The sequence below is a fragment of the Phyllostomus hastatus genome, unplaced genomic scaffold (genome assembly GCF_019186645.2).
Source record: "Phyllostomus hastatus isolate PE091 unplaced genomic scaffold, TTU_PhHast_1.1 phas_scaffold_216, whole genome shotgun sequence".
NCBI classification, from domain to species: domain Eukaryota; kingdom Metazoa; phylum Chordata; class Mammalia; order Chiroptera; family Phyllostomidae; genus Phyllostomus; species Phyllostomus hastatus.
The window spans coordinates 16,577,321-16,862,305 of record NW_025334018.1 but is presented as its reverse complement, the minus strand read 5'-3'; the positions used below and the strand labels follow the sequence as shown (position 1 = coordinate 16,862,305).

The 284,985-nt window shown below is 45.7% G+C and overlaps 10 protein-coding genes and 1 non-coding gene across 18 annotated transcripts in view; 4 read left to right on the top strand and 7 right to left on the bottom strand.

Moving 5' to 3' along the window:
* HENMT1 (HEN methyltransferase 1) overlaps nt 1-4,175 on the bottom strand; it is a 16,708-nt gene extending 12,533 nt beyond the window's left edge. Inside the window, exon 1 of the mRNA XM_045816605.1 lies at nt 4,042-4,175. The gene's annotated coding sequence lies outside the window, so the exon portion shown is untranslated. The remainder of the gene's footprint in view (nt 1-4,041) is intronic.
* Nucleotides 2,894-11,966, top strand: PRPF38B (pre-mRNA processing factor 38B). The gene is made up of 6 exons (XM_045816603.1): nt 2,894-3,478; nt 6,325-6,393; nt 6,708-6,859; nt 6,941-7,001; nt 9,396-9,619; nt 9,943-11,966. Exons 1-6 carry the CDS (start codon nt 3,191-3,193, stop codon nt 10,781-10,783), a joined length of 1,635 nt encoding a protein of 544 aa, XP_045672559.1. The 5' UTR covers nt 2,894-3,190; the 3' UTR covers nt 10,784-11,966.
* Nucleotides 7,829-7,968, bottom strand: LOC123804896. The gene has a single exon (XR_006783247.1). It is a non-coding gene; the product is annotated as a small Cajal body-specific RNA 11 (non-coding RNA).
* Nucleotides 11,967-20,589: 8,623 nt separating the features above from the next.
* Nucleotides 20,590-43,984, top strand: FNDC7 (fibronectin type III domain containing 7). Its single transcript, XM_045817224.1, has 12 exons — nt 20,590-20,652; nt 21,154-21,172; nt 26,325-26,579; nt 27,569-27,829; nt 28,533-28,790; nt 31,452-31,706; nt 33,193-33,450; nt 34,742-34,993; nt 36,172-36,426; nt 38,850-39,110; nt 40,772-40,801; nt 43,953-43,984. Exons 1-12 carry the CDS (start codon nt 20,590-20,592, stop codon nt 43,982-43,984), a joined length of 2,199 nt encoding a protein of 732 aa, XP_045673180.1.
* A 4,436-nt stretch (nt 43,985-48,420) lies between these two features.
* On the top strand, nt 48,421-84,730 carry STXBP3 (syntaxin binding protein 3). 2 transcript variants are annotated; one of them, XM_045816648.1, is made up of 19 exons: nt 48,421-48,555; nt 56,244-56,293; nt 56,887-56,968; nt 57,947-58,023; nt 60,997-61,075; nt 62,438-62,538; nt 63,779-63,933; nt 66,737-66,827; nt 69,485-69,609; nt 72,742-72,837; nt 72,972-73,029; nt 75,773-75,838; nt 77,452-77,532; nt 78,421-78,559; nt 78,848-78,954; nt 79,499-79,591; nt 81,594-81,679; nt 83,324-83,472; nt 84,244-84,730. In XM_045816648.1, the coding sequence occupies exons 1-19, from the start codon at nt 48,507-48,509 to the stop codon at nt 84,336-84,338; spliced, it is 1,779 nt and encodes a 592-aa protein (XP_045672604.1). In that variant the 5' UTR covers nt 48,421-48,506; the 3' UTR covers nt 84,339-84,730. The 2 variants fall into 2 exon arrangements, with proteins under 2 accessions (XP_045672604.1, XP_045672605.1); XM_045816649.1 differs by having other exon boundaries at nt 48,464-48,555; nt 56,900-56,968.
* A 6,684-nt stretch (nt 84,731-91,414) lies between these two features.
* AKNAD1 (AKNA domain containing 1) lies at nt 91,415-118,970 on the bottom strand. The gene is made up of 13 exons (XM_045816994.1): nt 117,978-118,970; nt 116,004-116,043; nt 115,691-115,839; nt 115,532-115,594; nt 110,822-110,955; nt 108,013-108,172; nt 102,522-102,616; nt 99,764-99,861; nt 96,785-96,907; nt 96,584-96,691; nt 94,579-94,660; nt 92,356-92,485; nt 91,415-91,610 (listed from the first exon to the last, which is right to left on the bottom strand). Exons 1-13 carry the CDS (start codon nt 118,968-118,970, stop codon nt 91,479-91,481), a joined length of 2,307 nt encoding a protein of 768 aa, XP_045672950.1. The 3' UTR covers nt 91,415-91,478.
* A 14,389-nt stretch (nt 118,971-133,359) lies between these two features.
* On the top strand, nt 133,360-175,029 carry GPSM2 (G protein signaling modulator 2). 5 transcript variants are annotated; one of them, XM_045816534.1, is made up of 15 exons: nt 133,360-133,378; nt 149,564-149,856; nt 157,171-157,392; nt 157,976-158,111; nt 158,852-158,994; nt 159,569-159,692; nt 159,779-159,894; nt 161,490-161,645; nt 162,555-162,663; nt 163,390-163,519; nt 165,404-165,474; nt 166,697-166,873; nt 167,555-167,693; nt 168,329-168,546; nt 174,180-175,029. In XM_045816534.1, exons 2-15 carry the CDS (start codon nt 149,801-149,803, stop codon nt 174,405-174,407), a joined length of 2,025 nt encoding a protein of 674 aa, XP_045672490.1. In that variant the 5' UTR covers nt 133,360-133,378; nt 149,564-149,800; the 3' UTR covers nt 174,408-175,029. The 5 variants fall into 5 exon arrangements, with proteins under 5 accessions (XP_045672490.1, XP_045672489.1, XP_045672494.1 ...); XM_045816533.1 differs by lacking the exon at nt 133,360-133,378 and adding an exon at nt 137,735-138,024; XM_045816538.1 differs by lacking the exons at nt 133,360-133,378; nt 174,180-175,029 and adding exons at nt 137,735-138,024; nt 171,289-171,743.
* Nucleotides 175,030-176,008: 979 nt separating this feature from the next.
* Nucleotides 176,009-202,086, bottom strand: LOC123804349 (chloride channel CLIC-like protein 1). 2 transcript variants are annotated; one of them, XM_045816540.1, is made up of 11 exons: nt 201,946-202,086; nt 193,173-193,324; nt 192,685-192,786; nt 190,419-190,526; nt 187,648-187,869; nt 187,278-187,418; nt 185,493-185,586; nt 182,228-182,325; nt 181,603-181,749; nt 179,679-180,020; nt 176,009-178,458 (listed from the first exon to the last, which is right to left on the bottom strand). In XM_045816540.1, the coding sequence occupies exons 2-11, from the start codon at nt 193,299-193,301 to the stop codon at nt 178,192-178,194; spliced, it is 1,650 nt and encodes a 549-aa protein (XP_045672496.1). In that variant the 5' UTR covers nt 193,302-193,324; nt 201,946-202,086; the 3' UTR covers nt 176,009-178,191. The 2 variants fall into 2 exon arrangements, with proteins under 2 accessions (XP_045672496.1, XP_045672495.1); XM_045816539.1 differs by having other exon boundaries at nt 193,173-193,302.
* Nucleotides 202,087-207,055: 4,969 nt separating this feature from the next.
* On the bottom strand, nt 207,056-232,301 carry LOC123804633 (chloride channel CLIC-like protein 1). Its single transcript, XM_045816993.1, has 7 exons — nt 232,195-232,301; nt 212,525-212,654; nt 211,883-211,936; nt 211,560-211,652; nt 210,611-210,757; nt 208,607-209,032; nt 207,056-207,388 (listed from the first exon to the last, which is right to left on the bottom strand). The coding sequence occupies exons 2-7, from the start codon at nt 212,651-212,653 to the stop codon at nt 207,056-207,058; spliced, it is 1,182 nt and encodes a 393-aa protein (XP_045672949.1). The 5' UTR covers nt 212,654; nt 232,195-232,301.
* Nucleotides 232,302-234,789: 2,488 nt separating this feature from the next.
* On the bottom strand, nt 234,790-278,150 carry WDR47 (WD repeat domain 47). 2 transcript variants are annotated; one of them, XM_045817128.1, is made up of 15 exons: nt 277,591-278,150; nt 265,412-265,578; nt 263,254-263,337; nt 260,848-260,932; nt 258,625-259,427; nt 256,445-256,571; nt 251,908-252,086; nt 251,257-251,517; nt 248,381-248,456; nt 246,405-246,562; nt 242,824-242,993; nt 242,099-242,269; nt 241,324-241,455; nt 237,540-237,758; nt 234,790-236,141 (listed from the first exon to the last, which is right to left on the bottom strand). In XM_045817128.1, exons 2-15 carry the CDS (start codon nt 265,567-265,569, stop codon nt 235,999-236,001), a joined length of 2,766 nt encoding a protein of 921 aa, XP_045673084.1. In that variant the 5' UTR covers nt 265,570-265,578; nt 277,591-278,150; the 3' UTR covers nt 234,790-235,998. The 2 variants fall into 2 exon arrangements, with proteins under 2 accessions (XP_045673084.1, XP_045673085.1); XM_045817129.1 differs by having other exon boundaries at nt 256,445-256,568.
* A 5,303-nt stretch (nt 278,151-283,453) lies between these two features.
* Nucleotides 283,454-284,985, bottom strand: part of TAF13 (TATA-box binding protein associated factor 13) — a 7,823-nt gene continuing 6,291 nt past the window's right edge. Inside the window, exon 4 of the mRNA XM_045816756.1 lies at nt 283,454-284,716. Within this exon, the coding sequence (XP_045672712.1) occupies nt 284,546-284,716 (171 nt within the window). The 3' untranslated portion in view covers nt 283,454-284,545. The remainder of the gene's footprint in view (nt 284,717-284,985) is intronic.

Below are 284,985 nucleotides of genomic sequence, written 5' to 3'. Positions count from 1 at the left end.
GACAAATAACCAGACAACTACAGTATGTGCAGGGCCAGTATTTGGCAGGTATGTTAACTGTATGGCTATGCCCCAGAGCCTTTGCACAGGCTGCCCTAAGTAGAATTATCCTTTCCTCTTTCTTTGCCTGGTGACTCCAAATAACTCTTAAACTTCAACTCATACCTTGTCTGATTCACTGCTTTGAAATCGTAACCAAAGAAACAGGACTAGCTTTATTCAACACCCTTGACTGTTCAGAACAACCTATCAGTGGTATCAGATTTTTAGTTCTTGGGTACTTTATACAATGGCTTCTTAAGTTACTCTAGAGTCATAGTGGTTTTAGATAATAAAATGTTCAGAACACTAGGACATTTGTTATTTTAGTTACACATGGCAATTATTTTAATTCTTTATGCATGCATTCATTCATGAACACTGATTAGGTGCCAATAGGTAGGCTTTTTCTTTTGTTTTGAAGGAAATTGATGGAAATACAGAGGACTTAGAGTGACTGAAGCAATTTTTCAGAGAGAAAAAGTTGGAAGATTTAACCTAACTAATTTCAAAACTTATACAGCTACAGTAATCCAGATGGTTTGTTACTGGTGAAAAGATAAACATAAAGATTAAGGGAACAAAGTAGAGTCAGAAACAGACCCGCATGTGGTGGGTTCAGTGACTTTTGACCAAGGTGCTAAACCAATTCAATAGGAAAAGCCTTTTCATCAAATGGTACTGTATCAACTGAACATCTGTGGAAAAAATTTACAGTCAGCTCTACCGCACACCACAGGCAAAAATAACTCAAAATGGTCATAAATTTGAGTGTAAAATCCCAAGCTATAAAACTTTTAGAAAACATGTAAGAAAAGGCCCTGGTAGGGTAGCTCAGTTAAGAGTGTCGTCCCACTATACCAAGGTTGTCGGTTCGATCCCCTTCTCTTTCTCTCTCCCCCTCTCTCTAAGATTAAAAAAAAAAAAAGAGTAAAAGAAAACATAAAATATCATTGCAGCCTTAGGTAGTTCTTAGAACACAAAGCATGAATCATAAACAAAATTAACAACTTGCACGTTATTAAAATAGAAAACAATTTGCTATTTGAAAGACACCATTAAGAAAATTAAAAGCCAGCCCTGGCCCGGTAGCTCGGTTGGTTAGAGAACTGTCGTGATAAGCCAAGGGAAGGACATGGACAATGATTTGAAGTTATTTCACACTAGGAAATGCATGAATGCCAGTAAGTACCTGAAAAAAGAAGTTGAACGTCATCAGTTGTATATAAAGGAAATGTAAACTAAAACCACAACACACACTTTGAAAAGGCTAAAATTTAAAATTACTTAGCGTACCAAACTTGGAGCTCTCACGCACTGCTGGTGGGAATAGAAAACAAGTTTGGTTGTTTCTTAAAACGTTAAACATACAACTATCATAAGACCCTGTCGCTCTGAGTCTAGGTGGTTAGCCAAGAGAAACAAACACTAGTCTGCACAAAGACTAGTACACAAATGTTCATGGACGCTCTATTTGTAATAGCCCAAAATCTAAATCTGTACAATGTAATACCACTCAGTATATAAATTCACATAGCCTGTTGGTACAAGCAACAAGAATGCATTTTAAAATTATGTTGAGTCAAAGAAGCCAGGCACAAAAGAACATAATGTATGCCTCTATTTAAAATTCAAGAAAATGCAAGCTGTGTTGCCAGAAAGTGATCGGGGATGGAGCTGGAGGGCCAGACCTTTTAAGGGCGGTGCACAATTGTTATGGTGATCATGGCGTTGGTTACTGTGTGCCCGGTCAGAACGTTGCTCCCCCCACATTCGAATGTTAAAATCCCAACTCCCAAAGACGATGGTATTAGGTGAGGCCTTTGAGACGAGCTTAAGTCAGGAGGACTGAGCCCTCCTGAATTGGATTAGTGCTCCTGACACCCACAGAGCTTCTTGATTTAAATGTCACTCAATTCCTGCTTTATCTTAGCATCCTAGGTACTTCAGTGGCGCAATTCCTACTCAGCACTCGATTCCCGTATAAGCGTTTTTCCTGGCTACAGTCACCTGGGCCGTTTACTCTCTAACAAGCCTTGATCTTCCCTACTTCTAGGTATATTCAGGCTATTTTCTGCCGATAAAACTGCCCAGTCCATTCCCACCTGCAGAAACTTAAGTGCATTTTGTAGCCTTCTCTTAATTTTCAAACACAAGAGTCGCCTCTAGTTTAAAAGTAGCTTTTGAAAGATAAGACAGATTCTGACTCACTTTTACACTCCCCACCCCACTTCCTCTCGCCCTTTCCGGCCCTATTTGGGTGCGTTGCCCAAAGTTTACTAATTGTGCACCCGCAGAACTCGAGTAGGAACAAAAACGCTTCTAACAAATGCCTGGAGCACTCGACTAGGCCCTCCAAGCTCTTTTAATGCTTAGCAAAAATGTTTTAACAGCCCAGCAAGATGTTATTTCGATCTATAGTTTAATAAATTTAGGCTCAAACTGGTCGGGCGCTACAGCCCTAGGGAGGACAAAAAGACCCCGCACCCTGATCACACCGAGGCGAGAGGTCCTGGCCATTATCCCTTCCAGAGAATCTTAAAAAAAAACCTCGGATACCCCGCAGGAGTCAGAGTCGCTAATCTGCACGCCACGCGAACCCTCCCCTGCCCCGGCTCTCCAGAGCAGAGACCAGGGCCCCAGTGCAACACGAAAACGTTCGAGTCGGGCGTACGACGCCTCCCCCTGACCCCGGACTCCCGCGTAAATCTAAGAGGCCGGCGCAGCAGGACACCGCAGCCCCGAAACGCGCGCAGCACGCGCGGCGGAAGTGGAAACGGGACTCGCCGGCCCACCTGGGCGTCTCTGGCTGGCCTTCGGCGACGCGTGGAATGCTGGGGCGGGTGGCGTCACATCCGCCGGCCCGCCATCTTGTTCCCAGGGGCAGTTGGCGGAAGAGATCGCGCTCCCTGGCCGCCGGCTCGCCTTCTGCCGTGAGTTCTCGCTGCCAGTGTCTCGGCGGCTGCTCGCCACCCGGAGTCCATTTGTCGGCGTCCTCGTCGCCCTCCCTCACCGGGCTGGGGCGCAGCGAGGCGGCCCCTCTCTCCCGACGGCGTTCCATGGAGTAGGGTCCGGGACCGTTGTCCCGAAGAGCGAGATCGAGCTTGGCCCCCTCCCCCCCTCTTCCCTCCCTCCTTCCTTCCGCTGCAACATGGCTAACAACAGCCCCGCGCTGACAGGCAACTCGCAGCCGCAGCACCAGGCGGCCGCGGCCGCAGCCCAGCAGCAGCAGCAGCAGCAGCAGCCATGCGGCGGCGGAGCTCCCACCAAGCCGGCGGTCTCGGGCAAGCAGGGCAATGTGCTGCCGCTGTGGGGCAACGAGAAGACTATGAACCTCAACCCCATGATCTTGACCAATATCCTGTCGTCGCCTTACTTCAAAGTGCAGCTGTACGAGCTCAAGACCTACCACGAGGTGGTGGACGAGATCTACTTTAAGGTACGACGCGCCTAGGCCTGGGCTGGGGTTAAGTTCGGAGAAGGGAGCATGGAGGGAACGGGCGGGGGCGGCCCCCGAGAGCTGAAGATTGGTGGATAGGGGGAAGGTTCGGTGGGTGGAGGGAGCGGTGGCCTGTAGTCCGCCAGGGAGAGGTCAGACGGGGGCCGTCCTCGTTTCCTTTTCGGATTTTTAGGGCCGGGAGAGCCCGCAGCTGTCGATCTCTCGGACCTCCTGCCCACCCCAGGGGGGAGTTGGACGAGAAGGGTAGGGGAGAGCCGAAAAGAGTCATTGTCGCCTCTCCAGTTCACAGCTTTAAAATCATTCCTTTTGATGTGGATCTAGCCCGCGCCAACTTGTTGGTGCTACTCCCGCTCACCCCGAGTCAGGGCGTGTATTGACAGTAATGTTGGCCTTGTGTCGTTGGTATTCTCTGACCAGACAGGGAAGTGGTCGGTGCTAGTGGGCTGGGAGGGTGGAGGGTGGAGAGGTGCCAGTACAAGAGGTGTAACAGAAGGCCTGGAAATTTTCCCAGCAGGAAGTCAGGAGTGAGTGGTCTCATTTACCTGTGCGTTGGGCTTTTGAGAATTATCTGGGCCCTGGGCTTCTGCGGCAGGGTCGGTGCTGGCTTGGCTGTGCTGGGGAGCTCACCTGGCGCCTCCTCACTGCACTCTTGTCTCAGTTCTTGTTTCGTTAGCAGGATTGACTCAGTCTTGCAGCGAGGCTCGGAGCAGCCCAGGGTCGCAGGTAGAGGTATGCACTATTAATCATGCTCAATCGCCATAAATGCATTTCCCTGGGTTAAATGAACGGCTAATGAGATTATTTTGGCCTTTAACAACTAGATAGACGTTCTCTCCACTTATCTGCAAATTACGTAGTTTGAAGAAAATATCTTCCGGGCCTCCTAAGATTATGTCTTAAAAATATTTATAATAGCCTTACCGATCTTTAAATATTTTAGGTAGAGTATCTAATGAACTGCAATTTGTTTTGTCTAGATGGACTCTTAAAAAACTTGACAGACCACAAAGTATTTTCTGTGAGCTGAACATCTGTAGAGATGTTAAGCAAGAATAAATTTTTTAAATTTGCTGTTAGCTTATTTTTTTTGTTCTTTTCCCCAATTAAATGACTAGATTATTGAAGGATTTTTTTTTTAGATCAATTGCTTTCTATAGAAAATCATTTTGACAATACACTTCAACTGTGGGTATAAAATGTACACTAAAATTTTGGTATTCTCTTTCAAGAGTATTATAATACTATTAACTAGTTTTAGGAGGGTTTGTTTTGTTTTGTTTTTAAGTTTTTAAAGCTAAGGCTTGTTTTCAGCATGGGTTCAGTGTTTTGAATATTCAGCCCTGAACTTTATTTAGTAGGCAGCTTCAAATAGTCGCAAAAAGGGTTCCTGCTCTTCTTGGGGGCAGGGTCTATATGAGATCAGGCAGATGTTAATGTAGTAGAAGGAAAGCTTGTTTCCTAATTCTGAATACTGTGTTTTGAAACGACTTCAGATTCTACTAGAAATTATTTAAATTTAGTTGTAAAACTAAAGCCCCAGGTTTGGTCAGGGATACATTGGATCAAATGATCGCTGAGATGCGGAGGCCTCTGCTTTTGGAAGTCGAGTTTGCTTTGCGGCCACCCCTTTCCAGCCTTAACGGAACTGAAACGTCTTTTCTGCAGCAAGCTGGGGGAGGAAGGAAGTGAAACCGAAAAGCCCTGAAGCCCTCCCTGCAGGGTCAGCCGAGCAAAATAGTGCAGTGCTGTAGGTGTTAGTGTACGCCTTGCCTTTCTGTCCCAAGCCGCCAAAAAAGGCTAAAATGTACCTCACCATGGTGGATGGAAATAGAGTTTTAGAAATACATAGTGAAAGAACAGGATTTAGTTTTGTTTTTAAGAAACAGTGGATCTTATCTTTCCAAAAGGTCTTCTTGAGTTACATCTTTTGTAGAGCTATTTTTGTTGTTGTTATATTTTTAGGTAAAGTATGTGGTTTTTATAGGATCCCCACCTTAACAAAGATGATACTGAATCTTTGGGTGTACTTGGTGTAATAACTAATCACATTTATTCAGTTTTCATACAGTTTATATTGAGTGGGGGGGTGAATTGGTTCACATAATTAGATTGAAAATGAATTACATACATTGACCAACCAGAATGATCAGTATAGGTATGGTCTTTGTAATTTCATCTTTAGTCAGGAATGAATATAATGTCCAATCATGGTAAAAAAAAAAAAAACAAAACTAGTAAAATGTCATAAATATGCATTAGAAATAACATGTTCTTGCCGTTTTTCTTTTATTTGTTTTTCAAGTCATTTTTAAGTCGTTTTTCTTTATTTTAACATTGAGTTTTAAATTGCTATAAAATTGAACTGAGGTTACGATAAAAATTATAATAAATACTTAATCATTAATACTTTTTGCTTTAAGTGGGAGTTTACGTTCATTTGAAAATGAGACCTTTTTATTTTTTTAAGTAACTCATAAAAAGCTATAAAGTTGGTGCATTATCAGATATTTTTTACAATTATGAGAGACTGGAAATGTTTTGACCTCACGTGTACCAGCTCCTTAAAAGCCAGTGGGGTTTCTGCTCTGTAAAGCTGTTGAGATTTTATTCCACCCTAGTAGGTTTATTGGTGCTCTTTAAATACCTAAGCTGTTTTTTAAAAGATGGTTTACATACTTAATGTGTGTAAATAAAATAAATACATCAGTCAAAATATTCCAAACTTTTGGAAGAGCTGCTGTGTTATGCACTGGGTTTACTTGGATCATACTTGTAAAAAAATTTGAAGTATGAATGTTTGCTGTGTTCCTCTTTTCTGTTTTCAGGTCACACATGTCGAGCCGTGGGAGAAAGGGAGTAGGAAGACAGCGGGCCAGACCGGGATGTGCGGAGGGGTAAGTAGAAGTACGTGCATTTTTTCAGTTTTTCTGTGTCTGATAATAAGTTTATATTTATGTCAGTTGCATACTCAAATGACAAGTAGTTGGCAAATCTTAGAAGTTTTTTTGGTTTTTGTTTTTTGGGTTTTTTTGGTTGTTTTTTAATATAAATTAAAGTGTCCTATGAATGGGGTTAGGAAAGTTATTTTTTACGCTACATTCTCAGTTCTGGATTGTATCTTGTTAATAACACCTATCAGGATTAATCAACTGGTGTTAAGTAACTTCATTAATTGTTTTACTGCTTTTTAAAAATTTTCACCTTAAAGGTCCGTGGTGTTGGAACAGGAGGAATTGTTTCTACAGCCTTTTGCCTCTTATACAAGTTATTTACCCTGAAGTTAACTCGCAAGCAAGTGATGGGTCTCATAACACACACAGACTCTCCGTATATTAGAGCCCTCGGGTTTATGTACATAAGGTGAGCATGCATTTATCTCCCTTCTGTGATGAGTATCCCATTTTAATTCACATCAGCCTAATCAATCTTTTGTAATTCTAGGTACACACAGCCCCCGACAGATCTCTGGGACTGGTTTGAATCCTTCCTTGATGACGAAGAGGTATGTCAGCAAGGGTAATAATTAGTTACTTTTGATTACTTTCATGTTTTTAATATCTTATTTATTGGGTGTTGAATGTCTTCCAGAATTTTCTGTAGTTAAATTTATTTCACTCATACTTCTCAAATTTTTACTAAGACTTGGTGGATTGTGTATATTTTAGGTTAATTTTCTTAAGTTTTATATCATTTTTAAATGTTTTTGATGATTATTAAGACTTTTGTCTTTCTAATTGTTACATGTGTGATAACTGATCTTGTATAGTCAATAGTGACTTTTTAAGGTGGACTGTGTTCAAGACTGAAGAGATAAGATATGCACATAGAATACTAATTAGCTTTTTTCCTGGAATTTTTTAGTTCTTTACCCTCTAACTTCTTCCACGTACTAACGTTCTCGCTTGCATAGAAGGGTAGAATTGATGAGCTGGATGGGGCTTAAGCGGGCTGAGAGCTAAGATGGCTTGTTCAAGGTGACCAAAATATCCTAATTCTAGCTTTCTGACTCCTAGTGTACTATATGTATTCACAAAGCTAGTAAACCTTTTTTTAAAACTACTTTTTTTCCTTATAAATTTAGTTTACCATGTAAGCTTAACGAGATTGAGCTTGTTGCATATGTTCAGAAAACAAAAGTTACTTTGGAAAGCTTTACTTTGTTAGGTCTAAGTCATACAGGTATTACTAATATGCTTACATTGAACTCAAGAACTCAAAAGAGACTTAATAATGGGCTGTGTCGTCTACATACATACCCTTACCACTGCTTTGTATTCTCAGGGTCATGAGTAAACTTTGAGTGTTATGTTGTTTCTTTATTTTTTGAACACTGTCCTCTTGTGCCTTTAAGAGCCAGCCCTGTACTCGGGACAGCCCTTGTAAGCTGAGGGAGACTGTGGGTGTCCTGCCAGCCCCCCACCCTGCTGCAGCTGAGCGCAGGGCAGCGAGGAAAGCATAGGCCAGGACAAGTCAGAGTCCTGTTCTTAAAGTCTATGCAAAGAAGTTGTTGAATTAAAGGATAGCTGTAGTAGAAATTTTTGTAGTGTTACTATTAGTATGTGTACACCTGAAAAATTTTGACTTGTATAAACATGGAAAAAAATTTTAAATTATCCTTTATTATTTTTTAGAGTGGGGGGAGAAAGAGGGAGAGAAACATCAGTCAGTTGCCTGTCCTTATGCGCCCCATCTGGGGACTGAACCTGCAGCCCAGGCATGTGCCCTGATCTGGAATCAAACCAGTGACCTTTCACTTGCAAAATAATGCCCAACCAACTGAGCTGCACCAGTCAGGGCAAACATGGGAATTTTTGTCTGCATTTTTTGGGGCCTGTTTACTGAGCTGTTCAGTGTATCAAAAGAAGCAGAGAGTGTGTGTGTTAGGTGATAAACCACAATCTTTAAAATGTCTTTTTTTGAGGAGATATTTTTTTAGACTGAAATAGGTCTCATTTTTATATTTAAGAAGCATGTCTCTTTCAGACTTGGTGTCTTACTAGGTTTCTGAATGCTCCGCGTGATGTCTTTTTAATTGTATTCACAAACCTGAGGATCTCTGTTCAAGCTAACTTATTGTTTTCTTCCTTAGATATCTGCAGCGATTATATTTGGAAATACTGTATATCTGAACACTTAAATGTGTGTGAGTGCAAGCAGTTTTACCTTTAGCTCTTGTTTTCCTGTGTAGATAACAAATCTCACTTTCCTTGTGTGCTTGCACTGTAGGTTTGGGACTGACAATAGCTGACTAACATGTCCTGAGCTGTGAGAGGGCATAGCAAGAAGGCCTTCATGCGGTAATGACCCTTTTCAGAGACAATGGTCATCCTGGATTATGCATTTCCAATGATTTGTCCGTTTATTTATTTTCTACGTGACTCTAAATTAGAAACCTCACTGCTTCATGGCAGTTGGTTTGCTATTGCTTCCAGTGTTAGTAGGGCTTCATTTTATCCTCTACCTGTTAAAAGATAGCCCGTAGACAGGAATTGTTTAAAGTAGTTCGTATGTGACCAGGTCACAGTGCCAGGACCGATGTGTGCAAATGTTTCCACAGACATGACTGTGTAGTTAGTAGGTATTACGCGGAATTCACATTCAAGTCGATTGTTCCGCAGTCGGTAGTAACGTGAGGGGCTGTTTCATATTCGTAACTGATGAGGTCAGGTCTCCTCGCGCCCAGGGAGTCGCAGGGCGTGTTCGCACCTGCATGCACACACTGAAGCCCGAGTACTTCTCTGTCATTTGTTACGAGATTAGCAGGGTACACAGATTAAAATTGTTCTGTTAGAATTTGTTTTGTACCTGAGATTCTAAAGATGGTAATTTTTTATAGTGGTCACGTGCACGTTGAGACACTCCTGTGACGACAAGGGCATCTTGTCTCTTTCTTCAGGACCTAGACGTGAAGGCCGGCGGGGGCTGCGTGATGACCATCGGGGAGATGCTGCGGTCTTTTCTCACAAAGCTGGAGTGGTTTTCTACCTTGTTTCCGAGAATCCCGGTTCCAGTCCAGAAGAATATTGATCAACAGATTAAAACCCGGCCTAGAAAAATCAAGAAAGACGGGAAGGAAGGTGCTGAGGAAATAGACAGACATGTGGAACGCAGGCGTTCAAGGTAATGTAACTCTTTTCAGTTAAGCTTATTTTAAAAAAACACTTTATACAGAGGTCTTTGAAAGTCAGTGGCAAGTTCTGTTTATAGTGTTTATTTCGAGTGTCACTTTTTCTTCCAAAGGTCATTTTCTGCCTTTCGTGACACTTTCAACAAAATTGTCCATCGGTAAATGTGAACACACACATTTTTCCCTTTAATCATTTTTGATATGTTTATGTAAGCTGGGGATCTAAATAAATAACACTGACCATTAAATTTTTTTTACAATATATTTAATTCATTTACATTTTCTTCTTCTCTCCTCCTCCTTTCCTAAACATTAGGTCTCCAAGGAGATCACTGAGTCCACGGAGATCCCCGAGAAGATCAAGAAGTAGAAGCCATCATCGGGAGGGCCATGGGTGTTCTAGTTTTGACCGAGAATTAGAAAGAGAGAAGGAACGCCAGCGACTAGAGCGTGAAGCTAAAGAAAGGGAGAAGGAAAGGCGAAGATCCCGAAGTGTTGATCGGGGGTTGGAGCGCAGGCACAGCAGGAGCAGGGAGAGGCACAGAAGTCGAAGTCGCGACAGGAAAGGGGATCGAAGGGACAGGGATCGGGAAAGAGAGAAGGAAAACGAGAGAGGCAGGAGGCGAGATCGTGACTACGACAAGGAAAGAGGTGAGGACCGAGAGAAGGAGAGGGAGCGGTCCAAGGAACGGAGAAGTAGGGGCGAGGTGGAGGAAAAAAAACATAAAGACGACAAAGATGACAGACGGCATAGAGATGACAAAAAAGATTCCAAGAAAGAGAAAAAACACAGTAGGAGCAGAAGCAGAGAAAGGAAGCACAGGAGTAGGAGCAGAAGCAGGAACGCGGGGAAGCGCAGCCGGAGCCGGAGCAAAGAGAAGGCGAGCAGGCGGAAGAGCGAGAGCAAGGAGAAGTCCAACAAGCGGAGCCGCAGCGGCAGTCGGGGGAGAACTGACAGCGCCGAGAAGGCGCGGAAGCGCGAGCACAGCCCCAGCAAAGAGAAGGCGCGGAAGCGCAGCAGAAGCAGAGAGCGCGCCCACAAGCGCGACCACGGCGACGGCAAGGAGCAGGCGGACAGGCACGAGCGTCGGCGGAGCCCGAGCCCGGAGCCGGAGGGCCAGGACAAGCAACCCAAGGACGGGGACGAGGCTGTGTGAACATTTCTTGTGAAAGTGGATCACATTGAATCCGACACGTGTTTGATTAAATCTGCTTTTCCCCTTCCCAACTTGAGATTGTCGCAGTAGTACGCGCTCTCCGAGCTCCCCGTAGGCCGCGTTTTCATTTTCTCTTTCGTGTAGGGAAGTGCCTTTGTAATCCCATCTGCCGCATCGATGTTTTCACCCAGTTGTTGAGTTCCGCACCTGGCGCACAGGTCGTTCTTGCATTTTTATTGTTTAATTGTTTCCGAGGTGTACAGTCTGTACATATGTCCTGAAAATGTTTTAATTTCTTTGGCATGGTTGCCATGTTGGTTAAATTTGTATAAGGCAATAAACTGCCACTAATTCTATTTTTGTTCTGTAGGTGTGGGATTATGGTTTGTGTACTGAAGTTCGCATGGCTGTGCTTTTCGTGATAGAATGCTGAAGGCTTGGAGAATGGATCTTGGATGCTTATCTTAGGAGAATTATGTGCTTTCAATGTACATGAAGCCAGCAGTTGTAGGATTAACATTCTTGTCCACTGTATATTATCTTGGAAGGCTCTTGTTAATATGTTACACTTAATATTCTCCACAGTAAACTTTAGAGAGACTTTATGAGTAGTTTCTGATACCAGAGGTTTAAATTAGGCTGTGATTTGATCAAAAGTCCTTTTAGCATTCTACCTCAAAGGGACACTGTTAGTATGCCTAAAATATATCCACTTAGTTTTACCTTTTTTTATTTGAAAAAAGTACATGACATGTATTGTTGTTTTTTTTTTCCTTGAATTTCTCAGATTTTAAAGTACTATATTAAAGGAAAAAAAAATGTCTAAAGCCTGGCATTCGGGCAGCAACCCTACACTGACGTGGAATTGGGAGAGGGTGGGGCGGTGAGTAGAGAAATAGATTCAAGCCTCAAGCTTCCAAAGCATTTTTATAAATGGAAAATACTTAAATTATAAAACAGCTTGATATAGTGTCCTTTTTTTAAAATTCAAAACTTTTTTATTGATAATGAAGATTGCTGTTTGAGTTTTTAAACTTAATCTAGAACAGAGAAGTATTAAAAGTAATGCTCTACTGCATTATTTAAGATTATCGGCAAATTACTTGATAGATTGTTCTTATGACTTGTATTCTGATTACAGAGAAGGATCATGAGTGTGGAATAAATACTGGATTAAATCCTTTATCCTGGGTGTTGGCTTTTCCCCTATGTGTTAATATTTTCTTGAAGTGTTTTTGTGGAAACTGGTAAAATGTTAGTAGAGTCACACTTTGTGGAGAGACACATTTCGGTGAATCCTAAGCATGTGCTCCTGGATCGGACATATGCTCACGCATGGTAGTCCTCACTGGAGCTCTTCACAGCAGGCCCCTCTCTTCCCAGGTGTTGTGTTTCTGGATTGTTCTTTGGGGTTGGGTGATTACTTAGTTTCCTATCAAAGGTGCTTATGGGGGTACTTTGCACTTGGAAGGGAACCTCTTCCATTGCACTTAAAGGAACTTTTGCAAGTTAACACATTTCATTCTTGTTAGAACACAGCAACGGACGCAAAGTGGTGGTGTTCACACAGTGCCAGGACCACCCTGCGCGTCCCTGGAACCCTCTCGTGTTATCCCTTGTCCCATCTCACTGTTCCTGTCGGCCAGCCGAGGGGCCCTCCGCAGCCACCTGGCGAAGGTGTTCAGTGGAGCGGACGAGTGCTTTTGAAGAGCCCTTCGAATGTGGGCCTAACATTTATTTGTACCTACCTAACTCCAGAAAAGTCTCATTAAATGAAGAAATTTCTCTGTGAAATGCTATGGTTTTTTTTAAGACTAGGAGATCAGTTCACTCATGTTGAGATCAGCTGAATTAACACACTTGTCACAGAAAGTAGAGAACTTCGTGTTTTTTTTTATTTTTTACTGATCGATTTTAGAGAAACATGGATTTGTTGTTCCACTTAGGCATTCATCGATTACTCCTTGTGTGTGCCCTGACTGGGGATCGAACCCACAACCTTGGCGAATGGGGGCAGCATGCCAACTGAGCTATCCAGCCAGGGCCACCTGAAATGTTGATTCCACATTGTATTATATAAAATGTGGGAAGAGTTTATTTCAAATGGAGGTGAAAAGCTCTATCACGAGCTGCGTTTGATTGCCTGTCATTTAAAGTTATTTTGAGGAACATTCTCGTAGAACATGCAGTGATTACTGGTTGACGTCAAGTACATCCGGGATTGTGTCTTATGGCATCCTGTGAGATGGGCCAGCTCTTGATTTCTGAAGCGATCGCTTTCGTTCCAGCGTCGCTGCTAGCAACACCTGTTGCTGTAGGCAGCATGAGAGCATGAGTACCACCAGCCGGAAAACGTTACCATCACAGCTGACTTGAAGTCCCCTCTGCTTCTCAGCTGTGATGGGCAAGGCCCTGGGATACGGCCGTGGCCCACAACGCCTTGCACGGGAGTGTGTGCAGGGTGGGTGCTGCAGACGGGAGTGACACCTGTTCAAGGTGAACAGCTAGCCCCAGCTCCCCAGTCCACCCTTCATGGCTCTCTGTTGTGCTCCGGGGTCTGAGCCCTGAATGTTTCCCTGTTGCCTGAGGGCTCAGTGTCAGCCGTGTGGGGAGAGGAGGGAGAGGAGACCTGAGGGATGCCACGGAAGATAAATTGCTTCCCGGTCCTGGCGCCTATTCCCCCATGGTGTCCTGATGCTGCTCAGCAAGTCCTCTGGTTGTCCCCTGCCCAGCTTCCCAGCAAGCCCTGCTGGTCCTTCAGCAGACAACTTCCTAGTGTCATTGACACCCTAGAGGGTGGCTTCCTACCTAGTTTTATACTCGTTTTGTTGACACCCCCTTCCTCTCCAGCCCCAGGCATCGGCCAGTGCCTCAGCAAAGAGAGGGTCCCTGTCACTCCAACACTCTGATCGCCAGTCTTGGAAGGGAACCTCTTCCAAATTTGTCCCTTCCATAGGTCGTCTACTTAGAGGTAGTGGCTACTCCTATAGCCACCATTGTTTATTTTTATACCCTCATCATTGATTTTAGAGGGAGGTAGGGAGGGAGAGACAGATCAGTTGTCTCCTGTAGGCGCCCTGACCAGAAACCAAACCCACAACCCAGCCATGTGCCCTGACCAGGAATTGAACCCACGACCTTCAGTGTACAGGACTATGCTCCAACCAAATGAGCCACACTGGTTGGGGCAGAAGTTCATGATACCAAACTCCCTGTTCAAATTAATTGTGCTTTCTGTCTCACACCTGGCCCCTGGCGGATAGTGGCCCAAGGTACTGGTTGTGAGGGCACCGCTTCGTTAGGCTGGCTGATAACCCCTGATGTAGTTAGTCTAGTATAGAAAGGGCCCCGCCAGAAAACTTCGTGGAGAATTACACAAGTGAGTCAGACTGCCTGCTAGAATTTGGACTGAGAACAAAGTAAAAATTGTTCAGTCCTTAGAAGAACAGGTAAGACTTGCATAGCTGTTATTTGAGGATGTCCATCCTCTTTTTTTTTTTTCAAGATGGCCTGGGTGGGTGTCTCTTCATTGGAATCCACAAGCCTAACTCATTCTCTTACAGTAGCCCCCAGAGGCTTCTGATAGGTGAAGGTCTCATGTTTTCTTGACATTTCATTCTCTCTTTTTTTTTAAGATTTTATTTATTTATTTTTAGAGAGGGAAGGGAGGGAGAAAGAGAGAGAGAGAGAAACATGAATGTGCGGCTCCTGGGGACCGTGGCCTGCAACCCAGGCATGTGCCCTGACTGGGAATTGAACCTGCGATGCTTTGGTTCACAGCCCGCACTCAATCCACTGAGCTACGCCAGCCAGAGCAACATTTCATTCTTACCTGTCTGTGCTCAGCACCAGTAAGAAAATGTACTCTACTTGATTGGACTTGGCAAAGAAGAGGAAGACACGTTCTGGGCCCAATTCCTTTTCCTTGGGCACGGTCTGCCCAAGGGCAGAGGGGACGCCTGGGCGTGGTGGAAGAAGGGAGTGTGAACTAGGGCCACCGTCAGTCTGGTAGTGTCCAATCTTCCTGGACAATTGACCCTGCTCCGTATTTCTTCTCCATCACTAAACAACTCTTATTTCCCCTCCAATGACTATTTCATTTTTTTTAAAATGTCATAGTTTATTGATTTCAGAGAGAGGAAGGGGGAGAGAGGATTTGTTGTTACACTTATTTATGCATTGATTGTTTGATGGTTTTATGTGCCCTGCCCAGGGATTGAACCCACAACCTTGGTGTATTGGGAGGACACACTAACCAACTGAGCTACCCTGCCAGGGCCTTACCATGGCAACTTTAAATTTTCACTAGTTAAGTCCCCTACTCCACCTCCACACTCATTCTCACTTCACATGCAGAGATGATCAGGTTAATCGTTCCTCAGCTTCCTGCCTTCTCCCTGCTGCAATAGCTGGGAATTTCTCTCAGACGGAGAGTGATGGGCGGACTAGGGAGGGGGAGGAGCCTGGGTCTGAGGGCTCCATGGACCAGATGGCCCATCGCCTCCGGAGGCTTGGCATTCACCACTTTGTATCAGAAAGAAACTTCTGTTTAAGCCACTTTCTTGATAGGTTTTCTGGCACTCAGCAAAACCTAACCCTGACTCCAGATTTGCCCTTTAGACTCGTATACTACGTAACAGACCCTGAAATACTCAGCCTAGCGAAGGAGCTGGGATGTCAGGAAGCATGGATACAGGTATCGTGAGCTTGAAAGCCGATGACTGGATAGGCGCCATCCTAACCCTTTCTAGTTTACCCCAGACTTCTCATGTTCAGCACCCCCTCCCGGCCTGTGAATACTGACCAAACTTAATTTCCCTAGTGTCACCCTACTGAGGATGTTTAAACAGACACACTAGCAGCCGCTTCCACTCTCAGTGGTCTTAACTCCCCACCCTCAGGACCTAAACGCAAGCATTTACTGCTTGGCAGAATCCCATTCCTGCAAGGAGAATTTCAGACATTTGGTCAATTTAGTAAGTCAAAGTTGTTTGTTTGTTTAATTTTGAGAGTACATTTACAAAGCTGGGGACAGTGAGACAAGAAAGTGCTTAGGGTAGAAGCAGCAACAGGAGGGAGACCGAGGCGGGGCTGCTGGCAGCTCACTGGACAGTCGGAGAAAGGGGCCTTGGAGACAAGTGCAGAGGGTTGGCCTGACACAGGCTGCCGCTGTCCGCTGTCCCTGGGTGCCGGTCTCGTGGGGACCTTTCGAGCTTGGAGAGAAAAGTGAAAATGTAGGCCTGAGGGGGAAGGAAGGCGTGGGCGTGTTCCCGAGAGGGACAGCGCTCCAATAAGTCAAAGTTTTAAAGTAAATTTATATCACAACACTGGGGGGAGCTTTGTCCGCCGAGCCCCCCATCCGCCATGGATGAGAACAAGTCTACCAAGACATGATCTGCTTGGGGAGGAAAGGTGGCTGATCTCTTGAAAGTCTCATTGAGGACCAAGAGCCTTTTCCTCAATGGCTTTTATTGGGTTCGTTTACACAGGAATTTAGGTAAAGCTCATTACTCATTGCCAGGAAGTAAGGGTCAAATAACAAGGAACTCTGAGGGCCTATTTTGAGTCAGGGTCAGATAGCTAAAGAGCAGTAAAGCTTTGAGGAACAAACTTACTTCTTCCTTGGACACTTATCAGTTAATTGAGAGCATTCTAAACAAAGCAGGTTTCACAGGATTTTACAGATTCTTTCTTAGGCCTGATTACCTGGGGAACCCGCCCTTTCCAGCACAGGGCTGCACCACCCTCTGTCATTGTTTCAGGCTTAGGTGGAGCAAGGGAAGTAAGGCAGCCAAGAGATTAGGAGATTTTCTCGCAGACAATGAGGACTCAGGCTTTGTCAAAGCTGAGGGGCGAGGGTCCATCACCCCCTTTTGCTGTAGCCCCCCAAGTCCTTCCTTGGAGGCCTCCCATGTGATTGTACCTGTCTTAGATCACTCCCCCCTTGGGGAATCTTACCCATCATTGGCTAATCGACCAAGCATTGGGGGCCAGGCAGGGTGAAGTAAAAGTAGCAGAAGTGGTGCTCCTGCCAGGGAGATAAGCTTTTGTCTCTTTGGTGGCTTATGGTCCAAGGTCATTCCCTCGGCCTTAGCCTTGGCAGGGTTTACAGCTTCTGATACCAGGCAGGGTGGTTCCCAACACAAAACAGCTGTTTTATTGGCGTTGTTCCCTGATGGAACTATTCAACAGTAACACCCATAACCCACTCTGATAACAACCAAGAAGCAGACGCTGGCCAGCAATCAGTTGCTAACATAAAATCATTGGGCTTCCTGCCCGTTGCTTCTCCCTCTTCTCTGAGCATCCTCACACCTCTAAAGCTCACGTCATCAGGTTATACCACCCACTGTCCCTCAGTCCGTGCCACCCACATATCTCGAAAGATACCCCCCTCGTGTTTTAACATACAGTTAAAGAGTTGAGTGGATTGCTCAGTACCTCCTCACCACTCCTGCCATAGTTCTTGTGATTCCAGTACCCACTGAACAGTCTTTCCGATACTCAGGTCTCTCCATGTCCCGATCTGACCTCCAGCGACTTTTCCCGCCACTGACCTCAGCTGCCACTTCCCACGGCTACACCCTAGCGCTGGTCATCACCAATGACCGGAACTCCTCCAGTGTCCACTTCACACGCCCCATTCTCCAATCACCAACTCCTGTAGTTTCATCTAATATCCTTTCCAACAATCATTTCCACTGGGTTGTCCAGCCTGTTGCCCCTATCAACTCTTCATTCTCCACGGCCGTCCCTTCAGCCTCCATTGTAAATACCTAGGAGTGAAATGACTGAGTCATGTAGTAGGTGTACATTTTCCCTGGCTGGGTGCCCATACACCAAGGTCGTGAGTTCGATGGTTAAGGCACATACAAGGAACAACCAAATAATGCATAAATAAGTGGAACAACAAATCGATATCTCTCTTTCTCTCTCTTAGATTGAGAAATAACATATTAAATAATCAATTAAATACATAAAAATAGGTGTATATTTAACTTTTTAAGAGATAATTCAAATTGTTCTGTAATTGTATCATTTTATATTCCCACCTGTTATAGTTCCAGTTACTCTACATCCTTGCCAATTTTTGTTCTAATTTTAAGGTTTTATTTATTTTTAGAGAGAGGAGAAGGGAGGGGGAGGAACATCAACGTGTGAGAGGAACATCAATCGGCTGCCTCTCGCACACCCCCAACTGGGCACCTGGTCCCCAACCCAGGCATGCACCCTGACTGGGAATCGAACAGGCAACCTTTCAGTTTGCAAGTCAGCACTCAAACCACTGAGCCACACCAGCCTGGAACTTATAATTTTAGACATGTAATAAGTATACAGTGATATCTCATTGTGGTTTTAATTTACATTCTCCTAGTGACTAATAGTGGTGAGGATTTTTTTCACTTGCCTATCTTCTTTTGTAAAATGTTTATTCAAACATTTTGCCTGTTGTTTTATTGAGTTGTTTTCTTATTATGAGAGTTATATACATATATATACACATATATACATTGTTAAATTTTTAATTTAAAAAATTTGGACCCAAGCCCTATATCAAATATATGATTTGCAAATATTTTCCACCAGTCTGTGTCTTGTCTTTTTAGTCCCTTACTAAGTGCAGAAGTTCTTGATTTTGAAGGCTAATTAATTTTTTTAATAGGTCATGTTTTCAATGTTCTATTTAAGAAATCTTTTCATAAGGTCACAAAGATTTTCTCCTATTTTTTCTAGAAGTTTTATAGTTTTAGGTATTACATTTAGATCGGTAATCCATTTTGAGTTACTTATGTATTTTTTTTTAAGCATGCATGAGAGAGAAACAATGATTTCTTGTTCCACTTATTGACACATTCACTGGCTGCTTTTTGCATGTGCCCTGACTGGGGATTGAACCCACAACCTTGGCATATCAGGACGATGCCCTAAGCAACTAAGCAACTAAGCAAGCCCTGGACTTGAGTTAACTTTTTGTATGCCTTGCAGTGTGGAACAAAGTTCATGTTTTTCGTACATGGTCATCAAATTGTTTCAGTACCATTTGTTGAAAAGACTGTCTTTATCCTCTGGAATGCCTTTGCACCTTTGTTGAAAATCCATTGTCCATTTAAGTGTGGGTCTATTTTTGGACTTTATTCTGTTCCATGGATCTATTTACCTTATCTGGATACCAATTACCTTGATAACAATCCATATAATTCATCTTGTCTTAATTACTGTAGGTTTATAAGTCTTGAAGTCAGGCAGGGTGAATCCAGTCCTATCTTAGTTGGATAAAGGTGAAGGATTTATATGATCTGAAGATGAACCAGAGCATCATTCTTAGTTGGAAGCAGAGGTCGTACTGATGAGTTTTAACCTCAGTTCCACCATTTACCTACTTTGTGTTGGTGATGCGCCCGTGTATGATGCATACCCACGTTTCTGGCCTAAACTTTCAGGGGGAAAAATCCTTCATTTTAATATTTTAATTCAATTTTTATTTATGTATATTTAGAAACAAAACCAATGACCATAATCCAGGGTATTATTTTGCATATGGATATCATTATTTCTTTCTAGAGTTACACTTTAATGCATAAGCATAAATAAAAGAATTAAAAACATTTATATAGACACGGAATTATTACTACCCATGTGTAATGCGCATCCTCATTTTTCCCTCAAAAATTTAGGCAAAAAAAGTGTGCATTATATACAGGAAAATACACTAATACTTGTGCGATTTCATACAAGTCACGTAATAATATTTACTAGTCATTTAGGTACTTGTTTATTGTTAGAATTAAATACTACAGTGCTTGGACTAAATGGTAATTATTATTGAGAGCCTGAACTAGGGGGGATGGCTCTGGAAATGAAAGGTGTCGGAGCTGCAGGGTGGGTCTGGGGACGGATGGATCTACTCTGCTCCTCAAGCACCTCCCTCGATCTTCCCCGGCGTGAGGACACGTTCCCACCCTTTCATCTTTTTTTTTTTATATAATTGACATACAACATTGTATAAGTGTGAGGTGTACAGTGTGTTGGTCTGACACATTTATATGTTATAATGTGATTACTACGGTAGCATTAGCTAATCATCTCCATCGTATCTCCGAATTACCATTTGTGTGTGTGTGTGCAGAGAATGGTTCAGTTCTAGTCCCTAGACAGCTTCGAGGTGTATAACCCAATACTGTGGGCCACCATCACTATGCTGTGTGCTTGTGCATTAGATCTCCCAGTCTGACTTCTCTGCTAGTTGTAAGTTTGCACCCTTCACCAGCCCCTCCCTAGTGCCCCCGCCCCGTCCCTCGCCCCGTCACCTTCAATACTGAAGCTCTGCAGCAAGTTGCTGCCGACGGCAGACCAACCCTTTCCTACAGCGATGACGACACAAGCGACAAAGGTGGAAAACAATTGATAAAACTGGCCAGGAGCCCCAACCTGAAAATGGTCATTCTGCTATCTCCACAACGTTCTGTACAGCTTTGTAACAATTTTTGTTTAAAAACAAAAGATTTTTTTAAAAGGAAAGGAGAGCAGTCTGCGTATTACCTTTAAACCCAGGTCAGAGTAGCTTTTTGGCCCGCTTGGCTTGGCTTTCTTCAACTCTCTTTTTCTCCGTCTTTGCAGTAGCTGTCCCTGCCAGTCTCCAGGTGCCCCTAGTTACAGGTCAGCTCCACACTGGAGGGGAGGAGCCACTTGCCAGGGTCTGTTCCCAGCATCACAGCCCCACACCCCAGCGACCCACTGTGCTGCCCTCCTGGGGACCAAAGAGGACCCTGCTCGTTCTGTGCCTTATGCATGCCGTGTCCAACACCATGGGTGGCGGACCCAAGAAATGTTTGTCTTTGGTTGGATTCAGTCTTCTCTGTCTTAAAATGGTGAGTTGGCCATTCTGACCTACCTGCAACTATTTAGGGGAGAAAAAAAAAGACATTTATTATCCTCTTTTAGGGCCTGGGGGTGAGGAGATATAAATGAAAATACTTTTGGACCATACCAAGATCATGTATGTTTATATGTTTGAAATGTGATGCAATTTACTGGAGAAAGAACAAAATTGCCATTATATTTTAAGAACAAAGATTTCTGGAAAATCTGTCAGCAGCTACTGAGTTAGTTCAATAGGCAGATTCAGGGAGAAAAATGAAATAGTAATGCGATCTGCCTGCAGCCTCTAAATTCTATTTAGGATTGCTTTGTGGTAGATTTGAGTGTTGGGAAGTGATTCGTGCAAATAAACGTGCTATATGGGCTGAAAGATTGCTCACATTACATGTAAAAAAATGTGATAAATTTATTTCTGCTCTGATTGATGTCTAACATATTCCCCAAATGGTGTTTCCCTTTATGGTTCTAATTTTCTAAACTTTCCTTTTCAGGTTGCTTCAGCAAAAACAGGTAAGGTTTTCTAAAATGCAAGCTTCCCCTCCTCCTATCTGATTTTAATTTTCCTTGTGAATTCTTGCGCTACCCTGAGAGACAGAGGCTATACCAGGAAAAGCCTCCAACATTTTCTGAGCACTCACACTGTCAGTGGAACTGGTAAGACAAATACAGGGATCAAACTTAACAGTTGTCATAAGATATTCTTACTAAGATGTATAGAGTCACGTGGTTATGGATTTTCTTGAACAGAGGCAGCCTTCAGTAAAATATTACAATGACCATCATTGCAGTCAAAGAAACAAAATTTTAGTTACAAGTAGTGAAGAGTCTAATTCATGTAACTTTTCTTATTTGTCTTCTGAGGAACTAGAGGAGAAGACTAAAAAAATTTTTTATTAAAATCTCAGGATTCTCTACTTTAATAAAAAATGATTTTACACAACTCCTATTGCATCCTTAAGAAATACAGACAATGATAAGTTGGAGCTGGGAAAAGGCTTTCTTTTCAAATTATTTTATTACCATTTCTCTTGAGTGGATGACTGAAGAAGGTGTAGATAATGTCCCTAGAGGCCTCTCCTAGCTTATACGTTCTAGAAATCTAAACCCCCAGAATGGAAATTTATATTCCGTAGGATTTAGATGACCTGGAGGGACCTCATAATATCAATTACATCATCAGTAAACTCTCATACCCATTCAACATTAGAACAGTTTTTTAAAAAATTTAAATCCTCACTCGAGGACATGTTTATTGACTTGAGAGAGAGAGAAAGAGAGAGAGAGAGAGATTATTATTTTATCTATACATAGTAAAGCAAGTATAAATAAGGCAATTTCAAATTTGGTATTAGACATATGTTGAGCCATAAAATGCATGCATATACAATAGGTTCTTAAAAATCACTTCATGCTATTTATTTATTTATTTTATTGATTGATTTTGGAGACGGAGGGAGACAGGGAAACATCTATTTTTGTTCTGCTGATTTTTGCATTCATTGGTTGATTCCTGGATGTCGCTTGACCAGGGCTCAAACCTGCGACCTTGGCGGACCTGGACGACACTGTAACCCCCCAAGCTACCCAAACAGGGCTTCCATGCATTTTTCTTATTCACTTATTCTGGAGAAGTCTTCAAAACTGAGCAGAAAGCTATGAGAAGGACTGTGAGGCCATACACAGAGCAATTTCTTTTTAATAAGTGGCCTCTGGGTGGACACAACAGAGCTCTGCTGTCTCTTGCAGGTCCCGGCACACGCCCCCTGAACCCCCGGCATGAGGCTCTGTTTGGTGCCTCACCATCTGGGGGAAGGATGGGACAGGCTGAGCTGCTGGTGAGGCTGGTAATTGATTTGGCCTGGCTTCTCTCGAAAGGGCTGTGCATTATCGACACGGTGTAGGAGGTTTCCTTTCGCGTGTGTGTTATTTCGGTTCTCTCCCTGCTCTGGCGTCAGCTGTCTGTCTCTGGGCGCCCCGGCCACGCCGGCTAATTTAGATCTGGGCGCTGGTAGAATGCACAGATGCTGAGCACCAATGCCTGTCATGTCTGACTCATCGGAATGGTTGGCAGCACCTCTAGAGAAGAATGCTTTCTCTTCCCTCAATGGCACAAGTGGGCCAAACACCAGACTAAGAGAGGGAGGCGCCGCTCCTTGACGCAACCTCGCCATCCTTTTTGCATCACTCTTCTCTCGAAGGGAAACAGTACAGGGTGTTGACCTCGATTTATCGCTGTTCCTCTCCAGATCCTGCCCTAGAACCAAGTGAAAAACGGGTGGTCTGTCTCTCCAGCCTGGGCTTACCAGAGCTCCCCACAGTCTCGCCTTCCCTGGCACCCCCTCCCGCAGTCTGGCTTTTCCAAACCCAAAACGTGCTCAACCTGGTACACGGTACACAACGCATGCGCACAAACACACACACTAACCCTGCCTTTCAAAGTCCCCTCACATACATTCGTTCACTTAATCTTCAAAGCAGTCCTGTGATGTAGGTGTTTTACACACCAGTGTAAACCCTAATATGTGCCTATTATTACTATCCCGCATTCTCCAGGGAGAAACTGAGTCTAGAAGAGGTTAAATGATGTGTACATTTTCACAAGCAAAAGTAAATGGCTCACACCCAGAGTCCCTGAACCCAAACCCTTTTGCTACTTTCCTCCAGACCCAGGCCCCTGAGCTTCCTCCTGCTGGAACTGGCTCCAGGTCGCACCTCTTCTGGGCCAGCGTGCCTCTCGCGGCTCTGCCCACCGGGACGGGGTGTGTGGAGTCTCTGGGCCCCTGGCAGTCCTGTGGGGAACTGTCTGTGGCCTGCTCGTCTCTCGTATTCCTTCCCAGCCACCCTGTGGATGTGCTCTCAGGGCCCCTGTGTCCACGGCTAGTTTGGTCGTCATTTTCCCAGGAGGTTATTTCTTTCCAGTGAGCAAGGCTGGCTGACATAGAAGATGAACTGTGGGGACAAAGGAGAGAGAAGCAGCTGAGAGAAACCACAGATTTAGAGGAGAGATGGCATCTAACACAGAGCAAATAACTTGGGGAGCAGGAAAAGGATGCATGTGTGTTGGGGGGATAAAAGGGAGAGTCCCTGCTGGGTCTTTTTTTAAAAAATTATTGATTTGAGTGAGAGAATGAGAAACATTGATCTGTTGTTCCAGTTATTGATGCATTCACTGGTCGCATCTTGCATGTGCCCTGACCGGGAATCGAACTTGCAACCTTGACCTATGTGGACAACGCTCTAACCAGCTGAGCTACCCGGCCAGGACCCTGCTGAGGCTTTCTCTCCTGCAGAGGGGAGAGGGGACATAGCGCTTCCTGCAGAGTCAGCTTCCGCTGGCAAATGGCTAAGCTAAGATGGGCAGGCCTGCAACGTCCCCCCAGCACACAGAATCAGCATCATGTTCTTTCGATGGCAAAGGAGACAGTCCTGGGTGACGTTCAAGGAATGTCTGGCCAGTGCACAGTGGAGACTTTGTTCGTTCTTGCAGCATGGTTATTTCTGAGACACTGCCTCAGCCAGCGCTCTGGGCTATTGGTGCAGGAAGAGAAGGGGGCCCGTGCCAGGCACGTGGGGAGCTGGCAGGTGGGGGTGCTTGGGGGTGGGGTGATACTGGCAGGTCTCATATGGGGTCTGCGTGAACTCTTCCCACCCTCAGCCCTATAGTTATGCTTTGCCCTTTAGTTCTGAATTTGGCGTGTAGTGATTTAACCCAGCGAAAGTTTCACATTAAACATAAAAGGCCCAGTGCCAGTTTCAAGACCTGAAACCCAGCCCTTTTTGTTTGACCTTTTCTTCCACTTAGATCTACAACTGGGGCATTTCTGTGTCTGCGGGTTTTTGCAAAGTAGCGAATCTGATTATCATACAGTGTCTCCAACCCCATGCTGAAAGTGTAGGAATGCCTCATAGGAACTTGTGGCATAAACATTCGTATCTCCCTGGCAAACCACGGCCAGGCCCGTTTTATGCTGAGGCAGATAGTTTGATAGAGAAAGGAAGAAGCAAGCTTATTTTTATTTTATATAAAATAATCTGAAAATGGTTCATTCTGATAATAAGAAAGTACGATGGCATAATTGGAAAACAAAACTCAGTCCTCCCTGCTTCCTCTGTTAAATTAAATGCCATTGTGGGAAGTGAGCCAAGGGTAAGACTCAGCCACCACAGTAGTGGGAATGGAAGTGAACCCTCACGGGGGGGGGGGAGCACTGCCAGAAGGCAGGGAGTGGACACAGTGGCAAAGCAGGCTGGGAAACTCCCAGGTCGCCAAACCAGAGTAGGATCTTCTCAAATAAAGCTCATCAAAGACCCTCTCCCTCATCTCAGAGATCTTTTCTCACAATCATTCCCTGCTTTTATTTAAGGTTTTTTAAAACAATTTTATTTATTTTTAGAGAAAGAGAGGGAGAAAAACATCAACATGTGGTTGCCTCTCAGCCAGCGCCCCCCACCCCCTACCGGGGATCTGGCCCACAACCCAGGCATGTGCCCTGACTGGGAATCAACTGGCGACCCTTTGGTTCACAGGCCGACACTCAATCACACCAGCCAGGGCACCACTTTTTTTCAACTTTTAAAAATACAAAAAATGCAAATTACCCCAGAGGCAAGTAGGAAAAATCTCTTTGAAATCCCTTTCCTGAATGAAAGGTTTGAGCTTTCTGACTCTCTTCTGGAAAGTAGCGTTGTCTTTCTTTCTTTCTTTCTTTTTTTAATCTGGAAAGTAAGGGCAGAGTCTATGTCTGAAGGATGGTGTGAAAATGATGTAGTTTGCTGTGGAGGATACCAGGCCAGTGGTATCCATTGCAGCTGCAGATGCTCGTCAAAACATGAGAAAAACATACACAAGGACTCGGTATACACATACCGAGTCCTGTGGGGAAATAGGTACGAAACGGCCACTCTCTCTAGTGGATAGCACCCCGTTCTCCCGCCCGAGCAGGCTTTTATTGGGTTCGTTTACACAGGAATTCAGGTAAAGCTCATTGATCATTACCAGGAAGTAAGGATCAAACAATAGATAACAAAGAAGTCTGAGGGCCTATTTTGAGTCAGGGTCAGATAGCTAAAGAGCTGTAAAACCTTGAGGGCATTCTAAATAAAGCAGGTTTCACAGGATTTTACATGTTCTTTCTTAGGCCTGATTGCCTGGGGAACCCGCCCTTTCCAGCACAGGGCTGCACCACCCTCTGTCATTGTTTCAGGCTTAGGTGGAGCAAGGGAAGTAAGGCATTGAGAGATTAGGAGATTTTCTCGAAGACAATGAGAACTCAGGCTATCTCAAAGCTGAGGGGTGAGGGTCCATCTCCCCCTTTTGCTGTAGCCCCCAAAGTCCTTCCTTGGGGTCCTCCCACGTGATTGTGCCTGTCTTAGATCATTCCCCCCTTGGGGAATCTTACCCATCATTGGCTAACCGACCAAGCATTGGGGGCCAGGCAGGGTGAAGTAAAAGGAGAAGTGGTGCTCCTGCCAGGAAGATAAGCTTTTGTCTCCTTGGTGGCTTATGGTCCAAGGTCATTCCCTCAGCCTTAGCCTTGGCGGGGGTTACAGCTTCTGATGCCACGCAGGGCAGTTCCCAACGGTTTGCAAAGTAAAATGATGAAAGGAGTAGTTCTTATAGGTATTCTAGCTAATTCATGTGCAACTTCAAAATCTCTTTCAGCTCCGGAAACACCCACTATTGACCAGGCGTATTCAAAACTCAGCAACAGCATCACTGTGGAGTGGGCCTCAGTGCCGGGGGCCACCAGCTACCTCCTCACAGCCAAAGATGGGGACACTGTCATTGAAACCATGGTGGCCAGTTCCCCAGGCACTGTGACAGGCCTGAAGGCTGCCACCTCGTACCAAATCACGGTCAGGTCCATCAGTGCCACGGGGAAAAGCCAGGCCTCACCTCCGAAGCAGGCAAAGACAGGTAGCTGGACACCATCCTCTGCTGAGCCATTGCCAGTGACCAGGATCAGACACACGAGGCTGTAACTGCCTGATGCAGTTTTGTGTCGTCACACAAATGCCTATAATTCAGGGCCCAGAAGGAAAGGCCACCAAATGATCTCTTTTGGGAATTTGATTATCTGTGGAGAAAGTGGCATTTGTTTGTTTGTTTGTTTGTTTTAAAGTGAGAGGAGGTGGAGGAAGAGAGAGAGAAACATCAATTTGTGTTCCACTTATTTATGCATTCATGAATTGTTTATTGTATGTACCCTGACTGGGGATTGAACCTGCAACCTTGGGGTATCCGGATGATGCTCTAACCAAATGAGCTGCCCAGCCAGGGCTAGAAGGTATATTTAAATTTTAAATACTTCGCATTTTAAAGTAACTATTCCTGGGCATCTTTAAAAGCATCCCTGCTTGTAAATCTGTGCAAGAGGGATTTCTGTTTTTAACCTCAGTTATCCATCAAGATGATGCTAAATAAAAAACACACACAGGAGGGATCTTGCTGCACTTCGACTTTTTTGGAATGAAAACATTTGGAGTTTGTCATCAGCATAACTTAAATGGAGTTGATTAAGTTGTACCTCAACAAGTTTCTGAAAGGTCATCTGCACAGCAAAATAGCACAAACCATCACTTCCGCTGCTGGCTTATACTATGATTAAAAGGTTGTTTTATTTAATGCCTTACCATCCTCCAGTTTAAAGTAATGCCTAATATTAGAATTTCTCTGTTCCTTGTTCCTGTGATGAGCTGTTTATGATTAATACACATTTAAATAGCAATTCTTGAGGCTTTTTTTTTTAAATAGCAATTCTTAGTGACACTCTACCACGAATCCATTTGCACAGCAAATCATTATTTCATAACACGGGTAATCAACCTCAGACGGCTTATTCCTAAATGCGAATTCTCCTCTACCAAACTTTCGTGATGCAAACACACGTGTCTTTGCCTTCGCAGTGTTGGCCGCACCAGTTCTAGAAGTAAGCTCCCCGAGTTCAGACTCCATTCTCGTTCAGTGGGAAGCTGTGCGTATGGCCGTCGGGTTCTCCGTGTCCATCATGCGAGCCAACGGTCTGGGCAGAGTGTGGAAGGAGAACACCACAAACACCACCTTGACATTCACCGGCTTGGACCCTGGCACCCTCTACACGGTCAAGGCCTATGCGTGGAATGCCAATGGCGCCCCCGGGGACGACTCCACCTGCAACCAGAGAACAAGTAAGGCTTCTCGGCTGGGCCCCGGGTCTCCTTTCTGATTAATGAGAGCGGGAGTGCACGGCCGAGTGATGAGTACAAAGCAGCTGGCGGCAGCTGTTTAAATTTACGATGAGTTTATTTATAGTGCCTTGACTGTTCCCCTTGGTAGTTGAAATGCTGACTGGGTGAATAAAGAAATGCTGACTTCATAGCAGATGCAATTAGTTACGGCGACGTCATTCGGGTGGGCCCCGTTCCAGTGTGACTGAAGGCCTTATAAAACGAGGGACTCTGGACACGGGCACGCACGTGCAGGGAGAATGATTGCCATATGAACAGGAAGGCCAAGGAGAAAGGCTGCAGCAGACCCTTCTTCATAGCATTGGGAAGGAACCCACCCTGCCCACACCTGAACAGGTGTTGGACTTCTAGCCTCCAGGACAGTGAGATAATACATTTCTGTTGTTTAAGCCACTGAATATGTGGCACTTTGTTACAGCAGTCCTGGCCGAGTCGGGCTAAACCCAAAGTCTCCGAAACGTAAAACATGGGGAAGCAAACAAAGAAAAAGTCTTTAGGAAACCCGTTACCTCTGGGACATGGCGCAGACGCTGCTCCTGCCGCTATCTGCCTGGGCATCCTTCTATCAAAGCGCTTGGAAGGCCCCATCGTGCTTGGGTGCTTGAGGCTACTGCAAAATCCTAATTGTTTCTCAAAAATGTAGGTCCTCGTGCCCCTGCGGACATTGAAGTCTCTTTCAACAGCGGGGCTCTGCAGGCGTCTGTGTCGTGGGCCCCGACGGAAGGCGCTGTCAACTACACGGCGACAGCTCAGAGCGCCTCCTCCGAGCGGAGCTGCAGCACCCCGCTCAGGGCCTGCACCATCTCCTCCCTCCAGTGTGGAACGGAGTACCTGGTTTCCGTCCTCGCCAGGAACGACGCCGGATCCAGCAGGTCGACTTCAGCAGTGACCCTGAAAACCGGTAGGTCGTCAGGAGCGAGGTCAGTGTGCGGCGGGCGGTGAGCCAAAGTGACCGGCGTGGCGTGCGGGGAAACAGGTGATGCCCTAACACTGTTCCAGAACCTGCTGGAGGAAGTGAAAGCAGGAGCCTGGTCTGCATGAACGCAGGGAGTCGGACTTTCCGACGGGTTTGAGTAGCGCCGCTGGCGGAGCCAGATGCTGTGCATTAGAAAACGGACTTTTCAACTCTGGAGAATCGACTCCTGTCGCAGGTCTTTCCTTCCTTCGTTTGTAAAGTTGCAAAAATTCTAGGACCGGGTTTGAGGCGCGCGCATCTCTAACTGTGCAGCACGGGTAGCAGGCCTGTTCTTTGCCTCGTGTTTCACAGGCCTAGGCTGGCCGGGAGCTATTTTTTAAGATAAAGATGGGCTGTCTGTAGTTTTGAATATGTGTTCAGATACCTTCAGATATCATTCTTATCAAGGGCATAAAGACACACAGATGTGAAGGTTTACTCCTCGATTTAGAAATATCTGTGTGCTTGGGGATGGCAACTAACACTTAGTGAAAACCTGCTATGCCCCAGGCATTATAAATACATCCTTTTATTTCATTCTCGGGACCACTCAGGGAAGCAGGTTCTAGGATCTCCTTGATTAGGTAAGAAAACTGAAGTTCAGGGAAGCTAAATAACTTTTCTGAGGCCCCAGAGATGTTCAGTTCCTGCGCCATCTGGAATTCAAGGCCAAGTTTGCCTGATTCCACTCCTCTAAGGCAGAGAAAATGCAGAGAACCACAATAATGTGCCCTTTACCCAAAATGTGGAACCACGTCATTCTAAATTTAAAAGTCTTCTGGCCCTGGCTGGCATAGCTCAGTGGGTTGAGCACGGGCTGCGAACCAAAGTGTCGCAGGTTCGATTCCAGTCAGGGTACATGCCTGGGTTGCAGGCCACAGCCCCCAGCAACCGCACATTGATGTCTCTCTCTCTCTATCTCCTTCCCTTCCCTCTCTAAAAATAAATAAAATCTTAAAAAAAAACACATTAAAAAAAAAGGCTTCTGAGCAGAGAGGAAAAGAGCCATCACCAAGCTGATACACGCTATATTCCACAGGAAAAACGTACAGCCGACCCTTCGCATCATAAATAGATAAAATCCTCATTTAGTTACGATAAATAAAACCATAATTATGTTAAAGTTGATGATAACACCTTGGTGAGTTGGCCTGGCATGCGGTCGGCACATGGGAAACAGGTGTGAGGGCGAGGGAGCTAGACCAGGGGGCGCCGGCAGAGAGAGTTAAGAAACACACTTTCCCTTTGCTTTCCAGCCACCTCCCAGTGACTCGCAAAAGGAGCAACACAAAGGGACAGAGGAGAGGCACCTGCTCTGTGTGCTCCAGGCCTTTTAGAAAACAGGGAGTTGTCCCTTTGGCCCCATCCATGCGAACCTACAGGAAAGGTGATCTTGTAGGCAGGAAGGGAATGGGCACTGTTCAAGAAGGAAGGTGTTCCCAGGGCAAAACGGGAGGAGCCTGCAGGGCCGCCCAGCAGGCGGTGGGCGTTGTTGCAAACAAACGAGCGAAGGGCAGGTTCTTGCCAAGAGAATCGATGTACCTATGGAGTGTGGTAAACATGCTAAGAGCTAGGATAGCTCTCTGAAATGTGTGAAGGAAAATGATCCTAGAAAGAAAGAAGCCATAGAGAGGGGTATGTGGTCCAGCTGAAGCACCAGCATGCGCCGCCCAGAGACGCTCGTTTGGCGAGAACCAGTGCACAGGAGCCTGGGCTGCTGGAACCCACTCCCTGTGAAAGCACAGCGTGACAAGAGAAACAAAACAAAAGCCCTCTGTACTGGTAACGCTGTTTCTCTTAATTAAGTAGAAGGGTGGTGTCCCCTTCACCCCCTTCCAACTATTCGAATAAAACTTTGTGTCCTAAAAAAAGAAAGAAAGAAATATACTTTCAAAAGCCTGGCAGTTCTGAGTTAGTCATCTAACTCCAGAGAGAACCATCCAGTGTTTTTTTTTTTTTAATCTTAGATGCACATTAAGAGCATCCAGAGAGCTTTTGTAAAATCCTGCCACCCAGGCCCCACAGAAGACCAATGAAATCGAGTCTCTGGGAATGGAGATAGGATATGAATAGTCTGTAAATGCTCCGCAGTGGATTCTGGCAAGCATCCTGAAATAGTCCCGCACACTTTCATGCCAGGAGGCACCCCTGTAGTCTGTGCACAACACCATCAGTCACGATCGAGGAACGACCTTGACTTACTGATGAAGAACTATGTTTAGAAAGTTCTATGTGTTTCCTGGGACCGAGAATTGTGTAGTGTATTTCAGGAAGATTTCCATTAGAGATGACTAAGATTTTAAGAGCTTAGGGCTTGGAAGAACAAGACTCAGTTGGAATTCATTCCTTCGGAAGACTTCATTCTGTGCTGATGTTGGCATCGCCTTAAAGGAGAAACAGTATTACCACCATATCAGCCAGTCTGTGCCTGCTTCTGACACTGTCTAGCAGGCATCGTGTGAGACAAATTTTAGGGCGTGTGAGAACGTCTCGTTGGCTTGCGCCTACTGTTTGATGTATTCCTGGTCCACAGTGCCCAGTATCTTGCACAATTGTAAAGAAGCAAAGGAAATCTCTCACAACTGTTTATTATTCATCCTTTCTTAGTGGCTTGTGCCCCTGGAAGAGTGACGATCCAGGAGGACCCCCCCGGCCACCTGTCTGTGTCTTGGTCCCGTGTAGACCTGGCGGATTACTACGTGGCCTTTGTGAAGAGTGACGATGGCTGGGAAGTTCACTGCGACACATCCCTCACACAGTGCGGCTTCCCGTCTGAATGTGGCTTCACCTACTTCATCAGTGTTTTCGCCTATAACCAGGCGGGGCAGAGTCCTCTGGGTGACGTGTTCAATTACACCACAGGTGAGTTGCACTCGCTGCTGGGGAAGGGAGTGCTGAATTCGCTACACTTCGGGGTGGGACGGGTCACCTATATTACACAGGCCCCTGGGGGTCATTCTGGGACCAGGAACCAAAAGTGGAACTCTTCTTTCATACTCTTTCCAGACTAGGGCATTTGGGCTCTGTGGACGCGGGCTTGACAAAAATGCAAGGTTTTGAAGTGAAAGAGGGGAATGAGTGAGGTTGTTCACCCCTGCTCTGAAAAAGGGAGCCCTCCACCACGGTCTGCTCGTTGTTCAGCCTTGTGCTAGGTGTGGAAGGGGATGCGATCCTTATGTCTCAGTGCTTCGTTCTTTCCCCAAAGCCAGAACACAGAGATGCAAAGACGCTACGTAGTGTGGAGGGCTTTGCAGGAGGATACCCGGGTCCAAGTCCTAACTGAACCACCAGGTTGTTTGTGGGGACAATGGCAGGTTCCTTACTAGTTCCTTAGTATCCTCCACTGCAAAATGGGACAGATAATAAATCATGAGAAGATGAATATGAAAAAGTATTTGTATACGATTAAGTGTGATGCAAACATTTTTTAACATCATTATTACTTTTACTATTATTAATCTGTTCCACTTGGCTTGGATCTTCTAGAGACAGGGGTTATGTTATATTTATCTCTTCATCTTCAATGCTTATCACTATGTGATTGGTGTGTGGGAGATGCTTGCTTTTTAAAGAATGAATGCAGTGACTTAAAATGAATCAACTGTATTTATAGATAAGAATACTACAATATAACTATGTAAAAAACAAGACTAGCTGAATCATAATACATTTTTACCAGGATGAAGGAATCAAATAGGTCAGTGTCTTCAGAATTTGGAGTAAGAGTCCTCCAGGTCTCGAGAGCACAGGAAGGTCTTCCAGAGGGAGTGACCTTGAACTGGATCTTGAGGGATGGTTCGGGATGTAGCTGGGGCAAGAGCAGCCCAGAGACACCCCAAGCTGAGTCAGACATTGGTCAGAATTTGTCCGCGAGGTCATGTAGGGTCTCTTCTAACATCTACTAACACAACGATGCTGCTGCCTGCCCTTCTCTGCCTCCCAGTTTGATCTGGTTCAGCACCTGGAAGGACCGATAGGCTGTAGAAGGTCGTCAGGCAGAAGAGGGGAACGGCCTTGCGCAGAGGGGCCAGCAGTCCGAGGCCCAGGGACGTGTGAACCCCCGTGCGGCGTGGCTTGAGGAGTCTCATGGGGCAGGGAACCCAGGGCGATGCCGCTGAACATATACACTGGGTAGAATTTGCAATGAACTTGAATGTCATGCTTAGAAGATTTAGCCCCTACATAGTGGGTGTGAGGCCAAGTTCAGAGCTGGACAGACCTGCAGGAGAGCGTTGCAATAATTTAGGAGGGCGGCGACAGAGTCTGTGCACAGGGGCGGGCATCCGCGCCCCCCTCCAACAGCCTTGCTCTGTACTGACCTCCGTCCCCCCTCTGTTCCTGCTTCCAGCTCCCTGCTGTCCCAGCGACATTAACCCTGTGCTGGTGTCCAGTGACAGAGTCGAGATCGTCTGGTCCCCCGTCCGTGGTGCCGAACTGTATGAAACCAAGGCCGTGGGCAGGGTCAACACCGTCGAGTGCAACGACACTGCTCCTGCTTGCACCCTCTCGGCTCTGGCGTGCGACACCCAGTACAACATCACCGTGTATTCCTTCAGCGAAGTCCGGGGCAGCAACACATCCTGTGCCTCCCGATTCATAACCACAGGTACGATGCAGCAAGGACTGCCCTCACCGATGTCTGCCCGACCCACCCCAGGGTGCCCCTCGGGCGGGCCTTGAGCAAGAGCTATCAAAAGGCTAACTCCCACTAACCACTTTTTTTTAATCCTCACCTGAGGATATGGTTCTTTTTTAAGTTGATTTTTAGAGAGCGAGGAAGAGAGAGAAAGAGAAAAAAAACATGGATGTGAGAAACATCCATCAGTTGCCTCTCGTACACGCCCCGACCAGGAATTGAACCACTACCTTTGGTATACAGACGATGCTCCAACCAACCGAGCCACCCAGCCAGGACCGCTGTTCGCAGAGTGCATGAGAGCCCCTGTCTTACTAAGGGGAAGGCAGAAGAGAAGGTGGAAGAGGGAAAGGAGGGGAAAAAGCAAACAAAAGAGGAGACCACAGGGACTGTGGAAGGTGTTGTCGGTCAGCCGGTCACTCCCCCCCCCCTTTGGGGGCTCTGCCGGTAATCACACTGTGGAGGTTAAGACCACAAATGTTTGCCTTCATTACTTTTGCTTTTGGAGCCTAAAACGCTCCTCAACACCTCCCAGTTAGTCCGATACTGCAGGAACCCAAGACCACATCAAGGGCAGCAAGGGGGTTTCCCCATAAACACGACCAACTTGGCCTTCACACATGGTGTGGTTGAAAGCCACGCCGATCTTATGTGGGGGAAGAAAATCAGTGTCATTTCATTGTATTTACTTTTTTAATCCTCACCCAAGGATTAAAATGTTTAACATTGTTTTCATTGATTTTTAGAGAGAGAGGAAGGGAGTGAGAGAAAGAGAGGGAGGGGGAGGGCAGACGGACAGACCGACCCACAGACATGGGTCTGAGACGGAACATTGATTGGGTGCCTCCTGTATGTGCCCTGACCAGGATGGAACCTGCAGCCCAGGTAGGTGCCCTGACCACGATCGGAAACTGCAACTTTTTGTCAGAAGGGACGTTGCTCCAACCAGCTGAGCCACCCAGCCAGGGTGGAGAAAATCAGTTTTAGAGCAAATGGCCCAGGTGATATTTTTGACTCTCACTGTTTCAATGAATAATCTGAACTCTCTAGCCCTGGTTGGTGTGGCTCAGTGGATTGAGTGCTTGCCTGCAAACCAAACGGTCACCAGTTCGATTCCCAGTCAGGGCACATGCCCGGGTTGTGGGCCAGGCCCCCAGTTGGGGGGTGTGCAAGGGGCGGCCATGCATTGATGTTTCTCTTCCTCTCTCACTTCCCCTCTCTAAAAATAAATACAAAATGGTAATAATCTGAACTCTCTTAGCTCCTTGCAGTCCTGAAATAAGTGTTTCGAAGGACACCTCCTCCGTGATCCACGTGCACTGGAGATCCAGTAACGAGGGCACTACCTACACAGTGACCGCCCGGGGCGAGGACGGGCTGTACCGGTGCCGCAGCACAGGGCAGTCCTGTGCCCTGGCCGGCTTGCCCTGTGGCTCCGTGTTCTCTGTCACCGCGGTGGCCGAGACCCAGGCGGGACGCAGCCTGCCCAGCTACAGCGTGCCCCTGGAAACAGGTACGCCGCAGCCATCAGCCTGGACGCGGACTTCAGTGGGGTCCAGAGGGATTGTTTTCAGACGTGAACTTTTTAACTTGATCTCCCCTGAGTGTGATAGCAATACATGACACTCAGAGGCCTTTCCAAGAGCCCCGGCTTACAAAATAAAGCTTGCAACATGCGGACACAGGCTTTGTACAAATATCATCAGGAGGCTGTAATATATCCATACACTGACATCAAAGGGGAAATAAGTTGACTCCGCAGCACATTTATTGGAGTCGCTATTCCCCAGTGACACAATCCACCAAAACAACTAGCAAGGGCCAAAGGAACTGGTTTGTTACTTATTTCTTTGGGTCAGCCCTTTTGGGTCTTCCTCTAAACGATGCTTTCCACCTTTCTGTTTCCTGATTGGTAAAGGTGGTCATGGCTTCATCCTGGTGGCTGTGAATATGAAGTTATTTAATTCTGCAAAGCCCTTTGCATAGTACCTGCTGCATAGTAAGAGCTGGATAAAAGAATGCTGTGATTGCCTTATAGTATTGCATGTGAATGAAATTCAGCAATTACTCAAAGCCTTTGGACATTTTCCCTTATATACGCATACAACGGCAGGTGCCCTTTGGACTACAACAGTTGAAATGTAAGAAGCCCCAGAATAGAGACAACTCCAAATACACAGGAAGATTCTGGATATCCCTATATTCTATACAATGATTCTCTAAAAAATTGAGACTTGGCTGTGGCAGTCTTAGGTAGCTGGGACTATTTCAAGCTTTCATATCAATTACATACTATGAAATGCACGAGAAATGCAAAATGCATTTAGTTACAAATACTGTGAAACGTGATACTGGGAGAAGTGGGGTGTGTAACTGCTGTTTTGGAATTTGCAACTGGAATTTTAAAGCTGGGGGACAACAAAGGGTTTTCTTACTCTCAGAAAAACTGGAGGGACCTCACATTACCCACAGCCAGTTAGTGCAATGTGGCGTTGGGGGCAGCACCTGCTATATATTCAGTTGATGTTAAGTGATACATCAGAGGAAGTGAGATTTTTGCTTAACAAAAGGAAATTTTCATTAACAATTGAGGGTCTGCAACATTTGGGCTATTGAATGAAACCCAGGCAAAATGCAAATAACCCTCCGTGGAAATAAATCCCCAATTCTTTCTCTTCTTCCTCATTCCAGTGCCATGCTGTCCAGCCGGCCTGACCATAACCCAGGTCACCCAGTCAGTCATCAACGTGAGCTGGACAGTTGGGACCGGGGCCCTAACCTACGTGATGGTTCTGGAGTCACCCGCCGGACAGTCTAAGTGTCACACGCATCAGAACCACTGCCTCCTGGGATGCATCACATGTGGTGTCAACTACACAGTGGCCTTAAAAGCCATAAGTGCCACCGGGGTGACCGCGGACTGCGCCTACCACAGCTATTCCTCTAGTAAGTGGATTCTCCACTCTAGCTCTGCCGAATCGGCAAGGACCTCGACCAGCCATCATAAATCCAGCCAGAAGCCCCTCCTTCCCATTCAGAAACAGGCTATATCTCTACCCACCTCGCATCACAAATTCAGGTTACCGTCTAAAATGCTTCCTTTTGCTCTTGACTTGAAACCTCCAAGCTTCAGAGGCTTCTGTTGGTGGTTGGTGAATTAACTCCCCTGGCAACAGGGTCCGGGTGCACTTTTTTGGAAGGGAGGGCAGGTTTTTGTAGGACACAGCCGCCCGCAGTTCTCAGAACGCGTTTAGAGCAGATGTTCCATAGGGTCCGGCACAAATAACGCCCCTGTTATATTACAGAGTCATAAGCATGTAATTGTGTGACATAACCTTGTCACACTCGAGCACACCCTGTGGCATTTTAGGTGAAATGTTCACGTTAAAACCATGAATTATTACACCCACCAGCCACACTCCAGCAGGCGTTACTTCTGCCAGACCCTCTATTTGGCTTGAGGGTGTTCTTCTCATTCTCATTAGGCTACTACCTCTCTCCTAAACCACTCCGGCTCCTTCTGTGGTTTCTCACTTCCACGAGCTAAAGGAACACTGCCTACTGACAGTGCTGTCTCCAGCTTCACAAAGACCAAATGAGCCATCAGGGACCAGCAGCGAAGGGAGAAGGGAGAACACCCTCAAAGGGGTACAGGGCTAGCAAATCTGTTTCTCTTTTCGGTCTCTCCACGGAAGTGGCTGCTGGGAGCAGTGTTTTGCAAAAAAACTAAGGTCGCCTCCCAGGCTGAATGGGAAAGAGTCCCACGATCGGTCGGTTAGTCTCGTCTGTCTCGGGGCACGGGACAGCAGAGTTGGGGTGTGCTTTTTCCATCCCAGGGGGCAGTAGAGTCTGAGACCAGGGGTCTAAAGACATGGCTTCTGATGAGCTGTGTCGCCTCATCTTCCCTGCTTCCGTTTCCCCATTGGGAAGAGAAATAGGAGTAATCACAGCGTGAAAACATGTATAGTGTGCTACAAATGTGTAAGCTGATTTGTGCCGCCTAAATTCTCACCCTGATTCCCAGTTCTGGGAATTGGCTTAGCTTCACACCCTCCAAAACTTTTTTTTTAAGATTTTATTTATTTATTTTTAGAGAGGGAAGGGAGGGAGAGAGAGAGAGAGAAACATCAATGTGCGGTTGCTGGGGGTCATGGCCTGCAACCCAGGCATGTGCCCTGACCGGGAATCGAACCTGAGACACTTGGTTTGCAGCCTGAGCTCAATCCACTGAGCTACGCCAGCCAGGGCGTTAAAGATTTTATTTATTTTATTTTTAGAGAGAGAGGAAAGGAGGGGGAGAGGGAGAGAAACATCAATGTGTGGATGCCTCTCTCGTTCCCTGCACCGGCAACCCAGGCATGTGCCCTGATTGGGAATCAAACCGGTGGCCCTTTGGTTCCCAGCCCTTGCTCCATCCACTGAGCTGCACCAGCCACTCCAAAACTTTTTTTTTTTAAAGAATAAATCCCACAAGCCTGTTTACCTATAACTGAATTTTTCAATTATTATACAAACACGTCATTATTTTAGTTACTGAGGAATCCCCCCTTTGGTGCCCTGCTGGACACCTAACGTGTGACCTCCCCCACACATTTGGAAGAGAGAAAAAATACCTAGCCAGCTAGCATGGAGGACACGCGGCCAGCAAAGCTCTGTCCCCCGCCTGTTGTGTAAGTCACCGCTCTCCTGGCGTCAGGCTACTCAGCTCAGCACAATAGGCCTTTTCAATGAAAGCTGAAAGCAGTTAATTGCATTTAAATTCAACCCCACTAAAATCATTCGAAACTAGGGCATTAGGAAGGCTCTTGACAAGGATTCTGTGCCTTTGACTCATAAGGTTTGACTCACACACAACACGTATCTACCAAGTGTGGGCTTTTTGACTCACCATTGCTCCCTATTAAAAATCCGTACTCTCCAGCCCCACGGATCTCCTCTTCTCTTCTCTTCTCTTCTCTTCTCTTCTCTTCTCTTCTCTTCTCTTCTCTTCTCTTCTCTTCTCTTCTCTTCTCTTTCCTTTCCTTTCCTTTCCTTTCCTTTCCTTTCCTTTTCCTCTCCTCTCCTTCCTCCCCTTTCCCCTTTCCCTTTCCCCTTCCCCTCCCCTCCCCTCCCCTCCCCTCTCCTCCCCTCCTTTCCCTCCCCTCCCCTCCTTTCCTTTCCTCTCCACAGTCCTGTGCATTTACTGGGCTGTTTTTACTCATGGGTTTCTAACCACGTGGCCCACCATGGAAGGAGCTGAGTGCCTCTTCAAATCTTGCTCGCATCGTGTATTATTTAGAATAAGTCACTTACACGGTTTCCCCCCAGTAACAGAGGCCACGTGTGTGGGGACGGGGAACAAACGGTCTGTGTGCGTTGTTACCCTTCAGGTGCCTGCTGCCCACTGGGGGTGAAGTTGTATAGGCTGAGCCCCACTGGCGTCCGGATCGACTGGCAGGCCTCCAGGGGCTCTGCCAACTACAGCACCGACCTCTACGGCTCCAAAGGCGTCTTCACGTGTTCTCCGAGCGCGGGCCTCAGTTTCTGTGACGTCACCGAGATACCCTGCGGGGACGTATATACCGTGATGGTCTCGCCAGTGGCCGAGACAGGCCTGAAGCTCACTTTCTGCCCGAAAAAAATATATTCAGGTACAGCAAGTCGTGACCCTTTATGTAAAACGAACCCTCCACTCAATCTGTGAATTAAGACTCAGAGCACTCACACTTCCCTGTGGGAAGGAAGTTCAAAGAGGGTATGAGGTTTCTACATACTGCAGGAGATTCTGGCTGCTAGGGACCCCCTGACTCTTTGGAATCACGATGCTGCTTTATTATTATTTGATTTGGAGATCCTCTGCCTTCCCTCTCCCTCTCTCCTCCTTCAGGAAAAGGCCCAGAAGCATGCTACTTAAGTACTAAAGCCAATTTAAAATGATTTCCTGCTTTGAGATTTGGGCATAGATTTTTTTTAAAAAAAAGGTTTTGTTTATGTTTAGAGAGAGGAGGTGAAAGGGAAAAAGAGAAGGAGAAAAACATCAATGTGTGAGAGATACTTGGATCAGTGGCCTCTCAAACAGCCCCCACTGCAACCCAGGCACATGCCCTGACTGGGAATTGAACCAGTGACCTTTCGGTCGACAGGCCAGCACTCAATCCACTGAGCCACACCAGCCAGGGCTGGTTTTAATTTTTGACATAGTCTTAGAGATAATGATAGACACCCTGGAATGCTGGAAATTAAGATACTTGAACTCGTATTTGCACAGATTCAGCCTTATGACCGAGGAAGAACTGGAGAATCAGAAAAAAATGGGTGTATACATCACACGCTAGGTCTGGCAGTCTGTGACCACAGCACGTGACTGTCAGCTGTGGGGTCTCACCAGAGCTGGCAGAAAAGCATTCGCAATTTTCCTGCTCCCTATTCCAGCACCTGCCTTCTGATACCTTGCTCAGAGCACAGCTGTGTGCTTTTCATATACTTCTAGGAAAAAAAAAAAAAAGAGAGAGAGAGGGAAAGAGATGAGGAAGGCTTCAAACACAGGCAGAGGAATAAATACGGGCTCGGAAGTCTTTACTGATGAGCAGAATCTGAAGTTCCCGATCACGCGCAGGGTCAGGGGGACACCTGGATAGGGAGCCGGGCCCGCTCCCTGGCCGGGGGCTGTCCGCACTGTCCTTGGCTGTCATGCTCTGATTCCTTATTTGTTCATTATCTTGTCCACAGGACAAGCTGGCCCAAAGCATGGCCCTATGGGAAGGGACAGAAATAGGTTTTGGGGGTGGGGATGAGCAATTAGGGAGAAGAACCTACAACTCATAATGATATTTCATTATATCTGTATGTTTTACAATTTGTTAAATGTTCTCACATTCAGTACCTCATGAAATGCTAAAAAAAAAAAAAAAATACCTCATTGAATGCTCAACTTCCTAGGTAAAAACCATGCATTTTGGGAAATTTTTTGTTGTTTTTCTTTTTCAGTATTGGTGATGCCTTACTCTGATAATTAGGACAGTATTGTAAATGACAATAATGACCAGTATTTATTGAAGACTATGTGCTGGCTACTATTATAAGGGTTTTACATGTATTAATTAATCCTTCTAACAACCCTATGACGTTGGTTTTCTTCTTACCACTTACGGATAAACTGAGGCACAGAGTAGGGAAGTGACTTGCCCAGGGCCGCACTGCTAGTAGTTCATTCTTTGGTTTACTTTTCCTTTATTCTTTCTTAAGTTCTATCTTTATCATCTTAAATATGTCATTAAGTATACTTTAAATGCTGTGTTTTTATGTGTTGCAGTAACCTGCTCTGGAAGTACACTTGGAATGGGTAAGGCATTGTTCTCATGGGTGAAATCTAAGGGCATTTTCCTGTTGCACTTTCGGGTGACAGTGAAGTCAAGGTCAAAGCTGGCGCTTCAGTTAGTCAGGGAGGCAGGTGCCAGGGGGTCTGCTTCCGGTTTGCATGGGCAGATGGGCCCAGTGGAGGAAACGGGGTGCTGAGGGGAGACTGGAATAAAGATGACGCTCACCGCCTCCTTGGGGGCGCTCAGGGCGGAGCCCGTCTGGGCCACTCTGGGCGCACCACGGGGGCCCGTGACGGGCCAGATGGCAGAGACGACCACACACAGAGCGGTGCGTGCCCACCCGGTCAGGAGCGTGTGCGGCTTCACCAGAAAGCTGGCCACACGCTCCTAGGGGCCGGCTAGGTTTCGGACCTTGGGGAAAACCCTCAGAGACTATTATAACCTCCAAACTACAGACAGGGCACGCATGCGCACACACGTATGCCCAGCCGGACACGGCTGACTTCAGAGGATGTGAGTGGAAATGAAGCCTTCCTACCCGCACCCCCACTGGCCTGCCTCCCAGTCTGGGCCGGCTTCCCCTCCGACGCCACCTTCCTTCCGCAGGCAGGGCTTGGGCTTGGAGTATCCCTCCACCGCCTGGTCTCTCCCCCGCCTCCCAGACCACTGCTTGTCTGAGCACCGCGGGATAACCTGCACACCCGAAACAAGCACAATCCCTATACATTCTTAAAGGGATTCCGTTTCCAGTGCCTACAGGGAAACAGGCCTTGCTTATTGAAAAGGAACTGTGAAAAAGCTTCTCAATTATAAAAAAATACTTTCCAAAAAACTCCCACAGTACTAATGACCTAGTCTTCAGGGAAATGTACATGGGCCTAGATCTGCATTCTCTGGACCTGTTTCCAGTACTCTAGTGGTTGTTAATCGGTGCTTTCCTGAGCCACGGAGGGGCAGTTGAAGCATGCTGGGGACTCCTTGCAGGAGAGAAGTCCTGTGTATCCTGGGCTTCCCTAAGATTTTGTTAAAGAAACGGTTGCAATGCTTTTGCAAAAAACACTTGAAATCCATCACTCAGACTCTGCTTCTCATCTCCTCCAGAAAGCTTGTTCGAGATGTGCAGTCTCAGCCCCACCCTGATATACTACATCCCCAGATGGTTCACGCGCATGTTTAAGTGTGAGAGATGCTGCTCAGCGCTGCGGTCGTTCTCAGACGTGGGTGTGTGAGAGACACGCCTGGAGAGCTGAGGGAGAAGGTGGAGGCCCCGGCCTGTCGGAGTGGGCCAGGGCCACTGTCGCTCTCTCCCCTCTTCCCGTCTCTCAGGGCTGCCCTAACCATTGCTTCTCCCCTCCTCAGCCAGGTTCAGTCTCCAGCCTGTCATCTGCCTCTCTCTTTAAGCAGATCCTTGTAGAAATCTTGCAAGACCCTCAAAAATAAGAATTAGCCGAGTCATAGAAGGGCCTCCATATCACACAGAATCCATCATGTCTCCAGTGTCAGCGTTTTTCCTGCCTGTACACAGGACTAGTCAAATTGGGTCCCTGGCTGACATAGGGCCTCCAGATATGCTAAGGACAGCTTTGGTAATCTTTTCTTTGTTTTTTTTTTTAAGATTTTATTTATTTATCTTTAGAGAGAGAAGGGAAGGAGACAGAGACAGAGAGAGAAACATCAATGTGCGGTTGCTGGGGGTCATGGCCTGCAACCCAGGCATGTACCCTGACTGGGAATCGAACCTGCATCACTTTGGTTTGCAGCCCACGCTCAATCCACTGAGCTACGCCAGCCAGAGCCCTTTTCTTTTGTTTTAATTTATTGGTTTTAGAGAGAGAGAGGAAGGAGGGGAGAAAGCAAAAGAGAGAGAGAAGGAAAAAGAAAAACATCAACTTGTTTTTTCACTTATTTATGCATTCATTGGTTGATTCTTGCATGTGCACTGACAGGTAATTGAACCTGCATCCTTGGTGCATCAGGATGATGCTCTAACCAACTGAGCTATCCAGCCAGGGTAACCTTGGGAATCTTGTTGGTCTAAGGTCTTTGGCCTTCCTTGACTCTTGGGTTGTCCTAAAGATTTTTTTCTTTTCTTTTTTTAAATATTATTTATTTATTTTTAGAGAGAGGGGAAGGGAGGGAGAAACATCAATGTGTGGTTGCCGCTCACGTGCCCCCAACTGGGGACCTGGCCCACAACCCAGACATGTGCCCTGACTGGGAACTGAACTGGCCACCCTTTGGTTTAGAGCCTGTGCTCAATCCACTGAGCCACACTAGCCAGGGAAGATTTTTTCTTTTATTATTATTATTATTTCTTATGTTTTTTTATGATCTTTTTTTAAAAATTGATTTTAGAGAGAGAGGCAGGGAGAAAGAGATAGGCATTGGTGAGAGAGAGAAACATGGATCAGTTGCCTCCTGTATGCCCCTGTACTGGGGATCGAACCCACAACTTTTTGGTTTATGGGATGACTCTCCAACCAACTGAGCCACTCGGACAGGGCCCAGCAATCTTTATTTTAACTCAGCCTGCCAGTGATTCCGAGGCACACTAAGGTTTGAGAACCACGGCTCTCGTGCAAGGAAGCTGCTTTGATGCTGGGAATTGGGTGCAGGTTGAAAGGGAGAGGGAAACCGTTTACTTGAGGTGACGGGGCTGCAACAGCAGGTAAACTGCAGGGCGTGTGTCTGACATCACTCCATGGGGGAGTCCCTCGTCTTCAGCACCTGGCTCTTCAGTGTCACCTACACGGTCCAGGGAACTCTGGGGGCATTTCCTCTTCTCAGCTCCCTCAGCAACCGATTTGGGTTTTCTCTACAACAGTGTTCTCCCTGAACCATTCAAACTTCAGAGCGCCCTGAGAACACAGCAGTCAGCCTGGGGGAGAGAGAAAAGTGCTTTGTCCTGGGTCCATAGTCTGAGCTCGAAGCATCTCTTTGGGAGTATTCGTTTCACGGAGCAGGACCGAGGTCTCCCTGGTTAGCCAGGCTCTGCTGGTCAGTTTCTTCCTGCCCTTGGAACAGTCGAGACTCTCTTAATGGCTGGCTCCCTTCCTGTGACTAGCACTTCAAAATACTAGTCTAAATGTCAGACACATTTGGGGGCTTTTTAATTAAGAAAATGTCACATATTTCATGCCTCTTGTGGCTCCTTCCCTCCCTTGCCCTTCTCAGTGATTTACAGGGGGAAGAGGAATGCAGAATGACAGAGCAAGCCACGATGACAACAGAGACTTGACCTAGTGAGTCATTTGAATTGCCGTGGTGTGACTCAGAGACAGGGCTTTTTGGTCTCTGTTTTTAAGAATTCTTCGCATATCTTCTACAGGGTTGTCTCAGCTGTTAGCGTGACTAGAGATGGAAGCGATCTATTAGAATTCACAGCGCATCTAGGATAGGACAAGCCGCACAGAAGAGCACCTCTGACTCCACTTCCCGAGGCGAGGTCAGGCGTGTCCTCCCCTGCACAGACTGCAAGCTGTGCTGCAGAGAGGACTCCAGAGAGACGTGGATCCAGGAAGTCCTCTGGAAGGCTGCCAGAGCCAGCCAGTGCACCCGGAGGGTCCTGGGCACACGGACGGTCTGCTTGGCAGATTCCTTCTGAGGTTTCACGTCCAGACACACTACAGACTTCAGTGCATCCCCTTCCCAAGTGTTTCATCGACATCAGCCCTGGCCACGCAGCCCTTTAACTACTCACGGTCTGGAACTGTCCACTCCCAGAGAAGGCGACATCAAGCCACCTCACAGAGACACCGCTCATCCCCAAACCAACTGCCAGGACTTCAGCACAGGGCAGCTAGCAGCAGCTGCAGGAACAAACACTCTCCTCTCAAGTCTGGAAGAAGCCGAGATGCTTGCAGGGTTTGCCAAGCCAAAGCCTCAGGCGGCATGGCCTCCACTGGGGCACCTGGGAAAGCAGCTTGTCGGCCTGCGGCTCAGAGGAGCACAGCCGGTGCTTTTGAGTGTGCAGAGGCTTGGGGTGGAGAGACGGCCCGGGGCAGACTGGCATCCATGCATCTTTGGGTGGGTGGGGGGAGGAGAACCACCAACCTTGCTGGCTGTAACCCCCACTCACACTGTAACTTTTTTTTTTCATTTTTGAAGAGGGAAGGCAATGATTATATATAATATAAATGGTTGTACCTAGAAAAATGTGTGTCCTTCAAATGCCAGTAACCTTATTATAAAAGAGTACAAGTAGGACGTGTGTAACACACACACACACAACTACAGTGCTCACTCCCCCAAAGCATAGCTGTGGAGCCCGGAACTGCATTAGGAACAACTGCAGAATTCTGCCTGGAGGGACAGGAGCGAGAAGTTGGGCCTCAGTCAAACTGGGAGGGAGGACAAACCTCCTTGTTTCTGCCCCTTTGCCCTTTCTGTAAGACTGATGAGAGATGCTTGCTTGCTTGCTGTGACACTGATAAGAGACACTCCGCACAGCACCTGTCCTTGGAAAGGAGACGAGCCGCTGGTCCCGACCCTAGATGGGATTGGCTGCTGCAGAGGGTACTCACGGAGTGGGCTGAGCTTAGTTCACGTTTGTTCCAGTGCATGAACGGGACTTGGGCAGGGGCACCCGCAGCACTCGGAGAACCCATGACTCCAGACCGAGTCCCACATGTCACCCCTGCAGGTTCTAACTCAGTAGGTCTGCGAACCTGTATTTGTGACAAACCCACCAAGTGATTGTGACAGGTGGCCAGGTTTGGGGATCTTAAAAGGCTCTCCTTGGTGAGTTCTTCCTTAAAAGCACAATTTCAGTGATGGGAGGCTAAGGGTTAAGAGACAACTGAGGCATATGAAAAATGTTGAGTTTATTTGAGCAGAAATTTATTCGAGCTCCACAGCAGCAAGCTGGAAGTAGTTAGGATCACTTTGGCTACAGGAGCTTGGGGGAAAGACCTTTATAGAGAAGGAGCTGAATCAAAGCAAGGATGTTGTTTGATTGGCTATCGCTTAAGCTGTTGCCTTATTTGGAAAAGCCCGGTTGGCTGTTTGTGATTGGTCGTCCTTAGATTTTTGGTTTCTGAACCTGGAGGCACTCACAGGCTTGGGTTTTGGTGTGCTTAGGTAGGCTGCTCAGGTATTAGAACCACCCCATCTAACAGCTCCCTTATTTAGTTAATTTAAAGACGATACAGGGCTGTGGGCTTGAGGAAATATTGGTGAGAAAGCCTGAAGGGTTCAGGGTGGTCCGTACCCTGGGAGGGCAACCACGAACTGGGGAAGCTTCCTGGGCTGTGGTCCAGAGCCCGCGTGAGACTGTGCTGAGGCTGGACAGAGTTGTGTCCATGGCCACTGAGCTGAGGGCAAAAGCCAAAGGGAAGGCCAATTCCCTACGGTCCTACGACACTATGGAGCAGGGACCAGTACGCCCATGTTCTACAAACACCAGGGCACAGAAAATGAAAGGTCTGCCTATGTCGCCAGGCATCTAAGGCTGGGCTGCTTCTGTCAGAATTCCACAAAAGTTGACATAGTCCAACCCAGCTGAACGTAAAACCAATTCGTGGATGACGGAGAACATCCTACATGCTTCTAAGTGCTGTCCACATACTCATTCCATCCTCATAACAGCCCCATGAGCTAGAAAATAATCCAATATCATAGCCTTTATATGGATAAAGAACATGAGACTCAGAAAGGTCGAGTACCTCATGGACATTTACACAGCTAACCAGCTCAAACACAAATCCGCAGGGGGTCAAATATGCATGTCGCATTGAGTAGACCTGCTAATCTATGGCATCTTTATGGAAACTATTTCTCTGCCTTATCATGATTTATTGTTATCCATTGTTAATGAAGATGATCTCTGAACAGGATGGTGAGTTAGTGACTTTCTAACTCAAGCGCTTTTACACTCAGGCCCTGCTTATTCTGGCTGTTTATTTGCTCTGCAAATTGTACAAAGAAGATTTTTTTTTTTAATCCTTGACTCGTGTTGGTGAATTTTATGTTCTATTCTGCCATGTCATGTTCAGGGACTCCAAATTCATTGTTCAATTTGCTTAGGCAAACAAACTAGAAGAGACCGGAGAGACAGGTCAGAGAGGTTATGCGAAACCAGGGGATCAGGAGAAGGTAGGCAGCACTCTCCAATGGAAATGGAAATGGCCTTGGAGGTCTTTCACGCCTTCATTTCTCTGAGTATCAGTTTTCGCATCTGTAAAATGGCAGTAAAGATTGTCATCTTGTAGGGTGGCTGTGAAGTTTGAGGTGATTACATTCAACACCTCAGTGCAATGAAACCGATGAGCTTGAAGTCACACGCTTGCGGAGTGTGGATCTGTGTCTGGGTGTGACTAAGGGCCACACTGGCACCCTGGAATCTAGCCTTCAGGAGCAGGAGCCCCAGCTGTCCCACATGCAACCAAAGTCAAACTTCCAACCCAGAAGGGCCTTTCTGTGTCACTCCAGGCACCGGGTCATTCTCAAGGGCAGGAGGTGGAGGCACGTCACCCACCTCCCTCTGCCATGGTGGTTTGACCCTGGAGGGTGAGGAGCTGCACCTCAGGAAGGGTGAGTCTGCCTCATTCCATCCTTTTTTTTGTGGCTTGGGACTGGCAGAACCTGATGTACACTTGCAACACGAGAGAGAAATACGTATGTGTTTGTTTAATATTTTGAGCAGTTGAGTCCATTTAACATAGGTTTAAAAGAGGTCAGGGCTTCAGCTCCCATTCATTCTCACGTCCTCTGATGGAAAAACCATTCGTGCCGCTAAGATCTCATTGGCTTCATTCAATGATCTTCATGAGTGGGTGGGTGGCCAAGCTAGCAGACAAAAAGGAGCTCCGAAGAGCTCTACTAAATGAAAGACTTGTATAGGCAGAAGGGAGCAGGACTGGAGAGGTTATACTGGCAAAAAAAGGGGGATTAATTCTTGTAAGGTTACTTTCCTTTAGTGAATGGCTGGAGTCTATCAGGCAGATTTTCTGATCAGCGGTTCCTGATCGACTGGTTTAGGATTCCATTTCTGGGAGAGCCCAAAATGTAATTAATTCTTGTAATTAAGTGTTTGGCACATGAATTCATATTTAGTAAACAAATAATCTTGTTTTATTGGTTCATTTATATATATCATCATTAAGGCACTTGCTTTTTAAACCAACTTCTGACTACTTTCAGCAAGTCAGGAATTGAGTTGAGTAATTAGACTATAAATTCTGCAGAAGTGAGCGTCTCATTCCTTCGAGTTTTCTGAAAACTCTGCACCGTTCTGGGCACCCTGGAGGTCCACCTCCTAGCTCTACACAATTATTATGTCATTAGAAAATGAATAAAGTAAACTTTGGGAGAGGGGTACCTTTCTCACTCGGTTGTTGAACTGGCTACTGAGTGAAGTCTATTATAAAGCGCTCCGCCAAACGAACCCCTCCCTTCCTCCTGCATGGTCCCGAGAACTGAAAATTTCATAAATCGCGTCAGCGGACAATCTGTCGGCACGTTTTTTGATGCTTCTGACGTCACCCGACGTCGAGCCACGGATCACCCAGCCTCCCGCTAGGGGGCGCGCGAGCGCACACGGAGCTTCCACCCTCACTGCGCAGGCTCCGTCCAGCAGTGGGCGGGAGTCCCTGCCGACCCGCGTGACGTCAGCGGAGGGTGCGGCCCGCGGGCGGGGCGGGGCGGGCCCCGCCCGAGCTCCCTCCCTCACCGCCGAAGTAGGTTGTGAGAGGGAGGCGGCGGCGGCTGCTGCTCCGCAGGGTTTGGAAGATGGCGCCGCCGGTGACGGAAAGGGGGCTGAAGAGCGTCGTGTGGCAGAGTGAGTGCGGAGGTGGGGGCGGGGGCTGAGAGCGAGGGGAGGCCGGAGGCGCCGCCGCGCCCGGCCCGGCTTTCCTGCCCGAGACCGGCGCTCTCCTGGGGAGCCGCCGCGGGCGCTTGTTGCTTCGGGGTCCCGGGCCCCGTGAGGACTTCTTCCTTCCCTGCGCAGCCCCGTTTCTCGGCCGCGCCGGGGTGGGAGGGGTGCGGGGGGCGCGGCCCTCCGGCTCGCGTCGGCACCCCCTCGCCTCGGCCGGCGCGGGCCCGGAGCCCGGCCCGGGTGCGCGGCCCCGGCGCGGCGTTTCCTCCCGCGGGCCCCGCTCTCGCCGCTCCGCGACGTCTCCGGTCGGGACGGTGCGAGCCCCGTGTTTGCCCGCCCCGCCCCTGCTCCCCACGCTGGAGTGTCGGAACTCTGCTGCTTTTTCGTCGTGCTGGTACCGGGGAGGGGTTTACAGCCATCATTTTCAGGGTCCTAAAAAGAAAACCTCACTGTCAAAACACAGCCCCCTTCCTCTGTTCCCGGAGGAGCCCTCTTCTTGTCCTCAGTCGCGGAGAAGGGACCCCGGGAATGGGTCGTCCCGGGCGGAGCCGCACGGTCGCCTCTGCCCCGCACGCGCCGGGCACTCCCTGCTGCCCCGGCCGTGCCATCTGCGGGTCGCTGACGTTCTGCCCTTTCACCCGGGACTTTCGTAAAAGCCGCAGCAGACCTAGGCTGGAGAAGGAACGCAGCCACCCGGCGGGAAGAACCGTCGTCGTTGGGCGCTGCTGGGTGCAGAGTAATTAGGGTTTGGCAGTGGCAGGGGAGCAGCCTCTAATTAGTGTGTCTGATCCCGGCTTGTTGGGCGAAGAATGGAGATGACTTGAGTTCAAATTCTGGGAGTTACAGAGTTCCTTGGGTGAAATGAACCTCAGATCAGTAACTGACATTGTGCTTCACGTACCACGTGCTAAAACCCAGAGTATAAAGAGAAGGGAAAAGAAAAAAAAGTTAGGAAAAAAAACATCTTTTTAAAAATTGGATGATTGTAAGGTTCACGTTTTGTTTTTCAAGATTCACGTGGCTGACTTACAATATATGGTATTGCTTTAAAATCGCAACTGCAGTTAAATACGTTCATATGAAAATGGATAAAGAGCCTGTGTCCTGTATTTTCCAAGATACATAATGGTCCTTAGCATCAGCATTTGTCAGGGGGAAAAAAAGGTTAGTGATGGTAATGTCAGTCTCCATAGCATGGAACTGGGCTAGAGAGGACAGGTTAGGGGTAAGAAAGTTTCCATGTTGTGCTCTTAGCCTCCTGAGGTCGCGCCAGGATATCCAGATGGAGTGTGGGATGAAGAAGACAGGAGACTGCAGGGAAGGAAAGAGAGAAACGAGCTAAAGACAGCCCTGGCTGGTGTGGCTCAGTTGGTTGGGGCAGTTGTCCCATAGACCAGAAGATCGCAGGTTCAATCCCTGGTCAGGGCACATGCCCAGGTGGCAGGTTCGAACCCTGGTTGGGTGAGTACAAGAAGGCAGCGATCGATGTTTCTCTCTCTTTCCCCTCTCTCTCTAAAAGCAGTGGGGGGAAAAGACCTCAGGTGAGGATTAAAAAAAATGTTTTTAGATAGTTCTTAGAATCTTTGTGTAAATAGAAACATAACTGAAAGACAAGATGACGATCATTCAGCATTTGGTGAGCAGAGGGAGAGAAAGAAGGGGGGGCCTCTGAGATGTCAGGGTCCGAAAGAGGATGGAGGAGTCTCCTTAGAGGTAGGAGAATCACGCATTTGACCCTGAAAATGTGTTGCTGGGTTGAAGATGATACAGTTAGGTTGGGGTAGAAAGCTAAGTAACTTTCAGTTCACCCACAAAGTAGGGAGAAAATAGTAATTATTTTGAACACTTACTCTGTGCCAGGCACTCTTTATATACATTAAAACTTAGTAAGTTTTAATCTCTGATCCATAGCTGTTACCACAGTTGAACTATTCAAAATAGTCAAAAGTCAAAACAACCCACTGTCTATGGATAAATAACATGTGGTATATTCACACGATGGAATATTATTAGGCAGTAAACAGGAGCGAAGTGCTGATACATGCTACAGTATTGATGAACCTTGGAAAAGTGTGCCAAACGAAAGAAGCTAGTCACAAAGAATCACATGCTGTGTGACTATTTATATGAAATATCCAGAATGGACAAATCTGTAGAGTTAGAAAGTAGACGAGTGGTTGCCTACATGAGGGGGTAGGGGTTCGGGGATGTTGGTTAAGAGAATGATTTCCTTTTGGATTAATGAAAATGCTCTAAAGTCAGTTGTGCTGATGGATACATGACTCTGAATACACTGAAAACCATTTAACTGTGCACTTTGGGTGAATTACAGGTGACCGTTAAAGAATACAGGTTTGAGCTGCACAGGTGTGCTTATACACGGACTCTTTCAGTAATTACCTGTACTGTTTACGGTCTGGGATTGGGAGTCTGTGGATGTGGAGAGCCGACTGTGTGCACTGATCTGTGCCATTTCATGTCGGGGACTTGAGTATCTGTAGATTTCGGATCCTTGTGTTTGTGAGGGGTGGGGTCGTCCTGGAGCTAATCTCCAACAGATACCCAGGGACTACTGCGGTCAGTGTCTTTTTGGGGAATCAAAAGTTGTACACGGATTTTTGACTGCACAGAGATGGTGCCCCTAACTCCCACGTTGTTCAGAAGTCAACTGTATATGGTATGCAAATTATATCTCAAAGCTATTAAAAAAAAAACAAACCTAGTACAGCTATTAAATACAGGCGTAGTTTTCATACCCTGGGCTTTTGGCTGCTGAATTAAGGTGTGACCTGTCTGTGACTTTTTGTGTTTAAACCTTAGTTCAGAGCCCAGACTGGTGCAGTAGCCTTTTAACAGCCTCCAAGTCTTGGTTCTTTCTCACTCCAGTCCACCTGGCCAGCAGCTGCCCAACTAATTGTTCTGGAACAGCAGTCTGCTGTGATCTGCTTGAAGACCTGCAGAGACAGTGCCCCCCCCGCCCCCCCCCCCCCAGTTACCTAAAGATCATTTAAAAGTCTGCTTTTGAAGACATATCCTGGCCCCAACCTGCCTTGTTTCCTACTTTTCCCGTTTGTAATCTTGATGTTCAGCTAGTGGGTACTGTGTTCGCATCTCCAGATCTTCTGCCTTCACATCCTGATGCCAGTGGCCCTGCTCTTCTTCACCTTTCTAAATTTCAGCCAGTCTTCAGGTCTCAGTTCAGATGAGGCTACTGCCTCCATAGTGGCTTCTCATTTTAACTCAGCCTCTTATATTTCTGTAGCGTTTAGTTTATTCCTCTCAAATGGCATGTCTCACTGCTGCCCAAGGTGAGTAGCTTTCTGAAGGCAGGCGCAGTATCGTGTCTTCCGGAGCTTAAAATGTGGAACAGGCCCTAGCAGAAGGCAGTGGTAAACAGTGCCCATTACAAGTAAACAGTAGATCGGTTTATAAATTTCCCCCATTTTTTGCTACCTAAAGTCCCCCACTTATTCAATAGATATTATTGAACTCATAGGGACTATAGCAGTAGAAGGCAGACAAGTTCCCAGCCTTCTCAAACCTTGCGTTCACATGGGGAATAATGGAAAATCAGTATGCACACAGAGAATAAACATGACTGTTTTAGTCTGTGAGCTACAGAGCAGGGCTGTTGTCAGGTAGGTGGATCAGGAAAGGCATCTCTGAATGGGTGACATTTGAGCTGAGACCTAAAACTTTAGAAGGAACCAGCCTTTAACGACTACCTGTTTAAGAAAGTCAACTAATATGTTGAGTGCAAAAGGCTACATTTATTTACAAAACTAATTCCCATACTTAAAATGCTTGGTATTTCTCATTTGTCACTTTTTGTTACAGGGAAGTATTGGCAAAAATATTACTGATAAAAGGTTTTAAATAAAAATATGTTGAAGTTTATTTAGAAAGTCAACATAACACACACACACACACACACACACACACACCAGTAATTAAATCAACCAAAAGCAGTTTCAAGTCACCTGTCACCTTTCTTTTTTTTCTTTTACTCAGTACAGTCTTTTTCTTGTCTATACACACTAGTCTCATGTAATGTCTGTAATTCATATTTTAGGGGAAACAGAGTAAATGAACCTGGAAAAATTACAAGTAAAAGTAATCACAATCTATTTGAGCCAGTTCTTTAAAACTGTTTATTTATTTATTTATTTATTTATTTATTTATTTATTTATTTTGGGTGGAGAGGGAAAAAGAGAGAGAGAAACATCAAGGTTGCCTCTCACAAGCAGCCCCCGCCTCCCACCCAACCAACCAGGGACCAGGCCTGTAACCCAGGCATGTGCCCTGACTGGGAACTGAACCAGTAACCTTTTGGTCCACAGGTCAGTGCTTAATGCACTGAACCATACCAGCCAGGGTGAGCCAATATTAAATCATAACCTCTTCCCCTTTTCACATTTTCCATATAGTCTTTTTATAGCCTCAGATATGTTTTTTATTATTTGTCATTTTTTACTTTTTAAAAACATTGGCATATTTTCCATGCTCCTTTATAATTTTTGTGGTTAATGTTTTTAATCATTATTAAATACCTTGATGTGACAAAAAAATTTAATAGCAGAAAAGATTGTAAAACAAAAGTAATCTAGCTCTCAACTCAGACCCCATCTTTCCTCTCCAGAGATAACCAGCAATCTTAGTTTTTTTCTGAATTCGTCTTGAAGTTTTGCTGTGGCCAGGTAGCTCAGTTGGTTAGAGTGCATCCAGATACACCAGGGTTGTAGGTTCTATCCCCAGTCAGGGCGCGTGCAATGAATACATAAATAAGTGGAACAGAACACAAAAACAATATTTCTCTCTCTCTTTCTCCTCCTCCCTCCTCCCTCCCTCCCTCCCTCCGTCTCCCCTTCACTCCCTCTCTCCCTTTCCTTTCCTCTCTCTCTCTAAAATATTAGTAAGTACAAAATGATTCTTCAAGTTTTCTCTGCAACTATAAGCACATATAAACTATGTTTTGGTTTTAATTAGTTACTCTTGTCTTACATCTTTTTTCATTCTGGTCACCTCTTTAGCCATAATCTCGGTTTGAGGCATGTGGGTGCTTAGTCTTACATTGTGTAATTGAGTTCAGTTCAGGGAGAGGCGGGCTGTGGGATGTATGGAAAATGGAGGGGCTGCTGGGGTTATGGGAAGTGGGGAGAAGTTGGTTGAAGAGTACAGCTGCCGTTAGAGGGTGAATAGATTCTGAGGGTTACAGCGCTGGGCGGTATGCTTGAAAGTTGCTCAGAGAGTAGACCTTAAATGTCCCCTCCCCCCAGAAGAAATGGCATTAGGTGAAGTGATGGAGTTATTAACTAACACTAAGGTGGTAATTATACAGTAATATATGCTTATCAAATCAGCACCTATACTTTAAAGTTACACAGTGTCGTATGTCAATTACTCTCAGTAACATTGGGGAGAAGGAGCTGAAGGACTGACCTGATGGGTGAAGCTCAGATGATGAGTATGGTCTCTGAGGGAGAGCGTAGAGCAAGCCCTGCAAAAGTAAGAGGACTGAGTCCTGGGATGTAGCCATGTGGAGGGTGCTAGGGGAATGGACACAGGTCAAGTAATTCTCATTGGTGCTTAACGGAAACGCCTTTTTAGTTCTGTAATGTTAGGTGATGCGTCCTTTGATTCCTGCCCAAACCTATCCTACCTGTGACCCTATCACTTTTTATTGGTGCCCCTAATCTATGTCCACAAACTAATTCTTCCTTTATTATCTATGTTTAGGAAGTCTACACTGACTGCCTAGGTATCCTCAGATTCTAAGGCAGCACTCTCCAGTAGAAAGAGAATGCAAGCCACATATGTAATTAAAAATTTACTAGTAGTCACTTTATAAACCAGTAAAAAAAAACAGGTGCAATCAATTTTGATATGTTTGGTTTAACCCAGTATATCCAAAATTATTATTTGAGCATATAATCAATAGAAAAAATATTTCACATTCTTTTTTTTGTGCGAAGTCTTTGACATTTGGTGTGTAATTTGTATTCGCAGGATATCCCAGTCAGGCCAGCCACGTTTCAGGGTGTCGATAGCCACCCGTGACTAATTTCTACCATGTCGGACAGTGCGGTTTCTAGGGGTTTAAGGACTGAAGGGATGAGTTCTGCCTAGGGAACTCTTCAGTCTGTTCTACTGTGAATTCCATGAGCATTTGTTTCTTAAGACATAAATCCAATAAAAAACAAGCAGAATGTCTTTGATTTTTCAGCTTGTTTGAGGTGTAGAGGAATAAAGAAGGGGAAGTAGAATAATATTTCAGTGTTGAGCTCTGTTTGAAAAAAATCTTCATTTTTGCCTATGGAGTATCAGAACCAGTGCTTTGCGCCGAACTTGTGGTTAAATACTTCAGGCTTTTGCCACAACACCCATATAACATTATAGTCTTCCTAGCAAACACGTAAACACCTTAGCTGATAATTCTTGACACTTTCAGACCTTCTCAATTACAGTAAAACCTTCCAGATCACAGTTCTTATGATGAGTGTTAGTAACTCTTAGTGGATATACCCCGTGCTTCAACACATCACTCTTTATAATACGATGCCAAAAATTTGATGGTGAATTACCAAAAGCATTAACTTAGAACAAACATAAATTGGCCCTGGCCAGGTAGCTCAGTTAATTAGAATGTCATCCCAATTCTCCAAGGTTGTGGGCTTGATCCCTAGTTAGAGCACATACAGGAAGCAACCAGTGAGAGCACAATTAAGTGGAACAGCAAATCATTGTTTCTCTGCCTCTCTCTCCCTGCCACCCACTTCCTCTTTCTCTCTCAAATTAATAAATAAAAGAAACAAAAAATGTATAAATTAGGAAATAGAAAAGTTTAAATGAATTATATAAACATTTCATTACCAAGAATTAATGAGTTACTGTAACTCACATTTTAATTATGTTCATTTATTACATAATACATAGTACTACAGTTTTCAAAGTAAATCGACAATTAATAAAACCTAGTAAATGTGGGAATTGCCATGTAAAGTAGAGTAATAGATATTTTTGTGAATTGCTTATGTGAATTCTTTTATTTAATAATAAGAAAAAATAGTAATTTAAAAAATATATTTAGATTAGTTTTGAAAATCATTGCAAGAAACATTGATAATTACTATAAATTAAGACTGGATAATATATATTTGTATTCTTATACTGTGATATATTTTATGCAAATTATAATGTAAATCAGGAAGAAAATTACTTATCTAGTTTTGATTATATCTGATGATGTGATTTAGCAATGGGCTAGTTAGGGATTTTCCTGTGGGTATTTTTTTGTTTTGTTTTTATCCTGCTTACTTGAGATTTAAGTAAATAAGGAAAAACAAATCAGATAATACTTTCAGAAATATTTTCCAGATGGCTATGTATTTACATATGTTAGCCTTTTTTATTATACTTTTATTCAAAAAAGTTTAGAAATATATTACAGTTTAAATGTTACCATATAGACTAGGTTATAAAGAGAAATGGAATTTTACATAGAGTTTAACAAGTATATATGCTTTTTATGTAGCTTAGCAGAATTTCAAATTGGATATTTCCCCAGCCATCTTGGATCTTTTAAGTACTTATTCTATTTTCATATTTCTAACTGTTCATAAAAATTCCTAAATAATTTTTTTCTTTTTTTCAGAGATAAAAACAACAGTATTTGATGACTGCAGGAAAGAAGACGAATGGAAGGTAGAATTTACATATTTGCTTTTATATTGCATCCTTCAATATATCATTCTTGTTATATTTCTGTGAGAGTGTGGAGTCTGGAAGCAAACCACCTGTGTTCAGATCCTAGGTTCACTGGACAGCTACGGCTTCCTGGGCAAAATACTTGATCTCTCTATGGCTCTGTTTCCTTGTGTATAAAATGAGGACAGCAGTACCTCATAGAGTAGTTGTAAATATTAAAATGAATTAATCCGTGTTCAGTGCTTACAGGAATGCCTTGAACAATTATTATTCTACAAGTGACATTTTATAATTTTAAGAAATTTGATGTTAAAAATAACATACGTTTAAAATGAATGTTCTCTGCTTCAAAATGGAAATATTTTCACTCACTTGTATATAATAACTGCATGTATATATCCTGAGAAACTAAATTTCTAGGTCATGCATGTTAAAAGATGAGTTGAGACAATTCTGCCTACTGTCCTGATATCTTAATTTTGTGTTATAAAAAGTTTATGAGTTTGAGTAGGTTTAATGGATTAAAATCTGTGTTTTTGTGAATTCTTATCAAATGTTTATACTATTTTTAAATTTATATTCAATTTAAGATAATGCTTTTAGATGAATTCACCACTAAGCTTTTGGCATCATGTTGCAAAATGACAGACCTGCTGGCGGAGGGTGTAACTGGTAAGTATTACCAGTGCTCATGGAGAGAGCTTTGTTGTGATTGAGAATGTTCAAGGTGTCAATAGATTTTAGTCAGTAATTGTGTTTGTAAGGGGCTGTGCTGTATTTTTAGTAACTCTAGCCATAATAATTACACTGGGCATTCTTTTCTCAGTGCAACTTTGGAATAACCTCTGTAACTCAGGTTTTCCCCCATCAGCTGAGTGCCTCTAAGTTAGTTGCCTTGTTGAGTTTGTCCTTCAAAGTTTTTACTCTTACATGTTGGTTACAGTTTTGTATGTTGATGTACTGGGTTTGCCTCAGTGTTTTGATGAATGTCCGTGGTTTGCATGAATTGCTTTTAAATGTGTAGTAAGATTTGTGTCATAAAATAAACTTATGTATACAATCATGTAATACTGACTTAGTAAGTTTCTCTTTATTACTTAGAAATGAAAAGATGAATTATAAATTTAAACCAGCTTTAGTATATGATTATGAAAAAAATTATGCTGCTACAAGTTGTTTTCTGTGTCACCTTGGATGGGTTATTTAACTTACTTAAACCTCAGTATCCTCATTAGTAAAGTTCTTACAGGGTTATTATGATGTTTATCAGGTAATTCATGTAAAGTGCTTAACCTGGTGTCTGATGTCATGCTCACTATTATTATTGAAGTAGAATATTTTGAAAAAGAAGAACATACTTAATTCTTAATGCATTGCCTTGGTTTCCCATGGCAGCTGATTGCCTGTGCTGGGCGACCTGACTGTGAACTAAGCGCTGGTTTCTCGTGATGTGCACCTGGCCCCGAGTTCAGTCTTAGGAGAAACACATTCTTAAGATTTTTCACTTTGTCAAACAAAGACAAAGAAAATGTTAAACCCAAGATATGTAAATGTTTCCCTATTATAAATAAGTAGTATAGTAATGTTTATTTTTAAAATGATTTGAATGTATAACTATTTGGTTCTATAAAATGTCTTTTTTTTTGTTAGTTGTAGAGAATATTTATAAGAATCGAGAACCTGTCAGACAAATGAAAGCTCTTTATTTTATCTCTCCAACATCAAAGGTGAGTATTTTGAATCTTAAAAAGTTGTTCTTCAGTGTTTTTACTATTGATATGATTTTTCTCACAGAAAATTCAAAGTATAATAGAATACCTTTTATTAGAAAAATAATGCCATAAACTGGCTTGCTTAGGGTTTTTCTGTGTTAGAAGATTGTTTCATTTGCATTCTTCTCACTAAAAATATGTAAGTGAGAAATTCCTATCTATTGCATATGAGAAAGCAGAATTTAATTGTACAAACTGTTGTTTCTTTGAATAACTTCTTATTCATGCAGTTCCTATTTAGCTATAATTTTCAAAAGGATTGTATTATTTATTTTTAGAGAGAGGAGAAGGGAGGGAGAAAAGGAGAGAAACATTGATCAGTTGCCTCCTATACCCATCCCAATTGGGGGCCCAACTCACAAGCCAGGCACGTGCCCTGAGTGGGAATTGAACCCATGACTTTTCACTTGGCAGGTTGACACCTGAACAACTGAGCCACACAGGTCAGGGCAGCCATAATTTTTGAGAGGATTAAAATGTACTTAAAAGAAACCTTTGGCCCTGGCTGGTATGGCTCAGTGCAGGTCTGTGAACCAGAGGGTCACCAGTTCGATTCCCAGTCGGGGCACATGCCTGGGTTGTGGGGCAGGTCCTCAGTAGGGGACGTGTGAGAGGCAACCACACATTGATGTTTTTCCGTCTGTCCTTCCCTTCCCCTCTCTAAAAATAAAATAAATCTTAAAAAAGAAAAAAGTAATCTTTAATTTTTTTATTTATCTTAGTGATTTTCTTACTACACATGTATGTACCTATGCATGCATGTATGTATATATATATTTTTTATGTCAAAAGAATTTCTTTAGTTTATAATCCAGCCATGATTTAACTCATAACTTAAAGCCAAACTTTTAGAGCTAAGTATCAAATTCCTTTATTCTATACAATATCTAAGAATACATTTTCTAACACATCCTTTGGCTTATACCCACCTAGAATGTTAATTTGGCAATACCAGTTTCTTTTCTTCTAACTCTGGCAGACAGTAGGAAAAAACCCATATATTCACTGTTTAGTCTCTACATACTGGATGCTGGTGGGTTTTAATGACATTTTATATCTTATTCATGATATCAATTCATAAAATAAAATTTATGATTGGAAAAGATGCAAGCTAAAAGCACCATTTTTCACCAACTAAATTGGCAGAGGGATTTTTTTTAACGTATATATGTGTATGTATATAAATTTCGTATTCTAGCTATCGGTATCTAATGGACCACATATCAGTGTAAACTGCTAGTGGGAGCATAGGTTGAGACAGCCTTTTTGGAAAATAATTTGGTATTCTTTATCAAGAAGCTTAAAACATCCATCAAGTTTATTATAAAGAAGTAATCAAATAATGATTATGTTAAATTCCTAACATTAAATAAATCCAGTTAAATTCTTAGCATGAACAGTTAATGGTATGAAAGACTGTGGCCATTGAAAATGACATTTCTAGGAAATTTTAATGCTCTAGGTAAAAGCTTATTTATCATATCAAGAGACAAAAGCTGGACACAAAATCGTATATTCAATGAAAGAACAAAGGGCTTTGTACCTGAATGTGACTCCTTTTTCTACTACAACCAACTCGAGTTTCTCTTCTGTCCTCCGTCAAGTACCTGTTGGGTCCTACAGGCCTCTGAGTACAAGCGAGGCCTTGGACTCCTCGCACACTAGTGCAGAAACCAGGGCGAGCTTTCTTGCCTCAGGGCTGGGAAAGCACCTGGAGACCAGATCAGATAGTTCCTGGCAAGGATCATGAAAGGATAGATTTCAGGAAGAGTTTGGCCCTAGGAGGTCTGTGAATCCCAGGGCCAAAGTCAGTTGGGTGTCTCAGAAAAGCCCTAATGATTTGCTTAATGCCTCTAACCCTCAGGAGGGGAAGGTGTTTGCCTTCCTCCTCTGGTGGAAATGCCTCTTTTTAGGGTACTCCACCAACCAAACCTGAGTCTCAAGTGAGTTGGCCAAGGAGAGCAACCAGGTTAAACTGCTAGAGAAAGGAAGTTCAGTAAGAATAAAGAAAACACACATCTGCAAAATACGGCTGCTTGGAGAGGAGGGTGACAATCTGAACAGAGAAATAGTACACATAATGAGATTCTAGTTAGCACATAAAAATTTTCTGAAGCTCAGAAGTGGGATATGTCAAACAGTTAATTGAAGACAAGGATAATCACTACTGAAATTTGAATAATAGTCTAGAAGATCAAAATGGAGTATCTATCTATAAGCAAAAACAAAGTTCCAGAAATCATGGGGGAAAAGATACTTTAAAGATAGATCCATGAGTTCTAACAGAAATACAGAGATTGCAGAAAACAGAGAATGAGGAGAGAATTGTTCTGAAAGTTCCAGCAGGAGAAAAAGGGAGAGATGGAGGAGAACTAAATTTTTGTTTTTATTTTTAGCTCCCAGACCACTGTGTCTTTGAAAGTGAGCAGGGTTGAGTCATGTCCTACCAAGGCTCTCTTACCTGCTATTCCTCCTTCTCGTAGTCGTCTGCCAGCCTCTGGGTTTTCATCCTGGTCCCCCCACAGTTTTAGCTCCTAGCCCACTGTCCGTCTCTTCCCTTCGCCAGTCGTCGTCTCAGAGGCGTCAGTGTCTGTGAGGGTAACACTTCCAGTACCTTCGTTGACCCGTTGGTTCCTCGGTCTGTTGCCTGCCAGTGTCTGGTCTTCTGTGTCACTGCAGCTTCCCAGCCACTTGAGCATTCCTGGACTTTCTCATTGCAGAACAGCACTCTGTTCACGAGTTTCACCTCCCTGCTTAACACACTTCTGGCCGTCACTGGCTATTCAACACAGCGTCTTATGATTAGACTTTTAGACAGCTGAGGTTTTATTTCAGCATTGAAATAAAATAATCTTAGTTATTGCAAAAGCTAGCGTACTTAAATTAGCATGTAATACAATATATATTAACATCTCACCTTTTTTTAAGTCTGTAGACTGTTTTTTACGTGACTTTCCAAGTAAATCGGAGAACAGATACAAAGCAGCATATATATACTTCACTGACTGTAAGTAGCTTTGTAAATCATTGCTTCATTGTTTAAAATTCTGTTAATTACAAAGTATTTGTTAAAATATTCCAATAGTAGTGACTTTCTGTTTATTCTAATTAGGTTAGGAAAAATAAAAAATATAAGATCATATGTATCCTAATTCATGTGAAGGTGATAGAAAATTAAAAAAGCATCCCAACCTAGTTGCAAAAGACAGTCATTTTTGCTGGGGGGTTGGTGGAGAGGGCTATCCCTCAAATTCTGTGCTGATGACAGAAAGAATTATTTTTCTTTTTCTTTTTTTTTTTTTAAGATCTTATTTTACTTTTTAGAGAGAGGGGAAGGGAAGGAGAAGGAAAGAAAAAACATCAGTGTGAGACGGATATATTGATCAGTTGCCTCTCACATGCCCCTAACTGGGGATTCGGCCCAAAGCTCAGGCATGTGCCCTGATTGGAAATTGAACCTGCAACCTTCTGGTTTGCAGGCTGGGGCTCAATCCACTGAGCCACACCAGCCAGGGCAGGAAGAATTCTTTTCTGAATGAATGTTTCAAGTGCGGATTTGATTATATAATAAAAAATAAGACCCTTCAAGGGGGGCAGTGAAGAAACTGCCATCTCTTTGGCAAATACTAAGGGGGCAAATCGATCGCATTTCCCTTTCTATGCCATATGTTCAAGTAGCACCTGAACAAAGCATCACGGAGAAGTCCAGAGACACACACAATTCTGTTTTATATTACATCTTACAGAATTACACTGCAAAATAAAAATGTCATTTATCTAAGCTAGGTCTTGGCCTCTTGAGGCTAAAGAACTTCGTGTTAAAAGACACTGGGAGCCAGTGGCTGATATTCTAAGCTAGATTTAATGGAACTATAAACAGGTAGGTTAAAAGGGGGAAGGAAAAAAAGGTCCAGAACTTACTGACATCAGAGAAGTTCCTGTAATTGCAGAAGAAAAGAAAGAGCAGTTGCGTGGTGTGGCTGCACTGAGTGACTGACTTATAAGAGTAATGGAGATTCCCAAGAAGTTCTGAAGGCCCTACAGCATTTTGTTGAGCCATGAGTTAGCAGCTGATTTCCCTTCCTGACAATTTCAGTTTGCTCTGCTAGCAGCTGTGTGAGGAAACACATCTTAGGTCACGGTGGATATGAATGGGGAAATTGGAATTTCTGGTACAGCCCCCTTGACCAGCGTGTATCTGCTCTGTAAAGTGAAGAACAGTATTTATCTCTGTCCTCATAGTAAATTACTTTGTGAGAGTCAGTAACTTATAGAAAAAAATATTCTTAGATGTCAGAATGATTTATTCAAAAGAGTAAAAATTTAGATGGAGCTATATGCTTTGATTTTCTTTCTTTTATCCTCTCAGTTTGCCCTGATAGTCTCTTTAACAAAATTAAGGCTTCGTGCTCCAAGTCGATAAGAAGATGTAAAGAAATAAATATTTCCTTCATTCCACTTGAATCTCAGGTACTTTCTATTTTATTTTTAATTTTAGTTCATAATGGATTTTAAAACTTGGTTTTATGAGCTTATTTGTTAATAAGGGATATATTATTATGTATTTTTAAATGTTTTACTTATGTATTTGGTGAACTTTGAACAACTCACAAACGTTTCCCATGATGAAGGGAAGAACGTGAGCACTTTATTAGAGTACAGCTTCAGTAATGAAAATGGAGCTTACATTGCCCATCCGCCCCTGAGCCCTGCGCCTGCCCCTGAGCCCTGCGCCGTCCAGTTTCGCAGCGCAGGCAGTTAGACGGTGAGAGCAGATGGTTTCGAGCACAGCCTCTGTTAGGGACCAGGAGCTGCACAGGGACCAGGCGGGTTAGCCTGGGCTCTGCCTCCAGCGGTGGCCGGTTGTGATGGGTTGTGTTCCAACAGAGGAGTGACTGCCTGCGGAAGGAAGTGCAAGGAAGTTGTCGTGATTCATCTGTCAAGCTATAATGTTTGTTTATTATGTACCTTCTTTTACACTCAGTCCATTATCCTAGGCCAAGAGGTATTACTGTTATTTTTAAAAAATAAAAATTAGTTTAGTGGGGAACTCTCAACCCCAATTAGAGAGCTGCTGCTTTGGTATTCTTCAAATAACACAATTATAGTAAATCTTTAATCCAAGTCCTTGCACATAAGTAAATGCTTTTGTTAGTTGACTAAATAGGTCTTTGAGGTCACTGTGTATGTGGTAAGACCAATACTATGGTGCGGTGTTGTATCTTTTTAGGAAGTATTTCTCTATTTTAAGGGCATGAGAAGTACAAGCTAAAGAGTTGAAGATATGTATCAACTATGGAAAATTTCTAAGTTATTCTCTAGATTTTTAGTGTACACCAGATATATGGACCAATTTTGGCTTTGTTCTAGTTCATTTTGCTGGATGTTAGGTTTTTATTTTAGTTTGACTACCTCAGGTTCCTTCACCTGTTGCACAGGCAGTGAGAAGCAGACAGTGCTATCTTACCTGTGTGTGAAACAAGAGTCCAAGCGGGGAGGTAGGCTGAGCAGGAAAGGGGAAAGAGCGGGTGAAATCCAGGTGACAGGGAAAAGAAGATTTGATTAAGGTGAAGACGCAGTTGTTTCAGAAAACAACATTGTTAGTGCAAGTGTTTTTTTAATGTCCCAAATAATAGCTGCATTTTTCTTGATATATTTTTAAAAATCAGGCCTCCAAATTGACAGCATAACTTTTTTTGGCTTCACTTAGGTATATACTCTTGATGTACCAGATGCATTCTATTACTGTTACAGTCCAGACCCCAGTAATGCAAATGGAAAAGATGCTGTAATGGAAGCAATGGCTGAGCAGATAGTTACAGTGTGTGCCACCTTGGACGAAAATCCCGGAGTAAGGTATAAAAGGTAAGTCCTTCAGTAGCGTCTGTGTATGTTACCTGTTCTGTGTGCTCTCCAGTGTAGAGGTGAGTAATCTCTGTGCTTATGTGCATTGGTTCCCAGAATTTTTCTTACAAAATTATGCTGTATTTATAGAAGATTTAAAGTGTGGTGTTTAAATTTTAGAGTAACCAATAGCCTCTGCTGCTGAATTTCAGAGCTTACATTTGATATGGTTTACAGGCCTAATTTCTCATGAGTTTAAGGAATGCTTAGAGGAAATGCCTGTGTTGTCATACAGAGGCTGCAGTCTCACCTTTAACATTTCATTAAGCTTTTCCCAGACTTAAGTGGCCGTATTATCTGGATACCAGTCATAGTGTCTAAGTGTCTGTGGTATCTAATCCTAGTGGTGATCTTAAATAAAGACTTGGGGGGTTTTTTAAGAGGTAAAGTTTGACTTTAGTACTATGTAGTTTTATTTATGTGCTTTATTTTTAAAAATAAAGTTTACTGCAAAAATGATATGTATATGGCTTGATAAGTCATTCCAAAGTGAACATAACATCTAACATACCCACCAAGACATGGAACATTAACAGCATCTCAGTTACTAGCCCCTCTTCCTTCCCTTCAGGTAGCTACTATCCTGACTTCCAACACATTATAGGGCTGCCTGATTTTGAACTCGGTATCAGTGGAATCACACGATATGCTTTGTTTCTGGCTTCTTTGTTCAGCATGGTGTTCTGAGCGTCATCCATGTTGTTGTGTGTAGCCAGAAAGCTGGTATTTCAGTCTCGACCAGCTCGGACCCTTCTACCCTCGCTTTCCTTGTCTGTGTAAGGGGAATGATAGCAGTACCCACTTCCTAAGGTGGTGGTTAGAATGAAGTGAGTTAATATTTGGACAGCACTAAGAATGGGCATGGCACTAATAAAATGATAGTGGGGAATACCCTCTACCAATAATAAGGGTTATCACTCATTTCCCTTTTGAAAAGTTCTCTAAACATTGGCATTTGTCAGGTTGGTTGGCTGAATTGTTTAATTTCAAATTCATGTAGTACTTTTATATTAGTCATATTATTCTTAACCATTAAAAAATTACTACTAATACTTAGAAAAAAATATATAGTAAATCTCCTTAATTCAGGTGTTCCAAACAAGCTCTTTACTCATACCCTAAGTATTGGAAGCATTCTTTTTCTTATAGGTAATATGCTAGTTACATTCTGAAAACAGTGGGGCAGAGAGTTAAGTGGCTTTTCTTTTGCTAGAGCTTACTCTCTGTTCAAGCTTCTGCTCTTGGCGAATGGCTCTGTTCTAGGAAATGAGTAAATGTAACCAATTTACAATTGAATAGCTCACCTGTGAATCTATTTTGATAACTTGATGTTAGGGAATTATAAAAGTAAAAGAATCCTGTGGGGTTTTAAAATTCTGTTCTTTTGCAAAATATTTATTTATGTCTTACGGACTTTTGAAGTGTAATTCCAACACAAAATTATCACCTTTTGAAAGTATTTTAAAGTAAAATGTGTAATAAATTACTCTTTATAGTCATTGCTTTATTTTTAAGGTATGAAACCTAAAGATTCTTTAACACTTGTAAGTCCTCACAATGAGACCCTCCACTTTTGAGGTTGGAGTGCTGCTTGAAGAGCCTTTCTTAACATTTTCTTGTAGACTCAGAAGTTGTCTTAATGCCACTGGTCATTAAGTTACAATTTAAAGTATAATTTTTGTCATTTTAGAAGACAGTGATATATAAGATTTGATGCAAAAGGCTATATTGAAAAGTTGACTAAATGTTAGAATGCGAGAAAATCTCACACTTCTAGTGAAAGGAATAATTGGTCAACTATTTTGGAGAATAATATGGTAATATCTAGAAAAGGTGAAAAGGTACATTTTCTACGACCCAGCAATTATACTTTTCTTTTTTGATTTTGAGAGAGATACCTCGACTTGTTGTTTTTCTTATTTATGCACTCATTGGTTGGTTCCTGTATGTGCCCTGACCAGGGATCTACCCTGCAACCTCCAGTCAACTGGACTACCTGGCCAGAGCTATGCTTTTAGGTGTAATATATCTAGAGAATCATGTACATGGAGATATATGTACAAAGATGTTTATTTCAGTGTCATTTGCACTAGCATAAAATTGAGAATGAGAAGAAATATCTTTCTTTAGGAGAATGAATACATAGCATCTAATATAATTATATGATAGAAGTATATATAGAGAACTAAAATGAATAAATTTGATACATGTGCCAATATATGTAGATCTCAAGCATACACTGTTAAAACACACATGTATGTATAACAGCATATATATATGCTGGAAGAAACACATATATGTATAACAGCACATATATATAGCATATATGCTATATACAGCATATATATGCTGTATATAACATATATGCTATATATGGCATATAGAGGTATAGATATAGATATGAGATATATATATATGAGATATATATGTGGCAGGAAGAATACACGCCAAATTCATGATAGTGGTTTCCTTGGGGGTAGGAGAGGTAGAGGAGAAGACCAAGAATTGGGAGGGGAATAAGAGAACTGCAATTTTATTTATAAAATTTCCTTTATATTAAACAAATCTGAAGCATATGCAATAAGGTTTACACTTATAAAATCTAGACAAGTTGATATATTCGATATATTATTATTTATGAACTTTTCCATTTGTAAAATCTTTTAAATTAATAAATTGCATGGTTTAATTTTAGAATTCAGCTTTCTGATATTATAAAATGTGTCTTGAAAGATAATCGTGTGAACGTTTTTTCCACTTTTAGTAAACCTCTAGATAATGCCAGTAAGCTCGCCCAGCTTGTTGAAAAAAAACTGGAAAACTACTACAAGATGGATGAAAAGAGCCTAATAAAGGTAATATATAAAAGACAAATAGTTATCTTGCCTAATGTCTAACTTACTTCTTTATAAACCAAGAAACTATTGTTTATTTTTTGGTGTCAATTTGGGGATCATGAACACAGATAACAGTGGAAACCTTTGTAGACAGTATGGTTAGTGGGGAAGGTCCAGGTTTTGCAGGTGCTATATCCAAACCCTGACTCTCTGTTTAACTCAGAGATGTCAATTTGGACAAATTGTGTAACTTCTCTATGCCTAAGTTTTCTTATCCATAAAATGAGGATGCTAAGAGAATACCTGTTTTATAAAGTAGTGAGGATGAGATGAGTTAATATATGTAAAGTTCTTACAATAATGCTTGCCACTGAGTAAACATTTCATAAATATAGTTACTCCTGTTATTAATAGCTCTGTGACCTTGGACAAGGTATTTACTCTGAGTTGTATTTTCATCTGTGAAATGGATGATATAACATACCTTGCTTAGTTGGTATGAAGATTAGGTGAGTTGACATGTGTTTGGCATGTATAGTACTTTAATAAATGGCAGCTGTTATTATTTTGTGAACATAGTAAGAAGTAATCAAAGACTGAGGTCATAATGCGGGGATACCAGCATTAGGCTTGGGTTGGAAAGTGAAAAGCCTGACAGAGTCGCTGCCCGAGGGCTGGGAAGCCATGTGATAGGCGCTAGGGAATGAAAGGAAGACACTAGATTGCGTAGGGGAGGAGGTGGGCCGGGAATCCCCCAGTCGCAGAGCTGTGTAGTAAGTGGAACGGGAGAAGAGTACGTGGGATGTCCTGGGGACATGGGCGGGGCCTGACTCCTGTTCTAGCTGGGGTCCCGGAAAGCATCCCGAAGGAAGAGGCCCTTGAGCTTGCAGAATGAATATAATGTGATAGAGGAGGGATCTTATTGCTTGGATAACAGATTTTGGGCAGAGGCACAGATAAAACGGCAAAATCCACAATCAAACACGTTGGTTAGAATGGAGGGTACAAGCTTAGATATGTTAGTTTAGACTAGTTTTTGCTTTGGAGGTCCGGTGAAAGCTGTTGTTGGTTGTAGTTAATGAAGACAGTGGCTAAGTACACATAGCATAGTAAGTAGTCAATAAGTGTTTATTGAATGAGGGAAAAGGTACACACTCAGTGTATAGTGAATATACTTTAGTTTCTCATGATTTCAGTGAAAAAAGGCAAAATCCACAAAAATGGATAAGTAAAATGCATCCTTTCCATTCTTCCTGCCTGGAAAATTACATTTTTTCAAATGATTGATAACCTTTTTTCCTTTGTGCATGCACCTGACGGAGTGTTACCTTCAAACAGAGTGTTACCTTATCTGAGCCTTTCCTGACTTCAAGTCAAGTAATGCTTCCTCCCACATCCTGACCTAACCCCAAGCCCTGACGTAGTGCTCCTTTCTCTTTTTCCTATTCGGAAGACTGATAACTTACATAAATGGAGGGTTTACAAAGTGCCAGGCTGTGCTGTTTTGTGGTATTATTACATTTAATATTTGCAATGATCTTAGAAGCAGAGGTTCTTATTATATTTTGTTTTACAATGAGAATACTGAGATATTAACAAGTTGAGCAATTTACCCAAAGCCAGCACAGCAAAAAAGGTGTCAAGGCTGGAGTCAAGTCCAGATTTGGTTCCCAGAGGCCATGCTCTTAACCATTTAAATGAGTGGATGGTTAATCAAACATATTAAAAAGATCTGTCCCAACAATGATTAAAACAAACAAAAAAATCTGTCCTATGTAATTTATCTCTGCTGTATGTAAATAAATAGGAAATGTTTGTCTAATGAGTTGTAGGTACACTTTCTGCTTTGAATAATAATCTAAAGAATTTATTACTTTTACAAATGAAGTATGAAAGATAGTGATATTAACAATTGTTTTTCCCAGCATTGTTATTTACTGTTTAATGATTAGTGCCATTTGTGAATTAGTGAAAATAAGGCTTTCTGGGTGGGGGTGGAAATGGGAGGAAAGTGGGGAGGGATGGGTGGGTGGGCTGAAATGGGAGGAAAGGACAGAAAAATGTACTTGAACAATAATTAAAATTAAAAAAAAGAAAAGAAGGCTTTCGTTAAGATTTGTTATCCTATTAGGCATCAGTATTCTAGTTTTAAATAGCATGATGGTTAAAAGCATAGGCTGTAGATTGAATCTGACCAGGGTTTGAATCTCTGTTCTGCCACTTACTGTGTGATTTGGGCAAGTTACTTTTAAGCCTTAATGCCCTTATTGTCAAATGGAGGTAACACCTGTCTCATAGGGTGCCGTAAGAATTAACTAATATGTGTATTTCTTGATTAGCAATATACAGCACAAAGAGCTCAAGTAAAAGCTACTTTTTATAATTTATGTCAGTTTTAGTGTTTATGGGGCTGAATCCTAAGAAAATAGATTTAATGCAAGCCAGATGTTATTTTTAAAAGGAATTTTCACAGTACTATTAAGCATATCCTCAATCTACTTATGACAGCTTTTGGTTTTGTAGTCTTGGTTTTCCTCCCTCGTTGTGCCCCTCAGCTTTTTCTGTTTTATTGTGACAGAACTTAGGAAAAGTCTGCTTTTGTTTTCTAAGATAACAGAAATGTGTTTGCACAAACAAGGGGAAGTTCTTAAGGTAATTTTGTCTTGTTATTCCAGGGTAAAACTCATTCCCAGCTCATAATAATTGATCGTGGCTTTGATCCTGTGTCCACTGTCCTGCATGAACTGACCTTTCAGGCAATGGCGTATGATCTACTGCCGATTGAGAATGATACATACAAGCAAGTATAACTTGAAGGGCATAATAGGGCATGTACAGACAGCGTAAGATGAGAGCAGTTAGCGACTCTTGCAGGCACCAGAAATCTGAAGCCTCTGTAACATTTTTTCCCCACAGGCTTTATTCTTCTCTTTCTCTATAATCATAATCTATTAAAAACATCTTCACCTTGTAAGTTAATGGGTAATTTGACTGCTTTGAAGGTTTTTTGGTGTATTTGCTTCTTTATGTCTACAACAAAGCTACACATAAGCAGGTAGAATTTGGACTTTTCACTTAATGTTAAAAGTAAATACCAGGCCCACTACTATATTTATTGAAGTGGAAACCATATTCAAACTGGTTAGACTGTATTTATTCTGAATCACATGCCCAAAAGTGTCTGTATGTGTGTCTTGTCAATGTAATGTATTTTAAAAGACGAGAAGATTAAATAGGGTGGCTGTTGAGATAGGCACAGTTTTATCAGTTGGGTACCTGTTATTTACTTAACTGTGATATAATAAGCATATTTACTTTAAAAGTAATGTCACATAGAAAACTAAGTGAAAAATTAAATACCATTTCTATCAAGGAACTATTTTACTATATCTGTGTATCATTTATAAATATGTATGTGCATATATACATATTACATGTTACTTGTTATAATCTCTAAATCCAAATTGGTATTTTTCTGCTAAGATTTACTGTTTCACCTTAGAGAAAAAAGTGAAAATTAGTTTTCTGAAATTTTATATTTAATTTAGTAATTTTAATAGATTAAAAAGATCCAAACACTTGTGATAATTATAATAATTAATATTTTTTCTTAAACCAAATATTCTTTAACTAACTTTGTGTTTTCTCTTATATTTTTATTTGCCTGGCTTCTGAGTTTTCTCTGTTATTTGTATTAATGTTAGATGACAGAGAAATCAGCATAGCTATTTTTCTAATATACAGTTAGCTTCAAGCAGTTCATTCAGAATTTTCTAAAGGGATTATTATTATCACCTCTCCATCCTTTAGGTCTCTAAACCTGCATTGTTCAAGAAATTTACAAAAGAATTAAACTGATGAACACTACAGGATTTGGTTTCAGCATACATACATAAATTTCAGACATTTCTAACCTAGTATATAAAATATTTATCTTAGGTGTTCTAGCGAGAAAAGCAATGTTTTATTTTTTAGGAGTAAGATTTGTTTTTAAAGCCATCAATACTTCCTTTTGTATGAATCAAAGAAGTCCAGCAATAAGACTAGAAGGAAGCATTGAACTCTGTGTGGTTTGTGTTCTTTCAGAATTTTTATGGAAATAGACTGAAAGCAGGAAATGCTAGCTACCTAGAATTTGTTTTTCATCTTGGTGACCTCTTTGCTTGTAAAATGGAATTGTCATCTTCTAGTACTGTCAGACTTACGACAGTAATTTTTTTTGTTTGTAAATCAAAGGTTAAAGATATTCTGTAAGTACAAAGTGGCATTTTAAATTATAGAAGGGCTTTTATCCTTAGAGGCAGCCCTGCTTGTAATTGAGCACACTCGTCCTGCCTTTGGGCATCTGTAATCAGGGCCACATAGGTAGCCTGTCTTGTGTGGCTCAGTTGGTTGGGTGCCCTCACAAAGTGAAAGATCGCTGGTTTCACTTCCCAGTCAGGGCACAGCCCTGGGGTGCAGGCTCGGTCCCCAGTCAGAGTGCATAAGAGAGGCAACCAGTCCATGTTTCTCTGTCACATAGATGTTTGTCGCCGTCTCTTTCTCCCCACTTCCCCTCTCTCTAAAACTAAATAAATAGAAATCTTTAGGGGAAAAAGACCACATAAGTAGATGGTTTTATAGGTGGGACCTGTTATATTTTGGGCTATGGAAGTGATTATATTCTTACAGCAGAAATTGACATTTTGTTGTCTACAGTCTAGAGCTGGGAAAGCTCAGTGCTGTTCTTCCTAATCTTGGCTCAGGAAATTGCCAGTCCCCTAGCTTCCCAAATGGAAGGAGGTTATCCGTGAACAAACAAAAGGGAAAAATTGGGAGTGAGCAGTCAGGAAGCTCATTTTAAGTAATTTCAGGAACCCCTTGACTTGCTGCTCACTTCAGTAGAACTCCTGCAAGCGATCACAGTTTTTAATGGCTACATCAGTTTTTCTCTCATTTCCTTTCCTATTATTTTTTAAATTTGAGTTTATTGGAGTGACATTGATTAATAAAATCATATAGGTTTCAAGTCCTTCCCCATTCTTAAAAAGAGATGTTACAGAGTTAGGGAAGAAGAATATACAAATGATACATGTTTCTGAATTTTGTACCAGCCCTGAAATATCTTCAGTCCTTTTTTTTAAACACTTTTTTAAAAAGATTTTATTTATTTATTTTTAGAGAGGGGAAGGGAAGGGGAAAGGAAACATCAATGTGTGTTTGCCTCTCGAGCGCCCCCTGCTGGGGACCTGGCCCACAACCCAGGCATGTGCCCTGAGTGGGAATCAAACTGTCTTCTGCCTTTAATGGGCTACATTGGCACTGATGTTTCTATTCTTCACTTACTGGATGTTTGATAGTTATCAGTACATCAAAATCATGTTTAAGCAGTTAGAACACAAATTGTTGGTGTACTCAGTGTTGTTCTTAAAGTTGATTGTAGAATGCTGAGTTTTTGTTTTATAAATTCCATTTTGCTAACCTAAAACTATAATAATGACAGCTAAATCTAACATTTTAAAATAAACATGTCTTGGTAGGCATAGCACTTCGTTTTCTTTAAAGATTTTATTTATTTATTTTTAGAAAGAGGGAAAGGGAGGAGAGAGTAGGAGAGAAACAGCAATCAGCTGCCTCTTCAGTGCCCCCAGATTGGGACCTGACTCATAACCCAGCCATGTGCCCTGACCTGGAATCAAACCGGCGACCCTTTGGTTTGTGGGGCAATACTGAACCCACTGAGCCATGCCAGTCAGGGCAGCACCCTGATTTGTAATGTAAGGATTGCAGTATGTCTTAGTTTTGAGTAGTATTTATTCATTACCCCCTAAAATAGTGGGTATGTACTCTTCTGTTTTTGAGCTATGTCTTAAAATTATTGTTTGTAAAAATGTTTCTTCCATTTTGGGGTGTAAAAATAATCTAAAAGTCGTATACTTCTATCTACTTGTAGATATAAAACAGATGGGAAAGAAAAGGAGGCTGTCCTTGAGGAAGATGATGACCTCTGGATCAGAATTCGACATCGGCATATTGCGGTTGTGTTAGAGTATGTGAACCTATTTTAATTTTTATTCCATATTTTTTTGAACACTAAATATGTAAAAGTATGTTTTGTAATCTTAAAGTGTGTCTATGAGGCATTACACCTTTGAAATTTAAAGAATTCTCTCAAATTGACAGGGAAATTCCCAAGCTTATGAAGGAAATTTCATCAACGAAGAAAGCAACAGAAGGAAAGGTAAGAGTGTGTCTTATTTAACTGTAAAGGAAAACTAATGATGAAGGTGAATTTTAAAGTTTATTTAAAATTTTTATTTTATCTAGTGAGCTTTTTTTGGGTGATTTCTAATATACACAAAAGTAGAGAAAATGAACTCCCACGTACCCATTACCTAGCCTCAGCATTTTGCCTCTCTTGCTTCATTAAAGTTTATTTTTAAAAGGCCATTTAGCTACTTTTGTCAATGCATTGTTGCTAGGTTCTTTATATTCAGGTATAGTTTACCCAAGTAAAGTGCACGGATCTTAAGTGCATACTGAATAACTTCGGAGTCACAAACTAAAGATACCAGACATTTCTGTCATTTCAGAGGTTCACAGTGACATAATCTATAAATAAAGAAAATTTAGCCTGATCCTTTTCAATCTTTATTTTTACACTACCTTTCTTTGTTAGTAGTTAATACCTCCTGTCTCTATAATAAAGAATAGAACTGGTGATAAGAGGGTATTATTGTTTCATTCCCAACCTTAGGGGAAATATGCTTGATACTTTTATCATTGAGTATTATGCTAGTTCTAGGTTATTTAGATACATCATTTTTCAGATTAAAAAAGTTCCCTTCTATTCTTAATTTGCCAACAGATTTTTAAAATCAGGAATGGGTGTTGGATTTCATCAAATGCTTTCTTGGCATCTATTCAGATTTTTTTTTCTCCTTTATTCTGTTAATGTGATAAATTATTATACAACAAACCCTCCTTGGGTTTGATAAATCACAAAATTCTTGTCCATTATTTCCTCACATCCAGATTTTGTCATTTTTCTCTCTCCTGTCCTCCTGGGACTCCACTTGCTTGTGTTTTAGATTATTTGATTCTATTCTGTCTACCTTACATTCTTCCATTCCCTTTTTCCCCTCATTTTTTCCTCTCTGCTTTAATTGAAATTTTTATTAACCTGCTTTTGAGTCTCCTATTTCTTTCTCTGTTGTGTCCAAACTGTTAAATCTGTTCAATGTATTATTTTTAAAATTGAGTTATAAAGTTCTCTTTATAGGATATGATTCTGTGAGTTTTGACAAATGCACACTACCATATAATCACAACCAAGAACAGTTCCATCCCCACCCCCGCTGTCCCCCTGTTTCCTGGTGCCCCTTTATGGACAACCTCCCTCCCTCACTCTGATCCCTTGGAAACCACTGGTTTATTTTCTGTCCCTATGGTTTTGCCTTCTGCAGAAGGTCATCTAAATGAAATAAGACAGTATGGCTTTTTTCCTTTTGCATAGTGCACTTGATACTCATCCACATTGCATGTAACTATAGTTCCGTCACTTTTTACTGCCGAGTAGTACTCCACTGTGTGGGGTACCACACTTCATCTGCTCACAAGGTGCAGGACATTTAGTTTTATGTTTTCAGTTTGTCGGCAGTTATGAATAAAGCCACTTATAGACATTTGGATTTGTATGGACATATGTTTTCATTCACTGGGATAAATAATTGAGTGGGATTTCTGGGTCATCTGGTAAATGTATGTCTAACTTTCTAAGAAACTTTCAAACTATTTTCCAAAGTGGTTCTACCATTTTATAGTCAATCAAAGTTTACCATCAATGCATGACAGTCATTATGTTTTTAATTTCAAATGATGCATTTAGTTCTAGGACAGTCATTGAATTTTTAAGAATAAATTCTACCTTTTATCCATTTAGTTCATCTTTTCCTCTTTTTTTTTTTTAAACACAAATATGTTATTTTGAAGTCCTTGTCTGCTAACTCCAACACCTGGATCATCTTGAATCTACTTTTATTGACTATTTTACCACTTGAGTACTAATCACTTTTTCCTGTGTGACATGTATAGTAATATTTTATTGTAAGTTAGACATTATGGATGATACATTGTAGAGACTCTAGATGATATTCTTTCTACAGAGTATCAAGTTCTGTTCTGGCAAGCAGTTAACTTGCTGATGATTAACCTTGATTCTATCAAGATTTCATGTAGGCTTTCTTACGGTGAGTGAATTTCGGCCTCTCACGTATTCTGAAGACATAGCTCTAGGACCGAAAGTCTGGGTTGTTTACTTAGGAGTCTCCTTTGTGCGGAATCAGGGCGTGCCAGTGTTCTCTTCGCACTGAGATCCCTCCGAAGTCGCTGTCCAGCATTCAGCCACCCAGCACTTGTTCTCTGCTGGGCCTGTACGAGTCAGGCCCTGGACATGGGCAGCTTAGTATTTGGTGGCCAGGGACCCAAAGGCGATCCCTCTGTACATCTTTGAGTTAGGTTATGACTGGCTTTTTTCTCTCCAGCACCCTTTCCCCAAAATTCTACCTTACGAGCTCCACACTCAAATCTTTTTTGTTCTGTCCAAAGAGACTTGCTACTGGAACTCTACTTCCTTTCATTTTGTTCTGGAAATGTCCCAGGAAAAGCCAAGTTTAGTGTAGAATCACCTTCTGGGCTTTCCTTTGCTCAGTTATCTTAGCTGTGAGCTGTTTTTTAATTCATTACCTGAAAGATGTTTTTTTACTTATTCTGTCCAATTTTATTTTTGTTTATGGAGGGAGAGTAATTTTGATATCAGCACTTTATTGTGGTTGGAATTAGAAATTTCTTAAATTTGTTTTCTTAAAAAAATTGTCAGTTATTTAGTAAGTTGACAATTATTTAAAACTATAGGACTTTAAAGTTGTTACATAGAATAACTAAACCATAAGTTTGCTTTTAAAATGTTTGATTTTTTTTCCTAGACATCACTTAGTGCTCTTGCCCAACTGATGAAAAAGATGCCGCATTTCCGTAAACAGATTACCAAGGTAAGCAGTCTCGTATGGGAGGTGCCTGGTTTGTTGGTCCATCCAGTTCTGTAGTCAGGTTTAGCAGTGCATGTCATGGCATACTTGGTGTTAGCTGTCCTGTGAACCTTACTCTCGTTTTGAGAAGTACCCCAAATAACTAAGCTTTCTGGTAGTATTCTCTCTATATATAATCTAGCTTTATTCATGTCCAACTTAAATATTTTTATATCTTTGTCTTGAATATCCATACAAAGAGTGTTTAGCACTTATCAACTTAATTAGAAAATGCAGGCTATGGCCAGGTAGCTCAGTTGATTAGAATGTCGTTGATATGCCAAGGTTGCAGGTTCAATTCCTGGTCAGGGCACATACAAGTAGCAACCAACGAGTGCATAAATAAGTGGAACAACAAATTGATGTTTCTTTCTCTCCCTGCCCCTTTTCCTTTCTCCCTTCTTCTCTCTAAAATCAGTATTTTTTAAAACAATTTTATTTATTTATTTTTAGAGAGGGAAGGGAGGGAGAAAGAGAGAGAGAGAAACATCAATGTGTGGTTGCTGGGGGCCTTGGCCTGCAACCCAGGCATGTGCCCTGACTGGGAATTGAAAAATCAATATTTTTTTAATAAAAGATAATTCTGCATTTAATCAACTGGCGATTATTCTACTTGATTCTTTAAATTAATAAGTATATATTAGTAGATTTAAAAGTAGTTAAACTGTGTGGAAAGACAAACTATTAATTTGCTGTTTTAATTATGCTTATGAGTTATTATCAGAATAATCTTTGTATGTTATCATCTTGCACCCTAATTAATAACCAATAAAATAAATTCTGAAGTTCTCTGCTAGACTTTTAAGGACTTCACTATATTTTTCACCTTATTTTCCATTACCTGGAAACCCAATATAAATTCAGTGCTTTCATTTTATTTTATGCTGTCTGTTGATTGTCCCTGCTGATCATGTTAATTCTTACATTTTGCTTTTTGGGGGGCTGTTTCCCTTGCTTTACACGGTATCTCCTTTTTTCACCCAAGCCCATACTTCCCTTCAGGCCAGTTTATCAGTTGCACAAAGAGAAATTAAAATGCTTTAAATCAGCAATTTTCAACTTTTTTTACATGGAAACTAATTACTAAAATTCTGCAGCACACCAAAAAATATATTACATTTTTTTGCTGAACCTACCAAAAAAGTAGATATAATTTCAGTTCATTCACAGTGGACAGCTTTTGTTGTATTTGCCTGTTGTCATTTTTTCATTTGACAGTCTCAGGGAAAAGAGGTCAGTTCCCTTGACTAAATAGTCAGGTATTACATTTTTTCTTTTTATAATCACCATGACTGACTTATTGAGGTCTTCTTAACGTCAGAAGCTATAAAATCTATGGAAAGGCTGGAGATCAGAAGCTGTACAAAAGATGCTATGTCATTTTCTTAAGTTCTTTTTTAAAAAATTGAATTTATTGGAGTGACATTGGTTAATAAAATTATATAGGTTCAGGTGTTCAATTCTATAATACATCATCTGTATATTATACTGTGTATCCACCACCCAGTGTATTGCTTATTTTAAAAATTCTGCGGCACACCAGCTGCTTTAAATGATTGATTTCTTTTGTTTTTCAGCAAGTTGTCCATCTTAACTTAGCAGAAGATTGTATGAAAAAATTCAGGCCTAATATAGAAAAGCTCTGCAAAACTGAACAGGTACGTACAGTCCGAAATACCTGTGTTCATAATAGATTTCCTGGGTGAACTTTCTAAAGTAAAACCTAACTTCGCTCAGTACTGTGTGTCCTGAATCACAGAACCGCTCTTAGAAGGGGAATCCCTAGGCCATACTTAATACATCGTTGCCCACCAGTATTAACAAGTAGCTGTATGGTCTCATAGTAGGCAAGTCCCTCCTAATCTGTGATGATGCATTTTTGGTTGAATGGGGTGATTTGAGTGTTTGGCGCATCATTTCGGTAGCACCGTTGGCAGCCTTCCGCAGGGTGCAGCGTTGAACGTAGCGTCCTGCAGCGCACGGCACAGGCACGGGTGACTTGTCTGAGAGGCTCCTCTGTCACGGGAGGCTCAGGTCAGCACTGTCTAGCAGAAGTAGAATGCAAGTCACATGTAATTTTAAATATTCTAGGAGTCACATTAAGAGGGTAAAAAAAAAACAAGTGTAGTTAATTTTAATGATATATTTGACTTGATCCAATCAGTATATCCAACATATTATCATTTCAACATGTAATCAATATAAAACATTAGTGAAATATTTTACATTCCTTTTCTCATACGAAGCCTTTAGAATCTGGGGTAGCACGTCTGAATTCAGCCTGGCCACGTTTCAGGTGCTCGTTAGCCACACACGTCATGGCTGCCCTGTCCAAATGGGTTTCTAGTGATGGTTTTGTTTTTCTCTGAATTATTTTTTGATTTTTTACGTTTTCTACAACTAGTAGTTTACAAGTGATGCCCACATGTTCCTGTGAAATGCCATTAATATTCCATTAAAATTTGGCAAGATTTTACACATAGATGTTTTCACTGAAAGTGAATTCGGGTTATGGACACTGAACTGACTGTGTCATTTTCAATAAGGACCTGGCACTTGGAACTGATGCAGAAGGACAGAAGGTGAAAGATTACATGCGAGTGCTTCTTCCAGTTCTCCTCAGCAAAAGCCACGACAATTATGATAAAATACGGGCAATCCTGCTCTATATCTTCAGTAATAATGGTAATGGAGACTTTGTTCATTCTCATGACTGTGTTCGAGTCCCCAGCTCAAAGCTCACGTTACGTTAAGTGGTTTTACTAAAGATCATAAGAGAGTGTTAGAAAATCCAAAGGTAGTAGCTGAAGTCGGTTAGAATAAATAAAAGGAAAAATGAAATTGGGAGAAGACTGAAGGGTATGTAATTTAAGTGTTTGCTTTTTACTTGAAAAGCATTATTCATGGGCACTACCTAAAACCTGGAAACGATTATGGTAGCAACTGTAGGACTCATATTTTTACTCACCTCAGGAACTACGGAAGAAAATTTGGACAGGTTGATCCAGAATGTCAAGATAGAAACGGAGAGTGACATGATTCGTAACTGGAGCTACCTGGGCGTGCCCATCGTCCCCCCGGTGAGGAGGCGCACGTTCCGCGTGCACTTGCGTGTGCGCCTGCGTGGCTGCTGGCGTTGGGCGTTCTCTTGTGTGGGAGTCCGTGGGGACAGTCGTCCGAATTCCACTCTACGGATTTGGCCTGTGAAAAGTTAAAATTTTGTTTTCCATGTAGGAGTGATTTGGACAAATACATCTTTATACTGAATTTGTATTTTATGGCTTCTGTTGTAATTTTCTATTTATACTTTTCTCCTTATGATTCATTTATAGCAAATTTTGAAAGAACTGTATTTAGAATCTCACTCCTTCCAATCCAGTTTTATAGCACTTTCAAATAAACATATTTTCTGATACTATTATAAATTTTATCATTAAAACAAAAATACTGTGAGGTTATGTGTCCACACCTATACAGATTATTTGAGTGGGCATTTCCAATCTTACTTTTAAGTAAATACAACATAGTATTTGCTATAAATTAATTATCTTCGTTAGAAAACTTAATAAAAATATCACTAAATAGATTTTTGGTTTTTAAATTTTTTTCCTCTAATTATATTAGTCTTCACAAGGCAAACCATTGCGAAGGGATCGGTCTGCAGAAGAAACTTTTCAGCTCTCTCGATGGACACCTTATATCAAAGATGTTCTGGAGGTAGAGTTCATTAAATTTTACTTATACCCTGAACGCCCATCTGTAGAGTCTTCTTAACTGTTTGTAAGTTTGTCAGTCTGAGTGTATCTATAGGTAGGGCAGGAATTTTCTGCAGTCCTGGGAGGCTTCACAAAAGAAGGCTGTATCTGGAGTCACCGGAGGAGGGGAAGCTCTCGAAGGTTCTTTTCTTAAAGACAGACACACACCACTGATTGCCCCAAATAAATAAATAAATAAAAATAAGCACACACTTAAAAAAAATATTTTGTTTGTTTGTTTGTTTGTTTAGAGAGGGAAGGGGGAGAGAGAGAGAAACATCAATGTGTGGTTGCTGGGGGTCATGGCCTGCAACCCAGGCATGTACCCTGACTGGGAATCGAACCTGTGACACTTTGGTTCGCAGCCTGCGCTCAATCCACTGAGCTACACCAGCCAGGGCTAGCACACACGTTTTTAAGGGAAAAAACTGTTGCTATTTTAAATAACTATATGTAGCCGAAATACAAATAATTTTTTGAGTGAAAATTCAAAACAAAATAGCATTTGTACATGACCACTATGAAACGTGTTAGACTCCAATATTTGATTAAAATGTAAACCTGTTGTTTGCCATTATATCCAACACATGGTTTGTGCTTTTAGAATTGTTCGCTTTTAGAAAATACTCAAGCCCTGGCTGGCATAGCTCAGTGGAATGAGCGTGGGCTGCAAACTAAAGTGTCACAGGTTCGATTCCCAGTCAGGGTATATGCCTGGGTTGCAGGCCATGACCCCCAGCAACCGCATATTGATGTTTCTCTCTCTCTCTTTATCTCCCTCCCTTCCCTCTCTAAAAATAAATAAATAAAAATCTTTAAAAAAAGAAAGAAAATATTCAGATGTAGGAAATTAGAAAGTAAAGTAATAAAAATTGTATTATGAACTTGGTTAGTTTATATAGTTCCATTTATTTCAAATTTCCTTTGACTTAAACTGCAATTTGTACTTTCCGGGGATTTATTTGGGTACAATTTATTACTATGATTTTTCTGTTTTGCTTGGTTAATTTTGTGTCACTCACACATGCTTAATTATAGATGAAAAGTTTAAAGAATTGAGACTTTTTTCTTGTAGCATAGTATTTTTTCCCTTATGACAAAAATGTAGAACTAGTTTTATTTTGTTTTTTTGGCTTGTATTTTTAAAGTAAGAATTGATCTTCTCAAACTCTTTAATAAAGATTTGCATGTCGAACTCAAAATATCCACCTTTGGCTCAGTTGCAATCTAAGACCTTCAGGACTTCTAAAGCGTAGTTTCTTCACTTCCTGCAATTTTACTGAAATTTTCTTAGACTACTGAGTTCCTTGTGGCCATTCATTAGTGCCATTTGTACAACCACACTGTAGAGCTGTGGTCCCAACCTTTTTTGATCGTGCACGCTTAACTATAAAAATATGAACATGAGCCTACAGCATGACTATTTACTTACAAAGCTTATTACTGTGTTAATAAAACATAATCTATGCATACAGTATATCCATATGTGTACGTATATCCTAAAATGTAACCCTAACATTTACTTTAGCCCTTTGGGTGGTCTCGTGTGCCCCTGGGCCAGCGTGCACCTCCTGTTGCAGAGCCACTGCTCTGAGGGGTAAGGCGTGGGCTCCGGGCAGCCTGAGAGGAACGTCAGGACTCGGGTGGTAGTTAGAGATGCCTGGCACTCGCAGTACAGAGGTCCCAGTGAGATGCCTGGGATCCTCACACTAATGTGGGGACCTTCCCAAAAACGAAGTGCAGGCATCCCCTAAGTACCAGTTTAAAAAGTGAGTGAGTGACTGCGTTAATTTTTGAAGCAAGTAAGATTTGTAAGGTTCAAAGAAAGGGCTAATCTTATTAAATATATATCCTTATGTCCCTTAATTGAAACACAAATTTTGAGATTTATGTAAAACAAGTAAATAAAAATATCATGGAATTTACATTTTCTTAACAGTGTGAATAACTCTTTTCTGCTCTAGGATGCCATTGAAAATAGATTAGACTCAAAGGAATGGCCATATTGTTCGCAGTGTCCAGCAGTATGGAATGGCTCAGGAGCTGTAAGGTAAAACCTGTAAATCAAAGGCAGTGAGTAACATTTTTGGTATGGTATTGCAGACTAATAATTGAAATGGTGCACAGGTATTCTTTGTAATGGCAGCTCCGCTTGAAGAATATCAAAAACTTACGAGGCACTTTCTTTAACTACAACCTGTTATAAATGAGTGCAGGTAAGCAATGTGAAAATGTCCAGCAAGAAATCTCCAGCATGAAACTGTGCAAACCACTTTTGTTCAAACAGTCACATCACCTTCTCCATACACTACACAAATCCTTTTTTGCATTTCAGTTGTGTTTTTACCTTTCTTGAAATAATAAAGCATAATATGCTGAAAATGTTGCGTATTTTCTTTCATTTTCAGTATTAAAATGGCTACACAAAAATTTACCAATTTTAATGTTTTTTTAAAATCCACGCTGCTATGACAGCTGTCACAATACAGTCTAACAAAATTGTTTCTTAAATTAAACACAACTAAGCACTACTAGAGCAATCTTATGGGAAAAAACAATCAAACTTTTTAGCTAACACCCAATATTATATGTGTGCGTGCATGCTAAGAAGACTTAGTCTGTCCTCTTAGTGAATTTCAAGTATACAAATTTTTAAAAACATTTTATTTATTTATTTTAGAGAGAGGAAGGGAGGAAAAAAGAGAGGGAGAGAAACATCAATGTGTGGTTGCCTCTCGCTCACCCCCTACTGGGGACCTGGCCTGCAATCCAGGCACGTGCCCTGACTGGGAATTGAACTGGCAACCCTTTGCTACATAGTCCGGCTCTCAATCCACTGAGCCACACCAGCCAGGGCACGATACAATTTTGTTAACTGTAGTTACCATGCTATACATTAGATCTCTAGAACATTCTTCTTGCATAACTGAAACTTTGTGTCCTTTGACCATCATTACCTCATTTGCCCCTCTCCTCAGCTGCCAGAGAGGGAGGGAAACATTGATGTGGGAGGAAAACATGAATTAGTTGCCTCTTGTACACACCCTGACCAGGGACAGAACCTGCACCCTTTCAGTTTCCAGGATGACGCTTCAACCAATTGAGCCACACTGGCCAGGGCCACACCACATTTTCTTTATCCATTTGTCCGTTGATAGACATGTAGGTGGTTTTCGTATCTTGGCTATTGTGCATAATGCTGCATGAGCGTGGGAGTGCGGATGTGTCTTCAGTGTCTCCTACAGCCGTCCTCTGCCGGGTTCCAGCAGGGGACGTGCCAGCACCACGTCAGCTCCAAAGTATCGCCTGCAGCCTCCCCCGCTCCCCTGTATCTGTAAAAGCCTATTTTTTCAGTGCTACTTCCTGCATTTCTTTAACTTTAAGAAGTCATAGACTTTTCAGGTATTTTATTTCTTCATGTGCAATAAATAAGAGATGGTGTTAACTCTGTTTTATAGGTGAAGATGCTGAGCTAGATTATGAGTGATTTGTCCAAACTACCAGATCAAAATTAAACTGGACATGGGTTGTCCTGCCTAATTCTTGGTGCCCAGTCCTTTCATAATTATTTCCTTAAAATCAGTGTAACAGTGCCAGCTTTGAATTTGCTTGAGTTAGGCTATTTGAAAAAAAGTCTATAAACAGTAAGGCTTTGGAAGGTTTTGTAATATGTTTATGTTTTTTTATTTTTAAGTGCTCGCCAGAAACCCAGAGCTAATTATTTAGAGGACCGAAAAAATGGGTCAAAGCTGATTGTTTTTGTGATCGGAGGAATTACATACTCTGAAATGCGTTCTGCTTATGAAGTTTCTCAAGCACATAAATCCTGTGAAGTTATTATTGGTAAGACTTGTTCTTTTCTGTTTCTTTAAACAAATTCTCAATGCAAAAAAACCCCCCACACATAAAACCATAAAACTTGTATTTTATATTTGGAACTAAATTATTGAAAGCAAAACAACTCGTTTTAGTCATAGTGTGTTTTATCTGATTTACTAGAGTTTTTCTTGGTTGATTGATAATTTAAAAAAAAATCCTGAGTTTGAAAGAATGAGTTTCAAAATATTACACTCTTTAAATATTATTAAATATGTCCTTTAAAATGTTATGCTCCTTTTCTTGCTGTCATTATTAAGTATTTTTGAGACATTTCTACAGAAATATTTTGAATTATGTTGTGAATATGCACCTGACATTGTCGAGGCCTAAATGTGGCATTTAGTTTTTAGAATTTCAGTCAAAGCCACTGATTCTTAAGCTCTCCTGACTCAAGCCTCAGTCCTCAGCACTGCGGGATGGCTCTCTGTGATGCAACAGCGACTGCTGTGAGAGGGTGGAGTAGCCTTCAATTTTGCTTTTCAGTGTATCAGTACATAGTGCAATGCAGTCACAGCACCAGGAGGGGGCAGTGTTTCTGAAGGTTTAGTGAGCATGCTCAATGGAGAGGAAGATTGAAAATACTGCAGTGTAGGCACATTTCAGTGTCTTACAGGAATTTTGTTAAGTTGCCCCAGGCTACTAAACTTTGCGTATTTGAAGGACAGGACAATACAGTTAGCCAAGGAAAATCAACTTAACTGCTGGCCTCTAAAATTTTATCTTTTTCCTTACCAGGTTCTACGCATATTTTAACACCCAAAAAGCTGTTGGATGACATAAAGATGCTGAATAAATCCAAGGATAAAGTCTCCATTATTAAGGATGAATAGTATTTGGGGAGGTGGCGGTTCTTATTAATACTTTCAACTAAACTAGATCAAGACAGTGCTACTATTATCCAATTTAAACAATGTAAATATTTTATAGAATAATGACTTTCCAAATATATTTCCTAAAGAACTGCTTCTGATTACATATAACTGGATTTGCCACTTTTAATAATTTAAGTATTGTTAATACTTTGCAGATGATAAGAACTATTAAAATACTTTTAAAAGGACTTTTTTTTCACCTTTAGAACAAAATATAAGAGTTGTGGGTAATGGTTCACAGCCACCTGTGTACATACTAATTACTTATCTGTTTTATGCTGAAATACAGTCTTTGGAAAAAGAATGATTTTAAATGAGAAGGTTATAAGATTAAAAACTGTAAATGTGTATGTATGATAGATTTTTTTATAAATGCACTTTTTTTCCCAACTGAAATTGATCATTTCTTTTATGTGTAAAATAATTCAGTCATAAAATTAGAATGATTTCACAGTATATACTGTCTTGCTAGATACTTCTAAAGAACACAATTTTCATAACTTTTGAGTTCATATATGTTTAAATTGGAAAACCAAAAATAATTATGAACATTCTAAGAGAAAATAAATACATAGTTATAAAAATTATCTTTGGTTTTTGGGGGATATATAGGGGAAATTAGGAAGTTTAAAACTCCTAAGCTGGGAAGCTGGAAAGAAGAAAAAGAATGTACCATAATCTTCCCACCAAGATAACCCATTGACTTTTTTAAAAAGTAACAATATATGTGTAAGGTTGAGTGATACCATCATACACTGCTTGACAACAGGGGTACATGCCGAGAAACGTGTCATTAGGGAAGTTTGTCCTTGCGCAGACATCATCGAGTGCACTCACACCCAGATAGTACATCCCGCTGCACGCCGGGGCTGCACGGTGCAGGCTGCTGCTCCCGGGCTGCAGGCCTGTCCAGCACGTTGCTGCACCAAATAACACGAGATTCAGTCAAGAAACACAGTAAACACAGGGTGTATAGGGCTGCTGCTGCTATAACACAACATACTGTGTTTTACAGAATCCTTTTTTTATAAGTAGCAAGAGTACATTCTAAAACAGTGGCCCTGGCCAGGTAGCTCCATTGGTTAGAGCATCGGCCCAATACGCCAAGGTTGCTTATTTGATCTCCAGTTGGGGCACGTGCAGAAAGCAGCCAGTGAATGCATAAATAAAGGAGCGATAGCAATAAATTAATGTTGCTCGCTCTCTTTAAAAAAATCAATAAAAAATTTAACAATAAGCATAGTAAATACATAAGACAACAGTTGTTTATTATTATCAAGTATTATGTACTAAGTTCTGTGTGCTGTACTTTATATATACAAGTGGTAGCACGGTAGGTTTGTCACACCAGCACCACCACAAACAAGTGAGCCGTGTGCTGCGCTGTGACACGGTGGCTGTGATGTCCTAGGCGATGGTGGTTTATCAGCTCCAGTGTAATCTCGTGGGAGCACTGTCATTTGTGCAGCTCGTTGTTGACCAAAACATCATTATGTGGCCCGTGACTGTATAAAGATGTGTCTGCACATGTTACACAAACGCAGTGTATGTGAACACGTGAAGTACATGTTACACAAAGGGAACATCTTTATTTTAAATCTGCCCTTTGGCCTCATAGTGTTCTGTCATATGATGGGCCATAATTTTTGTTTAATCCTTACCTGGGGACATTTTTTCATTGCTTTTAGAGAGAGGAAGGGAGAGAAACATTGATATGAGGGAGAAATATCAATTAGTTGCCTTCTGGTACACATCCCACTGGGGTTCAAACCTGCAACCTGGGTGTGTGCCCTGACTGGGAATCGAACCTGCGACCTTTTGGTCTATGGGATGATGCTCTAAACAACTGAGCCACACCAGCCAGGGCTGGAACATAATTTTATGTATTACTTGTCTTAAGAGTTTTGCCCTTACAAATAATGCATAGTTTGGGTACATACTTTGCAAACTTCCACAAATATATCTATAATATAAATTTCTAGCAGTGACATAGCCAGTCATAATATTTCCAATACCGATAAATGTACCATTTTTAATTTTTATGTAGATAAATCCATCACTTTTCCTTTGTGGCTTTTGAATTTTATGGTACATATTCGACTTGCCTTTTGTACCCAAGGTTATCAAATCACCCATTGTTTCTTCTAGAACATTTTGATACATTTATTTTATTTTTTACAGGTAACTCACCCATCTGGAATTTTAGTGTGAGAATAGATGCTAGATAGAGTCTCTTAGCACTTGGCCCTGTGTCCCATGCCTCTCCTCCCGTGCCACAGGGGGTGGAAGGCTACCAAGGAAGTCATGCAGACTCAGAGGTAAGTAGGGTTCTGAGCAGATTAGATTCCACCAGTGACTTGCACTTGGTCACGGTCTGGGAGGCGAGAGGCCGAGGCCGTGCACCCCAGCTGTGCCAGTGAACAGGAGCTGGTTGTAGCGATCAGACTCCACGCTATAGCATCTGTCACCTGCCGCGTGGTTATGAGGCGGCGCTGGCGGTGGCGGTGGCACTACCTTCCTGTTCCCTGCATCACAGATGATGAGACTACCTTGAGTCTGAAAGCGTGGTGACCCGAGTTTCTGTCCCTACAGCTTTTTTCTGTGATTTTTGAGGGACCTAATTTTCTGTATGAAATCCCTTGCTGCTCGAAGTACCTGGAAAAATTTCTGTTCACACAGCGAACCCTGACTGACACGGTGTTTACCAGGGATCCTGCTTTATTTCTTTCTGGATGGCCAGTACACTGCCCCAAATTTTACTGGGTATCCTCTCTTTCCCCAGCTAATCTGAAACCCACCTTTACTGGAGACTAAATTTCTATTTGTATTTTGGTCTATTCATGGATTCTGTTTTATTGATTTTAGTTTATATTTCTTTTTCCCTGTCTACTTAAATTCATCTTATGTTTTAATATGTGATGGATATAATCTCTGCTCCACCCACAGTTAAATTAGTTATTTTTCAGAAATTTTCTGGCTATTACATTTTTCTTTTCTTTTTTTTTTTTTTAAAGATTTTATTTATTTATTTTTAGAGAGGGAAGGGAGGGAGATAGAGAGAGAGAGAGAGGAACATCAATGTATGGTTGCTGGGGGTCATGGCCTGCAACCCAGGCATGTACCCTGACTGGGAATCGAACCTGCGACACTTTGGTTCGCAGCCCGTGCTCAATCCACTGAGCTACGCCAGCCAGGGCTATTACATTTTTCTGAATGAACTTTAGTGTCATTTTGTTAATACCAAAAGTTAGCTTGGTGTTTTCATTAGGTTTGCAGTAAATTTATAGGTTAACTTAGGGAAACTATTGAAACTTGATATTCAGGAATATGGAATGTCTTTTCATTTAAATCTTTATGACTTTCAGAATAATTTTCTTCAATACAGGTTCTACATACTGCCATAATATCTTATCACTCGTGGTTCCATGTGCATTGGGCCTTTTCTTCTATTAGTTTCAAACAGATTTTTTTATAGAAAAGTTTTTGTCTTTTTATCTATAAATTTCATAACTTGCTGTTTTACTAAGTGATGATAGTGAAATAATAATATGCAAACGTTTTCTTTGTGCTCTATGTGTGCCAGGCAGCATTTTTAAGTGCTTGTATTACCTCATTTAATCTTTTCACTTAATTCTATGAGGAAAGGCACTGTTATCATCTCTGCTTTAAAGCTGAGGAAACGAAGGCACAAAGAGTTGTGGGACGTAACCTGGATATGTATGTGGGGCGGAAGGCTGGGCGTTAACGAACAGCTCGCTCTGCAGATCGAGCGTGAGAGCATTGAGTACATGGCCAGTGCGAGAGGAGTAGTTTTTGGTGCCTGCGTTTTATCTTGTATCCCTTGGTTATGTCCAGGGTTAGGATACATGTGGGACAGACATGTAGACCAATCCAATGCCCTGTGACTAGTGGGACTACCGGTGTGGTGACAGCAGACATTGAGCCAGTCACTTAACACCTCAGTGATCACTTCGCCCTTTCGCACTGAGACCCTTTGAGGCCTACGTCTGTATTGCTCGTGTATTTTAGGCTTGGAATTGGAGGCCCTTTGTTTTCTGAATCTCTTACTGAAGACATAAGAAATCATCTCACAGAAATTCCTGGTATAAGCTGATCTCGTGCCCCCAGAAGAGCATTTACAGACGCTGCTATCAGGACACTGGGGAAAACTCTGTTGTTGCAGCTAATGGGAGCCACGTGTGTGCGGTCTGTGACACACAGTGTCGCTTCCTGTCGCAGTGTGCTTGGTCTGTCAGGTGTGGTGTGTTCACATTGCTCAGCCGCATGCGCAGAAATCACGCAGAGACGAAAAATGTCAGCCGCTCACAACACACAAAAATGTTGGATTCAGGCCCCAAGAGCCCCGATCTGGGCGGTTAATGTTGTCAGATGTGAGGTGCGTGTCACTCAGCCTTGGTGGGGGTGTCGGGCACCCTCGGAATCCCATCAGGGTGCAGGCAGGTTTCTCTGAAAAATCAGAGGAGCAAGAAATGTCTTCCTCCACAATAAAGTTTCTGCCAAACGTTTGGGTATTAAATATACACTAATATATATTCATAGTTAGTACAAATTAGGTCTACTTTAAATAATTCATTAACGATAAGATTACAATAGAAGTGAATGATGAAAGGGTTTTCCTTTGTATGCTCTGGCAGTTAACTAGAGTGGCTGGCTAGAACCTTCTCCTAAAGAGGGGAAAGCATCCTACAGATGGTCCCCCCATCCTGCTGGGAGCACGGAGGCCCGTGTGCTGTGGGAGCTGCCGGGCATCTTCACACCACCCCCGTCCACAGCCCTCCTGAGCCCCGTGACTCAGCATGGCATGAGAGATACAGTCCCTTTGGCTTAACAAGCTTGTTTTTCTGGTTTATCGCTGCAGCAGAATTAGAAGAGAGGCCCATCAGCGTTGACGCAAAGGAGGTGCACGAGGGAGGAGACAGCCAAGCTACAAAATCAGTAAATATAAAATTATCTTTTTAAATCAGAGCCTGCCTAGCCTGCCTTACGGATGTTGCCCTACTTCTGCTCCTTGTATGAGTCATGCCGCGGTGGTTGCTCAGGACCCTCCGTCATCAAGGAAATGCAGTGACGTGTAGAATACAGTTTAGTAAAGCAGAGATGGGCTGTACTTAAATAAATGATTGCAGTAGTTTCTCTAATGGTTAATTCGAGGGGTTAGGAGCATTAATTTACAGTAGTCCTCTCTAACCTGGGTTCCATAGGTTTGTTTCAGATGTCCATGAACTTCTAAAAATTGGGCACAAAGTTGTGCATGTTCATATATCGCTTTTCCATGGGAGAGTGGAGCCTGAGGGAGGGAGACTCCACAGGCTTCACTAGACCCTCAAAGAGGAGCGAACCCCCAAAAGGTTGAGAACCAATGAATGGTCTAAGAACGCTTCCAGCCAGAGAGCTGTGTGACTGGAAACCTGGAGACAGGGTGGCGAAGCTTGGCACACAGAACGGGTCACCGAGTTGTGATTAACGTTAGGTGTGTGATGAGTCTAGCAGCCTCTTGGCACATGCACAGTTTAAGCTCCTTCTTTCTCTTAAAATACCACCGTCGGTCTTCACTCCCGTCACAGTAGTGCCACAGCTTAAAGTACATTGAGCCACAGAGTTGGAGGAGTCTTCAATCTGGCCTCTGCTTCATCTGTTCAAGGCACCCGAAACCAGTTCCCGAGCCCCAAAGTTAAAAATAACCCATTCTCCAGCCAGCTAGACAAATAGCAGCTGCCATGGTCACCACAAAAATCCTCCAAGTGGGGAGGAGTCAGCTCTTCTTCCCTCTGAGCAAAGCTCTGGGGGTGGAAACCATTTCTTGAATGTTTGGAGTGAATGGAGGCCTTGGGAAAGAGGGAAAGAACCAACAATTTGCTGCTCTGTCATTAAGGAGGTATGAATCTGTCTTCAAGACACAAACCCTCACCTTATTCTGATGTGCTACATGAAATTTACAAAGTTACTGAATCCATGCGACAATTGTAATCAGTCATATTCACTTTTGCCCCCAAATGTCATGAACTTAGAGCTAGAACTATCATTTTTGCATATTCTGCCTTCAAGAGATCTTTACTCAAATAATTTATAAACATTTTGTAAGAACTTCATATAGTACAGAAAGTGAATGTAAAGATTCTCCACTTCCCACCCTGGCTTGAGCACTGGCCTGCAAACCCAAGGGTCGCTGGTTCGGTTCCCAGCAGGGCACATGCCTGCGTTGCAGGCCAGGCCTTCAGTAGGGGGTGCATGGGAGGCAACCACACATTGATGTTTCTCTCCCTCTCTTTCTCCCTTCCCCTCTCTAAAAATAAGTAAATATATTTTTTTTTAAAAAAAAGAACCTCCACTTCCCCACAAAACTCCCAGTTCTGCTTCCTAGAGGTCCACTGCATATTCTGTGTACTTTCCAGAAAGTAGATACGCCCTTTGAGAAAAGTACACAAGAGGTCACAGGAATATATTAGGCATCTTGCTTTTCTTCACTGTCTTCCAGATTAATCTGCCTCATTCTTTTCAGTGGCTGCAGAGCACTGATCGTGTGACCGTCTCTGTTGTGTTCGAAGAGGTCGTTTAGATTCGCTCCAGCCGGGGCTGGTCCCCCAAGGCTGCGTGCCCGGCCTCCCTCATTCGCCGAGGCCTGCTGCGTGAGTCACCTGTGAAGCACACTGCGGGGGAGAGGTTGCAGCTCGAGGGGCGTGCGGGTAGAGCTTGCAGAAATGGATAAGAGTGTGCATCGACTTACACTTCCACCAGCAGTGTGTGAGAATAGCTGTCTCCCCATCTTCTCACCAACACTGGGTTTTCCAAACTTACTTTTGCCATACTAATAGGTAAAAGTATATTTTATTGTTCTGACTTCTTTTATTATGAGTTAGACATAACACTTATTTTAAAATAAATACTTGCTGATTTGATTTTAAGCATCAGAGGTCCCTTTTTCCTCATTTAAGTACTTTGTTCCCCAGCCCCATTTCTTCTTTTGGCATTTTCTCTAGAAATTCATCCTCCTAAATTGTGTAATAAGTAAAATATTTTGGGGGGAAGATCAAGTTTTCTTTGGATTTTTTAAGAAATCCTTGGTCGCCTTGCGTCAGGCTAGTATTTCAGTCGATTCCTCCATCTCTGCAGTTTGGCGAGATCTTCTGCAATAGTCCTAATCATTCTGTCAGTAGTTTCTTTCAAAACGATCGCTGTCCTGAGGGCGTTATCCAAAGAGGAGTTTAAACCCTGCAGAGCAAAGTCCACACGTTGTAGTTACATAAATGTACCACTGTGCCTATTAGGGCTCTCGTTAAACACTGCAAGGTGGAATTTGTTTGGAGTGCTCTGTTCTCCACTGGTCTGTTTCTGTTTTTGAGAGTTGGTTTCCTAGGAAACCAGTTTGCGATGGAAGATATTTTTTAGGGCAAGGGACAGAAAAAAGACGGATACATGACTGATGAGTGTGAGTCAGAGGGTGAGGTCAGCAGCCTGCTGGGCTGGTCCCCTGATGCAGGGAAAGAGGTCTGTGAGAAAGAAGAAGAGCCCCTGGGGCCGCCGCCGGGCGTAAACACAGAGCGCAGGGATACAGCACATGCGTGCGGAAGCATCTGACAGTGGCCTGGGAATTGGATGTGAGAATTGGATGTGAGAATTGGATGTGGCTGGCAGCTGTAACCCCAGTGTCACTGGGACAGGCCTGTGAACCGCTGGGGACAGTCTCCTGTGCCTTCTGCCTGGGCCAGGGGACTTCTGAGGCTGAGGCATCGCCCACCACACTTGTTCCCTGGGAGCCAGTTCGGAAAGAACCCAGGACCCAGCATGCGGCTGCTCAGGCCACGTTAGTGGAAACACTGACTTCTCAGCAGAACAGTGTTTGATGCCGCCATGCTATGAAAATGTAAAGGCCATCGGTGTTGTGGTCATCAAGACCAGGCGTAAGGATTCTAGACCAAGCTGCAAGGACTCTAGATTGTGTTTTCTGAGTGCTCACCTCAGATTTTGTTTCTTCGATACAGCTCAGGTTGCCTGAAGATTTGCTTCCAGAACTCCCGCGGGAGTGGAAGTGGGGCGAGGATGAAGCCAGGGCTGAACCGTAGGCCATGAAAGCTGTAAGATTGTTTCTGGAAGGGAAAAAAGCAGCTTGGCATCTGTGTGCAGCGCCCTCCGCCCTGCGGCGCGGTGTGCCCTGTGAGTGCACGTGGGTGGAGAGGAGCTGGGCATGCTGTGCCTGCTGTGGCTCTCGTGGTCCCCTCGTGGCTGACCACAGCTGAGCTTCAGAAGGGGGTTCCCACGGCCGTGAAGGGCGTCTCTGCCTGGCATCTGTCTCCTCTTCTGTTAACACAGAAAGAGGCAAAACTCCACGAAGAGATTTTATTCCATTTTTATTGCTTCGCGGGCAACCTTCTACCCTGCATATTTATGAAACAAATGCATACCAGTCTGCCAAATGCAGACCCTCTGAGTTGAGTTCACCGTAGCACCCGAGGGCGAGCTGCCACAGAAAGGGCGCGGCAGCAGGGGAAAACACTGAAGCAGCACCTCCTTCTGTAAACGGGCTCCCCTGGGCCGGGACGCCAACCGCGAGTCTGTCTCGGTGAAGGCCCTGCCTCTGCACTGGGTGACAGAGGGGGGTCCCAGGGCCACTGCTGCAGTGCCGCCCACCACACACACACACACACACACACACACACACACACACGAGGGACTTTCACTCACAAACACTGGGTGAAGGGCACTGCATGGAGTTGCAGTCTGCACGACCCCGGCTGCACCGGTGGGCTGTGGAGCCACCCTCACATCGCCCCCTGGCTTGAGAGTCCTTGTGCGACATGTCACTTCCGTGGTGCACACCACCCTTGTGAGTCTGACTTCAAGTGCTTGTGACACAGCACTTCCCTCCCTCCCTCCCTCCCTGCCCCCTCCCTCCCCCCACCATGTTAACATCAGCTGGACCTGCCCTCCAGTGGAGAGAGGTGACTCGGCGTCAGGGCCCCAGCTAATGAAAAGCTCTGGGCAGGGCAGTTGGGAAGAGTGGGCGTCAGAGTCCCGTGTCCCCACGTGGTATCTGCCACCCCCTCAGCAATAATGGCCATCACTTGCTGAGTGCTTACAAGCCAGGTGCCTTTCTCGGTGCTTTCAGTGTACTGACTCAGTCCCAGATGAGTTCGGCGCTACTGCTATTCCCACTTGGGGGACGATGGAGGAACACAGTGGGGATAGGGAGGCACAGCGGGGTCGAGCAACCTGCCCAAGGACACTGAGCTCAAGTGCAAACCCAGGAAGTCTCCAGAGGCCACATTCTTAAACAGTACCCCCTACGGCAATGGGCGGTGGGCTCGGACTGAGTGGGACATCAGAGCCTGAACTCGTAACCACGCTGCTCCACTGTTGGTTCTGCTCCTTCCACAGCTCGGGAACGCCGGACTCTCCCCATTTCTACCACCTCCCTCCGTGTTGACCGCCCTTGAGCAGGCTGCCGTCACCTCACCTGGAGTCTGCTCTAGCCTCTTCTGTGCTCGATCTTCGACACCTCTTATCATTCCCCCTTTCTTTGTAGTTACAGTGATCTCTTAAAACACTAGAAATCTTCTAAACCTCCCTGGTTAACAATCTTCTTTGATGTCTCATTATAGCTAAGAGTCTGCAGTCCTTCCTGTAGCTGCCAAGCCCTTGAACGGCTGGGCCCCGCTCCTCCCACCAGCCCTCCCTCACCGGCTCCACCTTGTCCCACTGCCCTTCCCTCTTTTTAGGCTCTGGCCCCACCGTCACTGGACCTGCTCGGGGTCTCTCCACATCAGGAAGCTCTCTCAGACCGGAGTTCTGTCCTATCCCTCCTTCCCCTTGCTAGTGCATTCACGCGTATTCTTCGGAGCTGAGCTTCCCTGAACCCCAAATTAGATGATAGCACGCTGAATGCCCTTCTCGGCATTCCCAAACACTGCCGCCTCTACCACAAAAGTGAGCTCCACGAGGGCAGGGACAGTCATCAACTTTGTCACTGTGTCCTCAGCGGCTAGCTCAGCACCGTGCTGTTGGCACTGTAATATTTGTTGGATGAATAGGTGATTGAAACATTAGCAGACCTGGGTTTGAATCCTGCTTCTACTACTTAGGATCTGGATGATCTTGGGCAGGTAATTTAATCTGCTAAGCACATAGCCAACCAGTGGGCAGGCATTTTTGTTATCAATACTGATAGTAAAATAATACTCACTTTCCTGGTATGGGCTCATGTTCATCTTGAGAAGGTTTTGAATCTGCGCTCTCAGAATAGATCCAGTTTGGTTTTGAACAAGCTGAAAAAGTGTTGGCTGTGATTAAATTCAGAGCATCAAAAATGGTCCCTGAATGGTGGCTATCTGGGTGTCATTTCCTGAACTCTTTGTGTGAATGAAATATTTCGTAAAGAAAATTGGGGAGCATGGAAAACAAAGAATTTTCTATCAGGTATTCTGAATTCAGTAAAAGAAACTCCGTTTTTAAAAGGAGCGTTATTAGCAGACAAGAGACCAGGTGTCTAGGTTCCCTGGGTGCCGGCCTGGTGACCTGGGCGAGTCGTCTAACTTTTCTGGGCTCAGCGGCCTCACGCGAGAGTGGAGGGATGAACGCTTCCCAGAGGCTGAGCCCGCCGCATTCCTGGAGTCCTCTCGGCTCTAGGAACAGGGGTTCTAGCAGACACTAACCAGTAGGTCACTAAGGCAATTCCAGAAATCAGAGACTGAACAGTGAAGACAGAGGTCAAAGTCACCCCCCTTCCCCTCCTCTCTCCTCTATCTTCCCCTCTTCCTCCTCCCCGGCCCCCTGTCTCATTCACTGGTCTCTAGCAGGCAGGCTCCCCCCCTCAGGAGGATCCCGTTCGACAAGGGGACCGGGACAGGTTGCCTGTCCCTCAGGCATGGAAGGCGGGCAGTACCAGAGAGTCCAAGTTCAGTGACACTGGCCACCAGACCTGTGTCGTGATGCACAGAGACACTCGTGAGCTGCTGGGTCCCAGTCCTTTGGTAGTCTCCAGGTGTAAATTGTAGGTTTTGTTAGAAACCTAGAAACTCAGAGCTGGAAAGGGCCATGGGTCACCTGGTCCAGTTCCGTCTAGTCCAGTCGTCACAGCTACAATGTCTCAGCAAAGCACACTGTGTCCCAGTCTACAGAGGGGCCTCACAGCCCCCCACGACCGCCCACCCCATTTTCTGTTCCAGTGTCCGTGACGTCTGCCTCCTGGCCACGGCACGTTTACTACAGGAGTCTGAGACCACAGTTCACACGACCCGGTCACTTCCCTCACCCACCGACTGGAATAACAGGCTCCATGAGCCGCAGACCTGAACACCAGAGCGATAGGAAAGGAACCTGCTCTGTCACTTCTACAGAGTCACTGCCAGCCGGACAGCCCACCCGCCTGGAGGGTTTGGCAGGTGAGGTCAGTCAGGCAAAGGGTAAGAGATGTCTTCCCTGCCCTGTCCGCCGAGAGAGAGAGAGAGAGAGAGAGAGAGAGAGAGAGAGAGAGGGAGAGAGAGAGAGGGAGGGGGGGGAGAGGGAGGGAGAGAGAGGTGGGAACTCGCCCTCGAGGCAAGGGCCTCAGAGGACCAGGCAGGCCTGTCTGGAGACAAAGCAGGGGGCGTGTCCTGCCCGCCCCATTCCCAGCACACGCCGGCTGCTTGCAGGGCATTCTGCTGCGGGCTCTCCCTGTCTGGGCTCGGGCCCCTTTCTCTCAGTGGACTGTGGTCTCCCTGGGACGGGGGAGCCACGTCCTGTTCGTTCATCTTGGTAAACCAGTGTTCGTGAGATCTTAATTTTTTCCTAAGCAAAATTCTGCATTGAGGTTGGCCATGATGTTTAAGGAGTGTAAAAACAGCCTATTTCTTTCCATGCTGACTGTTAGCAGGGATGTATTTAAAGCTTTTGCCACTCCTGAGTAATGACAGAATAGCGGCAATTACCCTGTTGGTGGCTTGCTCAGCAAATATTTACGATTTGTTACCCGATTGCACTTAGCACCTACTACCCGTCAAAGTCCTTTGTCCTTAGGACTTCACGTCTGCCAGGCCCTCCAGACCTGGCAGGCCCTCTTGCCCTCCAGACATCGGGCTGGAGGCCTGGGCAGCAGACTGGACAGGGCGGCGGCCCCCCAGGCGGAAGGGCCGGCTGGTGTAATGCAGGTCTCCCATGCCTGGGAGACTCGCTTGTTTACAAGGATGGGATCCTGCAGGAGATGTACTTACAAGGTGAAGAATTTTTATTTTCATTTAAAAAACGGAGCTGGACAAAGGCACTTCCTCCTTCGTGATTTGAGCAATTCTGTCCCGGCGTGTTGTATCTGTAATGAAATTCTGAAAAAGTTAAAAATATGAGTCATTGTCTGGGAACAGCCGCTCTCCCCATCCCCACCGCCGCCTTCTTCCAGGCCCCTTACTCGCCCTCACCTCCGAGTGGTTCCTTCTGGCGGCCCCTGGGGGAGTTCGGAACCTCAGTGCCGCAGGTCTCGCATCTATGGCCCCGCAGTCCAGTGCCAGAGGCGGAGCAGCAGCTCAGATCTGTATCGGGGCCTGAAAAAACCCGGGTCACATGAAGACGTGTGAGTTTCTCGAGTTTCTCCGGTGCGGCGAGTGCAGCTCTCACCAGGCAAGGTGTGCGTGGGACGCCAGAGTTGAACCCCTCCGGCCGTGTTACCAAGGGGAGTTGCCAGCCCAGGAGCGCCGTCTGTGGTCCCTTTCTGCACCCGAGAGACGTTCTGATAAGTGGCAGTTCTGAAAAGAAAGTCTCGCCTTGCCTAGCGCGCGTGTGGCTGCTTCGTGAAGGTCTGTGGTACAGGCGGGCCTGTCAGAGCTTGGCCCTCTGAATTGTCAGGCAGTCTTGCACTTGGAGGCGTTTTCCCAGATTTGCCCCGACGAGGCCGCATTCTCTTCTTGTGCCCTGCCGTGGCCACGAGCTTGTGCTGTGTCACCCAGGCGGCTGGACAGATGGTTTTCCCCGGCGTTCCTCCCTGAGCCCACGTAGGATCCTGAATCGTGGCTTTGCCCTCCTCAGAGGCGGGCGGTGGCGCGCACGTGTGTCCCGTGCAGGTGTGAACTTGGTCAGCAGGAGTGGCCAGTGCAGCTGTGAGGGCAGGTAAGGGCAGAGTGGGGGGCTGGGCCAGGCAGGTGGGTACGTCAGGCTTGGTGTTCAGGCAGCATCTCCGCTCCAGGGCAGGTGAAGCCGGGGCACAGAGCCCCTGCCCGTGCTGCCAGCCTCGCTGCCTGCATGACTGCACTCATTCGTAACGTCATCCTTCAGAGTGTAAGTCACACGCCCAAGGAGCTCTAGAAAGGCTTTTTCTCTCCCAAATCGCATTCAGTCCCTCATCATTGAATGTCTTCTTACTCCTGAAGCCAAGGAAGCTACAAGTGGACCCCAGGGACAAACCCTGGGAAGGTTGTGTGGTTGGTGGGAAGAGCAAGGGACTCAGGCGGGCCTGCATTCGAAGCGTGGCTCTGCCACTTGGCTGTGCTGGTGGGACGTAGGTGCACATAGGCTTTGGCATGTTGTTCACGGAGTGGGCTGGACTTAGTGGCTCACTCCTAACAGAGTAAGGAGGCAGCGATGGCGCATAACTTCCAAAGCCCAGTCATGAAGGACGTTGAAGTTACCCGTCTTGCTCTCTCTTGGATCACTTGCTCCAGGGGAAGCTGGCCCCCGCGTCTTAGCGACACTCAGGCAGCCAGTGGCCACGCGAGGGACCCCCTGGGAGACAGACTGTCCGCCCCAGTCATCAGTGCTGGGCACCACCTTCACTGCGGCCTCTCCATGCGAGAGACGCCGATCCCCCCTGGGTAAGCTGCTCCCTGATACCCGACCCGCAGACCCTGGGTGGAGAAGGTTGGCTGGTTTGAGCCCACAGGTTTCGGGGCCCACTGTCACCCGTCAGTGTGTCACTGATGCACCCCCTGTCTCATCCGGGCAGGGCACTCCACTTCTCGGAGCCCCCACTTCCTTAGCTGTAAGGATGGTCATTCCTGCCTGTCGGGGGCGCTGTGACAGCCGAGCTCCATGCGCTGCGCCCCCAGTTCTCAAACGTCTCATTTCAGGGCCCTCTTACCCTCACAGCCGACGACCCTGGAGAACTTGTGTTCTCCGTGTGAAGCGACCAACGCCATGTCGTGTGCCCGTGGCGAGACCCCCCCGAGTAGCAGAGGGCCGTCTCCCACACTCGGTCCACTGAGACCGGCCGGCAGAGGGATGTCCCCGGGCGAATTTCACGTCGTTTCTGCTTGTACACAGACTCAGACCTTTCCCAGACTCAGTGGGCAGTCCTGAGGCTTCAAAAACATTGTTTTTAACTGAGCTTATTTTAAAAATATTTCAGTTGTTATGTCATTTAAAAATAATCTATTTCATATTAACAAAACATTTTTTTAACAAAAACTAAACTTTTGGAGATTAAAAAACATTGGAAGAGCGGCCTGTTTTGTGTGCTGGGGAGTATCCTGAGTGTCTGCCTGAATCGAAGGCAGCCGGGTTCCATGGCTGCACCTCCCTTTCATCTGGGGGGACACTGGCCTCACACAGACGCATCGCTAGGAAAGAGAGGACCTCACCGTCCCCTTGGGAGGGTCTCGGGGACTCCCCGAGGCCTGCTGACCACATTTCGAAAGCCTCTACTCTGCTGTAGCATCTGCTATAGTAAGTGTTCAGTCACTGACAGCGTGTCACCCACAGAGAAGAACTGGAACTAAACGAGACATAGGACAGCGAGTTGCAGGAAGGCTCTTGGCCACAGGCCGTGTGACCGTGAGGTCTCTGAACGCCGTCCTCGCCAGCTCTCTGGCCCCGGGGTTCCTCGCCTATAAGCAGGGCGGAGGAGGCTCAGAGGTGGTTTTCGTGCTCAGGAGCTGCGTGGGCGGGCAGGGCCCAGCCCCGCCTCTCCCCCACCCAGGGCAGCTCTGCCAGGGGGTGTTTTGTGCTTCAATTACCTCTGAGAAAGGCTTCTGTGACTCAGAGTCATTGAATTCCGTGCACTGCGCTCTCTGGGTCTCCTCCCAGCCCTGATTTTTCTTTGCCTCTCTGAAATGTGCACGGGAGAGTCAGCAGCAACTCTGGCGTGGCAGCGAAGCTCACGGGTGTGCCTGGTGGGTCGCGCTGGGCGGGCGATGACACAGAACCGAGGCCACCTGGTGACCAAGTCCATGGAGTGCCGCCGGTCCAGCCAGAAGCGCGTTGGCATGCTCACGCTCCTGACCACATCTTATTTAACTCTGCTTAGTTTTTAAATCTTTACATTAAAAAAAAAAATAGGACGTGCAGCACCCCAGTCCAGGCGGCGCTGTTCGGAGCGGCAGATGGCGGGCTAGCACCCGCCATGAGCAGCCCCCCGTGGAGACGCGCCCCAAAGACTGAGCGCCCGCGGCCCCAGGCCCCCGACTTACTGAGACTTGAGTCCCGGCGCAGCGCCTGCCCTGAGCGGGCGGCAGGAAGCCTTCCGCCGCCGCTCCTCCTGTGGCCTCTTCTCTCCACGTTTTGCTTCCTAGAAAAAGGTGCATGAGATCCCATAAGCCTAGAGCACAAGTCTCCCGGGGGTAGCGAGAGTGTCGGTCGAGCTGAAGTGTTAATCCCGTGTCCGAGTCTGGGCCGGGGCAGCGGATGAGGTCCTCAGCACAGGGCTGCCCCCTGCCTGCCCGCCCGCCCGCCTGCCCGAGAGCTTCCGCGTCAGCAGCGGCACCCAGCGCAGTCTGGCCTGGTAAGAACATAGTTACCAAACGTTAAAAGTAAGTCTGTTTTGTTCCCCCAGAGGATAATACCTAGTCATTATACCTACTTACACAATATGGAAACTTGACGTTTGTAATTATAAAAATTTGGAGGTTTTTTTTTTTCGTATTCATGTCTCCAAATCGGTTCTTATCAAGGAAAGAAGAAGCTGTGCTATATGTCACATGGCTTTGACTCTCTAAGTACAAACTGCATGTATTTCAAAAGTCCATAAAGTAGATTTTGTCTGGTGTCCGTGGGGCTGGAAGGTAGGGGGCATCTGGGCTTATCTGTACGAGGCCACCAGGGGGCACCAGAAGATGCCCTCCAGTTGTCATGTACCAGGCAACCTCCTCTGATCGTTCCTACTTCAGCCTCCCTCCTTGCCAGACCTTCTAACTCCTCCAAAGAGATTCTAATAATAATTCCTAAGCTCCTGCTCAGCCCCTGCGGCGCAGTAGACCCCAGGGGAAGCTGATCATTCTCAGGGAGGAAGGCACCATGCCCAAGATTCCCTGGACCAAGGCCAAAAGGCAGGAGGAATGGGGCCGGGCTCCCAGGGAAGGGGGCGAGTCCCGGTGCTGCTTGGCAAATGCCTGCAGGTCTCCCTGGGCCCGAGTCTGTGGGCCTCCGGCCCAGAAGCCGGGCCCCGCCCCTCTTCTTGGAAAAACATGCTGTCCTCCTGAGTCACACTTTCTCACACCTCATTTTCTCTCTCCACCCTCCTCCCCTGGGGCATTTGAACATCTGCTCTCCAAAGTGGGGAGAACTTGGATCTCACCCCAGTGGGCTCAGTCCAACACGGCTTTCTTTTTCTGCTTCTTTTAAGCTTCTTTGTGCATGGAAATCTTCCTGCCAAACCTAACAGCGAAGGGCAGTTCTGCTTGAGGAGACAGTTTTAGTAGCTTAAGTCCAAAGTTCTGCAGCAGACATCACACAAAGGGATAAGCACTTCACATGTAGCATCTGTGTCATGTATCTGCATGTATGCACCACCTTGCAGACATTATGTCCATCAGCAAGTTTTATAAAGAACACAATCATCTCAGGGAGCGAGTCCTCTAAAAAAGTAAAGTGTATACGTAACCCTCTGCTCGGTGAATTCCTCCGAGACTGTGTCCTTGACCAGGAGCCCGGTTTATACACCACGCGCGTGTGTCTCATCGCTGCCCAGAAGCACGCTCCCTGTCAGGTCTGACTTTCTCTCCCCCTTGTCTGTCATGAGAGAGTGAACCCAGTCCAGAGCCTTGGTCCCTGTGGGGTCTAGACTGGGAGTTTGGAGGAGAAATGTTTAGTACCTAGAATGCTTGATGAAAATGTTTTTAAAATGTAAGGTATTTTTATTATGCTTAATAACACCTTGAAACATCCAGAACCTGGATTCTCAGTTCAGCGAGTACAGGCGGTAGGCCTGGGGTGGTGGCTCGGGGAGCGCCCGCCCGCGTTGACGGCCGGAGCTGACGACTGGCAGGTCGGTGTGAAGTGCTGGGCCGGCGGGGTGATCCGGGGGGATGTTAGCACAGACGCACGCTGTTTCTCTGGGGGAGGGGGGAGCTCAGGGACCGCTTTTGACGCGTGCCCATTCCCGCAGTGGAATGTTTTCCAACAGGAAACTTCAGTCTTTCAGACCTTGTCATCTGCTTCTATTAGAGTCCATTACGACATGTAACTGTGGTTGCCAAACAGCTCCTCCCACCTTGACCCTTGACCTTCCAAAGGTAAATTAGGAAAGCTTTGGCCCCAGTCCATGGGGCCTCGTGACCTTGGAGGTGGCGCCTCTCCACAACTGACAGAAGCTTCGAGGCGGTGATGCTCAGTCCACAGGGGCTAGCCATCGCTCCAGCGCATGATGGTAAAACACGCATGTCTCCTTCCGATTTCATATCTGCAACTCTGTGCACGACTTCCCACTTACTACCTTGAAGATTGTTGCTGAGTAGTGACCGGGGAGAAGGAAGCCCTGAGATGGGGGACAAGGTTTATGTGTGCTGCGACCGGGGGCAGAGGTGGGAGCCGTCCCAAGGAGAGCAGTGAGGGCGGGAGCCGGTGTGCGATGGTGTGGGGCAGTATTCCCCACTCCTCTGGGCAGCGTTCAGAGGCTCCCGGCCCAGGGGGCTTGTCGGAGTCCGCTGGGGAGGCTGAAAACAAGAATTCCTCCCGGCTCCACCCCTGGCGAGACTGAAACAGCAGGCGGGGCCGTGGCATGCACGTGATTCTGAAATCCCCCTGGTGATTCTGGTGCTGGCCCACATCAGCATGATGGAGAACCCCAGCCGCGGGGGAGGGGGCTGCACTACGTGCCCCGCTCTGAGGTCTGTGGTTCTGTAACCGCGCCAGCGGCTTCTGGCACCCGCTCAGCCAGCCGACGCCCACTCCCACTGGAGTCCTCACCCCGGGCCCAGCTTCCGCCCAGCCCGGGAGTTCCGCCACTCTCACCATTCAAGGACCCGGCGGCAGAAGACACAGCTCCAACCGGTCATCTCTGCGCGTTCCGCACGTTTCTGCCTTCCGGAGGGGCGGCGGGGGTCCCGCTGCACCAGAACACACACACAGATGTGGCTGTGACCACGGAAGTGACTCATCCTTGGCTGCTCAAGCACAGCCCAGCAGGCAGCCGGGGCTCGGCTGAACTCACCACTCAGGGCTGCCTGGTCTGATCCCGCCCTCGGTGGTCTGTGCCGTGCCCGCTGGGGCTCAGAGAAAGACCCCCACCCGGCCTCGCCTCACCTTCTCTCCACCTCCAAACAGATTGTAGAGCCTGGCTTACAACAAGAGGATACTTTTCCCTTTTTTATATTCTTTAGTTTCAAATTACCCCAGGCTCCTCCAGACGATGAACAGACTTTAGAGGATAAGTTTTAAATCTATCAGTCTGACCATTGTTTAGGAGAGCTCTGAAAGCTTTTCTTTTTTTTTTTTTTAATTTAATAGAGCCCATTTCTCTTTTTTTAAGCTTTTACTTATTTATTTTTAGAGAGGGAAGGGAGGGAGAGAGAGAAACATCAATGTGCGGTTGCTGGGGGCCGTGGCCTGCAACCCAGGCATGTGCCCTGACTGGGAATCCAACCTGTGATGCTTTGGTTCGCAGCCCGCGCTCAATCCACTGAGCTATGCCAGCCAGGGCTTGAAAGCTTTTCCAAAGAAATACGTTCAACTGAGGATTAGCACACAGTTGGGGGCTGCCTAGAGACCTGGGTTACTGTTTCACACACGAGAACGACACCCCGACAGCGCCTGGCGCGCGTTTCTGAGGACACCTCTCACCCTGCCGACAAACAAGACACGTGCACCTTCCTCGTCATGAGCAACGCTGGCCCAAGCAGCGTTCGCTGTGCGGTAGTTTTTTCCGAACGTGAATTGCTTCCTTAGGAAACGCCTGGGTCAAAGGTTGAGAACATGTTTGTGTGGTGATAGGAACTGCCGAACTGCTTTCCACCGAGGGCGAATCACACGGCCACCAACAGTGTGGGCCACTCGGTGTGGCCACGCCTTCCTCTGCACGGGGAGTTACCAGCCGAAAATGTTTGTGTTCCTTTAATAAGGGGGGTGGCGCCCTGTGTGGATGAGCATTTCCTCTGTTATTAAAGGAGATCAGCGCTTTCCTATATGCTGATTTATTCGCTGCATTTCCTACCTGTGACTTTCTACTTCGTGTCTTTTGTTCCATTAATTTTTTGGAGGGTCTCCGTGGTTACTTGTTAATAAACACAAGCACGTGCTGATCGCTCACCGGGCGAGGTGCCTCTCCCGCGGCCTCCCTTGCTCCTTCCCACCACCCTGGCCTGCTGTCCCCGTTTCATGATGAGCACCCTGGGGCTCAGAGAACTGACGCAGCCTGACAGGGTCACCCCGAGAGGGACAAGTGACACGCGGAGCTGGGATTTGCTCCTCTCCCTGTGTGCCGTGTTCTTAATCAGGATTCTGCTCCGCAGAGCACTTGGTGTGCTGAAAATCTTACTGTGGCACTTCACTTGCTCACAGTATTTCCCCAGTTGTCTGCTTTAAAAAAATGTGGGTTCCATTTTGCAAACAAAACATTGATGCTGTCAGAGAGGAAGTGGAAATGGCCAAGAAACATAGGAAAATGGGTTCAATTTCATAAATAGTCAAAGAAATACAGATTAAACTCATGAGATGCCAGTTTTCCCTCTACCGCTTTGGCAAAGGCTAGAAAGAAAAAGAACCAAAAGTATGGGGCGGGGTCACACCTCACGTTGGAGGCGCGCACTGCCCCCACACTCTGCTGTGAGCTTCCCAAGGCCCGCGGGGCAGAGTTTTCAGTGTGTGCATTTTGGACCACTAACTGCACTTCTAGGATTTTCTTCTCAGGAAATAGTCAACTGTGAAAAAGTTTGCGTTTAAAATGATGTTACCTGGAAAAAACCTAAATGTCCATTCATGAGGGATTAGTGAAATGAGTCAGGCAGGGTACATCCCTAAGATGAAGTACAGCCCTTAAAAATGAAACTGTAGGCATATTCTAAGGGATATGTTGAACTCCTCACAACATAAGGTTACATGAAAAAAAAATCACAAAACAATACAAAGAATAGGATCCCATTTTTGCAAAAACGTGTATGGGTGTGCAGAGAAAAAAGACTGGACACATGTTAAAATATTAGTAACAACAACAAAACAATAACAAAAAAAACTTTAAAAATTAGAAAAATATTGGTGACATTCAGTGAAATATTTATGCTTTTCTCTATTTTATGGTTTTTTTGGGGGGAGCCATAGCATATATTGCTTTTGTCATTCAAACACTTCCAGGTCAACTGGGGTTCCCCTGCACGGCACATTCAAGGCCGATTCACACTTCAGACCCTAGGGAGGGCTCAGCTGAGCCCCAGCTGAGATCCAGTGTGTCCTGACCTCCTGAGTTTCCATCTGCTCTTCTGCAAAAAAGTCTTTGCACACCGTAAAGCTCTGAACCAAGAGTTATGACTGTGAGCTGCTTTCAATTGTGTCGTTATCATTTGAGACCCAGGGGTTTTAACCTGTGTTTCCAATCCGTTCATAATGAGATCATCTCACCTGCAGCCCTGGACAGCAGCATGGGCCTCACCTGGGAGCTTGTTGGAAACGCAGAGTTGCAGAGCATCCGAAACTAGGGACTGGAAGCCTGCGTTTCAGCTCCCATCAGAGGCGTGGGTGACTCGAGGCCGGCTGCAGCTGGAGCGCCCTGCTCTGGCCCAGCCACCTGGGCAAGCTCTGAGCGAGCGGCGCTGAGAGTGGGAAATGTTAGCGATGGGTCGCTCCCAGCAGTGCCAGGCCCCAGGGTGCCCCTCGGTGCAGAGCCAGCTGATTTTGTCTGTCCATTTCAGAGTCGCCCTCGGCGACGCGGATGCCTGGTGGAGTCAGCGGCGTGGCCTGGGCGGAGCAGGACCAGGCACTGAACAGGATGCTGCAATCAGAAGACGACCTCGAGGCCCTTTGATCTGGTTGGTCTGGTTTTTAAAGAGGCAAAGCGGGCTGTTTGACTCTTAGAATCCATTCCTGAGTTACCTGGAGCGTCGCTTTGGGGGATTATTTGGTTTTCTTCAAGAGTCTAGGGAATTTAAATTCAGCAGGCCTGGGAGGTGGAAAGAGGCTCCTGGAGGTCGAGTGTGGTGGGGACATCCTGTGGCCACTGGTCCTCTGCCCCCACCCCCTCCAGACGGCCTCTCCCAGAGGCCGGTCTGGTCCTCCAGCACCGTTGGGGAGCCAGGCGCACGATGGACCCTTCTCTTTGGAGCCTCTCGGACCCTCCCTGGGGCACCGCTGCATAGAAAGGGGCCTGTCCTTGTCCCAGCTGGGGCCTGCAGGGTGGGTGACTCAGGTCCTCCTTCCAGGAGCCTCCTGCATCATGCTGGTGCGGCCCTGCCCCCAGGGTGCACACGGCCCCGGGCTGGGCACTGCGGGCTGCTGCTAGGAATCTGGAGAGCCACCCAGAGGGACTTGTTAGGGCTGCCGTCCCGTGGGGGTTGGTGAGCCCCAAGGCACCTCCACACCCCACCTAGAGTCCTGTTTCCTGTCTCCTCCTCTAGCTGCCTCCTCCTTTCCCCCCAGAACTCGGTTCCAGTCTTGCCTCCTCTGAAAAACCTGCCCGACCCCTTCTCCGTAGTGACTCTACCCTCCCACCCGGTCAGGGCAGCCGGCACCCAGGCAAGGGGCTTGCTGTGCGTGGGGGCCCTGCAGCGCTGCTGGTCTGGGGAAGCACTCGGAGGGGATTTCATTGCAAATGGGAAACACGGGGTCAAAAGTGACGATGGCAAAGCTATAAGCCGTGAACAATCATTCTGTTGAGTCAGAGCTTTACGGTTTGCAAAGACTTTGTGGAAAAGCAGTTGGAAGTTTAGGAGAGGGGGAAACTGAGGCACGGAGAGTTTAGGTGACTTTCCCAAGGCCACAAAGCCACTAAGTGATAGACCAGAGTTTGGACCCAGGCAGTCTGGCTTCAGAGTCATAAGGAATGTGTCATGACTTCCTGCATGGCCCTTTTAGCATCCTGTGATGACATGTCAATTTTATTGGTTCCTTGTATGTGACCCTCAGGGAAATACAAGCGTCGTGAGGGCAGATGGTTGTTCATGTCTGTTGTCCCCCATACTTAGAAGAGTGCCTAACACTTAGCCGTAAACATTTGCTGCAAGAATCAGTAACACTAGCAGTAGACTCTGTTTTCCCCAAGTTACAAGAGCGTTCTCGTCATTTCACAGCCGTGGCTGTAATCTTGGACCGAGAGCAGGCCCAGGCTTGAGGTTGCTGCTGGGCGGGAGGCGGGCCTGACTCTCCCGGCCTCTCACCACCTTGAGGCCAGTTCGGGCCCCCTACTGCAGGGTAACCTGCCGGGGACCTGGGGAGCTGCTTGCGGAGCACAGGCAGGGGCTCAGCGGTTACTGGGCTGAGCACTCAGTCAGATGTTTGGGACACAGAGACGGGCACAGCGGCCCCAGGACAAAGGAGGCACAGTGCTCTGGGCTCACAGACCGAGCGAAGAGCCCCGCCTGGTGTGGGATGGGGCCTGGAAGTGAAGGTTAGGGAAATGGCCCTCACTCAGAAGCCCGGCCTTAGAGCGAATGCCATTTTCCTAGGAAGGGACGTGTTTTGAGGAGGCAAACACACTTCTTTGGCAAGGCTAACATTTATACGAAATAGGACAGAAGTAGGTTTACAGTGCCCTTATGGAAAGTAATGAATAACTGATAAATAACAATATAAGAATGAACCGTTTCATGTTCTCACAGCTGTGAACCTACTTTTGCCCCACCCTGTGTGATCCTCAATATCACGTCCTTAACTCTGACAAAAACCTATTCAACTTTTGAATGTCAGCCACGGGCTGTGTCCTCAAATGCTGTCCGAAACAAAAGAATTTAAGGCAATTATCCAGATGATTCAGTTTCTCAGAATTTTCATTTAGTCTGAACTGTTCTGATAGTTGAGGTTACAAAAACAAAAAGTGTAGACAGACAGTGGGGGTTGATTTGAATTCCTAATTTTGCATCTGTGGAGAACCCAAAAGAATTTTAACTTGAGAGAGAAAAATGCAGATGTGGCTTCGTGGAACAGTTCTTTCTCTGAGTGTGTTAGTCTTTATTTAGAAGAGCGAGTACTAAGCCATTAAGAGGGGAAATTAAGACGTATTATTTCCATCCACAAAAATATCACTATTCATCCAGATGAAATAGCTCTTCAGCGGTTCGTCGGTTTAGACTGCCTTATTACAGCCCAAACTAATAAGATAGTTCAAAAGCCAACACTTGAAATAGCTTCTAATTTTTATAACGTGATCCCACTTTAAATAACATGATATTCGGGACTTTGGAAAGTCAAATTTTCATGAAAGATTAACATAGCATTTTGTGATTCCGTGACTTAGGACTCTATATAAATGCACAGAGACCATTTTCCCCGGCATGGAGTTGGGCTGTGGGTTCCGTATTACCTCGTCTGAGCGTGGAGAGGACGCGGGCGCCAAGTCGGCCGGGGCGGCGGCGGGGGAGCTCGCGGGAGGAGGGCTCGCTGGAGTGCATTCGCCTTGGTCCCTCTTCTCTTTCACCTCCTCAAGCAGCATCTCCAACCTGAACATTGCACCCTCCGCCTCTCTAAGTAAACACAAATAGGCATCTTACAGGGTGTGCAGTCAGCAGTCCAGTTAGCATCAACAATCCCCGACTCCAGCAGCGACCTGGACCACCAAAGTGGTCTGTCTGCAGAAAGAGCAATAGTGGGCCCGCCCCGACACACACACCCTGTTACAGTTTCCCTCCCAGGGCCTGGGCTCTGGTCCTTATTTTGTTACTCATTAGTTGTGTGTCCTTGGGCAAATAAATCACTGAATCTTTCTGTGCTTCCAATGTCTCAAACTAAAAGGGAGCGGCATCTACATTTTTAAAACATGGCCCCGGACAGGGATATTTATTGCAAAGGTTTGAACTCTTCTGGAACGAGTGAGTCTGTAAATTCTACACAATCCTGAACAAAATTCTGATGGAATTTTATTAAGAAATGTGGTAAGTTGGGTGAGCTGATTTATAAAGTCTTAATAAGAGAGTGCAAGAATAGCTAAAGAAAGTTTTGAAAAGAAGGAAACATTTCAAAATAGAGACTAAACTGTGGTAGTTTAACGCTGTGTGGTTGCTGTAGAAACAGACGCCTAGCTCAGTGGGAGGGACAGAGCAGGCCCAGATACCCATGGAGGTTTTTATAGGATAAAAGTGCCTTTTTCAGCCAGTGGGGAGAGGCTGGCCCATTCAGTCAGTGGTGGGACAAAGATCTAAGCATGAAAAGCCACGTTGCTAATCAAATAAAATAGAGGGAAATATGTTCTACCCTAGCGGGCAGAAGCGCAGAAGGCAGAGGTCAAGGAGAGAGACCGGAAGTGCAAAGGCAGAGAGAGGATGACCGGAGGCCCCAGGTCGTGGGAAGAGATGGGGCTGGAAGGTGAGTGAAGGAAGAAGGGGGGTGACCTGCAGTCCAAATGGCAGGTTTGGGGATGGAGAAATGGCGTTTTTGAGGGAATCTGTGATCTTTTAGGTAAAGCACAAGATGGTAATACCAGGAAGGAGGGCTCGATGGAGGGAGAAGGACCCCATTCCCTGGCTCCTTGGCTTGGGTGTTGGTGTGTGAGAGAACCGAGCCACTTCCAGACCACATTCTGACAAAGAGGGTGCGTGAAATCCAACAGCAATTTTTGCATCTTACCTTTTAAAGGCAACGATAAGAAGGTTTCAGTAAGCGCACAACAGTTGACTTCAACAAGTGATTAGCCAGTGACTTTGCAGAATTCTCTCCCCTACAGAAAGCCGTCTGCAAAGGCCTTTGGACTCAACACTTGGAAGGTTCCCGACACGCCAGCACCTCGAGGGTAGCGTGGGCTCTGCTCATTGACACGCACACCCACATGAGAACAGGAGGACCAGCCTCGCACTGAGCAGCTCTGCTTGCTCTGGGGTGGCCTCGCCGCATTTCGAGAGGCTGGGTCCTTCCCTCGCCCCCGCGCTGAAAACTTTTCCTGTGTGTGGGATGTGATCGCAGTGGAAACCCCGTTTATCCTGGGGCCAGGCTCTGCGTGGGTGGGACCGGGGTATAAATGAGGCATTGATTGCGTCGCTTTGGTCTGAGTGTACACAGAGCCCTGTCTTTAGAACTCCTGCCAATGAGTGGGGTTCCTTGGAAAATATCCTTACTCTGTTTGTTTTTCAACAAATAGAGAAAGCAGGTGGAGATCTTTTTTTTTTCCTGAAAAAAAAAAAAAAACTTTGAGAGGAAAAAAGGAGTATTAAAACCCCATCCTTGCTGTCTAATTACTCAGTATTGAAATAACAGTAGACAGAGGTTTCATTCATTTGGAAAAGTAAAATTATACTTTGGGATAAATACCGCAGGATGCGAGTGCTAAAATATAGACCATTAACCTATTTTGGCCTCCAGAATGTGTTAAAATGCTATGAATAGAAAGAGCTGAACTCACAAATGCTGAGCCCAGTAAATGGATTCTTTTCATCCGTAGCAGGAAATTACATGGGCAGAGCCCGAGCCCCGATCCTGGAATACATCACAAAGCTGTTTGGATTGGAAAGGGAGAGGGGTCGTGCGCCGTAAAAATGGCCGGCCGGACTCTTCAGCGGGAGCGTGACTCCGAGCTTCTAAAGTGGATTAACACGGGAACCCTGTGACTTGACGTTTTAATGTTTCCCCTTTGTCAGGATTTGTGGGGTCCCCACCCCAACACTCGCCAGCTGACGACAACCCTCCCCTGCCCGCGGCCCCTTTGGACTTGTCTGTGGCTGAGAAGGGAAGGGGGGGAGAGGAACAGGAGAGGAGAACCAGGCAGGAGAAGCAGGGGCAGGAGTGGCGTGAAGGGGAGGACGGAGGAGCCTGGGGAGGGGAGGCCCCCCGGGGTTCTCCTGTGTTCTTCCGGGCCTCAGAACCAGGTCCAGCGACATCCACTGAAATGCAAGATGGTGGCACAGTTGTCCCCCGGATGAGACACCTGTGCCTCCAGGGGACAAGTGTTCATCTGGGACACTCCATCTGGGTCACCACCTGGCACGGGACCTTACACACAGCAGGAATTCCTTCCTGTTTCTTGCTCGGGGCGACACCTGTTCTTGGTGGTGCGGTTTTTACTGACCCGAGACCTTTCTGGACCTTCAGTGGCTCTCCGGGCACTAGCCCAGCAGCCACTTCGGAACCCCGGCTGAAGGAGCTCTCTTCTCTGACCCCCGCCCCCCTCACAGTCGAAGCCTGACCTTTCTGGGTCCAAGTCACTGACGGCTGGGGGGTCATGCTTGCGGGCTTGCTGCTTCCAAGTCAGGTGCTTCTCCTTGTTGGCCACGAGCTCCTGCTCCAGCAATGCGAGATGTCCCTGCAGTTCCTCCAGGGCCTGTAGCGGAGAAGTCACTGGGGTCACTCACCTGGAACCCCGTGTGTGGAGTTGTTTTTCCCCCAAACCACGAAGGGTGCACCCTCCAGTAATGTCAAAACAAAGCCACTTCTCCTGGCCCTTGTGTTGCGTCAGAGGCTGACACCTAAAATACAGACAGAGCTGTCCCGACTTTCACGCCGTCCTCAGAGCACTAAGCCGGGAAGTTCAGTGTCTCCTGATTTCTCTCCCAGAGCCCCCTAGGGGCCCCTTGACCTCCTTAACAGGATGTGAATAATCCTATTTGCCCAATGACTTTTAGCCTATGTAGCACGTTCCCATTCATTATCCTGTTTAATGGATGCATCAGTGTTGTGAAGTAGATGTTATCACCCCGGTTTTATAGAGGAGGAAATGGGAGCTCCGGGAAGCACGTCCGATGCCACCCAGATCTTAAAAAGAAACTGCACTTCGGGGACCTGGGTTCGAGTTTGCGGCACTTAGAGGGCGAGACGGGGAGGGAAGGAACAGCTGGAGGCTGAGCCACGAGCTGCGAGTGGGTCTCCTGGACGGCACCGCGTCACCACACGCAGCCTCGCAGGGGAATGTGCAAGCCGCGCAGGCCACGGGCTTGTGTGAAGGGCAGGGGCTTTAGCTCTGCAGCTGCAGCCGCAGCCCTGAACAGTCCCTGAGCACGGCTGTGTCCGGCCTTGCGCGGAAAGTGTGATGGATCTAAAATTGCATCAGGCACAGTCCCTGGTCTCCGGGGCTTTATTCCAGTTGGGAAAGGAGACCGAGGATCGGAGTCCTTCGCCACAGCTCCGTGGAAGAAGGGAGACTTAAGTCAGGCTTGAGGGGTGCTCAGGAGGGCCCGGACCAAGCAGTATCCACGAAAATGGAGAGGAAAGGGAGGTTTGCAGAGAGATTCCCAAGGGCTGGAACATACCACAGCGGGGTTAAAGGATCAGACACGCCAGAGTTCAAGTTCAGACTCTGTCAGCTATTAATTGCATGACTTTAGTGAACTTGAACTCTAAACTTCAATTTTCTCATATGGTGGAGATTCAATGAGGTAATGCTCAGTGCCAGGAGCATAGCACATACTCGATAGAGGGTAGCTATCATCATCATCATCATCATTGCCAGTTCTTGTTGTTATGAAAAATAAGCTTGGAAACATACTGGCTGCCGGGCATAAAAAATGGCAAGTGTGGCAGGTGTTTTCCATTTCCCCTCCAGATGCATCCTCCGTGCCCCACCCAGGAAGCCGACCTTCCAGGGACGGCATCGACAGGAGGGAGGAGCTGGAGGTGAATGGGGTAAGGGGCCTTTGTTTCCCTGGCTTCCTCCTGCTTGTATCACCGTGGACCGGCTGTGTCTCTACCAAAAGCTGCAGAGCTTGCCAGCTGCTCCCACAGCCGCAGCTACTCTCCTTGGGCTCCAGGATCCGTTCTTCCTCTGTCCCTTCTGCTCCGCCGTCGTTTTCCCCTGCTCACTGGTTTCCCTCAACCCTGCCCGCACTGTTGTTGAACAACGCCTTCTTAAGGTCTCCCCGAGCACGCCACCGGAGCGGGCCACCTGGTTCCTGCCAGGCCTCGGCCTGGGTCTGCGGCTCTCCGGGCAGTGCTCAGGGGTCCAGCCGGGAGACGGGCAGGATGTGGAGGGCCTGACTCAGTGAGGAATTTGGGCAGGCCAACGCTTTTCAATGAAGGTGGCGACATCAACAAGCTCCACAGTGTTGGGCGAGGGAGACCTTTCCGTGGGAATGGGATACCCAAGCGAAGATACAAGCGTGCGGAGGTGTGGATGAGAATGAAGTTAGGACTGGCCATCGAGGGATCGGTAGCACAAAAGTGACATGAAGGCCTTGAGAAAGAATTAGGTGTTCAAAGCAGAGAGACAAGAGAAGCCCATCTTAAGCTAGGATCTTGGATTTTGAATCATGTTACGTCTCAGAAGAAGACAGGAGACAGCTTCCCAGCCATAAACGGTCCTCGCTGAATTCCCGTGAAACTCTGAGATGGGAAGACACGCCACCTGTCTGAGGTTGTGCCACCAGTACGTGGAACTAGATGTCTGCCCCGAAATTGGAGCGCTCTCTACTGCACTCGGTGCGCTGCCCACGGGAGGTCGGCCTTAGCTCCGCCTGGCCGCCTCCCCACGCCAGGGCACAGGGCCTGAACACCCAGACCCAGGACGGCGTGGTCCGGAGTCACCTTGCCTCTCCTCCCTGTCCCAGCAGGAATCCCCGTGTCCCTCTAACACCCGGAAGGAACGTCCTGAATCAAGGTCTCAGAAGGCTAGTGCCTCGAACCTGTTCCCTCTGCTCTGCTCGGCCCTCTAAAAGTCTGTGAAAGCTCGGGTTTTCGGAGACCCCTGCATCATTCACTCCTGCACTCCTGCGCTCCGGCTCCCACGGGCCCACCGCGTCACTGAAACAGGGCTGCCCAAGGCCCCTCGAGGCCTCGGGGTTTCCAGACTCAGTGCACATCTTGTCTTCCTTCCCTCCGCGTCCATCTGGTGGTGGGGCCCGCTCCCCACTTCTGAAAGCCCTCTTTTCTGGGCTTCTGCGGCACTGCCCCTCCCAGATCTGCCTTGACCCTCTGAGTCACTCCTCCTAGGTCTCTGTGGTGCACCCCTCTCTTTCACCTGCTCCTGGGTGCTGTTTCCCGTGACTCTAACCTTGCACGTCACCGCTTACTCTGTGCGTTGGCCTGGGCAGCCTCGCGTGCCCCATAGCTTCAACCCACACCTGCACCCAAGCCTGCCTTTCCGGCCCAGACGAGTCCCCTGAGGCCCGGATCCTTGCTCTCCTTGCCTGCTGGGCCCTTCCAGTTGGATGTCCTCCAGGGGACTCAGAGTGTCCTGCACCGAACTTGCCTCCTGCCTGCCTCCCACACCCGCTCGGAGCCGGATCCTCCACTTCTGTTCCTGACCTTCGTTGCCCCAGATAGCACTGTGAAGTTCATCCAAGCCTCCTCCCTCCCTCTGCTCCGCCCTTCCAGTCTGCCAGCCCTGCCTTCAGCTGGCGGGCGTGTCCCCTCCTCATCCTCTCGGCGGCAGCCTGGGTTCAGGGCCTCACGGCTTGTTCCCCGGGCACGGCTCCCTCACGGGTCTCTGTCCCTACAGTCTTGCCCTCGGGGTGCTCGCCATTTCTCAGCTTGACACCCTCCGGGGTCGCCCACCACTCGGCCTCAGGGCGACACCGGAGCTCCCGGGCCTGAGTCAGAGGCCTTTCCTGGTGTAGTCCTGTCTGCCCTCCTAGTCCCTCCCTCCTTCCTCACCACAGGCGCGCCCCAGGCTCCGTGGATCCTCTGGTCCACTGCAGTGACAGGCAGTTCCTCGCCTCCCAGCACTGTCTTGTCCCTGGGCCACCGTCCCTACCCATCTGCCGCTCCTGGGGGACTATCAGCCGCTTGACAAAGGAATTGTCTCATCATCTCCAAATCGCTAGTGCCTGGTATAGACCCCGGGACACAGGAGGTCCCGGATAAGTGTTTGTTGAATGAATAAGTGAGTTGTTAAATTAGCATGATGACTGAATGGATAATGAGCCGTGTCCCTAACTAACATTTGGATCCTCCTGGTTTTGGGGTGCTGCTGTCTGGCTTCTGAAGCACAGCCTGCCCCGAGCCGTGCTTGCGTCATTTCCATCAAGTCAGGACGGCTGACCTCCTGCCTCGCTGGTGCCCAGCAGCCTAAACTGCGTCTCCGACTCTCGGCCCACTCCGGCTCTGGCAGCCTCTGCTTTTAGCCCGGTTGCCAGGCTCCACCCCCCTTCCCAGGCTCCACCCCCCTTCCCACGACCCGGGCACTGATGGACAAGGTGCTACAACATAAATCAGTGATCTGGTCAAATACAGCAAGCCAGGGTGTGAAGCCCAAAGATTCTGATCTGAAACGCACAGCTTTAAGATCAATTCTAAGTTTTCAGAGTTTTATATGTTGAATTTCCAGGCACTGGCAGTTCTTGCAACCTACGTCCCGCAGGACCCATCCGCTCTTGGATGGGCTTCCTCTCCCTCTGTGATGACGGCTGCTGTGCCCCTCTCCTGAGCCTCCCCGGTCCCAGATGTGTTATGGGGCGGCGGTGAAGAAAAGCAGCCATAGGTAATAGATGCCCTGAGAAAGAGGGTGGGCTCAACATGTAGAGAAATAGAATCCTAAGCTCTTTCAGCCCCTGTAACACGAAGACCCTGACCTCAAATCATCGACGAGACCGGAGCCTCAGTGTGGGGGCAAGGTGAGGGGGGCACGGGGAAGATGGGGTTACGGGGGAGAACAGAGGAAATGGCATAAATTAGACATTAACACAATTCTGTACTAAACGGTTACCATACAACCAACTTGAAATAAGTTATTGAGGATCTTAATGCGACCCAATTTACCATTAATTACTAAGGGCGTAATACGCGTGCGACGCAAGGGCGGGCCTCTGGGGGACGCTCCGCTGCGGACAGATGGACACGGGCTGGCCGCCCCTCGTCTGCAGCGGAGTGTGCCCGCTGGAGCAGACCCGGCCCGGCGCTGTGAAGTCGACTGTGTTTGCCCCGTCAGGGTCTCCAGGAAAGGGACTTAGAACAGAATAACGGATTACCAGCCTCTGGTCCCGCACGTGACGGGGGGAGTCCCGCGCCATGCTTTTGGAGAATTCTTGCACCTGCAGCGAGAAACGGCAACATTCCATCAGCGGCGTGGCGCCGTGTGTCGGAACGTGGTCACTCCTGTGCTTCCTAACGAGCGCTAAAGGCCTTACTTTACTCTTCAGCCGGTCGGTCTGCTCCCTCAGCTTCTGGCACATCTTTTTCCCCTGGGATATCTTTTGGAAGATGTAAGAAGAGCTTGCGGGAGGGTTTTTCTGAGAGGCCGGTGTCAGCGTAAAGAGACTGGTCTCGGATTCCGTTCCTGTGTGAGAAAGAACACGTCTTGGCTGCCAGTCATCGCGAGTTCCCTGCAGAGTCGTTAGGTACAGAAAACAGGACCCGGCGGCACGCACCACCGTTTGCTATTTAAAGAGAAGAGTTTTCACAGTGGGTGTCTACGTGGAAGAGGTTTAACAACGCTCGTACCTGCGACACGCTCCTGGTGGACGTGCCTCGTGGGCTCCATCTGCGTAATTAGAGGACAAGAAAGTGTTACCGTGGGCGCTGACCAGTGACGCCAACCAGTGACGCCGTCGTCCGGAAAGACCGGCTGCATTCTGGTCGCAGTGCCGGCAGCCGGGTGATACGTCAAGGGCTGGGCCCGATGCCGAGGTCAGATTGCCCTCTGACACTCACCTCCCGGGCGACCCAGGGCAATTACCCCGTCACCGCAACCCTCAAATTCCTCAGCAGTGAATGGGGACAGTGAATGGGGAACCTGCCCGGCAGGGTTGTTACGAGGGTTGAGCGTGAAGTTCCTAACGCAGTCTCAGGCACGTGGGAGGCCCTGAGTGCGTGCCGGCTGTCACTGCTGTCCGGTGTGCTGCCACTGTGTGAGCTACACAGACATGTCTCCTGAAACTACACCAGGAGCTCCGTGAAGGCTGGCACCACGGTGGTCTCGCCACCAGGCCTGTGTCCCTCGCTGACACCAGGCTCGTGGGGGCCACACTCGAGAGAATCCTATAAAGTGGCGTGCACTAAGTTCCAACACCGGTGCCAAGACAGCGATTTCACATGGGACGGGCCCCTTGCCGCTGCCCACAGGCTGGCCGGACAGGAGTTTAACGTCCAGAGTGGTTCACCTCCAGGGGCGTCCCGTCATGCACAACCCGTAAAGCTCAGAAACACGCCAGTGCCAGGGAGCTGAGTGGTCGCGGTCACACCAGACTCGGGGGGTCATGAAGACCTCCGTTACGATGGCTGTGGAACCCCTGGAGTCCAGTTCTCCTGCCGGAACTGGAAGGGCTGGAGAAGAACCGGACACCTGACTTCAACGCCCGGTGCCGGTGGGAGAGGAGCACAATGGCCGTCCTGCTCCCGCTGACCCTGGGCATTGAGAACTGGGCGCCCCTGGGGTTCTCCTGCAGGCAGGAGGGGGAACCCTGACACTTCCCAGGGTCACGGGGGTGCAGACTGACTTCTCCATGACTTAGGTGGGCTGCGGGCTCGGGGGGAGGCATGTGCATGTGGGGGGTCTGTTCAAACTCCCCAGCAGAGCTCTGAGCTGAAAGAGAAGGGAGTGGGAGCGTGAGAAAGTGGAGAGGGAGACACAGGTGGCGTTCAGGCTGGGGTGCGGCTCACACGAGGCTGAAAAGAAAGAGCACTCAGTGCTGGCCAAGTGCCGGAAGAACAGAAATATTGACCTCTGTCATTAATGTCAGTTTCTCCGACTACTGGATCTCAAGTAATCTCTGCGACCCTGAGCCTCAGCATGCTGGGAAGTCGGGGTGGGTGGGAAGATGGGTAAAGGGGACTCAGAATAAATTGTGCACTTAGCATTGTTAACTTGGGGTGGGATGGGGGGAAGCCACAGGCCCAGGCTCTGGTGGAAGTTAGGCAACGGAGCGATGGAGATTTCGAGGCCCGTGGGAGAAGCAATCCCCAGGTTATTTGGGGTCAAAGTGGGCTCAGATAACTGCCCGACAGAACACTGAACAAAGGAGGGGGAAGTCTGTGAGGGGTGGGGTTCTGAGAAGTCCTGAGGCCCGTGGGGGTTGGAAGCAGAGACGGGGTGTCCCGCGTAAGGCAGGAGTTCGGGGTGCTCAGGGCCTTGGAGGGGGGTCAGGGTCAGCCCAGAGACTGCTGGGTGACTTCTCAGGGAGAAGGGCTCAGGTTCGAAGGGTAGGACCAAGTAAAAAAAAAAAAAAAGATGGGGGAACTCCAATCCCAGGTTGAAGAATTTGGATTTTATTCTGTGATGTGTCACCATTAGTCCAGTCCCCCATTCTTCTCATGAGGGTGCCCACTGGGCTTCTGGGAGGTCACAGTGCTGGGTCAGAACCAGAACCCGGGGCGCCTTGGAACTGGAACTCGGTTTCAGTCGCCTTCCAAAGACTCACACCGGGACAGGCGCAGGGCCCTGAGTCCGGGCGTCCTGGAGATGAGACTGTCACTCACCTCCGTCTCTCGGGGAGGGTCAGGCGCTTTCCTTCCCTGCTCCTCTTCCTCAACGCCGTTCGACCCAGACAAGCTTTCTAAAATGTCTCGCACGAGAGCTAACCTGTCTCTCAGCGTGCGAGAAAAGTGGTCTTGTGTGTCTGTTGGAAGCGGTTCATTGGTTACGTTGTGTTCGGGGATTTTCCCGGTGGGAGCGACACGGGAGAAATCGGAGAACTGGCCATGGACTCGGTCCCCCTGGCACCCAAGGCCTGACCCTGCCTTTTCAGTCTGCTGATGCCGGGGTGTCTGCCCGCGGCCACCTTCTTGTCTGTGGCTTGGACTCTTGGCTTCAGATAGAAAGTCGGAACTTTCCGCACGGCTGCCGTCTCCAGCGGCCGCTGGCTCTCCCAGCTCAGAGGCGGTTGCTTCTGCGGCGGTTGGAGAGCGGCTGGGCTTAGCGCCACTCTGGTCACCCCTCTCGTCACCCCTCTTGGGGTCGAGTTGGCCAGTGGGCTCTGGGGCCTGTTCTTCTGGCCAAGAACTCTGGACATAACGCAGAAGGACACTTTTAACAACGGCCTCGCCAGAACTGTCAGCACTGGAGACCTCTGGCAGAGTTTCGCAGTCGATGCCTTCGCCTTTTAAAAATTCCTCTTTGGAAAGGTGATGCTGTAAAATGTCGGAAATGTTGGACTTTGGAGGGTCTCCTCCAGCTGGAAGGGGAGGGCCTGTGGTGCATCGTTGCCCTTTATCGTGTTTTTCCTCGACGGTGTTTTCATGCACTCTATCCACAGCCGGGGCCGTGTCTGCATTTGTGCAAGTCTCCTTACGTGCAGCCGCTCCTTGGGCGTCCCCTGCCGCTGAGCTAACTCGATCCGAGACACCCAGAGTGTGGTTTTCCGAGGCAGGGCGGTGATCGTCGCACAGCTTAGTCTGGGGGGGGCGCCCACCGGAAGGCAGACCCTCCTGTCGCTTGCAGGTCACGTCTTCCGAGAGATCGGCTTCACCCATGGGCGTGCAGCCTGCCCCTCGTGCGCCGCGCCTGCCCCTGGTGTTCTTGACTGTGACAGTAGAGCCGGGGTTCAGGGGCCGTCTTCACCGTGTGTCCTGGTCTGCGCAGAGAGAGGAGAGCCCCGTTGTTACACACACGTTAGAGTAACGCACGGCGGCCGGCTCGTCCCGGCGTCTGTGCCAGAGCGTCTAGAGAACTCGGTTACAGGCCTGGAGGCCGAAGCGGGGCTGGGCGCCCGCCCACCGTCCGTGCTGCATGGGCATGACCGGGGTCTACAGGCGAAGGGAAAAGGAGGAGGGGTCACATTTGTATTCATTAAACCGAGGAGGATATTGGTCTCTGGTTAATGACCAAATATTTATCAGTCTCTCTTAGGAAAGGCTACTTAGCTGGAATTTATTCTCCCAAAATGGGAGCTTGGGATGCAAGTCAGGGATTGACTTTGAAAGTCCTGTGGCCTCGCTTTCCCACACATCACTGATGGGCCCCTGCGTTGGGTGAGACCGCACACTGGCTAGGCTGACCCGAAACCTCCTCCTCCCCTGTCCCCGTGTCCCGGTGCTCCCCGTCTGCCCCTGCAGTCGTCCGGCCCCTCCCTGGTCTTCCCTGGACCTCTGGGGAAGGCGGAGGAGGGCTAACCAAAGTAGGGCTAAGGACACAAGGGCCTCGGCACACCTGAGCACCTGAGGCTGGCCTGCCACCAGGTGTGGCTCTTCTGGTCGGCCCTGGGGCAGGGCAGCTGCCTCGCTCTGAGCAGCCCCCGCAGGCAGCCCGTCTGGTGGGGGCAGCACACCTGAGGGACGCTCCTGACCACGGTCAGAGCAGACCCGGCTGCCACTGGGTGTGTCCTGCTTCCTCTCCGACAGAAGGGAAGACACCCATTCACACATCTCTCCGTGACTTGTGCACTGTTGGCGTCACTCCTCCAAAGCGGCAACATCTCCCCCAGTTTCAGGCGGAGGAGCCGAGCTCCGACTCCGCCAGGCGCCCGCAGCCCCGGCCGACCGCCCTTGCCCGCAGCCCCGGCTGAGGACAGGGTGGGGAGCGGGGGTCTCTGAGGCCCCGCCCCATCTGCATTTGTATGGATCTGTGGATCGGTGATGGTTTGCTAGCCTAAAGAGCTAACAACATGATGTGTCTGACCAACAACACGGAGTTAAACTCTCCGAGGAGGGACGAGGACTGCGAACACAGCGCGGTGAAGCCGTGTGGTCAGCCTCGCACTGCAGCGCTAACTCCCTTGTGGGGGCCAGGGCAGGGAGCTCGGACCAGAAGCTGCCGTGTTTTGCTGTGTAGAATGGGCACCCCGGTTTTTGGCCCAAACTTTCAGGGGGAAAAAAATCTTTCATTTTATCTTTTAACTTGATTTTGTATTTGTTTACATTTAGATACTTTTTTGTGTTATAAAGGGTATTATTTTGCATATGGCTATCATTGTTGCTTTCTAGTCACACTCTTAACACATACGCATAAATAAAAGAATTAAAAACAATTATATAGATACGGAATTAGTATTACCCATGTGTAATGAGCACGCTTACTTTTCCCTCAAAAATTTGGGCAAAAAGCGCATATTATACATGGCAAAAATACAGTATTTTGCTTAAAGTGAGAGAGCGAGAGAGACGAGGAGGAGGAGGAGGAATCGCTGCAGGGGCACTTTAAATTATTTCCTGCAAAGTGGGAGGCACCCGCGTGCACAGCAGGGCGGGCACCCCAGCCCCAGCCGCGGCTGCGGGGCAGGGCCAGCGCTCCGCACGGCAGCAGGCAGCTCGGCGGGGGCAGGAGTGGCCAGACCCACGTTTGGATCCCCGCGTCTCCCCTCGGGAGCCGTGCGCCACCAGGCAGGCTATTTAACTTGTCCGAGTCTTCGTTCCTTCCTCCCGAGAGCGGGACTAATCGTGCCCAGGTCACAGGACTGCCGGGAGAACACGCGGTGACGGCCACGTGAAGCTCCTGGAGCAGCGCGAGGCCCGGGGCGAGCCGCGGATGAGCGGCCGCTTAGCGGCGAGAAGCAAGGCAGTCCCCGGGCTGGCACGCCGAAGAGTGCCCCCCGCGGAGGGCTGGGCACGCTCGTTCTGCAGGGGTGTTGGACGGACGGGGAGACGTGGCCCACGAGAGACCTGATCCCTGTGAGAGCCTCGAAACTACTTTTAAAGTCTACCTGTAAATGAATGTGTTGTCTAATGGTGAAAACTATCACTCAACAATTTTAAGTAAGACATCCAAAGGCCGACAGGCATACAAAGAGATGCTCAACCTCACTGATCATCAGGGAAATGCAAGTCAAAAGCGCAGTGAGATGCCGCCCCGCACCGGTGAGGCTGGCTGCCGTGGGGAGGACAGAGCACACACCGGCGAAGTGTGCAGGGAAGGGAACCCTTGTGCGCTGTGGCGGGGATGCAGACTGGCGCAGCCACCATGGGAGACAGGACGGAGGCTCCTCAAAAAATTAAAAATGTATCTGCTATTTAATCCAGCAATTCTGCCTCTGGGTATGCACCCAAAGGAAGTGGAAATAGGACAGCAAAGCACCGTCTGCACTCCCGAGTTTGCTCACGTCATCCACGGTGGCCAAGAGACAGAGAAAACCTAAGTGTCCATCAATGGAGGACTGCAGAGCAAAGATGCAACATGGATCTATACAATGAAACAGTACCAGTCACGAGAATGGGGGACATCCTGCCATTTGCGAGCGCGTGGACGGACCTCGAGGGCGCCATGCCACTGAAACAAGTCGGAGAAGGATGAGCACTGTCTGGTACCACTTCCATGTGGGATCTAAAAAAGCCCGGGGCCTGGGGTCGGGGAGCGGGGCAGAGCTGATGTAAGTTAAGGGCCCGGAACTTACCAGAAACAGTACCTAAGCCCCGGAGATCTAATGCACAGTCAGTGAACGTAGACAGCTGTGTTAGAGTCTAACTGGCTAAGAGACCAGAACTTAATTATTCCACCCACTAAAAAGAAGTGATAATTATGTACCTGGATAGACATGCTAATTATCACTAGAATGGCAATCATTGCAACATATGAATGTATCAAATTAACGTTCTACACTTTAAAATTACAGAATGTTACCTCTCAAATACATTTCAATGGTTTTTTTTTTTAATTGTCTAAGTTTCAAGGGGAAAAAGAGTATCTTTAAATGCCTGTAAAGAAAAGAGAACGGATCCTAGTTTTGCAGAACTTGGGGTGACGCCAGCGACAGCCCCAAACTCATCCTCACGCCTCCTTTGTGTCTCGAGGTGCTAATGGCAGAGCCCCAAGCCCTTCTAACCAGGAAGAGAAGGCTCTTCACCAGCCAGGTCCTAGCTCCCAAAATAGCATTCCAATCAAGCTGATAACATTTAATTTCTGCCAGGATTCTTAAGAAGAAGAAAGAAGAGAGACCAGCAAGATAAACCATAAGCCAGAGGAGCCCTCTCTTTACACATAAGAAAACAACTTCTGTTGTCATTATCGTTATTTTCTTTTTGTTTGTGAGCAACACATCCAAAGGTTTTTTTCCGGTAAAGGACAATCTATGTTCTTAGCATCGCAAAGGAGCCCTTACAGGTAGCTGGAAGGAACCGGGCAGGCTTCCCGCAGAGACACCAGGCTCCATCTTGGATCATCCAAGGAGATTCCGGTCAGAGCCCAGCAAAGCTCAGCTTGACTTACTGAGTCAGGTGACACACTTGGGGCCACGGCTGCTTAGGCGGCCCCACTGGCCATTATGTGCTCAGCAATAGCTCACAGGTGACCCCGAGCGTGAACCCGGAGCACAGGAGGCCAGCACATTCCAGGGGACGGCCGCAGTCCGGTCCCCGACAGGAACACACAGCAGGCTGCTCACGCTGGGGTTCGCTTTGGTACAAGTCAGACTCTGGTGCCGACGGGCTGACTTAAGCTCGCTCATTTGCCAGTTTGAGAGGAGACGACCTCCGTGGCTGGGGTGACTGGGTACCTGATGGACTCCATTAAGAATGTCTGTAGGCGGAAAATCCCAAAGTCCTTCGTGCTTAGAGGCCAAAGATGGTCAGCGAATCGTGGTCTGTGGCTGGTAGGTGATGTCTGTTCTGTTCACTACGCCCACTTAATGGTGGCACAAACGTTACACTTCGGATGACCCTGGCCACCATGTGCCCCAGCCCCTGTGTTCTGTGTTCTGCCGGCCTCCAGCTGGGAGTAAATGACCCACAGAAGGGGGAGAGCAGGGCATCATGTCTACTCGTCCTCCCCGGCCTCCCTCCACCAAAGTACCAGCCACCCCACACTCTCAGGTGCCGACCCCCACCCCCTTCTGGCATCGGCCCCGCGGACTCGAATGAAAACCGGAGTTGACTTGGGGAGGCCATGCTTCCACAGTCCACGTTCTTCTTACTGCCGTTCACCTGTGTCCTTAAGAACGTGAACAGACTTCGGAGCAGGGACCCCATGACACCTTGTCCGCAGAAGGCAGCAAGCTGCCGGAAGTCTCTCCCGGCACACCCCGTGGTCAGCACAGACGGCTGAAACCACCGTGGCGGCGATGGCAGCGGCAGCAACTCACCTGCCTCCTGGAGTCTCTGGATGTCAGGGACGAGCCGGTCCACGGGCCTTATAGCACAGACGGGCAGTCCGCTCATTCAGAGCCATCCTTCCTTTGTTCAGCAGGGGAACGCTGGCTGCGGTCGAACAACAGAACACAGACTAAGCTTCCAAACCCTGGTGGGCCTGCTTCCCCAGGCTTCCTTCAGCTGCAAGAAGTCAGCTTTGAAGATTGTGTGGGGAACTTCTGATGGGCTCCAAATGTCATTTTTTTGGGGGGGGGGGGCTTATCTTATAAGAGCATTCAAAAATATTTAGTTTCGCTCTTTTAATTTTCAAATTCTCTCCCTGTATTTTTAGCTCAAGATTTCTATTTGCCCATGAAAGCAAATAGGAAATGTCTCAGAACAGTGGGCGCGGGCCCACCCCCAGAGGTCAGGTGCTCGTGGGCTTTGTGGCCGGCGGGTGGTGTGTCTCGATTAAAATAGGCTCAACGGTAATATGATACGGGCTTCTCGTGCGGTGACTGCGTTTGAGGATGCTCTGGTAATGCTATCGGCTCGCTGTGTCTCAGAAATGTGGGGTACGCTCAAGTGCGGCAGGGTCTGTGCCTGTAACCGCACACCACCGGCGTGGCCGCGGCCTGTTACGGCTGAGTGGCAGCAGGGAGACGCTGACGGTCGCAGCCACCGACCCAGCCCTCCCCCGAGAGCCAGATGGATCTATTATTTATAGTCAGTCTTAGGGGTGTGGGCCTCCTGCCGGTGCGCTGGAGTTTGATGACCAGCTGTTACAAAGTATTTATCCAAAACTATTTTAAAAGTCAGACCAAAAAAAAAAAAACCTCTTCTGAAGCTGTGATCAAACAGTGTTTGGAGAACCTTCTTGCTTTCCTTGCCCTTCCGGGCTCAGCGCTGTCTTCTCACCCAGTTTCCCGGCGCCGTAGCCACGCAGTCATCACTGATAGTCGAGTTGGCGCCCTACGCCGTGGCCTTGTCTGTGCTTCGGGGGCGTTTAGAAGACTCCTGCCCACTGATTTTCCAAAAATAACTCTAAGGGCAAATTTTAAAACACTGATGTAAAGAGATACAGTTTTTAAAAAAGACTTTGTCCCTTTGCTAAACTTCCTTGCTTCAGTTTGGCAACCTCTGCCTGGAGATAAGAAGAGCCAGAATAGTTTAGCAAAATTCCTTCTCTTTTCTCAATATTTAAAGACTTAGCCTTCCCTACCACCCACCTTCCACTCCCGGCCTAAAGGAAGACCACTGACTTAAAATTGTAAATTAAAAAAATATAATGAATGGAATGTCAAACATACTGTATATCGATGCCTGATCTATGCTCCTCAAGATGATTTTTTAAAAGATTTTATTTATTTTCTTTTTAAACAGATGGGAAGGGAGAGAAAGAGAGGGAGAGAAACATCAATGTGTGATTGCTTTTCACACATTGCCCTGCCACGGGGGACCTGGCCCACAACCCAGGCATGTGCCCTCACTGGGAATCGAACTGGCAACCCTTTGGTTTACAGGCCAACACTCAATCCACTGAGCCACACCAGCCAGGGCAAGATAATTTCTAAGAGTTATGATTTTGATAAAAAGTCTGTCCTTGCATTGAGAAAAGAGAAATCTAGAGGACGGACTCCCAAAATCTCAGTGTGGTAGGATTACAGGTAAATTTTATTTTCTTATTAGAGCTGCTCATTCATTTATCAAGAAAATACTTCAGAACATACCTATCCATTGTAAGTCATGACGCTAGGTCCTGGAACGAAGAGGGAATGTAGGAAATGGTTAGGAGTGTGCACTTTGGTGCCAGACTTTGTAGCTCGGCTCTCCTGCCCACTGGCTGTGCAACCTTGGGCAAGTTGCTTCACTGCTCTGTTCATCAGTGTGTCCATCTGTAAAATGGGGATATTAATAACAGTGCTACATAGGGTTGTGAGGATTTGGGGAACTGATTTTTTTTTAAATCAGCACCTCCACTGCACTTACTATGTGCCTTATACTGTTCGGAACACTTTACAAAATTAATTCATTAGTTGTATGCAAAGGATTTAGAATATTGTACATTGTAAATGGTGCCAGGGGCCATGACAGACAGGAAGTGAACATAAGACAAGAAGGGAAGAGCTTTCTGAGGGTGTGTGCTTTTCAAGCCGGGCCTGAGGGACGCAGAGCCAGCCGGGCTGACTCGGGCCGAGGGTCTGGGCTGAGCGGCCGGCATGTGAAGGAAGGCCGGCGGCTGAAACAGCACGCTGCGTCCTGGCGGGCCGGAAGGAGCTGGTTGGGTGGTGACCATGGAGGCCAAGGGGATGGGTGTCTCCGAGGTACCAGACGTATTTTGCAGAGAAGAGCAGCAGAACCTGGCAGTGTGCTTTGAAGGTGGTAAGGGCGAGGGAGGAATTAACCATGACTCCTTTGTCCCGCTTTCTTGTGTTTTCCAAGCATTTTATAGTAAATTATCATGTGAATCGCTCAGAAAGTGACCCCCGAGAGCAAAGGAGATGAACTGATAGAAAAGGAAATGTAGATGGCATTTAAAGGTAGGAAAACCTGGTCACCTTCCTTAGAGCATGTGGTTCTGTGCCGCTCTTTAGAGCGGCAATTCTCAACCTTTTTTTTCTCACGGCACACACAAACTAATTATTGAAATTCTGCCACACACCAGAAAATGTCGTTCTGGCCGACCTGACAAAAGATAGTTTCAATTTTGGTTTGTTCACACCAGACGGATGTTGTTGTGTTGGCTGTTGTCTTTTTTTTTTTCTTTTTTTATTCAACAATCTCAGGGAAGAGAGGTCAGTGCCCCTGACTAAACTGTCAGGTGTTGAATGTTTTACAAATGCTCGAGGGCCTACTATGTGCTGGACCCTTTGTATCATCTCATCCACTATCTCTGGCTTGGTCATACCTGTAGCCAACTGACACTTACTGTGTCCTCATGAACCACTTTCCACAGCCGTCTGCACCTCAGGGAGGCCCCTCTTGCTCTGGGGAAAACAGGACGTGAGTTTGAATCTGAATCCTGCTGCCTTCCAGGTCCCCACCTTCGGGCAGTTTCCCTAACTTCCCTGAGTCTTTCTTTTCTCAAAGGGTCCATGTGGGAACACGGTAAGGGATGATGCATTCATTAAGTCCAGTGTCCGTCATGCCGTCAGCAAATGAGAGCGAAGTCCTCAGGCCTTGTAGACCCCCCACCCCCAGCCTCACCCCGATGAGCCAGCTGTACACATGCAGAAAGTCGTGCAGGTGGGGACACTCTCAAGTGAGGGCGTGTGCTGGAGCTGGGTTCGAGCTTTAATGCATGCGCAGGGTTCAGAACCGTGTGTGGGGCATAACATCCGATAAATACTAGCTTTAAAAATTATGAACTATGACATAAAATATAGCTTTCAGTATCCTCAAAATTTTAGCTTTTTTAAGTCGATCTGCATCGTTTTCTTTTAAGAGAGACAGGTTTAAAATGTAAGTTACGCCCTTGTAGAAAAATAATAGCTCTCAGTATTCCCTAACCCCATTTTTGTAAAAAACACAAAACTCTTTAAATAATAATCAAACAGACGCCCTCACACACGGTTATGAAGTAAACATTGCTGTCAGGCAGTAGTAGCTGCTGCGTGAAAACACGGGAAGTGACGACCACGGAAAGGTCAATAACACTCAACATTTAGCCTTTTGTGGTGGGCTTGTGTGTAGGCTGAGCCAACATGAGTTAACTAGAACTCAAGATATCCACCCAGGGGAGGTCCTCCTTCACCCCCCCCCCCCCGAGCAAGGTCAGCACCTCGGGGACGGGGACGGACCCCCACCTCCTCCTCCACCTCCACCCCTGCGCAGTGCTAGGCAGTGCGGGACAGGAAAGACTTCCCTGCTCCCAAGATGACAGGACTGTGCACCTCCGTGACGCCCTTTATTTAACCCAGAGGGTCCAGCCACTTCAGAAGCTCTAAACAGTCTCAGACACTGCCTTCCCCCTGGGGGAGAGATGGGAGGAGAGGCAGCAGCTGACCCGGAATCACACAGCAGGTCCCTAGCAGTGAGGGTTCGGTCTCTTGGATTCAAGCATGAGGTGGGACGTGAAGCACGTGAACGCTTGCTGAGGGCCTACTACTACGTGCTAGGCCCTGTGTGTCATCCAGTCCTCTGAGGCGCCCCCATAAATACCCTGTCACCCTCCATTAAGACGAGGAGAGGAGCTCAGCTGGGCAGCCAGGGGCGGTCTGGCTCCAGCCCCGCCTTGCTCTGCCTCCTACAGAGCTCGAGTGCTCAGTGGAGGAAAAGTAGAATCCTGCAAGCTCACCAAGCCTTTCTTTTTTAACCAGGTAATTCACTTCCTATCGCTGCTGTAACCGATTGTCAGGAAACTCAGTAGCTTAAAACAACACAAATTCTCTCTCTGTCTGGGGGTCAGAAGTCTGAAACAGGCCTCCCTGGGCTAAATCCACAGTGTCAGCAGGGCTGCGTTCCTCCCTCCAGGCGGGCTCCTGGGGGAGGGAATAGTCCCTGGCATTTTCCTTGGCCTACGGCTCCTTCCTCCATCTTCCAAACCAACGCCTCGAGTCTCTTTGACCTTGATCCTCCTGCTGCCCTCTTTTACTTATAAGGACCGCAAAGCCCCCTTTGGCACGTACTGTAACACACTGGCAGGTTCTGGGGATTAGGGCGTGGACACGTTTGTCCAGAGCTGCTGTTTCGCTTGCCATGGTAACCTGTTTGTATTTGGAGAATTCTTAGAAAACTAGGATCTGTGCCTCCTCGTTTCTCAGCCGGAGCACTACCTTTCGTACCTGGAGAGGGGGTGGGGTGCGGTGGGGAAGGTTCCCCGTACATAGGGCCTCGTCTGGAGAGCAGATGCGTTGAGATCCAGGGAATCCTGGAGGGCATGTCTCCAAAGCGGCCGGTTTTTGAAAACATGAAAACTGGGAACTCTTTCGATACGTGCAACCTACATGGATGCGTCTCCAAACAATCATGTTATTCGAAAGAAGCCAGATCCCCCAAAAGAGTACGTACACATTGTAAAGATTCTGTGTAAGTAAAATGCTCCAACAGGCAAGCCAGTGCACAGTGACAGAGAGCAGATCCTGGGTGCCTGGCGTTGGGGTGGGGCCTGGGGGGGTGGTGCCTGCCAAGGAGCACGGGGACGTTTTTGTGGGTGACAGACATGCTGATTGTAGTGACGATTTCCTAGGCATGTACATGTGTCCTACAAACACCAGCGCTGTGATGAATTGTGCGCTTTAATTATGTGCTGTTTATCATGTGTCAGCTACAGCTCAGTAAAGCTGTTAAATGTAACAGTACATGAAAAAACTTCAAAATCCTCCCAGGCACACGGAACTGCGTACGTGAGGTCAAAGAGCCAGAGAGAAACCGTGCCACGCGGCGGCAACCTCATCCGTGGGGCTCTTCAGAAGAGCCTTGAACACCTCACTCAGATGCTGCCGTCCAGGATGATGGCAGATTTGCCAGCGTAACCCATTCGGGAGTTCATTCTGCATGTTATCTAAGCTGCTTAGCATGGCATGCAAGGTCCTTTGGGAACCGTGGCCGCCAGCCTCTCCGGCCTGTCTTCCCACCACGCCTTGACTCAAAGCTCACACTTCCCCAGCACCGGGCTGGCTGCGGCTGCCAAGCCCACCTGCTATCTTATGTCCCCTCATCTTCGAATGTGCTGGGGCCGCCCCACCTGGGCCGCCCCACCTGGGCCGCCCTTTACCCTGGCCGCCTCTGGCTTCCTTGGCCCAGGGGAGCTGTCACTTCCTCCCACACCCCCTGCACCCCCTGCTACTCGCTGCCTCGGCTGCACTCTCCCCACACCTGTCTCTGCCACCAGCTCCCCTGTACTCCCAGCTGGGGCAGAGACGCGACAGTTACTGCACGGAACTGGAAACGCTCCCAGTGTGTCGTGGAGACATGCACCAGAGCCGGAGGTGTCTGTGGCGGGGGGGGGGGGGCTGGTGGCCCCCAAACAGTAGTTTGGAGGTCGGCAGGCCGGGGATGAAGCATGGCCGGGAGGTGGGTGGCAGTGACCCTCCTGCAGCCCCAGTGAGAGAGTGGTTCCCAGTAGGAGGCAGGACCCCTGTGGGGACTTCAGACCCAGGGGGGCTGTTTCGAGTTATTATGGCTCCAGGGCTGGACGACAGCGGGAACTTGCTGCTGGCCCTCAGGGCCGGGAGGCCAGGGAGGAAGCGGGGCAGGGAGCCGGCCTGCGCACGGGAGAGCCAGCTCCTCCAGAGTGCCGGTGGGACGGTGGGACCTTCGTGAAGAAACGCTGGAGGGCCCGGAGCACCCCTCCCCCGCAGTGCTTCAGCCCCGTGCTCCAGGAACCCAGCGAGGGCCGAGGGCCGTTGTCCTGCCCCAGCCCCCAGCACTCACTCTGCCTGGCCCCTGCTAGCCAAGCGCCCCTGTGCCTTCTCACGCCCTGCGCTTCGTGCTGTGTTCCCCAAATGCCCTGGCTCCTGCCGTTCACTCTGCCCAAAGTGTGTGCCCACCTCCCCCTGTCTACCTGGTTCTGTCTTCCTCACCCCTGGGCACCTCGCTTCCCCCAGCACCACCCCTCGTCACCCAGTCGACACAGGCCTGGTCCCTCGGACAGCACCCTCAGCACTCTGTGTCTCTCCTCAACGACATTTACCACAATGACAAAGTATTGGGGGAGGGAGGGGGAGAGAGGAGGGAAGACCCGTTTGGCTGCCTGTGGACAGTGGAAAGGGGCTACGCTTCAGAAAAGCAGACTCTTCCTAGCTCTGCTCCTCACTGACTGAGGACCTTGAATGCATCATCTAAGCGATTTGAGCCTCAGATTTCTCCGCTGAGAAATGGGGACAAAGGGGATGAAAGGCGAGTGTCTGACCTTCGGTGGGTGCTCAGTAAATGTCAGATCGTTCCCCCACTCCTCTTCCTCCAAACGGAAGGGCGTGTAAGTACAGAAATTAACTGAGAAAGCTGGCTGAGAGTCTTTGCACCCAGTGCGATAGAAAGGAGAACACCAGTGTCTTCTGAGTGGGCGTTAGGGGCTCTGGGAGCTCACAGGTGCCCGAAGGAGAGCCTGCGGTCGGGGGTGGGCAGTGGTGATGGGCTGTGAGTGGGAGCGCTGAAGCGAATTCGTAGGCACTGAGGCGCTCGTGTTGATCAATATTCCTAAAAGACCGATTGTTCTCTGCACGGTCCCGCATGTCCACCTGTCCGCGGGAGGGCTACCCCTGCCTTCTGGGAAGGACTTTGAGCTGACTGGGAAAGGAGGCACCTCCAAAGTACTCCGTTTTTTTTTTATGTTCGAGATCAGGGTCCTACTGATGGGAAAAAAAGATAAGTTTGGGAAGGGTCAGTGACTTCCAGCTGAGGCGGAGTCCAGCCACTCAGGTGCAGAGAATTCTAAATGGCTACAGTTCTGATTCGAATGCTTTGCGCATCAAAGGGAACCTCTGGGCACGTCTGCAATCCCACAATTAAGACTGATAATAGCGTCATAAACCAGTGGGTATGTATTATCTTCAGAGGAGAGCATCTGAGTGCGCGGGCTGTCCTCAAGGCAAACAGACGCCTAGAAGTCAGACACGTGGAAGGGGGCTAGGGGAGCCCGACAGTCTCCCTTCCTTTCCGGGCAATCCGCCCCACTCAGCGACCTTTGGAATGACAGGTTGCTGGGCAGTGCCCTTGTGCAACTCCTTTCGCGCAAGGGCCCCTGGGAGTTCAGGGTCCGTGGCGGCTGCGCAGATGGGCAGCCTCCGCGTCTGCTGGTGAGCAGTGATGGCGTCCACCTCCGCCGGAGGGAACCCCGAACGTGAAACCCTGCGAAAGAACACGGGGCCCTTGCTCGGTTAAAGCCCTGAACTCCTTCGCTTGCTTCTCTTTCTCGTCAGACTTCTTAAACCTTCTTTGTTCCGCAAGTTCTAAGGGATGCCAGGCTCGCCTGCCTTTGCCAGCTCCTGTCCTGGATTTAAAACAGCAAGTTCTGCGTCCCGGGACCACTCAGTCCGGGAGGGGCACACACCCTCGTGTAGCACAGATTCCCTCCCCCCCCGCCCCCCCAAACCCCGAACTTCTCTGCTATCCCCTCACCGCTAAGCACTTAACCCTGTTCCACATCTAAGTACTTTTATAGAAAGCCACCACAAGGAAGTGACAGAGAGGCACACTTATGGGGAATATGCAAATCCATGGTAATTTTTCCTGAGTGTTTAACCTTTTTAATTGCTTTATGTTGTTTTGCATGTTGTAGAAAATGTGAAAAAATAGAGAAAAGTATAAAGCGTTAGAATGCTTCAGTATAATTGTTTCTAGTGTTTATTAAACATTTTACATAGTTGGGCTCATAATGTATAGTTTTGCAACATGCTTTTCTTTAGAAGATTTTTGTTTGCTTATTTTTACAGAGAAGGGAAGGGAGGGAGAAAGAGAGAGAGAAACATTGATGGGTTGCTTCTTGCGCACCCCTAACCCAGACCTGGCCCACAACCCGGGCACGCGGCCTGACTGGGAATCGACGAGTGACCTTCGGTTTGGTTTGCAGAACAAGGGCCATTGCCCTGAGCCACGCCAGTGGCTGCAACGTGCTTTTTAAAGAAATTAGTATTGCCCTGGCTGGCGTAGCTCAGTGGATTGAGCGCAGGCTGCAAACCAAAGCATAGCAGGTTCGATTCCCAGTCAGGGCACATGCTTGGGTTGCAGGCCACGGCCCCCAGCAACCGCACATTGATGTTTCTCTCTTTCTCCCTCCCTTTCCTCTCTAAAAATAAATAAATAAAATCTTTTAAAAAATCAATTAAAAGACCATAACAATTAAAAAAATTAATATCAAGGACACTTCCCCATGTTATTAAAAACTTTGAAATAAATACCTGTTTTAACAGTTATATTTGCTACTGTGGCTGTGCTGTAATTAATCACTTCCCTAATGACATTTAGGTTACATCCAGTTTTTCAATATTTTAAAATAACAGTAAACATCCTTGTCTGTATTTTAAGTTATTTCCTCAGATTCTTAGGCAGGAAAGTATTAGGACAGATTATACATATTTAAATGCTCTTAAAATATGGGGTGGAACAAAAGTAGGTTTATAGTTGTTCGTATGGAAACATGGCACAGTAATCAAAAAATAATAATACAAAAATAAACTGTCTCATGTACTCACAACTATCAACCTACTTTTGCCATCTCCCCCCTCCAATACATAACATTGATTTCAAAATGTCTGTACAAGCAACCACTATATCGATATATCGAGTGATATATCGATACCATCTGTAACACTAAACAGTGACATTTTAAAGATCTTTGTCAAGTACCAAAAAGAGATATTTCAATATTTTATTTGCAATACTTTGATAACTGGTAAGGTTGGACATTTTTCATGTTTACTGGTCATCTGTATTCTTCATTTGCAAACTAGTCCTTTGCTCATTTATTATCACCAGATGACTAGTTTCTTTCTCACGTAAAATAATACGTGTTTACTGTAAAATGTATTGCAAAGTATTAATACTTGTCATGCTTTATAACCTGCTCCTTCGAGAACTCAGTCCGATATACTGTGTCTGTGTCGGCCGGCAGCCGTCCGGGCCGCCGTGGTCAGGGGCTGCGTGGCGTAGCCTTGTGCGGAGGAGCAAGACCTACGTTCCCCAGTCTGCTGGCCATGCGTGCTGAGTCTGGTGTCTCCGGACTAAAAGTGACTGAGTGACGACTGTGATGAGCATCTCATCCATTTGTTTTGCATACTCACCTGACCGTTTATGTAGGTGAAGTCCTGAAATAATGGAATTATTGGGTCGACAGGTACTGAAGCTTTTGATCAATGTTGGAAAATCTCCCTTCAGAATGGCCGCACCAGCTCCCAGCCCCGATGGCGGCAGGTGAGAGGGCTGATCTCACTGTATCCTCACCCACCGTGAGTATTATCATTGTCTCTCAATCCGCACCCTGGTACACCAAAAGGGTGTCCCCTGGTTCTGATCTGCATGTATTTAAACACTCAGCGAGGCTGGAGTTCAGCTGCAGGCCGCCATGGGCCCTCAGAGCTCCCCTGCGACCTGCTGGACCTTGGCCTCTGTCTTTCCAGGCGTCGTTGCCTCTTTTTCTCCTGTGATGTTTCATTGTAAAAGCTCTTTCAAGACTAAAGATTTAGCATTAACCGGTTGTCAGCCACATGTGTCTCTGTTTTTCATTTTCTTTTTGACTTTATTCGAGATAATAGAGAGAGAGATTAAAAGTACAGCCCCATTCACCAGGCGTGGGGGCTTCTGTTTGGGTGTCCTTTTCTGGCGTCCCCTGTTGCCCGGTACACCCATCTCCCAGCTGTCGTGGGCTCGGCTCCTGAAGGTTACAGCCGCCTCCCTCTCTGCGGAGTTTACGCTGGAGAGAGCTGCCGCACCTGTGGGACGTTAAGGGCCCGCCCTGCCCCATGCAGGGGTTCAAAAAGCCGGCTCTGGCTCCGGGAACCTTCAAGGCCTTCCTCTCCAGCAGGTGTTGTCAGTTTGGCTCCAATACACTCATTAAAAAAAAAAAACAACCCAGCTCCCTTCTCTGGAGTGAGGGCTAATTCTGATGTCAGGTTCACGCTCTAGAAGCTAGAGCCCTTCCTCAGTAAATCTTGAGGATCAAAGCCCTGTCTGAGGATGAGCTTCTGGGGAAACCAGTGTGACATTCTGTGAGGTGGGGATGACGTGTGTACCTATGTCGTAGGGTTGTTGGGAGGCTGGAATACCCATGGAAATAATAGCAATGGTGGAGATCACGCTGCACTGGCACGGACTAGGCGTGGTCCTGAGCACTTCCCGTGCATCAGCTCCTCTCGCCCCCGCGTCAGCCCGGGTCAGCCGTGCTCCTCAAGCACATGAAGTGCTCAGAACGGTGCCTGGTCCGTGTTTGGCATCAGTAAGTCTTAGCGCTTGTTATGTACCGATTCACTCTACATTTCAGATGAAAGAGTAAGCCTGTCAGTAGGCTGTTTCCCTGCACTTTGATGTGTTCTTATGCCCCTTTTCTTAGGTATTCCTTCAGAAAACTCCTTCCCCCTATTGTTCCCCCTCTTACTCCAAAAGGTGGAGCCACCAAGTTCACATTCTTGCTGAGAAACTTCACGCCCAATACTCGGACTTTCTTTGGGTCAGGGGAGCCCGATTACTCTCTGTAGACTTTGATGGGAAGGAACCCAGCAAGCGTCACTTGTTCGGTTATTCAGATCAGCCTTGACTCAGTGGGGTCATTTATAACTCAGAGAAAAGTCCGGCTACCCTAGCTTCCTCTGCTTTCAGTGGGAGAGTTGGAGAGGGGTCCTGTCTAGTTCACTGCAGTCAGAAATGGTCGTCTACAGGCGATTTCCTCCACTATCGATTCTGAAAAGTCCAGGTGTCCAGAAAAGGTAAAAGCGTAATACATGAATAGTACAAGAATAATATATATCTACACACACACACACACACATTCAACTAGACTCAATTGCTAACTTTGACTTGTATTTCTCTCGTGCTGAAACATTTGATTGTAAGTTGCAGAAGTCATAGTGCTTTACCTTTAATGATTTCAGCTCGCCTTTCCTGAAAATAAAGACATTTTCCTATAGTCCCATAATTCCATCCCATGTAAGAAAATTGACAGTTAGTCCATAGTACCATCTGATAAACAGTCTACATTCAAATTTCCCCAGTTGTGTCTGAAATGACTTCATGGCCTGCCTCCTGCCCTCTCTCTCTCTCTGATTCAAGGCTCCATCGAGATTCATCCGTTTTGGTTTGTTTCTTTCCATGACCATGCCGTTTATGAAGAGTCTGAGCTAGCTGTAGACTGTCTCAAATTCTGGATTTGTTTCAGAGTGCTCTTTTAAAAATGTATATGTATGAAGTTATTCCCATGCCTAAAACCTTCCACTGGCTACTGTAACATTTAGAAAAGACAGCCCAAATGCGTGACCCTGGCTCTGTGTGGCCTGGTGTGACTTGGTCTGGGAAGTTCTTCTCTCCCTCACTTTACTTAAGGCAGAGCGGCCTTCTCCCGGCTTCTCAAACCCACAAAACTTGCCCTCACAGTACTTTGCATTAGCTGTGCCCTTGGCCTAATGTGCTCTTCCCTGAGTTTGCTGGGAAGTTGGCTCCTTCTTGTAAGTCAGCTCTCAGTTTGAATACCATCTTCTCCCAGTGACTGGTCTTGCCTTGACCCTCAGTGTAAAGCAGCATTCAGTCACCTGCGCTCACATCACCTTCCTTTGACTGCTCTGTGTGGCAGCCATCACAGCCGGACATTTTCCTTGTCACTTACTTTTATTGAACTCCAGGAGAGCAGAGGCTGTATCCTGTCTTGCTCGTTACCATGTTCCCAGCACCTAGCACAGTTCCTGACACGTAGCAGAGACGAAATGCTTGCTGGATATCGTAATGACTAAGCTGAAAGCTGAGGGCTGGAAATACGCCAGCGGCTGAAAGAGGCTGGAGGGGAATATCCAGGCAGAGGGATGGGCCAGGGGAAGGGCCTCGAGAGGCCCTGAGACTTGGTCTGTTCCAGGGCCTGCGACATCCTGTGTGCTTGGAGGGCGGTGAGCCGGGAGCAGAGGGCAACACCGGAGGGCAGAGAGGTGAGCAGGACAAGACGACTTAGGGCTTTGTGGGCCACGGGAGGGAGTCTAGATTTTATTTTAAATCAAATGCAACGTCACTAACATTGTTCAAGTAGAAGAGTGGCATAATCTGATAGATGCCTTTAAAGAGATCATTTAAAAGATAATTCAACTTGAGTAAGATGGAGATAGCTACTATGAGCTTTGACGGACGGACAGAAGATCTGCAGGGGGGAAGTAATGATTCATTTGGACGTGTTGAGCTTGATATATTGTACTTCCTCCGTGGCTCTCGTGTCAACACCCAGAAAAGAATGTATGAGTAAGAAGGAAACTTAGTCCTACCTCTGAGATAGAGATAGCACAGCCAGCTAATTCAGTTGTTTTTAAGTACCTGAGATTGAGGTAGTTGTTGATAGTCACGATAACAGGTACCATTTATTTGAGCAACCAGGCATTCTGTTAACCACCTAAAACCTACCTCGCTGCCGCATAACAACCACCCTTATGGGAAGAAGAGTTACTGTCTGAGTTTTACAGTTGAGGAAACTGTGGCTAGTGAGGATAGGTGACTTGTTCCTGCTCAGCCAGCCAGTAAGTGGCAGAGGCACAACCCAAATGTAAGTCTAGTTTGATGCCAAAGCTGTTATTTTAACCAATTTGCCATAAGATGTTCCTAATAAGAGAAATGGTGTTTGGATCACTGGTTATGACCACCATTTGGAGAATTATGAAGCTGGGGGTTTCTTTCTTTAAAAAAAATTTTTTTTTTTTTTTAGCCCTGGCTGGCGTAGCTCAGTGGATTGAGTGCGGGCTGTGAACCAAAGTGTCACAGGTTCAATTCCCAGTCAGGGTATATGCCTGGGTTGCAGGCCATGACCCCCAGCAACCACACATTGATGTTTCTCTCTCTTTCTCCCTCCCTTCCCTCTCTAAAAATAAATAAATAAAATCTTTAAAAATATTTTAATTGTTCAATTAGGGGTTTGTAGAAACATTTAAATTTCATTCAGTGGAGAAATACCTATCTGAGAAATAATCTCATTAAAGCCATCAAGATTCTTAAGCCCAGAGGAATTCTAGTTTTGGTATTTTTGTGGACAAACTGAGACCTATTTTTTTAAAATTAACTTAATATGGAGAGGAAGTGAATGGAAATAAAAGTTCTTCTTCCCAGTGTACTTGGAACGTAGCTGCCTGTAACCGAGTAACACCGCCACCCAGTTTTCCCGGGAACCACAGAAGGTTGCTTTTTTAACAGCTGGACACGCCAGGACTGTGACAGCCCCCGGACTGAAGCTGCCTTGTTCAGACCTTCACACGGGCCCTCTGTTCCGCTCACAGAGCCCTCTTTTTCTTCGACAGCCGCAAATCCCGCTCGGGGTGCCCTTCTCCAGGCCTGGATGCGCCCTAAGGGCAGGAGGCGCTTGTTCGGGGCTCCCAACTTTTAAAGGGGTCTGGGCTAGACCCTCTCTGAAGAACTCTTTCTGGACAATATCTGTCGCTCCTCCACCCATTAGTGTTTGAAGACGAAAATAAGACAGGAAAGCAACTTCAAATTCAAGCTTGCGGACAGATCACGGAGCAATCCCCCCAAGTCCTGCTCAGGCCCCGCCCCTCCCCGCCCCCCGCGCCGACGATTGGCTGGTCCAAAAGACGCGGGGCGTTGTCGGTTTGAATGGGAGCCACTGGCATTGCGGCGCAGGCGCAGAGGGCGCGGTGGGGCGGGCGGTGCAGCAGGACCCCCGGGTGGCGGTGGGACCGGCCGGGCTGGCGGCGAGAGTCCAGGGAGCTCTGGCTCACGTGACCTGCTGGGGGCGGGGGGCGCGCTCCGTCCTCCGGCGGTGTGCTTGCCTGGCCGGGGGCTGGCGACGCGCGGAGCGGCAGCGGGGAGGGGACGCGGCCACCCGCCCGTCGCCAGAGGCTGCCGCTGAGGCTGCTGTGCCGCGTCCACCGCGGTCTCCGGACTCGACGACCCGCGAGAGGTGAGCTTGAGGGGCGTCTGAGGGCGCCCTGCGGAGGGAGGTGACGGGGAGTGTGTGTGCGTGTGGGAGGCGGGCTTTGGGTCCGGGGTCCGGGCGCGACCGCCTTTGTTCGCGGCGAGAGGACGACGGGCGGTCTGCGGGCACCCGCTCGGCGGGGCCGGGGGCCGGGGGCCGGGGAGCGCCCGCTCCGGGGCCGGACTCGGCCGAGTTCTTGTTGGAGATTTTAAAGTACGAGTCAGGCCGAACAGACGCTCTCGCTGGTGTTTTAACGTAAAAAGTAAGGTGGGATGCAGTGAGTGCTCGGGCACCGAGTGTCGAGTGACCAGCGGGTCGAGTGACCAGAGACTCCGGGGGGCGCCATCCCAGGCGGAGCGCGCCCACCTGCGGTCGCTCGCGTGCCGGCTGCACCTGGCGGTGCTAGTTCTGCCGAACACCTGCGTTTGCCGCGTTTCAATCCGGGACCTTGTGGGCCCCACCTGTCGATTTACCGTAGGAATTGGTCGTCGCTGCAACCGGTTTTAACAAGCATGGAATGTTCAGAAAGCCCTTTCCTGAAAGTCTGTAAAATATCTTCGAGGAGTAAAGGGCCGATCTGTCATTTCTTTATTTTAATGGTAACCAGTTAGATCCTTTTAACTAGTGTCATTTGACACTAGTTAAAATCCATGGAAGAACACGAGGAAGGGTGGAAATTTTGCCCTAATGCATAATTCAACGCTCGCGTCGAGTTAAACGCAGGAGGTTCTTGGCTTGCCTTTGTGCCAGCTCCTCGCCGAGTGTCGAGGGCGTACGCGGGGCGGACTCGCCGACCGAGCCGAGTTTTCCAGCGGCCACTTCAGAGGGCTGAGCGGAGGACCCACGGCCGGATAACCGCCCGCGCGATCGCCTCCGGGGAGACCCGCCCCAGCTTGCGCCGCAGCTGTTCGAGAAGCAGCTGCGGCTGATTGTTTGGAAGCGAGTCGGCCACAAGCAGCGGGGAGACCGCTGTCGGTGACTTGGGGGGCGCAGGGGGAGAGGGGCGGTCTCACACCCACGCCGCGGTCCTCCTTACCGTGGGTTCGCTCTGGCACGCTCTCTCCTGCTCTTATTTACTGGAGTGGAGCGCCTACAAAGTGACACTCGTGCGGTATTGTGGCAGAGGCAGTTCCCCGTAAATCCTCTTTGGCTAGATAAGCAGTTGTGGTTTTTGCTGTTGCTAAATTAGCTGTCGGGGTTACAAATATTATACTTGAATACAAATCGTTGATGTGGTACTAGGCTAAGGACAGCAAAGATAGCATACTGACTTTTTAAAGTGGCCTTGTTCTTAAACATAAAGCATTGCTGATATTTACTGAAAAGTTACAATTTTATAATGAGTTCTCAGGAATTTCAAAATCAAAAATCTGTAGATTTAGACTATTTTCAATCTAGTCTAATCCACGCCGTCTTTAAAAAAATAAATAGCAGTAGCTGTTATCATTACATTGCTCTACCTGGAGTACTTGTGTTAAGTACCAGCGCCAGGCACTGGGGTAGGTGCTTTTTAAATCGTCTCTAATCATCACAGCACATGCTGGCTAAGTGCCATTACGCCCAAACCAACTCGGAGAGTTTAGCTTGAGATCATATAACGAGTAGGTCGCTGTGCTGGTGTTTAGACCCAGAGCACACGCTGTGTTGCTTGGCTGGCATCCTCCAGGTCTCTGGATGCCATTTTGAGGAACATAATCCTATGTTTAAGATGCCTGAAGGTGCTGTGTTTTGTTTCTATATACAGAAATATTTCAGCCCTTCTTGTAGGACTACTGTGTTTTTTTCAATACCTTATAAATCCCATAATATTTTCAGTATCCTTTTTAATCATCTTTATAAAAATTGTAAAAAAAAAACTTTCCTGAGTTATTCACATGAGTATGAATGTACTCTTTGCTGTGGAGCAGAACTAGATTAAAGTGTGGTTTCCTCAATAGCATAGGATTCTTTGTGGCTTTGGAGTTCTGTTCTTCCCAGGCAAGAAATCAAAAAAAGTTTGTTGGTTGGACATCAGTTATGTACGAAGCAGTTTGCCCCTGGAGTTTTCGCAGTGTCTTTTTTCTGTCTCCCTGCCCTGCCCTGTATGTCGCTGCCAGTTTATCCTCCTCACGCCGATCCAGCTTTGCTATTTCTTTGTTGAAAAAGTTGTAAGTTCCCCCACTCTGCAAATACAAGGCCAGCTATATGTATCAGCCACATACATAGTCAGAGTCCCTCAGGATTTAGAGCCCTCCTTGCACCCCTTCCCCTCCTCCTAGCCGGCGTTCCTTCCCCCAACCCCCCGCTTTCTGAGCCATTCCCTCCGTTTGCCTAGTAGGGCCTGCCCGTCCTGCAAGGTGCCTTACCGATTTTATTGCTCCCAGAAAACGCTTCTTAGTCCTTTTTACCTACAAGTATTCTTCCCATGTCATCTCATAACACGGCTGAATTGAACAGAACCATGTTTCCAAAGAATAGGGTAGCTTTTGGAAGGAGGAGACAGTTATATTTTCCTATGAAAAACTGCAACTTCAAGCTCTCTGTGGTTCCCATTTAGGCATTTATAATCCTTTTGCATTTGGGATTTCTTTTTAAATTTTTACTTACCAATTTGAGAGGGGCGGGGGAGGGGGGAGGAGGAGGAGAGAGAGAGAGAAACATAATTTGTTGTTTCAGTTATTGGAGCACTCACTGTGCCCTGACCAGGGATCGAACCCACGGCCTGGGTGTATCGGGACCACGCTGTGACCCACTCACCTACCCAGGCAGGGGCTGGACTTATTTCTGTTTAAAGATGTGTTTGAACCCAGCTTTGCCTTGTTAGCGTGCTGCTGAGAGAACTGACGTGTTGCCATTAGAACGGTGCTCAGGTGAGAGGACCACTTGTTTTCTGCTTCACTGTTGCGTTTGAATTGGTTTGGGCTGATGGCGCACCAGCATAATGGCCGTGGGTCATAGTCTCTGGTGACTTGATCACCAGTTTTTCTAAGTTGTGTTTTCCCCATTGTTTACCAATAAGTATTTCTCTCTTTCTGACATAGCAATATCTTCATAAGACTCTTTGGAATTTTACTTCTTTGAGCTTCTATTATATCATGTTGATCCAATGATTCATATAGGCCCTGAAATGATAAAAACAAAGAAGTAAGTTTGCATTTATTAGCGAGAGGTTACACACAGGTAAGACAGGGCTTCTGGTGCTCTTTCCAGAAGGTGATCTCAGGGTGAGTGGTCAGTGCTCCTGAGGACTGTGGACGTTTTCTCAGGATCCCCTGGTCTTGTAACCTGAGCGGTCATTTGGGAAGCCCTGAAAATATAGTTGGCATTGATTAAAAAATTTAGAATGTCTATTTTGAAAGGCATCATTGTGTCTTTTATAACCTTGATAATGCTTCTGGGTATCCATAATTTTGTGTTTATAATAATTAACTAGAAGTTATTTTTCTCATGCAAGTTAGACACTTTCAAAAGGTTATTAATTTTACTAATGGATTAAAAGGACCATCTCTAAAACTGTTTTGTAGGAAGGAAAATTAGCATTATGTGTTTGTAAACTAGGGGCTTCAGTTTGATGAGAAATGAAACCAGTAGGGATAAAAGTCCTGATTCTAATACATGTATGTAAGCCCTTTTTCCTTTAGCTGAACATACTCATATTTTTAAATATGAATAAGGGATCTTGTGGGAGCAGGACTTTTGAGTTAATAGCGGCTTCACAGGGAAAAGGTAGCCAAGATTAGGGGTTTTGCATAAAAGCAATCCTCCTTTTGCCCTTGGAATTTTTAAGCAACGGCCTCATCCTCTGTCCAACGGTTATGATCACTGAGGACAGGGACTGCAAACAGTGGTGTGAATTAGTGTGGTCACTGGCGTAGTCCAGATGGACTTCACGTGTGATTCAAAAACAGAGCCCCTTTCTAGTTTACCCCCCAACCCCCGAAAGCATTCACCATGCAACTTCTTCCTGCGTTCCCACGGGCTGGCAGACCCCAAGAACCGGGAGGGTGCGTGGGCAGTGACTGCGATCCGCTGTGCTCGGTGCGGAGACCCGGGAGAGGGCCGCTGGGTCGGGGGTCCCCCCCCCCCTCCAGCGGGCGGGGACACCTGCACTCAGTCATGGCTCCCGGCTCAACAGTGCCTCGGAGATGGAGGCTCGCAGTGCTCAGATTGCTTTCCTGTACATTACGTTTTCTTTTAGGGTTTATCCGGTTTGAAATTTCATGTATGGCCTTTATTTGTATTGTGGTTATTCAGGGCATGTGCTTCGTTGGTATCCTTTTACCTCTGTGTGATGGATAAAAATGTGTTCCTCACCAAACAAAGGAAGTTTACGATTACAGTAGTCCCACTTATCCTGAGGGGCCTGGGTCTGGGAGCCCCCCTTCGATCCCCGAAACCAAGGAGGGCACTGACCCTGTGTATGTCAGTGCCGTGTTCGTTCCTATACACACACACACCTTTCCACATAAAGAGAGCGTGTTACTGCTTCTCTTTGTCATATCTGAATTGCCAGCGTCTCCGCCCTCTTGTGATGGGGCCACTGTTAAGCAACATAAGGGTGATTCGAACACAAGCCCTGCAATAAGTCGATCTGATAACGGAGGCGGCTATTAAGCGACTGGGCGGTGGGAACTCGCGATGGACCACACGGTGGACCATGGGACCATGGAGATGGCTTGGTCCTGGCTGGCTCGGGGGGAGGTGAGAGACTTCACCATGCTCCTCAGAATGGCATGCATCTAAAATTTGTGAATTGTTCATTTCTGAAAATTCCCCTTTAACATTTTTGGACTGTGGGTAACAAACTGCGGAGAGCAAAGCCGTGTGCAGGGAGGACAGTGGTAGGCTAGTTCTTCAGACAGTTAGCTTTTAGGTGTCAACATTTGGAAATGAAAAGGAATTCTTTTTTTAAAGATTTTATTAATTTTTAGAGAGGGGAAAGCGAGGGAGAGGAACATCACTGTGTGGTTGCCTCTTGCACGCCCCCTACTGGGGACCTGACCTGGCCTGCAGCCCAGGCATGTGCCCTGAGTATCCAACTGGCGACCTTTTGGTTGGCAGGCTGAGACTCAATCCACTGAGCTACACCAGCCAGGACTTTCTGTTTTGTTTTTGTTTTTTTTTAAAGGAAAAGGAATTCTCATTTTATATTACTGGAATTGTTTTTGGATTTCACTATGCTGAAATTATTGCACTCATTGTTTTACACTTTAAGTGTCTACAGCTCTGTACCTGCATTTAAGAAAATCTGCCAAGAATAAAAATGAGTTTGAAACTAATTATGTCTTTAACTTGCATGTATTTGATGCCTTTCATAATGACCCATGAGAATTAATTTCAAATATACTTGGGAAACCTTCTGACTGGGGGTGTGCCTCTAAGATAGAGATTTATTTGGAGTCTAGAACCATTCTAATCTATACTTAGAAATTTATTCTATTTATTTAGTTGGCTGATAGTATTAAAAAGCTTATTAGAAAGAGATGATAATAAAATGCATGTTAGTTAGCAGTTATACTCAGTAACCCTTGTTTTCTCAACTGGCTTGGCCTAACAGCTCCCGGACTAACATGGACTGCTTGCTGCAGACTTAAAGAGTAGCAACATATTAAGACTTAACCTTAATTGGAGTATATACTTTAGGATTATATATTTGCTTAAGGAAAACTTTATTGATAGTTTTTATGCATAACCTCTAGTAAATTTGCATTTCTGCAAAATGACAGAGACTAGAATGATCTGTGTACCTAAGTACCATACTTGTCTATTTTATTATTTTGGGATGGTGTAATTTACAATTTGATAGTATATGACAGTTGTCAGTTAACACTGAAACCATGTTCAACACTGCAGAGAAAAATAGATGTACACACATGCTCTTGAGTTATCTTTAGTTCATGGTGTTATGCAACAGTTTGATTACATTATTGGTTTACAGATTGTGTAGAATAAAGAATCAGCACTGTTATGCATTGCCTTAGTGTTTTTTCTCCTATTGCAATTTCTCTTTAATTTTGCCACAGGTGTATTGCAGTGTTAACATTTAGAGCTCTTTGGTACTTTTTATTTTCTTTAATATTTTTTATTTTTTGGGGGGGAGAAGAGATATGGACTTGTTGCATTTAACACATTCATTGGTTGATTCTTATATGTGCCCTGACTGCAACCTTAGCGTATTGGGATGATACTCTAGCCAACTGAGCTACCAGGCTAGGGCCGCCCATTAGTACTTTAAAAAAAAATTAGTTTTAAAGATGTGCAGCCCTGGCTGCTGTGGCTCAGTGGATTGAGTGACAGCCTACAAACCAAAGGGTCGCTGGTTTGATTCCCAGTCAGGGCATATACCTGGGTTGTGGGCCAGGTCCCCAGTAGGGGGCGCACAAGAGACAACCACACATTGATGTTTCTCTCCCTCTCTTGCTCCCTCCATTCCCCTGTCTAAAAATTACATAAATAAATCTTCAAAAAATGTGCAAAAATTCTGAAGTATCAGTCACTCAGTTCTACTCAATTGGTCACTCAACCCACTCAGCCGCTCCAGCCAGGGCAAACCACTGCAGTTTTACTCACCTTCTCCATGTCTGTGTTTTTGTCATGGCTTGTTTTCCTCTGTTGCGTGTGGGTATCTCTTCATGTATTGTTGTAATTACACATGATTTTTACTTTTGCCTTTTAACCTTTGTACTAGCTTTATAGTTAGTTGATCCACTCACTGCTTTTGCTAAGCATTTGCATTTTTCCATGAGAATTTTCTTCTTTCCTGTATTCTTATTATTTTTGACCTTTTCCTAACGAAGTTCCTTTATCTCAATGGCCATTGTTTTCATTTTTCTCTAGGTGTTCTTAGCCAGGTTACTGAATCAAATACTCAGTCATCCTTGGGCCTGACATTACTTTTTTTGGGCACTAATTTCGCACAGCAGTCACATATGCTGATGCCAAAGTAATTTGTCTTGCCCTTAATTGGCTCGTCATCACCTGCCATACTGAAATCCAGCTCTGAACTTTCTCTTGGTTGGACTTTGTTTACTACACCTTTTGCTTTTTCCTGTACTCCTGTCCAATTGTTCTGTGTAAACTTCTGCTTTTACCTTCCAGCTCTTTTAAAAAACATTTTACTTATTTCTTTATTTTTAGAGAGAGGGGAAGGGAGGGAGAAAGAAGGGGAGAGAAACAGTGATGTGGGAGAGAAATCTCAACCGGTCACCTCTTGCACACTCCCCAGCCGGGGACCCGGCCCGCAGCCCCAGGCATGTGCCCCGACTGGGAAAGGAACCGACGCCCCATTGGGCCTCACTCCTCAGGCCTCCCTTCCTGCTCTTGACTTTGCACGTGTTGTTCCTTGTATTTGCCAGGTTTTTCCACTGTATCGCCCAGATGAAACGTAGTTAGAAGTAGTTTAGATTTGGTGACAAGCCATATTGTAGTCCATATAAAAAAAGTATCTGCTTACAGATACGTAATTTGACAGAAAAATAGTTTACCTGGGACAGTTACTCGAGTTAATGCAAAAGCAAGTGTTTTTGCACCCTACTTTATCACCTCCATTATTACTATGATGTGTACTTGTTACTGTAAGCTGTACCTTGAATTCTAGTATAAAAGAATTTCATTTCAAATATATTCTTGATTTTTCCTTAATATTTATCCCTATTCACATTGATAAAGGGCTACTTTTTATCTGACTTGAAACATTACAACTAAAAGGGATTTGGAGAATTTGAGTATTGTACCTTGGAGGGAATTATTAGGATAAGAGAAATTTAAAGAATTGAAATGATCTAACTTGGAAGAAAAAACTGGCTATATTTTTTTGCCTAATGGGGGTTACCAGTGTAAAGAGATACTTAAATGAAAGAATCAGACCAAAGTTATTGGCATTTGGTTGCAGTGAGTAGTAGTTTGGATAAATTGAAAGACATACAAAAGATACAAACGCAACTGCCCTGCAGATACTTTACTGCTAATGGCGTAAAGCGGCGCTAGGGTTGTGTACTCTGGTTGCGGGCCTTGGCCGGTGCCTGGAGTCCCGGCCTGTGGGACCGCTGTGTGACGGCAGTGTCTGCCTCTTTGACTTCCCACTCAGGTACTTAAACACGAGGTGATCAGGGCTGTGTACTAGTTGATCATCCCACATGATTCTTTCTAGGATGTGGGAAAAATAATTGCTTTCTCTTTATTTCTTTACGGTCAGACCAAAGGATGCTGTGAGCTACCAGTTTCATGGGCAGTGAGATTTTGGAGCATTGTTTTTAAAACCTGGGAGATGCTATAAAACAATATGTGTTCCTCACAAATTACTAGTTATAAGTCTTAACAGAAGCTGGAGGTTAAACTTGATAATTTCTTAATATTCTTTCAGAACTATACTTTATGCCCTGAGCGGTGTGGCTCAGTTGCCACGAAGCAAATTGCCCCACGAAACAAAAGTTCACCTGTTCGATTCCCGGTCAGGGCACAGGCCTGGGTTTCAGGTTCGCTGCCTGGTCAGGGCACGTACAAGAGGAAACCAATCAATGTTTCTCTCACTCTCTTTCTTCCCCCTTTCCGTTTTCTCTAAAAATAAATCTTTTAAAAAAGCAAAATAAAACTATACTTTCCATTCCATTTCCTGGTCGTATCATAAAATTTTCTTATCCTGATGAACAATTTATAACTTAATAGTTGTTGCAAACTTTATAACTAGTAACAGCAGTAGCTATAATAGACATAACACTAAGATGTACCGTGTGTGTTCAGTGTGCAGTGGGTTTGTCGACTACCTGTAATACTGAGCATGAACAAACACATTGTTACTGTGTGGCCTGAGAGTTCTTGCAACATGAATCATCGAATCCAGAATTCTTTGTTCAGTGAGTAGTTTTTGAGATATGAACTATTATTTACTTGTTATGGAGATTATAATGTAAGAGTGAGGTTTTTTTAGGATATTCTCCTTTTGAGAATAGTAAAATCATATAAATTGTCCCAGTGAAATGGTTGAATAGCATTCTCTGTCTTCTTGTTTTCATTATTTTAAAAATGGTTCTTGCCCTGGTTGATGTGGCTCAGTTGGTTGGAGCACTGTCCAGTAGACCAAAGGTCGTGGGTTCGATTCCAAGTTAGGGCACATACCCATGTTGCAGGTCCAGTACGAGATCAGGGCATGTACGAGAAGGCAGCCAATTGATGCCTCTCTCTCTCCCCTCACCCCTCCCCTTTTCCTCCCTCTCTAAAAGCAATGAAAAAATGTCCTTGGGTGAGGGTAACAAATATTTTTAATGGTTCTCTATGCAATGCAGTCTTTTTTCCTTTAATGATTATTTTTATTTAAAATTCCCATCCCTTTACTCCCTCTTCTTTGGTAACCGTCATCATCCTTATGTGAAAACAGAACCGTCTGTTTCTGTTTTTTTTTTATTAATTTTTTTTAGATTACACACATGAGTGAGAGCAGGTGGTAATTGTCTTCCTCTGTGTGACTTACTTCACTTTGCATAATACCCTCCAGATCCATCTGTGTTGTCCCACATGGCAACATTTCATTTTTAATGGCCGAGTAACATTCCCTTGTATGTACGTACCACATCTTTTTTATTCATTCATCTATTGATGGATATCTAGGTTTCATATCTTGGTTATTACTAGTGATGTTTAAATAAATAAATTTGAATTAATGTTTCTGTTTTCTTCAGCTGAATACCCAGAAGTAGAATTGCTGGGTCATATGGAGGTTCTACTGTTAATTTTTTGAGGACTCTCTGTGCTGTTTTCCCTATGGCTGTTCCCTGTTCCCGAGTACAGTCCCCCCACAGTGCACAGGGCCCCTTTTCTCTGCATCCCCGCCCACGCTTGTTGTTTGTTGACTGACTGATGGTGGCCGTGCTGACCGGTGAGAGGTGGTATCTCACCATGGTTTTTAGTTTTTACTTTTTAGCCAAACCCACCTCCCTCCCTTGCTTCTACCCTCCCCCTTAGGTTTGTCCATATGTCCTTTACAGCATTCCTGAAAACCCTTTCCCCCATGGTCCCCTCCCCTGTCCCCTCTGGTTACTGTCAGATTGTTCTTAATTTCAATGTCTCTGGTTATATTTTGTTTGCTTTTTTCTTTTGTTAACTATGTTCAAGTTAAAGGTGAGATCACATGGTATTTGTCCCTCACTGACTGGCTTATTCCACTTAGTGTAATGCTCTCCAGTTCCATCTGTGCTGTCGCAAAGGGTAGGAGCTCCTTCTTTCTCTTGGCTGCATAGTATTCCATTGTGTCATCATGGTTTTAATTTGCATCACAGATGATTAGTGATGCTGAGCATCTTTTCCTGTCTGTTGGCCACCTGTGGATGTTCTTTGGAGAAATGTCTATTCTAGTCCTCGGCCCATTTTCCAGTCGGACTGTTATTTTGGTGTTAAGTTGTGTGAGGGTCCTTATCTTTTTGGAAATGAACCCTTTATGGGATGTGTCATTGGCCAATATCTTCTCCCATTCAGCAGGATGTCTTTTTGTGTGGTTGATAACTTCCTTTGCTGTGCAGAACTTTTTATTTTGATGTAGTTCCATTTATTTATTTATTGTTTCCCTTGCCCGAGGAAACATTTCCCCCAAAATATCACAGATAAAGAGTGAAATCATGGGGTTTACTGCCTGTGTTTTCTTCAAGGAGTTTTATGCTTTTGAGTCTTAATGTTTAAGTCTGAAATCCATTTTGAGTTGATTCGCATTTGTGGTTTGAGAGAGGGACCCAGTTTTATTCCCGGGCCTCCGTGTGTCCCGCTCGCCCATCACCGTCCGCTGGAGAGGCTGTCGGCTCTCCACCGTGCGCCCTCGCCTCCTGCGTCTCAGGCCCACGGCCGCACAGGCGGGGCCTGGTTTCCGGGCGCTGCGTTCTGCTCAGGATCTCGCGTCTGTGCCCACGGCAGCGCCGCCCTCGAGGGGAAGGAAACGTGGTGGGAGGTGGGCGCGCCCAGCGGACCTCAAAGGCAGGCCTGATGTTCTCTGTGTGAGGCTGGATGGTGTTCCGGGAATGCTTGCTGAGTCCTTCGACCACACACGCGTTTCCTAAGTTTCTTTGTACCTACTCAGTATAAAAAAAAACACTGTCAAGGCCTTAAAGAGTTCAAACAGACTATACTTGGAGAGCAAATGAATACGAGTATAACCTAGATATAGATATCAGCACAAATATCTTCTTTGAAGAAATAATTTACAGTCTAGAATCAGCTTGTTCAAAAAATTATTGAATTTTCATTTTACTTATTAACAGCAGTTTTTTAAAGCTTGAAGTAACATAATTTTGTTTTTAGATGTGATACATATTCTGTATTTTTATAATAGAAAATATTGATAAAATTGTATTTCAAACCAGTTTAAAAGTTAAACTTAGGTATCACTCTCAAATAAATCCCACCCCCACCCTCACCTGGCAGCGCCCGGGACAGCCGAGCCCTCGGTGCTGCCCTCGGGGCCCACATGGCGGCGGTCTGCGGCGGCGCGGTTCTGTCCGGTCCCGGGTTCGGGCAGGTTCTGAAAACAGGACTTCGAGCGAAGCGTCTTGTATTCCTTTTGCAGAAATGTTGCTGAGGTGCCGCCGGAAGGGCCAGGAGTGCGAGGATCTGGGACGCATTTTGAACCTTTAAGCGGTCTGACATTGACCTCCTGTCACTGTTAATAAGGAAGAAGCGGGAGCTTAGGACGCATTAGCACCGGCTCGCGGCGGCTCCGCGGCGGCTCGGCGCCGGCAGGGGCCGGCCTGGCGCCCCCGCCCCCGGGACAGTTCCATGTCGCGCTCGCCCGCGCTGCGCCTCGATGGAGGAGGGGTTGCTGAGCGTGCGGGAGGAGCGCTCCTTCCACGTCCGCTACAGGTAAGGCCGCGCTGTCTCCGCGCGCGCTTCCCGGCCCTGCCTCGGGCGTGCGTGGCTCTGCGCCCTCGCGTTTGACTCCGAAAATGCTCCGAGTCTGCCGACCGGGCAGCGCCTCCTGCGAGCAGTTTGCCTTCGTCGTGGCCGCGGCTGGTTTTTTCTGTCCTTCCTGTAGGAGAAGGGTAGTGGGGACCAGTTATGTGCCGTAGTGTTCTGTCCATCGTTGTTCTGTGGAACAGGATATGGTTACTTTATATTTTTGTAACTTCAGATAATGCAGCTGTATTGTAAAGTTGAAAAATATTTCTAAATCTTTGGCAGTCAAAGATGGATTTTGTGATGTGGCCAGCTGAATGAATGAGGTACTTTTTGTGTTACAGTTTTCAGATGGTGATCTTTCTAAATGAGCTTTTTAAAAAATGGGTATTAACATTGGAATGTGCGAGTATTTTTCTAAACATGATAAACTAATAGCCAGTTAATATTTAACGGTAAAATATTAATGACATTTCTGATGTGTTTGGAAACAAAGCAAGAATATCTGCTTCGTTATTATTTAACATTTATTCTGGAAGTTCTGGTCACTGCACTACACTGTGAAATCAGCACAAACATAAGTATTAGACTGGAAGATACAGTCTTCAGTGAGGTGATCAGATGCTGATGAATTCTTGGTCGGAACTGCCCCACGTTCACGGTCAGTAAACGTCAGGACGTGCAGCAGTGGACACTCACAGTGTCTCAAGCGCAGGTCTTGTCACCCTGGGTGTCGCGCACGCGAGCGGGAGGCTGCGGCCGACTGTGCTCAGAGCGGGGCGCGGGGCGGGGGGCGGGGGGGCGGTCCACATTAGGGCGAGTGCCAAGGAGGTTATTCAGGTGAGGTGGGGGCAGTCTTACGAAAAACGAAAGCAATTCAGGTAAAAGCGAGTGGAAGACACGGAACATAATTAGAATGAGCTTTAATACATGAATTGCCCTCAGGCACAGCTCCAGAAACCCGGAGTTACTGACACGGGTCCCTCGTCACTCTCTGCCCCACTGTGCAGCCACCGCTCCCTCCTCAGTGTTGCCCAGGCTCATCCCCGCACCCGGGCCCCCCAGCTCTGCAGTGGCTCAGGCCCGTGGGCGCCCCTCAGACACTCCATCCTCTTCCTCCTGGGGTCCATCGTTTTAGTCCGCCACCGGAGGACACAGAGCTGCTAACCAGACCCTGCCTCCCAGGGTCCGACCTGCGGCCACCCGCCAGCCACACGCAGCCCAGGATGTCTGAGTGTGGCCTGACACCAAATCACAAATTTACCGGAAACATTACAAGGTTTTCTTGTGATTATGTGTCGCAGTGTATTTAATGTGAGGCCCAAAACAATGCTTCTTCCAGAGTGGCCCAGAGACGCCTGAAGGTTGGACCCCCCGGGATCCCTCTGGTGGCTCCTGGGCACCTGCAGGGCGGAGCTGAGCTCACATCGAGTGCAGAGTCTTCCATCACCGGGCCTCCCCTACCCCTTCGTCCAGAGCTCCAGTCCTCGCGGCACGCTGGGCTCCGAGCACGCCCTGCTGTTCAGGTTACAGTGCCTCTGTTCCTGCCCCCCCTGTGACCTCAGCGCCCTTCCCGCTTTCTCTGTGAAGTTGGTTCTACTGGTAGCTAGGAGTCCGCCCGGAGACTCTGTCCTCCCAGAACCGTTTCCAACTCCGCAGCTGGTCTCTAAGCCCTCTCTGCTCCCGGGCCTCTGTCAGCACCAGCTCCGTTAACATTTAATCTATCCGTTCACGGAGACACACGTTTTCTCCTCCCCCGCCACCTTTCTTTGACCAGTAGCTCCCCGGGGGCAGCCACGATGCCTAGCACGTCCTCTGGCCCAGTCCACATTCGATGGAATGTCCACTGGCCGTCACTGGACACAGCCATCAGAGCCACCCAGTAAGACAGTTCTCTGTCCTGCACACTTTTCAAGAGTGGTTTGCCTCTTGATTCTGCAGGAGCCATGGGGAAGAGGGGGTGGACTCTGCCTGCCTGCAGGAAGCTGTAGATTTACCCTTTGTCCAGGACACAGCATAGACCAGACGTGGTTATACATTCGGACAGGACTTCCCCAGGAGAACCCTAAAACTCTGTAACTATTTTTAGGAAGAATGTACCACACAGGTCTCTGGCCTCCTCAGTGCTCCAAAATCGGCAATCTCTACGTCGGTCAGATTGCTATACAATTACAGGTGATGGTTTGTGTCCCTTATATTAGGGGCCGTGGCCTAGGGTAAGTTATTAGTAAATGCTTAGCATGGAATGTTTTATCCATCTGGTTCTTTCATTGTGGAGGTTCTCATCCCTCCCCAGGATTTGTGACGTTGAGATGGAATAATTCTTTGGGCACTAAGGAACCCCTAAGAGGAATGAGAGTACTTTGTACCATTTTGTAGTGTAATTGTGGAGGTAGGGAGAAATGGAGAATGATAGTAAAATGGAATTAGTTTCTAAACTTTGAAGTGATTAGTGTTAATCTCTTTAGGTGTAATAAATAGTATTGTGGTTACATATTTTTAAAAACAACTCCTTATCTGTTAGAGATGCATACTAACGTATTTAACATACTAACATGAAATCGTGCTTTCTGGAACGCACAATACTTGAAAAGAATCTGGGACTGCAGAGCGCAGAGGGAAGCAGAAGTGAAACATACTGATAATACATACCGGTAAATGTTGATGTTGAGCATGGATGTATCAGGTTAACTAATTTCTCTGGTTTTGTTTTTCTTTGAGAAATTGTATTCATAGTTGTTACTATGAATAATAAATCAGTACTTTTCAATGTTGTAAAAAAATTGGACTGTTGCATAAAAGTTGGAAAGAAACACAGTTTGGTGCTGGATTCTGGTTGTTAACGACACTCTCCCGCAGCAGGGTCCAAGGTGAGGAGCGTGGCCGAGCGCCCTGCCCTGGGTGTGGCCGCAGACGGCCCTTCCGTAATGACCCCCGCCTCGGAGGGCTTCGTCGAGAGTTGAGTTTGGTAAAATACGTAGTAAAGTCACTGTGAAAATGGAGTTACCAATCAGAATTGAAATCCAGAGGGTGGTGTGCCCTGCAAAGTAAACGAGAACAACTGGATCAGTGTGGCGGGGCAGTGGCTGAAACCTGGGGGCGGGAGCTGAGGGTGAGGCCGGTGCTGGGCTGGGGGGTTGGGGGGCCCCGAGGCCTGCAGAGACTCGGGGGCTGCTGAGGACAGAGCCCGATGGAGGAGATGCGGAGCAGTCTTGTCTTGTATTGGATGTTAAGTCCTGAATCCCATCATTTCTCTCTCTCTTTTTTATTGACTTTAGAGCAAGAGGAGGGGAGAGACGGGGGAGAGAGAGAAAGAGAAAGACATTGATTTGTTGGTCCACTTCCACGATAGCCTTTGAAGGGAGAGTCAGATTTGGACATAATCAGTGTTAAATCATTCAAAACGACGTAGCATCACCCTGGCCGGGGCAGCTCAGTTGGGTAGGGCATTGTCCAGATATGCCCAGTCTGCAGGTTCAACCCCCAGCCAGGGCACGTACAAGGAGCAACCAATGAATGCGTAAATAAGTGGAACAGCAAATCTGCGTGTCTCTCTCAAATGAATAAATTTTTAAAAATCAATAAAAATTTTTAAAACATGGTTAAGCATCAGTGTTGGAATCTTCCTCTGTTTTCACTGCTATGCTATAAACAGAAGAAACCAAAATTAAGGAGGTAAAAGAAATCTAGTGTGGAAGGAAAGTTAAAAAATAGGAAAGTGGAAAGAAATTGAAACCACATGAGCTTGTGCAGAAGCTGCAGACGCACCGCCGTGTGCTCAGTTAGCAAGACAGACCCGTTTCCTCCCCAGACGGCGGCGCGGTGAGCGTTTGCAGTGGTGAGACCAGGGCCTGATCTTCGACTCCACGAGGGGACAGGCCGCTAGGAGGAGGAATACAGGGGGCTCGGTACAGGGGATGCACTTTGACAGAGATGGTTAGTCCCTGTCTGCCTTCCACTCTTGGGTGTGTTCTTTGTTTTCAACCCAGCGGGCGAACAAATGGCGTATTTCTACTCGCACAGAGACAGGGAGGGTATGAAATTACTTTCTCTGTTACTATTTAATGATCTTCTAAACTATTTATAAGCCAACCTGCCTTGACTGCTTTGCAATTCGATATGTTTGGTTGTGGAGTTGGGAGATTTTGCCAGAATGTTGACTGTTTTCTGATAAAATGCGCCAGAGCCATAACGCATCTCCGAGTTCACCGTGAACCGGAGCCTCCAGGCCTTGGTTCCAGGCACTAGTCACCGAAGCCCCTTTGCTAAGGCAGCCAGTTCCACAGGGCAGCCCACGCCCTGGGTTTCAAGGACAGCTGCAGGGCCAGCTCACTGCCACCGTTTCTGGTGGGAATTAACATAAAATACCTCCTGAAAAACTTGTGGTTCATATGACACCATTCAGCCGATACCCAGATTTTAACTGCTCTATTGTTTGGATGAATGGTGTCTCGGTACGATGTTTTCTAAGTTTGCTTATTTATTTACTTTAAAAATTTATTTTTAGAGAAAGGAGAGTGGAGGGAGAAAGAGAGGGAAGCATCGATGTGGGAGAGAGACATCCATTGGTTGCCTCTCGTACACGCCCCGACTGGGGACTGAACCCACAACCCAGGCGTGCACCCTGGACTGGGATTCGAACCAGTGGCCTTTCGGTTCTCGGGACGATACTCCAACCCACGGAGCCACACCAGTCAGGGCAGTGCTGGGTAGCTGTTTAAATCCAGAAGGCCAGATCTTTGTGGCGAAGCCGTTTATTTGAGGGGGACACTTCCGTTTCCACGGGTGCAGCAAACGCGTGCAGTGCTGCTCCTGCCTTCTCCCCGACTCCGGTGAGCAGCCCCAACCCTGAGCAGGTGGGGCCGCTCTGTGGGGCTGCCCCTCCCGCCCACCGGCACCGGGGCTGGCGCGGGCGGTCCGCTGATCCATGGCACGGAGCTCTGTAGACCCGTGTCCTGTGGAGGGACATTTCGGTTGTCTGTGTTTCTGCTGCTGTGAGCATCCTTTTACATGTATCGTCTGTGTGGACATGTATTTATCATGTACCCATTTCCTAGCAGTGAAATCGCTCCATATGTATTTACGTAGTGGGTAGCAGGCTTAAATTTAAAAATTTTAATAGCAAAAGTAACGTATTTTGTATGTAAAAAGATCTTTTCCAGTTTTTTCCTATGATAATTCTTAGAAGTTCATTGGTTTCGGATTTTAGACAAATAAAGACTACTAGTTAAAGTACCTTGTCTAGCAAAAGAACCCTTAAATTAAACCACATTTTCACACAGGACTGTTTTGCTGACTCATTTCTCTTCACACACAGAATACCGTAAAGTCCTGAACAAAAATAATCTAATCGTTTTCTTTTGTGAATCCTTCCATTTTCAAAAATAGAGTTCTAAAGGACATTTTCACTGTGAAAGACCAAAGTAGACTTTGTCATCTGAAATGACATCAATACAGCGTTTTAAGGTTCTGATTTAACTGGCTTTTCCATGCGCCTTAGACCTTCCCTCCTGAGCCTGACCGGTCAGCGGGCAAGCAGAACGGCGTCCGCCAGAGGCTGCCTTGGCCGCGCTGCGCAGGGCCCTCGGCGAGGGCGGGGCCGCCGGTCCCACTGTGAGCGAACGGCCGCCTTTGCCTCAGGCCCTGGGACTGTCTGAAAAAACTTGTGGACGTAGAAGTTAAAAATGACCTGCCGAGACCACATCAAGCTGCTGTTTATTGCAAACCAGAAGGCAGCCCTGAACCCTTGTGATTGGCTGTTTTTAGATTTCCTGTCCCTTCATCAGATTGATGTTCTGTTTTTATGATTCTGTTTTAATTTATGGCTCTCAGGAGCCTAAAAGCCCTCGAAGAACCATGCTAATTGACCTGCTACTGGAAATACAAAAGTATAACCATATTTGAACGATTTTTGGATGCGTGGATGTTTAATTCAACATTTCATGTTAAAGCAGCGATTCTCACCCGTGGCTCGTATGTGGAAACTGCCTGGGGGCTTTGAAAACACAGGACGGGCAGACCTCACCCCCAGGGAGGGGGCGGGGGGCTCAGCACCGAGGGCCTCGGCGGGCGCCCGGGCGGCTCGGCCAGATCCGCTCGCAGCTGACGCTGCTGAGGCGGCAGTTGGTGCTGCCCCGAGTCTTCCAGGGGTGACAGGTACGCTGCTGGCGGTGCATGAGGGATTTATGTGCTTTTCTGTCTCCGTAGTTACACAGTTTTTAATGTGCATTAGAAAATAAACATGAGCATCACATCGAACTCAGTTGCAGAGATATGAAGCTAGATTTTTTTTCAGTGCTGAATCCGGCCCTCCACCTTGTTTCTCCCCGGTGGCAGTGCTGAGCTCCTGGCCCCTAGTTAAGGAGTAGTTACATGTATCCAGTCCTGAAATTACATTCGGCCCTTTGAAGGCAACCGCCAGGCTGGCGTGGCCCCCGGCGGACATGAGTTTGACGCCCCTGGACTAGACAGTATGTGGACACGGCGGGAGTCACAAAAACGCTGGAGAAACACAGCGGCAACCTTGGTGAAGGGCGTCTGCTGATGTTTCGGGTTAGGGCCTGAAGCGTCGGTGCTTTTCTCCCTGAATATATATATTGACAGGAACTCAGTTCTTCTGGATTTTAAAATTCTCAGTGACAGACTGAGAATTAGAATTTCTGCAAATCTGTAAGTCCTTGCTTTCTAACGCGCAATTTCATGACAGTTCTCTTATGGACACGTGCTTTGTAAATACATGAAGATACGCTGCCTGCTTGTTTCCAAGGTGCAGGCGATGGTGTGGTGGTAACGACGGGGAGAGAATGAGAGTCATGTGTGGCCGTGTGCCAGCGAGCTGGGAGGAGGGACAGGCGGGGGCATGGCGGGGGGGGGGTACCCAGGTACCTGGACGAGAAGAGGAGGCCTGTAGGACTTCGCTTATCTCAGGCGTCCCCTTCTGCGCAAGCTCTCAGGAGGCCGGTCAGTTCAGGAAACACTGTTTCAGGTTCTCTCACTGGTACGGTGGGTTGTTGGCGGGGAGGGGCCGTTAAAATGGGCTCCGTACAGAGAATCCAGCTTTCCTGTGTAAAGGCTGGAGGCCGAGAGACGTCTGAACAGGCAGATGGACGCCTGCTGTAGATAACGGGTTGTTACCCTTTGTCAGCCGTGTGCCCACTTCTGTCACAGAGGCCGCCGTTCGGAACGCGGTCGGCAGGACCCGTGTTCAGGTCGTGCTCCCGCAGGGGGAGACTCTGCAGTTACAGTGCAGCGTGTAAACGTCTGCCGTGCGTCCCTTTGCAGGATGGAAGCTTCTTGCCTGGAACTGGCCTTGGAAGGGGAGCGGCTGTGCAAGTCGGGGGACTGTCGCGCCGGCGTGTCGTTCTTCGAGGCTGCGGTCCAGGTGGGGACCGAGGACCTGAAGACGCTCAGCGCCATTTACAGCCAGCTGGGCAACGCCTACTTCCACCTGCACGATTATGCCAAAGCCCTGGAATACCACCATCACGATCTCACTCTTGCAAGGTGATTAATTTAAGCTTTTTAAAAAAGATTTGTTTTGTTTTGTTTTGTTTTTGAGAGGGGAAGAGAGGGAGAGAAACATCTGTGTCGCCTCTCTAGCACCCCCTACTGGGGACCTGGACTGCAACCCAGGCATGTGCCCTGACTGGGAATCAAATCGGCGACCCTTTGGTCACAGCTTGGCTCTCAATCTGCTGAGCCACACCAGTCAGGGCTAATTTAAGCTTTTTAATGTTCTTTCTCCCTGTATTGTCACTTTCAAACTACTTATATTCAATTAAAAACAAACTAAATACATTTAGTGAGTTCTAATTAAACAGCACTGCATTTTAAAATGACTCTTCAGGCTGAGTTTAATTAAATGAGTGAACAGTACTGAAATGACCCTAGAGGTTAATCAAATGAATGTAAATTAATTAAATTTCAATACAGAAATGTAAGTTTTAAATTTTTATTCAAAGTAGGTTTCACGGCTAATGGGTCTTTCTTACTTTACACATGTTAACTGTCCTCTAGAGAAAACTTACTCTGACCACTTTATATTTTAATACAATACAGTTTGCTTTCTTTTTTTTTCCCCCCCCAGGACTATTGGAGACCAGTTGGGGGAAGCTAAAGCTAGTGGTAACCTGGGCAACACCTTAAAAGTTCTTGGGAATTTTGACGAAGCCGTAGTTTGTTGTCAGCGACACTTAGATATTTCCAGAAAACTCAATGACAAGGTAATAAGGAAACATTTTTTTCATTGAAGTTGCTTTGTGTTTTAATTCTCTCTTTAATCATGCAGTAGTTTTTCTGAACGTTAATACTGAAAACATTCATAGAAAAGTAGGAGAAAAAGAAACATACGTTTTTTAAAGATTTTATTTATTTTGAGAGAGGGAGAGAAACATCAGTGTGTGGTTGCCTCTCGCTCGCCCCCCACTGGGGACCTGGCCTGCAACCCAGGCGTGTGCCCTGACCGGGAATCGAAGCAGTGTGACCCTTTGGTTTGCAGGCCGGCGCTCAGTGCAGTTTGCTACACCAGCCAGAGAGAAACACAGACATCTTTAAAAAATATTTTATTTATTTATTTTTAGAGGGGGAAGGGAGGGAAATAGAGAGAGAGAGAGAGACATCAATGTGCAGTTGCTAGGGGTTATGGCCTGCAACCCATGCATGTACCCTGACTGGGAATCAAACCTGCGACACTTTGGTTCGCAGCCCGCGCTCAATCCACTGAGCTATGCCAGCCAGGGCTAGAAACAGACATTTTTAAAGACAGGAAAAAAGTAAATAGTGAGAGGCCCTTCTTTCGTCAGCGATCATCAGTCTGGCTCTGTCTGGGCAGCCAGCGGACGCCTTTCTCCCCCTTGACCGTGGTGGGAAGGACGTCAGGAACAGAGGTGTGGGGCAGGCACTAGGGCCCCTGAGCTCTGATGCCCATGTGTGGCGGTAAAAGCTCTGCCGGGTCCTCCTCTAGGTGGGAGAAGCGAGGGCGCTGTACAACCTGGGCAACGTGTACCACGCCAAAGGGAAGAGCTTCGGGGCCCCCGGCCCTCAGGACGCCGGGGACTTTCCAGAAGAAGTGCGCAGCGCCCTGCAGGCCGCCGTGGACTTTTACGAGTGAGTAGTGCTGCGCGGCCACCGGGCCCCTGTGCGGGGGTTGCTCTGTGTTCTTTAGCCTGTAGGAAACTTGAACGTGGGCAAAGGTTTTTAAATTACGGACTAGCAAGTAAAAACAAACCATGCAATTGTTGCTAAAAGGCTGTGGAGTTGTGGTACAGTGTCCTCCCCCAGGGAAGGTTTCATGGGAACTGCAGACCAGTGCCACCTGGTGGCAGAAACAAGAAGTATCTCTGGTTGGTTTCAGTTAGTAGGGGGAAGTTTAGTCCCTTATTAAGAGAATTTCACAGAATTTCTTAGCTTAGGGGTTTCTTTCCTTTCATTTTTTCTTGTTGCTCAATTACAGTTGCCTCAGTTCCCCCCATGGGGTTTCGAGATCAATCCGCCCTTGACCCTGGGTGGGAACCTTCAGCCCATTCCGATGGCCGCCCTCCCTCACAGACCCGTCTTTAAAATGTGGCTGCGGGCTTATCTGAAAGTGTTTTTATAAAAGGACTTAGTTTGTGAATCTAGTCCACAAACCCCTGACCCCTGACCTGTCTTTTCTGCACCCTTCTGTCACCACACCGCACAGGGAAAACCTCTCGCTGGTGACGGCGCTGGGCGACCGCGCCGCCCAGGGGCGCGCCTTTGGGAACCTGGGGAACACGCACTACCTCCTCGGCAACTTCAGGGACGCGGTCATAGCGCATGAGCAGGTGCGTGCCCTGCGCCATGAGCAGGGGTTGGGGGGGGCAGCTCTTCGCGCATCACAGCTGTGTCTGATCCGTGTTTCCTCTTGCAGCGCCTCCTTATTGCAAAGGAATTCGGGGACAAGGCAGCGGAAAGAAGAGCGTACAGCAATCTTGGGAACGCATACATATTTCTCGGTGAATTTGAGATGGCCTCTGAGTACTACAAGTCAGTCCCATGCTTCTGTAGATGAATGTGGAGTGAGTGGTTGCGCACACCCGTTAGGCCTGAGGCAGGTCTCAGACCAGCCCTTGGCTGTACGTGAGCAGCCGGACCCTGGGCTCCCGGCCCTCGGTGTCCGCTCCTGTGAAGGGAGATGTCGGCACCCTGCTGTGGGGGCCTGGGGCGGGCGGGCCGGGAGAACACGTACGCCCTCACTTGGTGTGGCGCCCGGCACAGCGCTCCATGAACATCACTGTACCCGAGGTTGCGTAGCTGCGGTACGACCCCTTTATATTTGACTACTTTTTACCTTTAAAACTGAGTGAAATTCTTAACTTGTTTAGCCTGTGTAGTATGTATATTTACATGCTTTTTTCCCCCACCCAACTTGCAGAGGGGCCATGAAAACGCCTGGTAACCCAAACATGCCCTCGTCTGCCCAGTGAGCCCTGACTTCTCTGCCCGTCTTAGGACCCCCCCGCCCCGACCCCGCCGGCATTCCTTCCGGTCCATCTGCAGACTCCGAGCCATAGTGGGCAGCGGAGCTCAGACCACCTAAGCTTAGGGCCTGGTCTGGCCATCCCAGAGTGCTTGGAGAGCAGCCTGATTAGTGGGGTTTGCGGCCCATGAGGAAATACTCCGGACCAAAGAGTCGTTTACATTATTGGATCCATAAGCATTTATAAGGCCTCACAGGGTGGCTCAGTGGGTTGGCATCGGCCTGCAGACCACAAGGTCGCTGGTTCGATTTCTGGCCAGAGCACACGCCTGCGTTGTGGGTTCAGTCCACAGCTGGGGGCGTGTGAGAGGCAGTTCATCGATGCTTCTCTCTCCCATTGATGTTCCGCTCCCTCTCGAGATTTCTCTCCCCCTTCCTTCTCCCCTCTCTAAAAATAAAAAGTCTTAAAAAAAAAAACATTTGTAGGCATGAGCACTGATGATAACAAAACAGTACTAAGCTTGAGCAGATTGCCTTCCCTAGCACTGTGCGTACCGAGTCACCTGACCCTCCCAGCGCCCCGGGAGGTGTCTGCCCGTCTCCCACGTGGGAGACCTCGCCCGGCCAGGAGCTCCGTGGGGGTGGACCCAGCACGTCCAGCTCTCAGCTGCCGCACTGCCGCCCGGTTTCTCACCGACGGTTCCACGTGCATTCGGCAGAATTCAGTCAATGTTTAAATCTCGTACTTAGTATTTTTCCTCAACTGGTGACTAACAGCCTACAAATACGAGCTTTAACTCAGTAATTTAGATTCTGACGACACGTAAAGGCGGCAGCAGGATTAAAAGGAGAGCTCTGCGAACAGCGTCTCCCTGACGCCGAGTCGCTGCCACCGCGGCAGGGGATGTTTTCTTCCGCGTTAACACCACCGTGTTCGCGAGAAGCAGTCGGCCTCGTGCGTCCTCACTCCTTTCCTCTGGAAAGCGCACAGGCCTCGCAGACTAATCATGGAGGCCGGTTTGCTTCGAGTGTCCCAAAGGCACCTCTCCCTCTTGCCTGGAAGCAGTGGAGGAAGTGCAGGGTGGTCGGAAGAGTGAGAGTGTTCCTTTACGGTTCTAGCCAAAAATGAAAGGACTCTCAGGTGAGTGAATTTCTCCTTCAGAAAGACGCTGCTGCTGGCCCGGCAGCTGAAGGACAGAGCCGTGGAGGCGCAGTCCTGCTACAGCCTCGGCAACACGCACACCTTGCTGCAGGACTACGAGAAGGCCATCGACTACCACCTGAAGCACCTGGCCATTGCTCAGGAGCTGAAGGACAGGTGAGTGGCGCCACACGGGGGCACCGTTTGGGTCCTGGAGTTCTTGCTCTGTCTTTCACGAAGTCTGTGTATGTGCGTGCGTTCTCTCTTTTTCTTTTTCAAGGAATTTCCTCTGTGTCACCGTGTCACTGACAGCCTCTCTGTTCGTCTGCGGGCCAGCGTGTGTTAGAGGCCAGCCTGCCTCTGTGTGGCCTCAGACCCAGATTGGGACATAGGTCACCGGCTCCATAGCCCCAGAGGTCCCCCCGATTCATTTGCTCAGCATGACACTGGGGGGGGGGAACATGTGGTCTGACGTGACAGGGACAGCCGCTCCTCGCCCTGGCTGCCGGCAGGAACAAGTGTCCACTGTGTCCAGTTCCCCGTTTGAAAGAGAAGCGAGAAGACCTGAGTTTCTTACGAGTCTTCTGACGTTTACTGTTGGTGGCTAACTCCTTCCTTGCCCTGTACAGAGACAGCGCGCACACACACACACACACACACACACACACGCAGGCTGCTCGCCCGAGTCGCCTGCTTTAGAACACTGGACTCTAGCTCAGCACGAAGGAGACCTTCCCTCCACAGCTGTGCGTGCATGGCCTGCGGGAGTGGGTTCTCTCCCCCGACGGTGGTCAAGCACAGTTGAAGGTCACCCTGGGGCTGCCGGGAGAGGCAACGGGGTGCCCGAGCTAGCAGACCTGCCCCTGAGACTTCATTAGGTTACAGCGCATGCCTGTGCACAAGGGGGAGTTTTAATGCTTGTTCTGGGGGTTCTCGAGTCTCTAGTACTGTCATAGTAGGTTCCTTATATCTAATACCAAGTAAATGCAGAGCATCGTCTGTACCTCTGAGTAATGCTGGGTGGCCTTGACCCGCCCCCCACGAGACCTCCTTCAGACACCTGCATATCCTTGGATCGTCCTGTAGGATCGGTGAAGGAAGAGCGTGCTGGAGTCTGGGGAACGCGTACACAGCCCTAGGAAACCACGACCAAGCCATGCACTTTGCTGAAAAGCACTTGGAGATTTCAAGAGAGGTAGGAAGCTGAGAAGCTGGTGTCTGTGCTACCATGACTCACAGTCAGCAGGGGGGCCACCCTGTGACTCCTCTGGGTTGCTCCCAGACGGCTGAGCAATGAGTTTGTTAGGTGTTTTTCTCTGGGCATCAGGTTTGCGCATGGTGAGGCCAGGCGCCGGGGAATGGAAGACCCCTGGCCTCTGCCCCCCACCCTACCCCCATGTCCCCATGGCCGTAGGAAAACACAGCTTGGAGTCAAGTCCTGCCACCTGCTCTCTGTTTGCTCTTGGAAACCCTTCTGAGCCTCACTTCTCTCATCTGTAAAATGGGACTGTTTACCTTGCAGATCATTACACGGATGAGACATTATGTGTGTGTATATATATATATATATATATATATATATATATCCCTAGGATAATGTGCTGATTTAATGAATAAATGTTAATTATTAACACAGTATAGAAATAGTCTGAGGAGGTTTAATTCCTATAATGCCAAGTTAATGTGTCACAAAAGAACCACATTATTAGACCACAGAGATAAAGAGCCATCTAATATTTGAAGAACTGATGATAGAATATAATTAGCTGTCCTATCATATTTTAGAAACTTCCCTTTTCATTCTCCTTTAAAAAAAACTATTTCATTCATAGTCTCAATTCCAGTGTAACTACTTTTATTCAGTGGTAGGCTCACAACATTCTCTGTCTGCACGCTAAAGCAGGATCGTCTGTGGTTGCAGGTCGGGGACAGGAGCGGGGAGCTGACGGCGCGGCTGAACCTCTCAGACCTGCAGATGGTGCTCGGCCTGAGCTACAGCACAGACAATTCGGCCGTGTCTGAAAACGTCGAAATCGACAACAGCGTGCACAGTGAGTAGCAGGTCCTCAAAACTCAGCGTTTCCATCCTTAGGTTTCACATTGAATCAGCCCCCTCACGTGCACCACGTTCAGAGAGAGGATGCAACACAGGAAGCCCAGCCGTTTACTAACACAAAGGAATGAAATCAAAACAAGATTCAGGAGACCTCTTAGAACCCCCAGTCTGGTTCTTTAGAAAGACTAACAGATCTACAGCAAGATTATTCAGGAAAAGGGAGAGGAGTGGACATGATATAGATGCAGCCAGAGATTTAAAGGATAAGAGATTATCCTGAATAATTTTCTAAAAAGGATACTTGAAAACCGGGGAGAAATGGACAATTTCTAGAAAAACAAGTTACCAAAACTAAAAAAGCCTCCTGGTTGAGATGGGATGGTGGAGAAACCTCCCACCAGCACGGTACCTGACCAGGCAGACAGCGGGCAAGGCCCACTGGACAGTGGGGACACTTTCTCAGTCCTCCTAGGACAGTGCAACCTTGACATCCAAACCAGACAAGAGCGGTGAACTGTGAGCCGGCCTTCACTCATGCTCACAGAGGCAGGACCTCTAAACAAGGGACCAGCCAACCAGACCCAACAGTGCACACGCACTACACAGAAATGCAAGCGGGCCGAACACCGGGGGATTGCTGTAACTCACCGTCAACACGGTGAAGGGGAACCAGCCCAGACGCCCACATGTGTCCTTCATTCTGTAAATGCAGGCGTTCCATGTGAAGGGTGGGGGTGTCAGGCCAGAAGAAGTAAAATCCAACTACTGCACAAGAAGTTTCTAAATAATGTAAGAACATCGTACTCCTGAAAAGGATAGAAAAAGATACACCACTTACTAGGAAAAACTAATCAAAAGAAAGCTCATACAGCTTATTAACATCAGATAAAATGCACTCTAATGCAAAAGGTCTTGTCAGACGTGAAGGGGTCCCTGGCCCGTCTGCCTCGGTTGGTGGGGTGTCGCAGGCTCAGTCACAGGTCAGGGTGTGTAAGGATGGCAAACGAGACACGTTTCTCTCCTTCTCCCTCCCTCCCTTCTCTCTCTCCCTCAAGGAAGGGAGACCACTGGGGACCTGGCCCACAACCCAGGCATGTGCCCTGACTGGGAATCAAACTGGGGACCCTTTGGTTCACAGGCCGGAGCTCAATCCACTGAGCCACACCAGCCAGGGCTGGAGTAACTTTTTAGTATGTTTCCTGACTGGCAGCAAATCTTTCATCTACTGAGATCTTAAAATGGGAACGGGTAACTCTGAAGTAGTAATACAGTATTGGGGGTGTCACTTTGTTTCTTATCTCAAAATTGAAGGCCTAAAGCCTTTCCCAATGTTTCCACTTATTTGTACCACTCTCCAGTTTGTCTGGGTTCTTTTAAGAAGCTAGGAACTAATTATTATAAAACAGATTTTCTAAATAAGGGGTAATGTTAGTAATCTAGTTTCTAACCAAAATGTAACCTCCTTACATTGAAGAATTTGAGTACATATTCTATTTTTATTGGTATGGAAAATTATTACTCTTAAAAGATCATGTTTGTACTTTTCCTCCTTCCATAAGGGTTTGTGAACAGACTTTAAAATTCATTAATAGCCCTGGCCAGGTCGCTCGGTTGGTTGGAGTGTCATCCGTGCACCAAAAGGTTGTGGGTTCGATCCCCCGTCAAGGCACGTACCTGGGTTGTGGATTTGGTCCCTGGTTGGGGTGTGTACGGGAGGCAACCAATCGATGTTTCCCTCTTCCCCCGTCCTCTCTCTAAAATCAGTGAGCACGTCGGTGGGTGAGGGCTAAAACAAAATTCAGTAACAGATTATGCAGTGACACTAAATCTGTGGTCTCTGAAGTCTCGATGCTTCACTCAGTCACCTGCTCTGTCACAGGCGCGCGCCCCAAGTCCGGGCGCCGGCACAGCATGGAGAACATGGAGCTGATGAAGCTGACGCCGGAAAAGGTTGGCGGTTTTTACGTTTTCAATTTCTTGAACTGTCACAGTATTTTCAGTAACCTTTAATGAGGTAGTTTATAAAATTACAAAGTAATTCATCTTATTTTTAAGGTACAGTTGATTCTCATTTGTGGATACTCTACTTACAGACTTGGATGCTTGCTGAGATTTGTAGCTTTCAAATAATATTTGTGCTACTTTTTTGCCCCTCGTCCCCATGTAAGATCTTCTTTTAAAATTGAGGTTATGTTAGTTTCAGGTGTAACACTGATTCGATATTGTACACATTGCACAATGACCACAGTAAGTACAGTTGACACTGTCACCGTAACCACAGAACGTTCTGCTGGTGGCGAGAGCTGGTTTACTCCCGGCCCGCCTCCGTCACTGAGCTCCCTCATCACCGCAGGTGCACGCCTTCTGACCCCCGTTACCCGTTCACCTGCCCCCCCCCCCCCCGCCTCTGGCAACTACCAGTCTATTCTTTGCATCTGTGAGCGTGGGGACGGTTTGCCTTTTTTTTTTTTACATTCCACACACATGAGATCACATGGTGGTGTCTTCTGTCTGAATTATTTCGGTTGTCACACTGCCTGCCCTCAAGGCCCGTCCGCGCTATCACAGGCGGCAGCATTCCGTTCTTTTCTATGGCCGAGTACATACCGATTTTTTACATACAGCCAAAATTTCCAGTTTTAATAGATATTTTAAGTAATTCACATCCAGAATAAAACTTTGACTCTTTCTCTGGTCATTTAAATTTCAGTATTATGGGATTTGCCAAACCTTCTTATTCTTAGGTTCTTAAGGTTTTATTTTTAGAGAGGGGAAGGGAGGGAGAAAGAGAAGGCGAGAAACATCAATCCATTGTCTCTTGTATGCACTTGGACCAGGGAGCAAACCCGCAACCCAGGCACATGCCCTGACCGGGAATCGAACCGGCAACCTTCTGGGTTGCGGGATGACACTAAACAGCCACACAGGCCGGTGGGGCTCTTATCATGTTTTTAAAAGCCACCGTATTGTTTTGATGACGAGAAATCCACAGTATATCTGGTACAAGCTATTGAAAACAGTGAAATATCCTGGCACGAAGGAATTAAAAGATCAAAGCCTCACTCCCCCCACGACTAAATGAGTGGATGGCAGGTTAGTGTTACAGGAAATCAGAGGTAGTTTTGGTGTTTTTTCCACATCCTGCTTTACATTTACATTTATCATTTTGCAGGTACAGAACTGGAACAGCGAAATTCTTGCTAAACAAAAACCTCTCATTGCCAAACCATCTGCAAAGCTCCTCTTTGTCAACAGATTGAAGGGGAAAAAATATAAAACTAGTTCCTCCGCTAAAGTTCTCCAAGATGCCAGCAACTCCATTGAGCACCGAATTCCGAACTCCCAGAGGGTATGTTGTATATTGAAAATAAGTTTTCAAGTGTGTGAGTACGGCAGTCCCTCCCTCATCCATGTTTTGCTCTCCAAGACTTCAGTTACCTGTGGTCAACTGCAGTCCGAAAGTGTTACATGGAAAACTCCAGAAAAACAACTCACGTTTTGAAGTGCACACCGTTCTCTGGGCAGCGTGATGAAATCTCACGCTGTCCTGCTCTGTCTGGTGTCTGGGCCCGGCCGGGCCGGGGCTCATCTTTGTCCAGTGTCTCCACGCTGTCCGTGCGCCCTGCCTGTGAGCCCGTCACCAGCAGCTGTCATGGGTCGGCCGCGCTGGTGTTCAGATGACCCCACTCCACTCGACAATGGCACCAAAGCGAGGGGGCAGCTCGGAGCCCGGGGTGTGTGCTGAGTCAGTGGTGGCTGCATACCGCACTCAGGATTTGAGACGGTGCCCCTGAACCTGACGGACGTTTCTTGAGCCTTAGAAATATATGGAGTAAAAACCAAGATATGAGAAACGCTTCTTGTTGGATTGAAACATCTCTTTATTGATAATGTTGCCATCTTGTATTCTTTTTAGAAAGTAAATGTCTGTTTTTAATCTTTCCATTTTGCATTTGAGTATATCAAGGTATTGTTCCATTGATAATCTGAGGGTAATGCTGGAATTTAGATTTTTCTCTCAATGTTTCAGAAACTCAGCGCAGAGACTATTGGAGACGAAGGGTTCTTTGACCTGCTAAGCCGATTTCAGAGCAACCGGATGGACGACCAGAGGTGCTGCCTGCAAGAGCGGAGCTGTGGGCCCACTCCCCCGCGAGGGGCGCTAAAACGTAAGTTATCTATGCTTCACCCCAATTCCAGGAGTTCCCTCTGACTTTCCTGTGTTCTCTGAGAATTCAGTTCTGTCTGAGGAGACACAGTAACTGAGCCCGAGTCCTCCAGGTGTGTCTGAAGCGCTGGTCTCTGGACAGGTCCCAACGAGGTTTTCTGTCACTTCCTGAGTTTAGCTGTGTTCCGTGTGCAGTGCACCCTCTACTAACTGTATCACACTGCCTCCCTAATTTCTTCCGGTCTGAGGAAAAAACCCTAACACATAATAAGAAAAAAAATTAAAGTTCTACGTACCTTAGGTGTAAAATGCATCATGTCTAGATGACAGAAGAAAAGGCCTAAAGAGGAACTTCTGCCTAAGGCTGCAGCTAAGGCCTGCCGGAGCCTTAGAAGGACCTAGAATAGGAGCCTGAAATTTCCCTGTCTCAGCTCCTAGGAGAGTGAGGAGTGCTGGCCCACTCGTCCTGGGAAGCAACTGCTATGTACGCAGCCCGAGTCTCGGAGGCACATCCCTGAACCACCGCCAAACGGATCGCTGGGGACTCTCGGGGTGCACTGCTCCCCATCAGTGGCAGGGCTCAGCGGGACTGAGCACAGCAGGGTGTAACGTTGAGATGGTTTGTCCGGTTCCCAGCACTGTCTGTCCCCGTGGTGTCCCCCAACACGGATGAGTTCCTGGACCTCCTTGCCAGCTCCCAGAGCCGCCGCCTGGACGACCAGAGGGCCAGCGTCAGTAACTTGCCGGGGCTCCGCCTCACTCAGAACAACAACCAGTCAGTCCTGGGCCACCTGATGACCGATGACAGCAAAGAGCCCGACGAAGACTTCTTTGACATCCTTGTAAAATGTCAGGTATGTGGATATTTTCACCACTCTGGGTATGGCTTAGGTGCTGTGGGGAACCTTGGCCGTATTAGAATTCTTGACAGGGCTCAGCTGCTGGTCTGGGCTGGTGAGGGGCAAAGACTGAAGGCGCCCCCCCCGCCATGCTCGCAGACGGCACGGGAGCAGCTGGTGAGCAAGTTCACGAGGGCCCCGTGTGGGCAGCCTTCACATTTCAACTGTTTCAGTGACTGCTAACCGGTGTGGTCATGGAGAGAAAAATAAGTATTTTCACTAAGGAGACACTTCCTCTGCCTGACCCCATTTATAAAAAGATGACATGAGGATAGCAACTATTCGAGAAAAAATTACTGAACACCTCTCCTAGGTATTACTCCAGACACTGGAGCTCCAGAGGCATTATTCAGTGTGTTTGTACGTCAGGTCAAATACTTCTGTAAGAAAATTAAAGCAAGGCACAGGGGTAGTGGCTGGAGGAGTGTCTGACGTAGGTTCAGAAGACGTTTCTAGACTGACCTTCAGACAGAGACCTGAATGAGGTGAAGCGGGCAGCCATGGAGAAGAGCATTCCACAAGGAGACAGCAAGTCCCCAAAGCTTATCAGCAGGTTCAAGGAGTGGTAAGGTGCTCAGTATGACTGCCGTGGCGTGACCAAGGGGGAGGAGAGGGGGAGACACCCGAGGGCTCTGCTGACTGCCCGGCTGGTTTTGAAAGGGGCAAGGGGTGTCACTGCACTAGTTTCCTCGCTGGTTTTTGCACTGATTCAGGGGAAAGACAGTGGTGGCAGTAGTGACAAGTCGTCTGACGAGGGGTCCGTTCTGAAGTTACAATGGAGAGGCTAGACCCTGCTCGTCAGCTGGACGGTGGGTGTGAGAACCAAGGGTGACTCCTAGCTTTTCGGCTTGAACACTGAGTGAGGGGTGTCATGAAATGACATGGAGAAGTAGAGGAGAAAAGCCAACGCTCTACTTTAGAAATGTGAATTAAGCTCACCTGAGGAGACATTCAAGTTGAGAAGGCGATCAACACCTGACCCCACGAGAGAAGTCGCCAGCAGATCGCTGGTACTGAAGCCCTGGGCCGAGATGCGGGCCGAGGAACAGATGAGGCACCAGAAGACGCAAGTCTGCGGGCCCAGGGCAGGAAGCCAGCCCTCAGGCCGAGTTGGAGGAGGATCGAGGGCGGTAAAGCCAAGTGCAGCAGGTTCTCGGAGGACAGTTCAGCTGTGTCAGATGCTGCTAGGAAGCCCAGTAAGATGATGCCTGAGCTCTCAGATGTGGTAACTCTGAAAGATTCTGTTGTAGTGACACGACAGGGACAGAGGGTTGAGAAAGTGACAGTGTAAGAGGGGAGGTAGTTTTCAAGGGATTGTGCTCATGAAGGAAAGCGAGAAATGAATCATCAGCTGGCAGGGAACAGGGGTTTTCTTACTTTGGGGGGTCATGCGGCGTGTCTGCGGAGGGTGCAGAGGAGCAGAGTGTGTGCGCACAGGAGCGCTGGGAGCAAGTAGGAATCTCTCTGGCTGCTTTCATTTCCTCCGCACAGGAAGAAGTGGAGCTGTAACTGGGACTTAAAAAAAAAGGAAGTGCAACATAGTTGATACTTTGTGAAACTGACAGCATACAGACCCTTGAAAGTAACAGGACTGCCAACCTGTGCTGAGGCCTCACTTGAAGTTAATGGTCACTGATGTTAAGTGTGGTCAGTGCAATAGTGTATTTTTTCTCCAGTCATAACCAGCTGCTTAAGGAAAGGGAAAGAGAGATTTATTCAAGGTTGGTATTTTGTCTGGAGAACAGAATAGCCTGTGCCAGGTAGTGATGTAGAATCTAAGGAGAAGGAAATAAAATGTGTCAAAGGAAAAAACAGCTGTGATTCCACTGAAGACAAGAAATACTGAGACAAATAAATACCTCGGAGTGACACAGACCATCGGCGTAACTGCAGCAGGGATGGAGTCTCCACGACGATAGTTGGAGACTAACACCCCCGGAGGCTAACACCCCCGTACCTAACAGACACATTAGAACACTATACAATGGGATAGACTGTATTTAGATATCATACACAGTATCTTCTCCGACCACAATAGGATGAACTTAGAAGCAATAACAAAAGTAAAACTAGAAAATTCACATTTTTGGAAATTAGAAAACCCAGAGAGTAAAGAAAACCTAATACTCTAAGACTTACAGGAGGCAGTGCTCAGGGAGAAATATACAAATGTAAACGCTTACATTAAAAAGAAAGGTCCTAAACTAGACCTATAACCGAAGTTCACAACTTGAGGAGGAGGAATAGAAAAAGAGAAAACAAATGCTGGTTATTTGAAAAGACAATGCTTAAATTACTAAAATTAGAAAGTGGGGACATTACTCCTGATTCTACAGAAATGAAAACTATCAATGATTATATATGAACAAGCTGGATGACCTCAATAAAATGGACAGATAACTAGAAACAAAACCAACCCAGAAAATCACTCAGCAGTGTGAAACAGGCTCTGATCTGTAAGGTGATTCTGTCAGTGATGAAAAAGCTCTGGACCCGATGCCTGCACAGGTGAGTTCCATCAAACATTTAGAGGACTGATATCAAATGCTTCTCAAACTCTACAAAAAAACTGGAGAGAAGGGAATACTTCCTGTGACTTAGGAGTCCTCCTATGAGGCCAGTGTATTGCCCTGACCCCAAAACTAACAGGACACTAAGAAAATGACTGACCAATATCCCTTTTTTACATACATGCAGAAATCAACAAACTACTAGCAAGCAGCCCAGCAGCATAGTAAAAGGTGACCAGGTGAGATTAATTCCTGGAAAGCGGGGATGATTCAACACGTGGAAGTCGATCAGTGTAATTCACGTTAATAGAGCGAAAGGAAAAAATACCACCGGTCGTCTCAACTGATGCAGAAAAAGCATTTGACAAAACTCAGCACATTCACAATCAAGACGCTCAAACCAGCACTGTCAGGAAACTACTAAACATAATAAAAGGTACTGAACAGACACCCACAGTTGTCATGATCAGTGGTAAAGGACTGAAAGCTTTTTCTCGACCACCACTGACAGGAGGGATGGCCCCTTCTACTCCATGTGGTCCTGCAAGTTCTGCCCAGAGCAGTCAGGCTGGAACACAAAAGCCATCTAAACTAGAAAGGAAAGAAAAGAGTAAAACTATCTTTAACTATCTTCGTTCGGAGATGACAGTCGTACTAGAAAATCCTAAAGATTTCACACCCCCCAAAAAACCTGTTAGAACTAAGAAACAGATACAAAGTCAATATCCAGAAAACCAGTTGCTTCTATATACACTGGTCCAAAGGGGAAAAGAGTTCCACTAACAATAGCAGCAAAAAGAATAAAAAAGACCTCGTACAATGTAAACTACAGAACATTTCTGAAATTAATAATTATGTAAATTAACACTGGTGTTCCTGGGTTGGAAGACTTAATAATATTGTCAAAAATGTCAGTACCACCAGAGTGTCATCTACAGAGTCAATGAAATCCATGTCAAAATTTCGGTGACATTTTTACAGAAACAGAAAACTCTACCCTAGAATTCACAGGGAACCCAAATAAGCAAAAGACGTTTTGAGCAAGAAACACCCAGTTGGAAGACTCACACGACTTCAAGTTGACTGCAAAGATCCAGCTGCCAGAGCAGTGCAGGGGCGGCACAGGGGCGGCCTTCCAGACTGAGAGGACAGACGACAGAGCCCGGACACACAAGGTCAAATGCTCTCACAGCAGTGCCCAGGCCACTCGTGGGTAAGGAGTCTCAGGAACAGAGGCAGACACTGGCTGTGCACCTGCAGAAGCCGGACCCTTACCTGACACCATACATAAAATTAACTCAAAATGGATCAAAGACCTAAACGTAAGAGTTAAACTATAAAACCTTCTGAAGAGAACATAAGGGGAAGCTGCATGGTGTGGGACTGGCAGTGACTTCTTGGTTACGTCACTAAAGCACAGGTAACAAGGACAAAAGACAAGCTGGACTCGTGAAGATGTAAAGCTTCTGTACATCAAAGGACACTGCCGACACAGTAAAAAGGCAGCTGCAGAGAATGTCGGCAAACAGTGTAACTAGCAAAGGACTAGTCTAGAATATACAGACTTGCAAAAAGTCAACAAAATAATCTGATTCAAAAATGGGCAAAGAACCCAAAAAGACATTTCTTCAAAGATCTACAAATGGCCAATAAACATAGGAAAAGATATTTACCTCCCCAGGTCATTAGAGGAACAAAGATCAAACCATATGGGCCCTGGCTGGCGTGGCCCAGTGGATTGAGTGCGGGCTGCGAACCAAAGGGTTGCCAGCTTGATTCCTAGTCAGGGCACACGCCTGGGTTGCAGGCCAGGTCCCCAATATGGGGCATGTGAGAGGCAACCACACATCGATATTTCTCTCCTTCTCTAAAAATGAATAAATAAAATCTTTACCCCATATACCACCTCACACCATCAGGATGGCGACTAGCAGAGAGATGGGGCGTGGCGGCGAGGATATGGAGAGGCCGCACCCCGTGTCCAATGCGTGTGGGCCTGTGACAGGGTGTGTGGCTGCTGTGGGGAGAGGATGGCAGTTCTTGAAGAAATTAAAAATAGAACCACCATGTGACCCAGCAATCCTACTCCAGAATACACACGCAAAACAAATGAAAAGCAGGGATGTGAACCCGGGAGTCCATCAACAGATTCGTGGGTAAAACCCGGTGTGAACAGAATGGAGTATTTTTCCGCCCTAAAATGCAGGAAATTCTGACACGTGCTACAAGGTGGACGGGCCTTGAGGACGTGCTGAGGCACAAGCAGTCACCAAAGGACAGCGCCACTGCGCTCCGCTCAGGAGGCGGCCCCAGCCGTCTGGCTCCCGGAGGCACACGGAGTGGGCTGGGCTGGGCTGGGCGCAGGGACTGCACAACGTGAGTGTGCTCATCGCCACGGAGCTGTACCCATAAAGATGGTGACGACAGTACCTTTTGGGTCACATTTCTTTTGTCACAATTAAAGAGATTTACTGGACTACCAGAGAAACAGGAGGCCGGGGTCGGCATGGGACGTGTGAAACCCTGACTCTGAAGGTGCCGCCGTCATCGAGAACGACAGTCTGGCCTGTGCCCATGGGACCTCACGGGGGAGGCAGGAGAAGGAAAACCCCAGAGGAGGGCAGGTCTAGGAACTGCAGGGCTGCGTGCTGGGTGGCTGGAGGACAAGGCCGTTAGCAAGAACGGTGGCAGGCGGGGTGAAGAAGAGCGAGCCAGCCGGGGGCGGGGGGTGGGGGGGGCAGGGGTTCCATGTGAAGGCAGTGCCAAGGATCTGGTGAGGTGCACCTGTCCCTGCAAGGTCCCAGTCTCTACTGTCATGCCTGGACACAGCTGACCTTTGTCTCCGTCCTTCCAAAGCCACGAAGCTGTGCTCTACTTCTGTACGGTCTTTGTTATATAAGCCAATTTAAAGGAAAAAATCTGCTAGGTTTCAGATCTAAAGATAAAGCAAATTTCTGGGTAGAGGCAAAAAAAGGAAGTGTCTAAAGCTACATTTCCTGCTGTGAATGGCGCGCCCACAGCTCGGTGCTGTCCCCCCCCACAGCGTGCGTGTCCTAACCTCTTCCCGTGTGTCCTCAGGGGTCCAGGCTGGACGACCAGAGATGCGCTCCACCACCTGCCGCCGCCAAGGGGCCGACGGTACCCGATGAGGACTTTTTCAGCCTTATTCTGCGGTCGCAGGCGAAAAGAATGGATGAACAGAGAGTTCTTTTACAAAGAGATCAAAACAGAGACACTGACCTTGGGCTAAAGGACTATTTGCGAAGCAATGATCCACTAGACTTTAAAAATTCAGGAAAAAAATAAGCAAACCACTAGTTACTATGGGTAGATTTTTAAAAAGCGACCCTATTTCCTTTCAGAACACTGAAAGGAAATTCAACCTATTTCTTTTTCCTTAAAAGGAGAAACGATAGCACTGTAATGTAGCTTATGATGTTTTAGAATGATGTAAATATTTAACCCCTGTGGTCCAGTGTGAGCGAACTCGGGACACTCACGTGCTCCAGGGTGGTGGTGTCTCTCAAGGTGCTTCGTCCACTCGTGTGCTTTCTGCTGGGGACTGTTCTTTGGTGACCTGTCCTATGCTCTCGTTACCTGTGTTGGAAAGTAGAAGCTTAAAGGAATCCTGGAGGACAATTTAATCCCCTTGATCAGATAAGTTTTTTAAAGTCTTCATTGACAATGGCATTTTTAAAATACTTAATCGTCAATGTAGAGAGAAATTATGCTGTCTTGTAATAATGTACTTGAACATGTAAAGTCATATAGTCTCATTAAAAAACAAAAACAAAAAGGTTTACTCCCCCAAGAAAATCTACTTTCAATATATTTTTAGGCCAAAGCCATTATAAAAGAGACTTCAGAAATAAACTTCTTTTTACCACACGTGGGCCCTTCGCTTCATGAAAAAACACAGCCACGAGCCACTCACCGACGGGGACAGGCCCTGAGGAGTGCCCGACGAGCGCGAGCACGGAGGAGGACGTGGCACGCGCCGAGCGGCTGCAGGGCCGACTCCGGGGCGGCGGCGCCGCAGGTGTGGCCACGACAAGGACCCACCCCCGACACAGGAGCAGCCGCTGCAGAACCGCGCTGGGGTGCCCACGACATCACCGGCAGAGGGAACGTTCCAGCTCCATTACAGCCGCTTGCGAGCACTGCCGTCTGAGTGGTCCGCTGCTGACCGAAACGGCGCTGCGTGGCGCGTGACCACGTGTATTCACAGACATAGATACATGCATACATATGTACGATTCCAAATCGTATCCTTTGTTGCAAAATATCGCTGTAAAACTTTTTTAGGTCCTAGTGTTTAAAAAAACCCAGAACTAAATCGTTATGTCAAGAACCTAGCCATGAAGAGAGAAAACAGGTAAAAACACATCAAACTTCAGTACAAAAGATGGAGGTTAGGACCTCAGTGGTCATTCAGCGTCTTCTCAGAAACTAAAGGGAGTTCACGCGGACACCTAGTAGGGCGTGACGGAGCAAACACGACGACAAGGACGGACAGAGCCCGGGCACCAGGCCCGGGCACCAGGCGGGGACCCGTTCACCTCCGGTGCTCCGGACTCCGCACAGCCGGGGCTGGGGGAGGGGCTCTCCCCACAAGTCCTTCAGCTGGTGCCGACGGGCGAGCAGTGAGAACCACTTCTCCAAATAGCCCATGTTTAAAAAAAAAAATGAAGAAAGTCACACAGTCTGGAATTACATTAAGGACTCAGGGTAAAAAAACCTTATTGTCAGAAGTTTCATTAAAAGTACTCAGCCTCTGGATTATGTTATGACTTATATATTCTATATGTGGTATAATGTCCCAGAGTTGCCTTTTAAAAAGTGCACCTATGTTTCACAGGGGGTTTTCTTACAAAAATATTCAATGAGCAAAGACAAACCCACCAGAGCACCATAAAAATAAGTGTTTATTTTGTGTATACGGTAGTTTTGGATCCTGTAAACATTCAGCATTATTCCACTTTAAGATTGCTTTAAAGTCTGTGCCATTCTGAGTCTCCTCAAAGCTTGTCACCGTAATCCTTGACTTCAGCGATGCACATTGGCTAGGAAATCAACAAGTCTCTCTCCTAGCTATAACCTGGCCTGGACATGTCCGACGTGCTCTAGTCAGTCTTCCCTGATCCCTGTCCCCACCCGACAGCAGGCACGCTGTCTTGCTACCTGTCAACGCAGAGCTCACCCCCAAGCGGTCATCCGTAGTGGAGAATACAGAGACAAAGTTGACTGAAACGTCTCTGTGACAGGTTCACTTGGGACTGACGGACAGCAGTCCGGAGCGCAGGCCGCACCAGTCCCCTCTCTCAGTCACGGTCCACCAGCTGAGGCCCCGCCCCTTCAGAACCAACCCGGCCCGGAGGACGGCACCACCTGTCAGTACAGAGGTCCAGCCCCCAGCGGATCGGGTCACACGCATCAGTGTCCACACGCCCATTCCAAACCATGGGCTTCCTGTCATTAGCTCACTTGTTATGGGCCTAGTGCCATAGTTTTACACACAATTTTTGCACTTTTTGGAAAAAGTGACCACCTCTCTGATGAAACAGTAAAGATTTCTGCAACATTAAAGTGGATAGTATTAACACATAGAATACTAAAGGCATCTAAGTGATGCCTGAGGAGCCAAGGAAAGGCGGTTTTCCGCACTCCCTGTGAAGAGCGCGCCAGCAGCACAGCACGGGGGACGCAGGTCAGTACTGCTGCACTGACTGTGCACAGGGCCGGGCGGGCGCTGGGAGCCTCGGGGGCCGCTCCACAACGCGTACGACTGGCTGACCACTGCGCTGTCCACCTGAACCTACCAGAAAATAGTACCAAGTGAAAACTCTAACTGCAAAATAAAATTGGAAAAAAACATATCAGAAAGCGAATGCTCTGAATAAGTCTTTTTCTGAAACAAACACCTGAGGGAAAATTTTAAGAATATTCCTGTCTGTTACTCTTAGTAAGCAGCTGGACATAACTTTTAGTGCGAAGGTTAAAAACAGAGGACACCTAAATGTATGTGAAATTTGCCTTCTAGCTAGGTACCAGCCTAATTTATATAAAATTTTCAGTTTAAAATGAGGAAGAGTCTCAGAAACCAGAGTAAGGTGGCGTGCTGAGCGTGTCGCCTGCCCACAGCTAAGGAGAGCGTCCTGCTCTGCAGTCCCCATCAGGCTCCTCCTCTAGGTCCAGACCTCCAGACACGAGCACTCGCTGTGGCCCCAACAGCGGGGTTCGCTGCCACACAAGCGAGGTGCCGAGGTACCTGATGGTCTCGGCTTCGGGTCTCACAGAGTCCCCGGGCACTACTCCTGGTGGGGAAGGGCAGAGCCACCCTCGGCCTCCGTTCACCACAGACAGCTGGACTGCCACCTCAACCGAGCTGTGTTCTCCGGAGTCCCGGGGCAGCCTTCAGCCTGTCTCCGCTCAGGAAACCGTCACGGGGGCAAGGAGGCGGCACCGTAACGACCGGGAGCCAAGACACGCAGGCAGAACAGGACACCACGGACCCACCGCCCCGTGAGCAGCCGCACAGGGCGTGGGTGCTGCTAACGCGGACGCCACGGCTCTGAGGACGCTGCAGGACACGGAGAGTCACCGTGGCTAAATGGTGTGCGAGAACCTGCTGCTTCTGCAGCGCCGTGCGCAATTAACAGACCAGCCCAACTGAAGTAGCTGCCCCAGGACGTCTCCCAGGCAACACACACTCAGGGTGACCTGGGTCCCCCGTGTGTCTGTAAACATTCAACTGCTTTTTCAATGACCCTAGTTCCATAAGGCTTGAATTATCCAGACTTAGTGATGCCTGCCACAGGGTCACTGATGAGATCCTGTTCCAAAATTCACACTTCAAACTTCGTGGGGTGTGTCTTCACCTCCAGTAGAAGATAAAACAGAGAGAGGGAAAAAGAAAAAAAAAAAAGAAATACATGTGTGTTTGTTAATTCTGATTGTCAGTAAAAATATTAATGTTTATGTTGGCCACTTTGTAGTATCAAGTATCTGTAGTAAATGGCTGTGAAAAATTTATGTCAAAATCCCAACACAAAAAGACCACCTCCAAGCTGTGGTTCGAGTCCGAGTTCCTCTAGACACACGGGCCACCGGGCGGGTCCCTTCCACCTGCTGCTCCTGCGGCTCCGGCAGCCGGGCCTGCCGGGCTGGCGGGGCTGGCGGTGCTGCCCTCCTCGGGGCTGCCTTTGGCATCAGTCTGGAGCTGGGCCTTCCCTGCTGCTGCCGAGCCGTCCACGCTCCCTGAGGCCTCCCGGCCAGAGGCGAGCTCAGGGGGCCGGCTGCCTGCAGTGCTGCTCTCCGAGGGTGAGCGTTCTCCTGGGCCTCCACCAGTCCTTCTGGGCTAGAAAGTACAGAGTACATTTTGTTTCAGTTGTTTAAGTGACACACTGGGAAGGCTACTAATCACGCCTAACTGGCTTCTATGCAACGCTGAATTCATCCGGAGTGCCGGACTGTAAAGGTGTAAACACCCAGCCTCATGGAACCGTGCTGGGCAGAGTGGGACACGACGAGCCCCCTGGTCAGGACCAGGGACCCGAACTGCTGACTCCTCCTGCCTGGTGAGAAGACAAACACTGTCTGAATACATGCTGAGTTCTGGGTGCTGGGGACACCGCGGGAACAGACCAGACAAACCCGGGCCCTGCTGGAACGTACTTGCAGGTCAGGGAGAGAACCCCGGGCAACAAACTAACAAACAAAGCATCGCGCCGTAAGTGGGCTGGGGGCAGTTGGGGCCCGTGGGCTACGCCGGAGGAACGGCTCCGGGTCATGAACAGCCAGCACCAAGGCTCCGAGTTCAAGGACTGGTCAGGAGTGGAGCAAGCGAGGAGGGGCCATGCAGGAACAGGTGGGGTGCGGGCAGACAGCGGGGGCCCCAGGCCACACGGCAATTTGGCGTTCAGGCTAAGTGGAGTGGGACGTCACCGGAGGACTCCTGAGATGACTGTCAGATCCACGTTCACTACAGAAGCCGGAAGGACGCCTCCACGTTCTCCAGACCCACGCAGATACCTGTCCGTATACTAGCTCCATCGAAACGGGGTCTAATTCCTTCGGCTCTATTGTGTTCATAGCTACTTTTCAGGCTTTTACACGTGCAACTTAAACTTTGCAAAGGACAATACAAATCCCTGTCTCACACAGAAATGGGAATGTGCCTTTAAACAGTCGAAATGGTGGGGGGAAGTCCTCACATCCTGCAGGTCAGAAGCACAGTGAGGCCGGCCAACGATACCGATTTGGGAAGCCGAGGTTCTAGGTCCCCCGCCTCCTCTTCCAGCTGCGACTCAGCTCTGCTCTGGGCTCCCCGGGGCTCAGCCTCCCCCGGGGCTCCCTTCTCTCTGTCTCTCGAATGCTCACTGGTGGTCTCCTGGGAATTCCCATCTGTGCTAACAAACTGCCATGAAAATCCGGACTAACTCCTGACCACAGCGAGGAGGACAGCGCGTGCATGACCGGACCGCAGTGACAGAGCAGGGCAGGTCAGTTACCCACAGGTCTACAGGGAGCACCGAGGCCTCGAGCAAAGGCACAGAACACGAACCGTCGCTGACTTACACTGGACACCACCTCGGGGCGCTCTCGCGTCTCTGTGTCTGGCAAGTCACATGCCCGGAGCACTTCGGGGCTCAAGTGGCCAGTGTGAATTCTCAAGTCAGCATCTCTCTCTCTCAAAACTCGTCTTTTACCCTCAGACGTTCTGTCGTAAGGGCCTTGCTCAGGGGGGCCGATCTGGCCCCCACAGTAAGAGTCTGCATCACCTGCTCCACCACTGGGTCTATAATCGATTCTCTGCTGCTGGCGCCGGTCACCTGGCTGAAGGGCCTGGGGCGGCTCTCTTCCTCGACCACCTAAAGGTCTCAGCAGTAGAACTGAGTTCCCAGCACCATAGCAGAAACCCTAGAAGGAAAAGACACACGTACTCCTGAGTACTTAATCGTCGACTTACAACGAAATTGTCAGGGGCTTTTTTATTCAGGGTGCTAACAAATTTTATGTAATTTAACCTATGACATTTGTGGATACAAACATGCTAATTTAACTTTTTTCATTAGAGGTCTCTACTACAGGGTAGCCAATGAAAAGGAGAAATCACTTGGTATTAAGTAGACACTTCAATCAGCTAGACACATTCTGACCGCATTGTAACAATGGTGGTTGGGCTGAAGCCGAGAAATTTCCACTGGAAGGTGCTAACTGTCTCATAATTGAGCATATGTTTTCTCCATTCACACCCATCACAGGAGGTAAATGCTGAAAACTGTTCAAAGTCGTACATCATTATGTCAGCATTCTCCTGCAGGTTCATTTTTCTTTTCTTTTTTACTGCCATACAAACTTGGCCTCAGTCACAGCTGCAACCCAACAGGCTTTGAGTCAGGGTCCATGGAAACGCCCGGCAGCACTTCTCCAAGGGGGGCCGGCGAGCCCCGGGAGGACCTGGGCGGTCCCCACTGCCCACGACACACAGGCAGGAGCCTCCCTCCCCTCCCGAGCGTAAGTGGGGTCTCCCGGGCCTCACGGACTTCCTCGCTGGTGGTTCACGGGCAGTGTGCTCGCACAGACTGGTATTTCAAAATTTCCTGTTTTAATTCTTACTATGTCAAGTATCAATAAATAAAATCCCCATAAATAAGAGCCTTTGTGGCCTCCAATTCTTGGGAATGCACGGGTCCCAGACACAAAATGTTCTGTAAACTAGAGATGCTCCTTTGTGAAGACAGAAGCAGCCAAGGCCTTTCTCCTCAGGCAGACAAAATGACAAGAGGTGACGGGCTTTGCACGTAATTTCAGTGTCTGAGACTGAAATTACAGTGTTACACACCTAACGTCACCTAGCAAACCCACGCCCCCAAACCACTGCGTCCTGTAACCAGAAACGGAAACAAAACCCACAGCAGCAACCATCTGAAAGTGGCGGTGAATTTGAGTCCTGAGGGAAGACACTCAGAGGCACACCTGAGGTCCTTAGGTTTTGTGTTACGTGACGACCGCTCTGTGTGGGCCAGGGCTGAACACCGACGGCACAGGAAGCCAGACACTGTGGGGAAGGGGCCAGGCACACCCCCCTGTCAGGAACGCCTGCTCCTGGTCCCCAGACCGCCGGTGCTCTCGCCTTCTTCCACCCACACCCTTCCTGACGCTGTACAACCCCAGGCTGCTCCGACTCAGCGCTGCAAAAACTCGGACTGGGACAAGGAGGCCCATCTTCTCAAAGAGGATGTAAACAATTTACTTTGTATTAATTCACCAAGCGCAAAGAACCAATTTAAAAGAAGGTCGTATTTTAAATCACCGTCATGGCATCTACAAGCCAAGCTGAGCACCACGTCCGTGCTCAGGAGGAACACACGCATGGGGTATGAATCAAGCTGTACCACCGAAAACCACCTTCTCCTACCACCAGGCACTTTGCTGAAGCCTAATGACTCAGAAGTGCTTTGTTCCGTAAACCCCGGGGTCCGCGGCGCTCTATACTGACCAGGACGCCCATGGCCACGATGATGAGCAGCGGGACCTGGTAGAGCACTGGGGTCTCCTTCATGAGCGCTCCAACAAACTCCCCGATCCCTTTTCCAATGTGCTTCAACGGCTCCGTGACGAAGGTGGTGAACGTGACCGCCACTGCCTAAAAAACGTGAAAGCAGCTTCATTTTTCTCACAGAACTGCGGCACACACTACTGGTCAAACCTCACTGGGCACTGAGGCCAAAGTTGTGTTACATACATTCAAATGCTGCCCCATGCTTTTAAAAATACGGAAATCACTGGGATAGAGTTTTTCCCCCCTGGAACAAAGGTTTATTAGCAAAATGACTCTGAAACACACTAACAATTTCTGCCCTACCTCAGTTGGTTCAAGAGTCGTCCCAATACGCCAGGGTTGTGGGTTCGATCCCTGGTCAGTGCTTATGTAAGAATCAACCAGTGAATGCACAGCTAAGTGGAACAACAAATTGATGTCTCCCTTTCCCTCACCCCCTCCTCTCTCTAAAATCAATCAATAAAACAATTTTTTAAATAAAAATAGTAAACACAATTTTTAATACATGCAAGGGTTATTGACTTACTTTGTATAAGTAATTTTTACAGAATATATTCCATACCTTTGTTGGGGGAACCAATAAAACAGGGTTGACTAGTAACAGCTCATAGTATTTTTGGCATGGGTCATCCTTATAGGTCCAGGAACTTCTAAACCATTCTATTTAAAGAAACAGACAAAACACTGAGTCACTCTTTAAACAGCTACATTTCATTCCCAAATAAGACAATATTTTGGTTTTACCCACCTACCACCACCAATTTTACATTGTTTTACAGACTCCCTGTAATGAAAATTTAAAAAATTTTTCATCTTGTGTCCACAATGTTTATTTTAAAAATCCATTAAAATTGTACAAGTCTTATGCAGATAAAATATTTTGTTATAAAGACTTCTAAAAGGTAGCTATTTGAAAACTGAGGAACTCTGACCAGCCTGCTGGACTGTGTCCCCGTCACTGTCCTGGCTGTGACACTGGACTTGTGTCACTGGGCACGATGCCACCACTGGGGACAGTGGGGAAAGGGCACACGGGACCTCTCCAGACTATTTCCTACAACTCCCTGTGAATCCACAATAATCTCAATGACATTTCAATTGAACAGTCAGTCCTCCCAGTCTGCCCACGTCAGGCTTGCACAAGCACCCGTTGGAGCCAGCGGAGGCACGTGGTTGTCCCTGAGGCCAGGAAGCGAGGCTGGGATCCTTGCGCTCCCACAGCCTTTTGAGGAGCATTAACTTTGGACACCTGGTTACAGGGTCTGCTGAGGTTCTGCCTGCATTGTCATCATGGACTTGCATTTATTCATCAAGTGTCTGAACATTAAACCATTCCCCTTACTAGACACAAATGACTAAAGGCAGTCAACGTTACTGAGAATGTTTACATCGTAAAAATCTGTAAGAAAAGAAGACATTTTTCCCTTTGTAAAAAAAAAAAAGAAAGAAAAATAGCAAAGCTATGAGTTCATAAGTCAGTATAACGAGATAAAGCCTAACTGGTTATTACTTCATATACGCGGATTCACTTAATACACTACGTTGACGACCAGCACGTGCCAGACACTGGGCTGGTGAACAGGGAGCACTGGGCCCTTCACAGGCTGACGGAGGAAACGGGTGCTGTCAGAGTCGGCGGGTCAGTGTCTGCTCCTTCCCCGTCCATCACACAAACGCAAAACTCACTGGTCTGAAACCGAAGACATATGTGTGCCTATCTATGGACAGAGAGGTATATTCACACAGATATACAGATACAGATATATGAAAAATTTTAATTGCTACTTATTAGCCTGACTTTATAAATCAAATCCCTGGCAAAAATTTGTAATATTTTCCTAATGTTATTTAATAAAAATATAAATACAGGTTTATTAAAAAACTCTAAATGTCCCTTTTCATTTATCTAACTCCCTCCTCTGCTTTCTTTCCCAACCAATCCAAAAAATGAAATAAGGGAAATATAGTAAAGACATAATATTTTAATGTAATATTAAAATACATAATATAAGGGTGGGCCCCCCAAAACCCCAATATTATCTTCTAATGGGCGGGTCCCGTGAGGTGCAGGCTTCCCCACTAGGTTAAGTGTTCTAGGAGGCCCACCAGCTGGCGCTGTTGTGAGAGGCTGTGTTTGGCTTCAGTGAATTTTTTTTTAAGACGCTTTCAATGTGTTTGCCCACTTCATGATGATTTAAGGGCACACCTGCCCAACCCACGCTGAGTGTTCAGCAGTTTTTGACCAAAATGAAATGACCGCCATGTCCCACCCTCCCAATTCACCCAATGTCATCCCAAGTGGTTTGTTTCTGGTTTTGGTTTTTGGTTTTCCTGGGTGAAAAAAGCCCTCAAGGGGAAACACTTTGCTTACGTGGAAGTGGTGAAACAAAAAATGGCAAAAGCACTAAAAGACATCAAAATCGATGAGTTCAAAAACTGTTTCGAGCAGTAGAAAAATGTCTCAATAGGTATACTCCATCAAATGGAGAGTACTCTGAAGGTGGCTGAAGCTTAAACATGTAAGAATACACATTTTGTTTTTCACCCTGGCTGGTGTAGCTCAGTGGACTGAGCACAGGCTGCGAACCGAAGGGTCACCAGTTTGATTCCCAGTCAGGGCACGTGCCTGGGTTGCGGGCCAGGTCCCCAGTAGGGGGTGTGAGAGGCAACCACACATTGATGTTTCTCTTTCTCTCCCTCTCTTCCCCCCTCTCTAAAAATGAATAAACAAAATCTTTAAAAAAATACACAATTTTTAATTAATAAATTCCAGAGTTTTTTTGGGTTCCCCCTAGTATACAAGGGCGGGCAAAAGTAGGTTTACAGGTATGAATACACAAAACAGAATTTATTCTTGTATTATTATTGTACTATTTATTTACATTACAACCGTTTTACCCACTCTGTATATCAAAGACCATCAGAGAACGGAAGCCACAGGTATAATCACGAGAATTAAGTTTACATATCCACATAAACAGTCGATGTTTTTGGATAATTTAGGATATTCTAAAGGCATAATTGAAGATGTCATTTTGATATGGCAAACACACAGATGACGTCTCATGACGTCTGTACAATTTAAATCTACGTAATTTCAGTAACAAATGTCATCTCAATAAACTTAATTAAAAAACAAAGTCATCCTGGCTGGCGTAGCTCAGTGGATTGAGCGTGGGCTGCGAACCAAAGTGTTGCAGGTTCGATTCCCAGTCAGGGCACATGCCTGGGTTGCAGGCCACGGCCCCCAGCAACTGCACATTGATGTTTCTCTCTCTCTCTCTCTCCCTCCCTTCCCTCTCTAAAAAAGTCACAACAATGGGGTAAAAAATACATAATTGATATATAACTATATCTATAATTTGGGAATGACATTGAAAATACTGTTCAGGAAACTTGCTGAGAGTAGGTATTTGTGTAAGGCTGAAGAACACTGTCTCTTCTCCTGGTCTTTTCTTTGCTTTAGCTTTGAAACCTAAGAGTTGTCTCGCATGGTCTTCCGACATTAAAGGCTCTTCACAGACCCTGACTGTGAGCTCAGTCAGGGCATCATCCCAATAAGCATAGGTTGTGGGTTCGATCCGCAGTCAGGACACATACAAGAACCAACCAATGAATGAATAAGTGGGACAACAAATCTATGTTTTTTTTTTTCCTTTTTCTCTCCTTTCCTCTCTAAAATCAGTACACAAAAACAAATGAAAGATTCCGCCATGGAAAGCCTCCTTCTGGCATTTTATCATTTCTTTGTCATTTCTAATGTCTTTTCTCAGTCTCAGAAACTCTATTCAAAATAAGGCCGAGTGAACCAGCAGCGCCTTACTTACCCCAGAGACTTCCGGACCAGTCCATCTTCTCCGCACACGCGTCGCCCAGCGGCTCCATCTTGGCGACTTCGGCCTGGTGCTGTGCGAAAGCCACCTGCCCAACACAGCCCGGAGAGAGCCTTGAGCCGCTGCTCACCCTGGTCACGCCTCCACACCCCAAACACCTTAGTGCAGAGGCCAGACTGTTCAAAAATGCTTCACAGAAAAAATACATCCACGATTTCTAAAGAGTAGGTCTTTTCAGCTCACGACCAAGCAGTCTTAGTGCAAGAAGCGAGGACGAAGAACTAACTACAACTGCCTTCGGTGTCAGTAACTGCGACAAGGAAGGAAAACCTTGTCACTAGTTTTAAAAAATTAGTTCAAATTTAGTCTATACCATGCCCCAAAACATGTCTGTATGTGTTAAATGACTACTCCTCACTGCGTGATGAAATGGGGTTTTGCTCTGGATGGTCCTTCAGCACAAATGGCCCACATAAAGGTAATGTGCCTTTTATGAACTAAAGCCCCAGGGGCAATCAGTGAGGTGCACTATTCAACCAAACAACCGTCCTTCCTTTGATCTGCAAAGACTTACCAGTTCTAGGAGCTGTGGAACTTAGAAAAGTCTTTAAAAAAATCTCAAAGATTTAATCAGATGAATTCATTAAAACTATCTGGCTATTTGACTCACCCTGATAAAAAAAATCTAAAATTTTCCTGCAATGATTCTGCTATTTGGACAGGAATAGCAGTGCTTCTTTCACGTTTCTGTATACACATTATCCCAATTTTTTTCTTTTCTTTTTTTTTTAGGTTTAGAGTTAGGGTTTTAGCATGATTCCAATTTTGGAAGAATTAAAATTTAGAAAAAAGACTGTAAAGTCAAAATACTGATAGTGATTATCTCTAGGTCACATTAATTTTTAAATATCTCTAGGTGATATTTAAAAATTAAATTTCCCAACCAAAGCACCGCAGGTTCGATTCCCAGTCAGGGCACATGCCTGGGTTGTGGGCCACATCCCTAGTGGGGGCCAAGTGAGAGGCAACCACACACTGATGTTTTTCTCTCTTTCTCCCTCCCTTCCCGTCTCTAAAACTAAATAAATAAAATTTTTTAAAAATTTAAATTTTCCTATGTTTATCTTTTCTAAATTCTCTACCTTGAATATACCAGGAAATAACTTTCATATCAAAGTTATTCATATCAGGAAATAACTTAAAAAAAAAAAGATGATATTTTGCTATCATTTCTAGCAAAGAATAAAAGAACATATCCCAAATCACTTAAATAAGAGTTTTTAAAATGTGTCTACCTAGCTCTGGCTGGTGTGGCTCAGTAGACTGAGGTGAGTGCTGGCCTGTGAATCAAAGGGTCATGGGTTCAATTCCCAGTCAGTACATGTGCCTGGGTCCCCAGTAGGGGGTGCATGAGAGGCAACCACACAATGATGTTTCTTTCCCTCTCTCCCCCTCTATAAATAAATAAATAAGTAAATAAATAAATAAATAAATCTTTTTTTTTTTTTTTTAAGTATCTACCTAGCTCTCTTCTGGTTTAGCTCTTCAGATGCCTCCCATCAAGAGTTAGATTATGACAATTAGAACTGAACTTTTTTCCTCACTAACTAGTCAAGAACCCAAAAGCCAGGCACCTAGAGCACCTGCCAATTACACACCCCCATCTCCAACCCCGGCCTCCACCCCTCACCTGATACAAGGTTAGATACTAGCTCTAAATGGATTCTCTTATTATGAAAGAACATTTTTACATTTTAAAACCTTCCACCTAATTAATACCTTGTATAAATACATCCAATTCCATGCCGTACTGATGAGAAAACTGACACATAAAAAACGTCTCAACTGGGTGGACCAACGCACGTACGTCCACAGCTCCGTAGCCACTAACAGCACGATGCACAGCAGACACAGAAGCACCTTGAAGACGGAAAGAAGCAGAGACGGCGGGTCACTGTCAGGCTGTCCTCCTGCCAAAACCATACCCGTCAACAAAAACAAAAGGACTAGACTCAAATGCACAAAACTATTTGCTCCAAATTCATCGGTACAGTATGAGTGACCTAGTACAGGTTCTTAACATAATTACGGTGGAGGGCGACAGTATTTCAATAAACCCTGTTAACCACGCCCCCTCCTTGCAGCTTACCATAAACACGTCATACGGATCCACGCCAAAGGAGTCTTCAAACCGCCACTTCCACTTTTCAAAATCATGAAACTTAAAATTAATTAAAATATCACTTAGTGCTTCATCCAGGGCACCTGGATTCCAGTTTTCTCCGTCGAGAAACTTCTGTATTTCTATCAAGGTTTGTCGATTAAGGATAATCTCGGCATCATAATGCATATTGCCTTTGTTTTCGTCCGGCTGAATTCAATTTGCCCCCCGAAAAACAAACAATAGGAAAGAGAATTTTATTATTACTCAGTGAAATGTTTCAAGACAAAAGTCAACTTGGAACTAAACATATAATTAAATCACAATATTTCACACATATTTAGTTGGCCAAAAGGTTTGTTTTTTCTGTACGATGGCTCTAGAAGTGCTTAGTTGTCTTTAACTTCATTTGAAACAATTTTGTTAGACTGTGACAGCTGTCATGTCCGCATGCATTAAAACAAGTCAAAATTGGTGAAATTTTATGTAGCCATTTTAATATTGAAGACGGAAGAAAACAAGCAACATTTTCAGCATATTATGCTTCATTATTTCAAGAAAGGTAAAAATACAACTGAAATGCAAAAAGAGATAGATCTGTGCAGCATATGGAGAAGGTGCTGTGACTGGTCGAACGTGTCAAAAGTGGTTTGTGAAGTTTTGAGCTGGATTTCTCGCTGGACAATTCTCCAGTCAGGGAGACCAGCTGAAGTTGATAGCGATCAAATCGAGACATTAATTGAGAACAATCAATGTTATACCATGTGGGAGACAGACAATATACTCAGAATATCCAAGTCAGTGAAGTTATTGGTGAAAATTAAAACTGTGTCTTTTATTTTATGGAAAAAAACGTCTGGAGTTTTTGGCCAGCCCAGTATAAAATAAAAACACCCATCTCAATATCTCATAGGCCGACACGAAAACAAAAGATAATACATGCAAAAATTTCAGAAATTATAAAACTCCACAAAGAATGTACATTTTACTAAAATATAGGTGGTTCCTGCCGTAGGTATATTCTACAGTCACCCCAAACACTAATTAGCAAATACTGAACGAACCATTGTTCCTGCAACAGGAAATACAGGGGGAAGTGCCTACAAACACGTTTTCACCAGCTGCCGGTCAATAATAACCTTTTTAAACATTACTTTCTATTCAAGGACACCTTATTTGACGTGCACTGCTGAACCACAAAGCTCCACTGAGTTCCAGGCCAAGAGTTCTGTCACTCACGCCCGAACGGAGCTCCTCCGGCACACGTGCCTGGTCCCTGTGGCGCCTCACAGCCCCCCGAGTTCGGGGGCATGGACAGCACTGCGCCGCGGAGCTGCTTAAAAGCAAAGTGACCCCCCACACGCCAGGTGTGAAAATGCAGCACGGAAAAGCACACGTTTATCGTCCAAGAGCTGAAACGAGACGGCAGACCGTGGCCTCGCTGGATCTCAGCTGGGAGCGAGTGTGTCGGGCAACTCGGCGTCCCGCTGGCCTGTGCACGTCCGAGAGTGGCCCCAAAGGACCATGAGCACCGACTCTGGGGCTGCACGTGAGGTTCAGTGACTAGGCAGATAGGCACCCATGGAGCCCACAGCAACGAGGGTCGACTATCTCATGACCCAGTCCACGACTTTCCATGTGCAGAGTCTCAGGGGGGCTGACGTGTGCAGCGATTCAGACTGGGAAACGAAAGGGGTCTCACACAGCAGAAACTCTGAGTTCCCGTAAACATGCATTATGTAAGCATGTAACCATCTGTATTAGTGTGAGTTCAGGTTAGCAAAATCACAGCGAACATCTACGTCCGTAACCAGTTAATACAGATAAAATTCTTTCCTCTTTTGTATGAGTAAATACTGTTATTTATATTAAAAAGTAAATATAAAATGAGAAAACCAAAGTGTCATGTCAGATCACAAATCATCACTAAGCATAAAAAAGCAGTCATTAATCAGTATTTTTAAAAACCAGGCACCATGTAAATAACACACCCCAGCACCCCAAGCTGTTACTTTCTGGCTATTCCTCATCTACCGGTGAACAGGCTCCGCCCCACCTCGCACACACTCAGAGCTGTGAGACAGGGTGCACACACGAGGGCGTGTGCTCTTGCACTTCCAGGATAAGGGGGACCACTTAATTACTCCTCTAGTACTCCTTTCCTGAAGTTTTCTTGACATTCTGACTGCGTAAGTGAAAACGATGACTATAAAAGTGGAATCTTCACGTTAATTATGAACGATATGCACACGATACCCAATCCTGTAAGAGCAGCACTTGCCACAGTAAAAGGCTTGGGGGACAAACTACTTAAAACACGTGTTCCTCCCCCTCCACACGCGAGGATCCTCCACCATCTGCGTGAGAGTGCGTGATGTGCCAGAAAACAAGTGAGGGCCAGAATGGAACTTCCTTCCCCAGTCAGGAGCTGACCGAATCTCCCGACTGTTTGGTAAAGTTCAAATAGCAAATTTAAAACAACACCCATCCCCACCCCGATTAAGTGGTTCGGCATGGGGCTGAAAACGTAAATCCCCATGAACACGAGGAAGAGGAGTGGTCGGCACCGCCTCCCAGCAAACCTCGGCAGACAGGTGGCCACCTTGGACCCCGCATGCACAGGTTCTGGGAAAAGGGTCCGTCAGGAATTCTCCACGAGAGCACAATGGAAACGATGCTCTATCACTGCTCTGCGTAACTGGGTGTCGATAAGTGAAAATACCCTCTACACTGCTTAGTATCACCCTACCAATACTCACAAGTCCGAGCTTCCTGGCTTCAATTAAAATCTTATTTAAGTATCTCCCCAAAACAGGATTTCTTTGACTTTCATAGTCTTTCTTCTTTTTGCTTTCACATTCTTCAATCTGTAATCGTACACACACAGAAAATCCACTGTTAGCATCAAGTTTAAGGCAAGGGTCAGGTTTCTAACCGAATGGCTCCATCAAGACCAAGGTGAGGCACTGGTTATTTCTATCAAGTCTGCATTAAAATGGAGAGTTTGCCTGCTGTCTGTGGGCCTTCTCTTTGCAAAGGGCAAGCAGGCAGTGACTGAGGAACACAGGCCCAGCACCCAGCCCTGACTGGCAGTTTCTCTGCTGACTGAGCAATTTTAAAGCTGGAGATCATAAAGCAGGGGGGCAGCGAAGTGGGTCAGCAGAATCTCTGGACCAATGTCTTTGCAATGAGGAAGGGGGAGGGACGAAGGGAGGACAGACATATAAAGAGACAGAGAAACAGACAGGAAGAAGTGAGGAGGAGGAGGACACAGCAAAGAATTTCGTGAATGTATGTATTACCTCTGGCCACTTATTAACTTCTCCTGTCTACGACTGACCACCCCCCACTACATGGGACGCTTTGGGCAGACAGGAACCATGGCTTTGCCGTAGTGTCCTACTACACATGGCAACCCCTCGGCACATAAATCTTCCTGAGAACATCCTCTGAACTTAGCCCTACAAACACCACGGCGGTCCAGTCGCCGCGTGAGGGCAGGGCGTATTCTACAGACACCAGAACTTGGGATAAGCAGCTCTCATTTTTTTTCACTGAGTGTGGGCCATGAATTGAGTCCAGCACAGAAACGGGCCTCGGATGACGCACAAGACAATAACAAGCACAAACTCAGGCCACGACACTGGAGAGAGAAGTCACACGGCTGTTTCCTCTGCTTTCAGGCACGGTTTACAAACTTTTATATTGTTAAAATTTCTCTTCAGAAGAATCAATGTTATTGTTGTGTTTTTTTAACAAGGACCAAGACTTCATTTTACCCATCGTGTTTTTTACAATGTTTGAACCAAAGTCACACACAATGGGATGAAAAACTTCTATAAAAGGGCATTTCTGCTTTTCCTGCTGTGGCACCATCCACTCACTACGCCATGAAGCACAGAAATGGAGGCACACTCTACCCCCGTGTTTCTTCGCTAGCACGCGGCTGAGACAACATTCATGTCTGGTAGGAACCACAAGCAGGTGCTTATTATCTCGAATTGAGACATGGCTGGGTCTCAGTGACCGAGCACTCCCGCCCCTCCAGCTGGAACCTCCCTCCCTCACTCAGCGCAGCACGGGCAGGTGCGCTGGTGAACCACCCATCGTGAAACGGGCAAACGCACTGAAAGAGTCTTCAAAAAATGTTCACTGGAGCCAAACGCAGCCTCTCATATACAGATGTGTTCCTGGAACACTCATTTAGCAGGGAAAGCCTGTACTACAAGGGCCCACCCTCCAGAAGATAATTCCACTTTTTTTTGAGGGGAGACCCCTCTTGCAATAATCCCCTATATCTGTAAGAGTAACCCTTACGCTTCTGAGCTGGTAACAGGCCTCCTCCTTTACTTGCTACATTTGCCATGAGTCTACTACACACCGTCCAGCACTGGGACAGGTGAGAGAGAATCAGGAATGAACAAAGCATAGTCCTTGTCCCAAGAAATTTTCAGTCTGGTAAAGAAATAATTACAACACAGTGAGATAAATGTTATTACAAGAAAATAAAAGTACTATTTTTTAAAAAGACTAGAATAACAAGAGCAACCAAGCCTAGAGTAATTAAAGAAGAAATAATATACAGTTGACTCTTGAATAACATGGTTTTGAACACCTCAGGCCCATTTATATGCAGATTTTTCCAATAAATACATTCTATATTATAAACATATTTTTCTCTTCATTAGGATTGTCCTAACAGTTTCTTTTCTCTAGTTTACTTTATAGTAAAGGTATAGTATATATAATACACATAGCATACAAAATATGTATAAATTGACTGTTATCCACAAGGCTTCTGGTCAACAGTAGGCTATTAATAGTTATGTTTTAGGGAGTCAAAAATTATACCAAAATTTTCAACTGGGTAGGGGGTTGGTACTCCTAAACCCCACCCTGTTCAATGGTCAAATGTACACAAATTGTACAGTATACAGAAACAAAAATAATGTTAGCAAACAGAAAAACAGAGTGACTTAACATATTATAAATGATGTACAATTCATGAATGAAAAAGAATCTCACCTTACGAGTTACAGAATCAAGTCTGCTGTAACATTCCGACAATTCTTGAGCGTATGACAAGTCAGGACTAACCTCTTTTTTCTCTGACAGACCATAGTTCACCTAAAACAGAGTAGAAGATGATTTTATTTTTTTATGGTTGAGTTGTAAAGAGTCTATTGTTAATGAAGACTAAAATTTTAGCCTCGTCATTTTATGACTTTGCTTGTTATATTCTTCAACTGTACTGAAGCGCCAAAAAAAGTAAGAATCTCAAATTCATATACTAGCTAAGAACTAAAATCAAATTAGTTTGCTAGCTGATGGGTTTTACACTCAAATTCAAAACTGAAATGATCTTAGACTGGGAATGTCATGAAAGATCCTGTGTGACTGCTAACCACTGTATCCACACGCCTCTTAGAGCGCTGAGCAAACACGCACACGCACAGACCGTCTCCGTCACGGCACCGGCGAGGCCGCACGCGCCCACGCGTGGTTGCCGATACCTGAGGTTTCCTCATCGTTCCTGAGGCTGCGTCATAGTTGAGCATGTCGGTGGGGTCGATCCAGTCGTCATCGTGTGCGTAGCCGGTTACCAGCCACAGACACGCACAGAGCAGCCGAGAACACAGCATCCTGCATGGAGACCAAGAACAATCTACAATAAACACGGTGAAATGTGATTACTTTTACAAGAAACTGTAATAACTGTCTATGACTTTCTAGTGCTAAGATAATGCTTTCTTTTGTGCATAAAAACTTGTGCACAAATATTTATAGCTACATTATTCACAATAGCCACAAAGTAAGAAAAGTGTCCATCAACTGATGAATAGACAAATAAAATGTGGTATGTCCATTGAATGAAATATTAGGCTATAAAAAGGAATTAAAATGTATTTTTAGGAATGAAGTATTAATACATGCTACAATGTGGAGGAACTTGGGAAAAAGTCAGTCACCATAAGCCATATTATATGACTCCATTTATATAAAATGTCCAGAACAGGCAAATCTGGAGACAGAGTGGATTCATAGGTACTTAGGGCTGGGGCTGTAATAAGGGACGAAAATGTGTTAAGTGGCACAGGGCTCCTTTCTGAGGTGTTGAAAGGTGATCTAAACTGTAGCAATGGGCTGGTGCATCTCTCCACCCCACTCCCCTCTTGGGAAGTGAGTAAAACTTTGCTCTCTGCCTTTTCTTTTGGTGAATTCTTTCACAGCCCATGTCACCAACCACTCTAACATTTTGGTGGCCCATATGGCGACATTCTCTATTTCTCCCTCTCCTCCACCTCCTGAGACTTGCGACCAGGGGAGCGGTGGGCAGCGGAAGGTGGGCCCGGGCTAACCCCCAGCCCTGCTCTGAGGTGGGGAGAGAGGATGCTCATGCTTCTCCGTCTCTCCGCACTCTGCGGGCAGCCTCCTCCTCGCCCCCACAACAGCAGCGGCTGAGTCATGCCTGGACTCTGGATGTCACCAGAAAGCTTTAAGAAATTAAGGTTCACTTTCAAAGCCAGTAAGAGCCCCTTGGGGAAATGGCCTGCTACCTTGCTTGGTCATGGGTTCATGGCAGTCCTTCTAGGCCTGGAAAATGACTAGAAAAGCAAAAGAGCAAACTGTGACTAACAGCCCCCTCCCACTCTACACAACCGTTGGCAAAAGAGAACACTAGAGCAAACTGCAGCTTATGCAAAACCACCCGAAACCTCCTGTTACAGCGCCCCCAACAGCCCAGAGGCCACACAACAGCAACACCCCCACCCTTTTACAATCCAATTATAATCCAGTAAAAACTCAAAGGCCCTAAAAAATTAAAAAAATCATGGCAATGGATACATACATTTGTGAATATATTAAAAACCTGAAATGGCCCTGGCCAGTGTGGCTCATTAGATTGAACGCTGGCCTGCAAACCAAGGATCACCTGTTCGATTCCCATTCAGGCACATGCCTGGGTTGCAGGCCACGTCCCCAATGGAGGGTGTGTGTGAGAGGCAACCACACAATGATGTTTCTCTCCCTCTCTTCCTCCCTCTCTTCCCCTCTCTGAAAATAAATAAAATTTTTTTTTAAAAACCCACCACCAAAATGTCAACTTTAAATGGATGAACTACATAGTATGAGTCATTTCTCAGTAAAACTGTTTAAAAAGAGGTATTTTAACCAAATTGCCCCCATTTCTTTCTAACAAATGGGAACTATGAAAGGTGCACAATGAAGACCCAGACCCCAGTAAAGATGGCGGACTAAGTAAATGCTGTGCTCGCCTCCTCCCACGACCACATCGAGATCACAACCGCATTAGAGAGCCACCATCATTAAGAACCAACTCTCTCCCGCACTCCCGCACCTTCCCTTCCTCTGTTCTTCCCTCAAACCTTTGCTTTCTTTCTCCAAAGGCCCTTCTTTAGCCTCTCTAACTTGTTTCCCCAAGCCACAGTACCTCGGTCCCACCCCCAAACTCGCTGCACAGCTCCTGCCTGCCCCACCCTGCCCACCCTGCCCACTCTGCCCCTCCAGCCCCTCCAGCCAACTCTAACAGAAGTCCTGGCTGAGCACGAGCAGAGGCGGTGCCACAGTACAGCCCTCTCCGTGGGCCTGTAAATAACCCAGCACCTGCCACGTGGTGGCCCGCGAGCAACTTGCTCCTAAAACCAGAGTCTATAAAGAGAACTACAAAAAAAAAAAAAAGAAAAGAAAAAGAAAAAGAAAGAAAGAAAGAAAGATAGAAATCATACCTCATGCAAACAGAAAAATAACTAAACCTGGGGTAGAAATACTTATATCAGATAAGACAGATGTTACAACAAGGGCTGTGACAAGACACAAAGAAGGGTAATTCACAATGATTTTAAAAAAATCAACCCGACAAGCGGATATAATTCCTGCAAACACCTACACACCCAACACAGGAGCCCCACGTACATGAAGCATATGCTGACAGATATAAAGGGGGAGAGCAACAGTAACAGAAGGGGCCTTCACAAACCCACTGCCCACCGGTGCACGGGTCAACCAGAAAAACACCAGCCAGGGAACAGTGGCCTTCAATGACACATTAGACCACACAGAGTTCATTGACACTTTCAGCACCTATCACCCAAAAGCTGCAAAAATAGACATTCTTTCCAAATGCACATTCAACATTTCGCAGTACAGACCTCGACAGGCCACAAAGCCAAGTTTCAATAAATTTAAGAAGACTGAGATCCTTTCGAGCATCTTCCCTGATCAAAATATTATGAAAGCAGATATCGATTACAAGAACACTGAAAAAATACAGAAACACGTGGAGGCTGAAAAACATGCTACTACACAAGAATGGGTTAACGAGATCAAGGAAGGAATCGAAAGATACCTTGAGACAAGTAAAGATGAAAACATAATAACCCCAAATCTTGGGACACAACCAAAGTAGTTCTACACAGGGAATTTTAGAGCAATACAGACCTACCTCAAGAAAGAACAAAAATTCAGCCCTGCAAGGTGTGGCTCAGTGGATTGAGTGCCAGCCTGCAAACCAAAAGGTCACTGATTCCATTCCCAATCAGGGCACATACCGGGGTTGCGGGCCAGGTCCCCATTTGGGAGCTTGCGAGAGGCAACCTACCATCAATGTTTCTCTGTCACACTGATGTTTCTCTCCCCATCCTCCTCCCTCCTTTCCCCTCTCTCTAAAACATATATAAAATCTTTTTTTTTAAAGAAGGAAAAATTTAAATATACAAGCTAACCTTCCACCTAAGGGAACTAGACATGAAGAACAATCAACATCCAAAGTGATTAGAAGGAAATAATAAAGATCAGAAAAGTAAATGAAATACAGTCTCCAAAAAAAAAAAGTATAAAAGAGGAATGAAACCAAGAGCTGCTTCTTTGAAAAACTGAACAAAAGTTATAAAGCTTTAGCCAGAGTCATCAAGAAAAATAGAGGATCAAAATAAATAAAATCAGAAATGAAAGAGAGGTGAAATCCACATCACAGAAACACAAAGGATTTCCCTTAAATCTGGAATCTAAAATAATAAACAAACAGAAACAAACTCACTGCTACCGAGAACTGGTGGTACCGCACGGGAAAGGAGGAGAAAAGAGGAAGGGGCTGAGATGCGCAAACTGACCGGCACGGAAACAGCCCCAGGGCGCACAGCACGGCAGAGAGAACACAATCCAGGAGAACACTGTCACAGCCACGTACGGTGCCAGGTGGGCAGGAGACTTCACTGGGCGATCACTTCGAAAGTTATATATAAATGTCCAATCACTATCTTGTACACCTGACACATAATATGTGTCAACTGGAATTAGAAAATCTTTTTAAATTTTAAAATTAAGATTCAAATGAGGTGAGTGTACTCTCACACCACTGAGAAAAAGGTAACCTGCTCCATCTAAGCCTCTCCGTACACACTGTAATTGTTTCAGCCCTTGACTACCTCCTCTACTCAACACTGTCCAACACAGCAGCCATCGGACCCATAGGGCTATTTACCTTTAAACCAACTAAGTAAACTAAAACATTCAGTTCCTCCTTCACACGCATGGCTAGTGGCTACCATACTGGACAGTGCAGATACGGAAGGTTTTCAGCATCTTCTGTTGGGCAGCCTGCTGCAGCCCTGTCACGGATACGGATCCAGTAAGGGAGTTCCAAGATGAGAAAGCTTTGGGTCCTCCCCATAACGGCATACAGTAGAATTGTAAGAATAAAATTAACTCCAAGCCCTGGCTGGTGTAGCTCAGTGGACTGAGTGTAGTGTGAACCAAAGGGTCGCCGGTTCAATTCCCAGTCAAGGCACATGCCTGGGTTGCAGGCCAGGTCCCCAGTAGAGGGCATACGAGAGGCAACCACACATTGATGTTTCTCTCCCTCTCTTTCTCCCTCCCTTCCTCTCTAAAAATAAATAAATAAAATCTTAAAAAGAAAAAAAGGATAAAAGCAACTCCAGGCTAACCGTAACTCCTTCTCTGTGCTTCTGGTGTGTTTATTCCTCTGAGACAACAGTGCAATTAGCTCCTTACTGGTCTGTCTCTTACAGGGGTGTCAAACTCATTTTCACCGGGGGCCACATCAGTCTTGCAGTTGCCTTCAAAGGGTCAAATGTCATTTTAGGACTGTGTAAATGTAGCCACTCCTTAACAGTTAGGTGAGAGCTCGGCGCTGCCGCCAGGTAGAAACAAGGCACCGGCTAGATAAAACAAGGTGGAGGGCCAGATTCAGCCCTCAGGCCTTGTGTTTGCCACCTGTGAGTTAGCACAGCGGTTCCCAAGCTGGGCTGTGCAGGAGAATCACCTGTGGAGCTTCTAAAATGCCTGCCCTCTGGCTGCATCCCAGTGCAATTAAATCAGAATCCTTGGGGGTGGGACCCAGGCACTGGGATTCTGGAAGCTCCCCAGGTGACTCCAACATGCAGTGAAGGCAGCAAACCACTGGCCCGAGATGTGAACTGTTAGGGCAAAGGTGATATCTTACTCAAATCTGAATTCCCCTTCCCGATGTTGTCCCCACCTTGCCCCCACACGTCTCCAAGCCCCACACCTACCCAGCGGCTGGCGCATGGAAGACGGTCAGTAAATGCCGGGGAGGCAGGATGGACAGGGCATGGCGACGCAGGCTGGGACGGCACCGTCCAAGTGAAAAGCCTGACTGACTACTGCTTTCAAGGGTGGTGGGAGCTACGTGCTGGAAGACAACACCAGCATTGAGGGTACAGACTGTGGAGAAAACAGGATTCAGAGCCCAACAGGAGACTGAAGCAGAAAAAGGATGTGGGCCGGAGAGTGGTGGCAGGGAGGACAGGAAGAGCACACGTGACCCATTCTGAAGACAAATTCTGCAGGCCTCAGCGACTGAGCTTGGGGAAAGGGAAAGGAAAAGCACGATGACAAATGTGACTCCAGGATTTCTAGGTCCACCACCAGCAATAACAGGATATCATTAACTTAGGGGAAAAAGAGCCCTGGCCAGTGCGGCTCAGCTGCTTTGGTTTATCTGATAAACCAAAAGGTCACAGGTTCAATTCCCAGTCAGGGCAAATGCCTAGGTTGTAGGTTCGGTCCCCCGTCAGAGTGTGTCCGAGAGGCAACGGATTGATGTTTCTGTCTCGTATTGATGTTTCTATAGGCCCCCTCCACCCCTCTCTAAAAAAAAATCAATGTCCTCAAGTGAGGTTTAAAAAAGAGAAAAAGAAACTCAGAATAATGTAGTTTTGGGAATAAATTCAGCAGTCATTTGTCCACCATTAACTAAGTACATACTGGACAGGGCACCATCTTAAGTGACAGGGGTACCAAAATACGAGACCAGCAGGTCTTCCAAGCAGTTAAAACCTAAGGAGAGTGTCTGAGCCTGGCAGGGGCTCGAAAAAGAGGGCAGGGTCTGGGACCAGGGCAGCAGGGAAGGCTTTTCACAGGCAGCGAGGTTTTAACTACTTCATAGACAGAGGCAGGCAAGGAAGGATGGAAATGAAGGCTGCAGAGCTCCAAGAAGAGCAGCGGACAAGGTCACAGTGCTACTACGGGGCCTCGAGCAGACGGTGAAATAGCCACCAGAGGCCAGCAGTGCACTGTGGGAACGAGACTGGAGATCTGGAAACATAGCACTGAAGGGGCGTCATCCCAGGGAGGTGACTCAAAGCCATTCCAGCAGGTGACTTTGGATTGCAACGCCCACAAACTCATGCTGCTGGCAACCACGCCACATCCTCACCGATCAACAGGGGATGGAGAGCTCTCTACCAGGCAAGCGTGAGCAAAGCAGAAACGATGGGAGACCCGGGTGAGGCCCATTAGTGGAGTCAGCTGCAAATTCAAGTCCTCCTGGCAAATCCCCAGGGTCAATGACTTAAGGCTTGAACTTCTTGCAAAACTGGTTTCATGCTTCCTCCAAACAAAGCTGCATCTATCCCTGGTGGGGACCTTGTTAAAAACCAATTCTGATTGAGTAAGTCTGAGGTGGGCCCAAGAGTCTGCATTTCCCCAAGTTCCCCAAGTTCCTGGTGCTGGCAGAGATGTTGGCCCGCAGACCGCGCTCTGGGAAGTGAAAAGGACGAGTAACCCAACCACCCATGCTGGTTCAGCTCGATGGTGGCACCTGTGATTCCAATACTTGCTAGTAATGGTCTCTCTCCCCCAGTTCCTACTTTTTATCATTTTTTCTTTATTTTTAAAACATTTTATTTACTCATTTTTAGAGAGGGGAAGGGAGAGAGAAAGAAGAGAGAAACACCAATGTGTGGTTGCCTCTCAAGAGCCCCCTACTGCTCAAGCACACCCCTACTGGTGACCTGGCCCACTACACAGGCATGTGTCCTAACTGGGTATCAAACCCGGATCCTTTGGTTTGCAGGCCTGAGTTCAACCCAGTGAGCCACACCAGCCAAGGCTGATTTTTTATCATTTTTCATCCACGTCAGGCTTTACACCAATATCAAAGTTTTAATACATAATAGTAGCTAGTCTTCGGGTACTATGTGCCAAACATTGCTACGTTCATTCATTCATTTAATCCTCCCAAAACCTCTCAGAAGTACTACTGCTGTTATCTCCATTTTACACATGAGGAAAACAAGGTGCCCAAGGTCACTCAGCTAGCAAGTGTCAGTGAGGCAGGACAGTGAGAAGCTAGGGTAATTCCTTGACACATGGATTAAGGGAAACTGAAACAAGATAATTATACAAGACCAAACAATTTCGGCAATTTACAGTCAGCTAATGATTCCCAAGGTTTTATCTTCCTTAACCAAGGGCGCTTAGGAGCAAATAAGTGGTTTGCACATCCCAGGCTGTTCTGGGAACAGAACCGCCTAAGTCCGGGTCCAGGGTCCAGCTTCAATGACTTTCTTTAAAAATGAACCTAACCAGAAAATAACCCCTGATCTCACTATACACATATTTTGATGAATCACCACAGTGAGGACTTGCCTGGAAAGCTAATGAATATTCTGTTAAGACTTTTCCCAGCAACCTCCCTAGGATTCCGCTGGGCAAAGAAAGATAAAAAGCCTCGGGCAAAGGAGCCTGCAAGCTGCTCTCTCTAGAGCTCGCCCAGCCTCCTCTCCTCTCTCTGCCGCCTTCCTCCTAAACTCTAAAGCACCGCACGAGGCTGCAAGGCAGGGAGCAGTGGGCAGCGGCAGCTTATCCAGGGCTTACCCCCTGACCCTGTCTCTACTTTTCTCTGGTGGCTTGTTCCAATGTCAGCCCTTCGTCTCACTGTCCCCAGGTTTAGCAAACCTACTCTCAAAATCACCTGGACGCGCGTTGCGAAAACATTCTACACGAACTCAAGAACACACCCACTACCGGCGGGACCAAGGCAGGCCCGCTCTGGGCCCAGTCCTCGTCTGGTAAATTGGACCCGGGCCGGCTCTACCGACACTGCCTCTCCGGGACAAGACCCTAGTAGCCGGAGAGGGGCAAACAGGAGACAGGCTGGATCCACAAGCCTGGAAACGCCGAGAGTGGGTGGGGCCTGAGCAACGACTGAAGAGTTACCAAAAAGGCTGAGATCTCCCGGGAGACTGCCAGCTACTAGGCGGGAATAGACAGAAAAGTATCTCTTTTCAATAAATTTACACGTTTCATGAGAACGACAAAGCTGAGATGGATAGTGGGGTCAAATTCCACATTCACCTAGCACGGCCTGGAAGTCAGAGTTCGGAGTTGAGTGCGCGTGCGCACGTGCAGCTTCCTAGGACCGCGGCCCTAACGCCGGAGCGCGAGCCTAGCCAGCTCCCAGGTGAAGATGATAACCGTGAAGCCGCCCCGGGGCCCCACATTCCTCAGCGCTGTCGGAAACACCTGACTGTTTGTTCGCCACTCAGGAAACATGTATCTCGAACTTTCACATTTATTTGGAGTTTTTCAAAATTCACCACCACTAAATCCGGGCATTTCTGACAACGGTGATTGTTCAAACGCTTCGCAAAGTTTTCAGAGATAACCGAACTCTAACAAGTCAACCAACGTTCGTCCGGGTCGGCTACGCACTCGCCCGCCCCGCTTCCCCGGGCCGCTCGTAGAACAGCGAAGCGAAGCTTATCAGCGACCGCGAAGGTCCGGGAGATGAGGCGGCCCGCTGGCCGGGGGACGAGGGGGCGGTGGCTCGCCCGTCCCGGGAAACGCGGCGCTTCGAACGGCCCGCCAGCCCGGGAGCGCGCGGACTTCACCCTGCGGGTAGCGCCGCGGCCTCCAGGCCGCCCGCGGAACCAGCCACGGCCACCCCACAGCCCCGTAACACAGCCCGCCAGCCAGCCACAAAACCGCAGCGACACTTACGTCCGCGGTCACCCCCGACCTCTTCAAGAAGACAGACAGCGTCGGGAAGGCGGAGACCGTAGAGAGACACCTGCACACACCGCCGACCGCTTCTGCTGACGCCGGGCCCCCGGCGCGCCCTCAGCGACTCGCCCCGCCCTCAGCGGTGCGTCCTCCCGGGCGCACCGCTGATTGGCTCGCCGAGGGGGCGGGGCCGGCCACTGTGGGCTGGATTTCCGCCCAGGACTTTCCTTTTCATTGGAAGAACTCTGCAAGTGACAACTCACGCCGAAGCCAAATAGGTAAAATAGATAAGAAGCGTACTTTTTGGTCTTGACTTACAACTGTGGGTGTGTAATATTTACCATAACACCCGGAAACCTATTTTGAGCACACTACTATAAATGGAGTGTAAGGAATGGAAACAATCGTCTTATGGGACAGGGCAGAGGGATTGCTTTGTGTTATCTGCTGGCCTTGCAATCTCAGGAAACTCTCCCAAGAGAAAGGGGCGAGTTTTACACACCAGGAGGAAATGAGAGACGTACACAAGTTATTGGCAACAAATTTTAAAGTGGCTTAAAATTTGATATATAAGGTAGTACTTGAGTGAACATGTTGTTTATTACAATTTTTTAAAAAATAAAATACACCTGACATAAACGTTATCATCTTAACCACTTTCTAAGTGTATAATTCGTCATTACATGCATTCACATTGTTGTGCAACCGTCACTGCCATCCCATCTCCTTAACTCTTTCATCCTGACAAACTGAAATTCTGGATCTATTAAACAACTCATCACTTCTGCTCTGCCCACCACCATTCCCCTTCGTATCTCTACGAATTTGACCACTCTAGGGACCTCCTATAAGTGGAAGTAGTATTTGTCTCTTTGTGGCTGGCTTATTCCACTCAGTATAATACTCTCAAGGATCATCCATGCTGTAGGATGTCAACATTTCCTTCCTTTTCTAAGGCTCAATAATACTCCGTTGTATTGTATACCAAAGTTTCTTCCCCTTGGTGGACTCTCGGGTTGCCTACACCTCTATGGCTCTTTTGAGTAATGCTGCTATGAATGAGTGTACAAATCTCTCAAGTCCCTGCTTCCAATTCTTTTTGGCATGCACCGGGAAGTGAGTACACTGGATCATATGGTAGTTTCATTCTTAACGTTTTGGGGAACCACTATACTGTTTCCCACAGTGGCTGTACCATTTTACATTCTCACCAACAGTGCACAAGAGTTCCAGTTTCTTCACATCCTTCCCAACACTGTTTTTTAGACCGGCCATTCTAATGGATGTGAGGTGGCCTCATGATTTTCATTTTCATTTCCCTAATGATTAGTGGTGTCCAGCATATTTGCATGTGCTTATGGGCCATTTGTCTGTCTTCTTTGGAGAAACATGTATTTGAGTCCTTTTCCCGATTTAAAATCAGGATGATAGTTTGAGGAAAGGGACTGCTATTGAGGTGCAGGAGTTCTTTCTTCTGGATATTAACGCTATCAGATATATGCTTTGCAAATATTTTCTCCATTTCATGGGTTCCCCCACTCTGTTGACTATATCCTTGGCTTACCACAATTTAAAAAAGTTAAAACATTTCACAAATAAAATGTGAAGCAGACCCCTGAAGCTTCTGGCAAGGACTTCAGAACTTCTGCACCACCCTCCCATGCCCACTGTCCTTCCCAGCACCCCCAAATGAGAAAGGTCCAGAGAACATACACACTCCGGTGCTCATGTTCTCTCTCTGACGTGAACCTCCCGAACCTGCTCACCTCCATGCAGAAGACAGTGTGCAGAAGACAGAAAGGAAGAAGGACACACGGAACCAGACACTTACTGCAGGAAGATCACTTCCAGTGCTTATGACCTCATGCACTGCAGAATGGATTCCAGAGCCCACATGCAAGAGGATCTTCAACGTTTACTACTTCATAGTGGAAAAGGTGGAACCCTAAATTTTATGAACATTTTTGCCCAGGAGGTTGAGCTGGTCTGCATCGACAAATTGCCCTTTTTCCTAGTTACAAACTTAACACTAGCGACCTGCTATATCTAAAATGTGTGAAATTAAGCATGCAGGTAAATGAAAGTTGAGGTGGTGAACACAAATACAGTGTACAGATGATGTGTTGCAGAACTGTGCCCCTGAAACCTGCATAATTTTGTCAACCAATGTCACACCAGCAAATTCAATAAATAGGAAAAAAAATAAAGGGGTTAAACAGAAAAAAGAAAAGAAAGTAAAGAGGTGTCTGTAGTCTATTTTTTAGCAGAGTTCCCTTCTGCATGCCTCAGAGGTAGAAAACTGTACCCACTGACTACCCACCCACAAGCCAATTCGATTGTATTTCTTTCTAAGAGTACTCAATGCATTTGTAGTCTGGGTTAGAATTTATAAATATTGCCAGGTTTTATTAATCAGCTTTCACAAGGTTGGCAAGACAGGAAGTTCTCTAGATCTTGAATAAAAGAGGTAGAAGACACACAAAAGTTGTGCAGATGCCAAGGGGTAAAAATTAAGTTAGTGGGGGAACTTTAGACAGAAACAGAAGAGAGGGGCTGCTCATCCATCAGGTCACACTACCTCCAAGGAAACTGGAAAAACGAACCCTCTGAATGAGAGCCACAGACGCTGAGAACGGGAACAGTTTAAGATACCAAGAGGTCTTTATTGAAATAATAGCACAGTTACACTTCTATTACCCTTTCCACTTGTATAAGATAGCTTAAAAATGCTCGCTACATACAGTGCACAGACAGTTCAATAATTAAAACCAAGTCAACTGCATCTGAAATAAATAAAATAGCCTATTTAATAATTTAAAGTGAAATTACTGTACAATATGAAAATAAAGATACGTTAAGTGTTAGGACCTACAGTGCCATTGAAATAAAATCATTATTCTGCAGTACATAAAACAGTGCAAGAAAAAAATCCAAATAAGCTTTTGGAGTGCAAAGTCTAAAATTTCCATTTTTACGTCATCATGCAGGTATAGCATTGCAAGCCATGCTATCGTCTATGGCAAAGTTGTCATTCTGAGAGGAGAATGCCAGCCAGGAAGTGGACTGTGCCGTCGAGGGCTGCATCGTCCCAGCCGCCGCTCTGCTGCCACAGTACAGTGTGGGAGGGAGGGATCCTGTTGCATTCAAAAAATTGAACTCAACAAGTTTCTGAAGCAAACACATTTACCTTTGAAGCCTGAGGCAAAATAACGTGACAAAAGAGTAATTATATCCTTGGTTAAGACAAAGAAAAAGCCTATGCCACTTAATGAACTAAGAAGCAGTTTCCCATCTATCTTTAAACTCCAGAATGATCCTCAGTGAAAACAAGCATGTAACTTTCAAGAGACATAAAGTTCTGACCTCCAGCTGGTAAGTGATACAATATCATGGGATTCTGAGAAAAGCAAAAATAACTTCTGAGCACCTATGTTTAATTAATCTGCATAAAACTTCGCTGTTTTACATGAACAATGGTATCTGTCATAAAAATGGTATCTGTCATAAAAGCCCAGACATCGTTAATATAATTGAACAATTTGTGTGGCATTGATGTAAGCTGTCAGCCAAGGAGAGTGGACTGGAACACACATGCATAAACAATGACAGCTTCACTATACTAGTCAGTGGGGATGGTAGACACTGTTAAGTGAACTTGTGCACTGTGTGGCCATTGCATTCAAAATGAGCAAGAGTAGAGCAGCGAAACTGTAACATCTTTTTAAAAGGATACTATTTATTTTTTTAGAGAGGGCAAGAGAGGGATAAAGGGAGGGAAACACCAATGTGTGGTTGCCTCTCTGGCATCCCCTACTGAGGACCTGGCCCACAACCCAGGCATGTGCCCTACCTAGCCTGGAAATTGAACTGGTGACCCCTCAGTTCATGGGGTGGCACTCAGTCCACTGAGCCACACCAGCTAGAGCCCTAACAAATTTTATGTTAAGCTTGAACATTCCTCTGTGCAAACTATTCAGATGATTCAGAATGCTAAACGATGGACAACTGGTGATTAGCAGCTTCTTCACGACAATGTACCCACTCATGCATCATGTCTCATGCAGAGTTTTTTGGCAAAACATCAGATCACCCAGGTGACTCCACCCCCTACAGACCAGATTTGGTGCCCTGTGACTTCTGTCTTTTCCCAAACCTAAAATCACCTTTGAAAGGGAAGAGATTTCAGACTGTTGATGAGATTCAGGAAAATACGGTGGGGCAGCTGATGGCAATTGGGAGAACTGTGTGAAGTCCCAAGGTGCCTTCTCTGAGGAGGACTGAAACATCATTGTCCTATGTACAATGTTTCTTGTATCTTGCATCTTGTTCAATAAAGGTCTCTATTTTTCCTATCACATGCCTGGATACCTTCTGAAAAGACCTTATATGTGCAAGCCTTTAATCTGTGTTGTTTGCTTTAGGACACTAGATTTTAGCTCAGTATGAAGACCTTCTCTCTACACCTCTAAGTGCACGACCTTGGGGAGTGGGTTCTCTCCCCCAGTGGTGGTCAAAAAGGGCTGAAGTCACCTCAGGGCTGCCCGGAAAGGCAACGGGTACTGTCCCTGAGACTTTACTATGTTACAATGCAGTGCATGTTTAAAAGGGGGTGTTTTAATACTTGTTCTCAGTTTTCACTATTTTCTGGGGATTCTAAGGTCAAGGTGGCTATAGTGGACTTTCCTTCAAAATGGTTTGTGAGTACCTGCCACTTTTGCAACGCCAGGTACAATTAACAGATTAGCTCAACTAAAGTAGCTGCCCCAGGATGTCTCCCAGGCAACACACACTCAGGGTGACCTGGGTCCCACATGTGTCTATAAACATTCAATGACCCTAGTTCCATAAGGCTTGAATTATCCAGACTTAGTGATGCCTGCCACAGGGTCACTGATGAGATCCTGTTCCAAAATTCACACTTCAAACTTCGTGGGGTGTGTCTTCACATCCAGTAGAAGATAAAACAGAGGGAAGAAGTTAAAAACAAAAACAAAAACAGAAATACATGTGTGTTTGTTAATTCTGATTGTCAGTAAAAATATTAATGTTTATGTTGGCCACTTTGTAGTATCAAGTATCTGTAGTAAATGGCTGTGAAAAATTTACATCACAAAATCCCAACACAAAAAGACCGCCTCCAAGCTGCGGTTCGAGTCCGAGTTCCTCTAGACACACGGGCCACCGGGCGGGTCCCTTCCACCTGCTGCTCCTGCGGCTCCTGCGGCTCCGGCAGCCGGGCCTGCCGGGCTGGCGGTGCTGCCCTCCTCGGGGCTGCCTTTGGCATCAGTCTGGAGCTGGGCCTTCCCTGCTGCTGCCGAGCCGTCCACGCTCCCTGAGGCCTCCCGGCCAGAGGTGAGCTCAGGGGGGGCCGGCTGCCTGCAGTGCTCCAGTGCCTCTCCGAGGGTGAGTGTTCTCCTGGGCCTCCACCAGTCCCTCTGGGCTAGAAAGTACAGAGTACATTTTGTTTCAGTTGTTTAAGTGACACACTGGGAAGGCTACTAATCACGCCTAACTGGCTTCTATGCAACGCTGAATTCATCTGGAGTGCCGGACTGTAAAGGTGTAAACACCCAGCCTCATGGAACCGTGCTGGGCAGAGTGGGACACGACGAGCCCCCTGGTCAGGACCAGGGGACCCGAACTGCCGACTCCTCCTGCCTGGTGAGAAGACAAACACTGTCTGAATACATGCTGAGTTCTGGGTGCTGGGGACACCGCGGGAACAGACCAGACAAACCCGGGCCCTGCTGGAACGTACTTGCAGGTCAGGGAGAGAACCCCGGGCAACAAACTAACAAACAAAGCATCGCGCCGTAAGTGGGCTGGGGCAGTGGGGCCCGTGGGCTACGCCGGAGGAACGGCTCCGGGTCATGAACAGCCAGCACCAAGGCTCCGAGTTCAAGGACTGGTCAGGAGTGGAGCAAGCGAGGAGGGGCCATGCAGGAACAGGTGGGGTGCGGGCAGACAGCGGGGGCCCCAGGCCACACGGCAATTTGGCGTTCAGGCTAAGTGGAGTGGGACGTCACCGGAGGACTCCTGAGATGACTGTCAGATCCACGTTCACTACAGAAGCCGGAAGGACGCCTCCACGTTCTCCAGACCCACGCGGATACCTGTCCGTATACTAGCTCCTTCGAAACGGGGTCTAATTCCTTCGGCTCTATTGTGTTCATAGCTACTTTTCAGGCTTTTACACGTGCAACTTAAACTTTGCAAAGGACAATACAAATCCCTGTCTCACACAGAAATGGGAATGTGCCTTTAAACAGTCGAAATGGTGGGGGGAAGTCCTCACATCCTGCAGGTCAGAAGCACAGTGAGGCCGGCCAACGATACCGATTTGGGAAGCCGAGGTTCTAGGTCCCCCGCCGCCTCTTCCAGCTGAGACTCAGCTCTGCTCTGGGCTCCCCGGGGCTCGGCCGCCCCCGGGGCTCCCTTCTCTCTCTCTTGAATGCTCACTGGGTGGTCTCCTGGGAATTCCCACCTGTGCTAACAAACTGCCATGAAAATCCGGACTAACTCCTGACCACAGCGAGGAGGACAGCGCATGCATGACCGGACCGCAGTGACAGAGCAGGGCAGGTCAGTTACCCACAGGTCTACAGGGAGCACCGAGGCCTCGAGCAAAGGCACAGAACACGAACCGTCGCTGACTTACACTGGACACCACCTCGGGGCGCTCTCGCGTCTCTGTGTCTGGCAAGTCAGACGTTGGAAGCACTTCTCTCCACTCTCTGTCTGATAAATCAGACACCTGGGGCGTTTCTCTCATGTCCGTCTCTGGTAAATCAGACACCGGGAGCACTTCAGGGCTCTCGTGGCCAGTGTGAATTCTCAAGTCAGCATCTCTCTCTTTCAAAACATGTCTCTTACCCTCAGACATTCTGTCATAAGGGCCTTGCTCAGAGGGGCCGATTTGGCCCCCACAGTAAGAGTCTGCATCACCTGCTCCGCCACTGGGTCTGAAGTCATTTCTCTGCTGCCGGCGCTGGTCACCTGGCTGAAAACCCTGGTATGGCTCTCTTCTGGGACCACCTGAACATCTCAGCAAATGAAGTGAGTTCCCAGCACCATAGCAGAAACCCTAGAAGGAAAAGACACACGTACTCCTGAGTACTTAATGGCTGACTTACAACAAAATTATCAAGGGCTTTTTATTCAGGGTGCTAACAAATTTTATGTAATTTAACTTGTGGCATTTGTGGATACAAACATGCTAATTTAACTTTTTTCATTAGAGGTCTCTACTACAGGGTAGCCAATGAAAATGAGAAATCACTCGGTATTAAGTAGACACTTCAATCATCTAGATGCATTCTGACCACATTATAACAATGGTGGTTAGGCTGAAGCCTAGAAATTTCCACTGGAAAGCGTTGTCTCATAATTGAGCATATGTTTTCTCCATTCACACCCATCACAGGAGGTAAATGCTGAAAACTGTTCAAAGTTGTACATCATTATGTCAACATTCTCCTGCAGGTTCATTTTTCTTTTCTTTTTTACTGCCATACAAACTTGGCCTCAGTCACAGCTGCGACCCAACAGGCTTTGAGTCAGGGTCCATGGAAACGCCCGGCAGCACTTCTCCAAGGGGGGGCCGGCGAGCCCCGGGAGGACCTGGGCGGTCCCCACTGCCCACGACACACAGGCAGGAGCCTCCCTCCCCTCCCGAGCGTAAGTGGAGTCTCCCGGGCCTCATGGACTTCCTCGCTGGTGGTTCACGGGCAGTGTGCTCGCACAGACTGGTATTTCAAAATTTCCTCAGTTTTAATTCTTACTATGTCAAGTATCAATAAATAAAACCCCCATAAATAAGAGCCTTTGTGGCCTCCAATTCTTGGGAATGCACGGGTCCCAGACACAAAATGTTCTGTAAACTAGAGATGCTCCTTTGTGAAGACAGAAGCAGCCAAGGCCTTTCTCCTCAGGCAGACAAAATGACAAGAGGTGACGGGCTTTGCACGTAATTTCAGTGTCAGAGACTGAAATTACAGTGTCACACACCTAACGTCACCTAGCAAACCCACGCCCCCAAACCACTGCGTCCTGTAACCAGAAACGGAAACAAAACCCACAGCAGCAACCATCTGAAAGTGGCGGTGAATTTGAGTCCTGAGGGAAGACACTCAGAGGCACACCTGAGGTCCTTAGGTTTTGTGTTACATGACGACCGCTCTGTGTGGGCCAGGGCTGAACACCGACGGCACAGAAAGCCAGACACTGTGGGGAAGGGGCCAGGCACATCCCCCTGTCAGGAACGCCTGCTCCTGGTCCCCAGACCGCCGGTGCTCTCGCCTTCTTCCACCCACACCCTTCCTGACGCTGTACAACCCCAGGCTGCTCCGACTCAGTGCTGCAAAAACTCGGACTGGGACAAGGAGGCCCATCTTCTCAAAGAGGATGTAAACAATTTACTTTGTATTAATTCACCAAGCGCAAAGAACCAATTTAAAAGAAGGTCGTATTTTAAATCACCGTCATGGCATCTACAAGCCAAGCTGAGCACCATGTCCGTGCTCAGGAGGAACACACGCGAGGTATGAATCAAGCTGTACCACCGAAAACCACCTTCTCCTACCACCAGGCGCTTTGCTGAAGCCTAATGACTCAGAAGTGCTTTGTTCCGTAAACCCCAGGGTCCACGGCGCTCTGTACTGACCAGGACGCCCAGGGCCACGATGATGAACAGTACAACTTGGTAGAGCACCGGGATCTCCTTCATGAGTGCTGTAACAAATTGACCAGTTCCTTTTCCAATATACTTCCATGGATCCATGACAAGGTTGATGAAGGTACCCCCCAGTGCCTAAAAAAGGTAAAAGCAACTTCATTTTTTTCCCCTCAAAAGACTAAAGCACGTACAATGGGTCAAATTCACTGGGCTAAGGCTGAAGTTGTGTTACATAAATGAAAATACTGCCATAAACTTTTAAAAATATGAAAATCACTTAACAAATATTTTTTTCCTAGAAAAAATGATAAACTATATGTTTATTAGCAAAATGACTCTGAAACAGTAACAAATTTTGCCCTGGCCAGGTAGCTCAGTTGGTTAGTATGTCATCCTAATACACCTAGGTTGCAGGTTCCATCCTGGGTCAGGGTACATGTAAGAATCAACCAGTGGATGCATAACTCTGTGGAACAACAAATCAACGCTTCTCTCTCTCCACCCCCTTCCTCTCTAAAATCTATAAATATAAAAAAATAGAGTAAAAATACTAACAATTTTTAATATATGCAAGAGTTTTTTTCACTTACTTTATATAAGTAATTTTTAAAATTATATTTTATTGATTATGCTATTACAGTTATCCCAATTTTACCCCCTCTGCCACCCTCCAGCCAGCACTCCCTCAGGCAATCCCCACACCAATGTTCCCCACCTAACTATTCAAGGACCCAAAAACCAGGCACCTAGAGCACCTGCCAATTACACACCCCCATCTCCAACCCCTGCCTCCACCCCTCACCTGATGCAAGGTTAGATACTAGCTCTAAATGGATTCTCTCTTATTATGAAAGAACATATTTACATTTTAAAACCTTCCACCTAATACCTTATATAAGTACATTCAATCCCATGTTGAATGGACAAGAAAAGGTACCAATAAAGAACATATGAACTTGGTATAATGCCGAACATATGTCCACAGCTTGATAGCCACTAACAGCACGATGCACAGCAGACACAGAAGCACCTTGAAGACGGAAAGAAGCAGAGACGGCGGGTCACTGTCAGGCTGTCCTCCTGCCAAAACTGTACCCGTCAACAAAAACAAAAGAACTGAACTCAAATGCACAAAACTATTTGCTCCAAGTTCATCAGTACCGTATTAGTGCCCTAGTACAGGTTTTTAACATAATTACGGTGAGGGGATAAAAGTATTTAAATAAACCCTGTTAACCACACCCCCTCCTCGAAGCTTACCATAAACACATTATACGGATCCACGCCAAAGGAGTCTTCAAATCGTGACTTCGGCTTTTCAGAATCATGAAACGTAAAAATAATTAAAATATCACTTAATTCAGTTGTAAAAAGAGCGTATTGTTAATGAAGACTAAAATTTTAATTTAACCTTTTTTAAAAGATTTTATTTATTTTTAGAGAAGAGAAGGGAGGGAGAAAGAAACACCAATGTGTAGTTGCCTCTTGTACACCCCCTACTGGGGACCTGGCCCGCAACCCAGGATCGTGCCCTAATTGGGAATCAAATCTGAAACCCTTTGGTTTGCAGACCAGCACTCAATCCACTGAGCCACACCAGCCAGTGCTTAATTTCATCATTTTATGACTTTGCTTGTTCTTCAACTGTATTGAACTACCCAATAGGTAAGTCTCAAATACTAACTGATAACTAAAATCAAATTAGTTTACTAGCTGATGGGTTTTACACTCAAATTCAAAACTGAAATGATCTTAGACTAGGAGTGTCATGAAAGATCCTGTGTGACTGCTAACCACTGTATCCACACGCCTCGCAGAGTGCTGAGCAAACACGCACACGCACAGACCGTCTCCGTCACGGCACTGGCGAGGCTGCACGCGCCCACGCGTGGTTGCCGATACCTGAGGTTTCCTCATCGTTCCTGAGGCTGCGTCATAGTTGAGCATGTCAGTGGGGTCGATCCAGTCGTCATCGTGTGCGTAGCCGGTTACCAGCCACAGACACGCACAGAGCAGCCGAGAACACAGCATCCTGCATGGAGACCAAGAACAATCCATAATAAACACGGTGAAATGTAATTACTTTTACAAGAAACTGTAATAACAACTGTCTACGACTTTCTAGTGCTAAGATAATGCTTTCTTTCTGAACTGAAAAAAGACTTAGCAAGATGATATTCACAAATAAATACACATCCATTCTCATTAAGACAAAACGAAAATTAGGATTTCCCACATGATTCAGCAATTCCATCCCTAGGTATGTACCAAGAAATGAAAATATAAGTCCACATAAAAACTTGTACACATGGACTTCTGGCCAAGATATAGGCGTAGGCAGACACACTGTGCCTCCTCGCACAACCAAAATAAGGACAACAATAATTTAGAAACAAAATAACAACCAGAACTGACAGAAAATTGAACTGTGTGGAAGTCGGACAAGCAAGGAGTTAAAATAGACACATTCATCCAGACCGGTAAGAGGAGCGGAGTCGGACAGCCTAGAGGGGGTCACGGCAGAATAAAAACAGTGGCACCGGGCGTGCAGGCAGTGGCTGGCAGACCCCGGGCACAGGGTGGCAAAGGAAAGACCCAGCAAGACAGTCACTGTGAAGCTGGGCATGGCACAAGGTGGCTGGCTGACCCAGCGGTCCCACATTTACACACAGATAAACCAGGCGAAACTGAGGAGCGGGACAGACCACACAACCCAGGGTCCCAGCATGGGAAACTAAAGACTCAAATCACCGATTGAAAACACCTGTGGGGGTTGAGGTGCTGGGAGAGACTCCCAGCCTCACAGGAGAGTGCGCTGGAGAGACCCACAGGGTCCTAGAAAGTGCGTAAGTCCACCCACCTGGGAATCAGTACTAGAAAGGTCCTATTTGCTTGGGGGAAGCGCAGAAGGAGCTGAAATCCAACAGAGACCAGAGCAAGCACAGTTCCCTCTCGGACCCCTCCCCCACATACAGCATTACAACCCAGTAACTGGGCTGCCCCACCCTGATTAACACCTAAGGGTCCACCCCTCACTATGTAACAGGCACATCAACACACACACACACACACACAAAATGGCCCAAATGAAAGAACAGATCAAAGCTCCAGAAAAAATACAACTAAGCGACAAAGAGATAGCCAACTTATCAGATGCACAGTTCAAAACACTGGTAACCAGGATGCTCACAGAATTGGTTGAATTTGGTCGCAAATTAGATGAAAAAATGAAGGCTATGCTAAGTGAGATGAAGGAAAATGTACAGGGAACCAACAGTGATGGGAAGGAAACTGGGACTCAAATCAATGGAGTGGACCAGAAGGAAGAAAGAAACAACCAAACAGAAAAGAACGGAGAAATAAGAATTCAAAAGAAAGGAGGGAGAGGCTTAGGAACCTCCAGGACATCTTTAAATGTTCCAACATCCGAATTACAGGGGTATGGGAAGGAGAAGAGGAAGAGCAAAAAGTGGAAAAGTTATTTGAACAAATAATAAAGGAGAACTTCCCCAATCTGGCAAAGGAAATAGACTTCCAGGAAGTCCAGGAAGCTCAGAGAGTTCCAAAGAAGTTGGACCCAAGGAGGAGCACACCAAGGTACATCATAATTATATTACCCAAGATTAAAATGAAGAAGAGAATCCTAGAAGCAGCAAGAGACAAGGAGGCAGTCACCTACAAAGGAGTTCCCATCAGACTGTCAGCTGGTTTCTCAAAAGAGACCTTACAGGCAAGAAGGGGCGGGAAAGAAGTATTCCAAGTCATGAAAGGCAAGGACCTACATCCAAGATGACTCTATCCAGCAAAGCTTTCATTTAGAATGGAAGGGCAGATAAAGTGCTTCTCAGATAAAGTCAAGTTAAAGGAGTTCATCATCACCAAGCCCTTATCTTATGAAATGTTAAAAGGACTTATCTAAGAAAAAGAAGATAAAAAACATGTACAGTAAAATGACAGCAAACTTAAAATTATTAACAACCATACCTAAAACAAAAGCAAACTAAGCAAACAACTAGAACAGGAACAGAACCACAGAAATGGAGATCACATGGAGGGTTAGCTACTGGGGAGTGGGGGGAGGAGAGGCGGGGAAAAGGTATGGAGAATACGTAGCATAGACGGTAGGTAGAAAATAGACAGGGGAAGGGCAAGAATAGTATGGGAAATGTAAAAGCTAAAGAACTTATGACACATGGCCATGACCTAAAGGGGGGGAATGTGGGTGGGAGAGGGTGTGCAGGGTAGAGGGGAATGGGGGGGTGGGGAATGGGACAACTGTAATAGCATAATCAATAAAATATATTAAAAAAAGAATTTTTAAAAAACCTTGTACACAAATATTTATAGCCACATTATTCACAATATCCACTAAGTAGGGAAAAAGTGTCCACTGATTGACGAATGGGCAAATAATATGTGGTATATCCACAGAATGGAATATTATTAGGCCATAAAGAAGAATAAAAATGTATTTTTAGGAATGAAGTATTGATACATGCTACAATATGGAGGAACCTGGAAAACATTATGGTATGTGGAAAAAAGCCAGCCACCATAAAACATATTATATGATTCCACTGATGTGAAATGTCCAAAATAGGCAATTCTATATATAGAGAAAGTAGATTCATAGGTACCTAGGGCTAGGGATATGATAAGGGACAAAAATGTGTTAGTTAAATGGTACAGGGTTTCTCTTTGAGGTGATGACAAATGATCTAAAACTGTGGCAATGGACACATACATCTGTGAATATACTAAAAACCACTGCAATATAAACTTTAAATGGATGAATTGTATGTGAGTGATTTCTAAGTAAAACTCTTATAGAAAAAAACAGGTATTTTAACCAAATCGCCCCCATTGCTTTCTAACAAATGGGAACCATGAAAGGTGCACAATGAAGACCCAGACCCCAGTAAAGATGGCACTAAGTAAGTAGTGTTCGCCTCCTCCCACGACCACATCGAGATCACAACTGCATCAGAGCGCCGCCATCATTAACAACCGCCTGCAAGCAGCTCTCTCTGGAGCATTCCCCCAACTTTGCTCTTCCCTTCCCCTTTCCTTCCCTCAAAGTGCGTACCTTTGCTTTCTTTCTCCAAAGTTCCAAGGGCCCTTCTTTTGCCTCCGTAACTTTTTTCCTAAGTGCACAAAGTCCAGGAGGCTCACTTCTTCTACATCTGTTACTTTCATAATCAGCTTTTGCTGGTTAAAAAAAAAAAAAATACCCTGACCAGTGTGGCTCAATGGATTGAGCAACATCCCACAGAGCAAAATGTAACCAGTTCGAATCCTGATCAGGGCACATGAATGGGTTGCAGATTCAGTCCCTGAGTGGGGCACACACAAGAGACAACAGATCTACATTTCTGTCTCATGTTGATGTTTCCCTTCCTTTCCCTCTTTTCCCCTTGCTTTAAAAAATAAAATAAATAGCCCTGGCTGGTGTGGTTCAATGAATTGAGTGCCAACCTGCAAACCAAAGGGTTTCCTGTTCAATTACCAGTCAGGGCACACACCTGGGTTGTGCCAGGTCCCTAGTAGGGAGTGCATGAGAGGCAACCACACATTGATGTTTCTCTCCCTTTCTCCCTCCTTCCCTCCCTCTAAAAATAAATAGATAAATGAAATCTTTTAAAATTATAAAATAAATAAAATCTTAAAAAAACACCTGCAGACTAGACAAAAAGAATTGTATAACTAAGGATACACAGCCATGTCAAGCCATGTCAAGACTGGTAGATGAGGCTGAGACACAAAATGGGTTGGTCCCACACCCACAGTGTGGCAATTAGGAAATGGGAGGGATACCTTGGCTGCAAAGGTTCCCCCTGAGAAGTAAGGAAGTCCTAGCTCAAACCAGGATCCCTACAACAGGTCATCAGTGCTGGGAAGGGAAAACCCCATAACATCTGGCTGTGAAAACCAGCAGGGTTCGCATCTGAGGAAAACAGGGGGCTGCAGGCCCTGACTGGTGTGACTCAGTGGTCTGGGCTTCATCACACAAACCAAAAGGTGGCTTGGTTGGATTCCTAATCAAGTCAAATGCCTGGGTCGCAGGCCAGGTCCCCAGCTGGGGGGGTGTGAGAGGCTACTGATAGATGTTTATCTCACACATTGCTGTTTCTCTCCCTCCTTCCCCTATCTCTGAAAATAAATGAATAAAATCTTAAAAAAAAAAAGACAAGGGGTTGCCAGAGGCCTAGATGTTCCCCTCGAGGAGCCCAAGCCAAACTCACTTGCTATGGGCTGCAGTGCAGGTGTGGGAGCTGCAAGAGCACTGGGAACACGGGGGATATAAATAGTTACATAAAGAGATATAAAGACAAAAGGAGTTCATCGCCACTAAACCATCACTACAAGAAATCTTAAAGGGACTTTGCTAAGTAGAAAAGCAAACATCAAAATATGAATTACAAAATACAGTAAGGAAGAAATTCACACTCACAAAGACAAACAGTAGAAGCAGTGGATCAAGCAACTGTAAAGCTAGTACAAAGACAAAGAAAAACTAAGAAGTTAATGTATAAATACAACAACACATTACTGGATACACACAAACACACAAAATAAAAAATGACAAAAACAATAAACATGGAAAGGATGAGTAAATATTGTAGGGGTTTATGAATGTATTCAAATTAAGCAACCATCAACTAAAAGACTGCTTATAAACATAGCTTGGTATATATAAAGCACATGGTAACCACAAACCAAAATCTACAAAATAGAAGAAATAAAGGGAAAGGAAACTAAACACAACACTGTAAGAAGTCATCAACAGACAAGATAACAAAGGAAGAAAATTATGGAAAAGAGGAGAACCACAAAAACTATCTAAAACCAATTCATAAAATAGCAATAACCACATACCTGTCAATAATTATTTTAAATGTAAATAGACTAACTGCCCCAATCGAGGACATAGGGTGACTGAATGGATAAAAGAAAGACCTGTACATATGTTGCCTATGATAGGCCCACTTTAGAGAGAGGACAAACTGAAAGTAAATGGATAGAAATAACATTTCATGCAAACAGAAAAATAACTAAACTTGGGGTAGAAATACTTATATCAGATAACACAGATGTTACAACAAGGGCTGTGACAGGAGACAAAGAAGGGTAATTCACAATGATTTTTTAAAAATCAACCCGACAAGCAGATATAATTCCTGCAAACACCTACACACCCAACACAGGAGCCCCTACGTATATGAAGCACATGCTGACAGATATAAAGGGGGAGAGCAACAGTAACAGAAGGGGCCTTCACAAACCCACTGCCCACCGGTGCACGGGTCAACCAGAAAAACACCAGCCAGGGAACAGTGGCCTTCAACGACACATTAGACCACACAGAGTTCATTGACACTTTCAGCACCTATCACCCAAAAGCAGCAAAAATAGGCATTCTTTCTGAGTACACATGCCCATTTATGCAGGATAGACCATGTTAAACCACAAAAGAAGTTTCAAAAAATTTAAGATTCAAATCCTTTCGAGCATCTTCTCTAATCAAAATAGTATGAAATCAGAAATCGATTACAAGAACACCTGAAAATCAGGGCACTACCAGTCAAGATGGAGGCGTAGGTAAATACACTTCGCCTCCTTGCCCAACTACAGGAAAAATTACAGCTAGATCACAAAACAAGTAACACCCAGATTCCTCAGAAAATCGAGCTGTACGGAAGTTTGATAACCAAGGACTGAACATTCATCCAGATGGGAGCACTTTACTACAATAGGCCATGCTACTACGACAGGGAATAAAAGCAGCTCTACCTTATACACAGAAACAAACACACTTGTTTGGCTGCCAACTTGAGGAGGCAAAGAAATATGGCCCAAATGAAAGAACAAAACAAATCTCCAGAAAAAGAACTAAACAAAAGGTTGGAGATAACCAACCTATCAGACACAGAGTTCAAAACACTGATTAGCATGGTGCTCAAAGAACTCATGGGCACTGCAACAGCATAAGGAAAACTCTGGAAGAATGAAGGTTACATTAAGTGAAATGAAGAAAAATCTCAGGGAATTAACTGTGGAAGTGATAAAGCCGGGACTCAAATCAATGAACTGAAACATAAGAAAAAAGCAAGAAGAAAAAAGAATTAAAAAAAAAAAAGGATAAACTAAGGAGCCTCCAGGACATGTCCAAACGTACCAACATCTGAATCATAGGAGTGCCGGAGGGAGAAGAGGAAGAGCAAGAAACTGAAAACTTATTTGAAAAAATAATGAAAAACAACTTCCCAAATTTGGTGAAGGAAACAGACATACAAGTCCAGGAAGCACAGAGTCCCAAATAACTTGGACCCAAAGAGAACAACTCCAAGACACATCATAATCAAAATGTCAAAGGTTAAAGATAAAGAGAGAATCTTAAAGCATCAAGAGAAAAGCACAGAGTTACCTACAAAGGTGTTCTCATAAGACTGCCAGATGATTTCTCAAAGAAACTTGTCAGGCAAGAAGGGAATGGCAAGAAGTATTCCAAGTCATGAAAAGCAAGGGCCTACAACCTAGGTTATTCTCTCCAGCAAAGTTATCATTTAGAACTGAAGGCAGATAAAGTGTTTCCCAGACAAGGTAAAGCTAGAGGAGTTCATCATCACCAAGCTCTTATTATATGAAATGTTAAAGGGACTTATCTAAGAAAAAGAAGATCAAAACTATGAACTTTAGAATGGCAACAAATTCACATTATCAACAACTGAATCTAAAAAACTAAGCAAACAACCAGAAGAGGAACGGAATCATAGATATGGGATCATTTGAAGTGCTATCATCTGGGAGGGAGCGCGGGAGAATGAGGGAAAGGTGCACAGATTAAGAAGTACAAATAGGTACAAAATAGACAGGGGAATGTTAAGAACACTATGGGAAATGGAGAAGAAGTCAAAAAACTTATATGTACAACCCATGGACATGAACTAAGGGGAGGGGGATTGCTGAAGGGAATGGAGGTACTGGACGGAGGGGGGCAAAAGGGAAAAAATTAGGACAACTTAATAGCATGAACAATAAAACTTTTTTTCTTTTAAAGAACACTGAAAAGCACAGAAACATGCTGAGGCTAAATAATTTCCTACTACACAAGAATGGGTTAACAAGATCAAGGAAGAAATCAAAAGGTACCTTGAGACAAATGAGAATGAAAACACAGTAACTCCAAATCTATGAGAAACAACCAAAACAGTTCTAAGAGGCAATTGAGAGCAACAGGGATGTATGTCAAGAAAGAATTAATATTTAAATAAGTAACCTAACCTTACAACTAAAAGAACTAGAAAGGAAGAACAAAATCCAAAGTGATTAAAAGGAAAAAAGAAAAAAGATCAGTGAAGAAATATATGAAGTCTCAAAACAAACAAACAAATGCCAAAAGAAAAAAAAATCAATGAAACCAAGAGCTGGTTCTTTGAATAGATGAACAAAATTTATAAGCTTTAGCCAGAGTTATCAAGAAAAATAGAGGATCCAAATAAGTTAAAATCAGAAATGAAAGAGAAGTAAAAGCATCATCACAAAAATGCAAAGGATTTCTCTTACATCTGGAATCTAAAATAATAAACAAACAAAACAGAAATAAACTCATTGATCCAGAGAACAAACTGATGGTTGTCAGATGGGAGAGATGGGTGAAAAAGGGGAAGGGGTTGAGATGTACAAATTTCCTGTTATGAAAACAATCACAAGCATACAAAGTACAGCAGAGAGAATATGGTCAAGAATAGTAATAACTGCCCTAGCTGGCGTAGCTCAGTGGATTGAGCGTGGACTGCAAACCAGGCATCGCAGGTTTGATTCCCAGTCAGGGCACATGCCTAGGTTGCAGGCCATGGCCCCCAGCAACCACACATTGATCTCTCTCTCTCTCTCTCTCTCTCTCAATCTCTCTCTCCCCCTTTCCTCTCTAAAAATAAATAAATAATCTTAAAAAAAAGAATAGTAGTAACTATGTATGGTACTGAGTGGTTACTAGACTTATCTGGGTGATCACTTCATAAGTTATATAAATGTCTAACCACTACATTGTATACCTGATATATAAATTTGTATTATCAACTAAAATGGAAAAACATTTATTTTTAAAAAGTGCATAGAAATGTTAAAACCTTGACAAGGTAGTATCAATATAATCAATACTTGGTAGTATTAGGATGGAAATTTGGAACAAGCTATGAATGTATACTAGGAAGTCAAAATATCTTGACTGAAAGCAAAACAGTTGTTTAAAAACACTCCAACCTATTAAACTGTTTTTAATTTTAAAAACAAGGAAAAAGAGAAAGAGCCCAAATAAATACAATAAGAAATAAAAAAGAAGTAGTAAAAACCAATACCACAGAAATATAAAGAAATACTACAAACAATTATATGCCCCAAAACTGGACAACCAGAAAGAAATAGATAAACTCCTAGAAACACACAATTTTCCAATGCTGAGTCAGGAAGGAACAGAATATCTGAACTGATTGATAACTACTAACAAAATCGAATCAGTAATCAAACAACTCTCAATGGGGGAAGATGGAGGTATAAGTAAAAACATGGCTCACCTTCTCACACAACCTCATCAAAATTACAACTAAATTATAGAACAACCATCACTCAGAACCGTCAGAAACTGAGTTGAATGGAAGTCCGACAATTATGGAACTAAAGAAACCACAGCCATCCCGACTTGTAGGAGGGGCGGAGACACACAACTGGCTGGTCCCATATCCATGTGTGGTGGATAAAAATTCGAGAGGGATATCTCCAGAGTGAGGAGTCCCAGCCCAGGGTTCCAAGGCCAGGAAGATAAGCCCCCATAACTTCTGGCTGTAAAAACCAGCAGGAATTGAGTTGGTAGAAGAAACTACTGGATTCCCAAGAAGTTCTTCTTGAAGGGTCTGCACACAGTCTCGCACAGATTCATTCCCTCTGAGCTCCAGCACCAGGTAGCAGCTTGAAAGGCACCAGTGGCATTCAAGGAGGAACTGAAGTGTCTGGCATCAAAGAAAGAGCTCGGGGACAGCTTTCTTCCAGACAGAAGGGTGGACACAGGCTATTGATCCTTTTCTGAATCCTTCCCCAGACAGCCAGCAATTGGTTGCCATATCTGAGATTTCATCAACCTGGCTCACAGGGACTGCCCATCCTGGTGACTTCCTGAGTCTCCACCCCACCCAACTTCGGACCCACCAGAGCTGTTTCCAGTGGCTTTTCCATATATGTGGTTTGTCTTAGCTCATGCTTCGCATTCTCCTAATGTTCTCAAACAAGCAACAGCTGGCCTCAGTGGGACCCTAGCCCCCATACCTCTTGATCAGTGGCTCCAGGCATGGCACTAGCAGCAGCCAGCCTTAGATTACAGGTTGGATTTACCTGGGAACCTCCAAGCTGAGCACAAGTAGCAGCCACCTGCAGATTCCTTTGTGACATGCTGGGTGGCTCTGGGAAGAACACAGTTGGTGGCTGACCTCGGCCTGCACATTCAGTGGACAGCTACAGACCACATCAAAGTACCACCATCCTACACCTGCATAGCTGATCCTCCACCAAGGGTGGAGGTTGGTGGTTAGTGATCACAGCTAGTCCTTGTGTTGCAGAAAATCACTTACACGCGGAGAGATGACGAAGCACAAACTTTATTACCCAGGGGCTCAGAGGGGAATCCCAAATTCTGAGCCCCGATCTTTACTTTCCCGGGGTTTAGTCCCGGGCTTCCTGCCTACGTGGCGAAGCAAGGTTACAGAAGCTAAATGTGGAAGTTAGGTCTAGCTACCTTATATGGGAGACAAAAGAGCAAAACGCAGGAGGAAATTTGCAGAAGCTACAGAGCACAGGGGCTTATCATGGGAGTTAGTGTACGACCCTGAGATAACTGGCCGTTGCCTTGGTGACGACTGGTCAGCTTCTACAGTCCTGTGTGAAATTTTGCAAGTGTTACAGTTACAGAGGAACTTCTGGAGTTTTTCTTTTCCTGCCACACTTGCAGCTGATCAGCCTGGGTAAATCCCTCCCACTGACCTTCCAAAAGCAATCCAGGCTCAACTATAGGAGGGCGAACCTCAAGTACCCAGCTTGGGTGATGGGGCAGGCTGTGCCATTTACTGAACCTACAGGACAATGACTACATTATGCCACACTACCAAGACAGGGAGTCATAGCAGCCCTGCCTAACACATAGAAATAAACACAGGGAGGCTACCAAAATGAGGAAGACAAAGAAAGATGGCCCGAATGAAAGAACAGATCAAAACTCCAAAAAAACAGCTATAAGAAATGGAGAGAAGTAGGCTCTCACATGCAGAGTTCAACACACTGGTTATAAGGATGCTCAAGGAACTTTGTGAGGACCTCAACAGCATAAAAAAAGATCCAGGCAGAAATGAAGAATATACTAATTGAAATAAAGAACAATTTACAGGGAATGAATAATGAAGTGGATGAAGCCAAAAAGAAAATCAATGATTTAGAACACAAGGAAGAAAAAAAAAAACAAGAAGAAAACAGAATCCAAATAAACCAGAATAGTATAAGCAGCCTAAGGGACAGCTTCAAGCAAACACTTGCATCATAGGGGTGCCAGAAGAAAAAAGAGCAAGAAATTAGAAACCTATTTGAAAAAATAATGAAAGAAAACTTCCTGAATTTGGTGAAGGAAATAGACACACAAGTCCAGGAAGCACAGAGAGTTCCAAATAAGATGGATACAAATAGGCCCACTCCAAAACATATAATTAAAATGCCGAAAGCTAAAGAGAGAATCTTAAAAGCAGCAAGTTACCTACAAAGGAGTTCCTTTAAAGCTGTCAGTTGATTTCTCAAAGGACTGGAATGAATTGGCAAGAAATATTCAAAGTGATGAAAAGCAAGGGCTTAGAGCCAAGATTGTTCTACCCAGCAAAGCTATCATTTAGAATCAAAGGACAGATAAAGAGCTTCCCAGACAAGACAAAATTAAAGGAGTTCATTATCATCAAAACATCACTATATGAAATGTTAAAGGGACTTAAGAAAAAGATCACAACTATGAAAATAAATGACAATAAACACATATCAACAACTGAATCTAAAAAACTAAGCAAATAAGAAGAATGGAGACAGAATCAGGGATATGGAGAGTGTTTTGATGGTTGCCAGATGGGAGGTCAGTTTGGGGAATGGGTGAAGAGGTGAGGGGATTAAGAAGTACAAATTGATAGCTACAGAATAGCCATGGGGATGTAAAAGACAGTATAGGAAATGGAGTAGCAAAGAACTTACGCGTATGACTCATGGACATGACCAAAGGTGTGGGGATTGCATAAGGGAGTGGGGGGAGAGAGGTAAAGGGAAAAATTATGTAATAGCATAATCAATAAAATATAATTTTTAAGAATCCCCAACAAACAAAAGCCCAAGTCAAGATAGCTTCTCATATGAATTTTACCAAACATTCAGAGAATGATCTCAAACTCTTCAAAAAAACTGAAAATGAAGGAAGGCTCCCAAGCTCATTTTACCAATCCAGCATTACCCTGACACTGAAGTAGACATAGCTACTACAAATAAAGTTATAGGCCAATATCCCTGATGAACACAGATGCAAATATCCTCTACAAAAATTGAGCAAACTGAATTTAGCAATACACTGAAAAGATCATACATGGTGATCAGGTGGGATTTATTCCCAGGATCAAAAGCTGGTTCAATATCTGCAAATCAATTAACGTGATACACCATGTAAACAAAAGCAAGGATAAAAACCATTATGATCATATCAATAGACGCAAAAAAAAAAGATTCAACAAAATCCAGCACCCGTTCATGATAAACACTCTCAGCAAAGTGGGAACAAAGGGAACACACCTCAACACAATATATGACAAACCTACCACTAACATTATACTCAATGGTGAAAAGCTGAAAGTTTTTTAAGATCAGGAACAAGACAAGGATGTCCACTGTCACCACTTTTATTCAACATAGTATTGGAAGCGCTGGCCATAGCAATCAGACAACAAAAAGAAATAAAAGGCATCCAAATTGGAAATAAAGAAGTCATTATTTGCACAGTATCTCTATGATACTGTACATAGAGAACCCTAAAGAGTCCACCACAAAAACTATTAGAACTAATAAATGGGAATGGCTGTTCTTAAACAAGCCTTTTAAGAATTATTAAATGCTCATGTCCATGGTTCATACTTATAAGTTCTTTGGCTTCTACATTTCCCATACTACTCTTACCCTCCCCCTGTCTATTTTGTACCTACCACCTTTGCCGCTTACTCTCTGTACCTTTTCCCCCTTTCTACCCCTCCCACTCCCCTGTTGCTAATCCTCCATGTGATCTCTGCTTCTGTGGTTCTGTTCCTGTTCTAGTTGTTTGCTTAGTTTGCTTTTGTCTTTGTTTTAGGTGTGGTTGTTAATAATTGTGAGTTTGCTGTCATTTTACTGTACATGTTTTAATAGCATAATCAATAAAGTATATTTTAAAATAATAGTATCACAACAATAACAACAACAAATAATTATTAAATGCTGCCCTGGCTGGTGTAGCTCAGTGGATTGAGTGCAGGCTGTGAACCAAAGGGTCGCCGGTTCAATTCCCTGTCGGGGTACATGCCTGGGTTGCAGGCCAGGTCCCTAGTGGGGGCTGTATGAGAGGCAAACACACACTATGTTTTCCTCCCTCTTTTTCTCTCTCCTTTCCCCTCTCTCCAAAAATAAAATATATATATAAAAAAGAATTATTAGCCCTGGCTGGCGTAGCTCAATGGATTGAGCGCGGGCTGTGAACCAAAGTATCACAGGTTTGATTCCCAGTCAGGGCACATGCCTGGGTTGCAGGCCATGGACCCCAGCAACCACACATTGATATTTCTCTCTCTCTCTCCCCCCCCCTCCCTTCCCTCTCTAAAAATAAATAAATAAAATCTTTTAAAAATCTTTGCTTTATAAAAAAAAAGAATTATTAAATGTTGAACACATTTTTAAAATGAATAAATGAATTCAGTAAAGTAGCAGAAAACAAAATTTTTTTTTAAGATTTTATTTATTTTTAGAGAGGGAAGGGAGGGAGAAAGAGAGAGAGAGAAACATCAATGTGCGGTTGCTGGGGGCTGTGGCCTGCAACCCAGGCATGTGCCCTGGCTGAGAATTGAAACTGCGACACTTTGGTTCGAAGCCTGCGCTCAATCCACTGAGCTACGCCAGCCAGGGCCGGAAAACAAAATTAATATTCAGAAATCAGTTGCATTTCATATACTAATAACCATCAGAAAGAGAAATTTAAAAAAAAGCAATCCCACTTGCAATTGTTTCAGGAGACTAAAATATCTAGGATTAAATTTAACCAAGGAGGTAAAAGACCTATACTTAAAAAACTAAGACACTGAAGAAGATACCAATAAATGGAAGACTGTACTTTGCTCATGGATAAAAAGAATTAACATGATTAAAATGTCCATACTACCCAAGGCAATCTACAGATTCAATGCAATCCCTATCAAAATATCAATTTTACATGGAACTAGAACAAATAATCCTAAAATTTATATGGAATGACAGAAGGACCCCACATAGCCAAAGCCATCTTGTGAAAGAAGAAAAAGTTGGAGGAATCACGCTACCTAATAAAATATGCAAAGCTACAGTAATCAAAACAGCATGGTGCTGGAATTGAGAGAGATATATACCAATGGAACAGAATGGAGAACCCAGAAATAAGCCCGAGAACCCAGAAATAAACCCACAACTAAATGGTCAATCTATAAGAAAGGAGGCAAGAACGTACAATGGGGTAAAGACAGTCTCTCCAATAAAAAGTGATGGGAAAACTGCACAGATACACGCAAAAGAATGAAACTAGACCACCTTCCTACAGTTATATAAGAATACCCGATATTGACTAAAGATCTAAATTTAAGACTCAAAATCATAAAACTCCTAGAAGATAGGCAGTAAACTCTCTGACGTTGCTCTTAGTAATACAATGGTGGGCAAAAGTAGGTTTATAGTTGTAATACAAATAAATACTATAATAATTAATAGACAATAAGAATAAACTCTGGCTTTACATACTCACAACTGTAAACCTACTTTTGCCCACTAGTGTATTTTTTCTGTTACATTTCCTTGGGCAAAAGAAACAAAATAAAAAATAAACAAATGGGACTATATCAAACTAAAAAGTTTTCTTTTAAGATTTTATTTATTTATTTTTAGAGAGGGAAGGCGGGGGGGGGGGGGAGAGAGAAACATCAATGTGCGGCTGCTGGGGGCCATGGCCTGCAACCTAGGCATGTGCCCTGACTGGGAATCGAACCTGCGATGTCTGGTTCGCAGTCTGCGCTCAATCCACTGAGCTACACCAGCCAGGGCTAAAAAGTTTTTGCACAGTCAAAGAAACTATCAACAAAACATAGTGATAGCTTACTGAATGGGAGAAGATATTCACCAGTCATACATCCCACTAGGGGTTAATACCTAAAATATAATATATAAGGAATTCATACAACTTAATACCAAAAACCCCAAACAATCTGATTGGAAAAATGGGCAGAGGACCTGAACAGACATTTCTCCAAAGAAGACATACACATGGCCAACAGACAAATGAAAAGATGCTCAGCATCACTAATCATCAGAGAGATGCAAATTATACTACAAGATATCACCTCACACCAGTCAAAATGGGTATAAATCAACAAATGACATCAGTAAATCAACAAGCAAGTGCTGGTGAAGATATGGAGAGAAGAGAACCTCTTTGTACCTATTGGTGGGATTATTAATTGGTGCAGTCCCTATGGAAAACAATATGCAGGTTCCTCAAAAAATTAAAAGTAGAAGTACCATATGAGCCCACAATTCTACTTCTGGTTATTTATCCAAAGAAAATTAAAACACTAGTTTGAAAAGCTATATGCACCCCTGTGTTCACTGAAGCACTATTTACAACAGCCAAGATATGGAAGCAACGTAAATACTTTCTGATACACAAATGGACATAGATGTGGTATTGGATTGGCCAAGAAGTTTGTTTACTTTTTCCTGTAAAATAAAAGACATTTTTTCATTTTCACCAATAATTTTATGATTTGGATATTTTGAGTATGTAGGCTATCTTCCACTATCGTCTTCTAGTGGGGAGAGGCCAGGGGTGCTGCTAAACACATTCCAATCCATAAGACAGCCCCACAGCAAAGAATTATCTGGCCAAAATGTCAACAGTACCAAGAAACACCACAAACCACCATTGACACGTTTGATCAGTCACAGCATCTTCTCCATACACTGCACACATTTTTTGTGTGTGTTTTCAGTTGAGTTTTTACCTTTCTTGAAATAATAAAGCATAATACGCTGAAAATGTATATATTCTTCCATTTTCAGTATCAACATAGCTGCACAAAAATTCATCACTTTTGTTAAGTTTTTTAAAATGCACGCTGATGACAACTGTCACAATACAGTCTAACAAAATTGTTTTGAATAAAGTTAAAGACAACTAAGCACTACTTGAACCATCTCACAGAAAAAGCTAAATGAACTTTTTGGCCAACCCAACACATATATAAAATGTAATATTTCCCAGAGATAAAAATAAAGCCAACCTTGCCATTTTCAACAAGAGGATATTGTGGACCTAGAGAGTACTAAGTGAGATAAGTATAACAGACAAGGGCACTTTTTACTTACATATGGGATCTAAAAAACAAACAAAACAGAAACAAACAAGAAATTGATGGCTGCCAGATGGGAAGGGGGTTGAGAGGATGGGTAAAAAGAAGAAGGGATTAAGTTGCACAAATTGCTAATCATAAACACAGTCCCAGGGATGTAAATTACAGCATAGGGAATACACTCAAGAATATTATAATAACCATGTATGGTGCCACATGGGTACTAGATTTATCTGGGTGATCACTTCAAAAGTTATATAAATGTCCAATCACTATCTTATACACCTGACACATAATATGTGTCAACTGGAATTAAATATTTTTATTTTAAAATTAAGATTCAAATGAGGTGAGTGTACTCTCACACCACTGAGAAAAAGGTATCCTGCTCCATCTAAGCCTCTCCGTACACACTGTCAAACTGTTTCAGCACTGGACTACCTCCTCTACTCAACACTGTCCAACACAGCAGCCATCGGACCCATAGGGCTATTTACCTTTAAACCAACTAAGTAAACTAAAACATTCAGTTCCTGCTTCACACGCGTGGCTAGTGGCTACCACACTGGACAGTGCAGATATGGAAGGTTTTCAGCATCTTCTGTTGGGCAGCCTGCTGCAGCCCTGTCACGGATAAGGATCCGTACGGTAAGGGAGTTCCAAGATAAGAAAGCTTTGGGTCCTGCCCATAAATGACATACAGTCAAATTGTAAGATTGAAAGTAACTCCAGGCTGACCTACGCTACTCTGTGCTTCTAGTGTGTTTATCCCTCTGGGAAAACACACAGTGAAATTAGCTCCTTACTGGTCTGTCTCATCAGCTAGCACAGCGGTTCCCAAGCTGGGCTGTGCAGGAGAATCACCTGTGGAGCTTCTAAAATGCCCGCCCCTCTGGCTGCATCCCAGTGCAATTAAATCAGAATCCTCGGGGGTGCGACCCAGGCACTGGGATTCTGGAAGCTCCCCAGGTGACTCCAACATGCAGTGAAGGCAGCAAACCACTGGCCCGAGATGTGAACTGTTAGAGCAAAGGTGACATCTTACTCAAATCTGAATTCCCCTTCCCGATGACGTCCCCACCTTGCCCCTACACATCTCCAAGCCCCACACCTACCCAGCGGCTGGCGCATGGAAGACGGTCAGTAAATGCCAGGGAGGCAGGATGGACAGGGCATGGCGACGCAGGCTGGGACGGCACCGCCCAAGTGAAAAGCCTGACTGACTACTGCTTTCAAGGGTGCTGGAAGATGACACCAGCATTGAGGGTACAGACTGTGGAGAAAACCGGATTCAGAGCCCAACAGGAGACTGAAGCAGAAAAAGGATGTGAGCTGGAAAGAGTGGTGGCAGGGAGGACAGGAAGAGCACACATGACCCATTCTGAAGACGAATTCTGCAGGCCTCAGTGACTGAGCTCAGGGAAAGGGAAAGGGAAAGGAAAAGCACGATGACAAACATGAGTCCAGGATTTCTAGGTCCACCACCAGCAATAACAGGATATCATTAACTTAGGGGAAAAAAGAGCCCTGCCCGGTGCAGCTCAGCTGCTTGGAGCCATCATCTAATAAACCAAAAGGTCACAGGTTCGATTCCCAGTCAGGGCACATGCCTAGATTGTAGGTTTGGTCTCTAGTCAGGGTGTGTCCGAGAAGCAACAGATTGATGTTTCTCTCTCGTATAGATGTTTCTATCTGCCCCCCCACCTCTAAACCAGAGGTCAGACGGTGAAATAGCCACCAGAGGCCAGCAGTGCACTGTGGGAACGAGACTGGAGATCTGGAAACACAGCACTGAAGGGGCGTCATCCCAGGGAGGTGACTCAAAGCCTTTCAAACAGGTGATTTTTGACTGCGATGCCCACAAACTCATGCTGCTGGCAACCACGCCACATCCTCACCGATCAACAGGGGATGGAGAGCTCTCTACCAGGCAAGGGTGAGCAAAGCAGAAATGATGGGAGACCGGGGTGAGGCCCATTAGTGGAGTCAGCTGCAAATTCAAGTCCTCCTGGCAAACCCCCAGGGTCAATGACTTAAGGCTGGAACTTCCTGCGAAACTGATTTCATGCTTCCTCCAAACAAAGCTGCATCTATCCCTGGTGGGGACCTTGTTAAAAACCAATTCTAATTGAGTAAGTCTGAGGTGGGCCCAAGAGTCTGCATTTCCCCAAGTTCCCCGTGCTGGCAGAGATGTTGGCCCACAGACCAAGCTCTGGGAAGTGAAGAGGACGAGTAACCCAACCACCCATGCTGGTTCAGCTCGATGGTGGCACCTGTGAATCCAATACTTGCTAGTAATGGTCTCTCTCCCCCAGTTCCTACTTTTTATCATTTTTCATATGGGTCAAGCTTTAACACTGATAACAAAATTATAATAAGTCATACCTCGGTATTTGTAGGCTTCAGGACTGATCAGACCCTGTACTCATTGCATTTTGACAAGAAAAAAATATTTCAGCACTCAGCACTTGCTAGAGACTTGTCTCACTTGCTAGAACTTTTTTCAGACCCCACAGCACCAACAAGAGAAAATGCATCATCACTCGTTGCTTGTTGGGTACTGATCCATTTGGATACTCATTACAAGTTCCAGAACGAATGAACCAGAAGTACCAAGGTACCACTGTATATATAATCCTAAAAGCTAGTCTTCAGTTACGCCAAACACTGCTACATGCATTCATTCCTTTAACCTCCCAAAACCTCTTGGAAGTACTACTGCTGTTATCTCCATTTTACACATGAGGAAAACAAGGTGCCCAAGGTCACTCAGCTAGCTAGTGTCAGTGAGGCAGGACAGTGAGAAGCTAGGGTAATTCCTTGACACGTGGATTAAGGGAAACTGAAACAAGATAATCATACAAGACCAAACAATTTCGGCAATTTACAGTCAGCTAATGATTCCCAAGGTTTTATCTTCCTTAACCAAGGGCGCTTAGGAGCAAATAAGTGGTTTGCACATCCCAGGCTGTTCTGGGAACAGAACCGCCTAAGTCCGGGTCCGGCTTCAATGACTTTCTTTAAAAATTAACCGAATCAGAAAATAACCTGACCTCACTATACACATATTTTAATGAATCACCACAGTGAAGGACACGCCTGGAAAGCTAATGAACATTCTGTTAAGACTTTCCCTAGGATTCCGCTGGGCAAAGGAAGATAAAAAGCCTCGGGCAAAGGAGCCTGCAAGCGCGCTCTCTCCAGAGCTCGCCCAGCCTCCTCTCCTCTCTCTGCCGCCTTCCTCCTAAACTCTAAGGCACCGCACGAGGCTGCAAGGCAGGGAGCAGTGGGCAGACGCAGTTTCCTGGGACCGTGGCCCTCGCGCCGGAGCGCGAGCCTAGCCAGCTCCCAGGTGAAGATGATAACCGTGAAGCCGCCCCGGGGCCCCACATTCCTCAGCGCTGTCGGAAACACCTGACTGCTTGTTCACCACTCAGGAAACATGTATCTCGAACTTTCACATTTATCTGGAGTTTTTCAAAATTCCCCACCACTAAATCCGGGCATTTCTGACAACGGTGATTGTTCAAACGCTTCGCAAAGTTTTCAGAGATAACCGAACTCTAACAAGTCAACCAACGTTCGTCCGGGTCGGCTACGCACTCGCCCGTCCCGCTTCCCCGGGCCGCTCGTAGAACAGCGAAGCGAAGCTTATCGGCGACCGCGAAGGTCCGGGAGATGAGGCGGCCCGCTGGCCGGGGGACGAGGGGGCGGGGGCGGGGGCTCGCCCTCCCCGGTAAACGCAGCGCTTCGAACAGCCCGCCAGCGCGGGAGCGCGCGGACTTCATCCAGCGGGCAGCGCCGCCGCCTCTCCGCCGCCCCCGGAACCAGCCCGGGACACCCCAAAGCCCCGCAACACAGCCCGCCAGCCAGCCACACAACCGCAGCGACACTTACGTCCGCAGTCGCCACCCCAGACCTCTTCCAGAAGAGAGACACCAGCTCGCACCGAGGACCGCTTCTGCAGACGCCCAGCCTCCGACTCGCGCTCAGCGACTCGCTCCGCCCACAGCTGTGCGTCTTCCCGGGCGCGCCGCTGATTGGCTCGCCGAGGGGGCGGGGCCTGCCTCTGTGGGCTGGATTTCCGTCCAGGGTTTGAATGACACGCCGAAGCAAAATGTGTGAAATAGGTAAAAAGCGTATTTTTTGGTCTTGACTTATAACTGTGCTTGTGTAATATTTACCATAACACCCGGAAACCTATTTTGAGCACACTACTATAAATGGAGTGTAAGGAATGGAAACAATCGTCTTATGGGACAGGGCAGAGGGATTGCTTTGTGTTATCTGCTGGCCTTGCAATCTCAGGAAACTCTCCCAAGAGAAAGGGGCGAGTTTTACACACCAGGAGGAAATGAGAGACGTACACAAGTTATTGGCAACAAATTTAAAATAGCTTAACATTTGGTATATAAAGTAGTACTTGAGTGTACATGTTGTTTATTACAATTTTTAAAAATAAATACACTTGACATAAATGTTATCATCTTAACCACTTTCCAAGTGTATAATTCGTCATTACATGCATTCACATTGTTGTGCAACTGTCACTGCCATCCCATCTCCTTAACTCTTTCATCCTGCCAAACTGAAATTCTGGATTAAACAACTCATCACTTCTGCTCTGCCCACCACCATTCCCCTTCGTATCTCTATGAATTTGACAACTCTAGGGACTTCCTATAAGTGGAAGTAGTATTTGTCTCTTTGTGGCTGGCTTATTCCACTCAGCATAATACTCTCAAGGATCATCCATGCTGTAGGATGTCAACATTTCCTTCCTTTTCTAAGGCTCAATAGTACTCCGTTGTATTGTATACCAAAGTTTCTTTACCTACTAACCCCTTGGTGGACTCTTGGGTTGCCTACACCTCTATGGCTCTTTTGAGTAATACTGCTATGAATGTGAGTGTACAAATCTCTTTTCAAGTCCCTGCTTCCAATTCTTTTTGGCATGCACCGGGAAGTGAGTACACTGGATCATATGGTAGTTTTATTCTTAACGTTTTGGGGAACCACTATACTGTTTCCCACAGTGGCTGTACCATTTTACATTCTCACCAACAGTGCACAAGAGTTCCAGTTTCTTCACATCCTTCCCAACACTGTTTTTTAGACCGGCCATTCTAATGGATGTGAGGTGGCCTCATGATTTTCATTTTCATTTCCCTAATGATTAGTGGTGTCCAGCATATTTGCATGTGCTTATGGGCCATTTGTCTGTCTTCTTTGGAGAAACATGTATTTGAGTCCTTTTCCCAATTTAAAATCAGGATGATAGTTTGGGGAAAGGGACTGCTATTGAGGTGCAGGAGTTCTTTCTTCTGGATATTAACTCTATCAGATATATGCTTTGCAAATATTTTCTCCCATTTCATGGGTTGCCCCACTCTGTTGACTATATCCTTGGCTTACCACAATTTAAAAAAGTTAAAACATTTCACAAATAAAATGTGAAGCAGACCCCTGAAGCTTCTGGCAAGGACTTCAGAACTTCTGCACCACCCTCCCATGCCCACTGTCCTTCCCAGCACCCCCAAATGAGAAAGGTCCAGAGAACGTACACACTCCGGTGCTCATGTTCTCTCTCTGACGTGAACCTCCCCGAACCTGCTCACCTCCATGCAGAAGACAGTGTGCAGAAGACAGAAAGGAAGAAGGACACACGGAACCAGACACTTACTGCAGGAAGATCACTTCCAGTGCTTATGACCTCATGCACTGCAGAATGGATTCCAGAGCCCACATGCAAGAGGATCTTCAATGTTTACTACTTCATAGTGGAAAAGGTGGAACCCTAAATTTTATGAACATTTTTGCCCGGAGGTTGAGCTGGTCTGCATCGACAAATTGCCCTTTTTCCTAGTTACAAACTTAACACTAGCGACCTGCTATATCTAAAATGTGTGAAATTAAGCATGCAGGTAAATGAAAGTTGAGGTGGTGAACACAATACAGTGTACAGATGATGTGTTGCAGAACTGTGCCCCTGAAACCTGCATAATTTTGTCAACCAATGTCACGCCAGCAAATTCAATAAATAGGAAAAAAATAAAGGGGTTAAACAGAAAAAAGAAAAGAAAGTAAAGAGGTGTCTGTAGTCTATTTTTAGCAGAGTTCCCTTCTGCATGCCTCAGAGGTAGAAAACTGTGTACCCACTGACTACCCACCCACAAGTCAATTCGATTGTATTTCTTTCTAAGAGTACTCAATGCATTTGTAGTCTGGGTTAGAATTTATAAATATTGCCAGGTTTTATTAATCAGCTTTCACAAGGTAGGCAAGACAGGAAGTTCTCTAGATCTTGAATAAAAGAGGTAGAAGACACACAAAAGTTGTGCAGATGCCAAGGGGTAAAAATTAAGTTAGTGGGGGAACTTTAGACAGAAACAGAAGAGAGGGGCTGCTCATCCATCAGGCCACACTACCTCCAAGGAAACTGGAAAAACGAACCCTCTGAATGAGAGCCACAGACGCTGAGAACAGGAACAGTTTAAGGTACCAAGAGGTCTTTATTGAAATAATAGCACAGTTACACTTCTATTACCCTTTCCACTTGTATAAGATAGCTTAAAAATGCTCGCTACATACAGTGCACAGACAGTTCAATAATTAAAACCAAGTCAACTGCATCTGAAATAAATAAAATAGCCTATTTAATAATTTAAAGTAAAATTACTGTACAATATGAAAATAAAGATACATTAAGTGTTAGGACCTACAGTGCCATTGAAATAAAATCATTATTCTGCAGTACATAAAACAGTGCAAGAAAAAAATCCAAATAAGCTTTTGGAGTGCAAAGTCTAAAATTTCCATTTTTACGTCATCATGCAGGTATAGCATTGCAAGCCATGCTATCGTCTATGGCAAAGTTGTCATTCTGAGAGGAGAATGCCAGCCAGGAAGTGGACTGTGCCGCCGAGGGCTGCATCGTCCCCGCCGCCGCTCTGCTGCCACAGTACAGTGTGGGAAGGAGGGATCCTGTTGCATTCAAAAAATTGAACTCAACAAGTTTCTGAAGCAAACACATTTACCTTTGAAGCCTGAGGCAAAATAACGTGACAAGAGTAATTATATCCCTGGTTAAGAGAAAGAAAAGGCCTATGCCACTTAATGAACTAAGAAGCAGTTTCCCATCTATCTTTAAACTCCAGAATGATCCTCAGTGAAAACAAGCATGTAACTTTCAAGAGACATAAAGTTCTGACCTCCAGCTGGTAAGTGATACAATATCATGGGATTCTGAGAAAAACAAAATTCATTTCTGAACACCTATGTTTAATTAATCTGTGTAGAACTTGGTTGTATTACGTGTAATAATATGCTTAAAGCATAGTTCGATTTCGATGTGTATATAAAACTGTTATTTCGGCAAAGACCAAGGAATGCTTTAATACTAAACTGTAAACACACCGTCCACCTCGACCTGGAGGGCACACCGACAACGTAAGAGCTCTGCCGCGGACTTTGGCAACGGGACGACACACAGCAGGTCACGGCGGCACGCGCTGACGTGGAGGACCGAAAGCACTGCAGAATAACACGCCCGACAGTTCCTACCAAGAGGCACAGGTCACAGGGGCCTCCTCATGCTAAGCCACTTTCCTGGTCAGTCTATGTCCTTCAAATCTGGGATCGTCACACCTCAGTAGTTTCAGTCCCCGTGCTCTCACTGCCTAGACTGACACTGGGGGCACTCTATCCACTGTAGGTCCAGAGGGTCACAGTTCTGTCTGCGGAGGACGACAGGAAGGACAGGTCCTTGGTGTGCCACCTGCACTGAATCACTTTGTCTTTGTGCTCCCCCACCACCATGATGGGCAGCTGTTTAGTGAGGTCTCCTAAGTTAAAAAAAAAAAATGGAGAGATGGATTTACAATACAAAATGAGTAAAGGCACAGGTTTCACAGACTTCCTGTTACTTTAAGACATCACACTATACACACCCTAATCTATATTAATACAATACACTGGAAGATTTAAACAGGGACAAATTACGGAACGCTTCATTGTCAGCAGTATCTGGTCGGCTTCTCCCTGTTTTCAGTGTCACAACATCTCGGGCTCCTCTGCAGGTTTCTCTTCTCCTTCTGACCTAAAGTTCGGTGTCGCTCAGGAGTCAGCCTTCAGACTTCCGCTTCCCTTCATCCCTCCCTGCCTAGGAAATCCCATCAGGTATCACGGTACATGACCATTTACGTACTTATGATTCACGCATGTTTCATCTGCAACCTTGACTTCTCACCTAAGTTACGCAGACTAGCATCCAAACAGCCATTTGACATCTCCCTTGGCCGCCTGACAGCCATCTTAAACTTAACTCGTTTAGCCCTGGCTGGTGTGGCTCAGTGGCTGGCTGTCGTCCTGCAAAGCGAAAGGTCGCCCGCTGATTCAAGGTCAGGCACAAGCTCGCTCGCAAGAGGCAACCGATTGACTTTGCTCTCTCACACGGATGTTTCTCTCCCTCTCTTCCTACTTTCCTTTCACCTCTCTAAAAAAATTTAACTTGTTTAAAATAAAGTCATTTCCGTTGGTTGGAGTGCCATCCCTTACACCAAAAAGGCTGCAGGTTTGATTCCTGGTCAGGGCACAGGCCTAGGTTGCGGGTTTGATCCCCGGTCAACAGATTGATGTTTCCGTCACATCGATGTTTCTCTTTCTCTCTCCCTTCCTCTTTTTAAAATCAATAAACATATCCTCAGGTGAGGATTCAAAAACTTAGTGTGTAACCTGTGCAATTATGTGTTCAGTATATAGTTTTATTGTTAAACATTCATAGAGCAAATCTGTGTACCACCTGGGGACAGAGAGAGGGGTGAGTAGGACAGGTGACCTCCTCCGTGACGGCATGTGCGCAGTTGGGGGATCGAACTCACCACCTGCTTGGTGTGCGGGATGACACTCCAACCAGTGAAGCCACCGGCCATGGCAACAGACTCGGTTTTTTAAAACAGCAGCAAAGAGTATTACAAATTCATATTTTAATATCCATCATCACTGAACTCAAAGTGATTCAGTGTAATAAATGTTGATTCTTTTAAATATTTTTAAATCTATTTAATGATAAAAATAAGACTATTCAATTTATTTAATAATTTGCTGCAATTCATCTCAGTACAGTACCAGTTATTTCCTCAGTAAATACTTAAAACTAAAACGTGAAAACATTTTAGAGTCAGCCCCAACAGAGCATAAGAGGCTGAAAAAGGCAAGAGGCCAAGGAGAGAGCTCTGCCTCACCTTGCAGGTCCGTCACCTTTATTTTCATGTCGTAGGACCCGGTCAGCAGGTAGTGGGCTCCAGGGGAGAAGCGAACAGAGCGGACGTCGCTGGCGTGAGGGTGGTAACTCTGCACCATCCTCCCCCCTCTGATGTCGTACAGCATGCAGCTGGAATCTTCCTGCCCAGTGGCTAAGAGGCGGCCGCTGGGATCCACGGCTACGGACGCCACCGCGCTGCCTGGAGGGCAGGAGGAAAGGAGTTTCAACGTGGAAGAGGCAACAGGGCTAAACCGCAGCAGCGAACTCTGTGCACTGAACCGCACACTGAAAATGTAATGCGGCTCGCCCACACTGCTCGGTCACGGAAAAATCCAAATGAACAGTCAACCAACAACCACTTGCATCTTTTTTAGGGGTAAGCTATGTAGCAAGATTCTGTGAGAAATGGCGCTGGGAGAACCCGCTGGGAAAGCATCACCTACAGCGCGCTGGATGAGCCCCTTTTCCTACCACGGGGTAGGGTCAGACGGAGTCCCGTCTCACATCACAGTCCAGCTGGGAGAACAAGAAGTTAAACAGCAAAGTATATTTTAGGGCACAGCGCAGAAAACGTCTCTAAGCAGCACGTGACTAACTGCCAACGGGAACTGCACAGGAAGTGGGCTCTGAGTCCACAGGCCGAGCCCTGACCGTGCACCAGGCACCTCCCTCCGATGGGGCACTAACGCTCCCAAGGGCGGGGGGTGGGGGGCAAAATGGTTCTTGGGGACAACAAAATCTGAACCATTAACAATAGTTCGCAGCCCTCCAAAGCTCAACTGTACCCAACAAATCTCGTTTCTTAGTATTGAATTTCTCTTGTTAGAAAAACATTTTAGTTTATCTCCTTAGCAGGAGAAGAAATGAAAATAAGGTGGAAGAACACTGCTCTAGACTAAGGCAGCCTGGGAGGGCTTCACAAAAGAAAGGAGTAGAAGTCAGATCTTGAAGAGTAATAAATAGTATGGGGGGGGTGTTTATGTGTATTACAGTTTAATTACATAAGTAATTTAATTTTAATTATGTACTCATATAATTAAAATGTAATGCATATACACAGATACTTTTAATTAATTATATAAGTAATTTCATTTTAATTACATAAGTAATTAAAAATAATCTTTGCTCAAAATTTTTATAAAGAAAAGGGCTATCAGGGTCAGGAAGAATTATGTAAATAAAGACACTTATGGAGAAAGTATGAAAATATTTAAGGACAGGAAGCTTAGTTGGGCCGGAGTGACTTGGTTTGACAAGGTAATGTAAAAGGGAGCTTGGAGCCAGACCATGGAGCATCTTGGGTGCCGAACCGCAGAGCCTGGGCTCGTTCCTGCGCACGGTGAACATCGCCGCAGGGCTCTGAGGAAGAGAGCTACATGGTCCAAGCAGGACTTTGGGAAGATCAACCTGTATGAATGCGCATCAATTAAAATGGACAGGCTATCGAAGGGAGGCCACTGGAAGACATGATAAAAATAGAATAACCAGAGAATAAGGGCCTGAAGGAGGAAAGACAGACTTCAGAAAATATTTGAATAAAGAATCAACCGTCTTGGCAATTAACTGCTTGGATGGGGGCAAAAAAAGGAGTGAAAATGAGCCCTGGATTTCAAATCTAGTTGTGTGAGGAATAAGAGAAGCATTATCAAAACCAGGGAAAAAGGGAAAAAGAACTGATTTGCAGGGGAAACACAATGAGTTTGGTGTTTACACATGCAGTTTATGGTGCCAAAGAAATCCAGGTTCATTTGTTCAACGGAGTTCTTAGATCTCTACTCCCTTGGACCATGGACTACGGCAGGTGCTAAATCCACTCTGGAAATAGAACGCATAATTGCTGCCTTTGTGACCAGCAATAAAAAGTAAACAAATACACAATTAAATATATTTGTAAGGTGCTACTGAAGCAAAGACCTACAGATGAGAGAAAGACCTAACCGTGAGAAGACAAGTGGAGAGCATTTCAGGCCAAGGGAACAGCATGAGAATGCACTGCAGGCAGAAAGACAAGCACATTCCAGGAGCTGGAGGAAAGATGCAGGAGGTCAGAGAGGGGACCAGCAGGGCATACAGTGCCAGGTCAAGCAGGGCCTCGTGGGCCGTGGTAAAGAGCCTGCGCTTTACCCTCAGAGCAACGAGAAGACATGAAGGGTTTAGGGAAGGTGTGATGTGCTCCGGCTGCTGCCGTGGGAACCACAGGCCGGAGGGGTGCGAAGGGGAGTGCAGAGCACAGTAAGGAAGCTCTCTCGGAGGTGAATTGAGGGATAGGGGTTTATCCTAGAGTGGCAGCAATAGAGACGGAAAAGCAGTAGGTGGGTTTCAGATAGCTTTTGGAGGCTAAAACAACAGGATTTGTTATGGATGGGCTACCGGAGGGGAGGAGAGGGGGCCCAGGGAGACGCCAGGGTTCCTGGCATGAGCAGTGCTGTGGGTGGTAGTACTCAGATGAGGAGGTGCGGGGCAGTTGTGTTGGAGAGGAGGGGCCATGGTCAACGGTTTTGGTTTAAGCCATACACAGTTTGAGATGGCCTTTGAGAGACCCAAGGGAGAGGTCAACTCGGTGGGTCTGAAACATCGGCCTGGCATGCAAGAAGTCTGAGCTAGAGATTAAAAAAAAGTTTTTTAAAGATTTTATTTATTTATTTTTAAAGAGGGGAAGGGAGGAGAGAGAGGGAGAGAAACATCAATGTGTGGTTCCCTCTTGCATGTTTCTACTGGGGACCTGGCCCACAACCCAGGCACGTGCCCTGACTGGGAATTGAACTGGTGACCTTTTGGTTCAGAGGCTGGCACTCAGTCCACTGAGCCACACCAGCCAGGCAGAGATAAAAATTTAAGGTCTGTCAACAGATGATTTATACTTAAAGTCAGGGGAATAGATGCGCCCATCTAGAGAAAGAAAGAGGACATTATCCTGAGCCCTGGGGAACGCCCACACTGAGGGGCTGAGCAGAGAGGTAGTTATCCAGGAAGGAAAAAGATGACTGCAAAGCCCAAAGGGAGAGAAGAGGTCAACCGCCGCACGGCACCGAGAGCTGCAGTCAGATGAGGATCGAAAAGGGATGTGATGCGTGAAGATCTGGAAAAGGCAGCTCTCGGCGGGGTGGCTGCAGCAGAGGGCAGACTCGAATGGGCTGAAGATGGAGGGTGAGGAGATGGGGAGCAGTGGATGTAGGCAAGGATGCTCCTGAGACACTAGTAAGAAAGGGAGCAAAAACTAGGGTCCGAGCTGGGAGGGGGAAAGAAGGTCAACAGAGGACCCTGGGGCATTGACAATTCCGTACAGTTGTCGTGTGTGTTTGGCGGAGCAGTGGAGAAGGAGAGATACAAAGAGAGGGCAATGCTCATGTTGCACGAGAGAAGCCGACAAAAAACCGAAGTCTCTCAGTGAGAGCAAAGGAGCTGAACGTAATTTAGACAACCAGGGGGGCGTTTAGTGGTAAATTAAGGGTAAGTGTACAGAAACTAAACAAAACAAAAATATAATTGCTAACGCCAAGTTCTGAGTTCTAAAAATGAACCTGCTCACGGGATCATTGAGATATGATACTTAATCTCTCTGGGCCTTGGTTTCCTAAAATGAATACTATTTTTACAAATAAAGTAACAGCTGAAAGCATTCTGAACGACTTTAAAGTAATCCATAAAATGCCCAGTTGTTCCCATTGCTTTCTACCACATACACTGCAGAGCAAAAGAAGCACGCAACTGCGATTTATAGTGTCTTTCTCATCGAAATCCACGTAAATTCCAGAAAAACCTACCGGTTCCGTGGAATGTTGTGCCAACCACCCGAACACAGCTTGGTACTCGAAGGTCCCAGAATCGAACGGTCTTGTCCTGGGAACCGGATGCGATCATCCAGCCGCTCCAGGTGTAAAGCGCTAAGATGTGCCCTGCGAAAGATCACATCCTCAGCCATGACTGTGGGACAGCCCCTTTCTGTAACACACTCAGAGCTCAGAGCTCCTTGTTACTGGGCATACGCTGGTCTGCTCACTCAAAGACATAATGTCATAGAGATTACATATATATATATGCTACATATATTAAAATTCAGTAAAACACACATCAAAACCATATTGAATAAACTTAATCCTTCTTGGTTATTCAGTATTTTAGGACATTAAAGTCGCAGCACATGTTCCACAGAGGAAGCACAGGATGGCGGGGTTAGATCACCCGCTGCGGCAGAGACGGAGCTCAGGTCGGAGTTCAGTTCTACTACGTTTGCCGTGAGACACTGGGCAAGCCGTGTGCCTTGTCACGTGTAAGACGGAGGCAAAACTTCCTGCCGAGTAAGGCTGTTGTGCGGGTTAAGGAAAGGGACTGTGTGCATAAGCAGAGGGCTTAGCACACAGGGAACCGTTAGCCACCATCGCTGGGTCACCTGAAGTGCACGGCTTAACTTTCTGAGAGGAAAAGGTTCTGCCAGGGAGACATCCGCCTGACAGACCACACCCCACTAACGGAAGGCAGGGAGAGGGCGGAGAGCACGGGCTGGACAAACAGAAAGCGGCCAAGACGGATGTCACCCACCGGTGTGGCCGCTCAGCGCGTGCAGGCCCTGCCCTCTCTGACAGTCGGTCGTGTAAATGTTGCAGTCCCCTGCCCCGGCGCTGATCAGGATCGCCCCGCCGCTCTCTGGGCCCTCCATGAACGCCAGGTCTCGGATCGTCCCGTCGTGCATGCTGAATTCCAGGTCCGGTCCTGAAACAGCAATAGGAATTAAAACAAAAAGATGCTGCTCAACTTACTGTGGTCGTTCGAGACTGCTCACTGCCTCAAAACCGGCCAAGAGTAATGGCAGAGGGGTATGGTTTGTATCTGTACCTAGGGATTGATATCATAATCAATCTCGCTTGACTGAGCAAAAAAATGTCAAGAAATCCAGATACTGGTTCAGCATCACCTCTAAACCAGAGCTATGTGGGGAGCCACCTTCTTGTCTTTCATCCCAGAGGAAATGAACGAGAAGACAGATGCTCTCTAGAAAACGTGTGTCAGCACAAGTCTGGTGGCTACTGACAAGTTATTTCTCTGATAGCAATAATTTTCTAGGGATTAGACACCACCTGGCCACCTGTAAGAACTTACTAACAAAATAATGCCCGATGAACACAACTAAGCAATCAGGATGCAAAAAAGACTCTTCAGGCTCTATCCTCAGACTTCATTAAAGACGGTACGGAGCCGCGAGAGCCACCGCCTGGGGAAGAGGAGAAATGCACTGGTGAGCCGCCGCCTCCGCCCTCGGGCCCTACCTGTCGCGTTGCACGTCTCTGCGTTGAAGGGCAGCACCTTGACGTATTTGTCGTTTGACCCCGTCGCTAGTAACTGTCCGCAGGGGCTCCAGGCCACACAGTAAATGGATCCTTTGTGGTGTTTGTTCCTTTTAAAACGCACTACTGGCTGCTTAGGGGCGTCGTGCGCACTGGAAAAAAATTAAAGAAAGAGATTTCAATTTGTTGCTGCTAAAGTAAACGAGTATAAAGTTCTATATTATGCTTGTTCTGGAGGGAGGGGGCAAAAAGAGTAGCTGAGAATATATTAATAACAATTTTCAAAATCTTAGAAGAAATAAAGTTAAAGCATATTTAAAACCCAGAAGTTAAATTATAAACCATTATTATACTAATCTAACTCTTGTATCAGTCCACATAGGAAACAGGATTTTTTTAGAAGTCTTCATTTCACATATTTTCATGGATTTTAACTCAGAAACACTATATAATTTTAACAAGAGCTCAGAATGGTTCTAAATCCAAAAAGTTCAATAAGTATTTATCCATTTAAATCCTCACTCCAGGATATGTTCTTTAACTTCAGACACAGAGACGGGCACATGACGTGAGGGAGAAACATCAGTCGGTTGCCTCCTGCACGTGCCCCGACTGGGGACCCAACCTGCAACCTCTGGGCGTGCGGGACAACGCTCCACACTGAGCCGTCCAGCCAGAGCTTTTATTTTAAAGAAGTATTTCTTAAACACAGAATATGAGCAATTGCCTGGGGCTAAGGGAAGGAAAGGAAGGATAAAAAATAAAGGAATGGAGAGCTCCGTTCCGAGTTTAAAATCAGGCAGGTGGGTGTGGTCATGACTACCATGTACAGTCAGTCAAGTGCGTTAACATCAGGCCTGTGTAAGAAAACGTACGAGCTTTTGGAGATTCACCCTAAAGGGTGAAACGACATAGCTATGAATTACCTGAAACTACTTTAGCAAACTGACAAACAAAAAGGATAAAACAGTATGACAAAAATCTTGAAAACTACTGCATTTCAGGGCACTAGTCTCTACTTTCGAGTTTGCCTGCAGACTGGTACGTTTCCAGTGCCTAGAAGGTACCTTATATTGATCTAGAAAATAGATCAGACCCAAAGATTCTCTTTTCGGTTGCAGGCCCAATTCGTCACCAGGCCTGCTAATCCTTCTTTAAAAAGGGGGCGCTCCCTCCACCCATCCCGCTCCGCCCCCACTGCCGTTGCACCAGCCCTCAGGAACAGCAGCCTTCTACCTTCCTCCTAGCGTCCACCCTGTGGTCATCTGACCCACGTGCAGCCAGGGGGAGCATTTCAAAATGTCCTTAGGTCACAGTACCGCTCTGCTCAAAACTTTGAACAGCTTCCCAGGGCACCCAGGGTAAACTCCAAAACGGCCATAAAGCTCTGCAGAGCATAGCTCATGTCCACCTGTGGTGTCACCGCACCCCTGCTCACAACCTAGTTCATGCCCACCTGTGGTGTCACCACGCCCCTGCTCACAACCTAGTTCATGCCCACCTGTGGCGTCACCACGCCCCTGCTCACAACCTAGTTCATGTCCACCTGTGGCGTCACCGCGCCCCTGCTCACAGCTCCCCAGCCAGCCTGGACTCAGTTTGGCTCCTTAAAGAGCCGAGCTCCTTCTCGTGGCACGTTCCCTCCCTGCAAGATGCTGTCCCCTCTCTTCCCCTGGCCAGGGTTAGGTCCTACGCATCTTGAGAGCTAGCTCAGCTTTAACACCGCTTCTTCAATGAACCCTCTCTCTGAGTCCCCAGCCCGCTGAACTCCCCGTTTCTGTTACCACACCTTGTACTGTGTCCTCAGGACACCTAACACAATGTACAGTTACAGCTGTTTGTGCTGATCTGCGTAACACTCAGCTTCCCCACTAAACCAGGAGTGACGTGAAGTCCAAGAACATGTTGATTCGTCACCACTATCCCCAAATCCTAGAATTGTGCCTAGCACATACAAGCTCAAAATTTGTCAATTTATTTTCATAAAAATAACTTCCTTCACAAAGAGTCTATGAAACATCTGTGCAGCACAAGAAATACCAAAAGGAAAGGCAGTTAGCGTAAGGTCAGGTGAACCCTAGACACCCACGCCGTGGCCCTGCCTCCATGGTCAGCACTGCCCCCATTCCCTGACCTGGAATTCCGCCTGTCCTCTCTCACGTGCATTCCTAGGGCACGCCAGGAGCGCCAACGAATTCGATCACCGTCACCCACCAGGAGCCCCATTCCCTTCCCAACCCAAATGCTGCTGCAGTCCAAAAGCCTGAATTTCTGCGTTCAGATGGAGAGGTATGGCCCGAAATGCAAATAAACAATCTCACCCCTCTGTTCTCCAATCCAGGGTTATAATAAAAAAGACTTAAGAGTGGTTAAAATGAATTCTGAAACATATATAATGTGTATTGCTTTTTATATTTAAATTTTTTAAGATTTTTGGCTAATTTTGTTTGGGTGTTTTTGTCTACTGGTATGCAAAGCCTTCCACTTGTGGCATTCATTGCTCTAATCACAAAATCTACCAAAGCTCATGATCTTTACCAATTCTGACAGTAAAAGCCTTAACAAAGGAAGTGACAAAAAGAGACATCAAAGAGTAAGAACTTCAAATTCAGTCTTCTATGCGGTTATATATATCTAAGCTGTTTGCTTCCTTAGTATTGGGTTGGCCAAAAAGTTTGTTCTTTTTTCTGTAGATGGCTGTAGTAGCACTTAGTTGTCTTTAGCTTCATTCAAAACAATTTTGCTAGATTGTATTGTGACAGCTGTCATATCAGTAATGCATTTTTTAAACCTTATCAAAATTTGGGAATTTTTGTGCAACCGTTTTAATATTGAAGATGAAAGAAAATATGCAACATTTTCAGCATATTATGCTTTATTATTTCAAGAAGGATAAAAATGCAACTGAATCACACACAAAAAAAAGATCTGCACAGTGTATGGAGAAGGTCTGTGATTGATCAAATGTGTCAAGAGTGGTTTGCGAAATTCTGTGCTGGAGATTTCTCCCTGGATGATGCTCCCAGGTCAGGCAGACCAGTTGAAGTTGTTAGCAATCAAATTGAGACCATTAACTGAGGACAATCAACATTGTACAATGTGGGAGAGAGCTGACATACTCAAAACATCCAAACCAATAAAGGTATTGGTGAAAATTAAAAACATGCCTTTCATCTTATGGAAAAAACCATCCAGACTTTTTGGCCAGCCCAGGACTTAGAGAAGCCCCATCTCGGGACCGTGCCCATCAACCCGGAGAAGGCTGACAGACGGACTCGGGTCCTCCCAGCCCTCCTGTGCTTGCTCTGAAAATGGGCTCACCTGCAGCATCGGTCCCTGGAGGGACGTGCATGAGAGACGACCAGTCGATGTCCCCCCTTGCATCGATGTTTCTCTCCCTCTCTTTCTCCCTCCCTTCCCCTCTGTCTAAAAATAAATAAAATCTTTTCAAAAATTATTAAAAAGTAAAAGTGAAAAACATAATAAAAGGAAAGAAAAAGAAAGCGAACTCTACTGCAGGACAATTCTGGAACAGGGACCGACACAAACCACCTATCCCTTACCTTGGGTCGATGACCTCTGGGTAGGCGCACACTCGCAGAGTTTTTGAGTTTGAACCGACGGCGTACAAACCGCCGCCTGGGTGGAAAGCCACCGCTCTGACGGCCTGTGTGTCCTCCAGCGTGTTAACACAAACAAACTGCTTCTTTGCTTTGTCGTCCTACGGAAAGAAGGAGTGTGAAGTCATCCCGTGAAAGAACTCATCTTTATCCCACTTTAAATTCACCTGGACGGTCTTATTCACTCCATGTCCGCACCTACGACCACACGCTCTTTTAAACGGCAAGTCCAAATTAACTCCAATTTTCCCACTGTTTGCCACTCATCGCTAAACTAAGCTCAGGTGGCGGGAGAAATCCAAGTCTCTCTTCACTTCCTCTGACAAAATACAAGGATATGCGCTCCCGTACTGAGCTGTCTTTAACCGACAGGGACAAATCTAGCCCACGTCTGGTTCTTACGATGACAACACACATTGTTTGTGTTTCGAAAAGGAGGATAGAGAGGACTATTCTTTAACACTTTAAGGGTGAAAAGGAGTTTGCCATTATCTCCAGCAATAAATACATTAATATTTCAAACTGAAGTCGTGAAAAACCCTTCTAAAATTGTAAAAATGATTTTAATTTTTCTAGGGGGGGTGAGAGCTGGGTGGAGGAGGGCAAAGGGTGAAAACTGGGGGACATCTGTAATAGTGTCAACAATGAAAATGATAATAAAATTTTTAAATGAATTTAATGACAACACTTAATTCAAGCCTCCTGCTTGCTTCCACCTGCCCGCCTGCCTGTCACCGCCACTCGGAGGAGCACGTGGCAAAGCAGCTCTGCACAGAAGCTTCCGACTCCTGCGGCTGGGGCTGAAGCCGCCCTGCTACCCTGACCGGGACCGGCTGCACCTGGCACGGGGACCTCCAGACTGGGTCCGGCCAACAGGGTCAGGGTCCAGCCTGACCCTGTCCTGGTGAACCAAGTTCACACTTGAGGGAAACTACGTCAGCCCGGGCTGCACCCTGAGAGTTCTAGGGCCTGAAGTGACTGCATCAATGAGGAGATTATGCTGCTCACCACCGGAACCTTAGCGTATCCCTGCAATACATCCTCATGACGGGTAGGGGGAGCCTGATGTGGCCCATGTTTGTCTTACGTAACTGAGTGAATCCTTACATTTTTCGTATGGACTCATCTGACCAGAAATGCTAGTTTCTAGTAATCCATACAAGAAATGTGACTGCTTGCCGAACGAACAGCACAGGCAGATAAGAGAGGCGGTGAATGACTGATGAAATGGCCTACAGCACATTAATAATAATTACTAAGATCTGCTTTACACTGGAAGTGGCAGAGCCACAAATAAACTTATTTACTCTTCTCCAGTATGCTTTAAACTTTTTAAATTTGTTGCCATTTAAAAAAAAAGTTCACATAAAAATCTACATTTCTAGCTTTTCTTGAAAACTAAAAGAACTGGAAACACTAGGCGAGCATTATTCTTTGTGCAAGAAACAAACATTCCTATGTACTTGACACAAAAACAGTCAGCTTCATTCGTCTGTTACCTGTGTGGCCCCGTTGGCACCTGAAACAATGAGTTTGTCCACGGGGTTAAACTGAGAACTACGGAAAATAAGACAGAGCGGGGCTGGGCACTGCTTAGGATGGAGGTCTGGTCCCAGAGCAAAAACGTGCACGGATGTGCAGCCCCACGGCAGCGCACACGCCATCGGGACGGACTAACCGCAGGGCTCGGAGAGCAGTGCGCAGCCGCCACTCGCTTTCGGGCCAGCAACGGGAATGCTCTGAAACGTGCTTTCCGAGGCCGCCTCGTCCCGGAGCCCCGTGAAAGCTCGACCACCCTGAGATAAATCCCAGCATGAACAATAACAATTACTTCTAAACATGGCCCATCCTTTGAGCTAAGAGTTCCTTGGCCAATGTTGCAAGTAAAAACAAGGAAGCCTCCTTCCCCAGAGCATTACCTCCTCCCCTCTTGATCTGGACAGGCTCCCGGAAGAATCTCCAGGCGGTGGCTTGATGACCAAGTGTTCCGACGAGCTGTGTGAGCAGAAAACCAAATACAGTTTACTCGGAACATCGAAACAGAAACTAATTAATTTATCCATTCAATCTCTAAATTTTTTTTATTTTTTTTTTTGCAAATGACCCTCACTGTCCCCAAAGTTACTCTCGGGGGCCATTTATGAAGTGGCTCTGGGCTCCGTGACACCAAGCATGGTTGTAAGGAGGGAGTGAGAAGCCATTCCAGGAAGCAGATTACATCTAAGGCTACAAATTTTACAGTGAAATGGCAAGTAGCTTTCCCCTGCTCAGTTCCACAATCCTGGTTGCCATGATTAAATCCTACCCCAGGCAGGAACTTGAACTGCTGTTTATGAAAATCATCTGGCCCAAGAGGAAGCACTACCAGAAACTGACAGTTGAGGATCCCACTATAAAATATAAAACAATGTTCCCACTTAGTCACTTTTTTGTGAGGTCAGCAGGTGGACAGATCCATTCATACACGCAGACCTCCCTTCCAGTCAGCATTTACTTAACGTCTCACCCTTTACAGACAGCCAAGGAGTCCTATATACTGGAAGAAAGCCTCTAGATGAAGCCCAGAGAAGAAAACAAACAGGAAAGGGAATTTACAAGAAGAGGCAATTCAGGAAACAAATGCCCAAAGACGTAATTAAAATCCTTGGAGATCTAAGAGGAAATAATGAGTCCAGAAAAAGATCTATAAAAAAATTTAAGGAAAATTAGAGAATAAGAAAGAGCTTAGAAAATAAAAATACAGTAGTAGAAAAAAAACAAAAACAAATCCAGAGTGGAAAAGTCAGCAGGCTTCGTACAAAGGATCAGATCGAAATGGCATCAGACTTAATAAAAGCGGTGAAACAGAGCGATGCCTTTGAAACTCTGAGGAATCATTCCCACCCTGAACTAACAAATCGAATGTGAACTATGCAGACGTGCACATCACAGAAACCTCACCTCTGAGGCACCTCTCTCCCTGAAACTACAGGGGACCCGGCAGAGGGAGGGGCAAAGGCAACCCCGGGAGGACAGTGCGGGGAAGCCCCAGGACTCTCTGGGCCTGAACACAAGGGCCCAGAAGCAAGGAGCATGAATCAGGCAGGGGTCTCCAAGGGCAAAAAATGGAAAACAGAAAGTACTTGTATTTTTTTACTGTAATAAGAGGAGTTTTATAAGTTTACAGTTATGTCGAAATACCTGCAGAGCGTGTGTGAGAGGCACTAAGAAAACCAAGCCTGTGCGTGCACACACACACACACCCAAAATGAGGCAACGTGAAAAGGAAATGTAATCATATTACATTGTACTACAGGAGCCAGGTGTAAACAGCATTTATGAAACTTAACACTGAACACCGATTTAAACAAAAAATTGGCATATATTGGAAAGAAGTAGACAAAGTGAGTGTGTTGTGAGTAGGGAGTACAGGAGCTAAATCTGATTGGCAAGGAATCAGTGGATAATAAAATTGGAACAGAAGCATGCTCTAGCTGGTGTGGCTTAGTGGACTGAGTGCCGGCCTGCAGGCCGAAGAGTCACCAGTTTGATTCCCAGTCAGGGCACATGCCGGATTGTGGGCCAGGTCCCCAGTAGAGGGCATATGTGAGGCAACCACACATTCATGTTTCTCTGTCTCTCTCTTTCTCCCTCCCTTTCTCTCTCTAAAAATAAACAAAATCTTAAAAAAAAAAAAGAAGCATGTTACTTAGAAATGTGGAGATATACAGCAAAAGTAACAGCTAACTGCATTGAAAATGACAGCCTACAGGAAGTGGAAATCATGGTCAAAGGTGGGTGAGACAGGAGATCCTCTTTCACATTAAGCCTTGAAAAGCGCTATTTGTCTTTTTAAACCATGTATGTATATTACTCTGATACAAATAAAAATTAAATTTTAAAATTAGAGTTCTACTTTTGGGAGTATACAAGTGTTATAGGAACTGTAATAAAGAACCATATACTAAATAAATGTATGCTCTTAAGTATGAAACCAGAGTTTTTGATACTAAATATATATGGCTGATTCCTATAAGCATCCAGATGCCAAAAGGAAGCCATGCATTTTCAAATGAACCTCTCTCAGAGGTGTTTAATGTCAAGAACAGATGAAGAAAATGCTCCTTAACTTTCCCCGCTGAATAAATTAACACTTGTTTACCTGTGATAGTAAGACAAAAAATTCTCCCTGACCAAAGCCATCAAGACTGTCTTGTGGTAATTATTCCACCGTGATGTAAAACAACTTCTTGTGCCCTAGAAGTCTGTGAATGAGATGATTTGTTGAAAGGTACCAACAGCAAAGAAAGAAAGACAGAGAGGAAGAAAGGAAGGAAGGAAGGAAGGAAGGAAGGAAGGAAGGAAGGAAGGAAGGAAGGAAGGAAAGAAGGAAGGAAGGAAAGAAAGGAGGGAGGGAGGGAGGGAGGGAAGAAGGCGGGGGAAGGAAGGGAAAGGAGGGGAGGGAGGGGAGGGAAGGGAGGGACGGGGGGGGGGAGAGAGAGAGAGAGAGAAAAACCAGGAGAAGATAAAGCCTAAAACAGTATCATCTCTGAGTAAGATGGCTTACAAAAAAATAGAATTGTCTTGGTGTGATAAGAAAGCAAAAAGGAAAATAGGGGAATAAAGACTATTAAGAGATAAGTTAGTAGAAGAGAATATAGAAACTGAAGGTAAATTAGAAAAAAAAATTGATAGGTAAATGAGCTCCAAAAATTTTTACTTGCAAGGCTGCAAAGAAAAGTTTGGATTTCTGTATGTATTGCCATTCATTAGCAGGAAGTGAACATTTCCAGGTCTTATAAGGTAAAGCACTTACACTTGGTTTCCACAAGGGGGAGACTCCTCAGGAAAAGGTATGTGATTGGTCGACCCCGGATTACGTGGAGTGCTCGTGTAGACATTTGAAGCATCATGTGTCAGTCTCTGACTAGAATCCTGGGGCGGTGTAGCAAAACCAGTGAGGGAAGAATTATTAGATTCATTGCCTTTGCTCCCGTTACATTGCTGGTTGAGTGCGGATACCTCGCTACCGAGGCTATCCATTCCAATATTTAATTCACCAAGCTTTTGAATGGACCTATAAAATTTAAAAAACACAAGTATTTTAAAATACAAATTTAATCACATTCCTAACATATAGAAGATTAAAAGTTTCATAAGATAATAAGTGCATGCACGTATAATATATAATCTCTGGCAAGTTTCATACTAAAAAGTTACCGTCTTCATCCCTGGCTGGTGTGAGTCAGTGAACTGAGTGCCAGCCTGCAAGCCAAAGGGTCGCCAGTTCGATTCCCAGTCAGGGCACATGCCTGGGTGATGGGCTGGGTCCCCAGTTGGGGTGCTCCAGAGACAACCACACTTGGATGTTTCTTTCCCTTTCCTCCTCCCTTCCCCCCACTCTAAAAGTAAATAAATAATTCTAAAAAAAGTCCTTATATTTAAAAAAAATGACTGCAATACCAACCTGTGAAGGAACTGTTCAGTGAGATTCTGCGGCTGGTCAGGACCGTCCTCCTGACTCACGCCTCCTTCGAGCAGCATCTGCTGGTATATCTGCCGCTGCTGCTCCTTCTGTTCCAAGTGCTGCTGATAGCGTAATCTTTGTCTATAATATTCTTGAAACTGTTCCGTTGAATCGCGAAGCTTAAAAATATTAGAAAAATATATTTGAGCAGACTATGATGGACTATCTCCCTATTCAGTAAGTGCTGGATAAAATACACAAAGAGCTATACTTAACAAGTAGAAAATACTTAATACATTGCTCTTTGAATCACAACATAGCATCCACGCATCTTAGTAGTCAAGCAGGTCAGTTACTTTCCTTTATTCCACAGCAAGAGGCTGACCAAAATGAATGGCCATCTCAGATCCTTGAATAACCCAGAATAAAAATACAAATTACAGTGGTCACAAGAGGGACATGGCTAGAGAATATGGACGTAGATAAATACTAATGAGAATCTATCTACATTACTGGAAAAAATACTGACAAGCTGCCATTAATATTTAATAAGCACAATATTAACCTTGTCCAACGCACTTAATTTAAGCATGTGAATGGTTTCATGCGTTACTCTAGAGAGCAACTTATAAAAATTTCCCTCAAAAACAATACTTTAACTCCGGTTTCAAACAAATAAATGGGTGTTAAACGGAGCGGCCCCAACATTCCTACTTCAGCCCTCTGGAAGAAGCGCAAGGCACTCAAGTCACAGGACCTGAATACGTAGTGAACGCTGGCACGGGCAATGAACAAGTCCTCTGCGGAGCTGGAGTCTGGCCACAGTACGTGGGTCATGTGACCGAACGGTCACCTCTAAAACTGGCCGACAATGACAGACAGCTAGCTTAACCAGGGGCCTTGTCCAGCTACCTAACGCTAAAACTCTCTCCCTTTTCCCAGAAATAGTAACAATCCCCCCCTATTTTGTAATTTACAGCAATAACTCAGACAAAGTTATATGTCCTTATAAAATCTGTCATCTTAACCGTGTTGAAGTGTCCGATTCAGTGGCATTCATGGTACTCGCCGTGGTGTGCAGTCCACACCATCTACGTTTTCATCGCCCCCAACAGAAGCACCAACCATGAGGTAGTAAGTCCCCATTCCCCCTCCTCCAAGCCCCGGCCGTCTCCACTCCACTTCCTGTCTCCACAAATCTGCCTAGTCTAGATATTTCATGGAATGGAATCACACAATACTCGTCCTTTTATGATGGGCTTATTTCACTTAACATGATGTTTTCAAGGTACGCCCATGCTGTACATGTCAGAACCTCATTCCTTGTTATGGCTGAACAGCATTTCATCATATGGATACAGCACTTTCGTTTACCCATTAACCTGCGGGTGGATATTTGTGAATTCTACCTTTTGGCAACTGTGAATAGTGCTGTTATGAACCTGGGTGGACAGGTATCTGTTGAGTCCTGGCCCTCACTGACTTGGGGTGCGCTAGGAGTGGAATCACTGGCTTACATGGTAACTCTGTGTTTAGCTTTTCGAGGTACCACCAAGCTCCAGCCAGCAATGTATGAGCGTGAACATTTCTCCACCTCCTCACCAACGCTTGTTGTTTTTCGCTGCTTTGACTGTACCCACCCCAGTAGCTGGGGACTTGTATTCACTGTGGTTTTGATGTGCATCTTCCTAATGACTATTGATATTTGGCATTTTCTCATGCGATTGTTGGCCATCGGTATCTATTGTCTGGAGAAATGTCTGTTCAAGTCCTTTTTTAAAATCAGATTGTCTTTTTGTTGTGGGCTTGTAGGACAGGCGTACCTCAGAGACATCACAGGTTCGGTTCCAGACCACGTCCATAAAGCAGAAAAATCGCAACAAAGCAGGCACAATTTTGCTCTCCCAGTGCACACAAAAGTTCGTTTACACCGCACTGTAGTTATTAAATGTGTAATAACATGTCTAAAAAATGTACACACCTTAAATTCAAAATATTTTATTGCTAAAAAGATGCTGTCATCGGGGCCCTTCAGCAAGTCATAACCCTTTTGGTGCCAATAGATTCATTGATGAGGAATTGCCACAAACTTTCCGTTTGTAAAAAAAATGCAGTACCTGTGAAGCAGAATAAAACTATGTCTGCCTGTAATTCCCCGCCTATTCTGGATATTAAACCCTTATCAGATACATGATTTGCAAATATTTTTCTCATTCTGTAGGCTATCTTTTCATTTTCTTGAAATGTCCTTTGATGTACAAAAGTTTTAATTTTGATAAAGAACAATTTACCAATTTTTATGTTTGTTGCTCATGCTTCTGGTATCATATCTAAGAACACATTACAAAATTTTTTTAGAAGGATTAGTGTTGACCCTGCTTTAAGCATTTGGTAGAATTCACCAGTAAAACTATCTGATTGGACTTTTCTTTATTGGGAGATATTTGATTATTGATTCAATCTTTTTACTTGATATACATCTGTTGAGATTTTCTACTTGAGTCAGTTCAGGTAATTTGTGTGTTTCTAGAAATTTTTTCATTTCATCTATATTATCTAATTTTTTGGCTTACAGTTGGTCATAGTAGTCTCTAATAATTCTTTTCATTGTTTTAAGGTTGATAGCAATGTCCTGGTTTCATTTCTGATTTTACATATTTGTGATTTTTCTCTTTTTTTCTTTGTAAGTCTAGCTAAAGGCTTGTCAATTTTGTTGATCTTTTCCAAGAATTAACTTTTGGTTGTATTGATTCTCTCTATTGTTTTCCTGGTATCTATTTTATTTATCACTCTTCTAATGTTTGTTTTACTTTTTTTTAAGATTTTATTTATTTATTTTTAGAGAGAGGGGAGGGAGGGAGGGAAAAAGAGAGGGAGAGAAACATCAATGTGTGGTTGCCTTTGGAGTCCCCCACTACTGGGAACCTGGCCTGCAACCCAGGCATGTGCCCTGACTGGGCATAGAACCAGCGACCCTTTGGTTTGCAGGCCTGCACTCAATCCACTGAGCCACACCAGCCAGGACCACTCTTCTAATTTTTATTACTTCCTTCCTTCTGCTAGTTTTCAGCTTAGTTTGCTCTTCTTTTTAGAGTTCTGCAAGGCATAAAGTTAGATTACTGATTTCAGATTGTTCTTCTTTTTCTTTTTTCCTAAAAATTATATTTATTTATTTATTTTTAGAGAGAGGGGAAGGGAGGGAGAAAGAAGGAAACAAACATCAAAGTGCAAGAGATACATCAGTTGGTGGCCTGCCACACCCCACCAACTGGAGACCTGGCCCGCAAGCCACTCATGTGCCTGACTGAGAATCAAACCTGCAACCTTTCAGTTCCCAGGCCTGAACTGTATCCACTGAGCCTCACCAGCCAGGGATCATTCTTCTTTTTCAATGGAGGCATTTGCAGCTACATCTTTCTCCCCTGAACACTGCTTTTGGCTGCATCCCATAAGTTTGAAATGTATGTTTTGCTACGTTCTTTTCATTTTCTTTACTTTTTAAAAAATGTAATCTTTGTTGTATGTTTTCCCCATTACCATTTAGCCTTTCCGGCTTCATTCCACTGTGGTCAGAGAAGATACATTGCATGATTTAAGTCTTTAAAAATCGTTTGATTTACTGAGCTCTGTTTTGTGTCCTAACATACGGTTCATCCTGAAGAACACTGCACGTGCACTTGAGAGCACTGTGTGTTCTGCCGCTGCTGGCGTGTTCTGCAGATGTCTGTTAGGTCTAGATGGTCTGTGCTGGGTTCAAGTCCTCTGTGGTCTCACTGACCTTTGGTTTAGGTGTCCTACCTGCTACTGTAAGTGGGGCATTGAGGTCTCCAGCTAATACTGCATCACGGTCCGTTTCTCCCTTCAACTCTGTCAGTGTTTGATTCACTTATTTTGGGGTTCTGTTGTTTGGTACAAATATGCATTCGTATTTTTAATAGCATTTTTTCTACTTCACTCTTAATATTTAGTTGAAAACAAAAAAATTTATTCAGTTTATTAGAACGACCTACTATTTGCCCTTTCTAAGTAGCATAAAAGATAAAATTTATACACTGTTTCATAATTTCCTTTCCAAAACACCATAGAAAAGTAGTTTGGGACTCTAAAGCTTAAATAAAAGTATTATTCTTTTTTTTCAATTCATTTAAGTATTATTCTATATTACAGACGTTATAATTTTTGTTCATTAAATCTAAGTAATAAAATATAAAACATATATCTTAAAAAGACAAGCTATCTATGTTTAATGTGAGTTTAATCACTTGAGTCCTAAAATATATAAGATTAGTGCCAACTGTGATATTTTAGACTGTTAATAAATTTACCTATTACAATGATCCAAAATACAAAATGACAACTAGAAATAACATATTTTCTTAAGAGGGGAGAAAATAAGCTAATTAGTAAGAAAATCTAGATATTCTGTCTCCCACTCCCAAATATCAGAAAACCTTTTTGTTAACTCTATCCAAGCAAATACTATCACTTCTTACAAAGGGAATAACTCTTTTAAGACACTGGGCGTAGAAAATATCACCTCATTTTTTTCTTGCTTGGCTGCCCCTGGATTCTGCGTTCCGTTCGCAGGCTCTTTCTCGGACACTGAACTCGGGCCCAGGATCTCACTGTGGACAGGCTGCGGGGCCTCCACAGGCGTATCGCTTCTTCCAGGAAGGTGCAAGAGAACAAAAAGAGAGACATAGGATGAAGGAAAATATATTTTAGCTGGAAAATTTGTCATTTAAAATAGCATTTAACATTTGATATGTCAGACATACCAACATACAGGTTTAGGGTTCAGGAAAGCAGAGCTAGGCATTTTCACAAGGACAGCGTCAGCTGGGAGCCTTGCACTTGCACGGACCTAAACGTGCACACACACTCGCATCCAGAGGATGAGGTAGAGAGGTCGGGGAAGAGCTTCCAGCCGCTGGCTAAGTGTTTATCAAATGCACACAAATGGGTTTTTAAATGTACCCTTCTTTTCTTAAGTATACTACTTAAAAGGCTTTTAAATTATAATGAGTGTGCACTGGATCATTAAGCAAGGAGGACTCCCATCTGAAGTGAGGTGTGTGGCCTCGGGCAAATCACTCACACTCTCAGTGCCTTAGCTATGAATTTATGGTAGTAGGCTGGATGACCTAATGCCTAAGTTCTCTTTATGAGATCTCAGTCTGTGATTTTTTTTATCCAAATATTTGGATTCTTTATCCAAACATTAATTTTTTCCTCCAATATGTTCCAACAAAATTTTAATAACTGTTGATATTTTTTATTAAAAACTTTATTTATTTTTAGAGAGGGGAAAGGGGGAGAGATAGAGAGGGAAAGAAACATCAATGTGTGGCTGCCTCTCGTGTGCCACCTACTGGGCACCTGGCCTGAACCCAGGTGTATGCCCTGACTGGGAATTGAACTGGTGACTCTTTGGTTCATATGCAGGCACTGCATCCACTAAGCCACATCAGCCAGGGTGAGTTTTCATTAAAAGGTTTTGTTTGGTTTATTTGCAGTTAGCATAAAAGCTAAACATACATCTTTCCAATATTTTTAATGTGTACTAATTAGTAAGCTTGACACCTTATGTCAGGGTGTTCCTAATATTCTTTTAAAATACTAGTAATTTCTAATTTTCGTAGTTACATTCTGTTCAAAATTTATAATAATATCATCCAAAGATGATGAATATCACAGACATTTACACAAATTACCTAAAAGTACAAAGCATCACAGAAAAAAAGTACAAAAGTAAAATGATCTTTGCCTTTATGAAACTTGATTATGACGTAGCCCCATAGTGGACTCTCTGGACAGAAGTATGTAAGACATACCAAAACACAGGTCTAGCCCTGGCCAGGTAGCTCAGCTGGTTAGATCATCATCTGCATACTCCAAGGCTGAGGTTCAATCCCAGGTCAAGGCACACACATAAGAAGTAATGAAAAGCTCTGGCTGGTGTGGCTCAGTGGACCGAGTGCTGGCCTCTGAACTGAAAGGTTGCTGGTTTGATTCCCAGTCAGGGCACATGCCTGGGCTGCAGGCCAGGTCCCCAGTTGGGGGTATGCAAGAGGCAACCGATTGACATATATCTCGCACATTGATGTTTCTCTCCCTTTCTCCCTTCCTTCTCTCTCTGAAAATAAGTAAAAAAAATCTTTAAAAATAAACAAGCAAGCTCAATTAAAAAAAGTAAAAAATAAATGCATAAATAAATGGAACAACAAATCAGTGTTTCTGTCTTTCTCCCTTCCCCTGTCTCTAAAAAAAATCCATTATTAAAAATTTTTAATAAAGAAAATATAAAAATATCTATGATCTTTCAAGTGAAAAAAAAAAGCAGATTATATGAACATATATATGGTATGCTCCCAATTTCAAAAAGTTTATTCAAAAGACTGCTTGTCTAAGTGTGAGATTGTGTAGAATTTTAATTCTCAAATTTATACTCCTCTGTAGGTTCCAGAATTTCCTCAGGGCACACATACTGCTTTTATAACCAGCAAAAGAAAAAATAACACAGGACAAAAATAAAAAGATTTTCCCTGATAATTGTAATGATCAAAATTTAAAAACCTTTTGTAAAGTTTTAAGGACTAGCTTTCAACTAAAGGGACTTGAACACTAAGAAAACACACTGCCCCCCGACACACACCAACAATTAAATTACCTCACACTTACGGAGATTTCTTAACTTTTTTATGAGCAAAAGCTTACCGTTCCGGGGATTCTTCATAAATACTGTGACACTCCGTATTCTCGAGCATGAGACTTCTACTGAGGTTCTGTACCCCTGGGTAGTGGAAGTTGGCAAAGGAGTGTGACATTGGGGAAGTTTTGTTCCCAAGGTCGGAGATTCTCTTGTCGTGACTGGTCAGCCCACAGGTGAGGCCGTCTAAGGCAGGGTTCAGCGAGCGGGTCATGTAGGCATCAGCGGACTGAGGCCTTCTCATTGGAGATGACGGATAGGGAGAAAGTTTGCTGATAAGAGGAGTCAAAAGATCAGCGTACGCAGCTTTCGTGGGTTTCAGGAGCTTGTCCACATGAATATTAAGCATTTTCTGTTCAAAAGCACAAGAGAAGACCGAAGACGGGAGATTCTGAAGCCATGACAGTAAACTCAGATCCAGATCGTCACAACCATTACCACACAAGAGGTCGATGCCAAGAAGTACTTCACTTTCTGTAATTTCTTCTCCGGTGGCTTTGCTTTGACAAAACTCCACGCAGCATTCATAGAGGAGGCCCTTCATTACGAGCTGAAACAATCGATTGTTGCTGGCTTTAAAACCAGCCTCACTCAGCTTCCTATCGGCAGGGATGAATTCTGCGACCATGACGCACGCCTCTTCGAAACAGTGCACCCGCGCAGTGCTGGGGTTCCAGTCCTTAAACTCGGCGTGGTTGGTCAGACGGGGCAGCGTCAGGAGCAAACAGAGCTTGCTGTAGTCGTCCTTAGAAGGGCAGTACTCTTCCAGGGCGTGTAGACACTGCACAGCCTCTTGCATGGTGAACTCCAGCTGCAAGGAAAATGCCAGTTATCACTGCAAAGAAAGATGCTGTGAGACAGGAACAACGAGAGTGTTCCATTCAAATACAACGATACTTTGCATACTTTCATCAGCTATTTAACTGCAAAAGGATAACCTCCGGTGTCACGGAATACTCATAATTTTTAGAATATTTAACAACTTTCAAGTCAGAAACCAAAATGCTTTTCACTACTAAAATGAAAAGATTAAATAATTTTGTCAATTAGCATACTAAGCTTTCATCTATACAAACAGTGCTGTAACTCAGGCTCGACTATTATTTTTCAAACTGTGTACTTTTTAAGGGTAGTAGCTGAGTGTCCTGAAAACGAGACCTGAAGCATGCCAACAGTCCACTGTCTCTATAGCTTGCTCTCACTCCGGTTTCATCCAAAAGGCAGGAGAGCCATTCTCAAAACCCACGTCAGGGACGTTCGTGCGGGAAAGGAAAGCAAATCGAGAGAAGAACCGTCTTGCAGCCCCATTTGCTACAAGAACAGTACAGAGAACAAGGGGAGGCTCAGCTGAGAGACAAATTACAATAATTTGTAGAGTAACTATTATCATAATGTCTAATATGCCTTTATTTTTAATTTTTTTCCATACATTTTTAATGATGTAAGGACACTTACAGCCTACATATTCCAGCTTCTACATCCTCACATATGGGAAAAGTTAGAATGCAGATTTAACTAAAGTAATTCAGTTTGTGAGTGGCAAAGAAAGAACAAAAACTAGGTCTTTTGACTTACATTCCAGTGTTCTTTCCACTTTTAAACATCATTATATGGCAAACATTTCTCTATTATATACGAAAGTCAGCACTGTACTTTCTTTATGGTTTACTGCAATGACACTTACTGACACCTGATAAAGTTTCATTGGTTTTAGATGTAACCGTACTAATATTAAGACTTGAAAAGTAATTCTCTAGTCAGAAAGAATTTAATATCATTGAATTTATAGTGTCATAAAGACAATCATTTTATCAAAAAAGCACTTCCAGATCAAAGGAAATACTGAAAAGACAGAAAGAAGAGGAAATACTGAAAAGACAGAAATACTGAAAAGAAACAAAGAACACACACAATCTACTTCTGGGGCACGAAAATAAGCAACACTCTAGTCATCAGGTCACACATCCATTGCTACCTGAGCCGCCTTAACCAGGAGGGGAGCGCAGCTCTCCAACTAGCCGGCCATCCGTTTACCATCTCTGCCTCAATCGTGGGACGAATCTGGACTTGCTACGGGCGGAAAGTACTACAACTGTAAAAGAGCAGATCTGACCCCCGCCCCACTCACGAAAACTTCAGAAACTCACGATACTAATCTTTTATTTTGGTGAATAAAATACTTATGGCTGAAACAAGACTAGGGCGCAAACCTTCAGGAATAAAAATCTTACATGCTGGGGCTCGTCTTCTGCTGACATTGCGTTGTTAACACATAAAGCTTCTAAAAACTTCTGCTTCAGGATAATGTAACGAAACCTGGGAAAAATAGAGAAAGCAATTAAAATAATTAAAAAGCTGAATTATAGCCATGTCCCAGACTGAAAATGAAGCCCAAGTCCCTGAAGCAAAGCAGGCCGAGTGTGTCTGAAAAGAGAAATCAAATGTACCTGCAAGTTACTACAAGTACCATTGCCTTCAGGAATTCTTAAAATAGTTTCTAAAGCTTATCACATTGAAACCATAGTAAAAACTATTTCAGTAGCAAATAATCACAATTTAATACTCAAAGAAAGGATTTGTACTTCCAAAATTAATTCTAAACAAAAATCAAGTTGTTATGGAAGATGTCAAATGTAACCTAATATAAAATCAAAATCCTCTATACTCACAATGCTTTTGTGTTCTCAAGATATGACTGTTTTTCTTTTCAAACATGAGAACATTCTAATGCAAATAAGCTGAAAGGGTAAAGAGAAATGAACAACATTTCTAAAAAGGTCATGAAATAACTAAAGACTTAACACTTTTCAGCAGAAATTTTTAGGAAGGAAAAAGGAAAGCAGAGAGTCTTTGACTTGTCTAAGGACCCAAAAAATGTTGGGTGCCTTAAGCACTCTAATGAAAAAGTATTTCTAAGAACTGAAAGCAAATAATAACAAACGTTCATTCTTTCAACCATCGTTGTGGCACAAATGCGTGTCCGGTAAACACAAAATCCATGCTTTCCAAAAGAGGGCCAACTAATCAACCACGTGCAATACGCACAGTGCGCACCAAGGTCCAAAGGCACGTGAGGCCAATACTGCCAGAAAGGGTGGGAAGTGAAAGGGAAGTCTCCACAAAACTGACTCTTGGAAGATGACCAGGGGTGGGCCGTGTAAAGGCAGGAGGTCATGAAAGGAACAGGACTCCAGATAAAGGAAGAGGGTACCGAAGCAAACGGGTTTCAACAGCATGGTGTGAATGGAGATCTCACAAAGAGAGGTTCCACTTCTGCTAATGGCTGAGTCACTTGTATCTGGCTAACCTTTCTATACAGGTAAATGACAAAACCTGGACAAAATACAAAAAAAAAAAAAACAAACCCCACCCCAAAAACTGTTAGAAGGCCCTGAGGAACAACAAAAAGCTGGCACAACTGGAGGGAAGTTTGTCCCTGGAAAAAGGGAACTTTCAGGGCTGGTATTCGAGGGTAGAAGGCCTTCTAGTTGAGGGCGCTCCCCGGTCCACAGAGTGTCAGCTCCGACTCAAGCACAGGGCTGCAGTGCGCCAGCTCGAGAAGTCAGCAGAGTGTTTGGCGCTGCCAGAGCAGCTAGAAAGCAGGGGAAGGGGGAGGGAATCCCAAAAAGGAGGAAGCCACAATGACAGATACACCAAAATCTATTGTATAGTCTGCCCAAATCCTTGGCTGTTTCTGAAACTGCTGAAAACCAATGAAAAAGAAAAAAATCTTGTTGTTGCCAAAGGTGGGGATTGGATGAAATGGGGGAAGGGGGCTGATAGGCACAAACTTCCAGTTAGAAAATAAGTCAGTCTTGGGGACGCAACGTACAGCATGGTGACTACAGTTAATACTGTATTGCCTATTTTAAAGTTGCTAAAAGAGTAAATCTTGAAAGTCCTCGTAACAAGAAAAAGAATTTGTAACTATGTACGGGGATGGATGTTAGACTAATTATGGGGATTATTTTGCAAATACTGAATCACTATGTACAACTTCTGAAACTGTCAATTATATCTCAATTTTTAAAAAAATCTTGAAGACACCTGGCTGGTGTGGCTCAATGGACTGAGCACCGGCCTGCGAACCAAAGGGTCATCAGTTCGATTCCCAGTCAGGGCACATGCCTGGATTGTGGGCCAGGTCCTCAGTAGGGGGTGCGTGAGGGGCAACCACACATTGATGTTTCTCTCCCTCTCTTTCTCCCTCCCTTCCCCTCTCTCTAAAAATAAATAAATAAAATCTTTTAAAAATATAAATAAAAAATCTTGAAGGCAGCCAGAATAAAAAAAAAGAAACATTACATACAAAAGAATAAAGATACAAACTCAGCTAACTGTTTGTCGGAAGTAATGGAGGCCAGGAGACAGTGAAATGACATCTTTAAAATCTTCCCACTATTACGAAGAAACAACTGCTTCAGCCATGGCCCTTGTGACTTTCTGGACATAGACACTGTTGACTGAGTGGGTTTGTGTATCAGATTCAACTAATTGAAGGGCATGCAACATGGCCTGCGGAAGCACCCTAAAGCGAAGGGAAAATGAACAGTCTTTTTTTTTTTAATTGCTTATTGTTTTCTTTTGCTAAACTTCTTCCAGCGATAAGATATTAAAAACTTCAGGTGAAATCTTACCTTTTCTTGTCAAATTTTTCCATACATTCTAGAGGCTGAATGAACTGAAGAACTTCATCCCACTGACCATCAAGGATTAGCTGCCTATACAAAGAAAAGTCCATGTATTTATCACATTTGGGTCACACTAATTAAAAGCAGAATAGATGACAAGATAGTATTATAGCTTCAGCCTGAAGTCTGTAATGAGATGGACTTTTTACTTGGTTCCTCAACCACTAAAATAAAACAATTTTTCCACAATTTATTTGTAACAACGTATGCCATACGAGAAGAATTAGTGAATCTTCAAGCACTCCTCATTCTAATATATATGTGTATTTTCACATATGTAAAAGAAAAGGGGCTAAATCTAAAAATTCCTTTATTGCCCTACTCATCTTACAGTTTGAAAGCTATTCTCTGTCACTCAGGGGCCAGTGCATGGGTGTGTTCCTGCCCCAGTGCTTTCTCTACTGGGGGCAACTCGGCAGTGTCTGGAGACATTTCTGGCTGTCACAGCTGGAGTGCTCCTGACATCCGCTGGGCGCAGGTCAGAGATGCTGCAGAACGCCCCACAACGCACAGGATGCCCCCTCCCCAAGCACACGCCCAACAAAGAATTATCCTGCACGAAACATTGATAGCACAGAGGTTGAGAAACCCTCCTCTGAACTGGGAGTCCTCTGTCTCTGCGGCATTTCGCAGCACAGCTTACAGTCTGAGAAGGAACACGGGAAGGAGTAAGATCGGATTTCATCCTACTCTAGGTTCCACGGGAACTCCCAGGTTAGAAGGCATTCCTGTTGCAGCTCTTCCTTTATAATAGCAATTTCCCTCCTTTTGGACTTTTAGAACAGTAAATTTTTAAAAGGAAGGGATGAGCAGGAGAATCTACACAGGACTGCCGACTTTTGATTCTGTAAGGAAGGAATACCAATAAAAAGCAACCACTGTATCATAATCATTTTATAAAGGGACATTAAATATTTATAAAGGTAGGAAGGAGGCAATTTCAAAGGCCAGCCCTTTAAGATGAATACATTTAGTTACATGGGAAACTTACTATTTTACAATTCCATACATTTCCCCCCAGACCAGCAAAAATTCCTCACAAACCAGCAGGTTCCCAGAGGGGATATTTGGAAGTCCCGGCTCAGTTTCAGGAGCAGCAGCGTTTGGAAGGCAGGGTAACACCAGGATACTGCCCCGGCTCTGGTGCCTGGCCTTCCCGCCGCCTCAGCTCCCAGGAGCTCCCTGCGGTTCCTTCCGCTAAATACGGGCGCAGTGCTCCCGAGTCCCAACAAACTCCCCTGCTATCATAAAGCTTTTTTTTTTTAAGCTCCTTTTTCATGAATTAGGGACACTTCATTTCTTAAGGCTTTCCACATCACAGCGCCACATGTCCAGGATCCTGTGCTCTTTGTCAGGGACACTTGGTATTTTTATCTCACAAGCAGAAAACACAGTTCTCTCCAGAAATTTGAGTTTTTCTTTTTCTGTCCAAGTTTGGATATATTTAGCTTTCCACTTTGGCAAACATTAATTCCCTTTTGCTCTGAAATTCCAACCTCCAAGAATCTTGTTCTCATCCAAGATACAGAAAAAAGATGCTCTGTAGAGCATTTATTTAAGAAAAATTGAAAACAATTTGTCTAAAGATAGAGGAACCATTAGTAAATTAAGAAAATTGAAAAGTTTTAAAGTGTCAAGTTGGTAATCACATAGAAAATCCTTACGGTGTTAATAGATAAAGCAGGACACTACACTATAAATGCAATATAATCGCTGTTATTTTTTAATGCGCATAGAAAATCATCAGTAGCACAGCTGGACGGGGGGGGTGTGATTTCAGAAATGCATTATCCTTCCGGAGTCTCTGCCTCCTTCACCAGATGTTTTCATGACAATGCCACATCCACAGTGTCGCTCTACCTCCTGTTTTTTTCCTTTTTACCTCTTGTTTTTTTTTTTAATGGGACTCTAGATCTTACCACTGACAACCTTCTACAGAAAACATTGTTTTGTAAATGTTCCAATATAGGCAATTTTTAAAAATTATACTTACATAGCCTTTTCATGACTATAATGATCTGCTTGAACTATGCATTATTACCTTACTGATACTTCGCATTTCTTGAAAGGAGCTACAAACCTCACAGCACCGATGAATTCATACCTGAGGAAAAGCATATCATCTGAAAAGAGGCCATTTATGACTCCGCTTTCCTTCTCGAGAGCCAACATACTGATGTGAAGCTTCTTTGAATTCAAGAAGTCTAAAATTAGCTTAATGATCTCCACCTCTTTTACATTCACGGTTTCTTCGGCCGTCATGTTGACAGTCTAAATAGTAAACAGAACAAAACAAAAATTAGTGCTACTGTTTTATTTCTAAGTGTTAGTAAGTATCTGGAACCTACACATAACTGGTTTTTTGGAAATATTTAGCACAGGTATTTTGCAGTGTAATTGTAATACTTACCAAAACCAAGTCATTCTTTAAGGTGTAATAAAGGTATGGCTGTGATGTTTTTAAAGTCCTTATCTTTGAGAGATGCACAATGGAATAATTACAGATTGACTGATATAAAGTCTGTGATTTGCTTCAAAATAATACAGGAGGAGGGGAGTGGGAGGAGAGAAAGATCAAATGATAACCCTAACTACTGAAGCCGGGTAATGGGTAATGGAGGTTCATTTGCTATGGTCTGAATGTTTGTGTCTTTAAAAATTCATATGTTCAACTCTGACTGGTGTGGCTCAGTGGATTGAGCGTGGGATGTGGACTGAAGGGTCCCCGGTTCGATTCCCAGTCAGGGCACATGCCTCAGTTGCAGACCAAGTCCCCAGTTGGGGGTGTGCGAGAGGCGACTGGTAGATCTCCCACACATCAGTGTTTCTTCCCTTCCTTTCTCCCTCCCCTCCTGTCTCTCTAAAAATAAATAAGTAAAATCTCTTTTTAATGAATGTACACACAGACACATACACAGTAGTGCCCCCTTATCCGCAGGGGATCTATTCCAAGACGCCCAGGGGATGCCTGAAACTTCGACCGTACTGAGCCGTAGACACACTACGCTTTTCCTACACATACAGACCTTCTCGCCTAAAGGAAGCATGTTACGGCCTCTCTTGGGCACATCCAAATCGCCGGCGTCACCACTCTTGTGCTCCGGGGCCGTCAGTAAGTAACATAAGGGCTACCGAAGACAAGCCCTGCGACACTGCCTGTCAATCTGAGGACCAAGGCGGCCCCTGAGTGAGTGCCGGGCGAGCAGCGCGCACAGGGCGAACACCCCGGAGAACGGTGGCCCGGGCCTGGGCCGGCTGCAGCAGGCCTGAGCGAGATCTCACGGCAGCTGGCAGAACAGCCCACGGTTTAACACATGGATGAATGATGGATTTCGGAAATTTCCACTTAATACTTTCGGATTGTGGTGACTGCAGGTAACTGACACTGTCGATAACGGGAACTACCGCACATGCTTTTAAGGATAACATTTAATCCACAAACACTTCTAATCTCAAACTATCAATCGTTACACAAATTTTTCTCTGACTCAGAAGAAAAGAATTTAATAATCAGTGCTTCTTGCCGCCTTCTCAGGAAGGCCGTAAATCCGTCAGAGTTAACTAGCTTAGGAACAACGAAACTTATGAGATGTGGAGTACGAAACGTTAGGTAAATTCACTTGAAACATACAAATAAATGAAGAGAGAGCTCTAAAAACAAAGCACAGAGTAGATTTTATTTCCGGCTGCTCTAAACGCCGTCCAAAGAAACGGAGCTCCCGCCCTTCAGTCTGATGGGCGCTCAGCCCAAGTCAGCTCTGCCGGCGCCGCAGGTGGACCCGCCACCCCACGCTGTACACGGGACGTATGCGCACCTCTGAGAATCATGTAGGGCCAAAACAGCGTGTGCCACTGAAAACAAGGTGGGAAAAAAATCGGATTGTTTAGATATTTCCGTATTAAATGACTGATTTGTCTGTAAAAAAAAAGTCACAAAAAAACATCTTTCTTTAAAAAATAAATTTTTGCCCTGGCTGGCATAGCTCAGTGGATTGTGCGTGGGCTGCGAACCAAAGAGTCGCAGGTTCAATTCCCAGTCAGGGCACATGCCTGGGTTGCAGGCCAAGTCCCCAGTGGGGGCCACATGAGAGGCAACCACACATTGGTGTTTCTCTCTCTTTCTCCCTCCCTTCCCCTCTATCTATAAATAAACAAATAAATAATCTTTAAAAAAAAAAAAGAAAGAAATTTTTACTCACACCCAATTCCTGGACTAGGTAAGTAAGGAAACAAGACTTTTCTTTAATATTAAGTACATCTGGAACCCAGCTGGAAGGTGGTTAGTATTTTAATACTTAGATGACAATTAATATCCACAGAAACTAAATTTCAAATTGTAGTGCAACAAGATTAGAAGAATGTATTAACGGGCCAGAAATACGAATACGAATTTCTGAGATTTTATTTATTTGTAGAGGGTGGGGAGGGAGGGAAGGAGGGGGAGAGAAACATCAGCATGAGAGAGAAACATCGATGTGCTGCCTCCCAGGTGCCCCCAAGGAGAAACCCCGTCCCACAGCCCAGGCCCAGGCACTGCCCAGGAAGTGAATTGGAGACCTTTGGGTTCGCCGGACAATGTCCAACCTACTGAGCCACACCAGTCAGGGCTAACATTATTTTTAGAAATCTAATTAAAGATTAAATGTTAACAATAAGAAAGAAATAATGAGATAGTTAAAAATGAAAGCAATATTTTAATAATGAAATAATGAAAGAAATATACCAACTTCTATGTACATTTCCATACATAGACATGAAAAAAGTTTTATGAAAAAAAAAATCAGTGGTAGCTTTCTAACCAAATATAAATAGATATGATTTAAATGATCTTTTACAATGAGATTACTCTACTTATAATACAGATTAGGAAGAAAGAAAAACACAGAACCAAGAATCATTCACAAGTATAAGGTTAAGGAAATTGGGGTACAGTCACCATGAATTTTATAGTAAAAAAACAGTGCTTAAGAAAGGCTCCATTAATCCCCAACTCCATCCTGCACAATAAAAACTGCTCTCTTTAATTTTCCAACTATCACGGAATGCCCAACACCGAATGATAGCGCTTTACAGTTCCAGTGTGCAGGCAAAAATGCAGATAAGGACATGAAGTTCTGTGACGCTGTTGAAGAAAATACCAAACTGCACATTTTCCTTTAAAAAGAGAAAAAGAAAGAAATCTGCTAGCTGTCCTTTTAACAAAACAGCACTCCAAAAACATGTTGATGCCAGGTCATTTAATTACATATTCCTGGTGCTTCAAGAATTACACATGTGATGTTGCTACTTTTGCCCCATCCTGTATTTTTTTTTTAAAGAAAAGGCATGAGCCCTGGCAGATGTGGCTGGGTTGGTTGGAGCCTTGTCAGCTAGAGAAAAGGTTGTAGGGTCGATTCCCAGTCTGGTGCATACCACCCGTGGTCCAGGCCTGGGAGCAACCAATGGATGTTTCTCTGTCACCCTTCCTCTCGAAAAGCAATGAAAAACTGTCCTCGGGTGAGGATTTTAAAAAAGGGAAGGCATGCTACCCCGAGTCTAAATAAATAACAAGGATGGGTCTGTTGAGATACGAATCCAGCTGTTTCCCTGAAGAAAGGAGTGAGAGTGGAGAGAGGACAGGGAACTAGGAGGGGAAAGGGGCTGAGGGGAGACTTTTTTCCTCTTACCCACCTGTAACATGTAAAGGGTTTACAGCCAATACACAGTCATGCGTTACTTGTATGTTTATACACACACTTCTTGTATGAATACAATTTTTAACTTCAAAGAGAAAAAAAATCATGAGAGTGAAAAAAAATTACTGCAAGATGAGATCTCAAAGGTTCTCTTCTCTACCAAGGTACCAACTACAGTATAGTTGCCAAGACAGGATTAACTGCTACATTTACAATGCAAAGTCTGCTGGATACTATTCTACAGTCTTTACTTTTGTTTGATTGATACTGACAACAGTCCTATGAGATAGACAATTTCATCCCACTTTACAGATGGAGACACTTGGCTCTGTAAGGTGAGGAAATCAGCCTAACCTCCACACTAAGGGTAAACGTGTGTCTCACCAGCGTCAACCCAGGTGCCAGGACATCAACCCTGATATCAGCACCCATGTCGGCACCAACCAGGAAATATTTTAACAGTACCACAGGGAAGCTGTCTGAGAGGGTAGCAAAACAAACACAGGACAGAGACACACACATATTTAGATTAATTTTTAGATCAAGTTCTCTCGAGTTCCTTAAACATCAGAGCAAGTAGAACTCTTGAATTCTTCATTAGTTCTTTAAACAGCTGGGCTAAGCTTGGTACGCAGATAAGAAATTGTCTCTTCCTCCCCAGTTCCTGTCTTACTTAAGCCTTGCAGCAATGAAAATCAGGATTTCTGATTGTGGAAAAGAGACATAAATACAGAACGAAAGAGGACAAAGAGACAGACACAGAACAAGACACAGAAAGAAAGAGGAAGAAAAAGAGAGAGGGAGGGAAGAAAGGAAGGAAATAGCAGCAGCTGAAGGAAATAACCCCCGTGTAAGGTTGGAACCAGAAGTCTGCCTGATTCTAAGGCTCCTCCTGCTGTAGCACTCTGATTCCCCAGAAAGGGGAGCGCAAAGACATCTTGCAAAAACAAGGTAACATATGGCAACATATCACTTAAATATGCCAAAAAGAAAAGGCTTCATAGTACTGAAATACTCTTTTAAGAGAGGTCCACAGTTCTATGATCTTTCATATTATTCTCCTATTAAAGAATGTTAACAGAGTAGGTAAATAATCTAGAAGTTTGCATTAATAACAATCTAACCAGACTTTTAAAGGTTCTTTTAGCTACTGAGACAAAAGGTATTAGTTCAACTTTATTAGAAATTAAAATTAAAGATTACTTTTTATTTTAAAAGATCTCTTCAGGTCTACCCCTGGCTGGTGTGACTGCCACTCAGTGGGCTGAGCACCAGCCTGTGAACCAGGAGGTCTCTGGTTTGATTCCCAGTCAGGGCACATGCCTGGGCTGCAGGCTCCTGTTGGAGCATGCACTCAATTTTTCCCTCCTTATCCTTCTTCCTCACTTCCTCTCTAAAAGTAAAAGAATTTAAAAAAAAATGTCTTCAGGTCTAATAAAATATACCATATTTTGCTGTGTGTAATGTATACCTTTCTGCCCAAATTTTTGAGGGAAAAATAGCAATGCACATTAAACATGGTTAGTACTAATTCTGTATCTATATAAATGTTTTTAAAGTATATTTCATTGATTATGCTATCACTGTTGTCCCATTCTTTTCTCTCTCCTTTATACTCCTCTGCCTGGAAGCCCCATTCCCTGCAGCATCCCCCCCTCTTAGTTCATGTCCATGGATTGTACATGTAACTTCTTTGGCTTCTCCATTTCCTATACTGTTCTCAACATCCCCCTGTGTATTGTGTACCTACCACTTACGCTTCTTACTCCCTGTACCTTTTCCCTCTCTCTCTCCCTTCCCCCTCTTCACTGAGAACCTTCCATGTGATCTCTATGTCTGTGACTCTGTTCCTGTTCTGGGTGTTTGCTTAGTTTGTTTTTTTATTTTTGTTTTTTTAGGTTCAGCTGTCAATAGTTGTGAGTTTGTTGTCATTTTAGTGTTCATTGTTTTGATGATCTTTTTCTTAGATAAGTCCCTTTAACATTTCCTATTAATAAGGGCTATTATAATAATGAACTCCTTTAACTTGACCTTATCTGGGAAACACTTTATCCGCCCTTCCATTCTAAATGATAGCTTTGCTGGATAGAGCAATCTTGGATGTAGGTCCTTGCCTTTCATGACTTTGAATATTTCTTTGCAGCCCCTTCTTGCCTATAAGGTTTCTTTTGAGAAATCAGCTGATAGTCTTATAGGAACTCCTTTGTAGATAACTCCCCTCTTTTCTCTTGCTGATTTTAAGATTCTCTCCTTACCTTTCATCTTGGGTAATTTCATTATGATGTTTCTTGGTGTGTTCCTCTTTGGGTCCAACTTCTTTGGGACTCTCTGAGCTTCCTGGACTTGTATGTCTATTGCCTTTGCCAGATTGGGGAAGTTCTCCTTCGTTATTTGTTCAAATAAGTTTTCAATTTCTTGTTCTTCCTCTCCTCCTTCTGGCACCCCTATGATTCAGATGTTGGAATGTTTAAAGTTGTCTCAGAGGTTCCTAAGCCTCTCCTCACTTTTTTGAATTATTGTTTCTTCATTCTGTTCCATTTGGATGTTTATTTCTTCCTTATATTCCAAATCATTGATTTGAGTCCTGGTTTCCTTCCCCTCACTGTTGATTCCCTGTATATTTTTCTTTGTTTCACTTTGAATAGCCTTTACTTCTTCCTTTATTTTGCTGCTATACGCAATCATTTCTGTGAGCATCCTGATTATCAGTGTTTTGAACTCTACATCTGATAGGTTGGCTATCTTCTCATCACTCAGTTCTTCTGGAGTTTTGATCTGTTATTTCATTTGGGCCATATTTCTTTGTCTCAGCGCACCTACTCAGACTCACTCCCTCTGAGCTCCAGCACTGGGGTAGCAGCTTGAAAGGCACTAGTGGCATTCAGGGAGGAACTGAAGTGCCTGGCATCAAGGTGAGCAGAGGCATTGTCCCTTTTCTAGACCCTCCACCCACAGACCCAGCAAGCTGGTGCCATATCTTGAGTACATAAATGTTTTAAATTCTTTTATTTATGCTTATGCATTAAAAGTATAACTCTAGAAAGCAATAATAATATCTGTATGCAAAATAATACCATGGAATATGATCATTGATTTTGTTTGTAAATATAAATTAATTAAAAATTGAATTAAAAAATTAAAATGAGATTTTTTTCCCTGACAGTTTGGGCCAAAAATATGGGCATGCATTATACATGGCAAAATACGGTACTTCCTAACCCCTACTTAATAAACCCCGTGTAATTTTTAAATTATGTTATTTAAATTTATAGAGCCATGAAAACATCAAAAAAATAAGCAGTATTGAAACTGGGAGGAGGGCAGGGAGCCCCAAAAGAAACAGGAAGGAAGAAAGGAACTAAGGCAGGAAGGAAGGATGGAAGGAAGGAAGGAAAGATCTAAGAACTCCAGAGTATAACTTTTAAATTTAAAACGAACTTTGATTTTTTAAGTTTTTTTTTAATCCTCACGGAGCATATTTTGTGTTAATTTTAGGGATAGAGGGAGAGAGGGAGAGAGAGAGAGATCAATGTGAGAGAGAACCATCCATCAGTAGCATCCCATCTTCACCCTGACCGGAGATGGAACCCACAAGCTAGGTACGTGCCTGACCAGGGATTGAAACCGCAACCTTCTGGTGCATGGGACTGTGCTCCAAGCACCTGAGCCACCTGGTCAGGGCCAAACTTCAGTTTTTGAATTATCTATAAGATACCACACAAAATATGGATAAATCTAGATAAATTTTAACTGTGTTGCTATAATGCTTTGCTATTAAACATAATTTAGTTTTTGGAACACAACTAACTAAAAGCAAAATTAGGGTGTTAATTTAAGGCATAAGAACTTTGAATCTAAGACCAAAAATGTATAGAAAGTTTTATTCTATTGTTAAATAACACACTTCTTAGCTCACTTGCTTAGGGCCTGGTCCAGAGGGTCTGTTAAGGCCTAGCGGACTCTGCTGTGGTCTCCGGTCTCAGACTGAACACTCTTCCAGGCAGAAAGCCGGCAAACTGTGCCGCTGACCTCAAGAGAAACCTGGTGGTAAGTACGGACAGACCAAAGCAGTCCAGCGTTAAAAACAATTCAAGATGTGAATCCCACTGAACCAGTGAGCAATAGTGCCGCCACTTAATTATACAATAATTATTAGACAGAGCTCAGGCAGAGCTAAGAACTCAAGGTCTCCTGACTCTTGGCCAAAAGCTTTAGGTATTAATCATAGAAAGAACTGAAGTTCGTTTCTTGAATCATCACAGCAACAAAAAGGCGAGTGGGATCAAGACGTACAAATCGCCGGTTATAAAAATGGTCATGGGATGTCACGTCAGCACAGGGAGTAGCGTCCAGGATACTGTAGTAGTTACGTATGGTATTAGGTAGGTATCCAAGCCCCCAGCGCACCTGTGAACGGCAGTCTCTAACGTGGCCATTGATGAGCCGACCACTCTTGACACCCTTTTGTAGTCCCAGGCCCTTGAGCGTAGGCTGGATTTAGTGACTCACTTCTACCCAAGAGCACAGAAATGCTGGCATGTCACGTCCAAGATCTAGAGAGACTGCAGTATCCCTCTTGAGTGAGGGAAGCCAGCTGCCCTGTCGTGAGGCAACTGTGTGGAAAGATTCAAGGGACAAAACTATGGGAAGCCCCCGAGCAACAGTCACTGAGGAACGGAAGCCCTCGGTGCAGCAGCCTAAAGGGACAGCCCGCGGCAGCTGGGACGGAGACGTCCCAAGGCGCGTCTTCAGGTGAGACCGCAGCCCCAGGGGACAGCCTGACTGCGGCCCGGGGAGGCCTGAACTCAGAGGCATGCCGCTGGGCTGCGCCCAGGTTCCTGACCCTCAGAAACAGTGAGATTTGTTGTCTTCAGCCACTAATTTGGGGGCAGTTTTTTACACAACAATAGATAATACAGAACTTCACTTTTTTCACAAGTAAAAAAGGGTGTTTTTTTTTTCTAATATGGAATTGAAATCTACTTGTGACTTGCATCTACAATAGATACAAATCTATTAGGTTAAAAACTTTCACACACTTGAATCTGCCAATAATCCTATTTATCCCTCTATTTCCTTCCATTATTTTTCACATGGCTTTCAGACCCCCTACCATTCTGGTCATTCTCCTCTTAACATTGGTTGATCTCCCCCTTAATACACCCCAAACGGAGCACAACACACCAGGTATGGTCTGGTCAGCAACTGCACCCCATGAAACTAACACCTCCCATGATGCAGGCACTCCACAATGGCCACGCGAACCAATCAGAAAAGACAGTAAAGGGTACCATAGCCCTGACCAGTGTGGCTCAGTTGATTGCCGCCATTCCACAAAGCAAAAGGCTACCAGTTCGATTCCAGGTCAGGGCACATGCCTGGGTTGTGGGTTCAGTCCCCAGCTGGAGTGCATACAAGAGACAACCGATCCACGCTTCTCTTGCACACTGATGTTTCTCTCCCTCTCGTTCTCCCTCCCTTCCCTTCTCCCTAAAAACAAATAAATAAAATCTTAAAAAAAAAAAAGAGTGCCATAAAAGAATTACAAATGAAATGCAATGGGAGATCAGAGGGGTACTGTGGTTTCCTACTAGGAATGGGTTTGAAGGATTGTTAATATCCTAATACGCACAGATGGAAAGGGAAAGGGTACTAACATTTATTGTGCATCTACTATGCCAGGCCTTGTGCTAAATACTCCTATATGTTATCTATGTAATTCTTACAACGCTATAATCTCATTTTACAGATAACACTAATGCGCAGAGACATTAGGTACGTGTCCAAGGTCACACAGCGAAAGGTACAGAAGAATGGCCCAAGAGGGTGTGTCTCACTACAATCCTGTGACCTTTCCACTACAACACTGTGACATTTGCAGGGGTGAAAACAAGAAGGGATAAGTAGGATTGAGGGCATCTTGAGCCTAATGTCAGTCAAAGTTTTAGAAACTGGAATTCAACTTGTTGGAATAGATCACTGTGCGATGCAGTGATTTCTCACTCATTAGCTGACACGTGTAGGCAGTGCTTCCTACACTTCTCTCCATAAGGCCCAAGAGACTGAGCATATCTTCGGGGAGCCCTTAAGCATGAAATTTTTTAAAGTCTTTGAATTTTACCTTAGAAATAGTGTGAATATTCCATTGTCTGTATTATCTTTCTGTTTTGATATAAAAACAATATATTTTTATCTAAGTCTTCACGTAAAATTGACGGCCACTCCATAAGTGCGTGCCATGTGACGTGACCACACACTTATCCCTTGGCACACAGAATCTTCTCTCTAACGCTGCGAATACTCCTGTTTGAAAATCATCGGTCACACAGAACAAAGTAAGCTACTTCTTCACAAATCAAGAACCAATGATCCACACTGAGGATTCTTCAATACCAAAGGAAACACAAGTCACAGTTATTTGCCACAGTCTTATTTTCTAAATATGAGAACCTCCTACTAAAAGCAGAAAAGCAACCCTGCTGACCCACATATAGGGAGGAAACACCCTTTTCTCCGTGTAACCACAGTAATAAAGAACCTCTGTTGGGAAGTAAAAATGCACCTTAATAGTCCCCGTGAGCCTTTTAAAGCCATAAGAAATAAGGTCCTGTAACTGAAAATAGAACATGCAGAAAATTTTAATTATCCTTGCCAATGGTCCACTCTATTAAAAGGTAATCAATAGATGCCTTAAATTTTTTTCCAGAGTGCTTTCAAATACATTATTTTGTTCAACTTCAGAGCCCATTCCCAGGCTGAAACAGGAGCAGGTACTATCCCCATTTTACAGATCTAGAAATCAGAGCCAACAGGAGGGTAAGTAGCTCTTCCAAGATGGTAATCAGAAGCAAAGGGAAACTTAAATCCTGGCTTCCAGCTTGCCAATCTACTAAGGAAATCTGCATCTTGTCAGGCTTATTTTGAAGTGTTTCCCAAACTGCAGCATATATCAAGTCCATCCCATGCTGTCCTTTCAGTAAGTAACTGATAAACTCCACCTCACACACGGAAGAGGCTGAACACAGTCATGTAACTAGGGACATAGGACAGGACCCCAGTTCTCTTATGATACATTCCTAGTCCTGGCTTTTAAAAAGACAGAGAGGGGAGAAAAAATCATGAAGTTGGAGGGAAGATAAGCAGGTTAAAATTCCTTACACACACACACAATTACATATTCAGTATACCTAAAATTAATAGAATACTGTATGTCAACTATAATTGAAAAAATTTTTAAGTTATACCTAATGATATCTAAACTCAATGTTGGGGTTTTTTTTAACCTAACAATATACTGTTCCAGCTTAATTGCTTGTCTTTTCTATCATTGTATAATATTTTTTTCTTCCTGTGTGGAAGCTCTCTACCCCTAAACCCTAAGGTAAAACTGTTCGTGGTATCCTCCTTTGAAATGAGACCTCTAGAATATGCCATATAAAGGAAAATGGGCTCCTAGGCGTTTCTCCTGTCTAGTAAAATTTCAGTGACAACACATGTCAACCCTGGAGACCAAAAATTAAAAAAAAAAATCTACTTGGATTTACTGTGAAAAAAAGATTTCTTGCACATTAAAACCTACATGTTAATTCCTGTGCCATGAACTTCTTGAAGTATTCTATGAAGTCTACAACAAAGGGAGGGAAATTAAGTGTGAGGATCACCACCTATGAATCTGGGTGGAACAAAGACTTCGCCTTTCATTATGCAGAGAACCAAATTGCCAAAAAAAACGCTCGGCTCAGACACCACGCATGGTTAGTGACTGCGAATCTGGGTACAGAGGAGGCAAAAATCTGATGCTGGTCAAACGCTGTCTCTGCCTGCCCCCGCCTCCGGCCCTTTTGGCCAAGGCCTGGCCCCAGAGCTGCAGCCCCAACCTCTTTCTCCCATTATAGGGAACCGGCTTAACCCCAGGAGCTCAACGACCTCCCACGTCTCCCAGGCAGGCGCCCCCGCCCGGGCTCAACCCTGGTTCCTAATCCAGTCGCCGCCCTCCCCCCCCCCCCCCATGCCCGCCCCGACCCCCAAAGGCTGCTCCCATAGACTGCCGAGGTAAGAACGGCAGAGCCCGGCCCCGCGGGGCTGCCCCTGGCTGCCGCTTGCTCCCAGCTCCTTGCTCTCAGCTCCGCACTCCCCGCTCCTCCGGCCAAGGCGTGTCCACTTCTCGCACGGGCTCGGCGGAGGCGCGAGGAAGGAAGAACCGGCCCGCCTGCCCCTCTCCTGCCTGTTGGCGTTAGCGAGGTGTGCACGACCCCCGCGGCCGCTTAGGGCTCAGGGGTGTGCAAAGCCCAGGGCGCGGGGTCGCAGCGCCCCCCAAGCCGGGCTGGCAGCGAGGGGAAGGTGTGGTCCAGGGGCGGTGGCCTCGCGTCGGCCCGCAGTTCCCAGGTCCTCATTCCGTGGCGCCCGGGCCCTCACCCGCAACCCCAGTCCCACCCAGTCAGCACCCAAGCCTACCCAAGGCCCTGCTCCCCGGCCACGAGCGCCGCCCTGGGGGTCGTCTGGCTCGGAGCCCCGTCAGATAGTGTAAGGTGGTGACAGGTGGCGACGGGTGACCATGGCAACATGAGGTGTGTGCTGCGGCCCGACCCCGCCTCCCGGAGTCACTCACCTGCGGGGTGAGCCCGGAGAAGCGGCAGAAGCGGCGGAGGAGAAAGCAGCGGGAGGCCGGCTGCCGGGCCCCGAAGCGCCGGCTCCGGGTGGGGCGGGAACGCGAGGGCAGCGGTCTGGATTCGGCGTCGGTCCTCCCTCCGGCGGGCGTCAGTCCATTAGATCTTCAGTCCGCCCTTCCTCCCGTCCGCCCCTCCCAGGTCGGCGGCCGCTCAGCCCTGCTTCTTGCAGACTGCGGTTGTCAAACGGTGCAGAGCCCGGTTCCAGCCCCGAGCCCAGCCAATCGCAGTGCTTCCCCGAGGCGCCTCAGGACCCCGCCAGTGGGGCGGCCAGGCAGGTGCCTGCGCGGATAGGAGAGTCGCCTGGGAGGGCGAGTCCGGCGAGGTGAGGACCCTTCCGGACGGACAGGCTCCGGGCAATCGTTCCAAGGACCGGCTGGACCCTGGGGAAGAGCGGTCGCGGGGATTGCGTGAGACCCGCAGCCTGGATGCAGACCCCTGGCCGCCGTGACCCTGTGTCCCGAAATAGCGTAGGGGATTGTCGCCTGCCAACCTAGAGTCCTCTGCGCATTAGAATTGCCTCTTAATAATCCTCCTGGATAATGTGTTAATACAGGCCAATGAAATTAATGTTGCCGCCTCTTGTTTTTCCAAGCCTCATTCTTCCTGAAACCCCAGCAGTTTAATAACCAACCCCTTCTTGATTCATAATGATCTGGCTTGAAGCATTTGTCAGTTACTTAATATACAAGTGTTTATAATTTTTTACTACCCCTTTGGGTGTAAGCTCATTGGCAGCAAAACCTCAACACTCCCCAACGCCTTTGGTGCAGTACGAGGACATCCATCGTCCAGACCACCCCTCATCTGTTAGATCCTCATCCGGACCACTCCAGAAGCTAAGAAGTCAGGACTGATTCTTCTCAAGAAGGAACTTTTCACTACGAGAACTTAGTTTTCGTTCTTCAGAATACTCTGGGTATTGCCTAGTTGTGTTTCCGGCTTGCAAACCCTAAGGCCCTTGAATGTCTCTATCATTTATTTCTAACTAGAGCTCCCAGGTTCCCTTCCCCTCGGCGTATAACTAGTATTCCACAAATGTACGTGATGCTCAAGTGAGAGGAATTAAAATGTTCAGGGGGTAAAAACCACGTAGACCTAAGGAACACAGGGACACAAGCCTGCAATAACCTGGTACTCACCAAGGCAAAGCGCCAAGAGTGAGCTGGGCCTCCTGAAGGGGGGGAAATGTCTTAAAAAGACTGGTAAGAATGAACACAAACATTTCTGTAAAGGAAGAATTTGCTCCAGTTCAAGACACAAAGAAGTGATAGCTTGAGGAAAAGGTTTTAAGAAAAATATTCGCAAATTCAGGGAAAACGATAAGCCCGAAGAGCCAAATTCCAAAACTTCAGTTGTCTAGCCCTGATGAACTCCTGAAAGAAAGTCTTCACTAAGAATTTTCTCAATGATAAATGACTACAAAGAAATATAAACATGACTTAAAGTTACCCCAGGTTTTGATATCTACAACAAAAACAAACTTTATAGAATGTTCAAACTGAAAAAGCAGGCAGATATGATATATCCTGGAAATAGTTTGTCAGTTATTTGGCCGGTGTATTTCACTCGAAAATCTATTTCTCAATCTTGATTCTCAAACAACAGTAGTTGCAAAAACCAGAACCATTTAAATATTTCAATATTTAACTGGATTCTAGAGTTACTAATAGGGACAAACTGACAAACATTTGGCTACCTATTATATACAGAGTGCTATTAAAAAAACGAATTATGGTATTACATTGGTTTTGGCATTCATAAAGCACAAAATGTGGTGTTTACCTATGTTATTTAAGCCTCACAATCTCCTTTAAAATGCTTGTTCATTCACATTTGGAGATTAAGGGAAATAACTTGCCCAAGGTCAAACAGTTACTATGTAGCAGAGCCAAGATTCTAGCCATTCTGACTCTTAAATTTTTTTTCCCACTCTACTCTGTAGCAACTGCAAGTTTCAACTTCAAGAAAAAGGACTTTATTCTGACAAGGTAGAGAGAATAAAGGGTCTTATTCATGTTTGTATCCCCTATATTCTATGGCATAGTGTCATCTGCATCTCCGTTTTCAATGACTACCAATCAGAATTGTTAGAAGCAAATGCATAACCACTATACAATATTTCCCGAGAAGGGGGATGGGAGGAGGAAAGAAACCAGGCACTGAAACACAAGACATCTGGTACATCTTATTACTTGTACACTGACAAATGCATTGATTGTGTGTTTGCTTCCTAGTGTAACATCAGGTTTTACACTACAACCTTAATAGCTGTCGCCTAAGGTATCACCTTTCCTTCTATACTCGGCCACACTGGGTAAGATTAGATCTGCTTGTCTTTCACTCTAGTTGCTGCAAAGCAGGAATTGTTCTGAAAGGACAAGGCCTTCTCAGATGAAGGACTGTCCTTAGGTCCCGAGGCAAGCCTCCATCTTCCGCCAAATATTTATTGAGTGCCTGCCTACTCTGCTTAGGAACTAGGTTAGGCATCATTTAAAAATGCAGGTTCTAACTGGACAGAATGAGTCATGGTGCCTTGTGACCTAAGTGCCTCCAGGCTAAGGCGGACCCCTGTTAATACGACTCTCAAATCTCACTTCTAAAAAGGGGAGTTTTTGGTTTTCTCCCAATAGTAGGAAGAAATCTGAGCCCAAGCTTAGGTTGGGACATCTTGCCTCAAGCTGTTCAGGGGAAGTTCAGTGGGGAAAAGGGAACTTGCTTTAAAAGCTCTACTCTTTGTTAGAACACGCCCTCATAAATGCACACACCAAAGAGCTGCGTGCTTCCCAGCAAGCAGCGCCCCAGTTCTGGGACAACAAAGTGCCACCCTCGCTGCTTCTCCTTCAAGCAGATTCAAGGACTAGGTACGTGGAATACCAGTTCTCCCAGAGCTCCTGTCTAGACCAGACCCCTAAACAAAAGCTTAAATTACATGTGCATGGGTAAACCTAATAAAGAAAACTATACTCTTGTTTCAACATAAAGATGCACTTCCAAAATTGTCTATTTATTGGCTTGAGAGAGAAATATAAATTTGTTGTTCCATGTATTGATGCATTCATTCATTGGTTGATTCTTGTATGTGCCCTGACCAGGGATCAAACCCACAACCCTGGTGTATAGCGACCACACTCTAATCAAGCCAAGTTTCTAGTTTCAGTAACAAGGCAATCTTGAAGATAAGTCCCCAGGCAACAATCCTCCCACCTCTACCTCAGCTGTGCCCCTGGCCCTGGGAGCCATTTTTCCTGTTTTCTTTTTAAACATAGAAATTTTTTTAAATTGATTTTATAGAGAGAGGAAGGGAAAGAAAAACATCGATTTGTTGTTCCACTCACTTATGCATTCATTGGTTGATTCTTGTATGTGCCATCACCAGGGACTGAACCCACAACCTTGGCATTTCAGGACACTCTAACCAACTGAGCTACTTGGCCAGGGCCTAAGCATCAGCTGTTTTTATTTAAGAACCTACCTTTTAGCACGACCTGCTGTTCTCCTTCATGAACTCTACATTCCAGTTCCACTGTAAAAGAGGATTTGCTAATGTGATTAAGTCAAAGGGCCTGGAAATGGGGAGATTAGCCTGGGGTTTCCAGGTGGGTCCCTCACCATCACATGGGTCCTTAAAAGCAGAGACCCTTCCCCACCTGGGGTCAGAGGGAGCTATGACTATGGACTCGGGCTCGGAGAGATGCAACAGGGCTAGCTTTGAAGGAGAGAGCAGACCCTGAGCCAAGGAACACTGCCTCCAGAGGATGCAAGAGGCAAACAAGCAGATTCTTTCCTAGAACATCCAGAAAGGCATGTGGCCCTCCAGGTACCTCGATTTTAGCCCAGTGAGGCCTGTGTCAGACTTCTGACCTAGAGAACTGGTAAAATGATGATTTTAAGTCACTACATCTGCAGCAACTTTACAGCAGCAACAGATACTATGACACAAACTCAAAAAGATTCTTTAAGACAAATCAAGTGATTTAAGAAGGGATCGGGTTTACAGATGGAATATTAAGGAATTAGTGTTAATTTTTATTAGGGTATAGTAGTATTGTGGCTACCTTTTAAAACTGTTAGAGATACATACTGAAATGTTTATGGATGACATGATAGGGTATCTGAAATTTGCTTTAAAATACTGCCCCTCTACCCACTAAAAACAATGGGAGAATAGGTAAGACATTACATTAGCAAAAGACTGGTTAATTATATCAAAGGTGGGGACTCATGAGACTATTCTGATTGTATGTACCTGAGATTTCCACAGTAATTTAAACAAGAAAAACATGAATTCACTTGGACCATGTGACACATTAGATTAGCACTGTCCAGAAGAATTTTGTGATAAAAGAAATGGTACATTATCAGCACTGTTCAGTGCAGCAGCCACTAGCCCTGCGGCAACTGGGCACTAATGGAAACCTGAAATACAGCTAGTGCAACGAAAAATTTTCCATTTTATTGTACTTTCATTAGCTAAAAAAGCCCAGAATAGCTAGTGGCTACCATATTACACAGTGCAGCTCTAGACACTGGGAGAGAGAGGCATGCTGCCGCAGTATCAGCACGAATTGAGTTAGCGCACATCTGGTCTAAGCGCACATTTTTGTCTGCCCGGACTCTTTCCTTTTCCTGCCGACAGCAGCGCCCAGCTCCCACCAGCGGTAGGGCCTGCGACCCAGGCTCCCGCACAGCGCCTTCCTGGCCACAGCAACTGGCCCAGGAATGCCTGAGCCGGGGCAGTCCCGATCCCTGCTTGGAATTCTCTGAATTAGGAAGTGTAGCAGCTTCCTGGATTAGGAGTTACATGGACGGAACCCTAGAACTACTTGCCTTCTTGTTCCCTCGATACACGGAGGTTCCTGAGAGTAAAGCCGAAATGAAGATAAAGATGGACAGTGTCTTGGTTCTCAGGTTTTTCTTTCCCTTGTTTTAGTTCAACACCCCCATAAATTCCCTTTTTGTGTATGCTATTTTTGAGTTAAGTTCTAACATTTGCAACCTAAAAAAGTCTCAATACAAAGTGCCGTACAAAATTTCCTGTGGTATCTTCACGTGGTCTTTTCTCTTTATGTACCCACACAAAACTTCTTACATGCCAGGGTACTGGCAAAAATAGTAGGACTAATAGCACCGCCATGCAGACTGAGCTGTGTCCCCCTAACATTTGTACGTGGAAGCCCTGACCCCCCTCCGTTTGACTGTCCTGGAGACAGGGCCTTTGAGGAGACGATCCAGGCAGATTCCTGACGCGACCGAAGTGCTGCCCTTTCACGAAGAGGAAGAGACAACAGAGCTCTCAGCCACGTGGGGGCACAGGGAGAGGCAGCGATCTGCAGTCCAGGAAGAGTCCTCGCCAGGACCGGGCTGTGCTGGCGCCGTGACTCAGACTCCCGGCCTCCAGAACTCTGAGAAAGTGGATCTGTTGTCTCAGCCGCCCAGGGGACATTTGCTAAAGCAGTCGGAGCAGCGTACCGCAGGCACCCGGCACAACGGCCCAGGGCCCAGGTGCGTGTTACCGCCGGCTCCCTCCCTCCTCAGAGTGCGGCAGACCTCAGTAGCAAAAGCAGTGAAAGATCAATGTTTTCTGCTCCCACTCTTGACTTCAGCTTAGACTGAAACAGCTTTTCAACTGGTTTTTACTTTTTTAAATAACAAAAAGATCAGTCCAGCTATTTTGAATCTATCAATTCAAGTGCATTATAATAATAATATAGAAAAAATGTTTTAAATGAGATTAAGCAGCTAGAATTATTATTAGCAGTAATGGGGGAGTTGGTAAACCACAGTCAAATTACAGTACTAATCTTTTTTAACTTTTCATACTTTAATTCAGTATCAGTAGGTTAAGAAAGTAAAACTTTTCCTGAGTACTGATTTGCAGACAATGTTTAGAAGTGACACACATTCGTTTCACACAGAGTAATATTCACTGATCTCTCTAAATGCAATTTTAATCCTTCTGTTAAGCTAAGTACAATAATAATTTAATACAATAAGCCAAACACACACAAAACCCACATATCCTGATCTACAGAAGTGGTTTCCATAGCCACATACGATTTTAGTCAAATACAGATTTCCACAATGAACAAGCACTAACAAGTGTTCACAAAACACTACCGGAATGCTTACCCTGCCGTCGGCTTTTTCAGCAATGCCATTCCTGTTACTGAAAGCCTTTATTTTTATTGAGAAGGGAAATCTGACCTGGGAAAATGAGTCCTCTTAAAACTTGACAAATAGTATGTTATAAGCCCGAGAGGTTTTAAATCAAAAAGGCTTCAACACAGAAGCATTCATGAAACTTTTAGTTTCTCCCTCCCACACATCACTCTTTATCAAAGGTATTAAAACAAATTATTACCTTAAGACAGATAAACACCCCTATAAAGACTGTATTTTCTTCTGTCATCTTCTCCTTAAAAGAAACACAAACCATTTCACTACCTTTTAGTAACCCCTCGGACTACTGTAGTCTAAAAACATTCCAGTCTGGCTGTCATGTCTCAGCTCTCATAAAGGCAAAGGCGCTGTTTAGACCTCACTTGTCAGGCAGCATAGCCCACAATGGCACAGATCCCCCTGGAACATGGATACTACTTCACTGTTGAGACCACCCAAAGTCAGGTTCTGCATGGTGTGCAAGGTCCTTCAAATTACACATGGTCATTAAAACCCCATAAGTAATTCAGGTGCGGCAGCACCACGGCGGGCTGTTAAAGGCTCAGCTATCTCCCCAAAATCGAAGACATGAAAAAAAAAAAGGTGGGAAACTCTGTCCTTTTCCATCTTTCACTTACATGGTTAGTTGTCAGGACCTTACTATGTAAAACATACGATTATTTTTATACGCGGTCTCCTCAGAAGACAACGAAGCTTCAGAAAGTACTGAAGTTGTCAAGATCCATAGTTGGCTTCATCGAAAGCTTTTCTAGCTCGTTTTAATTCTTCATTCATAGTAAGCAAGTCTTTCACTCGAGCAAATTTCCTTGGATCCTTTCGAATCAAGAAGACGATATCTTCAACTTGTACCCGCCCTTGTCTTCCGATTGACATTGCCTTGTGAGTCTATTACAGAGAAACATATTAAATTTATTTTTTTTAAATCTAATATTTTACTCTTTTAATTTGCATGTATTTAACACTGGTGAATTTGAAGATTCTTTCTCTTCTAACCATCACAGCCATTCATTTGTGAATTATCGTTCTATTCGTGTCCTCTGCCCACTTTCTACCACATGATTAGCAATGTCTCTCTTGCTTTATAAACATGTTTTCATTTTAAGGACATGAAAGCTACCAAATTTATTGATGTTTCCTGTTTGTTTTTTGATATA

Coding starts and splice junctions, on each gene's coding strand:
- PRPF38B (XM_045816603.1), top strand. CDS start 3,191: ATGGCTAACAACAGCCCCGCGCTGACAGGCAACTCGCAGCCGCAGCAC. Junction 3,479..6,324: donor TGGACGAGATCTACTTTAAG/GTACGACGCGCC, acceptor TTCTGTTTTCAG/GTCACACATGTCGAGCCGTG. Junction 6,860..6,940: donor CTCGGGTTTATGTACATAAG/GTGAGCATGCAT, acceptor TTGTAATTCTAG/GTACACACAGCCCCCGACAG.
- FNDC7 (XM_045817224.1), top strand. CDS start 20,590: ATGGGTGGCGGACCCAAGAAATGTTTGTCTTTGGTTGGATTCAGTCTT. Junction 33,451..34,741: donor CTCCCGATTCATAACCACAG/GTACGATGCAGC, acceptor GAACTCTCTTAG/CTCCTTGCAGTCCTGAAATA. Junction 39,111..40,771: donor CCCGAAAAAAATATATTCAG/GTACAGCAAGTC, acceptor TATGTGTTGCAG/TAACCTGCTCTGGAAGTACA.
- STXBP3 (XM_045816648.1), top strand. CDS start 48,507: ATGGCGCCGCCGGTGACGGAAAGGGGGCTGAAGAGCGTCGTGTGGCAG. Junction 73,030..75,772: donor AGAAAGCAACAGAAGGAAAG/GTAAGAGTGTGT, acceptor TTTTTTTCCTAG/ACATCACTTAGTGCTCTTGC. Junction 78,955..79,498: donor GCGTGCCCATCGTCCCCCCG/GTGAGGAGGCGC, acceptor TAATTATATTAG/TCTTCACAAGGCAAACCATT.
- AKNAD1 (XM_045816994.1), bottom strand. CDS start 118,970: ATGGGTGAAGCCGATCTCTCGGAAGACGTGACCTGCAAGCGACAGGAG. Junction 108,173..110,821: donor AGTGACTTGGACCCAGAAAG/GTCAGGCTTCGA, acceptor GTGTTTACTTAG/AGAGGCGGAGGGTGCAATGT. Junction 102,617..108,012: donor CCTCTCCACGCTCAGACGAG/GTAATACGGAAC, acceptor GTTCTGGTGCAG/CGGGACCCCCGCCGCCCCTC.
- GPSM2 (XM_045816534.1), top strand. CDS start 149,801: ATGGAGGAGGGGTTGCTGAGCGTGCGGGAGGAGCGCTCCTTCCACGTC. Junction 162,664..163,389: donor ACTTGGAGATTTCAAGAGAG/GTAGGAAGCTGA, acceptor CTGTGGTTGCAG/GTCGGGGACAGGAGCGGGGA. Junction 165,475..166,696: donor TGAAGCTGACGCCGGAAAAG/GTTGGCGGTTTT, acceptor ATCATTTTGCAG/GTACAGAACTGGAACAGCGA.
- LOC123804349 (XM_045816540.1), bottom strand. CDS start 193,301: ATGCTGTGTTCTCGGCTGCTCTGTGCGTGTCTGTGGCTGGTAACCGGC. Junction 192,787..193,172: donor GAACGATGAGGAAACCTCAG/GTATCGGCAACC, acceptor ACTCTGTTTTAG/GTGAACTATGGTCTGTCAGA. Junction 185,587..187,277: donor ATTGGATGTATTTATACAAG/GTATTAATTAGG, acceptor TGTGTTGGGCAG/GTGGCTTTCGCACAGCACCA.
- LOC123804633 (XM_045816993.1), bottom strand. CDS start 212,653: ATGCTGTGTTCTCGGCTGCTCTGTGCGTGTCTGTGGCTGGTAACCGGC. Junction 211,653..211,882: donor ATCCGTATAATGTGTTTATG/GTAAGCTTCGAG, acceptor TCCGTCTTCAAG/GTGCTTCTGTGTCTGCTGTG. Junction 207,389..208,606: donor GCCCCGAGGTGGTGTCCAGT/GTAAGTCAGCGA, acceptor TGTACTTTCTAG/CCCAGAGGGACTGGTGGAGG.
- WDR47 (XM_045817128.1), bottom strand. CDS start 265,569: ATGACGGCCGAAGAAACCGTGAATGTAAAAGAGGTGGAGATCATTAAG. Junction 260,933..263,253: donor GAAAAATTTGACAAGAAAAG/GTAAGATTTCAC, acceptor TATTTTTCCCAG/GTTTCGTTACATTATCCTGA. Junction 252,087..256,444: donor CCAAGCAAGAAAAAAATGAG/GTGATATTTTCT, acceptor AATATTTTTAAG/CTTCGCGATTCAACGGAACA.